At 39.5% G+C, this 224,403-nt stretch overlaps 5 protein-coding genes across 7 annotated transcripts; 3 read left to right on the top strand and 2 right to left on the bottom strand.

The window, feature by feature from the left end:
* Positions 1-2,835: 2,835 nt before the first annotated feature.
* On the bottom strand, positions 2,836-61,729 carry ECPAS (Ecm29 proteasome adaptor and scaffold). 3 transcript variants are annotated; one of them, XM_054651590.2, is made up of 49 exons: positions 61,600-61,729; positions 54,012-54,142; positions 50,387-50,503; positions 48,693-48,811; positions 47,443-47,595; positions 45,214-45,382; positions 44,603-44,742; positions 43,332-43,413; positions 42,968-43,087; positions 42,712-42,797; positions 42,369-42,447; positions 41,225-41,274; positions 40,597-40,663; positions 40,365-40,487; positions 39,176-39,279; positions 37,910-38,033; positions 35,875-35,955; positions 34,928-35,165; positions 34,295-34,386; positions 32,427-32,561; positions 30,282-30,447; positions 29,702-29,874; positions 29,126-29,227; positions 27,223-27,346; positions 26,174-26,319; positions 25,182-25,236; positions 24,363-24,477; positions 23,366-23,431; positions 23,004-23,121; positions 21,116-21,283; positions 20,166-20,245; positions 19,303-19,408; positions 18,633-18,680; positions 17,538-17,659; positions 16,303-16,453; positions 15,451-15,516; positions 13,657-13,746; positions 13,106-13,172; positions 12,393-12,484; positions 12,237-12,303; positions 11,811-12,002; positions 10,598-10,806; positions 10,077-10,120; positions 9,359-9,551; positions 8,654-8,798; positions 7,962-8,067; positions 7,720-7,808; positions 6,471-6,542; positions 2,836-5,657 (listed from the first exon to the last, which is right to left on the bottom strand). In XM_054651590.2, the coding sequence occupies exons 1-49, from the start codon at positions 61,619-61,621 to the stop codon at positions 5,518-5,520; spliced, it is 5,544 nt and encodes a 1,847-aa protein (XP_054507565.2). In that variant the 5' UTR covers positions 61,622-61,729; the 3' UTR covers positions 2,836-5,517. The 3 variants fall into 3 exon arrangements, with proteins under 3 accessions (XP_054507565.2, XP_054507564.2, XP_077027542.1); XM_054651589.2 differs by lacking the exon at positions 61,600-61,729 and adding an exon at positions 61,243-61,388; XM_077171427.1 differs by lacking the exons at positions 54,012-54,142; positions 61,600-61,729 and having other exon boundaries at positions 47,443-47,530; positions 50,387-50,505.
* An 878-nt stretch (positions 61,730-62,607) lies between these two features.
* Positions 62,608-72,360, top strand: DNAJC25 (DnaJ heat shock protein family (Hsp40) member C25). Its single transcript, XM_077171428.1, has 4 exons — positions 62,608-64,872; positions 65,839-65,991; positions 67,911-68,381; positions 71,325-72,360. The coding sequence occupies exons 1-4, from the start codon at positions 64,555-64,557 to the stop codon at positions 71,445-71,447; spliced, it is 1,065 nt and encodes a 354-aa protein (XP_077027543.1). The 5' UTR covers positions 62,608-64,554; the 3' UTR covers positions 71,448-72,360.
* Positions 72,361-83,302: 10,942 nt separating this feature from the next.
* GNG10 (G protein subunit gamma 10) lies at positions 83,303-89,494 on the top strand. Its single transcript, XM_054652670.2, has 3 exons — positions 83,303-83,485; positions 86,750-86,881; positions 88,619-89,494. The coding sequence occupies exons 1-2, from the start codon at positions 83,405-83,407 to the stop codon at positions 86,873-86,875; spliced, it is 207 nt and encodes a 68-aa protein (XP_054508645.1). The 5' UTR covers positions 83,303-83,404; the 3' UTR covers positions 86,876-86,881; positions 88,619-89,494.
* A 3,045-nt stretch (positions 89,495-92,539) lies between these two features.
* SHOC1 (shortage in chiasmata 1) lies at positions 92,540-140,845 on the bottom strand. Its single transcript, XM_077171429.1, has 29 exons — positions 140,717-140,845; positions 138,925-139,002; positions 135,102-135,231; positions 134,425-134,506; positions 132,646-132,830; positions 130,210-130,372; positions 128,223-128,325; positions 127,364-127,520; positions 125,984-126,091; positions 122,480-122,609; positions 121,563-121,657; positions 120,337-120,579; positions 118,765-119,211; positions 116,305-116,430; positions 114,711-114,887; positions 112,152-112,259; positions 110,373-110,560; positions 106,738-106,810; positions 105,242-105,311; positions 104,454-104,638; positions 103,850-103,955; positions 102,075-102,186; positions 101,018-101,139; positions 99,977-100,070; positions 98,791-98,922; positions 97,278-97,427; positions 96,093-96,261; positions 95,317-95,874; positions 92,540-92,899 (listed from the first exon to the last, which is right to left on the bottom strand). Exons 2-29 carry the CDS (start codon positions 138,991-138,993, stop codon positions 92,799-92,801), a joined length of 4,383 nt encoding a protein of 1,460 aa, XP_077027544.1. The 5' UTR covers positions 138,994-139,002; positions 140,717-140,845; the 3' UTR covers positions 92,540-92,798.
* A 46,280-nt stretch (positions 140,846-187,125) lies between these two features.
* Positions 187,126-223,321, top strand: UGCG (UDP-glucose ceramide glucosyltransferase). The gene is made up of 9 exons (XM_054651957.2): positions 187,126-187,464; positions 211,888-212,029; positions 215,307-215,409; positions 216,319-216,420; positions 216,809-216,921; positions 218,823-219,001; positions 219,439-219,525; positions 219,937-220,126; positions 220,881-223,321. The coding sequence occupies exons 1-9, from the start codon at positions 187,367-187,369 to the stop codon at positions 221,049-221,051; spliced, it is 1,185 nt and encodes a 394-aa protein (XP_054507932.1). The 5' UTR covers positions 187,126-187,366; the 3' UTR covers positions 221,052-223,321.
* The last annotated feature ends 1,082 nt before the right edge of the window (positions 223,322-224,403 follow it).

Below are 224,403 nucleotides of genomic sequence, written 5' to 3'. Positions count from 1 at the left end.
GGCGAGTGTCCCCGCCGCAGGAGTGGCCGAATGCCTCCTCCTCCCCACACTCTCTCCTTTCCATCTGCCACCTGGTCCATGCAGATGGGAAGGAGAGGTTTTTCCGGGAACATAACATTTCACCCTGAAGTTGGGGTTCTTGGCACCACCCACGTCTGCCCAGGACAAGCGGGTCATCCGCGCTGCCTCCTGCGCCTCCTTTCCCCTCGATACAAGTGATTGTTGCCCTGTTCCCTGATTCCCGGCCCACCCCCATCCCCCCGGGACAGGAGACCCGCGGCAGCATTCCTGCACACCGTTTCTCCCACCCCGCAGACGGGAGCGGGGGGGCCGAGGTGTCCCGAGCCCTGGGGGCATCCCCACAGGGCGACGGCATCTTCTCTCCAACAGGGAGTTGATCCCAGAAAAGCACTCGGTTTCATAGTTCGCAGTGTTTCGACACCGGCAGAGAGGAGCTGCGCGGCGCCTCCGCTGCAGAGCAGGCCGCTGTCTCCCTGTCCCCGCCTCAGGAGAGCACGGCTCGGGACCGCCCGAGGAAGGGGAAAGGGACACTGGGCTGAAGGAGGCTAGGCTGGTTGCAGGCTCCGATGCAGGCGGCGGAGCGGAGCACGGAGCTGCTGCAGGGGCAGCCGGGCAGTGGAGAGAGCAGCGTTCCCTGGCGGATCGCAAAGGCTCTTCCAGCGCCGCATGGCGCGCCGCCAGTCCCCGCAAAGGGGGCTGTGGGGCGGGCCCCCCGCGGACTCCACAGCTGCAGAGGCGGCGGCGGCGGCGGGCGCTGGCGCGGGGGGCGATCGGTGCGCCGGCCGCGGGTGCGAGGAAAAGCGCCGCGCCTCCTCCCGCTCCAGGGGCATGTGGCGCCGCTGGCAGGGCGGCGTCTCCAGCCGCTCCTGCGCATGCTCGGGCGGAACAGGAGAAAGCTGCTTGAGCCGGGGGCGGAGCCGTCCCGCCCCGTGCGGGGCCGGAACCAGCGGCGCCGGGCGTGGCAGCGGTCGCGGTGCGCGGCCCGGATCAGCTCTTCCCGAGACCTTGCGCTGAAGGGCTTTAGAAATGCGTCTTCAGGCAGGCAGTAAAAACCTTAGGACCGCATCGCCGGTGGTGGCTGCAGTTAGCAAACAATCCCCTAGGGATTCCCAAGTCTCCGAACTGAATGCAGCGCTCACATCTGCTGCGAACCCCACAGCTCTGGCCCAGGCCAGCAGACCGCAGAGCTCTCCATCAGAGACAGCGAGTCTCATGGGCAGGAAAAAAGCTGTCCACGCGATCAGAACTACTTGTTCATCGCTAGAAAGCTGGTTCCCCTTTTTTAAGGAAAACCCGTCCCTCGGCAGGCGTCCACTTCAGGAGACACTCTGCTGTGTTGGGAAAACCACTCATCCCCACTCAGTTCCCAGCCTCTCGGGGCCGATGCCCACGGTCTGAACGGGACCAGTCCTCTCAGGAAGACACGGGGCACAGTCAGCATTACCTCACTCAGGAGGGCAAACGGCAGCTGAGTCATGAGGGGTCTCCAGCTCCCTCTATGCTCAGCCTCGGCTGCGATCTCGGCCAGACCCTCCAGGATCCCGTCCTTCAGCCGAGGCTCTGATCATGTCGGGGTCACCAGATGATGCTGCTGAGTCGGGAATGGACAGAATGACTCCGTGGTTCGGAAGGCGAAAAAGAGAGATCCTTTATTAAGAGGTAGCGTCCTTTTATAGCCAGGATCACTCAGTGAAATCCAATTGGTCTCAAAGTAAAAACCTTTCACACTATTGCTGAACGATGAATAGCACAATCTGAAGGTACATAGCCATAAACAACATCAACAGAAAGAGAGATCATAATTGTTTTTATTCTTCCTCTCTTTCCCAGGCCTGAAGCCTGGGAGAATTCTCTTTGACTGAACTGAGAATTTCCATGCTCGACTGCTGTCAAATTCCACAGAAAAGCGTAATTGGTATGTAATTGGTTTTTAAGGAGCAAAGCAATCCTCAACAACTAACTCCCAAGCTCTTTTTACAATTTTTAACCTGTTATTACTAAATATAAACTATGCTATATAACACAGCCTGGTTCTGTATGTGCTTTCCTTCCTCAAAGTTTTTCACTGAACAGTGCCTTCACAGAATTGAACTGTTTCCCAGTTTTTAATTTACTTGAATGTATCCTGCTACTTTCACTGGCCAGAAATGACATGTCTGTAGGGCTTAAGTCCAAACCAGCTTTATCACAGCACTGCAGAGTAGGTCTCTGCTCACCACAGTCCAGGACCTATGCACACTCTGTGTATGGTGGGTGCATGGTCTGACAGCATTTCCCTTGCCAGATCATGCTTCAGCCTCTTGGTGGCCAGCATAGGCAAGGTCTGTGTTTGCATGCTGTTCTCTGTTTACCTCATTCGTGTCCCTGCCTTCTTTTTCTTCCTTTCTGAATACTGTTTAAAAAAGTACATATAACTGAGGTTGCACTGGGGGGAAGGGGGTGGGGGGGAAATGTGTGCATGCCTGGAGTAATTTGGAAATACTGAAGTTCTTGAATATTATTTTAGTAAGTTTTCAATTTCACGGCCTCATCTACCATGTATATGTAATACATACAAGACTGTATATATAATAAATGCAAAGAATGTGTCTGTAATACAGACACATACCCTAACCCTGCCTGGTTTCAGGAGACCAAGCTATGGGTTCAAAAACACACACTTCCTTCCAGGGCTGCAGAGCCACCATGTGTTTCCATGAGGGGAGGGCAGAGGGCCAGCACAGAGCACAACAGCAGCACACACTGAATCTGGAGCACAGGAACACTATAAAATACCCACTGCAGGAGAAAAAAACACTACCAGTTACTCCAGGGAACAGGTCATGCAGCTTTTATTTAGTTTTTAGCTTTTTGGTAAGCAGGAGGGTTTTCTTTCAGTCAGACCATTCACATATTTGGACAGTACAGATTGCAGTAAATTTGATGGAGATCTTGCAACATTAGAAAACTTTTCTCAATATACATCCATTTAAGCAACAGCTTGTAAGTCAGAGCAGGAGTGCTAGAGTCAAGTCTGCACACTGCACTCCAGGTATACAAAGCATTGCAGCAGCACAAGAAATGCCCGTGCTGGGCAAGTACAGTGTGTTTTACATAGTGCAATCACTTTTAGAGGAGAAACTCTAGGAAGGCCACATCTATTTAATAATTTTTTTAATTCTATCAAGTTTACAAATGCGAGGGGGGTAGAAGTCAAACCTCTGACTTAATTAACTTTTGTACAGGTAGGTTTTGTGTATAGGCACATGCTTTAGAGAGGAGCTCTGAATCCGCTCTGTAATCACGAGAAAGACATATTGCTTTGTGATTCAGAAAGTGTCATACCATCTCTAACCTTCCTAACACTCTTGGCCAGAGTTGTTAATCCAGCTGTTTTATAGAGTTCCTAGAATACGCTCTTCCCTCTAGTGTAAATCCCCAATAGAGAAATTCAGGTTGCTATTGACAATGATTACAGTTATTCTATGTACAGTCATTTGACCATACTAGGCATTGCCTCTGAATACTCCAGTCCACAGTGAAAGCTCAAATTACCAGAGACATGGAGGCTCTTGCTTTTCTGTTACTGTCACTCACCAATATGAAAAAACCCAAGTCAGACAATGAACTGCTACAGCAAAGCATCACTGGTAATACTCACCTAATACAAAAAAAAAAAAAAAAAAAAAAAAGAGCACTCATGACACTACATGTCACAGTAAGCAAGTTTTTAAAGATACTGCAAAATTATTTGCCCAGTAAAATTTTAAAATGTACACTGTGCTCAAGAGTTCAAACTACACGTAAACAAAGAGCAGCTCCCTGCAACAAGGTGTAAATCAAAACATTGTAGCACCAGCTCCCAGCACCAAGGAGTTGCCCACTGACCAGTTCTAATGTACAATGCAATAGTGCTTGCTGAGGTTTCTGCTACACAAGAGCAACTGTGGGACAGCTCTGCCCATTTCTTCTTGACATTCTCTTACCACGTGTGCACAAATTGCATTCTTCCCTATGGAGAGCAAGTCAGACAACAAGATTGTTACAGTACCAGAAAACACTGACTGGGGAATGGCACCTGAGGGGAAAGTAGGTACTGCATACCTGAACCTGAATAAATCGGCATGGAGGAAACATGATTTCATCTGAGCAATCCTCTCCTTAAGAGAGCAGATCTAAAAGGAGCTGCAGACTGCAAAAAAAGAAAACAAGCCTCCTGGTGGTGAAAACCATGAACATGATATTGCCCACACTAATGATTTTATTTCACCATCAGCAAAGCATTTATCCCCAAAAAGTTGTACATATACTGGTCAGATTATGGAGCAGTGCTATCTTCACACTATTAAAGTTCATTGTTATAGTGGTCAGATTTGTCTTTTGTCAGAGGAGGAGGAAAAAAAAGGAGACAGGCAGCAGGGCCACATCACCATATAGCAATTTTACTCCCATGTTAATGCAGATATAATCTTCATAAGTGCAAATTGCTAGAAACCAGCATGACTTGGGCTCTGATAAATGACAGATGATTCCATTTCTTACAAATATTGACAAGTCTAAATTGTTACAGGTTTCCAAAGCAAGAACAGGTTTACGAACAGGAAGGGAATAAAACATTACCACTACTATTAAAAAAATGTGTAATTTCAAACTTCAAACGCTCTTCAAAAACATATCTAAAAAAGATTGTTTTCCTTTTTTTTTTTTAATTTCCTGGAGCTAAGGAGTGTCCATGCAAAACAATTTTGAGAAGAGCAGTGTTCCACCTGGGTAGCAACTAGGCTCAACTTTGTCCCACACAGCTCAGTAAAGTGCTCTCTTGTGCATCCTTTTGGGGAAAAAGTTCTCATTTAAAGTTTGGGAGGCCAAGGTTGCCAGCTGGGGAAGGCATAGTCTTGGTCAATCCATGCTGAGGTCAGAGAAGGAGGAAGGAGTGAAGTTAACAGTACTCTGCCTTTCATCATGCACAGACAACAGGCTGCAAGGGAGGAGCAAGCAGAAGCAGAGGTGGGTGTCAGATGAAACCCTGCCCCTGGGAAACCACAGGAGTCGAACACAGGCCTCATCAAGGGAAGCATTTTGTTTTCTACAGATAACAAACACCAGCACTACTGGGGTAGACACCAGTTAACAGATCTCTACATAGAAAAAAATGTGAAAATGAAATATGGTTTTACTTTCTGTGCTGGTGGATTTTCAACAGTTTTTCTGAAGGACAAAGGGGGTCTGAGTAACATTCTTCTGCCTATTTAAAAAAAAAAAAATCTTGCCCTTGTGTTTTTTATGCTGCACACTTACAAACATTATAGGGCAGATGAGAGGTATTTGCTGATAAAACAACTAATGATCAGCTTAAGAATAAAAATAATATTAATGGGGAAAAGAATTTAAGGCATGTTTTATTTTGGCCAGTACTGATGCATCCTACAGAGTAATCTTCATTTCCCCACTTGAGTTTTCAGACCACTGCACTTTTTTTTGTTTTACATGGCACTTTGAAATTTATGTTTTACAAACTTAGTCAAGATTTTCAAGTGTTCTCTTCAACACAAATGCCCTCTCTTGTAGCTCAGGTCTGCTATCTGATGCCATCGTAGACAATGAACGAATGAGGTGCTCTCTGCTTTCCTGTGTCAGGCTTTCCCACTGTTGAGCTTCTGTGCAGATAAAGACAGACAGACATTGGACATGAACACCAGAAAACAAAACAAAAATTTCCAAAAGGACATTGCTTTCCCCAGACAGGCTAAAAGAGTGACTGCTTCAACCTTTCACTCACAGTTCATACTGCACTTCCAGGAGAACTCAGAGTCACCTGGCTGCTCAGGTGCATGTGCTGCCTCCTGACAGGGAGTTTCACCTCTCTAGACCAGGTGTCATTGTCTAAGCCTGCAACATGGGACCACAAGGGCCTGAAGAGCCACATGTTTCCCATGTTGCAAATGGCTCATGAAAGAGGCATGTAAGGTTTTTGCCAGAATAAAGGAAATGCATACCAGAAACCCAAAGGAAAAATTTGCTACATAACAACCGCATATGAACCTGAGACCTAAGAAGACCCCACCCCATGAATACAATTCTGCAAGTCTTGAATACTAAATAATAATGAGAAACCAAACTTGACACTGAAAATGTAAAAATCACTCTTCTGTACTAAGAGGAGCTCTCCCCTCTATGGTGTTTGAACATAACACAGACAGATCTGACAAGACAGTTCTGTGAGTTCCATGTGGGACTCTCCTTGATGAACATTCTCCTCACCAACAGAGATAATATCCAATGGTACTTTAGAACTTGATATTAACTTGATATTAATTTCAAGGCCTTTCCTACTTCCAAGTCCCAGCTTCCCCAGAATCACCCAGTACTGCAAGCAGAAGGTAAAGTCATCTCTCCAGAGTTCCAGGCCATACAGCCAGGTGCCATCTTTACCAAGCAGTGACTCTTCCAGGTGGCATGGAAAGTCTCACCTTGTAGTCTGGTGAGCAGCAGCTGTATCACAGACAAAGCTTCTGTTCTTATGGATGTGTAGCTTTTGTTTTCTAAAAGATTTAAAGAAAACAGACAAGAAAACCCAAAACCACATTGAGAACCAAATGCATTAACCTTACAAAAAGCAGTCACCTCTGTGATCTCCAGACCACTTTTGCTAACACAGTTCACTGAGCTTTCGTTTGTGCTGTCAGTCTGCAGTTCCCACTTGAACACTAGGCACATTTGAATGGCAGAAAGTCAGCAACTGGAGGCTGAGAAGTCAACTAAACGTTGTACATTGCCTCTGCCAGTACCACAGAGAAATTTGTGGTAAATTTCCTTACATATTTCAGTGGGGAACAAAATGCTGCCATAGCTGCAGGGCAATGGCAGACAAACTTCTGTGTTCTAGTGAGTTGTACTGGTTGGAGACCATACAAATGTTAACAAGGAGGATTAAGTAAGGGTACATAAACCCCATGCCAGCCATCAAGCACAAGCTTGTCACAAAAAGTTACTTGGTCTCAGAGCTAAAATCTTACTAAGGTGAGGACCCTAGTCCTCATTCCATGAGGACTGATACCTAAAAGAAACTTTCTCCAAAGGGGTCTCTGAATTGATAGCTAGCACTAAATTAAGTGCTGTCTTTTAGGCACATCTGAAACAAGACTACATGCAGGTACAAGATATGGGGCACTGTTAGAATCACAGGACAAGTGGGAACAATACCAAAGTAACAAAGAAGCCCAAGACTGTCAGCATGACACAAGCAACACTTATATATGGATGCCCAGCTCCAGTAGAGCACAAACTGCCTCTGAGCCTTGGAGCTTCATGCACTGGCTATCTGAGAAAATTTGGGGTATCTTTTGAATACTATAATCTTGGATACATAATGCATATGTATCCAAGAAGTCTGAATGGTGGAGGAGAAAAGCTTGCGTTTCATTAAATCAGGATTGCTTCCTTGTGTTCTAAGAGGTTGCACAGTCTGCTGTCTGCCTCTCCCTGCCCTTGCAGAGCTCTCTTGCACCAGAGAAACACACTTCTCTCTGAACTGCACCCTGCATGCTGCTGTCTTGAACACTGCAACTTCACAGTAATCACTACAGTGCAAGGAATGGCTAAATGTTACCTCTGACAACCTCTGCTTATTCTGCATTTCCTCTACCACACAAACCCCTAGAGGACAATGGTATTACAAACAATTCATCATCCATCACAAATCAGGAGAAGTCCATTTACCTAAAGAATGGGTGATAGAGGAACAGGTTTCCAACAGTATTTCTGTCAAAGCCACAGGGTCAGAGTGCTCCTCATCAAACAGCATTAGCCTGTCAAATGCAAAAACAGTCAGGCATCCTGCATCACTGGGACAGAAGTTTGCTCAACTTCTCCATTCATTCAGTGTCATCAAATTCATAGAACAGTTTCAAGCAAGAAAGAGAAGACAAATCACTGAAGTGGACTGCAGAAAGAAGAATTACCCTTGAAAGTAGGCATTCATGGCTTGTAGCACTCCAAGCTGCACTTTCCACGTGCTGAGTTTCAGACGGTCACACATTAACTTGCAAAACTCTTGGCGATAGCAACCTACAGGAGAACAAGGACATACATTACCACATGGAAAAGCAGGGCTGTTTCCAAAGTGCTCCTCAACAAGTGACATCAAGCATTTAATCACTGCATATGACCAAGTCAACATCCTGTAACAAGTGACCCTGAAAATCTTCACCACATCAACTCATTCATTACAAATGCTGGCAGATGAAACAGCTGCATTACATAGTCTGGCATGCTAATAAAAGCAACCTTTTCCCAACCCTCTCCAGGTATTCCCAATTCTTGTACTAGCTTTGTTGCAAAAGTAAATGTGAGCAGCAGAATTAGGCTTCTTTTCATTAGACAAGCCACCTCACTCATCCTGCTTATCCATAAACTCACAACATTTTCATGAAGTGAATTTAAGACAACAGTAAAGATTTTTCCCAAGGATGGGTTATTTTGCATGAAAGCAGTTGGGGCAGGTATCTCAATGAAGACCCTCACAATCTGCCTGCAGTGAGATCCTGCATCTTCTCCTGCACTCTTCTCATTCTCACGTGATTTCCAGGTCCTGCCCTTCTGCTTTTCATTTTAAGAAAAAATAGTTTGTTCTGCATGTCATCAGCTGACTTACGCTGTGTCTCCAGGCTCCTTGGCCAGGCTTTGCCCAGGGTCTCGAAGGCACAGATCAGGGACTCCATCTGAACCTCTTTCTCCCTCATGTCCTCATCCTCTTCATCATGCTTTGGAAAAGCTGTTCCCATGCTCTCCAGAGAGTTCTGCAGAGGCCACAGGGGAAGGTGTGACTGACAGAAGGATGAGGGCGGGCTAGGCACACCCTGCAGTGCAGCTCCGTTCCCTGCAGCTGCACACACCAGCTCTCGCACCCAGCTCTGGCGCTGCCGGGGCACAGCTGTGAAGGCACAGCGGGCTCTGTGGCCTGGCACCCAGCACAGTGCCTGTGCTACACCAGTCCCACCCCCAGAGCTGCAAGGCTCTGCTGATACTAAACACAAGCACTCTACACAGCTTCCCAGGAGCCTTTTGCTGCCTGTAGAGCAGTCAGGAATTAACTTTTCAAGTGGTAACAGGATAGTGGGGCAGGACTCTGTCTAAAGAACAGTTGGGCTTATTCAGAATTTGGGCAGCACAGGTAGAACCACCCCAGGGCTCACCACTGTCTGGTATTCAGCCCCACCAAAGATCTGTCTGTGTGAGGAATCTCTCACATCATCAGCTCTTTGGGCAGAAGTCCGGCATGCAGCCAGCATCACTGGTACTATCACCACTTGGGTGTTCTACTTTGAAAGAGAGAAAACTCAAGAAGTTGAACTGTCACCTTCTTTATCATGGGGAAGATGATATCAGCAAGTTCCTGGAACCGGTCTTCCTTTGTTGCCTGCAGCACCCCAGCTGCACAGCGCAGTGCCACCATCTTATACTTCAGGTTTTCTTTACGACATTCTTTCAGGAGAGCCTGGACAACATCTGGGATGGTGGGCTGACCTGGCACTGACTTCTGCAGCTCTGCACTGAAATGCAAGGCACATGGACACTATCATGTTTATCTCTTCCCAAAATCCACTGTTTCCAAAGAGGAATTAATTCCTGTGTCCAGGCACTCAGTCGCCTACCAGTAATTGTAAGAGGAGTGATCTTTCTCATTGTTTGTCTGCTCTCCCTGTTTTATTCTCTTCTTTTCTCATATGCTTCCAAAGCACTTGCACCCTCACTACTCTTTTACCTCTTCCTCCTTTTCCCATTTAAGGTCTCAATCTTCCCCCTTAGTCTCTGCTTTCCTCTTAGCAATCATGGCCTCTCAACATCCTCCACTTCCTCTCTAAATTAACCATTTACTTCTGTAGGTCTCGCTGAAGCATCACTTGCTCCTCACAAAAGACGAGCTCCTCACTTGCTCTCTCCTGAGAAGACATCAGGATGGTGATGACAAACCTTCTATAATATCTCCTTAGTACCCTACCTGCAATAACACTGTACAACAACCTCCCTTTTGAGATCTCAGATCCTGAGGGTACCACCTCCTTCAAGCCACTTACCTGCACGCAGAAACAACACTGGCAATGGCCTTTAACAGCTCCTCCTGCAATGACAGAAGAGACATCACTGAGAAGTGCCACAGAGCCAAAATGCACAGTCCTGCTGCATGGGGCAAACCTTTGGGCTCTTCTGCAAGGGGCAGTGGGGACACATGCCTGTGACACCAGTTCAGAGAAGCAATGTCTCTCTATCTCTTGCCACTCCTCCTAGAGAGGACTTAGCCTTCAATCTGCACAGAACTGGAAGCAAAAAGGGGGTGTGCACATGCTAGCTAGTATCCCTCCAGGCTAGAAATGGTGCAGTGGAATTAGTCTAAGTGGGAACCCAACTCCAAAGCATTCTGAATTTCACCTACCTATCTTCCCAGTCATTTCTGTATCTGCTAAATGCAGGACAAAAGGCAGACTCCCTGCATCAGCATTCCTATTGTGCTGCTCTGCAGCAGAGAACATTGCATTTCCTGATGTAAGGGCTGCACGCTGCTGGACAGCCAACCATGAGGTGACAATTCCCTCTTTACCTTTCCATTCCAGGTTCTCCCTGGCAGGCCTTGCAGCAGTGCAGAGAGGACCATTCCCAGATGTGGCGGTACAAGGGAGGTGGTCTGTTTGGCAATTGATGCCATGGCAGCTGCTCCCTGAGCTTTCATCTTCCAGGACTGGGACTGCAGAGCCTTCTGGGTGATGGATATTAACTCCTGCAAATACAGTCTGATCCCACCCTGAGTACCTGCATGTCAAATGGAGGAAAACTATAATTTTGCTACTAAACAAACATACCTTTGATCTTACTAAAAAAAAAAAAAAAAAAAAAAAAAATCCCAAAAACAACACAACAAAAACCACCACAAGTGAACAAGACCAGTGCTACCCTGGAAAAAAACAAAAACCAGCCAGTTATAGATCTCTTGTCTCTTGGGGTTTTTCGCTATGAGATATATCAGAAAGGTCTACTTCAGGCAAAAGCATGTAGAATTCCTCCCAGCCTGGTTGAAGGTGGGTTCTTTTCTAGGGGTTCCAAATACAGTCTTTATTGAGTATTTAGACACAGAGCTTATGTCAGTCCTTCCATATAGCAGACACTAGACATTGTGTTAGCCTGTTTCTAAGGAATATAATGTCTTTTTTTTTTTCTTCCAAAAACAGGTCACTAGAGAACCTTTTCCAGCTCCTTTCTCAGACTCCCGAAAAATCATCTGGTGACTGTGGAACCAAATCTTAAATCTGAAAGAGCTGGCAAGACAATACTACAATGCATCCAGATCTTCATCTATAGAAAGAACTGCACTTCTATAGCATAAATTCATTCATTGAATCTAAAACCAGAGGTATTGTCACAGAGATCTCCTAAAGAGAGAAAGGGTAAAGCCCCTGAAATTTGAAGTGTGCAGCAGCCCTATATATAGAGGGCATATAAGGCTGGCATAAAAATTTCCGAAGATGTCTAGTTATCTGCACCATCAGGGCCATATTACAGTGACATTCAGTGTATCACAATTTAAAAATACTTCTACTGTGTCTGTCCACCCTTGTGATCAATGCCCCTGTAATTATTTTAAATAGCCAGAGAAGGCAGACTTCATACAAGAAATCTAGAGCAAGGAAGAAAATAGAAACAAGCTTCCCAAATCTCTTACCATGAAAACTCTCTATTTTCAAAATGGAATTCCAGAAAGCATGCTATTTCTTGTCCCATGTTTTCCAGAAAGCTTTACTATTCTTAATACAACGTACCAGGTACATTTTCCTGCCAAACTTCAGTCCACAGAGTAGAATTCTCTTTCTCTCCTTTCTCTTCTTCAGGAACTTCATGCATCCCAAGAAAAGCCAATGGCAGCACCTGCTTGGCATGGTTCTTCAGTACATCTGGGCTGTAGCGTCCCATAGCATGCACAGTTAAAGCACAGCCTGCTCTGTAAACTGGCTCTGAAAGAGCAAAACAAGCACCTTATGACTAGGAAGCAGGATTATCCTTTTAACTGCTTGGTTTGCCTCTTGGAAATCAGAGTAATGCACAGTATCGTGTAACATTGTATAGGAATTATTCAGCCAGTGAAACCAAGCATCAGGACATAGAAATGTTTCTTTACTAGCTTTTGATGTCACCAGGAACTTTTTCTGCACTGTATTCTGTAAGTGAATGCCTCAAAAGCAACACACCTTCCTTCTCCATGTACCAGCTGGTGAGTTTGTGCAGCAGCTTCTCAGTGCTACTGTCTCGGGAAGTCTGTAAGAAGGAAGAGACTCAAATTATTCAAACGCTTCAAAGAAGACCACCTATAAAGAAGCAAAATAAAATTTACAAGCCCAACTTACCCTGACTAGATGCCCCATAGCAAAGGCAAAAGACTTCTGTACCACACTGTTGCGATCAGTCAGGCCACTAAGTAAAGCACTCATAAGTTTGCCTGTTGGAAGAGACTTTACTTTATCAGAAACATTATGTTTTGTTACTCTGGCAAGAATTGCAATAACCTGCATTTCATTAGATTGCCTGAATTGATGCATTTTCCCTCACTGCATGGGGTTATTAAGTCTCTAAGTCCTTTTGTTTAAACTAGTGCTTTGCACACCTTGACTGATAATGTTTCTATATGCAAGCACTCCATGCTTTCAGCTTCATTTCTGTTTTGCAACAGAAAGGTGAGGTTCTTTCTACTATCACAAGAGACCCAATGAAGCAAAGTTGCTGTTCATGGTCCACCCATAGCTCAAGTTGAAAGAACAATGCATAGTGATGGTGCTGCACTAACATAGGCATTGTTAGACTGCTCCAAGAAAAAACAGAAATATTTTTGCCTATTCCTACTCAGTGCTAGTGAATTCCTCAACTCCTTCCTCTACCTCTTCCAGCTTGGTGGGGTACTGAACCTACTTCAAGCATGCCAATCTCAAACAAAAAAGGTAACTTCAAACAGCTCTCTCATAAAAATAAACATGTAACAATCACTCTTGTGATAAACTCAAGGGAAGAATACCACAGCAACAAAAAGTCCCTTTAAATCCTGACACTAAGTGACAAACCTTACCTGAATAAGGTGTTAAGTCTTGAGGGCACTGTGTGGTTAATGACACAATTACACTGGCACAGCCCCCCTGGAAGATTGCAAGGGAAAACAGAGGTAAGATAAAACAATATTTGCCACTGGTTATTATTGTTAATACTTGCTGTGGTGCTACCTGCACTTGTAAGACATGATCTACATCCACTAACCTCTGTTCTTATAATCCAAGATCACTAAAAGTAGAAGCAGTAAAAGTTTGCAAAACATGAATGACAAGAATTGAAATAGGAAGTGAAAAAGGAACCACAGTCAGGATAGATGATCCTAGAAGATTTGCAGCAATTGCAGCAATTTTGCACTCAGAGCACAGCAGCCATGTAGCCTAGAGGAGGCTAGGGCAGCACACATTCAGTAGAGTGATGTAGTGGAGTGGGGCTCAGATGTCAAATGACTCCAGTATCTATCAACCCAAGCTGTTGCTTTAAAAGACATGGTCAAAGGAACTATATTTACATTGACACTGCTCTATACTCCTTTCTTCATTTCCAAAAGAACTATTAAAACCACAGACATACCTTTGTGCCAAGGCCAACTCCACTTTTGATCAGTTCACACAACCGAGGGACCAACTCACCGAGGACAGACACGTCCAAATACTGCAAGCTCTAGAGAAAGGCAAGAGACAGGGAGAGAGAGAAAAAAAAAGTTAAAAAAGAGAAAGGTAATGATAGTAACTTAAGTTGGTGTATTTCTAGCAGAGGCTGCCTCAGCACTGCTGGCTGGTCCTGATCTGAATCACAAGAGCTTGCTGCATGATGAGAAAAAGCCCACACGAAGTGGATTCCACCATATACAGATTCTCCTGTCTCACTTCTCTGTTGAGCTGACCTTGCTAAAACTACCATTTGCTTAACTGATGTTCTCTGGCATTCCAACTCCTCAGGAAGCCTGAAACTAACACACATGTGAGAACGAGATGCAAAGGCATCTGTATTTTAAGACAAAACCCAACATTTTCCCAGCTCCCTGAAACCAGGAAGCAACAATATATCCGAACTAGGGCCAAATATATCCAAAACTGGGCCTCATGTTACCAGCACTCTATGTAACACATTGTTTCCAGAGGGGATATCCATTCTCTAGTAAATTCAAGGATCAAAGACATACTAAATGAATGTAACTTCATGAGCTTCCAAAGTCAGATCAACTGTTACTTCCCCCTCCATCACTGGTATGGTGAAGGAAATATCCATATAAACTCCCAGCCAGCCCCAGAAGAGGGCTTTGCTCATAAGAGGAGGTTGCTCATAAGCCAGGACATCTTCACAATACTCCAAGAAAGCCATTACTATCTCTCCCCTACCCTACAGAAGCCCAATCAATGATCAGGGCACACAGCTGCTCCCCCAGGGCTGGCAGGGTAGGGCGTGGCCTGGAGGAAGGACAGCAGCAGCTGCTGCAGCCTGCAGGGTTGCAGCAAGTACACTTTTACATGGGGCCTTTCATTCCCAACTGCTTTACACTCTATTTATAGAGAGCACTTCACCTGACCCCAAAACTCAACTTCACATGTTGTTATGTACAGGAGGGCTTGCTGTTGCTGTTTTTCCAGAAGTCAAGGAAAAAATAAATTGTTCTGGTGGCTACAACTCCCCTAAAACTTGCTCAACCCTCACATTCTCTACCTGCCCACATGCCCCAGGCATGCAATGCCTGAGTAGAAAAAAGGTGCCTTTTTTTGGGAAGGTTCCTACAGAGAACAAGGAGTTCTGTCAGGACAGATCCTACAGCACAGCATCTAGCTAGCCATCAGCAACTCCTCCAGCAGCAGGAAACACTGGTGCTAAACACCACTTGCTGACAGGGCTTCCAGTGATTTCAGCATTTTCTCTAACCACCTCCACCATGAAAGTATGGGCAAGGCCCAGATAGGAATATCTAAGGCACCACAAGGCAATGGTTGAACAGCATTTATGCCTTACCAACAGTGACTATCATCAACTGAAGGCCCCGGTGAGAAGTTGGTTTTTGACTTGTGGGCTAGAGATGAAAAGACATGCTAGCTAACATAACCCAGAATCAGCTGAGGCCCCATCCAAAGAAAAGCACTTGAAGGATGCCCTTTTCATCAAAGCAGGCAGGTCTTTAGATGAAGAAGCAATCCATCTAACTCCAAGTGGAGCTAAGTTATTCACAACTGATCTGAGGGGAAAGCACTGGTGCCATGATGAGAAGTCTGTACATGAAAAAGGAAGTGGACACACAGCCACATGGAGATGTGATAAGAGATATTCTGTAAAGCTTCCATTTTAATTCCTCTTGTTCTAAAACATACCTCACACTGGAACCCTTCTGAAATCAATACTTACCATGTTAATGGTTTCCATCATGGGAGATGACTTGACAGCACTAAGTCTGGCACTATCCATTGCAGTCTAAAAACAAACAAAGAAACAAACAGAAAAAAACCCAAACAAATCCAAGTGTAAACACAACACGAAAACAGTAGAAAGGACAACAACATCAACTGTAACTCACTACCTTACACTAAAACCTATTTCAGCTGCATTGAGAAAGAAATTATGCCTACAGACTATGACTGTTTCCCCTTCAGAGACAGACAGATGTTCTAGAGGGAGAGAGAGAGAGGAAGATAAAATAAAGGTGGGAGAAAAGAGATAAAATCTCACACTGAACTGTTCACATTGTTTACTCCTTTTTCATTTGCAAAGGGATAATCTAATTGAATCACAATGAAATTAGCTAAATTTGTTTCTAATCAATGGGTTTCAATCACTTTCTCAAGAAGACTGTGATTGCTTAATATGGTTCTTTGACAACAATTAAAGAACAGAGTGCTGACAACATCCACCTCCAGCTCACAGTGCTACAGCACACCTTCCAATTGAAGTTATATGAAGTCCTGAAGGTAATCTCTTGGGAAAAACAGTGATGACATTTAAAAACAGATTACTAAAATTGCTTTTTATTTTGAAAACATACAGTGGTCTAAGGAATAAAAATAATCCCAATCCTTCAAAAAAACTTCACATTTGTCCAGTCATATTCCATGACCAACCTTTTTAATAACTTATTAGCTATTTCTCTTTGCTTTTGGAACACCTCTCTACCAAATCTGCTATTTTTCTGTTCAATGAATGAAGATTAAATCTTTGTCATCTTTGCTCTGTTGATATTTCCTCTGTTATAGCTGCACTTACTTTCTCTTGATCTGTTGCAGAAAAACTCAAATAATTGAGGACTTGAGGCTCCAGCACACTCAAGGATTCCAACAGGGCTGGGATAAGTTTTGGTGCATGAGGTTTCAGCATAGACCCAGCACTTTTACTGATCTTCACAAGAGTGTTAATGCTGGAAAAGGATTAAAGGGTAGGTCAACACAGATACACACAAAATGATCTGAAAAGCCTCTCTCATCTACTGTAATCCAGATATACTAACATAAATCTTCCTTCAAACAAAAATGTGCAATTTTTGCTTAAACAAAATTATTCCCTAGCCCTGAGCTTCCAAGGGATGTTATGTATATTTTGGGCAGAATTGTTTACTTTGGCCCTGGAATCACAAAGGGAATGGGCAAAGAGGTACTACTGCAGAGAGATAAGGAAGAAAAAACACACCCCCGTGTTTTAAACAAGCACTAGGCAAAGTCACCCTGAGACATTCATTGTCTCTGCCCAAGAAAAGATAAGTTACAATAATCTATTCAAACCTTACTAGTCAGTTTCAGACTGATCACATCTCTAATGCTGTATTTTGAAAAAAAGGGGTTTTATATATTCAAAATGAATGAAAAAAGTTCAGGAAATATCCTTTCATTAGAAGCCTTCTGGCTTTCCTAATAATTATTTTTGTGAAGACCAGCTATCTATTATTCAACTCTGAATTTTCTAGTTTTTCTGACCCTCAGTCAAAGGAAAGAATAAACAAGTTTATAAATTGACAAGCATATAAAGTCCCTACCCATCAAGGAACATTGAACTGTTACAAGACATAAAATGTATTTGAACAGTGTGATCAAATGCAGCCACATGTGGGATGTGAACTGTCAATATTCATAAGAACTTGTGAAATCAGACATGGCTGTTTGAAGAACCATGGGACTTTTTGTCTGCAACCAAATATGCCAGTCCCAAAGGACAGCCTAAGCATGGCACACTGTTTCTGGATCAGCCTGCCATTTGTACAGGGAGAAAAGAACTTCCTGCTGGGAACTGAATCTGGGCATTTGCAGAGAGGCCAAATACTCCCTAAAGACAGGCAGTGTTCTCAGGGCTGCTGTTTAAACTCTGTGAAAAAAGAACTCAGCAGGAAAGCTCTTTTGGGGAGCAACTTGTCACTTCAAACACAAAGAACATTCTGCATCTCAGGTGAATAAACTTAGTGTCTTTGGTCAAGACCCGACCCCCAGGAACTTTCATAGGGCAAAACTAACCTGAGAGATCGAACTTCAGCAACTGTGCTTACTATTCCTTTGTCTAGGAGGCAAGGGAGCAACACAGCTATTGTCTTCTGACCTGCTGCTCCTTTAGAGGGGTCACACATTTTCACACAGACCTGGGGACAGGTGAGAATCAGTGCTGTAAACATGTACAAACCTCCCCCACAGATTATATTAAAGCACCATATCTTCAGACAGAAGAAGCCAACAGCAACTAAACTAACTGCTCATGGCCAAGCCCAAGCTCTGTTACACCTTCATCTTCTCTCCACAAGGTAATTAAGTCAACTAAGTCAAGTCAACTACAATCTACTTCCAGAAAAGGCAAATTCAGAGCCCAGCAGGCCTTGACCTGAATCTGGATGAACAGATTAATCAAACAGCCTCTCAGTTGAAGAACAGCCTATCTCAGCCACAGGGACTCAACCACTCCACACAGCAGAGCAGCAAGTCACAGAGGAGAACAGATTCTGCAATCACAACCTTTCACAACATTTGGAACCAGATCCTCACTTGCAGCATTAAAATGTCATGCACTATGAAGACTGTGATTTCAAACACAGCACTTTAGATACCCTGCCACCCATATGACTTTTTCAGAGGATCACCAAACAAAATATCAAGTGTGTACTACACCCAAAAAACCTTGTCAGTAACAGCGTCACAGAGAAGTCCATACACAGTTACTCCACTTCATACCAGTGACATACCAGCAGGCTTGGTCAACTACATCAGTCAGTCTTGGTAAACTGTTGAAGTTACAGTAAGCTTACTTAAATCCCACCCCCAAGTAATGAAAAAACAACATTGGAGGAAAAACCCACAGTTAAGTATATCCTTCCTTTGCTTGTATAGACCTTAACATCGCATTACCCTTAAGCAGCAGGACTTCACTAGTATCAATAAAAGTACAGGGGAGTGGTGATGCTTATTATGATTGCTCTCTAGGGCAGTCTTTCACAGTTCAGTCTTTCACAACTGGATCTTATATTAGAAATCCTCTGAATAAATACAGTCTAAGTCACCCCTGACATCAAAACCATACATGCCTTGTCTACATGTACATATGACAAAATGGTAGAGTTTTACCTTGCTTAAAGTTTTTAGGGCTAATTCTGCTGCCTTTCGCACAGTCTCCTAAAAAAAGAAGTTACCAATTACTTCTGCTATTTTTATTCTTCTAGAATTAGAAGAATTCGAATTCTCATTATTAGAATAATTAATATTAATAAGCATTAACACTAGAACAGACAAGGCTATCTTCTTGGCCAATACTTAATAGAAAGTAGCAATATCTTTAGAAGAAAGTATTAGAACATTGTTAAAAGATGGCTTTGGTCCATCTGAGTATCTGGTACAATCAAAACATTGGCAGAGCTGAAACCCAGAAGGACCCAAAATCCAAGTTCAGCACACCATATATCACCATGTATCAGTTCAGCACACTAGAAGTCCAAAATAAATATTTTCATATTCAAAAAGTTAACCAATTAATCAGGAATTCTTTTATATCAAGAAAAAATCTCAAATCATCTAGAAGTAGCCCAGCTGGAACGAAACCCAACACTTCAAACATAAAGAGAATTTTCAATGTGGCAAGGAAATTTTACTTTCAAGGAGCATGAATTTCTAGTATGCTTAATACTCAAAACTCCCACTGGCTTCAAGCTCACTTGTCAGAGAAATTTGTCTTTAAACCTCAGAGCTTGATCACTGTACTGTTTATTGAAGATTTCTATTCAGTTCTCAGTTCCATTACCTTAATGTCATCTTGCACTCTGAACAGGACTTCCCAAATCTCTGGAAGCTTGTCTATGACATCATCCAAAGGTCTTCCTCTTAGTAAGTCATTTAGTGCCAGACAACTGCAAACAGGGAATTTTATTTCTTTCACACAGTGTTCTTACTTGATATAGGTGTATATATTCAGATATCCTTATAAATATGAATAAATAATTTAGAAAAATGAAAACTGTTTCACACTCCTTACTTTCCCCATACACTAAATCTACTCTGTCACAAGAATGTCTTCTTTGGCAGAGAAAAAAAAATGCTCAGTCATTCAGGAAAAACCTGAAACACGTGACAGGAAGTAAAAAAAGCTGCCGTGGTGAAAACTGCTACTGCAAACAATCCAGTGACAATGTTGTTTTAGTCTTCTCTTCTTTAGGCATATAATAAGAAGAAATCAAAATGATATGAAGTATGGAACTGAAATTAAAATGGAGGTTTTCAATACAGCATAGCTACAAACCATTAAAAACAAAAAGTAGTATGGCATACTGTTGCCAAGTACATAACTGTCAGATTGACAAGGTTTCTAAGAGCAAACATTATTCCAGATGTAAGGATGGGCAAGAACTAGTAACCAGAAAACTCAGTTCTTCAGACGATGTTGTTTATTGTAAAGCAACATGCAATAAAAAATTTCAGGCAAATAGCTTCAAGATTGTATCATACTTCCTAGGGCAGGCTTGGAAGTATGAGTACAAGGCTGGGCTGTATCCTGATGAAAGGATATGTCCTCTTTTCCACCTCAACCTCTTCAGGTTAACAAGTTTACAGTGAACAAGAGAAAAGAACTGAGTTCAAAGACAAATCTAATACTTCTCCTGGCAATACCTGGATTCTCTGATCCTCCAAAGACTGCTGGTTAAGTTACTGATCAAATCCTCAAGAATTTCCTTCATGTACTTATCAACCTATAATTAATAAAAGGAAAAATCATGAGACAAGTACAGCTATGCATCCTTATCCAGTACTCTGTAAAAAAAGAGTCCTCTTGCACAAGACAACCTGCTTTCAGACACATCAGATGAACTAATGCTTGCCAGTGCTGTGCAAACTTTCTCCGACTGTGCTTTAGACACACCTTTCTCTGCACTGCTTGAGTGCTTAACATTGTGAAAGATTCAACAAGAAAAGTCCCCTATGGCCTTTATCAGCTGAACTGTTAAAATTGCAACACCACACATGTATTTACTCAAGAAGCAGTTGTGCTTTAATGAGTGATTAGAGTGAACGACTTTACATTAAGATCAGCTTTCCTAGAGGAAAAAAATGCAAACCCAATTCCAAGCCTTGCAGAACCAGAGCAAGGGTATCTTATGAAAATCACTTATTCCTGAAATACACCTGGGAAGAGTGCTCCTCAAACAGATGGAATAGCCTCCAACCATGAGCTTCCTCCCACTTAAAAACTGAGGAACTATATTTAGATGCTCTTACTTTAGGAAGGCATCTTAGGCCATAAGGATTCCTGAAAAACTTATCATAAGCAGTATCAAAGCAATATCAAAGTGGAAAGACCCCATTTTAAGTAAATAATAAATTTTAATGCTGGCTGCACAAACAAAGTCAGCAAAATCCTTACACATATGAGAGAGAGTGCAAAACCTTTGTGCAAGCTCCAAGCTCATCCATGGATTTAAATACCTCCTTTCCAGCACAGTACCTCACCCCTTTCTGCACTGCCCCTCCTTTCACAAAATGCATCTGTCTGTCCCATGAGGATCTCCAAGACACTGCTGGCTGGCAACAAAGCCCCTTGCCACACTGTGCTGGTCACTCACCAAGGACTTGTCAGTGACCAAGGCATTCCAAATGCTGGTCATTGCCTGCCGAATGCCCAGGTTGGGATCAAACTGGTAACGGTAGAGTCGGGGAAGAAGTTGGGGCAAAAATGGAGCCAGCTGCTCTCCAGCCTTGGCAGCTATCACATTGAAACCAAAAGCTGCTCCCTGAAATAACAACGAAATAGTATCTGTTGAAACATTTTTCACTCACCCAGTTATTGCTCATGGGCACATCACAGTCAGAAGCAAAACTGACTGACATAGTTCAGATTTAGACCAGATCAAAAGGTCTAGAATGGTACTAGAATTAGCCCATCCTCACTGTTACAGTAACACAGTAATCTCACACTCAGCAGACAACATACTACTTCAAAACTTTCTTCCAACCTTAAATTCAAGATACTAATTGACCTCATTTGCAGAAATAGTAGTGGTGAATTAAAACTCAGATTTATACAGATTTAAATATGTTCTTCAAAACGACATTCTTTGTTGGCTAAACTGGTGAGGGTGGGCCACTGCTTCCTTATAAATCGGCTGATTTAGAAAAGTTAGAGTAACTCAGAAACTGAAAAATTAAAACCAAAATAACTTCACCTTATTTCTAAAACCTGAAATTTCTGGGGACTATAATTTTGCATCTGTCCATATTTACTTTAAACTTCAGTATTTTTCTATGACCTTTTCTTTCTCCAACACTGTCCGTTCCACTGTCACTTCTAATACAGTGGAACTGATGCTTGCCTATGAGGTCCCACGAGATTTGGCAGGATAGCCCAAGAAGAAATTACTCAATGAAGACAGTGCAGTGACTGCCTCTAATGACTGCCTCTTTTCTGACTTGCAGTGTCAAAAGCTGCCACTCAAACCCCACACTAGGGACTTCAAAGGACAGGATGTATTGCTTGGGTTAATCTAGAAAACAGCAATAAAGACACATTTTCAGTTAGGACCACTGCCATGAAAAGCAAGAAGCTGCAGAAAGTGTAAGGAAAAGCAAGGCCTCCAAGGCCCTGAACAGCATGCTCTATTTAGCTCTTGAGGGGGATTTAGAGCACAGATTTCCAGATGTCCCCTTCAAATTAAAAGATTTTGTAAATTCTCCATATGCCAAAGCTCAACCCACACCTTCTGAATAGATTTTTTTGACTCATCTGGGCTGGAGAAATTCCACAAGGGTCAGGAACCTAACTACGCTCCCATGCTTTTGAAGTCATGGTGCTGAGGGAGGTCTTGAAACATGATGAATTGTCAAACTCTGGATGAGAGTTAAAGCTAGGACTTGTTTTTTGCTCTAAGTGGTGTTGTCAGGGACTCAAAACAAGTTCTTCCATGCTTCTGTGAAGCCAGTGAATAGTACACCTAAATCTTCAAGCTTATGATGCTCCTTTTTTCACCTGGAAGTGGATCCAACAGTATTTTGGCTTTGTTAAAGCTCCCAGCTGTTTTAAAATATCAAAACTTGAGTTAAAAAGGAATATTTTTGACAACAGTGCTTTTTAGCAACTGACTGATTACTTTTTACTCTGCCTCCTTAAATAACAAAGATCACTTTCCCTGGCATCCAAAATTTCATCCAGTTTTCAAAACATTATCACTGTTCAAACACATTAAGGATTGTCCTTCTAAGCACACTCAAAAAAAATAACAGGATGTCAGATAATTCAGAGGGGAATGTAGGATTTTATGAATACTCTCATATCAAAGTTTTAAGAATTTCAAGCAATCCCAAATTTTTTTCTCAGCCTGCTAAATTTGCCTTGGACTATACGAAAGCATCAACACATGCAGTTATTCATAAAACATATAACCAGGAATAGAGAAATGGATTGTTGTTTCCAGAGTTCAGAGTGGGAATGGAAGTTGTATGAAAGCAGAGCATTACCTTCCGAGAATTCCACATGGCATGATGGTTGGCCAGATTCATGAATTTGTACACCAGGTCTGGCTGATTGAGGTCACTAGCCAGTGAACAAAGCTCCTTATAGGTAGAAAGACCTTGACTTTGAAAAGTAGAAGGGAAATCAGTGTTACTATTTTTATTTAGACAAATGCTACAACACTAAAGCTATATTCAATTCACATTGTAAAGCAGGCAGAGAAAGGTGAGTAGCACAGCTGTATTACACAGAAATAGTTACAGTAACTTAGAGAACAAGAAGGAACAAAATGTCAGGAAGCAGATTTTTTAGAGAATTCTGTTTCAGCACTGACTGTATCTCTGTCAGACACTATCAGTAAACTTACCCATCTGGGGTTTTACTCAGACCTCCCTGAAATACCACGGTTTCTCCAGTCATCTCATGTTTGGCTCTGATAGAAAAGAAGTCCAGTATCAGCATTACCAAACTCTACAGTTGAATACACTGCAAACTACAGAACAGGTAATTTTGCTTTATTAACTCAGCAACTTCACATTTTTTTCAGTTCCAATCCCACAAAAAGCATACAGGTGGGCAAAGCTACACACACTGCAAGGAATGTCATTAACCTTTATCACGTGTAATATTAAGGAGACATTACAGCAAGTGAGAGTTTTGCTGTGCAAAGGTAGAAAGTCAAAACACTGAATGATGACTTTTTAGTTCTGTCCAGACATGAGCTATATAATCGATAGCAAATCTTTACTTAAAAATGAAATAATATCATTTCCATCCATCTTATTTCTTCCTGCCTACAACCAATGAGTCCCTACACTCAAAGCCTATGTTTCTATGATTCAGTGGCCAAACCTACATCAGGTTAGACAGGAGAAGTCTATTAAAGAGCATTTCCAATACTGACCAACATGATCTCTAGCCATAAGTCTTGTAAGACCAGCATTTTTCATACTAAAGCTGACAAGAGACCATTAACAGCACTTCTTAGCAAAAGGTGCATTTCAGTACAAGCAAGTCACCACTTCCACAACATCATAATGTGCCGAGTTGCTGCAAGTGGTCATTGCTCTCTGCAATTACACAATGCAGCAAGTAGCAAATCTAAGTAAATCCCAACCCATTTGAACCGCTTGAATCAGGACTGACATATTATTTTGAAGCTTTGCTGAGTGGAACAAAACCAAAACAACTTCAGTCACCAAATACCCTAAGCCAATTTAAGAAATGTTTGACTCTCTGTGAATGGATATTGGCTTGCCATTAACTCCAAAACATCTCTTTCCACATAAAAAAGAGGCACATTTTTATTCCCACTAGACACATAACTCGGAGTACTCTCTCACTGTGTTCTGAATTCACTGTACCTTTTCCCAGTCATAAGGGTATCAACGAGCGTAGTGACTAGCTCTTGCTGATCCTGTTCACTTCCTAGTTCATATATCAGCCCAAGACCTTTTGAAGCAACATCTTGACTAAGCTCTGCAAGAGATTTTACCAAGCAAAATTCAAGATAAGCAGTACACAAATTCCAAAAGTAAGGTTCAATCAAAATCACGACATAGCAAACACAGCTGCTGTGTTGCACACAAACTTTGCATTCTGAAGCTGCAAATTGTTCTGAAGGCATAAACCCCTTCAAATTAGGTGACATCTTCATATAACTATTGTTACTGCGAGTTTTGAAACAGCAGAAAGAGTTCCAAGAGGCACAGGTATTCTCACATGCTAGTGGCATCGGAAATCAACTGTGGTAATACTCTCTTCAGCTTCAGTGAGCTTTGCATAGGCTGCTGGATGCCACTCTTTCCCCTAGCTGCCATGGGTAGAGCTGTAAGCCAGAATGTGCTAGCTTGAACAGGTCTCAGTGTTTCTATTCATGCAGAACTCTGTGATATGCATCCTGCTGCCCAAAACAGAGCTGAAGTAACACCACTTCTCTTACTACAGTCTGAAGGGGCAAATGCAGTGTGCTTTTTAGCCAAACGCACAAAAAAGTTGTGCTTCTGATCTCTGCACATGATGCCTAGAAGAGAAATCATTCCTATCAACATAAGATATGGGAAGTTTCTAGTCATCTTTTAATGCTGACAGAGTGTAGCTGACTATATGCCTGTAGATAGATTCCCTCCAGTCTGCTGAATGCCAAGGAAAAGACACAATTTTTAAGATACAGCAGTACTTACCATCACTATCTGACAGAATTGAAACAAATGCACTTTGAATATCCTTGAGATGAGACTGTAAGATGAGAAAAGAGGACATTATTTTGAATCCTTCCTTTGGTCTCCAGGCATGTTTCTAACAGAGGCTACTGTAACAAAGGAGTTGCCCATTTGAGCTACACTTATGACAGGAATTGTCCTTGTTTAATACAAGGCAGCAAACATCATAAATCTGGATTGCAGCCAGATGGGGCTTTCTCCATCCCCAAATTGGTGAGCTTTGCCACCCCCCAACAAGGTGCACTGTTTAGATGAGTACAATATGGGGCAATGTTTTATATATAAAAATTTACATTTGCAAAGCAGCTTGCCCCAAAGCTCTTTATCAATACCTGTAGAGTACAAAATGGTTACTTGATCCCATCACAGTCCATAGTAACTCTATGCAGATAGAGGACATTTTGGTTGGGAATGTTTTATGTAGTCCTTGTATAGGACTTTTCACATTTTCTCATTATGGACAAGCACTTTAAATATAAAGATCATAAAGTGCACCAAAAATACACAGCACACGAAGCACATTGTAACTGCTCTTGCGTACCAAAGATAAATACAGTGAAACACTTAAGTTCTGCTCTCCTTCTGCTTCCCTCCTAGACCTCTCAAATATTATTCAAATATAAATCCTAAACACTATACAGATACCAAACTCTTCTTCCCAAGGGAGGATGTAGTGGTACTTCATCTTACAACAGCTATTTACATTGAGATTACTCTGACTTGGATGCAAGTCAGATGTTTACAAAGGTGACAAGCACCCTTGTTCATCTGCCAGATCATTTGTTCCTCTAGAAACAAAAGATAGGCCACGTCTCAAAAACCCCTCAGTAAGGACTGTACCAGCACGTGGAGAAAAGAGACAATAGAAGTGAAGGGGAAGGAAGGGACAGAAACAAGATGAGAAGCAAAAACAGGGACGAGGAGCCAGTGTTAGGAAAAGGCATAGTTCTTACCTTAATTGCTTTGTGGGTGCTCAGCTTTTTCACCAATGACAGAAGCCAGATGCAAGCTGCCTGTCTAACATGTGGGTTGGGACTGATGATGTACTTGTTCAAAATAAGGTCTAGGACCCAGGGCACCACGTCATTCACTTTCAAATCTATATGAAAAAAATAAAGGTGGAGGAGAGGAACTCTGAGAACTGTCCCCACCCATTTAAATGGAAATAATGAAAAACCTAATGAACTCAAGAGTATTCATGTGACACCTTAATCTCTGCTTATTTAGGAACTCACTGGAATCACTGGGAAAGTAATAATAGTAGAATAAGTAACAGACATGCAGAATTCTCCTAACTCTTCATGAACATGTTTTAGAGCCTGTGGCCAAGAAGACGTACCATTCACATTGCCTAAGACTCAGGGCAAAACTTATTTTTTTGTTAAGACCCACAATTTCTGGAGCAATGGCAAGGTTTAATTTTTACCACATGCTCAGCTTTCTGTACACTGCACATCTAAGACCACTCTCACAAAATTAAAACGTTGTGTCTGAGACTGATATTTACAATTGCCTGATTTGAAGCTAGCCTATTGTGACACTTGTATTTCAATGGGTACAGAATCTTAGTTCTTTAACAGAATTTCTGCATTTACTGCACATAAATTTCACTTAATTGTATTACTTGAAGTTATTGGAAAACACTTGCAATTTGATTTTATAACCCTGTTTTCCTGTTCAGGGTTTAAAATGGTATTTTTAAAGATTTGTGTATTAAAACCCCAAAACTAACTCAACAAGGCAAACAAAAAAAGAAAAAAACAAACAAACACAGAGTCAAGTGGCAATGAAGTACATAAGCAGCTATTTAAACAGCCCTTTAAGGAAGTCCTCTGCCCTCTGAGCAGACGGACATGACGAGGTAAAACAATCTGTATATAACCACAAACACAAAACCTCTCTTGCATATTCTGTTATAAACCAAACACCACAGAAATGAAGCTTGGGGCTAAGTGTTAGCCCAGACATTTCCCAGCCCAGCCCCTGCATTAGGAAGACCTACCTGGCGGAGGGATATATTCCTCCTCTGTGACTGTCCATGCATCCCGCGCAGCCACTGAGCTGGTTCCAACAGCAGCACTGGTAATAGCTTCACCAACAGTGAACTGCAGCTCTATCTGTTTGGCCTGAAAAACACATCAGAGCATCACTGCCAGTACTAACGAAGCATACACCAAAACTTCTGGCACTTAATCCACAAAACCACAGCCTCTCAGTCCTAGTCCCAGTGTTCAGCACCAATTTACAGCAAGATCACTCTTCTGGTGAGCTTCTAAGACTATGTGGCGCCTCAGACCCACTAAAGTTGATGAAAAATGAGGCAATGCCAAACTGTCTGACATGAATGATAAAAGCTAAATTTCCACGTTTTTTTAAAGCGTATTTTTGACAAAGTATTTACTAGTCTCTGCAGAAGCTCAACTTGGTGAAAAGAAAGAATTCAATAGAATGAAAATAAAACAAAGTTAAAATTATGCTGATAGTGATTAGTGAAAATTACTATGGCTTAACTATAATAGGGAGTATTGAAAGAATCTCCTGTAACTCCATCCAGAAGCTGATGTCTTAAAAGATGCAGAAACCTTTTTTTCACATTAAGATAATTCAGATGGTACTTGTTTTGCTTCACTGTCCTCCTTACACTATCCTCTGAGCCTTCAGGAACAAGATATGTCACTTTCTTGTCAGTATTTATGATGAATTTTATGTTATAAGAACTGGTTTCCATAACTGCTGAGTACCTCCTAGATAGTTTTCCTTATGCTCTAGAAGTACAAAATGCTCAGGGCTCCTGGAGAATTAAGCCCTTAGCTTCCTGCAATCTAAGACAAATAGGTTTTTTCCAAGTACACCTTTTATAAAGGAAGTTGTAATGTCCCCATGCAGTTACAGGGGAAAACATGGTACCCAGAAACATCTTTTGTTGTTTGGGTACACAGTATTCTCAGTATTTTTAGTCATCTAAGTATAGTGATAGGACAAGTGGTTAAAGGTTTCAAACTGAGAGTAGGCTTAGATGAACTATTAGGAAGAAATTATTTACTGTGAAGGTGGTGAGGCACTGGAAGAGGTCTCTAATATATGCCCCAACCCTGGCAGTGCTCAACATCAGGTTGGATTAGGCTTTGAGCAACTTGGTCTAGTGTGAAGTGTCCCTGCCCTGTCAACAGTAGAGGGGTTGGAACTAGATCACCTTTAAGGTCCCTTCCAGCTCAAACTATTCTATAATTCTATGGTTCTTGCATGTTTGATCAGACCAGTATTGGAGCACTCAACAAAGCAGGCCTGTCTGATACTCAACAGCCACTTCTACAATGCAGAATTCTATGTCAGTATCAGCAAGGAAGAAGGGTACTAAAAAAGCTTTTTTTTATTTAATTTTTTTATCTAGCATATTGCAATATGTATAGAAGCTCTGAAATACTGTAAAAGAATGCAGTGTACTTCAATAATGAATTTAGATGGACAAGATATATATATATTTCTATAAACTTCCAATTCAAGTGAGTTGTATTAGCTAATGTAGCTCAGAGGTATTCCTATTACCTACTTTCAGGGTACTTTTGAAGGCCAAAGTACAGGCCTAAGGCTTCAATAATATAAGCTCTGGAGATTTTAAACATACAGTGTACAAAAAAAAAATCTATAAGCCTCTTGGAGGGGAATGAGTATTTCCTCAGACTGAGGCAGAGACCTAGACTAGCAAGTTTTTAAACTGTGGCATAAAGCCATGTACCAGCCCCAAGTCTATCTCTGCTCTCTATTTCAAGGCAGTTTTAAAAAACCCAGAGGCACTTTTACAAAAAGTCAACTCCCTTTGTAAATCTGGCTCTAGAGTACATAAAGAGCACCCAAAGAGAAATATTCACTGTAGTATAAAGGCTAATACACTGATAGTGTCTCACCTCCACAGAATCCATTAAACCCTGCAGCAGTAGCTTCTGGTGGGGAAAATCTTCATCTCCCACTGGGAAGTAACCTAATGTTTGTATTGCTCGTTCCTTCATCTTAAATATAAACAAAAAATAACACCATCATATAACCTTCCTGTAAGTCCATAAGATGCACTTTAAACCCACTACTTCTCACCCTTGCTGAAGTTTCACTCAAGGTATCAGATGTACATGCAAGCAGCTTATTAGTTCAATCACTGCACCTCTTTCCAAAAGTAGACATTTTCAGGAAAATGTCCTGTTACCTTTGAGGATTATTTGCAGGTAGAAGAAGATATTTCCATTTTTCTTTAATTAAAATGAAGACTATTCATATTTTTACCTCTTAAGCCCCTAGTTATGACTATAGAAAGCACAAGTGATCAGTACTAAACAATATTAGAAAGACCTAGACCCTAGCCAACTCACTAAAGCCAACAAAAAGCCTAATTCCTTTAAAAAACAAGGCTGAGTTTAGCATGTAATACATATACCTAGTGAGCATTCAAGAAATGAACAGGAATCACACGAACACTACAAAAATCTTGCCTTATTTGTTTCCTTGCTGGAAGGGATTCGGGCCAGTAAGTTCTCAACAAGTTGCAGCTTTGTAAATCCTGTTCCTTCATTGGGGATTGGCAAGGGGCCATTCCTGCCAATCTCTCCAAGAGCCATACAAGCACCCACCACAAGGAAGGGAGAGGTACTGTCCAAAAAAGAACCTACAGGGAAAAGCAAACCAGGATGACTCAGATTTTGTATTATTATTTAGCAGTGGACAGACACTTGCATTTTACCCATGCAAGAAGCAAAGCATTAATCTCCTCTACAGTTGGTAGGAAGGATTATGTTAGAAAAAAATGGGAGTGAAAGGAGACATTGAGAGGAATCTAGGCAATAATATAACTCCTGATTGTACTCTGTTGGTTTGCAAGTTACGAAGTCCACCTAGGTTTTGCTGAAATGTCCATACATCTAATCAGATTATATTCTTACAAGCTGTAAATTCTATCACAAAAATTGAACTCAACATTACTCTATGGGCTGAGCATCTCAGAAAAATACTCAGCCTGGGGTGGACTAAAAAAATAACTGTTACAATGCAGCAAAGTCTTAGGCAGGAAGTTACCTATTGTCTCTGTTGTCGACTTTATAAGTTGTTCTTGTTCCGGCATGACTGAAGTGTTTGGCTGTTCTATGTCATGTAGCTCCATTGTTCTGATTTTCCCTTTGGCCAAGTACCTTCCTACTGTAAATCCCAAAGCCAACAAGGATCCATGTTGGACCTCCGGGCTCTACAGACAATACCAACAGTGCAAAAAATATAATTTTCAAAGTAAGTAACACTTTGCACAAAGCACTGATTTAAAAACACATATGGACAAGCCAGAAAGTGCCCTGAAAAATGCAGAGCTCTAACACATAATAGAACAATAGAGAGTTTGATATTGTTAGTGCTCTCTGATGGATGGAGTTCTTTAAGATTCATTAACAAAACTTAAAAAAGATCTAGGAGGCAAATTAGACAGATTAGAAATTTATCACCAGCACTCACATTCCTAAAGACACCCTTTGGTAGCTAGACTTAAAAAAAAAACCCCAAACTACATTGTCTCTGCTTAAAAAACAGACTGTATTCAGACTAGGGGACAAAATGTACTCTGGTAAAAAGCAGTCCAGGGTAATCACTCTACATCTGCTCTACATGGCTAAGAATGAGTTCGGACCTGGCCTATGCTGAAGGCAGTGCTTCTATAGCTTGGGAGGCCACAAATTGTGAAATCTAATCAACACAAGTAAATGTCAAGAATACCAGTTTTTCCAATGTTGATTTGGTGCTGGAACTGTTTAATGACCATGTTTATTCCTGTAACTGAACTCTAGCAAAAGGATTTTGTGGAGAAACAAGGCTGTGAGACTCAAATGCTACCTAACTGGAAAAAAAACAAACCAAAGGGAGGGGTGCAGGAGCTTAAGCTTGGATTAGCTCATTCCTCTTGTTTCTTAACACTACAAATGTTGCACTGGTGCAATTGTGGTGCCACAACAGGATCCTCAACCTAGCCTGGCCACCAGGAACTGTTCCTTGATCTGGTCTCACTGCAGCAAGCCAGCAGAAGATGGATTCTTCCTCTATCTCCACTTTAGTTATCCATTCCCACTGCAGTCCTTACTGAGACACTAGGATCACCACCACTGCTAGGTGTACAAATTCAAGTGGTTTTGTACAGTAGCAGCAAGTCAGAGCTCTACCTGACTCAGACTCACAAAGGCATGGGAACACCCTGCTTTTTTTTTTCTTTCATGGTTCACATGGGTGAGTGGGGCTGAAAGCAGTGGGGGGTTGGGACCCATCTACACTGACTTCATGACTGCAGGAGCTGTGCCCTACACAAAACTGAGCAATGACATGGCTTAGGCTCACACGCAGAGCTTTCACAGATTCAAAATAAATTACGTTTGCTAACTACAACATAAAGCAATCAGCACTTCTCGTCAGCCTGTTACCTGCAATGTAAAATGGTGGCCCTTTAAGTCCATTAGAGAGACTGACACAAAACCATTTTGGGGAAACACAACCTGGAAATACTACTGCTTTCCGTCCCATGCAGGATTCAAGACACACCAGCAGAGAAACCAGACCAATTTGTTTTCAGGATTCCTTTTCCATGCTTGCAGTGGCAAAATGGAGAAATAAGGATAAAGGAGCTGCTGGAGAAGGGAAGACAGGAAAACCCAGCATATACAGACACAGCTGTGGAGGCCTGCTGAGCAGTCCATGCGGGGCAAGAGAGAAGAAGGCATAGCCCTAACACAGCACAAGATCCTGAGGTGGTGAGGACCCAGTAGGTGACTATGGCTCAGGAGGGAAGAGCTGAACATTTAATAAATTAAAAATTTTCTTGACTCTGTGAGTACTCAGGAAAAAGGAACAGGTAAACAGTTTGAATTAGGTAGTGTGATCCATTACCACTCAATGGGATGTGGCTATTTAGCTGGCTAAAAGTGGTTAAATACATGATGGTGCTTTGCTTGGGATGTGCCTCCATGAAATCCTCCTACTGACCTTAACAGCTTCAGGTATTAATTTATTGAAAGATCTGTTGCACTCACCTACAACAAAAATCCTTTCTCACCATCCAACTGGAAGCCAGTTAGTTAATTTTACATCCAGATTAAGGTTAATACATCCTGGACACATGGTGAGATTCAAATATCCTACCAGTTACATGACATGAGAAAAAACAAGAAGCAGACAAAGGAAGGTAGTTACATGGCTGTCTTTTGTCATCTTGATCAGCTGCTCCAAGGATGCCCTAAGCTCATCTCCAGACATGGTAGACAGCACTACAGAATAAAACAGGGCTGCAAGCTCACGCATTTCCTCTTTGTTAGTGTTCATCAAGTTCTGTGGGAGTTTAAAAAAAAAAAAGCAAGTCATAAAATATAGAAGCAGCTTCTTACCCAGTCTGTTCATAAAGACCTTCAATATACAAAGACAATTGTCATGGAGATACATAAACAGTTCTTAATTCAAAAAGCACACTTTAAACCAAGAGCATTATCACTTAATAAGAAACATAGTCCTCAATTCAACAAAGCATTCATTACACACTGAGCGCTTTGGTGAAAGAAGACCACTAGTCATAACAGGGCCACCCACCAGTTCTGTGTCAAAACCATGCACATCGAATTCTTGGCTGAGTTTTGTCTTTAGCTAAGAGCTTCCAGGTTTTGCATTCATACTGTGCTAAAAAAACCCATACCCTAAATCACTACTCTTTCCCTGAGCTGCTGGAGGCTACCATGCCCTTCTTATTAATCAAAGGGAATTTCAAAGCCTCAAGAGGGTTAACCATTCAAATGCAACAAAAAAAAAGTGTCAGGAAATCACAGTTCTAAAAGCAAAATTACCCAATTTGAGATCTTGTATTGTCCAAATAAGTTATTAAAATTTAAATTTTGGAAGCTTTGGGTAATTTGTTAAGACATAACCTTACCTCTACTACCAGCAATTTGATGTATAATGCAACACACTCCCATGAAAAATTCATACCCAAATCTTTGAGTGCCTTGGGCTACCACAAAGAAACCAAAATGAGCCCACGCAAACAAACAAGAAATAATCCTTCAGGGTCATGAAATGTATTGTTAACTTCAACATAGCATCAGATCATATATCTGACTTCTAACAAACCCCTCAAACTGTTTGTTTCATTTGACAAGGGAAAACCACATGAAATACGATTTACAACACTATTTCTGAAATTCAGTACTATCAATAACTACCTCTAGAAGCTTAATTCTGCAAATGGACACTAGGCCAAGGACAATGAAAAGTTTCCTACAAATGATGAGGAATACTGAAAAGGGCAATGTTTTTAAGTGTTCTCCTGGGCAATTCATACCTGCATGTAAATGAGAAGTAATAACCTGCATACAGCGCAATGCAGCACAGATATCATGAGGAGAAACTATTAGAACACATTCTAGTGTTTTTTAATATTTGACTAAGTATTTGTTTCTGCCAGATTGCCCCAGTGAAAGCAATGGCAACCTGTAAGACCTTCAAAATTCCTAGGTGTTTGAGGCAAATAATGAAAAAGCAGAGAGCTGCCTGAGGAAAGAATCCAGGGAACACAGATTTCCCTTTGGCTTATTCCCAAGCAGACTCCAGTGTAAGGGGTTTCTTTTGTCTGGGGTTAATAAATAGAAAAAAAACATCTCCAGAGGAAGGTCCCTGAAACAACTAGGGATGTAACTAATCTCATAATCCAAGAAGTCATTTACATCTTCCCACTGAAAACATTCACTCTGTCAAAAATGTGCAGAATGTTGTCTTCAGTTTTCTTCTGCAGAGAAAAAAATGGATGACTATACCTAGGATAGCTGACAGACTACCTAGAACACGTAAGTGAATGAACGAAAACAGTAATGTAGAAGAACCAAAAAATCATTTTCCCCATCCTGGCACATCAACATTTCATGAGGTGCTGACTATGAGTAGAAATACCAGATTTCAAATCAAATGCATGTTTGGAAATAATACTCTGTTTCATCATGGGAAATGTGCCAGATTTTACTAATGCCAAATTCCATCCATCCCCCAGAAAAACACCAAAAAAGGGGTTTTCACAATACCTTAATCCAATCCATTTTGTCTACAAATCTGGCAGCTAGTTTTTCTGGATACACTGAAACAACTTCTAGAAGACAATACATGACTGGCAAACCTAAACAATGATTAAAGAAGGACGTTATTAAATAGCTCTAGTATTTACAACAATGTAACATTCAGTGCTAAAAAGAGGTAAAGATGTATCAGGCATTTCAGGCATTTATTTGTAAATCACTAGTAATAACAAACAATACAGAATAATAAGGTATATTTCTCAGACATATTAGGATTCTAATAAAAGCAAACAGTCTAGTAGCAAATAGTTCAAAATGCATTCAAATTTTAGACTACACTTGTGGTAGATAGGCTATTATCAGAGTGAGGAAGACCCAACATTCTCTGGTGAAGAAGCTGTTATATACAACGGCTTCACAATTTTACACAACTTATTTTATTATGTCAACTGATGCTACAATTTTACAGTTATGATTTCTCCCACCTACAAAACAGCACAGAAGAAAACAAGTTTAAATGAAATAGTATATAGTCTGTGTTTCAACTCTATGATTGCTGAAGCCAAGTTCAAAAAACAAGACAACTCATTTCTAGTAGGAGACGCTTATTTCTTCAGGATACTGCTGCACACAGTTTCTTACCTCCAACACCAGCTAAGAGCTGCTGAAGAAGGCCAATATATATATGTACAGGGTTGGTTTCTGCACTTTTTGAAGAGGAGGAGGAGGAGGAGGAAGAGAAAGGTAAGTGGTTGCCAGACATGAGGTTTCTTATGTAACGTCCAATGGCTGGAGCATGATCTTGCATATCTGCCAAGCTCTGTGAGGTTGGCACCACACCGGCACTGTGAGCAAGACACATCCGCAGATACAGAACTATCTAAGTAGAGAAGATAAAAAACATAGGATCCTGAATGCATAAGCACTTGAAAAACCATGCAGGAAACAAAAGAGCAGAGAATATGCTGTACTCAGTGTAGCCAAAATGGATTTTTTTTTTCTTTTATCAAATATAGGCAGAAAAGTTAGCATAGAGACAGGAACAAATATAAAGTGTAACAAACCTTAGGATCACTTGCCTTACAACCCTACATCACTTCCTAAAGATTAAATCATATGCAGACTTTTGGTTTATCACCAGCTGACGTAATTCCTTGCAGGAGTTCTGTACTCTATACCAATTTGGCATGTGTACAAATGCAACCCGACACATTGCTAATAGAAATCTCACTTCCCATCTCAGTTTGTTTCTACAGATCACTGGATCCTGGGATTCTGTTAGGAAAAATGTCCCAAGGAACATAATGGGACCTCTGCACTCAGAGATACTTCTGTCTGTATCTAATGCTACTCCATTAGAGATGCTGCAGAAAGCAATGGAGCAACCCTCTTGTGAACATTCTTCCCAAACCCCCCATGACAATCTTGTTCGGACTGCCATTTAAGGACAAAGGATGGACAGTTAATCCCAACATGTGTTTCAAAGAATTTTAGAATGTAGGGTGACTTATGGTACCTGTTAGCTTCTTACACTGTCCTCTAGATTAATAGTGGTACACATATCTGAGGAAGTAAAACCAGACAATTACCTCTCCAAATGTGGCAGGATTAAAAGGTAACGCTGCAGTTCCAGTCATATATTTAGCTGGAGTTTTCATTCGGTGAGTGGCCTAAACAACAGAATACATTAAGAGTGGACCATTCAGCCCCATAATAACAGAGATGTTGGAAAGCTCAGTGAAATTTTGCTGATATGAGTGTGTTAATCCTCCACTTAACAACTAAAAATGTGTAACAGCTCTGTAATAAAAAGGGCACAGTGTACTTGATAATACCAGTTCCATCTACTTTACAACTAATTCAGAAAGTGAAAACTCTGAATGCATAAGAGAGAATATCAGGGGAGGCTGAAGGAGTACAACATTTTTTCTTCCTTTCAGGAAACAAAGAAGCACTTAAGAATTTAAAAGCAAAGTACCTCACAAACTTCCAAACTCTGAGCCTCCCCCCTGACAGGCAGCCAGGAAGCTTTAAAATGGCAGCTGTCAGGAGAGGCTGCAGAGCAGCCATGCTTCCCCAGTACTGGGAGGTCGGTGCCCTGTGCTGTGCCAGCCAAGTCTGGGGAGCCTCTCAGACTGAGAGAGACTCAGAGGATCTCTCTACTTGCTATGTGGAAGGCTGCAGCAGCAAGTGAGCAACTCCTATCCATGTAAATGTTAGCTTTCACAAGCAGAAATATGCCAGCAGAAAAACATCCAAACAGGAGTTTTAAGTGACACCCACTGCAAATGTTGCAGAAAAGCAGTATGTATGTATTAAACAGGCAACATGCACATCAATGTGCATGTCAGTCAGGCAGCCTTGTACCTGAGTAAACACACAAAGCAATCACAGAAGAGAATGACCCTAAACATGCCATAATCTTTTGCAATGCTAATTTTAATGACATAAAGAATTATTAAAGAAAACCTGATTTAGTGAACAGACAGCGACTCCCTTGAGGAATGGTTTCCCAGCCATACCCAGCAGACGGGATCCTACTCTTTCATGTGTATTTTTTTTTTAAAAGGAGAGAAGGATCATACTAAATCATTCATTTTTCATCTCAGCCAATTGTGTCAAGTAATGCATACAAACTTCTCAAGCATCTCCAAACGTCACAGATTATTGATAGCATGTGAAAAATCACACTTTGAGATAACCAAACAAATAATTATATTTCTAGAATTTTTTATACATCTTCAGGACACAAAGATCTGAAAAGTGCTCAAAAACATTTTAATTCCCCCACTTTTGTCACTAGTGATTGAACTACACTGATCCATAATTATTTAGCGACATTATGAATGTTAACGAAAACTTTAAAACTAACTACAGGACAACAGAATTTAAGAGTGTTATCTAAAACTGAATCTTGGTTTCCTAATTTTTTTATATCTACTTAAGTAATCAGCATTCTGGACAAAAAAGCAAGTTTTCTGACAGAGCTTCAAATACTTCAGAGTATTAGTAGAGTACAACACCACCAGAGCACATATTTCACAAGAAATCTCTCAGGTGTAAGCATTCTGCTATCACAGATCTCATGCAAAATCACATGTGCTTCAAAATTACATACTTCTGACATTTTTTAAAAGGTAAGCTATCATAAGAAAAAATATTGTCAGTGACTCTCCACATCTCCTTTACTGCTTATAAGCCTAGTACAGCTACTATACACAGAGGTGTGTAACATAGAAAATATTTTAGCCAAATAAAAAGTAGTCTTCTTACACCTTCAGGAACTGTGTTTGTAAAACATGCTGGATTATAACCCTTGAGAACTGGATTCCTCATTCCACATAACAACTGCACAAATTGCAAGAAAGCAAAACATTCCCGTTATTAAAAGATCTGTCTCGCTACTTAACACTTGGATCTCTTGCAATCACTGCCAGCAGAAAGTGATGACGAGTGGTAATCTTGGCAATGAAATACTCTGCATGGTCCTTACTTTGATTTTCACTAATTTTATTCCTTGGGGCAGCTGTAGGAAGCAGACACAGGGAAGGCAAGACCACACCTATCCCATGCCTGACTATCACATATCTATTTGTCATTTATACTGTGTCAGAAGCACTGTACCTTGTCTTGAATGTAATGGACCATTTCAGGGAAGGAAGGCATCTGCTTCCCAGAACTCTCCTTTTCATTTTTTCCAGAAAATGTTCTCAGTACTCGCTGGGCTTCTCCATGTACCTCCTCCCGCCTTTCAGAAAAAAAGATGAGAAACAGACATTATTTGCACAGAACAAAAAGCCTTTAATGAGCAATACGATATGTTGGGAAGCTGGGGGAGAGACAACAGTTTTTAAATGAGATGTGGGGTTTTTTTGGTTGGTTTTTTTTTTTGTTTTTTTGGGGTTTTTTTTGTTTGTTTTTTGTTTTTGAAAGAAAGAGAGAAAAAGATCTTCCACTATAACTTTTAGTATTTGTTTATTTTAGAGACAGGAAAGAAAAAGGGATAGTACTGAGTGCTCTCTGCAAAACTGTCTGGATGAGCTCACTTCTATCCCTCCTACATCCTTCTAGGTTTCACTACCAGTTTCTGGTTCCTACATCCTGGTTTTCCTATCTGCTACTTCTCCCTATCACTTCCTATAGTCAAGCTTCAGCTGCCACCTACTAGGTTTATCATTATCTACTTAACAATAGGTAACTACTCCTGAAACAGTGCTGACACTGCAATGACAGAGCTGGTTGTTGCAGCTAATCTGCTTAGCTTTCCTTAGTTACACAATAGCTGCTTTCATCAAAATTTTAGTAATTAAAGTAAGTTGGGGAAAAAACCCCACCACTTACACTGCAGTAACAGAAAACTGCAGATGAAATGATTACTGTAATTTAAGGAGTCACCTACTCTCCAGCAGAGTGGCAACTCTCAAAACCACATGCTCAACTCTCTGCAAATACAAGCTAAAAATAGACTGACAGAATTTGACAGGAAAAAATAACTTCTAGACACTGTAAAAGTGATTTCAGTTAATGCATTTTTACTTTTGCAATTGCAACTGATCATTAGAATGAAATGCTTTAGTGACTGCAGTTCATCTGAAACAAGAAAAACAATCTCAAGACTGTCACTGAGTAACAGTTCTCCATGAGACTGTTGAGAAGTTTGATTTCCAAATTACCATATTTAATTTTCTTCACGTTATTTATGTGCAAACTTATGAACACACAGATACATGTATTCATACTTAATGCAAATATATGTATATTATACTGAATGCATATACGTGTGTGTACATATGCACATATATGCATGTAGACACATATATATATATACATATACACAAACATACATAAGTATATATGTGAGAAAATAATCTATAAAGGAAAACAACTTACGGGTCTCCTGCAGCTAACAGGAGTAAGTATCTGGAAGGGATATGATCTGGAGGGAACACTGTGCTAGCAAATTTTACGGCCACTTGACGTACTTGAACTTCAGGCTTAAAGGGAAAAATACAAACATATGGTTGAGTCTTAAATGACAGCAGTAATGACTTTCACTCACCACTTGTACGTCATCAGTCATTTTTTTTTTGACCTCTGGTACCAACATGATTCAAAGTTTAGTGATTTTGAGACACTACTGATGCTTACAGTTCATTTAGCACAAGACAGGGCAAAGAAAAGCAAACTTCTCATATATACACAGGTGGGGAATTAAATATTTAATTAAACACATACACGCTTCAGGGAATCATACTAATTCTTGAAAAACTGAACTGCTCCATCCAGGCAGTTTTGAAATGAAACTGACATATATCATCTTGCCACAGAAAACAGAGCTATGCTTAGGAAAGATGGGAAAGAAATACCAGTTTATGGTGGTGATTGTGTCTGTAAGGTACACATTGTCTCAAAAAGGTACTGCCTGGAAATTTAGAGCCCTTGAGCAAAGGAGCTGTCAGGATGAAAATTATCTCTTATACTAGAAATACATACAACCTTCGCAGTCAGACTGGGTACTCATGCAAACACAGAGTATACAACACTCACTCCTTCTGAAAATCCAGACCTCTGGTGTATTCTGAACACAAATAAGGTACTCAAAATATGAGTAAGTCAAGTCTCATTTAGTGTCTCAAGGCTAAGCTCCTGGAGAGGTCCACAGATGCCTTATGTCACATATCACACAGCCTGCTGAAACCCCACTTAGCAGTGAATGATCCTTTCTACCAAACTCTCCATGTCCCACAGTGTTTCAGAAGACTGACCCTGAAGCATTTACTTCTTGAAGTTTTCTAAGGAGAAGACTATGAGAAACATACAATGCAGTTGTAATGGATTTGGTTTTTTGCTAAACAGAACACAAATAGAGAACTGCAGTATTACCTTCCTTGCCCTCACCGAGCCATGTTAAAAATATTTTATCTGAGCATACACACCCTGCCTTCTCCCAGACAGGCCATTCATTCAGTAAGAAAAGGAAGACCTGATCCAGAATTATCTAACGGGAAGTGTCAGGAAACAGGAAGACAATTAATCACTTTTTTTTTAAGGTAAGTGATTTCGACTCCACTGAAAATACCTTTATTAAATAAGAAGCTACAAGAGCTTCCATCAGGGTACGCTGGGCTCCTTCCAAGTTACTATATGCTCCAACCATCATAGACAATGCCTCTTGAATGGCAAGCCTAGTATCAGCATCTTCCTGCAGTAAAAAAACAAAGAGTTTTTCACTTTACAGTGTATAGTGTCAAGAATCTAGCAAAATCAGAAGAAAACAATAATGATTTCCCCAAAGCCCCATCAGCACCCACCTTGCATAGGGCTTCAAAAAACTGCTGTACCAGTGCTATATCCTTGGTAAAAAGCTGAGGCATTCGGCTGAAACAAGATATTTTAATCCATGAAGCTTTTGTTTTATTAAATTGAAATGCTTCACACTTCATTGGTCTTCCCCTCATTCCAAATTTTAAGTGTCAAATAATTAGAGCCAGCACAGACAATTTGCTCTATCTTAGCCATATCCACCATAAAGCAGCACATTCTCCCTCCCTTAACACAGTTTGAAAAGTGAGACATTTTATGGACAACCACTTGGATCACCAGCACATGACTGAACATACCACTTGTCTAGCTTCGTGCACTCTATAGTCTTTGCTGTACATTCCTTAAATTTGTATTTCTGGCAATCCAGAATGCGGAATCATTTCTTAAATTCTGTGCATAATTCATGAGCTGCCATTAATCACTGCTAGAGAAGCTATCAGCTGAAAACATATTTCTTTTTACATCTCTGAAGTTGTCACAAGAAGAACAGTTTTCTCTGCACTGTGCACTCAACTGCAAAATTGGTAGGTGGAATAAAACTTGCTGCTGATAAATTAACTGGTTACTCTGGAGAAGTTGTTCAATGTCCCATTGCTTAAATGATGTTTCAGTTACCTGGAGAGCTTTCCAACTGCTGAATATGCCATTGATAGCAGTTTTGAATCCTTGAATAACAAAACAATAAACAGAATTTAGCAAAACCAGAAATACACACTGGTATATCTTTTATAAATAAACATTTACTTTAAATCCTGTCTTAAAATTGCTCAAGCAGGCTTTCATGGAAAAAGAATCCTAAAATATAAAGTATTTCTATCCAAGAATAAAAACATATAGAAACAAAGGGAGCACACTTTTGTCTAAGAAACAGAGAAACTGCAAATTGTGGCAAAATGCAAATCTCTCTTCTGGTCTCAGCTAACCACATTTTAGTTGAAGAGATACAAGTAAGGAGATTCAGTGAGGATATGAAACAGTAGCAAAGGGGCAGAAACCACTGGCTCTGAACAGCAGCTGTAAACAAAGGAAGCTGTTTGCAAAACGCATCCTGTGGATGACTAATACAGCACATTTATACACAGGGGCTTACTTCCTCTTTTTTCATTCCCTTCTCTATGGCAGGGTGTCCCATGCATTCAAATGCCAACTCAGGCCAGAAGGTCACATTCAAAGGTCAAACAAAGCAGCAAGAAGCTCAAAGCTGCAGAAAAGGTGATCTGCAACATCTGCCCTTTCTATGGTACATGTAGGAGTATCAAGGAGAATTTGACTTTTGAAATGGCCCTGGAAACACCTCATCAGGCCAGACTGGTATTTGCAGTTCTCTTTGGTAAAACCCTTCTCACAGTAATACTATCCCTGGATAAATAGGATGGAATGTATAACAAGCAGGCCTACACAGATGCTTAACACAATGGGATTAACATCCAGAGTTGAGGTCCTTGTGTGCTCCAGAGTAAGGACAGCTAGATACTACTTTGATTTCTCTCTTTATATTACTAACACTATTACTTTCTATAGATTTTGCAATTGGTGCCCAAGCACATATTTTGCAGTGTTACATAAATAAAACAGTTTTACTATATAGCATTTTAAAATATCTGCTTTTCTTCCAACAAAAATTCTTAAAAGGTATTCTCCAGCAACTCTCAAGCAAACACAAAAAAAGATACATCAGTTCCCATCATAAATAAATTTAACTTTTGCTTTTTTGCTTGTATTCACATGAAAAATTATAGTAAAAAATTTTTCATCTTACCTCTTTGTATTCATTGATCAGCTTTGTAAGTCCATTTAAAAGCATTGGGCCTAAGGGCTTTATTTTACTCTCTGGACAACTGCAATTAGAGAAACCAACAAAATATTATCTTTTGCATCCCTGAAAAGGTTCTTCTCTAGTATCACTTCTCTCGACTAGGTTAAGATCAGATATTACAACTTACTGTGTGCAAGCACAGACACACTGAGCTTTCCAGATTAAGTAAAAAAAAAAAACCCTACTTGCCCTGCGTTTTAGTACTCATTGGTTCAGTTATATCTGTATGGAACAAAGTGGCTTCTAGGCAAATGCTAAGAAACACTATGCTCTCTGAACTACTTACATGATACAAATGTGATGTACAAACTGCAAAGACAGACTTCTCAGTTTTGCATTTGTGTTTGCACCGAAGAGTCCATCATACACCACCTGATGAAAAGGAAGGAGCAGATTACAGTGTCTGGCTTCACTTTCAAAGATTTTCATTCCCCCTCTTCTTTAAACACTGTCATCAGTAACAATGCTTCCTTACTCTATGTATTGGAGGAACTGTATCATCAAACTTATTAGGAAGTGTAGCTTTGGAAAATAAGCATCACCTGAATGTTAGCTGGGAACATTTCTGCAGCTTGCCGGGATCGTAGAAGATGAGGAACTATCTTTAATTTAACACGGGTGCTGACTGACTCTCGTTTCATTTCTGGTTTCAGCACAGATCCCTGTCAGAAACAGAGATTAAACAGTGCATCTCTGGACAACAGTAAATTACTTTCTGCTGCAAATCAGAACACACTGGCACAGAGAAAAAAATTATTCAAGTAGCATAAATATTCAGTGAAAGCAGATATCAAAGGAAGTGATAGATTAAAGAAATACAAATATGTTTTTTACTTTTAAAGTAAGACAACTAATATTACTTCTTCAGCAATTAAGAAGATAGACAACTCTGGAGGAAAATCTTACCTCCTTGGTTTTCAGTGGTATATCCCCAAGATACACTTTATACATTTTGTTGATGATAGCAGGATTGTTCCAGTCAATTAAACTGAAGGAAAAAACCATATTGAACAAAAACACGTTATGATTCTGACCTTTGACTACTTCTTAAAATACAGCATTTTGCATCATATTCATATCAGTCCCAAAATTTACATAGAACTTCACAGTTTGACTTCTGACCTCTTTTCCCACAGCCACATAATATATACTCATAAAGAATGCAAACTAATTACACTTTAACAATTTCTGACAACATGATAGCAAGAAATTTGTTAGAAACTTACATGCTTTCTACTCTGCTACTGAAACAAGACATACAGACCATGGTAATCTACCAATTGAATATCAATCAGTAATCTGTGAAACAGCATACATTGCTTATAAAAGACATTTAACATTACATATTGTCCACACAGTTATTTTTCTCTCTGGACATCTTTCTCATTAGAAGGAAAGATAAGACAAGAAGGAGAGACCAGCTTTCTTAATCATGCTTCATCATTTAATAGAATCATCTTCCCTGTCACGACTGAGCCACCTGAACAGACTTCAGCTGCAGAAAGTTTCACATGAAAAATCTGACTCCATGTTAAATACTTCTACAGAAGCCACCTACATATTTCAAAGATGGCCCTATCTTGCTCCAGCCTCCTACATGAGCCAGCAAATCTCCCATTGTCAATGTCTCAGCAAACAGTATCAACAGCCATTACTCTGGCCTCTTGATGAGTTAAAGACAGAAGCATTGTATTTTAGATGATGAGGAGGGGCGAACTGCAGGTGAGCAGAAGCTTCACTAATAACTGACAACAGTGTTTGGCAAACTTTCTGGACTATGATCCATTTCACAATTAGTCTCTTTACTCTCCTAATAAATTAAATGAAAGTATACTTTTCTGGGAATCATTTACTAAAGCCTTATTGACAACTGATAATCCACAGGGGGCAATGTGGAAACCACCACTATTTTTTATGATTTGGTAAGAAAATGGCTCAGAAGTGATACCAAAAACTATCAAACCCACACAGCTAAAGCTGTCAGCTCTGGAGACAAGTGACATTTCCAGCTGCAAAACTGCAAACCACATCATTCCCAGCCCAGTGGGAAGACATGGCAGCTTCACAGATATACAGGCCTTCCTCACCTCCAGCACAGTCTCTCTGGAGCACTACATTCATTGCAATAGCTGTTTCAGGAATACTAACACCATATTTTCCAATCATCCAGACCTTACCTTTGCTTACTCTTTAGTTCAAGGTCTGCTGCAGTGGCAACACTGTGTCTTGTATCACTGGAGGCTACAACCAGGTGTATAACAGCTTCAAGTTCGGGCACTTGCTCAGCCTCAATGAACTTCACTATCCCCAGCTTACACTGTTCAACACCAGGGAAAAGCAGGGTTACTGACAAGAAAGCGGATTTACAATAACTGTAGCACCTCAGCTGTCTCAAATCACAGCTTCTGCTTGCTTAAGGAGAAGTTCACAGGCTCTCCCTCTCTTAGCTTGCCTCCGGTCAAAGTCATCTGCAGCAAGTACTAGCATCACCATTATGGGATACTCTGTTACCACTGCTGAAAAGGGATCCTTCGGAAGTCACTGTTGCAACCTTTCCGGGTAAAACACAAGAGTAGGCTGCAGTCATGGCTGCTTCCCAATCACCTTCCTCCCTGGCTAAATTCCTTAAGGCATCATGCAAAATTCCTTAGTAAATTCCCTCAGGACAACTAAAGACCTGGTCAGAATCAGTTACATATTTTCCCTCCAGCTTTCCATTCCTCCATCTGCAACTGTCCCATTAACATACCCACAATTCAGCACAGACCAGCCCCACAGTTCTAAATACCTGTTCTAGCAGCTCTGGTGTCCATGGACTATCTCCAATAACCCTTTTGGCTGCATAAAAGCTCATCCCGGGAGGTGGCTGAGGGATTCCAGGACCTCCCACATTACTTGATGAAGACCCCTGGGCCGAGGGCACGTTTTGTCGACTTTGAGACTCATTCAATACAAACCTAAGCAGGCACGGAAAGATTTTTATTAGAGCCTTTTCCAATCCACATTACCAGCTGAATTAGATTCTGGAATTGAGAAAGACACATAACTTGTCCAACTTGATTATTTTTCTCTAATTAATCCCATGACTCTAACATAAGATAGAACTTGAGGCTCTGCTGCCAATTATCCCCACATATTCTGCAAGAGCCATAACAATGTCATTGTAAATGAAAACAAACTTCAGTTAGAAAAGGGAAGGGTCCACTGGCATTTCCAGAAAGAGTCCTTAGCTTACAAACCAGAAAAAATTATTTATTTTGTATTAGAAGTAAATACTCATGCTGTACTACATGAAACTCATGTTAAAAGCTCCAATAATATTTGTATGATTTCTATAAAAAATGCAAACCTAACAAGGGAAACAATGAAGCATATGCAACACAAGTGGCAGGAAATATCCTGATGTAAAATAATAAATAAATGAGATACTGTCTTGGAAAATGGCAGTTTTAATACTGGGGAGAGAAGGAAAGCAAAAATAAAAAGAAGTTTACGAAAGAAAATTCGTAAGACCGGCTAGCCCAGTTGCCCTGTGCTCACCTTCATGCTTTTATAAAAGCCACGCCACTGCTCCATGTATCCCTGGAAGACAGCCAAATGGCCTCAAAATTGCACTGCAGAGACCAGCAAGAATTCTTTTGCCCCAGCCAGCCTCCCATTTTGCATTCAGCCCACAGGCAACAAAAAGGTGAACAATCTCAGCAATAGGAATTAATTCCAAGTCTCATTAGTTAAAACTTTAAACACATTCTGAGTTTTAAACCCTACAGTTAAGCTTTCTGGTTGCTTTACTGCAGCAAACTGGTAAGGCTAAATCACAACTGGACAATGATGGACCAAGTTCTAACAAGCATAAATTAGCTGTGAACCACTGCAAACAGCTTGACCTTAGGGAGCAAGACTTCAAGAGACAGACAACTAGAGCCACAAGCTAACTCAAGACACTCTCTAGCACCTTCTAGAAAGAAAATTAAAACCTTCACCTTCTACTTTGAGTGTCTCTGAGTGTTTTCTCAGAGGTCTCTTTCAGACTAAATGATTCTGTGATTTAAAAACTCATGCTTGGCCAGAGTATTAAAGTGTGGAAGGGACTGAAGTCTCACTGGAAAGCCAAGGATTCATCTGCTGAAGCTACAGCCATGGATGAAGCTAAGGGCAATTAACCTGAGCCAACTGAAGAGTGTGAATCATGAGCAGAAGAACAGGCATTTGAAACTCTGTGCTGCAAGATTCTGTATATTCAAATGAAAGGGAAGTGGCCCCCTAATTATTTGATGAAAAGCATGGCCCCCAACAAATGGACATGGAGAAAGACCATGTGCTTGCTATTTTAAATTCATTCCTTCAGGTTAATCCACTCAGGTGAGCAAGAAATATGAGCTCAAATAGATCATGCTGGCACCAATCCTACGAGACTTTTATTGCCAGGAAAAAAATAGAAACACGTTCATCCATCAAAACTATTTCTATTTTTCTTTTTCCAAAGCAAAAGCTCCCCTAGCAATACAAAGACACAAAAAATCCCCAAAAAACAGTTAGTGGGAAAAACATTTTGAGAAAGTATTGATTTTAGACACTAGAAGGTTCCTAACAAGCAGTGATCAGTAAATTCAAGTTGTTCTGTACATTCTTCTTGCTTTCAAAAACAGTGTTCACACTAAGACAACATCACTGCAGTTTGAACATTTTTCACTAGAAGACAGACAGGAGACCAATCATGTTCAAAGGTTCAACTCTGGAAAGCACAAATTTTTAGAGATTATTCTTGCTTATGATCTCAGAACAATAAGCCTTAAAACTCAGCTGCAGAAAGATGGGCACACATTTTTGTCAGGCTTCTCTTTGAAATGGTTGGCTATCTGGTTCTTACAATTATCAACTTCTTTTGTACTTTTCTACTGATTTCCTTTGAGCCAGGAAGTAACAGCACACTTTAAATGTTTTTTCAAGGGTGTAGTTTGTACTGTTTCACACATAAAGAACACATCAATGCTAGAGAAGACTGGTATCAACTCACCCATAAGGCATAAGAAGAACATCCAACATAAAGTCCAAAAGCAGCTGTACAGTCTTTGGTTTTTCAGCAAGATTAAACGGAGAAGCTGCTGCTTTCAGTGGTTCAGCAGGGTATTTCATGTGAAAAAGGGTTGGTATTAGAAGATGCATTAGGCTGAAAAACAATTATATTTACTGCAACCATTTAAAAAAACCATACCTGTTTACTTATAACATACAAGAGAGAAACCTTTTACAACAAACCTGTTCCTTAATAGCAAAAAAAAGAAAATCTTAACAGAAGTGGAACATATTCATAATCCAGTGGCTTCTATTTACCACCTAATGTACTTAAAAATGGAAAGCAGAAGGTAAATTAGGATTTGTCCTTAAAATGGAATATATGTGTCTGCACGCATGCAGACACCTTGAGAGATAAAGTCACTGTCTTTGTCCAGATTTTTGAGTTTCACAATTACGCCACAAAATACAGTATAGGGCTGTCTCATCCTTAAGACCCACTGGCAAATGTATAGCAGTACAGCCGGATTTTCCAAAGCTCTCTTCACTCATGTACTTGCCTTTTCAACACAGAAAAAACACGCTTCAAGTATTTTCACATTAATCTCATGAATGGAACAAGATTTTACTCAAGACCTTTCAATAATATAATTTAAAAATATTTTTACACCATTACTGTATGTAGATTGAATGAAGGCATGATTTTAATGACATTTTGCAATATCAACACAGTTGAAACTCATCTCAGTGTAGGTAAGAACTAGGACCACCCATAGAGATTCTTAGTATATAGCAGGTCCCAACACTCTTTTTTTCACATATTACAACTTACTTAGAACTCCTACTTAGTTGAAACACTACCTCTCAATTTAGAATGGCCAATCTGAGACATCTAGCACTGCTCCTGCAGCTGGTCAGAGGGCATCTACTGAAGGTCTGGCCTTAAGCTGGAAACCAGAACTTGATGAAGATGCATGGGGGATATGGACAGGCATTTCACTTCCATCATAACACGGACCTCTTATCATATAGGGAGTCTGCTGCTGCAGATTCTGTGTATTATTACAGCTTTAGACTGTAACAATTTCTTGTACCACTCAAATAACTGATTTACTGATCCAAATTGTACATGGCAAGAACATCCTAAGTCATGAAGACAGCACTAAGGAAAAGAAATCTTTTAACAACTAATATAAATTATTTCAGTAAACCAATATCAACAAAATTCACTCCAAGACTAAGAAGTCATACCTGTCTTGTTGTGGCTGAGGTTTCCCTTCCATTGCAGTGAGAAGGGTTGGAGCCAATTCACATTGTTTTTCCACAGGCAGACGGGGGTATCCCATCTTAACATAAATTATGGTAAAATTCTAAAGGGGTAGAAAAAGCACATAGTATTGCAGCAATGGAAAAGAAATATGTGTTCCTTGAACTCTTGTTGTATGTTCTGTTACATAATTGGGTATTGGAAATGACATATGTTTTGCAAGACCAATTTCTTAAGTCTAAGACTTATCAGATTGACAACCATTATAGTGGACACTCAGCAAGGACTAGTCAGAGCAGGTCTTGCTGGGCCTCTGCTTTAAAAGGTGGGAAAAAAAAAAATGAAAAAAGCTCTCTCTGGTTTGTCTTTTTCACTGTAAATTTCACCAAATGCAGCTGCAACTAAGCAACAGCTTAAAATAAAGCAAATGTAATGATCTCTCTTACCTATTTCTGAAATAAAATAGAATACAAATATTGAATAAATAAAAAGTCATCAGCATAGACAAAATTTCTCTTAAAAACATTTTCTAAATCACCTCATTTAAAAGCAGCAAATGCAGTTAAAGAGTCCAGTGACAGGACAGCACAGCAGAGCAGTACTGAATACTGGACTATGCTGTTCATCTAAATCCAGCCAAGAACTGCAGAGGCAAGAGTTGTATTCCATGACCTGGCTGAAAGCAGTGCCAAAGAGGAGTGTTGTAGTACACTACATTACTTTGTAGATGACACTTGAGTTAAAATGCTATGAAGCCTTATGATGCAAAGGAATATGCATTGCTGAGATACATGAACAGAAACATCTTTTGACAAGTACAGCCAAATACAGAGTTTGTCAGGTAAGTCTCTAACAAGATGGTTTGTTTTGCTCTACAAGATATATGCACACCAGGAGTCTTGGTCATTTCTAAAAAGTGAATTCCAGATATGCTACTTGCTGAGGACAACCTAAGACTACTTTTATGTATGTCACTGAGTTTAAAGTCTAAATATTTCTCCATACATTTCTAAGATGTCATATTTTTAATTTATGCTACACACAGGACTTAACAGTAAAACGTTACAAAGCACAAAGTTTCCCTATGATTTAATCACTTTTGTTTCAATGATGATTTGCAACAGACCTATCAAAACTTAAATGTAAACTGTCTCATAGTTTTGGAAAAAACATTATAAAACTATTTTCTCTTTTTTAAATTAGATTGAATGAAATAATCTGTGAAAGTTTCACAATCTATAAAATAACTTTTTTTTTCATCTTTCTCAGCTAAAGTCCTGACCCTAAAAGCACATAAAAATACAGGTCTTCATGAGTTCAAAGAGATAAAGATGTTTTAAGTAAAACTCTGATCCTGCAGATATCAGGATAAGGATTGGTAGCTGCTTGCAAAATGCAGCTTTTATCAATGAACAGACCCTTTACAATACAAGCAATGACAATTCATGCAACCATGAAATACCAAGAGTAACTGTCCAATTTGAACAGCAAAATGCTTTATGAAACCAAGTTTCACCCACACCAGACTATAAAACTGAATATTAAAAAAGCTCTTAAAACATCAACCTCATAACAATTACATACTTGCTAGGAAAACTGACAGAGCTAAATACAGGAGCTTTAAAGAATATTCTGCTTGCTAAAGTAAAGCAGCAAACAGTCTTGGAAGAACACTTACAGTGACAAATGACACTGCAGAAGGATCTTGATACTGAACTAGCAGTGTCTCTACCGGCAGCTGAATTTTTGGTCGACTTTTGATGCGCTTATTCAGATGAACCAGCAGCTCCATGACCTGACAGGAAAGAAAAAAAATAAACAAACTTGAAAGAGCCAACATTAATGTTGCTAATTTGGGGTCCAATCATCAACCATAATCCATTAGGCAGGCTTAGTATAAGCAAACCAGGCCTGATCTAACTGATTATTTAATTCGTAAGAAATCAGCAGCCATCATTTATATTATCTTGAAACCATGCCACTGTTAAGACAAATGCAAAAGTCCCAAACCACACCACAATCAATAACATCCATCAACAGAAATAAAAGAAAGGATTACTGAAGATGACCAGTTCTCTCCACAGTTTGGTTACTATCTGTCAAAACTGTCTCTAGCTTGGAAATCTGCACTCCTGCTCTATACTGAGCTGCAGAATAACTCCAATTCACAAAGCAGGCAAAAAAAAATATCCCCACCCATAATACAGTTACCAAATAAGTGTACGAGAACTGTTTGGACTAGAACGTTACGGAACTGAAACCCTTCAAACAAGAGGAGAAGCCAACAGGGGTGCTGTGAATGTCAGGCAGAAGCAATGTACACTCACTCCTGCCTGGGCAGGGAGAGCTCCAGCAGCAATGCCAATAGGAACAGGCAGATGCTCGAGGGGAATGACCCCAGACTCTGACAGACTGCAAAGCAAAACTGGGGCCAGAGTGTGTAGAAACAAGAGAGGTGCACTGTGGTATTCCCTCACAATGAAGACTATCAAGCAGTGAAGTTCAGACCCAGATGGTTTGAACAGTCTTTATTCTCAGAAATTTTCCAAGACCCATCTTGATAAAACCTTCACCTTCATCCTGAACTGAACTTGTAATGGACTGTTTTAAATAGGAGATTGGTCTGGAGACCTTCTAAAGTCCTGAATTATCCCATGATTCTACAATCCCATTGGGTAGTTTCTTAGCATCACCAAAGTGCCAATTGTAAATCTCCTGAAGGAGGTATCGTAACTGAATGAAGAAAATTGAAAAACTACAATTTCTACTCTGGAACCATTATCCATTCTGAGAAATCACACTGAACATCTGCATGTTGCTTGCAAACTTCATTAGGTTCTCAAAAGAGGTGGTGCAAAAAAATGTAAGTGACATTAGATGAAGTCAATTCAGTTCCAGCAAAACCAGTCAGAGCCAGTTCTAGATTCATGTTGACTTCAAACAATTCAAGCCAAAAAGACAAGATGTCCTGTGTTTTCAAGGGATCATTGCCTTGGTCATAATATGCTGTCACTGAAGCCCATAATGGAAATGGCAGAACCGTAAGGATGCTGAGCTGCATATGAGCAGCCTCTTAGACACCATCTTTACATCCATTCCATGACTAGGTCTTAAACAAAATAATGTCCAGCTATAATCCAGAGAAACTGCAGAGCTGACTGCAAACATGTGATCAAAACTTTGTTTATCAGAGAGAAACTAACAAACTAAGTAACACTGACAGCTTCCAAATTTTGCTGCTGTAAATTTATTGCAACAGTTACAAATTCATACTATTTTAGAGAGGAAAAAAATCCTGTCTACACAGATCTCTCTGAGAAAGGGTAGAACTCAAGAATACTTAGAACTCAAGAAAAATGTTCAAATGATCAAGTGCTATAATTGCTTGTATTATAATCATCTGGCAAGAATGAAAATCAAGAGTTTAAACACCTAAAAGGAAGAAGAAATGCATTCTATTTCATTATTCACTCTAATGTAAAAACTATTAACAGCTACCACTACAATACAGCCTTAAATAGGCTTGTGATTTCAAGAGGCCTCTTAAAATTTAATTTTCAAAAGACTAGTCCTCTCCCTTTCCTGAATCTTCCAACACTCCCAAATAACTGGCAATAGATTTCAGGTTAGAGAGAAAAGATCATACAAAAATACCCTAGGAAATTTCACCAGCTGGTTAAATGCCTTTCTTCACACTTTCAAGTACACATGGTAAGCAGGTATTCAGAACACCCCATCTGAGTTGGAGTATCTGTCTTTCAGCACAGTGGAATGGCATGACATCCATGGATCCATGACAAAGCCTCTGGTGTTGAGATGAACCCGAGGTGTTAGAAAGTCTCTTTTTCCCAGCCCCAAGACCGAAGAAGAAGACAGGGTTCCTTGGCTCTCATTCTCAAGGTTGTTTACTTTCTCTTATATAACACACTCTTTCTCCGACCCGCTGAGGTCTGTCTGGCAGGTCAGGTTCAGGCACACTGACTGCCCTCATGGCAGTATTATCTTTTTATGCTAAAAACTACATGTACTTTATTTACAATAATTTTCCAATACCTATCACCTATGTTAGACAGTCTGTCTCTACTCTAAACCAAGCAGAAGATGGAGGCTAAGAAGAAACAGGAGGAAGGACAGGACATGCCCAAATCCCTCCATCTTGCCTCCAGAACCCCCATTATAAAACCCCAAAATTGTACATTTTCACCCAGTGAAAAATTCACTATCATTCTATTCAAACTCTTGTGGCTTGTAATTCTTCACAAAAATTGGTAATTGTTTCCATGAGTTAAAATCAAAGGCACAGGTGTCTTTGACTCCATGCCAAGGTCTCTGAGCTCCCTGCCAGGGTCTCCAGTCCTCCAAGGCAGTCAGAGGAACATCCTGGATTTCGACAGATCCACTTTCATGTAATCACTCTTAGAGACATGTTTTGTGCAGAACTTTGAGAAAAATCTATGCTTCAGTAACTTGCAGGTTCTGAAATCTACTTATAAATGCAGTGACAGTATGATCATTTCCCTATTTCTACAAGACAGAGGACTTATGAAAAACTTCTTTTCCACCACTAACCCCCTACACTTCATCTGCACTCTACTCTAAAACATTCCACTCCACTCCTATTACCAGACCTAAAACCTAATGTAGGAAACTGAATTCCCCTGAAACTGAATGCTGATAGTTACATATTAAATTCCACCTCTAAAACTGCTAGGTCCTTCCTCCTTATGCCTGGTTACAGGCAAAAATCCAATAGTTTTGGTACATATTAAGTAAGGTATCTGAATAAATTTTGTGATAAAGCCGTCTTATGTACCACGGAACTGATTTTTTCAAGTAGGTATGACAGTTCATCTTCAAAATTACTTGGTTCTTGCTCTTATTCCAGTTATCAGTCAAGTGAATGACATCAATGAGTATGGCTTCATGGTATTTTGTGCACAGAAGGCAGCTCGCTTCACATGTGCCCTAAGTCAGGTGGAAGCACAACAGCCCTGGAAGCCAAGGCAACCGTCCCTATGGCAGCAAGCCTTGATCCCAAGCTAACTCGGAGCTAGCTGGCCTCAAGTGGAAACAAATACAGCCTCCACACATCTGCAAAACTCGTGCTGACACAAGCACTAACTGTTTTGTTTAAGCTGTAACAGGTGTAATGAACCACTTCTCTATTACGGTAATGATAAAATTTCCTCAAAGAATAATTTTCTCAACAGAGGACATCCAAGCATAGCAAATCATGATACATCATAGGCATTTCCTTCTCCCTGATCAGGACAATATATCTTTATGGTAAATTGAACCCTTACCTTTTTGCGAACTCCTTCCTGTGTGCTGGACAGCTTGAGGAGAACAGGGGGTAGGAATTTGGAAATAATGTTCTGTAACTGCTCATCTGTTTCTGCATGGCCAAGACGTAAGAACACGCGCTCCAGCTGATCTGCAATTAATTAAAGAAAGAAAACAGAAAAAGAGAAACTGGTTGAAACTCAACATTTCTGTAGCACGAAAACTTTTTCTGAACATCCCCTAATGGACTTAAAAGAAATGCTGTACAATGTCATTAGAGTACTTATATCTCAAAAGCACTCATCACAGATTTTTAACACAAGAAAACAATTCATGGTAGAATCCAGCCCGATGGCTTCTAGTACTAGCCTTCACAAGCACAGAGAGACCTCTCCTAGCAAAGACAAAAACAATTAAGGCTGCCTTTGCATGTACAGTCCACACACCAGAAAACACAAGAAACAATTTAGTGAAAAATCAGTTTTTTTGAAGCTTGAGACAACTGTTCCAGGGTAAATTTGATATGCATAAGTTAGGGTTACAGGAGTATTCATACAACATCTTGACACAGGCTAACCTGTCCAGCACCTGTCCACTGGGGCACTTAGGTCTCCCAGGAAATCTGAACAAATGTTGGCTGAGCCAGTTACTTGCTCGTTATAAGTAGCTGATTTGTTTTCAAAAACACAGCACTATCATCAATAGGAGTAAGAGCACAAGCATGAAAGGTAGGATACACTGTTGTGATCCTACTATCACTCTACAAAGCAGCTGGGGTGTTTCAACTTGCCTTCCTCTGGCCTGCTGATCTACTCCCCGAATCCAGAAAGGAATGAACAAAAAATCATTTCACAAAAACAGATGACAGCAAAATCTTCCATCAATAGCTCAAGCACAAAGGCTGAGGATCATTTGTTTTTATAAAAACAAGGCTGAAAGTCCTTATTTTAATTGCCAGCATGCAGCTGCCCCAACAGCTACACTAGAAGCAAAGTAAAGCTTCCCCAACAACAGTAGCATTCCCAACAGCTGGACCGAGCAGAGTTCTTGTGCACAGGACGAAGAGCATGTTTTTCATCCTGCAGCAATGAAGCCCGGACCCACAGGGAGCAAGGAGACCCAATGCTTTTAAAAGGCTAAAGGTCTTAAGACATCTTACCAATAGGAAATATTTCCCCAAAGACTAATGTAAAGTGACCTACGGTAAGCTGAGATTAGAGGGAGACCAAGGAGAGGCCTCCTTCAGCAGAGGAGAATCATCAAGCTGACTGTAAAGGACTACAGTGGGGAAAAGAAAAAAAAGCACTGGTACAGGGCAGCAGTAAAGACTGAGGTGAATGGATATTGTTAGAACTAAAGTGAAAAAAAGGGATGTTGAAATGCAAATACAGCTCTAACCAGCAAACCTATGATGATTTGGCTTCAGAAGCTTTTACTGTCCTATTTTTAAAACCTGTGCTATTCCTGCATTCATAGCATCATTCCTCCCCTGCTAGATGCAGATTAAACACAAACATACCACTTCCAAAATTTCATTTTCTGCTGAGCAAATATAACAGGCAACTGAACAGACAGAGGACGATGAAATTTTACTGTCAAGGAAACTACTGCCAAAATTCTGCAGAATCTATACAATAAACTGAAGATATGAGTCAATCTCATTTCAGACAGATTTCACAGACCACTCAGGTTGTCAGCTAGTCAATGGCTCTATAACACTTATCTCATGTTTCAATTTTTAAAAAAATCATGATATTTGATTTCTTTTCACCTTCCTTCTTGTGTCATCCTTCCCTCACCCCTCCTGTCCCTCCCTTCACAATGCGCGCCCTATTCAAGAACCTCCTTGGTGTCTCACTACCACACAGGCAGTAAGGGACTACAGAAGTCACATCAAGCAGTTAAAATTACTCTAACAATTAATAAAAACTATAAAATCTTTCTCCTTGGACCTAGAACTCCAGGAGAACACTGTAGATCCATCATTCTCAAGCAAGTCAACTGAGGAACTTTCTCAACATGTTCTTCAATATTGCAACAGATCAAAAAGAAGTGTAAGGAAACACAACTGAAGTTAGTTCTAAAGCTATTTGTTGGTAGTCACTGGACTACACACAGACCTTCTCAAAGGGAGAGAAACTGACCGAGTGCACTTTGCATGTGCTCTCAGGAAATGCAGCAATGCACTGAATTGCAAGCACCTGCCCCACTTTCAGTTTCTTCCATTATTCTCATTTCAAGCAACAACCAGAATTGTGGAAATAATAATATCAAGAGCAAAAATAATAGAAATCAGGAGGGAAAAAAGCTGTCTGTGAGATAAGTTTATTACTTTGCTCATACCTCTGCTGCAAAGTCAGTTAAGCCCTAATACTGTCATCAGATATTCTTCTTTAACCATAATCATAACAAGACTCTTCAGCCAATTCAAGGATACTGGTCACCTGGAAGTAGTTAAGAAACTGGCCAGGAGTTTGTCAGAGTACTCTCTCAAGCTGCTGATGCAGGCTGTATCCATAACAGTGGGACAGGAAAACAAAGAGCTATAAAACCTCCCAAGTATTGTACATCAAACATTTCCTCCATGGTTTTTATTCTACTAACAATTAAGACCATTTCTCAAGCTGACAGCATTCATTACAAGAAAGCATAAACACTCATGATTTAAAGCACCACACTCAATGGCCCAGAAAAGTAATTGTAGATGAAGTATCTGCATCTCAAATGCTGTGTCCTGTCTTCATGTGTGCTGCAGACCTCCTGGCTGGCATGAGGAAAGTGCCTTTCCCTGAATGTCTCTTCACAGCCAGCAAACAGACCTCTATGGACCAGACATCAACAATACAGCTTGCTCGCAACTGGTCTCAAGTCCCCATGTCATGCATTTCCAAAGTTTTAAGTATAGAGCTAAAATCTTCTCCATCTGATTTTACAGCCCCTACTACCAACTGAAAAACTGCACTATTGCAATTTTAGGAGCTTATCTGATAGTAGAAAATAAGTAAAGCGAGATGTCTAACTTGCTTTACTACATACTAAGGGGGATTGGGGGGGGGGGGGGGGCAGAAAGGACAAAAACTGTTTGCAAAAAGCCTGAGCAGCTGGAAATCAATCTTAGAAAAATCATATGTGTGCCACAGCTATGACAGTTAGCATTTTACTATGGATTAAAAAACACAATACAACAAAGAATAAGGTGCTTGAGTAAAAAAATTGGTAAGTAGATTTAAGTAGATTTACTTTTAAAATACATACAACTAAGACATACAACTAAGTCCATGCAGAATTTGAAACAGTTATTCACATATTTTGGCACAATCACTTCTTTTCATGCTGCTGTGTAGTACTTTCACAAAAAATGCCAATTTTGTGGCACTTTTTTGAAGGAAAAAAGGTGTTTACAAGAAGACAAAGATAAATATGGAGAACCGGAAAAAAGGCATTGCATATGAAGAAAACATTTCCTTTCCTTGTATGTAAAAGAAACAAGGAGCAGAAAAACAAGATATATCTTTGTATCTCTATTTCCATCACCAGTGTTCAATTTGTGTAAACTGACATGGTGTATTTGGAATCTGCAATTCCCAAGTTACCATGGCAATGTAGCTACCTATCTGTGAGGAAATGCATGTTTCACTTCTGGTTCTTTCCAATCTCCATTTATGACTATAAGGAGGAACACTGGTTTCAGCACTTAACAACCTTGCAAAGACAAAAAAGAAAGGAATCACTTTCAAAACACAGATAATGCATAAAAACTCTACAAAAAACTACATTGACAATGAGACACTAACTTCCAAATCCTGCAATACTATCCATAAAAGAATCAGCGTTACTTTAAGTTTTGTTACTTCAGAACTGACCTTGTGGTCACCCAATGTAACAGTAAAACCCCACAGCCTGCTCTCAGGAAAAACATGTCCTTTCCTTCCATTTGGTAAATACTGACATGGAGCTCATCAAAGGTAAGTGAGAGAAAGACAAGGAGGGAAAAAGGATAAAAATATGGACAAATGGTAAAATAGCTACCTCAACAGGGCCAAGAATTCAAAGAGTTTACCCTCATTATTTTAATTACCAAAAAGAAAATGAAAAAAAAAAACCTCTGGCTATGCCACTGTATATCTGTATTTTTATCACAGAAATCTCTCAGTTCAGCCAAGCACAGTACCATTTCAAATCAGTTCCCTCTGGCATTTATAGATATTACATCCAGCACACCAGTTATTCCACACAGAACCCTCAGCATGCACATTTGTGTAGCAGAGTAAAGTAAAACACACCCTTCCTTTTATGAAAACTGACTCAAGAAACTGCTGGGGCTAGGACATGTCAAACTAGCTGTACTTCATAGTTTGACTGTTAACCACAAAACATCTGAGGAACTAAAAAGAGTGTCTGTCTGCAAAACAGAGCAGATCTGTGCACGAAGTCAGAATTTATCTTCACTTTCCTGAGAAAGAACTATTAGTTTGACAGAGTGGTGGAACTGCGACAAAATAAATAATTTCTACAATGGTTTCAGTAAATCGGACAAAAACCCCTGAGACCCTCCTCTATTACCTGAACACTCCAGAAGCATTACATGCACAAGCATACCCCCACATTTTCTCCAAAGGGCCCTACATCAAATAAAGTGTTCTGGGAGGAAAAGCATTTCAATTTCAGCTCCTGATGGCAGGGGTAGTTTTAGGGGCAGGTTCTTACTAAAGCAAAATCTCTAACACACCCTTTTGTCTCTCTAGAACTAAGCAATTCTTCATTATTCCACATGCAGAAGAATAAAGTTCCCATCTGCTGCTCAACTACTAAAATAGGAGTCAAATTCTTGTTCAAATGTTATTAGACGCTGGGAGAAAATATAACTAGTATGATTATAGCAGCAAACAGTGAGTCAGGATTTGCTGGTGCTATTCTTGTCTCTACCAGTAACCCCTTGTGTGCCTACAACCAAAAAACTTAAGGGAGCACTTGTATGAACAGGCAGGTTGTTTTACAAGATTTGACTGGAAAAGGCTAGGAGGGCCTGTTGGAGGACGGATATATTATGGTTTTTTTCCCATTCTGTTCTTTCACTTCTTTAAACGTAAAAGCTGGAATAGTACACCAGAACCCATGTTGCAATTTGCAATATTCCAGTCACAAGTTCTCCATTTGAATGGATGACTAGTATTACTCAAGATTATCTTGCCTTTCTTGCATCTGAACTCTTGTAGCTTTAGGGATAATTTACTGATTTTGCATTAATTTTTAAACTGCCATATATTATGCTGCCTTTAAACAACCTGGCTTCTAAAATGAGAAGCATCCTTTACACAGCATTTACACAGAGTTTCCATGTTTGACAGGGGCTATAGATGAAAACTTCCTACAGCCATGTGAATATAAAGCAAGGAAACTTGGTTTTCCAATCTAAAACTAATAGTAATTATTTTTGTTATTTCAGGACTAGTTGTCCTAGTCCTGAAAAAGAAATGATTTCTTTCCAAATATGCTGAAATTTAACTATTTGAATGTGTCAAAAGACAGCAAGCCCATATGGAGGCTTAGCTTCCCTCTCTTTCTCTACATGAAGTTACTCTTTTTTCCATTAGCTTTAATTAATTTCTTATTTAAGATTACAGTACTTTCTATTCAGTGACAGAGACGTACTGCAAAAAACCCAAACTAAGCAAAAAGAAATTTCCAAGAATAGATTCCTCCTCCCACCCAAAGAAAAGATTTCTAAGCCAACCAATAAAACTCTCTCATTTTTGAAGGATGTCATGGTCAAATAACCTGAATGACATAATGTAATTATTAATGTGAATCTCAGTCTAGGGATATTTGTCTTTTTAGCCCAGCTTAAGAGAAAGGGCTGTGTAGCAACAGGCACACGGCTGAGGACTAATTTTTTGCAGGATCAGATCTGGAGCCTGGAAAGTTAGATTACACACAGATAAAAACCAAGGAGTCACAAGGAAGAGATCTCATACTGACTGGTTTCACCAAGGGAAATCATGATAGCATTGTAAATCTAACAACACAATTTCTTCGATAACAGCAGTAGTAAGAGCTTTCAGTGTCCTTATATCAATTTATCCCAGGTGTCAATGGAAAAAATATCTTGGCATTTGGGTCCTCCAGTTCTAGGATCAGTACAGGATCAAGATTCTTCTCTACTCCACCACGGGACCTTGGCTACATAAGGGATATTGCCAGCATTATCATATCACTCAGCCTAGTTCCAGTAACATCTAACAAAGAGGAGAATTAGGACGTTGTCTACACAGAAGCTCACAATTAAAAAAAAAAAAAAAAAAGCAAACCAAAACCAAACAACCAACAGCAACAACGAAAAAAATTAATAACGAATGAAGAAAGAGCACACAGAAATTCTTTAGTACTGAAAGCCAATAGTGCTCAAATATGCTCAAAGTATTTCTTCTGCCCTTTCTCTCTGACGACTGCCAAGTACTATTTCAGGGCAACCAAAGGCCCTCTCATTTGGCTGAGTCATATGCTATCTAGCTATTAACTCTTCACAGATAAGAACCATCTTTATGTCAGGCCAGGAAAAGCAAGGGAAGAGAAACCGCTTTTTTTGAAGTTCCATAAGCTCCTCTACAGAGCAGCTGATCGGGTGCTTTCCCAGAGTCCCTGAGAAAGGGTTTTGGAGATGACAAGAAGGCAGGGCCGAGCTCCGCTGTCTCGAATGCTCGGCGGCAGCGGCACCTCCGGTCATGTGCCGAGCGCCGCAGGGGCGGCCGCGATGCGCTCTCGCACCCACCGCCCGGCACAGCACTCGGGGCGAAGCCGCCCCTGGACGGGCCAGCCGGCGTTGTGCTCACGCCGCTGCTGTGGTTCAAAGACGGCAGTAGCACAGCGCAGGGCGAAAGCACTGCACGACGGGCAGAGGCGCTGCCGCCAGTGCCCGTACAGGAGTGGTGGGCGGAGGCCGCTCCCCCGGAGCCGGTGGTCCCGGCGACCCCAAGCTCCGTCCCGGCCAGGGGCCGCCGCCACCTCCCCGCAAGGTCACGCAGCCGGCGTGTCCGCGGAGGAGCCGGGGATGCGGGAGGTGCCGCTGCTCCCGGTTTCCGCTTCCCGAGATGGCCTCCCACGGCCGGTCCGGCCCCGCGGCCGTCACCGCCCGGCCGGGCCGGAGGCCGAGCCCCACTGCAGAGGAGACCCGCTGCGGGGAAACTCCGGGTGGGTCGCCCGCCCGCCCGCCCGACAGCCCCCGCTGTGAGTCCCTGCGCCGCGAGCACTTACTGAGCTCGTCCTGGGCGGCCGCGGCCATGTTGCCGGCTGGGGAGGGAGGGGAGGCGGCGAGAGACGCTCCGCACCTCCCACCCCTCTCCGGCACCGGCACCGGGCCGGCGGCGGCGTCTCTTCTTCTCCTCCTCCTCCCCCTCCTCCTCCCTCTCCACCTCTTCCACCCCCTCCTCCTTCTGCTCCCGGCAGCTCTCCTCGACAGTAGCAAGCTCCCTCTCGTCTGTCACCGCCAGTTTATATTTAGAGAGAGCTGCCGTGGCCACCGCCCGCCCCCGTCGCGTACGCGGCCCGGCCCCGCCGCCGCCGCCCCGCCCGGCGGGCCCCGAGGAGGAGGTTTACGGGGGCAGCACTGACCGGAGTCCGCGCTGACCTCCATGGCGGCCGCGCCGGCTCCGCGCTCGGCACGGCGGCGCAGGGATGGGACGGGACGGGAGCGGCCTAGGGCGCCCCCGCGCGGCCGTGGGTGCGCTAGAAGCAGGGCGGAGAGCCCCGCCCACAGCTTGGAAATGCCACGCCCACCGAGTGGCAGGGCCACGCCCCCCCCATAGCCGGCGCTGCCGAGCCGCTATTCCAAAGCCTTTTCCTGAAGGGATAAAGCTGCTCCCTAGACCTCCTCCCCTGCCGTTCTGGGGTTACTCAGAGAGACCACCACACCGCGTCTTTCTCCCAAACTCTGCCATGCCATGTGTGATCTCTGTAAGGAGCACCTTGGCAACATGCCCCAGCCGAGGCGTCGCTGGGGTACCTCTGGAAGCAGACGCGTGGCGCCCGCTCCCACCTCCCTCACTGCTTCCTGCAGGCGCACGGGGAGAAATGGTGGTGCCTCCCGAAAGCTCCAGGGCCAGTCCCAAGGCAGACGTGACTTCAAGCGACAGGTGTCAGAGGACTAGCTTGTTTCTCGAGTCAGGAAAAAAGGCTTCTGTGCACCATTTTTTGCTTCATCTGTGCAATGTTTCTGGCTGAGCTGGAGTTCATTTCCCCCACAGCAGCCCTCACCTTGCTGCACTTTGCACTGGTAATTGGAAAGGTGCTGATAACACACCGCTGTTTTGGCTATTGCTGAGCAGCACTGGCACAGCATTAGCGCTGTCTCTTCAACATTCCACTGCCTCCATCAAGGGGGCTGGGGGTGGGCAAGATCCTGGGAGGGGACACAACCAGGCCAGCTGACCCAAACTGACCAAAGCTATATCCCATGGCATTTGATGTCAGGTCAGATATAAAAGCTGAGGGAGAAAGGAAGAACAGGGGGGAATTCATTTTTACAGTGTTTGCATTCCAAAGCAATCTCTACAATGCTGAAGTCCCACTCCCCAGGAAATGGCCAGACGTGGCTTGTGGATGGGAAGTAAAGAATAAAATTATTTTCCTCCTCTTTGGTGTTTACTAAAGCTTTTGCTTTAGTAAACTGCTTGATCTCAACCAATGTGCCATTTTCCATCTTATTCTCTCTCTCCCATCCAGCGGAGAAGGGGAAGTGATAGAGCAGCTTGATGGGCACTAGCCACCTAGCCCAGGGTCAACCCACCACAATTTTTTAAGGTCATGGTGTGAAGAGTTGACTCACAGCCTCCGGTGCTGAGAGGCTGGGCTCTAATGAGTAATGAGATGCAAAGAGGTGGGCTTTTTTTTTTTTTTTGCAACCCATCCACAACTGATGGAAATTATAAGCATTTATTTTTGCAGAAAGGAGACAGGCAGAGGAGGAAACCAGCCACATAGGAAGCACACTCATTTCTAGCTTTAAGAACAGCACATGCTCTCTGATGAGCTGACGATTTTTGTGGTGAATATTTGCAGCGTCATGCCCATATCTGCTTTCCTAAGAAAGGTCCAACACTGAGGTGATGTTCCTGCTGGTTACACCACAGCAGAGATACAATCCTCCTCTCCAGGAGAAGTCTTTGGGTACAGGACATCACAGGTGGCAGACCAGCTGTCAAAGCCACCATTTCAGGGAGCTGTGCATACAGAATCACTCAGAATCACAGAATGGGTCAGGCTGGAAGGATATCTGGTACAACCTCCCTGCTCAAGCAGGGATACCCTAGAAGGCATGGCACAGGATTGCATCCAGGCAGTTCTTGAATCTCTCAGGTGAGGGAGACTCCACAACCTCTTTGGGCAATCTGTTCCAGTGTGCAGTCACCTGCCCAGTAAAGAAATTCTTCTTCATGTCCACGTAGAACCTTGTCACCCTCCCTTAGGACACTTCTAGACACTTCTAGATAGATGAGGTCACCTATCAATTGTGTCTTTGGGCAGCAGCAGCAGGAGGAGTGTTCTCCACGATTCCTTGCCATGGAGGCAGTGCACCAGGCAGTTCCCAATGTGGAGCCAGTTAAATTTTGTTGGACCCTACAGGTCCAACAGGCGGTCAGAGCCTGAGCTCTTCTGCCAGGAGCAAGCCTAAACCAGGCACAGGCTCAGGAAGTACTTCAAAAGTTTCTTCCCTGGAAGAATCACAGAATCATTAGGGTTGGAAGGGAACTTTGGAGATCACCCACTCCAACCCCCCTGCCAAGGCAAGGGTCACCTAAAGCACGTGGCACAGGAACGTGTTTAGGTGGGTTTTGAATACCTCCAGACAGGGAGACTCTGTGACTTCCCTGAGCAGCCTGTCCCAGTGCTCTGCCACTATCAGTGTAACATTCTTCCTCATGTTGAGGTGAAACTTCTTGTATTTATGGCCTTTGCTCCTCATACTATCTCTGAGAACCACTGAAAAGTCTGGCACCATCTTCTTGGCATTGCCTTTGAGACATTTGTATGCATTAATGAAATCCCCTCTCAGTCGTCTCTTCTCCAGACTGAACAGGCCCAGCTCCTGCAGTCTCTCCTCATGAGGGAGATGCTTCAGACCTCAAATCAGCTTTGTGGCCTCCTCTGGACCCCTTCCAGTATCTCCGTGTTTTTCTTGAGCTGTGGAGCTCAGAAGTTGAACACGGCAGATCAGATACGGCCTCACCAGGGCTGAGTACAGGGGGCAGGATCACCTCATCGACCCGCTGGCAGTGCTCTTCCGAATGCATCCCAGGATTCCGCTGGTGTGGGTGCAGCGCAAGGGCACACCGCCGGCTGGAAGAACGGGCCGGCACAGCCTGTGAGAAATCGGGGACAAAGGAGCGGTCCCAGCGCTCGGCGCCCCGAGCAGGCCCCGCTCCCTCGCTCCCCGCGCCGCCGCCGAGCGCGGGCTCTGTCCCGACCCGCCCCCTGTCGCGCCCCCGCCCTCCCGCGCCGGCCCTGCCGCCGGCCGCGCGCACGGCGCCGAGTGCGGCCCGGCCCGGTCCCAGCGGCTGCGGCGGAGCAATGGCGGAGGCGGCGGCGGCGGCGCGGTGGTGTCCGGGCGGGCGGTGGGCGCTGTGCCTATGCCTGTGCGCGGCGCTGCTGCCGCGGCCGGCTCGGGGCCTCACCGACCGCCTCTACTGCGGCCGCCGGGTCTGCTACGAGGTGCTGGGCGTCAGCCGGCAGGCCAGCAAGGCGGAGATCGCCCGCGCCTACCGGCAGCTCGCCCGGCAGTACCACCCCGACCGCTACCGCGGGGAGCCCGCGGGCGGCGAGGGCAGCGGGGCGCAGGCGGCGCACGAGAAGTTCCTGCTCATCGCCGCCGCCTACGAGACCCTCAAGGTGAGAGAGCGGGACCGCCGCCGCGGCCGGAGCCGCTCCGGTAAGCAGTCAGGGAGGGGAGGAGAAACACCCCGAAAAATCCTCCTTCCGTAGCCAGCCCGAGAGTGCGGGAAGGAGGATGGAGTGCTCTTGAAGAACCTTCTGTGTCTAGAATGAGTTCTTTTCAAATTTATTTATTTAATTTATTTATAACAAACCGACTAGGCTTTATCTTGGAGGTATACCTTTGCAAGTAGCAGTGACTCGAGTAGCATATGGGATCTGTAAGGGAAGGCTTCTCAGGGCAAAGCATGTGTGACTTGGCAAAGATGGAACCCAGGAATGGAAGAAGGAGACGTGTAAGTGTTTTAAGGCTACAAGGGAATAGAAAAGGGAACTTTTTTGGGGGGGGAGTGAAGGGAGGGACAGAGTTTGAAAGGAATTCAGTTGAGCCTGGCAAAATTATATTTCCCATTCTGCAATTACGTGGAGGAAAATGATGAAAAACTCAGAAGACATGAGAACAATGAGGTTTTGAATTGGCCTTCCATTGGACAGTTTCCATAGCCCTGAAAACTAATTCCTTTAAGTTTTGTAAAACAATTTCCTAATAGGTTCTTCATCTGAAAATCTTTTCCTGAGCAATACTTATTAACTCCAGTCCAGCTGGACTTCCCATTCTGAAGTTAAACAACTTACACTGTGGATTTTAGTTGCTTGTCTGTTTTCTAGTTTTAAATGGCTTTGCACAGTGCCTGCTTATTCATTTTATGATTAAACATATCATATGTGCATGGGCAGATAAGTGAGAGAACAAATTAATAGAGAATATGAGAAAACAACGAATTTCCTCTGTGTTTCATACTCCCTTGGGCTGCTGCCAGTTTTACAGAAGCATGGTCCTTAATGAGGTGTAAAACACATGTACAATAGAGCAAGTGAAAACGGGAATTTAAACCTGAATGAGTTTTTCATGTCATCCTGCAGGATGAAGAAACACGTAAAGATTATGACTACATGCTGGATCATCCTGAAGAGTATTACAGGCATTACTACCACTACTACCGCAGGAGATTGGCACCTAAAGTAGATGTCACAATAGTGATCCTAGTTACAGTGTGTGCCATCTCCGTGTTTCAGGTAAAATTTCACCTTTACATCCTACTGCTCTCTGAGTTTCTGAACAAGAAGAGAATTAGTGGCAGTTCTCATAATGTGCCATTTAATAACAAGTGTCAGTGAGGAGCTGTTCCTCTGTGCTGTGGTTCAGGTCTGTGTGGTGTCCATAAAAATCCTGAAGTCAGGAGGTACTTAGCAGATTTTTGACTGCCCTTGGTACCTTGAACAAAGGTAGAAATTAATTTTGTTGAGACAAGGTGCATCTTTTCTGAAGAATTTACTCAGTTCTTCCTGGCAGGCTCAGAGTAGCTCATGCAGGACGAGTGCCCCAAATAACGTGTGTCAGTTTGTCAAGATGCATAAGTAAATGAAAAAAAAAAACCAGACTAGCAAACTGAATTCAAGACTCAATTCAGATGATAGAACTGTATATCAGGAGTTTACTAAACTTGAGTGAATCTCACATTCTGGTTTATTTTAAACACCACATTGATGAAGTCAGGAGAGAAGAAAATTCAGTTCAGCAGAGTTTACTCTGAAGGTGGTAGATCCAAGGCCAAGAAAACCCCCTGTGTTTTAGGTGAAAAAGCTTGTGTTGTTGCTGACAAGAGAACAAAAGTGCATAACTTCTCTTTAGAATCTTTAAAATCACTGGTTCAAAACATCATTAAAAATACCCAAGTTTAAGAGATGAAGCTACAGCTTATGCTGTGGTGCAGGTTGCTCAATGTTTAGTAGGATATTGGAAGTTAGAATAAAAAGTATGTTGATCAGAATTTGAGAACTTGGAATAATAAATTCTAATGGCATATTCAGCCAGATACCTAATTTATCTTCAGATTTAGTAGCAGCAATGTTTCATTTCACATCTTATTTCTTGTCTGTAAATGCAGACACTTCACTTTCCTGGAGTCCCAACTGCAAAATGCTTCCAAATTCTGTGTAAGCATCCATGTAAACTGGTTTGCCCATCTTGCTTTCTGTTGTTTCTGCTCCTTTGCCTTTGCTAAGGTTGTAATAATGGGTTTATGTCTGCGCTTGGTCTTGGTAAACAGTGTGACATGCGTCATGGTTAAAAAAGTTGCATCAGTGAGACATGCTTGGATGTCCCAAGAGTGAAAGTGAGCTGCTAACTTTTTCCCTCTTTGCCTATCTAGTTTCTTCCATGTTTTCTGTGCCTCATCTCAGGTCATTTACAAGACACTAGAGGGGAATAACATCAGCTCTCAGCTAGTCTTTGTGCTTCTTCTGTCTTCAGAAGGAAGCATTCTCAGGGTTGTGCTGTACAGGGCTAGAAGTTGGACTTGGTGATCCTTGTGGGTCTCTTCCAGTTCAGGATGCTCTATGATTCTGTGTTCATCCAAGCAGTAAATTTCTGGTTTGTTGTCTGGGGGCTTTTTTCCCCCACTCCCTTGAAATCCAGAGGGCAGCTGGAGATCAGAGAGGTATGTTGAGTCTTGTAAAGTGGACACTGCCAGACTAATTCAGTGAACTGTTTTCAACAGTTAAATTAAACAGTTTAAATTGTTACTGGGTAACAATTTTATACTTAAATATTCATATACTAGCTCCTATATTTATAAATCTAAGAAGAGGGGCTTCTGAGAATGGCTGGCACAGCCTGGTATTAACTTGCAGGAGATTGACATCTACTCAGGAACAAAACTGTTCAGAGCAGTGTGTGCTTGGCCTTCCTTGTCATCATAAATTGCTGTGAGATACACTTGTATTCATCCATTTTCCAGGTGCTTCACTCAGTCTGGAGGGATAGCTTCTGTGACACCACGGACGTACTGTTAGCTTCACTTTTTACCCTTACTGTAATGTAACTGTGGTTAAGAGTGTGTGACAGCATTACTTATTTCTTTTCCTCGCAAACCCCCAGATAGGAATGTGTCTATTAAAACATGGTTTTTACATTTGCTGTTCTTAAATTACAGTTCTTCAGCTGGTGGAGTAGTTACAATGAAGCTATCAACTACTTAGCATCTGTGCCAAAATACCGTATACAAGCTACTGAGATTGCCAGGCAACAAGGTTTACTCAACAAGACTAAAGAAAAAGGCAAGAACAGGCGGTCTAAAGAAGAAATTCGGGAAGAGGAGGAAGAAATCATCAAAGACATTATTAAAAATAAAATAGATATAAAGGGTGGTTATCAGAAGCCCAAAATATACGATATCCTCCTATTTCAGATCCTTCTTGCTCCTTTTTACTGGTGCAAATACATAGTTTGGTACTGTTGGTGGATTTATTGTTTCACTATTAAAGGGCAAGAGTATGGTGTGGAAGAGAAGTTGTATATCATACGAAGGTACATGAAAATGTCTCAGTCTCAGTTTGACAGCCTGGAAGATCATCAAAAAGAGACCTTTCTTGAACGGCAGCTTTGGATACGAGAAAACTATGAGGTGGGTAGCAATACTGAAATTGGCTAGGAAATAAACTTTCTAACACAACTTGAAGTATTAGAAAGCAGGCATTCTTTATTACAGCACTGGACACACCCTAAGCATATATCTTCTAATCAAATGTGTGTCGTGAAACTTTACAGTGGGGTATTTATTCCATCATGATCATACATACTCATTACAATATACTTCCTAGCTTATACATAAACATCACTTTTCCTAGAGGTAATTTGCATGCATCTGAGTCCTGCTGGAAGTTCTTTTATGGTTCTAGAGGCTTGTCTGAAGGGGTCTGTGATGCTTGTATTGACTGAGTGCTTCAATGTTACAGGTGTCCTTTCCTTGAACTTTTTTTTCCAGCGTCTGCTGTTGCTTCTTATTACATGCAAAAACGCCACTGTTTTCCTTATTATCTTATTAGTTCCTTATTACTTCCTTATTAGTTCATCCACTGGTTCCAGCTACTTTTACATACCTTTACCTTTTTTTGGTAATTAGTCTTTAAGGTCTGTCCAGCAGCTTCAGAGAAACTGAAGATCTTTCTTCTCTATGTTATTTATCAGTAGCCCTGATGGAAAAACTAATGTTGGTTATCCAGCAGTCCCAGAGCAGTAATAACAGTGTGCTATTATGGTAGGTTGAAGACTGCTGTCTGTTCTCCAAACAGTAATAATTTTTAATAAGAATTACCCAGATTGTCTGAAACTCCTATTTGTAAGTCTTCTAAGCTGTTAATTTCTAACTCCGACTGTTTTGATTGGTTGGTTGTTGTTGTTTTGGTTTGGTTTTCCCATCTGTCCTTTGATAGTGCTTTGGCCTGTGGTGAGTCATAGACTGTTCTTGCAGTGCTGTATACCTGTTCAAGTAGGGATGCCATAAAAACCACCATTAGGCACAACTTCTGTTCTTGCCGTGGATAGTCATTAAATTAATAGTCAATAGTAGATAGTTACTATACAATTTTTAAAAATTCTGTGAGAGCAGAGAAAGAACATGAGCCACAGCATGGGATCTGCAGTCCAGAATTATTTGGGATGCTGGGGCATTGACAAAACACTCCTGTTATTCCACAGAGGTGCATCTGTGAGCCATTTGGATGCATGGTTTCTAAAGAAAAACATGAGAATGTGAACTTAGTCTGCTTCAGGGGAAAAAGAGTTGGTGCTGCAGTTCTGCATATGCTGAGAAAAGAGATGGGATGATGGCAGGACACCAAAGAGTGTTTTCTAGCGAACCCATCCTAACTGAGCACATATACATACCTGGCAGCTAATCCTTTCCTTACATTAACAACTATTTATCATTTTCCTCTTCAAGTTTGTAGATAACTTACCCCTGCCTGCTTTTGAAGAAAGAGTCTGGAAGTCCAAAGACTGAGTAATGCTGCTAGTTAAAGCAGATATTAATATGGAAAAAGATTGGATGGATGTCCTGTAGTAGAGAAAAACTGCCCTGGTTTCTCATCCATGCAGTTTTTAACTAAGGATGTTTTGGTCACTGAATGTGAAAGAGCTGTATTTGCCACAGGTGAAGTCTTTGTAGCTCACACTTCTCTCCTGTGGTGGCCAGCAGTTCATTTTCCCTGACAAATACATGACAACTGCACCTCTATAGTAATAGTTATCCAACATACTTTGCGCTTTGTAACTTTCTGAAAAGGAAATGGTGTCTTTGTAGGTAATTGCTTTAGTAAGTTTTACCTGGTCAGTTGTATGCATTGAAGTTTTCAGTCTCTGCTGTGCCATCTGGTCATGAGTTCATCAATACTTGTAGAAGGTGGTAGAAGAGGATTTTTGAAGCCACCTGGACCTCCTGCTCATTCCAGTATTACTGGAAATGGAGAATGATCATGCTTTATTCTGTTCTTGTGCTAGCTGTGCTTTTGTGTACCACTGCCATATCCTTACTTGAAATGTAGTAATGTATTTTCTAGGCTGAAAAATATTGCTGTCATGTTTCTCCCCAAAAGCTTGTCTGTTCCTTCATCACTGGAGATGTCTATCTACATATTGTTCGGTTTTCTGGTGTTTTAGGATGGGAAAGACCAGGAATTCAATACACAGGCCTCCACAATGTTTTTACTGTTTCCTAATGATTCTTAAAACCTTTATGATCACTGAGCATTGAGCTTGTGTATTCATGTAGCCATCTATAATATATTTTTAAAATCTTGTTTGTATAGTGGAACCCTAAATTTAATAGGCCTTTGAGTCAGACTAAGTCATGTGACACTGAGATGATAAAATCATGGATGGTTTTGAGATTTATGCTGGCTGCATCTACATAAACTGCCTTCCAGAATAAAAATGCAGATACTGTTGCATTTTTGTGCCTTTTATTTTTTTCAGATTATTGACTTTGCTGATAACTGTTGATTCCATTGCAGTGAGGGAATATTTCTTGACAGAATATAATTGTTTATCTTTTTGTACTGTAAATACTGGATGCAGAGATATTTGAGATACTCTCAACTTTGTTGAGAACCTTACTTGGGAAGAAAAAGTTCCACAGTGGTATTTTGTTAGATGATTACTTTGAAAAGGGAGAACAGCTAAAGATGAGGAGCTGAACAGCTGCATTGAACAGTGTGTGCTGAAGGGGACTCGCGAGGTTAGCTTTTCAAAACATGAGCAGTTGCTCAGTGTGTATTTTGTTGAATTCATTGAGCATCTACTTCTCTAGCAAAGAAATGTTTTGGAGCTTTCAGGAAGGTTGTTCTGCTCTCAGCAAAAACACAAAGCATCTTGGGCAGTAAGTAGTAGGCTCTTGGGCTGCAGGTGCTCCAACACTTTGTGTTGGTCAGGATCTGCTTCTGCACTGCAATCCAGTCTTTTGTAAGAAAAATAGGCTGGCAAACAATTGAAGAATAAACACTTTGACCCCAACAAGGCTCGGTTAAGCTGTTTCTTCATCCTTATTAAAAGCTTCTCTCTGTCTTACCAGGTGTATAAACGGGAACAAGAGGAGGAGTTAAAGAAGAAGATGGCCATGGATCCTCGATGGAAAAGATACCGGCGGTGGATGAAGAATGAAGGACCTGGAAGACTGACTTTCATTGATGATTGAAGGTTGCTGAACAAAACATGTGCTGTTGCTGAAAGTGATTTGCAAAACTTTTCATTACATCATTCAGAGTTTTGTCTGCTGTGGCTTAACAGTGATCTAAAACTCAGGAACTATTACATCAGGCAGAAGCATAATACAGGTTTACCATTTTTATAAATCAGACCTATTAAAACAGGCTCAGCCTAATATATATATGCCATTTACTTGGGGATATCAGTGTGGAATTCATTATTCCAAACAATGTATTTTTGCTAGATACTTCATCAATGAACCCATAACTCTAGTCTTTCTGAAAATGTTTTTAGTTCAAACATTGACAAGTCCCAGTTTTCCTCTTTAAGCTGAAGGGTTTCTGCAAGTGGAAACTGAAAATGCTTATAAAAGAAGTAAGGGCCATTTTCTGTTTTCCTCTCTTTCCCCCTACTTTTCAATCTAATTTCTAAGATGCCAAATTGGTTGGTTTTCATGTAAACAATATGGGGATTATACAAGACTACTGTTATTCCTGCTTCACTTGGAAATGGATTTTATTCTTTGTGGGAATAAATGATGCATGATTGATCATCATTGTGATGCAAACAAGCCTTAATTCTTTGTTCTACAGAGTAATTAATGAAACAGTATGCTTGGATATTTTGTGGTTTTTCATCTTGTACATTGGATTATACCTGCTTGTTCAGAACAAGTATACCAGTGAATATTAGTTTATTAAATGTGACATTTCTTTCACCTAAGTATTGGTTTAAGGGAAAAATGACCCTTTTGTTAAAAAGGGCAGTTTTGATGCCTTATGTAAATAAAAGTTTATATATGCAGACTTAATTAGTTTAAAATTCTAAATCTTAAGTATTCATTACATTTATCTCTTCTGATCAGACCTCTGAGTACTTAGAATAAATAATGCATAAAAGCAGTCTGTGGTTTGCTCTGTAACAACCCAGGTCAGAGAGTTTCTGTGATTTGCTGGTAAAAGGGATTCTACTACCTTATTCCTCTTCAGTAATTTTACTGGGGAAGGAAAGATGGGAGCATAGTCTCTCTCCTGTCCTCACACTTGTAAAAGTGAGTTCCTTAGAAGGAAACTGCTGAAAATAGTGCCTTGTTAGCTGCCTTCTGTGGAGATTGGTTCTGGGAGCACAGGTTTTGAACTTGCTGCTCCTGACCTTTTGCACATTTTTGAAATGTAGTTTCAGTTTTCTGTTTAAAATAACATATTCAAAAACATGTGTTGTAGTTTTATGCCCAGCTGGAGATGAAACACCTCATAGCCACTTGTTCAACTTCCCTCTCTTTGCCCCCTGCCCTTGTAGAATGGGGACAAGAGTCAAAGTAAAACTTGTATGTTGAGATAAGAACAGTTTAATAATTGAAAATACAGTCAAATACAATAATAATGGGAAATAATAAACAAATGATGCATGATGCAATTGCTCACCGGCCACTGAGATGCCAGACAGCCCTTCCTGTACCCAGATCCACAGGCCTTCTGGGTAACCCCCCAGTTTAAATACCAGGCTCTCTGGTGTGGAATATCCGTTTGGTCAGTTTAGGTCATTTGTCCCAGCTATGCTCCCTCCCAGTTTGGTTTTGCTTTTTTTTTTTTTTTTTTGTATCTTCTCCCTGGCAGAGCATGAGACAAGGAGAGAAAAAGTCCTTGACTTTGGATAAACACAACTTAGCAAAAACCCAAATATCACTGTGTTATCAACACCATTCTCATTCTGAATCCAAAACACAGCACTGTAGCAGCTACTGAGAAGAAATTACCCTAGCTGTAATCAGGACCATGCCCATTGCTTATTCCATATCCTCTGTGTTATCTCAAATTTCACACTCCCCAATATCCCATCCCCTTTCCTATTTATCTGTTTTGCTAGGTACACAAACATTCTTCTCTTAGTCAATGGAACACTCTGTTAAGTGTTCATAAAACATACACACATTTACACATTTAAAAAAAAAGTTAGTTGAATTCATTTAATCCATGATTTTGGCCTTCATCCTTGGTAAGAGTCTTTCAAGCAGAAAAGATGAACTGAGGTGTTGGTTTGTTGCATGCTGAGCATTTGAGCCAGTTCTGACCCCGGTACTCCTGCACTTGGTGGTTTTATCTAAGTTCATTTTTGTGAGTGCGAAGATCAGAGGGAAGTCAGGCTCAGATCCCCAGAACAGTTGTGATTAGGATTGATGCCATGAGGTGCTCTGTGAGGTGATACACATGCAGCTATTATTACCACTTCTGTGTGTAGAAGTGGTAATAATAGCTGCATGTGTAATAGAGTGTTGCATAGTGACAAACATCATACAATTTAACTCATTGGCTATGTTCACCTAAAATCAAATTGCCTTGAGGCACACCCAGGACTTCCCCATCCTCCAACATTACCCACCAAGTGTACCTGGGTCCTTGAGCAAAAGCAATCCCACAGATGGGTTTGCCTTTGCCTGGGGCAGGAATAACCCAGACTGTTTTCCCCAGCATGTTTTTAGTATGCGCTACAGGAAATTTATCCCCTTTTATACCACAAAAAACTTTGGGCAGGGCCACCCTGGCTGGCAGATCCTCTGGTATCTAACCAGGTGACCTTTGCTAAATGTGTATCCCAACATTTGAATGTCCCACCACTCATTGTTCTCGGTGTAGTCTTTAATAATCCATTACATAATTCATTCTTTCCAGAGGCTGGTGCATGCTAGGGAATGATACATCCACTCAATGCCATGTTCTTTGGCCCAAATGTCTATGAGGACGTTTAGGAAGGAAGTTCCACTGTCTGATTCAGATCTTTCTGGGGTGCCATTTTGCCACAGGTCTTGCTTTTTCAGGCACAGGATGGTGTTCCAGGCAGTGGCATGAGGCACAGGGCACTTACTCCAGACATCCAGCGGCTGCTTCCACCCTGTAAGCACATGGCGCTCGCCACCACAGACTTAGGGGGCTATGATATGGTCAATCTGCCAGGCCTCCCCATATTTATACTTCAGGCATCATCCTCCATACCAAAGAGGTTTTACCCACCTGGCCTGCTTTTTGGCAGCTCGTGCTTCACATTCATGGATAACCTGTGTCCTTGGTCAAGTCCACCTCTCAATCCCAAACCCATCTCTATGTTGCATCTCTTCCTTGGTGTCCCAAGGTGTCATGGGCCTACCAAGCTAGAAATAATTTACCCTTGAATTGCCAGTCCAGGTCCACCTGAGGCTCCTGAGTCCTGGAAGCCTGATCCACCTGCTGGTTATTCTGATGTTCTTCAGTGGCCCAGCGCTTGGCTTCATGGTACACCTTCACAACCAGGCTCTCCTTCCAGGCAGCAATATCTTGCCACCATGCAGCAGCTCAGATGGTTTACCCCTACACTGCCAATTATTCTGCTTCCATTACTGCAACCACCCCCACAGAGCGTTTGTCACCGCCTGTGAATCAGTATAAAGCATTGGCCATTTCTCTCATTCAGCCATGTCTAAGGCCAGCTAGACAGCTTTCAACTGTGCAAACTGACTCGATTCACCTTCTCCTTCAGCAGTTTCTGCAACTCGTTGTGGGGGACTCCATACAGCCACTTTCCATCCCTGGCGCTTTCCCGCAAGGACAGCAAGGACCAAAATAAAATAGGCATATTGCTCCTTCCTTTCTGATAATGTATTACGTAGTGGAGCCTCTCCAGCACATATCACTTTTCTTCTGGTGACATTCCCATATATTTGCCTTCTGGTCAGTCCATGATCCTTTCTAAGATTCCTGGATGATGAGGTTTCCTATCCAAGCTCATTGTGCAACCAGTGCAACCCACTTACTCCACATAGCATTGGTTGCATGGTGTGTAGAGGAGATCCCCCCTTTGAATATCCAGCCCACTGTACAACCAGTGTACCAGGAGGAGCTGTGCTTCAGTACCAATCACCTCCAAAGTGGCTTGCACACCATAAGCTGCCTTGTATTTCCTTTTTAGTTGGAGTATAATAGGCCTCAGATCCTCTGCATGCCCAATTCCAAAAACCTAGGGTTCAACCTTGAGCCTCACTTGGTGCTTTCTGTCAGAGGCTCCAGGAAGAACCATTCTCTTCAGCTTCAGTATAAGGCACATTTTTTACATCTTGCCCTATTCAGACTGGCCCAAGAGATACGCCATGAATTATCTCCTGTTTGATTTATTCAAAGGCTTGTTGCTGCCCAAGGCCCTATTCAAAATCATTCTTCTTCTGTGTCACCTGCTAGAGGGAGATTAGAATCAGACTAATTTGAAATGTTCATTCTCCAAAATCCCACAGTGCCTAAGAGCTGGTGTTTATTTCTAGGTAGTTGGTGGGCACATCACTGTTATCCTATTAATAATGTCCATTAGGATCTGGTGATGTCCATCTTGCCATTTTATTCCTAAAAATTGCATGTCCTATGCAGGTCCCTTTACCTTACCCTGTTTCATGGAAAATATGGCCTTTAGAAGGATTTGGATTTTCTTTCCTTTCTCAAAAATCTCTCCTACACTATTCCTCCAGACAAAGATATCATCAGTATATTCCAGGTGTGCTGCTTTATCCTGCTCCAGGGCAGTCTGGATCAGTCCATGGCAGATAGGGCAGTGTTTCCATCCCTGGCACAGTCAGTTCCAGGTCTACTGGACATCCCTCCAAGTGAAAACGAACTGAGGCCTGCTCTCTGCTGCCAGAGGGATTGAGAAATCACGTCAGCAATGTCAGTGGTGGCACCACTTGGCTGCCTTTGACTGGTGTTCGTATTGAAGCTCCAAATGTTGGGTGTGGCAGCACTCAGAGGTGGCATTCACTCAGGCCATGATAATCTACTCTTAGTCTCCCTCCCCATTAGACTTTCACAGTTGCCATACGGGGCTGTTAAGGGGTAAGCAGGTCCTGCTGATCACTCCTTGGCTCTCCAGCCAGCAAACCACCTCATGGCTAGGAACTGCAGAGTCTCCATTGGAGCCTTATTACCTCCCATGCACCACTGTGGTGGTGGCTGGCACCTGCTGTTCTTCAGCAACCCCACAACAGGAGACTCCTCTGAGAGACCAGGCAAGGTAGACCACTGTTTAATTTCCTCTGTCTCTGGAGAAGTTATACCAAAAGCCCACCAATACCCTCTTGGATCTCTGAAACATCATCTCCGGGCACAGTCTCTGCCAAGGATGCATGGACCCTCCAGTCCAGGCACACTGGGGTGCTTTTGCCTCTAATTCCCAGTTGGACAAATCATAGCCTCCAACAGAGTTAGCTGTCACTCCAGAGATACAACTGGATTCTGTCCCTGTATAGCTTGATGGCATTAGGGTACAATGTGCACCAGTATCTAGCAAAGCCTCTAATCCTGTGGGGCTGCTGTGCCAGGCCATTGAATCCACACAGTCCAGTAAACCCAGTCATCCCTCTGTACCTGGCTAAGAGGCAGGGCCCCTCTAATACTGATCTGAAAGTTCCCCACTAACATCTTGTAGAAATGGACTAAAACTTCTCTCCACAGGGCCAGTAATATGACCAGGCCTTCATTCTGCCTGGAAAACTGTCTGCTGGAGACTAGAGCAGCAACCTCTCTGGGAAAAAAATGCACTGTGCTTGTTTTCCCCTTCAATTCCTGCACCTGTGCATCTAGGAGCAAGGTGGATTGTTCATCCCACTTCCTCTTATCCTCTCTATTGTCCTGCTGATAAAAACCACGGAGTACCCTGAGGTGTGTACCTTTTATATCCTCTTTCTTGAGCAAGAGGACACCTGCTGTCAGTCGTAGGAATAGGGACCCCTATGGGTGAGGAGCAGGACATATTCCCTCTGAAATCCTGAAAATCCTGAGTCAGTTTATCTGATAGCCTTTATCTACCAGTTAATCTATCTGATAGCCTTTATCTACCAGTTTATCTGATAGCCTTTCCACAGCTACAGTGATGGGGGAAGGAATACTGTCTTTGTAATCCTGGATGTGGAAAATCACCCACTGTTTGTTGTACATCATCTTTCCAAACTATTGTTGACAAGGGGTTGGCATGTGCTGTTGGTGCACTCTGTAGAAATTCCCACCATGAACTGTGGACATAAGACATCATCTGGACCTGGGTGAGCTTCACATCATCCGTGTCAAAATATATCACTTCTCATATGGCTAATTCCCTCAGGTATTTAATACCTTTCTCTATTGGAGCCCATTTGCTTAAGTTTAATGGAATATCTTCTTTATAGGGATACCTTGCCCTCACACTTGATAAGAGTCATGTCCACAGACAAAGGACTTGTGTCAATGCTCTGTTTCTCAGCAAATGGTCCCAGCTCCCTGCTTTCCTTTCTCTCTTAAAGCCACACTGTTTGCTCTGTTGTCCCAGCACTGGAGCAGCCAGTGATTATACAGGCACCTGGACAATGACTGAATATTCTCATATCTCCCGCAGCTCACTCAGGGAAAGGGATCAAGTTGTGGCTGTCTCTTCTGCCTCCTCTTCCAGTTCCTGTGACAGCCTTGATGATGGCTCTGTATTTCGCCCTTGTGACAGTGCTGCTTCTTTGTCCTCTTTATTCTTCCTGTCCTCCTTGACTGTTTTTGCTAAAGGTTTTTTAAAGGCTGACTTTCATGTACAATTCTTCCACTTTTGTACAGCGGTAACTGACATTGGTACCGGTAGATTCTGTTTCAATGGTTTCAGTGGCAGTTCCTGTTGCTGGGGTTGGAGAGCTGCAGTGTCTCACAGTGGCTGGACCAGCTGCATGGTCTGTTTTCATCTCACTGACAGAGACCTTCTTTTCCCCCTGAGACTACTGAGCAGTGTTGACCATGGCTCAATAAGCCTGGGCCAGGCCACAACATGTTGCACTGATTTGGGTTCTCTTTGGGCTGCGAGGGTGACAGCACACTTTTAAAAATAGTTTACTAGTTTCTGGATTCTGTACTTGCTCAGGTATAAGGTGCAAACATCTTGAAGTTGCCCACTGCCCTATGTACTTTCTCAAAAAACCCCACACACCCTGTCACTCCAAACTATTCAGCTGTTCAGGAAACAGCTAGGGCAGAGTTAATTTCTTCTCAGTAGCTGTTACACTGCTGTGTTTTGGATTGAGAATGAGAATGGTGTTGATAACACAGTGATGTTTTGCTTTTTGCTAAATTGTGTTTATCCAAAGCCAAGGACTTTTTTCCCCCTCCATATTTCATGCTCTGCCAGAAAAAAAAAAAAAAAAAAACAAGCTGGGAGGGAGCATAGCTGGGACAAGTGGCCTGAAATGGCCAAATGGATATTCCACATCAGAGAACATAATGCCTAGTATATAAAGTGGGGAGAGTTACCCGAAATGGCAGCTGCTCTGGGCTTGGGGAGGAGGAGTCTTATATCAGTCAGCAGGTGGTGAGCAATTGCATTGTAGATCACTTGTTTGTTTTCTTCTTCTTCTTCTATTTTTAATTTTTATTTTTTTAATTTTTATTTTTGTATTTTATTGTATTTTCAATTATTGAACTGTTCTTATCACAACCTATGAATTTTACTCTGATCGTTCTCCCCATTGCACTGGATTGGAGGTAGAGAGACAGGGTGGAGTTGGGCAAGTGGTTGCTTTGTGCTTAATTTCCATCTGGCCTTAAAGCACAATAGTCTTTTTGGCACCTGATCATGGACCCAAAAGGCTGATATAAGGGCAGGTCTGAAAGTATGTTAAAAGAAAATTGTTATAAACATTCATTGTAGTACTTTAACAGTTGCTAGCTACAATGTGGACTTACTCTAATATTTGTGGCATTTTATCTGTATTGTACTAGTGATACTTGCAGTACTTGTTCTCTGTGGTGTATTTTGTAGGGTGGGACTATGATATGACGGTGCTGCTGGCCAGGACACCAATCAGGTATATGTACTCAGCATTGCAGGAACATCTGTGCTTTGGGCGTTCTTTACTGTGAACAATTCATAATCTTTGTATTTTTTTCCTCAGAGGAACAGCCTATGGGAGAAACACCTTCCTATTTTTTGTCCCTCTCCTTTTTTCCTTCCTTGCCCTCCAAGCTGATTACAGTAGTCAAGAATTTTTAAGATTTTGAATATCCTTTGACTACCTTTGAAACCCAATTGGTCTTTTTATTGGGAGTCAGCATGTTGTTGCAAATGGTTCAAGTCTTCTTTAAGGTCAAATAAATAACTGAGAACCATACCCAGAGGTCTACCCAAAAGCTGGACAGTTTGGAGAGGTGGGAAGGAGAGCTGAATTAAAATTTGTATGTTGAAATAAGAACAATTTGATAATTAAAAATAAAATAAAATAATATAACAATGATAACAAAAAGGGAAAAAAGCAATGCACAATGCAATTGTTCACCACTTGCTGGCTGATGCCAGACTCCCCTTCTCAAATCCAGATTGGTGACCCCCCCAGTTTAGGTACTGGGCATGACATTCTATGGTGTGAAATATCCCTTTGGTCAGTTATGATCGTCTGTCCCTGCTATGCTCCCTCCTAGTTTGGGAGAGCACGAGGAAAGGAGGGAATAAAAAATTCTTGACTTTGGATAAACAGGACTTAGCAAAAACCAAAACATCAGTATGTTATCAACATCATTCTCATCCAAACCACAAGACCGTAACAGCTACTGAGAAGAAATTAACTCTATCACAGCTGAAGCCAGAACAGCATGATAAAATATTATGCTGAATCTCTGTACACAGTAGTAAAATTGAAGAGGAACTTCTGGATTGTTCCTTAATCTCTGTTAAATGTAGAGAAGCAATGAACTTAATTCATTTTGCATCTAATTATCAATTAAAGTCTAAAAATTGTTAAAGAAGGTATGCAGAAAAAGCTGTGCTTGCTTTTATGAAGCAGTCTTAGGGACACTGCAAAGATGCGTATGAAGTGAGAGACCACAGCTTTGGTGTACTGCTGCTTCATCCTCCAAAACACAATCAGTCTCCTGCAAGAGTGGAAGAGGGAAGAATAAGTTGCTGTGGTAGAAACAGAGAATGAAGCTAAGCACAAATATAGTGGTGCTGATTACTAGAAAAGACAGTTACATCTGGAAATGTACAAGGCAATTGTATTCAGGAAGATCTAAACCTGTGTGTGCAGTTTCACAGGCTAACAGCTCTGCTGCTCTTGTCCTTCTGCTACATTTTGCTCTGTCCTTTTCCAAGCAAAATATTTGGGTTATGCAAATATGAAGCCGAAACACGGATCTGTTTTCCCTTGACGTCTACCTTCCTTGCAATCAAGATTAATTTCATGACCTGATAGTATAGTGGAAATCAATGCAATGGAGGTACAGTCCTGGCAGAGGACAGAGCTGTATCTTTCAGTGGCAATGGTGTTTTGTTTCAGTAGCACTTCTGGCCTGATATCAAGTGCCTGAAGAAGTCAGATATATCATACAACCTGCTTGAAATGAACCATTTTACTGAGTTCACTTTGGAGTTTTGTCTTCTCTAGACATGTCACCCCTTTGAAAATAATCAGATGCAGACATAAATTCATAGAATGCAGCAAAAATTTGCTGGGCAGAAACACTGCAGTCACCTTCCTGTGACAAAGGATGGAAAATCTCAGGTGTCTTTAGAAAGCTGGCAGCAGTGCAGGTCCACCTCATTAGCAGAGGCTACTACACATTTCTAGATTATTATGGCAGTTCTAAATTATGTCACTTTTCTGGGCATAAATTTTCAGAGACTGCTGAGAGTTGCAATAGTAGGCCTAGCATAGCCAGTGTATGTTGAATAGACTTGAGAGAGAAATGTCTACATGAATAAGTATTGCTGGTACTGGGTAGTGGTGAGATCATTGTGGGGAAAAGGGTTGCAAAGTATTAGGATCTTGGAGAAGATTCAGTGTGTCTTTTCCATGACCATGCTGAGGCCCTGACTGAGGCACAAGCATGCGTATACCTGGTTGTCCCTACAGAATTATAGAATCATTAAAGTTGGAAAAGACCATTAAGACGATCGTTCTGCTGGACCTGAGATGAACTTTGCTTGAAACTTCGTAGAGGACACCTCCCCAAATGACCAAGAGCGACCACGAGAGACCCCAGAAGAAGCCCATGTAGCTATGATGACAAGTCATAAGGCTGTGCAAACTAAATGACTATGCATGAGGTAGGTGGTAACTAGGTATTGGATAGGCAGGATTATGTAAAATTTTGTGTATAAATTCTCTTGGTTTTTACTCCTTGGTGTACTTGATTTGTAGGAAAACTTCCACCTTGCACCCTCTGTACTATAAGCAATATCACCTTTCTGGACCTAAACGTTTGTCTGTGTTCCTAAAATGTCAGAGTCCCAAAAATTTGGGAATACCAGCACCTCAATGTTTTTTCTTGTTGTGAGGGACCCAGAACTGGGCACATGACATGAGGCATGGCCTCACCATTGCCAAGTACAGAGGGACAATCACTGCCCTGGTCCTGCTGGCCACACTACTGCTGGTATGGACCAGGATGTTATTGTCCTTCCTGGCCACCTGGGCACATGCTGGGCCATGTTCAGCTGCTCTTGATCAGCACTCCCACATCCTTTTCTGACAGGCAGCTTTTCAGCCACTCTGTTCCAGCCTGCAGCACTGCCTGGGGTGTCGTGACCCAAAGGCATCACTCAGCACTTCGTCTTGTGGAACCTCACACAATTAGCCTCAGTCCATCAATCCAGGCTGTCCTGATCCCTCTGAAGAGCCTTCCTGCCCTATAGGTCAACACTCCCATCCAACTTGGTGTCATCTGTGAACTTGCTGGGTGTGGACTTTATCCTCTCATCCATCGACATAGGTGATGAAGACATAAAACAGGGCTGGCCCAAATACTGACCCCTGGAGAACACCACTAGTGACCAGCTCCCTGCTGCATTTAACTCCATTCACCACAACTTTCTGGTCCCAGCCATCCAGCCAGTTCTTAGCCAGCAAAGAGTTCACTCATAAACACCATGACCTGACAGTTTCTCCAGGAGAATGCTGTGGGAGATGGTGTCAAAGGCCTTGCTGAAGTCTAGGTAGACAACATCCACAGCCTTTCCCTCATTCTCTAGTGGTGACACCTTGCTAGAGAAGGACATTCAGTTGGTCTGGCAGGACCTGTCTTCCAGAAACCCATTCTGGCTGGGCCTGACCTCCTCATTGTCCTATCTTATGTTCAGAACAACCATTTTAGGCTATAAGCTTAATTCCAACAACTTTCAAACAAGCCAGCAAAATAACAGCTGTCAAATCCCTGCCAAAAGTGAGAGGACTTATTTATTTGAGAGGTCACTGCTGAAATGTGGTGAACAGCTCTGGGTGGGGAGATGCAGCAACACTGGCAGCAGCTGCCAGGCAGTTGGAACCTCACAGCTGTCTGTGGGCAGAAGACATGTTTAGAACTCCATCTCTGTCAGTGTTCAAGACTAAGTTTGGTAGGGCTCTGAGTAACCTGATGTAGTGGGTGGCATCCTTCCCCAAAGTAGCGGGGTTAGAACTAGACCATATTAAAAGTCCCTTCCGATCGAAACTATTCTATGACTCTGTGAATCCCCTTTCTCCTCTGCTTCTCCCTGGTTTTCCCCCACTTCTTTTCTGCCTTTCCCCTCTATTTTTTCCTTTTTCTCTCCTTTTCCCCGTTTTTCCTCTTTTTTGTCTTTTCTTTTTTCCTCTTATTCTACCTCCCTGTTTTTCCTCCCACTTCCCCCTCTATTTTTTCTTCTCCCCTCCTTCCCCCCGTCCCACTTTATTTTTTGTTTCCTTTTCTTTCCTTTTATTTTTTTCGGCCGTGCTGTAACCAGCAGGTTTCCGGCCCCCATAGCAGCTCCAGCCCGCACCGATCGCCGCTGCAAGGCGCTGCAGGTGGCAGCGAGCAGCGGGGTCCCGCCGAGAGCCGGGGCGGTCCGCGGGGGCTGCGGGCGGAGCGGCCCCGGCCCCGGCCCCTCCCCGGGGCGGAGGGAGCTGAGCCGAGCCGAGCCCGCCGGAATCGTGCTGCCTGCCCGCTGCATCCCCTCCGTATTCCCCGCGGCTCCGGTATGTCGTCGGGCGGCAGCCTGAGCACCATGCAGCGGCTGGTGGAGCAGCTGAAGCTGGAGGCGGCCGTGGAGCGGATCAAGGTGAGCCGGGGCCCGGCTGAGGCGCGGGGTGCCGCGACCCCCGCGGCGGGCCGGGAGAGCGGAGCCGCTCCTGCCTTTCCCTCCGCACTGCTGGGCGCCGCCCGCCCGGGCAAGGGAGGGGGCGAGGGGTGCGAGGTGTGCACGGCGGGCTGCGAGCCCCGGCCGCACGGGAGTGATGGAGCCAGTGCCGTTCCCTGGTGGAAGGAGCCGTGATAAATAATACAGCAGCTCCTCGTTAGTTCTGCACCAGCAAACAGATAACCGAGAGTAGTTCCTCGCAGCCCGACTCCCCCCTGCTTCGGAGCGCTGGCAGGATCTGCAGGGGGAGGAGGTGCGGGGTGGTACCCGCTGGCACACTGGGGGAAGGCAGGCGATTTGCTACGCATGCATGAATCTTGTCCTGCTTGCACATTTCCAGACAAAGGCAGCACGATGAGGCGGTCCTGTCGTCTGCCAGCTCCTCAGGTTTGTTGACCTGACCGAGACAGCTCTTGGTTTCCAGCAGATGTGGGGGGTTCATCACCACGCACAAAATCCAGCATAATCTGTGGAGTGATGGAGGTCAAATTAATTTATATCCTGCACTTTTCTCATCTCTCTGCTTGCATTCGCCATTTTTCTCTGGCCAGTCACAAAAGACTAGCTTCCTCAGTCTGACGGCAGTGCCAACACATTGAGCTGCAGGAACTTAGCTAATTGATTTTAAAATCATTCATAATACTTGTTCCTACTACTCCTGACCTGGGCTGGTGAAAATTTGAAGTGCTTGTTGCGAGGTGAAACCACTCTGGCTTTTGGATATCATTCTAATCAATTTGGTTTTGTTACTACATTTTAGTAGCAAAACAGAATCAGCAGATGCTTGATTCACTAAAAATTGCTGTGCTTATCACCGCAGTAAGGTGTGGGAATATGTGAGAAACAATATGTTTCCGAGTAGAAATATAGACTCTTGTAGAAAGAGGAGTATTGCCAAACACTGAAACGGTTTCCCACCAGTTATTGTTGGTGCCTGGATCTCTGTTCCTGCTCATTTTGAGTCATAAACTCAAAATACCCATATACTCCTCCCCACTATTTTTTTTGTGGGTACGAAGTGTCTATAAAATACATAGTTTGTAGTTTGCAGGTGTTACTTTGTGGCAATAACATATTCTGGAGCTGGACTTTTCAAGGCTGCCTATTTTTTTATGAGTTTGCTCTTGTAATCCGGGTAGGCTTGTCCTTGATGGACCTTAGACTCATCTTTCTTGCAGCACTGTGCACAGACCTCTTTCTAGGTCTGCTGTGTTCTAGGACCCTGTTCATGGCTTTGAAATGACACATAATAAAAATCTGTCATATAAATTGTATCATCTGGGTTTCTATACATACTGTACAAAAATAATGTGAAATATATTCAGCTGATAAAAACCACTTGGTTCAGTTTTTGCAAGCACTGAAATGGGAGAAAACATTGTTTCAGCTACTTTGAATAGACAATGTGTTTCCAGACGGAAGCTGGTTATGAAAGGATTTTTAAAAATACATTCCATACTGCCAAGTTCCAATGGTAATTTTGTTTACCCTGCTGGCTAAAAAAGCAGACAGGAACAATATTTTCAGAAAGAGGAAACTGAGTAGGAAGAAGTACCCATACACATCTTGCAAGTGGAGGCTGCTGAAGGGAGTGTGTTTGTCATGTGATGAAATACTGCAGAAATTTTCTGTGTGAGCAGGAGAAAAGAAGAATGTTATGGGGCATAGGTAGGACTAAGAGTAGGTTTGTATCTTTTGAGGATATACCAGGATATACGTAGCTCTGTCTGTGTTGAAGGGTTTGGCAGCAAAGTGCACGGAGATGCTGTAGGCACTGCTAACTCTCAAAGGAAAAAGCTCCACATGGCCTTGGCCTGGCCAGTGTTGGCTTTTGGGATCTCTGCCTGATGGCCCCGTGGTGCACAGTCGGGCACCACAACGGGCAGGTGCTGTGGTTGAGGCAAGGGTGCTAATGCTGCAGGGGGTCCAAGGGGCTGAGCAGGGCAGGAGACCTCTGCAGCCTCCAGAAAGGGCTTCTCCTCAGGTAAGGAAGGAGTGACAAAGCCTGCTGACTTAGCAGGAATCCTTGCTGCAGACACTTCTCCCTGTACTCTGCTCAAGAGAACCTGGGAGGCTGAGGGGAAAAAAACTTCTGATAACAACTCCCCGAAGTGCCATCAGCTCCTGGCTAAATTCAGGCAGTTACTAGGATGAGTGTCCTGGAGGAGAGCCTGGGGAAGAATTGGAAGACGGTGAACAGGAGAGCAGCAAAATTGCAAACAAAAGTGTGTGCCAGACCAGATTTCCCATGTGTTTCCAGATGCTGTTAGATGGGATGGCCAAGAACCAAAATTCCACTGGTGCTCTGGGGTGGTTCCTTTAGACAGGAGGCTGGGAAATGTGGATGGTTCTTCTGGTTATTGTTTTGGCGACACTGCAGAGTGGTGTAGGAAGAAAAGTCAGTATATCAGGAGTCCTGTAACAAAGGCAGAGGGTGAGGTCAGAGGGGAACTTACAGTTCCATCAATATATTTAGTATTTCCTTTTATAAAATCTGTATCAGACAGCATGGGTTTTGTACAGTTCCCTGCAGCTGTTCCTAATGCGTGTCTGGGAAACTGGAAATTCCTCTACATTTTCCTTCAAAAATGTAGGCACATGACTTACTTGCCATCCACGAGGAGAGCAGGGGAGTTCAGTGCTGAGGACATTTTGCCTTTGGGATCTTGGGCTTGTTCTGCAGCTCTGGACTCTCCTAGGGGGCCAGAGTGTGGATTTGAAGTTCTGACTTCACTGCTGGGGGAAGACGACAATTTGGACTTCAAAAGCTTTTCATCCTCATCTTTTTGCTTTCACTCCTTGTTATACTCTGTGTTGTTTAGAACTTTGGAATGAAAATACTTTTAATAAATTATCAGAGGATATAAGAGTTCAAATATAAACCTCCAAACACCACAGAAGATTGTAAAATTGTCAGGGCTCTGAGTATTTTAATGGGAAGAAATTGCATCACACTGGCACCTCAGTCCTTTACACTCTTCTGGCTTATCACTGGTGTAGTATTTCATGTGTGCTTCATGAGAGCTTTGTAAATTGTGCTTCTGTGCTGATTTACTTGATGTTCTAGAATCTGAGAGGTGACTTGGCTGCACTCCAGCTCTGTTTGACAATAGCTCTTCAAGAGGAAATGCTTAATAGATGCTTGTGAATGAATTAGTTTCCTCTCTGGATTTTTTTCCTTTCCAGGTCTCTCAGGCAGCTGCAGAACTCCAGCAGTACTGTATGCAAAATGCCTGCAAAGATGCCTTGCTTGTTGGGGTTCCTGCAGGGAGCAATCCCTTTCGTGAACCCCGATCCTGTGCTCTGCTCTGAAATCAGGTAATAAAGTCACAGATGCCATGACAACCACTCTAATTTGAAACTCAAACCCTTGGAGAGACAAAGACACATGGTGATACTTGTTTAGGTGTTGAGGTCTTGCTTGGGTGTTCATCATTTCTCTGCTGCCTCTGCAAGTGGTTTTCTGGGTTTTTTAGGTGGTGCAGTGGAAGCATGTCTCTTTTCTACAGATCTTTCTAGAGGTGTTTTCTTTATGAGTTGTTTTTTTTGTTGGGATAGTTGTGTTTCTGTGTTTGTGCAGCGATAAGGTAATTAGCAGCATCCAAAGTAATTAAAATTGTCTAAGACACACAGCTGTGTTTGACATAGGCAGACAGTAGACAGTCACATACCCAGCTTGGAGAAGTAAGACAAAGCTGTGGCAATTTTATATGTTCTGATGACTAGCTTACAGCCTAAGTAAGAATTATGTTAAAATACATTTTGGTCTTTAATGTCATATTGCAGTTCATTTCACTGTGTCTGTACTTAGGCTTTTCCTGTTCTTACTGTTGGTACAGCACCAAAACCAGTGGAAGCAGAGAGGAGCTGAGACAATCTGTAGTCACGTCCTTTGCAACCTTTTTCAGCACAGATCTAAAGGATGAGCTACTCCCTGAACTCTGCATTGCCTGTACCCCTGTAACACCTGCAGAGTAGGTGGGTGGGTGGCTGTCCAACATTTGCAAACCTTTGGGATCCAGTTTCATGATTCGCAGTCTGGCCTCTCCCATTTGTCACAAAGGTTATCAGTGATTGCAGCAGGAGAAATAAAGGCCATGCATGCTACTAGTCTTGGGCAGAACCACACCATAACTTGAAAAATCTACTTCTTTTGCTTGACACACAAATGTGGAAGTAGGATATTCAGAAGGGGTTCTCCTTTCTTTAAAGGAGAATAAAAATAGTTCCTGCTAAAGAGCTGAAAAATCTACAGAGAGAGGAAGAAACACTGAAGTCTGTTCATTTGATGAGAGTGCTATTAAAGAAAAAATGGATGTTTTCTCAAAGGGCAGAATTTAAGCTAAAACATAAAGTACTTATAAAATCTTCCCCTTGCTGCTGCCAACTGTTCCTGACCTTGCACTTGAGTTTTTGCCTCATCAATAGCAAGGCCTTGATTGTTGCTACATAGGTTTAACAAAACAGGACTGAACCTAAAGAAATGAAACAATTGAACATGAGATGCTCTTCTGGAAAAATTTAGAGAGGGTGAAGCAAAAACAGATTTTCTTATTTTGTGTGCTACCCAAATTAATTCTTCAAATAAGATAAAATTCTTAATACCATTGCATATGTTCTTTTGTTATTTAAGCAGCCTTTCTATCTTTTGGTTTTCTGGGGGTCTGTGTGTGTATGTGTCTACATGTTCTGAGTTGATCACATCATACAGATACATTACAAAATATTTTCTCAGAAGAACTTGATGATTAATGTATAATACTTTTAGAAGTGCATTGCTCAGCCCAAGATGTCATTTGGTACTTTTTGCTGGTAGATCAAATATTTAGTTTATTATTCTTCTGTTACCTTAGGATCATAAGAAATCCAGAGCAAAGTAAAAAAGCCAGTTAAAAACTTTATGATATTGTGAAGATATCAACATTCAGCAAAGGAAAATCATGATTTGGTTTTTCTCAGTGCAAAGGAGCTTTTCTAATCCAATTTTTAAGAGCAATTACATCTATCAGCATAAGAAAATAGCATTTAATAAGCCTTTTTTTTTTCTTCTTGTAGGGAAGGTCATGGAAAATTGCCTTCAAGCATGACATGAATAACAACTGCCTTTCCTTCACAAGAAAAGTCTCTGTCTTTTATGTGGCTAAAACAACATCCTAGATATCTGTTTCTGTGTTCTTGTGAATCTGTATTCCACTATATTTTAGTAATGTTCTTGAAGTTTTTTAACTTCATAATCATCACCACTTTTACTACACTATGCTAACTATACAAATATTACTTGAGAAGTTTACATTTTAGAAATGAAAAACATGTGAATTTTTAATCAAATTACTTACTCTCATCTTGATAAACCATAACACCAGAATACTAGCAAAAACTACCCATGGGGATTTTTTTTTTCCCAAAATAAAACAACCTCGAAGTGAATAATTAAAGTATAAAGCTAAATGCTGTTAGAGCTGAAGTAATGTCCTCAGGGGACATTTTGCTTCCATTAGCAAGACCTGCAACCAACTTTAGCTTTTTTTCAAGTGCATCTCAATGCATAATGACACATTTTAGTAACTGCTGAACACAATATGTAACAGAGGCCTGATTCCTAAATCATGTTTCTTGCAATACTTCTCATCTGTAAGCCTTCTTCTACTTTGTAACAGTACTGCTGCAGTGGAATTTTCTTGACGTATTTAAAATTACCAAACAGACACTAAGAATCTGTGAACACCCAAAGATAACTGCATGCATTGTTGTCACAGTTTGCAATCCACAGAATTTACTAAAATGTACTTGGTCATTTGCCTTCACTTTTTTGATAGAGCACTTTTACAAAAACAACTTTTTAAATAGGTTTTTAATTTTGTGTACTTCCTATTGTTTGTATTAATCTTTTAGAAGTTTGGAAATAAAATTCCTATCCCTCTTGGCTTTGAACTCATTGTGTAATTGTAACAAAGAGCAGCTACTGTAAAGAAAAAGATATGTGGATTTTGCAGTGGGAGTGAAGGTCTCAAGCTCTTTGCTCTTTTGGGAAGAAATGGTTGCTGTTGGATTTTTAGAAACTGTATCTTATTAGTAGAAAAATCCCATTCATATCTGTTGACCATAGTTGTAAATACTAACAATGTTATAAGGCTCACACGTTTTAAAGCTGTAAGGAAGAACTCTGCAATCCGAGTGCTTCATGCTCATGAATGTTAACTGAAATTAACAGTGTCCTCCAGGCAGTTTGTCAAATATTTTCATGTTGCTGTCCTGCAGAAAGACATCAACATGAGAGCTGTAATACTGCCAGCATATATTGTGCCTTTAAAAACAGAGAACATCCTTCAGAGCTTCACTCTGACTTCCTTTCACTGCAGGCTATTTAAGTATGGCAGTTTTTCTGTTAGTATTGGACACAGTTACAGAAGTCTAGAGAAAACCAAAATACTGTTGCACAGAGGCCATCAGAGGCTTGGTTTGAGACCAAAATATCAAAGATACTGGTGAGTCAAAAGCCTTTGGACAGCCAGTATTTGGCTGCTGCCTACTTCCTCCTAGACAAGCCCTTCATATTTCTTTTCCCTCTTGCAATAAACCCTCCCCTCATCTCCACACCTCCACACCTGTTTCTCTCCCCAGAACCTCTGCTGCATATGCTTTCAGGCTTGGCAATGTCACTTGGCGCTTGGGTTTTGAAGTGGCTGCCAAGCTGGCACAAGGAGTGGCCAAATCACAGTGTGCAGCAGAGAGGCACCACTGCTAGACAGCCAGTCAACCATGGCTGTCTCTTGGCTGCCCTGCCCAACTCCATCTGGTCTCTTGCAGCTGGAGCAACTGCAGGCAGGCAGCTGTGTGCAGCATCTCAGCTTCCTTCACCAAAGACTATGCAAGAAGGCTATCTGCTGTGCAGATACCATCTGATGGCAGCAGGTCCTACTGGACACCCAGGGTTAAGAAGATTGAGTGAATGTCCACATTTGTATGCTCAGTGCCTCACGGGAGCCAGAAAAGCCCCACTTTTCTCACTGTCATCTCTCCCAGCTGATCAGCTCTTCTCCATCTACAGCTGCCTCCTGCCTGGTCACTAAAATGTTTATGAACTTGTTCCAAGAATGGAGTGTCCCTACCTGCTTATGTAAGACCGGAGATTGGATTTTTGTACTACGCCTTTCTGTCTAAGAATTAGTTGCTTCCTAATTCATAGTAATAGGTAATTTGGCAGGGTAGGGGTGGGGTAGAGGGGAGGAGGGAGTGGAGAAGTGCATCACTGTAGTTCAGCAGTAATTTTATTCCACATTAAACAGACAAAAGGAGGGGGACGAATGTAATAATTTATAAAATTGTCAATGTGTCCATATTTTTGAGAGACTGAGATTTGTCATAAACAAAACCAGTAAAAGCCAATAGTCATTGCAAGCCCTTTCCCTTATTTTCCAGTACATTACCAGTAATTTAACTGTACACTAACATTTTTTCTACCTAATGAAAACTTAACACAGACAGCATTTGAATTTTTTTATTTAAAGTACACAATATATCTTTGTTTTCAAAGTTATTTACAGATGATCTATGCTATGCTTTCACAGCTGTTCATGTGGAAGTTCTGGTGTCAGCCTTTGCCTTTGGAAGAGGAGAACATAAATACACAGCTTGGCACTGGCAGATATAATTTTCTCAAACTGTGGTCATCTGTGACTGAGGCTTTGTAGAGCTATACTTCAAAAAAACAGATTCCTGGTTTTTTGGGAGGTACTTCTTAACAACATAAACCATGATGCAAAAGAAGGAAAATGATTAGGTCAGGTGACCACAAAAATGGACCATGGATAGTAAGCAAATTGCAACTTATATTTCAGTCTTTCTCTTATTCTAGGAAACAGTGGCTTTTTTCAATTTTACTAGAAATCTTTCTATGTTACTACCTGTGAAAGGTATTTTCTCAAATCCTGCAAACTATCAGTGCACAAATAATTCAGGAATATTACTATGAACTAAAATTGCAGTTAGTGCAGACATAGCTTATAAGAATTCAGTCAAAAAGCAGCATTCTGTTTTCTCTGAGAGACCAAATCTTTCTTCCCTAAGTGCTGGTTTCATTTACTCAAATAGTGAATATGTGCTTAATGAAGGCTTTATGTCAAGTAAGTATTTAAGTGCAAACATAAACCTTAAACTTGGTGGGTTTTCTTTTATTACCTCACCCCCTCACCCCCCCCATTTCTGTTACTGCATCAAACTTAAGAAGATTGGTGAGTTTGAAACCTGAATCATCTCAGCTGAACACCACTGAACAGAGAAAGACATTCTGGAGCTGGCTGGCATGCTGGTGCAAACCGTTTATGCATTCCTGTGGCAGAATGGAGTTACTGTCTACCATTGCTCTCACACATATTTCCAGTTTTGTTGCCAAATCTTTCGATGGAAAGTGAGGCTTTGGATACTATTCTATCATGTTCTTTAGATTACAACTGAGATAGATTTTTTTTTAAATTCAATCTTTCACTCCTTGTAGTTATACCCTAAATCTGGATCTGCCTCCCAGATCCTTTCATCCCCCCACTTGCCAATGCCCTGCAGAACGCTGAAAAACATGGATGCCAACAAATGGCCTCCAGGTTATGCAAAAGGTGAGGGTCACAGCTTAGTCCCCTGAATTAAATCTATGAGAATGCTAAATTTCAACACAGTCTTATTAGCATGTTGTCGATAAAACAAAGAGCTTTTTCCTAGACTGATTATGATTAAAAGGAGCTCAGGAACTTATTGTTCCTGAAGGACCTGTCAGAAGAACAGAAGTGGAACAGAGCCCAAGGGACAGCTGCAAAAAGTCACAGCTGTAATTGCAAGAAATCTCTAAGACTCTGAGAAGCCTTGAGATGCCTTGAGATTCTGGCAGATCTAGCCCATCTTTACATTGGAAAAGCAGTAGACTCAGGCAGCAAACACAGGTGCCTTAAAAACCCAGAGTAAGCCTTGGGTTTCTGTTTCTGTTTCTTTTTCCTTTTTTTTTTTTTTTAATATAAAGAGTGATAAAGTAGCTGTATATCACCCATGACAACAGAGAAGCCATAATTATCCAGCTTCAATAAACTAGTTCGTTCAGCAACATTTTAAAAACATACAGAAGAATCCTGAGCTAGTAAGTATTTCCAAATCCTAATTACTTTCTAAAAACTAATAACTATAATTCATTTATTTCCCTTTAAAGAACGGAAAAAGAAAAATGTATGTAATATGCAAATCTTCATTCTGTTCAAAAGAATTTAAGACGTGTTTGTCCATCTCTTCTTCCAGGGACTCTTTCATATGTCAATCTCCTTTTTTTGAACTCCTGCACTTCTGGAAATCCTGAATCTGTAAAAGAAGTAGAAAAAAGAAAAACCATGATAGTACAGCATGTATGCAGACTTAACTGTGTGCTTCTCAGAAGCAGGAGCAGACTTTGGCCTTAACTAGTGTGCTCCCTAAGAAAAGTATCAGCTGTCATAAAATAAAATGTGTACATATTAATATTTGCTACTTCTTACTTCTACTGGCCTGTTTTATGCATATCGTCCTGCAATAGGAATATGGGACGTCATACAAAAATAAATAAATCAACCTATACTTAACCACAATTCAAAAATATTTGTTTATTTCTATTTCATTAATACTACACTTAGAATTATTCTATAATTATTGAAATTTAGTTCTTTTTAACCAGACAGTCATGTTTCTAAGTTGTTTTAAAAAGCTACTTACATTCGTAAGACTCAAGTGCTTTTACAATAATGTATTTGAGAAATTGCTTATTCAAAACAAGTTACTCTAAGGAAATGATATTTAGCCTTTACAAAAAGTATAGTCAGAAAATACCAAAACTGACCTAAGGATTTGATCTGTTCCAGTGGAAATACTGGCTTGGCATGGTGTCATGAATTATCTGTGGTTTAATGAGAGTTTTATCTGACACCAGAAGAAATTCTTGGGGTTTGTACCCAGTGTGTCTGTCTAACTTGACTCTCTACATATTTCTTAAATTTTTGCTCTCGGAGGCTTTTATTGTATTAAGGTGAAGTTATGTTTTTTTTTTTTTTGATAGGTTGATTGGGGTTTTTTTGGTTTGATTGGTTTTTAAATTTTTTTTTGGTGGGGGCGGTGGGTTTGCATTAGCATGCAAGACTATTTAGTATACTTATTTTTCCCCTGGTTAGTGAATTATAAAGTAGAACAAGCCTGTTCTTCCAAAATCTAAACGAAAAATCACTTTTCCTTGTTTTGTTTTGATTCACATTCAAGCATACTTTTGTCCTACTAGGCAAGAATAATAGAGAAAGCTTATCAGTTGGAGATGACAGTATTTTCAGAACACTGTAAAATGTGGTACCAGGAGAATCTGCCCTGATTTCTACTGAAATATATTGTAGAATTTTATGCTATTAGTGCCAGTTAGAGGTTACTGGAACATTTGTTTTCTACTCAGCAATACTGCAGGTCTGAATTTTAATTCCAGAGAAGCAAAAGGTCTGTTTCTGTATGAACATTCAAATTTACACACGCTGAAAATTAAAAGAAGTTTACTATATCCAATTAACTTTTTCTCTCTTTACTTCCATAATTACCCTAAGCAGTCAGTGAAAGAGTGATTTAAATTAGTTACTTAGGTTTTCATGAATGAGTCTGATCTGATTAGTGAAAGCATTTTAATACTGTGCTGACCTTGTACCACCAAGAGATTTAATGACAGCTATGAACAGACAAATCATAAATTAAGTCATCTGTAGTAGGTGTTAGGCACTTTTTAAAACAAACTTAATCTTGGATTTTTTTTTTTTAATGTGGCATCTTACTAGCAGGGAAATAGAAGAATTAAAAGAAATACTACAACAAATGATCCAGCAATATGTTGTCTGACAAGGACTGTCTTAGTTGCAAGACTCCATGGATACATATTATGATTTATTAAAAAATATTTTAAGATTACTATATTTGATGGAGTAAACCATGGATAAGAAAAGTACAAAAAAAGAGAAGCCTAATATTTTGTATAAGGACTGAACATACTTTCAGGGTAAACAAAGTTTTGAAATACACATCTTACCATCTTTTTGGTATTCCAAAATACCATTCCAAAATATAAGCTTTGGAATGATTTCAAGTGGAGAGTTTAACCCTGGAGATACTAGCTAAAAATATTCCAAGAATAAGGAAGTTTATGAAACAAACTTAAGAGATTTTCAGAGTGCCATTTTTACTCCTTTAATGCCAACAGCAAAATATAGCCATTAGTAAAATCTGAATTTCACTCTCAGGATATGCTGAATCTCCTTTTGGTCCTATGGAGAAAATACAATCTTTTATCTAAATCTATGTTTACAAAATAATATTTCCCATAACTTTAAAATTAATTCTGGCATGTTCATTATCTATATTTTAGGCACTATCAGAAAGAGAAAAGAAGCTGAATCTTATACTATTGAAGAGCTACGCTTTTCAATATTTACCAGGGAAAAATAATGGCAGTAACACAATTCTAGTTCATTTGGTTTGGCTTTTTTTTTTTAAATACCCCAAGACATCTTTATGCTCAAAACAAAACATGTAAGGAACCTTTTATCACAGAAGAGATATATATGCAAGTAAATATTAGCAAAGGGAACATGCAATTGTTGGGCTGAATTTGATTTAGGAACTATTTAAATAAAAGATAAAAGATAAAATACAGTCTTACAACTTTACAGTTGAGTAACAAAAACAATTTCAGCAAAATCTTCAGCTTACTTTGGACCTACCTGTTTTAATTTTTTCTTTTGCCCATAGGAATGGAGGCCTTTTTTTTCTCTTTCCTTTAGATGTTTCACCTATTTGGCTAAAATTCAGATTTTGAAGCTCATCCGTATCATCAAAGAAATCAGAGAGAAAACCATCATGAGCAAATGAATTATGTGGGCCTGTGGATGAAGAATCATTCCACAGGGGCTGGTCAATCTTAATTTCTGGGCTTTTAAATGTTGTGTCTCTAAATTCGTCTAGAAAACTCTTAGAGCTCTCCTGAGGTGCACAGTCACTGAAAGCTGCAAAGAAATCCTCTTTTTCGGAGTCTTTGGAAGAATGATCAGAGCTATTATGCATTCTGAAAGGCTGTCTTTGAACATGGAGAGAATTTTTAACTTCTAGATAAGCAAAATCTTCATTGTCCTTTGATACAGCAAAGAAATCCAGCTTTCTCCTTGTAATTACATCTGACGAGCATGCTTTCTTTTGCATACAACTTGGAAGATCAGACTTTAAAAAACCCTTACGATGATTCAGTGGCGGAATTAGGGCTTCAGCATTCATATGAGATGTTCCTGGTAGAGAAAAATTTGAACCATTTTGTATGAGAATGAAAGATTAGCTTATCTTCTACATTTTAGAGAAAACCAAGATGTCATTGAGAATTGTGATTGCAGTCTCTCTCATCAGAATAACTGACCTTACCATGACTAGAAGATAAAGATTCTAATACATTCAAATTTTTCACTTGGTTTCAAAGGAGACACATTTTACTAGTAATTCAAGATATTACCTGTGCTGTTTTGTGCCTTATCAAGCAGCTCTAAAATCTGACAATTTTGTTTATTATCAAGATACAATGTGTTGACTTTATTCTGGTTTTCTGGGTGTGATGCACCTTTCACTGTTTTTTCTAGAGCAGCAGTATTTAGGCTGTATGAAGATATCATGTCACTGAAATGCTGAAATGATGAAGAAAGTATTTGTTAGGAATGTTGATGGTACATCACTACTTGGTCTACATTTCCAAGTACGAAAAGTTAAATCAGTTGTTAAGATTCTGAGATGTATAAATTTTTGTTTACTGGAACCAAAAAAAGGACTTACCAAAGCAGGAGAGGCATGTACAGTACACAATGTACCTGTCTTACATCTATAAACAGATTAAGTAATAGTCTCTGTCTCAAAACAGAGGAGAAGCAATATCTTAATAATACAATTTATTCTCCTTCATTACTCCAAGACTGTAGGAAGCAGTCTGCAATGGATTGGCACCTATCATGCATCACAGAGGAATTTAACTGAGCTTTTTCTGTCAATAAAGATGGCTTTACACATTTATAGTTAAAACAATAGTATGCAAAATTTCACATCCAGTGCTCAAATACCTGTTCACTTGCTCCTTCACCTTAATGGAATGCTTCACCTTAAATGAATGGTGTCCTCAGCCATTTTCTTGAATGATAAAATATGTGTATTTTTCATTGAATTAGATAACTATATTCAGTATACAATTTTCCCAGACTTGACCCAAAAGTAGGAACAGTACGAGCACACAATTCTTCATCTCTACGGCTGTGTCAAACACTTAGTGCTATGAGGGAGGGAGGCAGGCAGGAAGGAAGGAAGGAGGGACGGAAGCCCTGGAAATACTTAATTGGAAGACATCTTTTACATTAGAAATACACAATATTCAACATTGTGAAGCTCGAGGAGGAAGCTGATCTAATGAGTATTTTTCCAGTTAAGGAAATGCTCTCATTATCTTCCCACAAACAAAATGGTGACTTTGCAAAATCTGCTGAGAATCAGCAGACTCAACATTTGGGACATGAATGATATGCTAAAACCTGTAATTAATTTTTAAATGACACCGGCAAATGCACATTTAGAGTAAGATTTAAAAAAACCAACAAAACAACCACATATTACAGCAGAGCAAAAAAATGATATCGTACATAAAATAATTTTCACCAACCTTTAAAACTTTTTTTGGAGCCTGTGGCAGTAGCTCCTGGAGTTGATCAAAGCTTGCAAGAAATAACCTGTTCAGTGTTGATCCCTTCTTTAACATAAACTGAGCAACCAAAGGATTGATACATGGAAAAGTAAGCAGGCATTTCTCTGGCTGGAAATGGAAGTTATTTTGTTAGACTGAGATTTGACAAATTTTTTATCCTTTTTTTTTCCTGTTCTACAAAGTCACATCTTATTGAATAAGTCCTAGAGTATATCATAGAAAGACAGCTTTCAAACAGTGGACTTTTATAGTCCAATAAAAACTAATGTTTTTTTAGTATCATTTCTGAAAACGAATAAGTTCTGCATAACCATTTGACAAAAAGCAAGTCTAAAGATGTTTATTTTCTAAACCTTAAAACAAGTGAATAACTTAAACTTCATTTTAAAATGCATGGCCAGATTTACTAATGCTCCATTTTAAAGTGAATTACCTAGATCAACATAAATGGACAAAACTGGTTCTGTTTTACAAAAGTTGTATTTGCTAATGGCAATGAAACAGGTGGCAAAAGCAGGAGTTGTCAAGGGGAGGATAAATGTCACAAACAGGGCAGCAGTTTGAGAGTAGCTTGTTTTCAGTGTCAGCTTCCTGTTCCTGACTTTCATAAAACACTGCCAAGATTAAATATCTTTAACAGACACAATACAATGACTCCTCTACATTCTTTACCAGTATCCTTAATCTCTAAATTGGAAAACTTACAATCAAATACACCCCCCTCTTGAAAGGCCATGCCAATACTTGCTTTCTAATGCCTCTGAATTTTGCAAAGCGAAAAACAATCTCAGCTTTACAACAGTTCAAAGCTGTCACATAAAATGAAGAAATCCATACATTTAATTTGAGAAACTTACTAGACAAGTTAAAGGATATAATATATTTGATCGGGATTGATGGGTCTGTTCCAGCATTTACTGGAATATGAGTTAAACAAGTAACTGCAGGAGTTAAACAAGCTTTTCCCATCTGTTACTGAAGCAAGTCAGCAAGCAACACCATTGACTTAAGTAATGGATCAGCACTGCTGAACTTGGCTTCCTGCCCAAATGAGCCACTGTATGTTTTTCTTTTACAATTTGGGTAGTTTTTTAAACCTACTGCCTAGAACGATGGAACTGCACAATTTGGCAAGTAGATGTGGTGGATAAACCTCCCTACAGGTTAATTGTGAAGGCATAGGGAAAGTCCAAGTTGCATCTAATTGTACTGACAAAGATGATGGAAATATTGCATATATATATATATATATATATATATATATATACACATATGTATGTATACACGTCTTTGCATGTGTACTAGAAATATGCTTGTATATATATCTGCATATATATATATATATACACACAAATATAATAATGCTTATTTTAATAATATATTTTAAGAGAACTACAAAAAAAAACCCCTAAATCTTTATGAATCTTAGAAATGGGAAGAAAACTGTCAATTCATAGGAAGATAAGCAAACCTCAGATGGCAAGACAGAAAGCCAGGATTTGTCCAGCCACTCATAAGGACTGATATTAGATGCTATCAAAACGTTGTCAGCAATCTGACGAATTACCAGTGCTGTCTCTTCAATCCCTGGCGTAAGAACTACCTAAAAGTGATACATAATACTCTTGGTTAAAATTTACTTGAAGGAGTGTATTAATTTGCTCCAGACATTGACATGTAAACTAAAGGTCACCTTGAACACAAGAGTCAGTACCGCTGAGTGATTAAACCTGATCAAACCTGATCCATGCTTATCATGCAGAAAAACTCCAACCTTCGACCTGGCTGCAAATCACACTCCTTATTTATGAAGATCCTATGTAGGTGAAATTAACTTATTTATCCTAAAGGTCTTTCATATGTGATCAAGTTTCTGGGCATAACATGAGCTCCTAATAAAACAGGCAATTGTGAGATGCCTACTACAGTTTAAGATAATGTGTAACATTTTGAACCTATAATTTCCATAAAAGCTACACTGGTGAGTATATGAAATGAAAAAGCTTTGTCCTCTCTTCATCCTCGTAACTTTCGTTTAACCAGGTAAATTTATACAAACTTTAATATGCAAATAATAATGACTTCATAAAGATCTGCACTCAATATTGGCTGCAAATAAATGAAAAAAGTGCCTAAAAAGATATCAATTCATTCAAAAATATAAGTTACCCACAATTTGGTAAGCTGAATGAAACTTCTGCCCCATTTTTTTAATGCTGATTATTCTGGATACTAAAACAGATTTCTAGATTTCCTGATTTTTAAAGAAAGAAGTTAACCTATCTTGTCACATTAAAAAAGCACACTAGCTGACAGCAAATTATTTATTTTTTTCTTCTGTCACATCAGCAACAAAATATTGATCTGAAACTTCAAATTAAGACATAAGCAAGATTAATATATATCCTAATAATTTATTAAAGGTTTGATTACATTTTTTGACTCCCTGTTATGAAAAGATTTCAAACTGCTATTTGATTCTGATTCAACTTGTATTGCAGCCAACACAGTCTTTTCACTGACTTTAACAGCACTGAATTAAGACGTTCTCCTATTTAAGCAATTTTGAGCTATTTTATGTTTTTGATGTAGAAGGCACACTTGATTGAGCTTTTTAGAAATAGCATATCATGAAGATTAATACAGAAAAAAGTTACCTTCACTTCAAAGTCTTCTGTCTTCTGTGTAAGTTCAATTAGAGTGGCATAAATTAAGACAAGGTTAAGCAGAGTATTTCCCTTGAGACTGTACCTGTAAAACAGTTTCACTGGATCACTAATATTTAATATGCACATGTAATAATCTCAAACAATTTTTTCCATGTCTTCATAAATATCTGTTTCATTTTCTGGAATTCAGAATACTGGTACAGTTGGAGCATTAATATCTGTGGAAAGAAAACTAGAATACATTCTAGGGACTGACTGCTGAAGGACTGTAAGGAAAGAAAACAGTAGTCTACAGAAAAGCAAGTCTGGTCTGAAGCAAAAGGTCTGGATCAAGGTGAGTCACTGGAGACACCGGAGGAAAAACAGAGTGGAAATTACCACTTGCTTATAGAAAAAAATCTCAAAAGAGGCAATAAATTAATGTTTATTTGAACTATGTCAACAGAAGTTGTGCTTCCACAGCAAAAGGAGAACTACTGATGCACTGGAAGAACACTTGAAGAATATTTCAAGTTGCAAATAATATACAATGGTATTAACACAGTAATTCATAACCATGCATTCGTATGGGTTAATTTACTTCAAACAGATGTTAGAATAGTTCCAGTATTTCATATCTTTGGAGTTGTGAAACTTCTGGACCTGTTGATTTCAAATATACCTCGTGTTAATATTGGCTGCCTCAAACTCTGTTATTTATAAGGACCATTTCTTTAACATTGGTGTAAGATTGAAAATAGTCTCACAAATACAAAACTTTTCTAAGCTTTTGGTGGTCTCCAGTGATCACTATTACTTTTACAATTCCACTGAGTTTTTCAATAGGAGCATGACAACATTTTAACTAAGTGAAAAATCCAAAGCACACTAGAAATATGAGCTTACAATATTTGTATTGTTCTAAGAGAAATGTATTCCTACAGAGAAGTTCAAAGATAAATGAGTATCAACTTGTTTTAATAAGCAGTTTTCTTAAGTGACAAGTTTGTTTTAAAAATACCAGGATAACAAAAGAATTTAGTAACTTACTCCAAACTCAGTCTTTCTTTGGAATAAAAAATAATCCAACAGCACGTATATTGGAGTGATAATGCCATCAGCCTTGATATTACAGTGTCACAAGAGTCCTCATAATTTAGTTCTTCGACAGTCTGCCATTGAATTTAAATAAAGAGTAAAAAATAAATAAATACATTACCATGGCTGCTCCAAGCTTTTAATGAGTATCAATATAATATGCAGAAACTAGATCAAACATAAATACAGCTAAATAATGTAAGCATTAAGGACACATATGAGAGTTGGGAGAACTAGTTTGTATTCCCAACTTTTATTTTCTTTGAACTTCAAAAGGCTGATTCAAAGCTTTATGCCATTTCTTCCTTCCTTCCTCTAAAAAGAAACAGTGTTAATACCTTTTTAGGCTGTTCTCAATATTTTTTGTGAACTTTAATAATGCAAGATATTGTTATAAACTTCTGAAGTACTTAGCCTATACAAGTCATATCATACCTACACTAACTATATAAAGTACATCACTAATTGCAGCAGCTAGTAAGAATGTCTATGCTGTACTTGCAATACTAATTGATTATTATGTATCTATCTTTCAGAAGCAGTTCTTCTACCTGTAATCTGTCTTGTTGCATACCAGAATATAAGTAGTATGCTATTGCTTAAACTATTATTTTTTATTAAAACTAGGACAAATTATTCTATAGATCAATTCAGATAACCATCTGAAATGGAAGGAATTAATATGCACACTAGTAAGAGAATAGAACCACAAATATATTTAATTGGTTGCTACAAAATTTCTTTATATAACCCTCTTTTCAAGTATGCATTCTTTAACTACATTTTGTAAAATCAAATCACAGGTCAAATGTTACTTCAGTGAAGAAACTGAGAACATTTTAAAGTAGTCAAACTGGCACAGACTTTTAGGGTTAATGATTTGTGATGTGAAACAACGCATGAATTAAATACAATTATGGGGAAGAAAAATGTGTCAGAAGTCTGAAGATATGGCCTAGAAGTGACTGAACACATAACAGAATTTGGACACAGTAGTTTCATTTTGTACCTGCAGAAAGATAGCAGTGCATTCATCTACTGTCAGCACAACATATTGATCTGCACTTCCAAAGAGCCTTAAGGAGTAACTGCTGCTTCTTTCAACAAAGGTAATGCTGTACCTGAAAAAGTAAAATTATTTCATTAAAACTCAGACAAGTTATAAATAAATACTATAATAAAATAAATAAATAAATAAATAAATACATACAAAGTAATATTATTTTCTTAAAGGAAATGGATAACAGACACCCTTTAATACAGTTTTTTAATTATATAGTCTTGATCTTTCCCAAATGCTCAGTTCACTTTAAGATATGTTCACATTTGAATAAAACATATCAATGTAGCAGTAATTAAATTATATTGCTAACTGCATTGAGTATGACCTTGACATCCAGGCTTTGAGTTTACAAAAAATATGGTGGTAATATAGAAACTAAGATAGATACTTAGAAACTTTTTCTGACTTTACATACTGCATTTCTTTTCCTCCTTTCATGATTGTGCAGCATAAAGCAAAGCAAACTGGCTGATTGCCATTGGTATGATCCTAAAATTTCTGAGTGACTTAAAACTGCCAGCAGTAAAAGTTCCTGTTGTGTTTTACTAGGAAACACAAGAAACCTAAACCTGAATCTGCCAGTATGTCCTCTAGAAACTTGTATGGACAGTGTATTCAGATATTTTTAAAAAGTCAACTCTTCCCTTTTCTGAAATTGTTCAGCTCTTTGCCCACCTATTTAACTCCCTCACCAGTGCTAAAAGAAGCCAGTGAAAAAGTAATAAAACATTGTTCACTATGGCCAGGCCAAACAGAGAACTTGAACAAGTCAGAGTAAAAGCATATCAGATTACGTGTTCAAATTTTAAATATATATCAAAGACATATTTTTTCTCCCTACTGAATTGTCATTAGAAACAGACCAAAAATGCTCCACAGGTGACTCAAGGATATACCCAGGTTAAAAACTGGCATGTCTGACCCACAATATGGTGAAATCAACTATCTGTATCTCTGTCACTATGTTTGAGAGATATTGCTGCTCTGCTCCCTATATCTTTGTTTCAGTGTTTCTTTGTTTCTTTCATTCTTTTTTTTTTTTCTTTCCCCTCATGAGATACAAGGTAGCTTTACCAAGTACTTATTACTGTGAGAGCAAAATTCAAGAAAATTATGTCAAAGAAAAAACAAAGAAGCACAATGGTTTACAACCCTTGTAGTATTCATACAGGTTATAGAGTATTAAAAATTAATCAAATAGTGGATCTGAATGTTATGAATAAATTAGCTTTTGTTTTAAACTTAGCCTCTCCTAAACACTGTGATGCACCAGAAAATAAGATGTTTTACTATTGCTCAGTTTGAGTATTTAGTATAGCTTAAGTGGATAAAAACAACAACAACAAAAAGCAATTTTTATGAAGAATTAAATACAAAGTCTTCCAAGGACCAAGAAGCACTAAAGAAAAGAAAAGTTTGTGAACATCATGATTTTCAGAGAAAAGTAGACAATTAAAAAAGTTGTTTTGATTTAAAAATACCAGCTACAATTTAAAAATTTGTCCAATTCCATTCTGGTTGGCATGTGTGTGAATCTCTAGTACTAAGTTATCAACTTCAACAGAAAAAACTATATTCTTGTCTCTTAAAGAGCTAATAGTGTAATTGCAGAAATGTATGTGATAGCGAAGTAGATGACTAATACATGATAGAGTAGGATAACATATGTGTGCTGAAAATCTGAAGATAAATAGCCCACAGAAACCCTTCTTTTCACTCACTTGGATTCAAAAAGCTGAAGAATATCTGGCATATTAAGAAGACCTTCAGTTGTCAGAAATACATATGGAATCTGTACTTGCAGAAGAAAGGAACCACCATGATTCCCTGAAACATTTTGTATAAGTAAGATAATAGTTTAATAAGCAAAAAACTATAGATACATCAAATGGACATTCAAAAATGCATCTTTTATAAATCTCCAATAAAATGCTTCCACTCTATCCTTTTTTCCCCCCAAAGTGAAACTCCCTTGAATCTTTTTGAAATTATGCTTAAATTCAGATTTTTTTAGATCTGTAGCATTCCCTTAGAATGAGGAAGGGTGGATACAGCTTGCAGAAGCTGTAAACAACTTATGAACTTGGCACAAGTCTCTTATAAACCCACATGTACTCCTACGTCCTGGCAAAACTAGGCTTACACTCTAATAAAAACACCTTCTTGCTGCATAGATAACCTAGCTCTGTTTGTTGAACTTTAGCTCTCATAATGTTTTACTCATTCTCTTCCACAGGCATAAGAATGTAGCATTTTATGGAACAGAAAATATTTTCTTTTGATATGTCAGTCTAACTGTTTATTACAATTCTGGAGAACACTTACCCATTTGTATTGTTTCAGGGAAGGTGGTTTTAAAAGTCATGTAAGTAACATTCAGATTTTTGCACAGATTTTTCCAGCCAGAATTTTCAGAATAATCATATTCCATTACTAGTGAGAAGTGTGTCCAAGGAAAGTCAGCTCCAATTTGCTGATTATGTACAACAATGCAGGAATATCTACTAAGACTTAAAAAACCCCAACAAAATATGAATAAAAATAAATGCAGGTAGAAATACCCTCAACAAAATAAACAAGAACAAAATAAACTCAGTTTCACTTTGACAAATTCTAACTGCTTAAAGTCTATTTACAAAAATATATTTACCATTCCTGGCTAAGGTTCCAACTCCTTTAAAAGTTAATTTAAAAATCAAAAGCTGTACTCTTCCTCCTACAATTATCTGCCTAAAATATCATATATTTCAGAATGTCATGATTTGTAATTTCTTCTGTTATGCCCTTTCACCATCTTTTTCTATAACAAGCAAAAATCATGTTTCTCTACATATTTCTCTTTTTCTAAACAGGCAAAACAACATATAAAGAATATGCAATTGTTTGTTCCTAAAGTTCCTCTAGGCCTCACTAAGCATTTTTCTAGAGTGGAAAAAATTCTCAACTCTAAAAATGAAGCTACAGGTGAAAACTACAGCTATCAAACTAATGCTACCATGAAAACTTTACTCCAGACTGGAAAGACCCACAAAAAGGAACTAAAGTAACTGAAGTTTCACTGACTTTAGTGTAGACTAAAGAATTTGTTCTCATGAATAAAGAATGTAACTTACTTGCTTATGATCTCTTTACAACTTAAAGGGTTTCCTTTTTTCTCAGAATTCAAATCCACAGCTTTCAAACCTGTTTAAAAAAATAAAATTAAACAGTTGATGAAATAAATAAGCCTCCGTGACTATGAATCCACACACAACAGTAAGTAGCAAATGTGGAAAACCACAGGTTATTAAAATTTTAAGTATTACATAGTCTATCTTGCTGAAGTCCTCTATAATTTCTGCATTGTATTGTTGGATGTAATGATTTAGAATCTTCCTTCTCAGAAACCAAGGAAAAAGTAATGCAAACAAGTTTAATGTCTCAGAAACTCACAACCCTATTACCTTAAAATGAAAAATTAAAGGGTAATACAAAAGCACATTTGCCCCTTTATAAATTAAATTTCTTTACACTTTTTGTACATTTGAAATTTTAACTGGAAGATGTATCGAAGAAGGAATGCTGGTTCTACACAAGTGCCTTTTTTCAAAAGCGTAGTTGGATTGACCTGTGTTTGCAAACAAGTCTTAAGATCTTAAAACAAATAAAGCTCTTTTCATTAAATATTATTATTAGTAAAAGTGCTGTGAACATGCCTCCTCCCTTTCAAAACATTCTAAAAGACAGACTTTTTTCTTTTAAGAGCACAGGAAATCTATTTTTATTTTTAAAGGCAAAAGAACAGCACAATACACAACACTTGATAAGGTTCAAGCAAATAGGATTTATGAAAATGGATTTTAAAAAAGCAATATAAAAGGAGTCAGTGACTTGTCCTAAACATAACTATAGGCTCAAATTCTAATTTTCCTGAAATGTGTTTTTTTTACCAGCTGAATTTGCAGTGTTAAACAAGCTTGTACTTGTGAAATTACTCAAAGTAAAATGTTGAAATGATGAAAATGTTGCTTGTATCAGTAGGGAGGTGGGATATTGGAAACAATATATTTTTGTCTTGAGCTTTATAGATTGATACAGCTTATGCTGACATATTTAACAAATTAGCAAACAAGATCAGCAACATATAGCTAAAGGAAAATTTGATCTGTACCTGAATACTCATTCAAGGCTTTATGCCGGGGAGCTTAGTTAAGACTTCTAAAATCTAACTGCTCTGAATATGCTTGCAAGGAAGAAAGCTTGTGACTAATGATCAGCTAAAAACAATGAGACAATCTGATCAAGATAACCGATAAAAATATAATTAGGCAATGGGCTGTCCACAGCCCCTTCATGTTCTGTTAAAAAAAAATCTTTGACTTGGCAGATAAATTATTACTCTCTTGAAATAGAAGACATTAGACCAGAACTCTTAAATGGGAGAAAACAAAATTAAAAGATAAAAGGCTGATGGAAGAGTTATGAAATATTAAACACTGTGAAAAATATGTAGAAAGGGTCCTGATGAGAAGGGAGAAACACCTGCATCAAGCATCTACACAGGAATGCAGCAATCTACAGAATAACAGCCACTTTTTATTTCAAAAATACACATAAAATAATAATTCACCTTCTATCCTAGATAATGGGTGAATGAAGGCATCTTTTTCTCTTTCAGAGTCCATCCTCGTAATGATTAGTATCTGTATGAAGACAATTAAAAGAAACTCAAGTAAGGTTAAATTTTTTTTTTCTTTCAGCCTGCATAGACCTTTCTTTCTCCTCTGCACAGAAAACACAAGATTGAATAAACAGATGGCAAACCCGGAAACTTTGGAGTTTTCCACAATGACAATCAAAGAATATTTCAAGTTGGAAGGGACCCATAAGGATAGAGTCCAAAACCCTGCTTCTCACAGGACTACCTAAAACTAAACCATATCCAAGAGCTTCTTGAACTTAGATAGGCTTAGTGCTTTATGGACTTGCCTAGCTCTGTGATGAACAGTTCATCTAGCATACTGTAAGAGACATTTGCTGAAGTTAAAAACTACACTCACTGGCTTCCCGTGGTCAACTAGATGGGTCACCTTGTCGTAAGTGGGAAAAGAAAGGAAATTTAGTTGGTTAAGTGGCACTTTTCTCTTGTGATCCTGTGCTGGCCATGGCCAATGACTGCATTGTTTCTCAAGCATTTTTCAGTAACTCCCACAATAAACTTTTCTATAATTTTAACAGGCACTGAAGTGGGACAGACAAGTCTGTAATTACCAGAGACTTCCTTCCTTCCCTTCTTGAAAATTGAAACAACATTTAACATCTTTCAGTCAGCTGGGATCTCTCCAGACTCCCAAGACAGCTGAAAAATAATGGAAAGAGTTCCCATAATGACATTTTTGAGCTCCTTCAGTACCCTGGGATGAACCTCACTGGGCTCTATACGTCTGTGCACATCCAGATGGAGCAGCAAGTCTCAAACAAGTTCAGGAGTGGCTGGGAGTTCAACATTATCCTTAGTCACAGTCTTCTAACACTGGGCTCTGGGGATTGAAGACAGAGGCAAAAGAAACACTGAATGTCTCTGCTTTGTCTACGTCCCAATTTTGAGGTGACCAACTGTGTTGAGAGTTGATGATGTTGTCTCTGTTCTTATTTTGCTCTTGACTTATTTAAAAAGCCCTTTTTGTCATTCTTCACAGTGTTGGCCAGCTTGAACTTCAACTGAGCTTTGGCCATATAAATTTTCTCCCTACAGGAGTGGACAGTCCCCTTTAAAGTCACCTGCTCATAAGTGACATCCCAAGTCCATACACATTCCTTTTCCACCTAAATTCTAGAAGATCCCTGCTCAGGCAGGCCAGGCTTCTGCCTTGCTTGCTTGGCTTTTGACTTGACTTGCTCCTGAACTCAAAAAGAATGCTAGTTAAAGACATTATCTAAAGATATTATACCCCATTATGACTATTGTACTAGACAGATCTGTCACATTAGAAAAATTGTCCTCATGGAGACAGAACTTAATCTGAAGATATCTAGAATTCAGCCTGCAAGGTACTTATGTGATTGGATGTACTGCTGAACTGGTTAGAAAGATCTTCCAATACATAGATGGAGTCACAAAAGTGTTTCTGCCAGAGATCTCAGATGCATTGAATATTGCTTAACACAAACATGTTAAAAAGAATTAGAATCTACCAAACTGACACAGTCTTAAAAAGAATCCCCATCAGAGAAGGTGTTTACCTTGTCCCATCATTTTAACTGATACAAACTAAACACATGCTACACTAAGTATATAAAGAATATGTACCTAAATACATCACCATGCTTTCTGACAGGATGGTCTCTGAACTTTTTTGCCATTGTACAAATAGTTTTCATGTTGTACACAAGATACAGATTTTAAAGAAGGCACATAACATTGTTTGATTCTTAAGATTTACAGTCATAAGATAATGGTACGTGTAAATATTAAAAACATGATAGATCTTGTCAGAAAAGGACTTCTGGTCTGACAGGCAGAGGCAGATTTCAATTTCCATAAGCAGGTGCCCAGAAGAGGCACTCAACAATCCACTGGCATCTTTATAAGCAGTTTTGGACAACTGCATTTAAAAATGTAGACCTGCTTTTCCACACACAATTCAACAGCAGACTCATTATATGTTCATGTGAGCCACACGAAATTTTTAGTAATTTTCTATCTAATCATGAGTACAAAAGATAATGAAACAAAGAACAAAATTTTTTTTTTCTAAACCAGCAGTAACTTCTTCCTTACAAAGGAAATGTCCCATTACAATCCTGCATCAATAACAACTTTGGCTAATAAAAGGATAATGAAACTATCCTATTTCACACCATACTAACGGATATTGATGTGATATGATAGAACAGTAAATAGTTCATGGAATACAACTTTTACTTCCTATTGAACTGGAATCCTCCTTCTACCTAGTCTGGCTCATTAAAACCTGTCTCTGAATGCTAGGAAACAGGAAACAATTAGTAATTGTGAATAAAATCATATATGGCATTATATTGCATGCATATCTCTGCACAACTAAGTCATGCAAACAAGTCAAAACTCAGGAGTTATAGCTAAAAAAATTAAAAAATCATGGTTAGAGGAGTTCAGAAGAAAAGCCAAATTGCCACTTAGCTGACTTCAAAATGACATCAAGTTCTCATACACCTCCTACTACAACATAATCCTAGTATCACAAAGCAAAATGTCCTGCTCTTAAGATGACAAAAAGGATGCAAAATCATCTTAGTGTGTCTGTTGAAGGACAGACAACAAGACAATCAGCAGCATTTTATTTTTGTTGCTTTGTTTTAATTTTAAATTCAAAAAGGGTGTATTATAAGTTATTATATTGTTCTTCTCAGCAAAATTTAATCAAAAGATATTCAGAGCTCCCAGTGCAACTCTTAAACACAAGAAGAATAAATCCTCAGGAAGTGAAGTATGGAAATAAGCTAAAATGAACTTAAAGATCTTTTTTGGCTGTGTTTAGGATCATAAATTCTATGACAAACATTTAGAACACTTTAAACACAATGCATTTCATCCTGTTTCTTAATGTGATTAGTTTTCTGTAAAGAAATAATAAATATTCTGCAAAGGAAGGTGGTACTTGGTACTGTGTCATATCACCCAAAATATTCACACGTCCAGAAGAGAGAATCTTTGGGTAATTTGAATATCCTCCAAAACTCTCTCTTCCATGCCAAAGCTATCACTCACAGATATTTGCTTCTTGTATCATTCAAATGCCAGGAGGTTGGCCAGATAGACTGGTTAAGCAGAGGTTATCTGTGGATAACACCATCCAAGCTCTCCTTGGCGTATGTGTGCTCCAAGTCATGCCATGAAAGCACACAATCACGACTTGCACTACAATTCTGTCTATGCCAGATGAATGAGGCTTTCAACAAAACACTGTATTATAATTTTTAGTAACTGATGATACAATAAACTTACCAGGAAAACAAAACCACCTGCAACAAGATAAAGCCCTGGCAATGCTAAAACTCTTTTGCATGTTATTTCAGACATGCAACAAAAGGAGATTTGATCAAACAAAACCTTGTACTGCTGTGACAGAGTTCTAAAAATTTATTTAGCCTTATTTAATAGATACCATGAGGTAATTATTAGACTTTTTTTATAAATGAACGTTTGTTCAAACCCCATCTTGCAATTACTCATGTAATCTAGAATGATTTTGTTTGTTAAGAGAAATTGATTACTTTGTTAACCTTAACACTGCATTTCTCTCCACAACTTTTCATCCAATTCAACATTTCACACTGAAGTGCTGTTATTTTGGGATGAGTTTCATGCTTTTTCTGGCTGCTGTACTGTACAATCTTCAGCTGCCTCCAGATATTATTCAAACAGGATTCTAAAATGTTTTTGTAGATATCCTTTGCCTTGGACAAATAACCTGTTAATAAAGCAACAAAAGAAGTAAATGGAGTGACAAAAGATAATTGTCAAGCATTGTGTTCAATCTGCACATCAATTTAAAATCTTTGTGAAGGTATCTTGCACAAAAACAGATGAAATGTTAATGGCTCCCCGATGTGGAAGGAGAATATGACCACTGGTACATAAATGGTGTTTATAAAACTGCTGTAGTTTATGTAGTATCTGCTACGTAACTCCAGATAGAATTATGTAAGATTGCATCCTAAAGCTGCAGATGCTAGCAGCAACACTCTTATACTTAACTAATCTGTATTGTTTACACTGAGCAACAACAGTATTTCTATCACTGTTGTCTAAAGCTTGTTTGTCCTGTGTGTTTCCCACTCTCCATATTATCACAACTACTCTCAACTCTGAATGGTGCCTTCTATGTATAAATGGTGAACAATGCTGGGGTTATCTGAAAATGCATAAAGAAAAAATACATCCAATATAACTACATGATGAATCACACAGCACAATAACATAATAGTGAAGACTACAAGGCCTACTTAGTATCTTGCTCAATTTTCTAATTTTTTTTCAGATCTTTTTTACTTGTACAATTTCCTATGTGAGCTGTTCCTCAGGTTTGGAAACACAGGTGCTTTTCTAACTCTGAAATATCATCTAGGAGTGCTTCTGCTACATAAAGAGAAGAGGAAGAACTGCTCATTTTTCTTCTCCCATCCTTCTATATTGTTTACAGTAATGATGGAAAAGAATTGTACTTAGGCTTCTACTTATATATTCATTCTGTATTCTTCTTCCTACTCTTTTATTGCTAGAAATATTTAAGGAAATACAAAGTATTTTCCCCTGCAGTTCAGTTTATGGCAGATGTTTTACATTTTACATCAATATTAAGGAAACACCTTCCATCAAGGGATAGTTCAGACTGAAGGTAGATGCTCTGAAGCAACTTTATCTCCTATAAAGACAGAAGGAGCCTTACTTTCCTAGGGCATTCATAAACACTCACTTCAACATCTTGTAGACTTATCCTGATAGAGGTATTTGAAAATTCAAAGCACACCTATAGGAATTTGACAAGCTCAGCATTATCATTTCAGACATTAAAGTGGGTTACAATGGATTGCCATATTCCAAATTTGAATAAGACCAGAAAAGCTCAAAAAAATCTTCTACATAAGTTCAGTATTGGAAGTTCAAACCTCTTTCCTCCTGACACATTAGATAATATTTAAGATTTTGCTTAATATGATTTCAGATTTAAGTAGCTCACGTCCATGGAGCCTAACAATATTTTATGTGGAATGTGTTCCACATTCACAAAGATAGATGGTAAATAGAAAAGGACTTGGCTTTTGCATGTTCCTCAGTTTCCACATAGAGATTCCAATGAAAATTTTTCATTCTGAGATACAAGACATATTATATATGTGAAAGCTGTTAACAAATGGAATAACAAACAGCATTCTATTAGTCATGAACTGAGCACATACCCTGATGGTAAAGAGTCAGAGCTAAAAACATGAGGGATTGTCCGCAGAATGCACACAAAGCTTTGGGTTTCTGGGTGTCATTATTCAGGACTGAAAACATACCTAGAGCAGTATCCAAGCCACATGTTAGTAGCAGATCTCGAACTGTCACCAGCAGGTGTACCAGAGCAGCATGTCTGAACAGCATGATCTCCTTCTCATCTACTTTACCTTTACAAATAGAAGACAGAGGTGTGGTCTACAAAAGATGTCAGAACTTACATTTTATATGTATATATATGTAGTCAGCTTAAAAGATCCTGGTATCTAAGCATTTTCATTAAACACACTTGAACATAGATAACCTTCAAAGCTTAACCTTCAGATCTGGTGGTTTTGCCAAACAGCTTAAGATATAGCATAACATCTCCCAGATGATGTGACCCAGGGCAAGTGGAACACAGGCCAACGTTTTGGAAAGGTGTGTACAGATAGATGGTGCTTGCTGGAGGAGGAGGTAAAGGTCCCCTGGGCATATCATTAAAACTACATTGCTTTACTGATTTTAGTGTGGCAATTCTCTGCACTTAATTAACATCTCATTATTAGAATCTTCACCCTCAAGAAGGTAAATCTGAATGACATTTGCTCCTTCTTAGCCCCAAAAACATCAAACAAATTTATGGGCTTTCTATTCTATATTGTGTATCCATTTTGAATATATATTAGTGGACTTGATTGAAGAGGAAGGAATTTCTAGTCTGAAGACAGAAGGTATTTTTGAAAATTGCACACAGTTAATTGTGCAGTTCATCATCATAAACCAGAAATTTTTGAAAACACAACTACAGAGTAAGTGTGCTTAATAACAAAACACATACTTCAAATTGCTTAAAAAGGTTGAGGAAGATAATTAATGAATAAATTACTACAGCTGAAGGTGCATTCTAGGAGTAAAATAGTAGCTACTTCTGTGTACTGGGATTAACATAACTTTTAATTCAAAAATACAAGCAACACATTTGGGAAGGAAAAATCAACTTAAGGACACAGCATACAGAAGGACTTAGCTGGGAACTGCATGAAAGATCTTGCAACTGCTCTGCATCAAAAGATAGAAAGTCAATGTCCAGCTCTGTTAGTGAAGGACTATATCCAACTCTTTACACTAATCACCATAACAACTCAGTGAGGAATACAGGTCATTTAGAAACAAGGGAACACAGTAAGAAACCATTTTATGATGAAAGACTGGAGCACTTGGTGATATTTGATGCATAAAAGACCAGCAGGGGAATAGTAATCTGCTAACAGATCACTACCATTACAGTAAGTGATTGTTTTCTATGTTCACCCAGGGATTAAGGGACAAATACATCAGCATAGTCTGGAGGAAAGTGGAATAATAAGACTGGATATTGTGAAACTATTTAAAACCAGGAAGGAAATAAAAGAAGTACATAACTAGGGAGATTTTTGTATCTCGTACAGAGACAGAGAAATATTCATTAGGAATGAATTGGATATTTTCTCTCTTGCTTCTGTGGACCTTCCAGCAAGAAAGTTCTTACTTTCTTCTGCTGCTTTAGTTGAGGAAAAATGCAATTTCTATAGCATGTAAACTGCATTTGAGAGGATGTAAGTTTTCTTAAATTAATCTTGAATTGAAATGCAGACATATTCTTTTCCTTGATTCAGAGAAGCAGTAGTAATTCTCTGTACACTTTTCTCACAAATGTTTTCCTTTCTGTGATTCTCTGATACAGATATAGATACCATGTTTATCCCTCATGTTTGTGAAGATGGTGTTTGCTTTTTTGTAAACTCCTTCACATTAAAAGAACACTGCTGCTGATAATTTTAATATGATAATTCTATAAATCACAGTCTGTCATTCTGTAGGGCCAGCTACAGTTTCTTTTTGCTTTCCTTCTCATTTGTGGTTTCATGGTTGTTAATGTTTTCTTTGAGAAAAATACATTCAACACAGAAAGTAATGAAATTGAGACATCAAGAGTTTATTGCATAATTTGTGACATAGTATAGAAACCTGGCATGTAGTAGACAGCCTACTATGTTATCCTTACAACTAGTTCTCAACTATGAGCTGTACAAGTCAAAAAATAGCACAAAATACCGAGTAACTTCCTAATGTTCCTCAAATTCAGTCTCTATTTTGTTACGAAGTTTTCCTGACTCTCTTTACAGTCAAAAATCTTTGGGGTCACTAACTTTGATGACTTTCCTTCTAATTTTTCTGTTTTTATAGGGCTTTCACATGCCTCATATGAAAGAAATGAAGTCAGAAGGAAACCAAAGTATTATGGATTTTTTTTCCTCCTAATTTCTAACACGGACATAGTGTTTGGCATTATGCAGGTGTAAAAAAAAAGAACATTGTTTGCTATTGTTTATATATATATTTTTGCCATATATTTCTGAAGCACATGTAAAATCTTTTAAACTGAAATCCAATTAGAATGATTCTGTATTGCAATATTCAGGTTAATAAATGTAATGTTGAACAATGAGACATTTTTGAAATAAAAGAGGAAATCAGTTGTAACTCTATAAGATAAACTGTTAAAAGATTTACCATTCATTTATAAAACATCTTGAACCTTGTCTCACCAATTAAATCTGAATTAGTTTCAAAGAAGAACAGATGTTTTAAAGACATACCTTGTTTAAAATTATCACATATCACTTTCTCTTGTTGTTTCAAGAAAAACCTTGTATGATCAAATTTAACACTGTCAAAGCTCCAAGTAACAGAAGCAAGTACACCCAGGTGTGTCAAATCTTTTAGTACAGGAATAGCTGCTTCTTCCAAGAGGCAGTATGCCTGGCATTGGCTTTCTGGATAACACAACGAACAAAACATAATAATGAAGTTTGGCTTCACATGCCACTACTGGACATGAATATTAAAAAGACCTAGCAAAACATTAACAACTTTATCTTGTTCATGCAAGCTGCAACATTAATGGAAAAAAGTTAACTTGCCACAGGCTCTCCTGAGTGTAGCAATCAGCTCATCCTCACAGCAGGTAACCACATTGCATTTGATAACATGATCAAACTCCATGAGGAGAAGCTAGAATTTTTTACTCCTGTGACCTACACTAAGATTGTTCTACTATTCAGTTGTTCTACAGCAGCCCATTTCTACATCACAGTCATTTTCAAAATGCTGATTTTTGTTTTGACTACAGAAATGCTTTAATTTCTCTCTCCTCTTGCATTAAAGGAATTTAGCTTCAAAATTTATTAGAAAAATAATTTAAAAATAAGCTTAAAGCTATGATTCCCATCTCAGATGCGAACAGATGAAAAGACTACTCCAGTCTTTCACTGGTTCTGTGAAAGAAAATCCTATTAAGCACATGGCTCAAATGAATGCATTTCTCAGAAAACCAAACTAATCTCTGCTAGGCCTACAACTTCCTAGGGCTGGATATTTTTAATTTGAGGTTATATATATAGCTTGGATAAATATTTTCTAGGTTCTCCTCTACCATTTCTACTGCATGAGAAAGGTGTTGTCAGTTATGTTCTTTGATACAATGCCTCATACAACAGCCAGAGTTCAAGGGGTAAGGCCCAGTCATATCTGAGATAAATCCATTGCTGATTTCTACTGTGTTAAAGACCTTTCCTATCAAAACGACTACTTATCTCTTCCATCCCCATTTCCCATTTACTCAGACAAAAATGTGCAAAATAATAAATGGAAAGTACTAAATGGCATTAAGAGATTTCATGTCTGCTAATTTTGATCAGACATAACTCTAAGTCCCAGTTACTTTTCTTACCATGCAATTGGCTTTAGTCTTAAGATGGAGCTCCATAGCCTGCTCTCATCTCTGTGCCAAATAAATATATGTCTACTTGTAATACTTCCAGCCACAAAGAGAAGAGACTAAGTCTAATAATTTCTGTATTTTTCTGAACACTACTATTTTATATAAAAATCTATTGCAAAACTATATAGAATCATAGAATAAGTAAGATCATTGAGCTCAACTGCTAACCCATGTTCACCACTAACCCATGTCCCCAAGCGCCACATACTCAGGTTTTTTTGACACTGCCAGGGATGGTGAGTCTACCACTACCTTGGGAAGCCAGTTCCAATGCCTGACTACCTTTCCAATAAAGAAGTTTTTCCCAATTTCCAATCTAAATCTCATCTGGTGCAGCTTGATGCCATTTCCTCTGGTCCTGTCACTTATTACCTGGGAGAAGGTAAAGCAGTTCCAAAAACAGTGTATACCTGATGGCTGAATATTGATAGTGATACTGTCTTTATTCTCTTGGGTATTTTCCTCTGTTTTTACAGTCTCACAAAAAGAATCATCCTCTTTGAGAATACTCATATGCTGATCTTCAGGCTGTACCACTAAATAAGAAACCACAAGTGAATATTTAGCTAATCACAAAACCAGCTCAATAAATAAGAAAACTGCTCTATAAATTACTCTACATGCAAAAAAACCCTTTCAAATGAAGTTGTTTTTGTGAAATATACATTTTCTCTTTATGAATTCTTTATTGTTTTCCTCAGCTTATACAGTACAAAAATCCACAAGATGCAAAAGCAGATTAGGCCCTCTCAGCCCTCACAGCCCAAGAAGTTAAGCATTATCAGATTGCTCTTCCTAAGAGTAGAAATACAGACCTGGGAAAGTTAAGGAGCTGGTACTACTGGTCTATAATATAGTTCCATAGGAAACCTCATATGCCTTTATATGGAGAAAAAACATGCATGACAGAAAAATGCTGCTGACCATAAGGAGCTCAAAGTATGAAAAATACATCAGTGAATGTGAGTAGAAAAGTTTAGATACTTTAAGCCATGTGGAAAGAACACAGAAGTTGCAAATGAAAAAAAAAAAAAAGAGAAAAATAATTGCATATTGAAAATAATTTTTCTCCTCTCATCTAGCTATCTTTTGCAACTTGTTAATATTTCTAAGTAGCCTTCCCTTCTTCTTGATACATACAGATGCATGAGCTTCAACTTCTGGCCACAAAGCTTCTTCTCTTTATTTCTGATTATTTTTCTGTGCGAGGGGTTCTTATTGAATATTCTTATAAATATTATTGACTTTTCTACTTAAGAATGCCACTTCCCTCAGCAAACAAACTAATAATACAGAGACAGAAGGCAAAGAAAAACTGAATTTTTATTCTAGTTAACTTAGATAACTTGCCTTACTTTGAAAAGATATCTGGGGTTCAAAACTGAATCACTGAGTTGTTTCTACTATTTTCTTCCTGCATATTTTCTAAACATTACACACAATGATATCTTTAAAAAAATAAGTCAAACAACAAAGAGGCCTTACAGGCACCTCTAGCCTTTCTACTTTTCAGTTAGAGTTAGAATGACCCTTGATAAAAACTTTTCTTTATTGCAAAAGGATGCTATGTTTTACATCATTTCTACATCGATGTGGCTCATCACAGACCCCTCTATTTTAATGGCTTCTCCACATGTCAGGCGTAACTGATCCGCACACTGTGGTCTACCTGTGCACATATCCTAATCTGCATTGAATCTTCTTAAACCCTCCCAAGCCTACTCGAGAATGCGACAGCTTGTCTTTCAATACGCTTGGATTCCTCGTTAGGCGATGCAGTGCTGGCCAGGGTTCACTAGAGGGCAGCATAAAACTTCAGGTACCTCGGTCTCTTCTAAAATTTGGATTATTGCTTTCTGACGCCATGAAAAGTTTTATGCATCTTCGACACAGTCAGAAACACATGAATTTTACAAAAAAATAATTACTCCCAAAAGATTACATAAGCTTTCAATTAAACAAACATCCCAGCTCTACAGGAATTATTGCTGAGGCTTTTATGTAACAACTGTTTTGTTTTGTTTTGTTTTTAATGCTAGGACATTTAACTAAAACACAGATAAAAGTTATTGTAAAAATTCTCTCTTGAAGATCCAAAAAGTTTATCAAAAATTTTTTTACATATAATTACATTCTGAAAAGTGAATTTGGATGTATGCCACTGTTACCGGCCACTTTATGTCACAGATAATTCTTTTTCAAAACAAATAAGAAAGTTCTTCTACTTTTTTTACCTCTCTGCTATTTTGCACTTCTTCAATGCTGAGCACATAACCTGATATTCTTTTCCAAGTACTGCCATCAACAAGAACAGGCCTACCAACAATTTTCTGTTTTCCCTAATATCTGTTCTGGTGCATTGTTTGATGAATTGATGGGGCTTGCACCAACGTCAATAGCTCAAATGAACAATTCCTGTTCATTTCCTAGGTTACAGAAGTGAGTACTGATATTTGCCATCTGATAACTACAATGAATTTGAGGATTACTACTTCTTCAAAGTGGCCAGGAGATCCAATTTAGAACATATGGATGGAAGAGATCTCCTGAATTAAGTACCATTTACAGTTACTTTGTCAAAATAGGAATAAACTCAAATATTTATTTTATGAAATATCACTTCCAACAAAAAAAAAAAGCACCCCCGCCCCCAGCTCATCCCAAGTAAACCAACCAATCAAAATCCTCTAATATATCTAAGGGAAAACAACAAAAGGTAAGATATGTAGCTAAAAATTCAGTTTAAGACCATAAAAATGTTGCCAATTTACTTCAAATAATTGACTAGGATGAACTAGCATCTGTTGTAACTGGTGAAATGGAGAAGAATTTAATCTGGATAAAATGGCAGATTAAACTGGTTCACATACCTTTTTCAGGTCTATCTACATAATATTTTTCCTCTCTTTGGGTGACTGTATATTTAGATCTCATCATAATAAAGTTGTTCAGATCAGAATCATCGTTGGCCCATTTAGAAGCAAGTGCAAGTGATGCAGGCTTTCCACTACAGGATGATTTGGCTAGTTTAGAAGACACATCTTTACAGCTGTCTGATTCAGATGGTTTGGGGGTTTTCTTTTCTTGGTTTAAGAAGAAAATTGCCTCTTCTGTCTTAATCTTGCTTATGCTTCCTCCAATAAGCTCTGCCACAGATGTATTTGTACTGTGAATTTTGGCAGGTAACAGAGCACTCACAGCAAAGTTCTGCCTTTGAATCTGCAGTGACAAGTCAGGATTAACTACTTTCTCTGATGAATGTCTTTCAGCAGAAAGCAGCTCTTGGTTTGTCACACAATTCTTCTCCTCGAGCCATCCTAAAAAATACAATTTAATTTATGTGCTGCGACACAGATTTTTTTTCTTTTCTTTCTCCTCATTGGAATTAAGGACTTTGGGTGATTTACAGAGAAGGTATTTTTACAAACTTCTTCTTTGCGCCTTCTCAGATCACTAGGATCCCTTTTCAGAAAACTTGCACTGACTAGTTCTAAGTAAAAATGCACAGTATTAAGATACAGAAGGCGAGGCTATTGTTTGAAGTTTTCACCATCTACATGGAATTTATTGATGTTAGATTTCTAGAAAGTGAGATGAAATACATTTCATTAGGAAGAAAAATTGTCAAATTTTGTTTCCTAGAGGGAAAAAAGAAGAACGCAAACAGTTCCATCTGAAGATATGCTTCGCTAGAACTACAACTTTTTTGCACTCTGGCTTCACATCCATCTGAAACACAGTAGTTAAACAATTAAAGAATGTAAAAAGCAGTTAATTGGAAATGTTCCTGCATGGGCAGTATCTATGTGTTTCACAATATATCATGTTACTGAAAATCCTTGGAGTTCTACAACCACAACTGGTGCCTTGCAGTCTAGCCATAGCTATACAACAAAATCTGAATAAGTTTTTGCTTTTTGTGTTGAAGTTTGATTACAAGAATGCAAAAATGTCCATGAAAAATTCTGAAGTGATGAGCTGTTCAAATTTGAAATAGTCTGCATAAAAAAACCCTCTACAGTCTCACAAAACAAGGAGTTTTCACTGTAACATACTCCCCCCACTGACTTGTGCAGGTAGGACTATGTGAGTATCTGCTTTATTAAAATATTCCAAAACAAAACTACTACTTCTTAAGAAATTATCCTGAATGAAACTATTTTATTAAAAAATGACTGGTGGAGGCTATTCTTCATCTGCACAGCAACAGTAAAAAATGACTTTGTGTAGTTCAACACTTTCTTCCTCCAATTTCTTTTAAGTTAGTGAAAGTACACCTTAATTGCAGTAGTGCCCTTCCTTCATTTTAATGTAAAACATTTTGTTCTTAAGAAAAAATTAATTTCCTTTGTTCTTGGAGATCTGTAACTCCCTGCGTGATTCTCTGTTTAAGTACCAATCTTTGCCTTTTTATCACTTTTTTTAAAAAAGAAGATACTTACTTTCTAATTGATATGTTGTAAATTGTGTGAATGTTTCTACTTCTGTTGGAAGCAGACTGTTTGCATTACTTCCATCCATATTGAATTGTTCCAAAATTTCTACAGCTGCTGGATTTAAACCCCTATGAAGCCACCAGCCCTCCTCTAGTGAGCCAAGCATTGGTGCTTCAACCTCAAGTAGCAGTTTTTTCTGCAGCTCTCTCAGTGAATGATGCTGATGTGCAAGGTTAACAGCTGGATGCTCTACAAAAGAACCAGAAATTAACATATAATATCAATAAACTAGAAAGATGAAAACAGAATGTCCTTTCCAAAATGAAAGCTCCCAAGTACTCCTGGCCTATTACATGTATCTGTTATTCATACTTCCATTTTAACTCTGTGTCCAACAATAGATTTAAGAGCAAAGTGGTTAACTTTATCAGAGGAAGTGTGCTTTTCTGAGTTCTGTGAGTAAAAGGGGTGAGGGTTTCAATTTTTTTTTCCAAATCTAATAATGTGCAGCTGCATAACTAAAGTTACAAATTATCTTGTTAATTATCTGTGGGTTATTGTCATGGTTACAAAGAATTATCATATCCTTAGCTGAAAAAAAAATTAACCGAAACAGTAATGAGCATACCACATGTTATTTTCAATTATAAATCAAAGTACAAATGAATTGGACAACAAAACAAGTCAATATACAGAACTTAATCCTGAGACTTGTAAAATGAAGGCAAATAAAGTGAAATGAAAGAATAGTAGTAATATATACTCTGGCACTTTCATGAATAGCCTGCAGCTTGTTTTGGTTTTGTGTATTCCGCTTCTCTTCTACTCTTGGGAAGTTACAATATTATTTTCCATTAACAGTACTACTGTATTGGTTGCTACATATTTTGAAACATTATTTATAGGAAAATAGCACACAGGAATGAATTAAACAGATTACCAAATTTCAACTTATTTCATATAATAGTAGTGAACACTGTCATAAAAAAATAAAACTCTTGTTTAATTCACATTTTCTCCATAGAAGGATACATGGCATATCAACCTCTGTGTTGCCATACTCTTAACTTCTTCACATAATAAAAACTTCACAGGGTTACAGTAACTGAATAAACTTCAATGGCTCAAATATGTGCTCTGTAATATAACGTTGTATTTTCTGCTATATTTCTGCATGTACATGTAACTTGTAAACATCAGTTAGAAATTGATCATCAATTAGAAATCCTTACCAACAAGCAAAAGAGAGCTCATATTATCCCGATACTTCTCTGATTGCCATACCAAAGATTCTAAGAATTCCCTAGAAGGCTCTGCAATCAAAATACTATGAAGAACATAAAAAAAATGTGCAGGTATGAAATTTAGGAGCATTAAATTTAGCATTGAATTTTTATTTATATAGATACACTTTTAAAGATATACTTTGTCTTTAAATTTTCAGTTCATTCATTCATTCACTCATTCCTGAATTTTTTTTTCCTACCCATATGGAGGACAATAGGAAAGAGTAAGAGAAGGAGCCATCAAGGTTGGGTAATGAAGTAAAGCAGCACTGAGTGAAAACTCTGTCGAGACGGTGGCTCCCGTCCCAAAGGGATATTGAAATTCTTCCTGCATATGTTAGAAAGATAGCAAGGCAAGAAACGCTAGTCTCAAATAAGATGAGAAAGAAAAGAGGGAGCAATCCTAATCCTATATTGGCATGAAAAGGCCTGAAATTTATTGTTGGAGGGTATCCCTGAAACAGACAATACTTTCTTACTGTATCTCTTCTGGACATTTTGCAAGTGATCCTTGTGCAATATATGTGCTTGCCATAAGCATAAATACATGCATATACATGCCCATACATATACTTGCTAAATACTTTAAATATTTACTGTTGCCTACTGCAAAAACAAGACTGGATTTTCAGGCTATAAAATCCTCCCAGAGAAAGAGGACTACAGAAGCAACTTCCTTTCCTTTTTCAGACACCTCTAGAAAACCACACATATGGACTGTGCATTCCATCACTCTTTCACACAAAATACAATATATTTGCAGCTCAAAGAATGTAAGTACCAATTCATAAATACAGCAAAGCTATTTTTTCATTAATTTTGAGGATTCATGACAGAATTTGTCACTACCAAGGTTTCATTACCTGTTACCAGAGAGAGAACTAGGTTCTTCTTGAAGTCCTCTGCACAGAAAATTAACCCATGATCTTTGTTGTCTGCATGGAGGAGTTAAAGGCACTTCCATTTCATCTTTCAAATATGGAATATATTCAGCTGGAAATTGCATAAAGCCCCAGCCAAAACAAAAATAAAAATCAAAATCACAAAGCTACTTGTGAATGAAATATACATGCTTATGAATCTTACACAAGTGAAGTTCTGGATTAAAAGAAATAATATTTTCATGGGACAATTCAATAAGCTATATGCCACACACATATAATTTCCAGACAGTTTGGGGAAACAATTGTAGATCACATTCCTTGATGTAGTTCTGGGTACATACGCTTCACAGATAAGATTATTTTTATAATTAAATCATCAGGTAACACAGCTGAGATTTTGATATTTATCCATAAATGAAGTTAATTAAGTGGGAGAGAGACTATAGGCAATATTGTGGTTGCTGTAAGAAAAGCCTCAGGAACTTCAAAAGCAGTCAGGATTTTAATGAAAAAAAATACTCTTTCAAGCAGAATTAGTTCTCATTTAAATTTCTAGGGAGATCACTAAAATGAATTACAACACCAGTTTTTGTTTTTAGTTGTTTTTTTTTTTTTAAGCAGTATACAATAAACCTGGCATGTTAAAAGTCCGCTACAAGTAATTTTGAACATTCTTTTTTTTCTTCCTCCCAATTATATTAAATGTGGACATATTAATGATTACTGGGTTTTATTCAAGTCTTATTACAAATTTGCGACTTCATTGATTTTGGTGGTTCACATGATTGACCTGGTGTTAGTCTCTCCAGCATTCTACCAACCCAAAAGTAGAAACCACAAAAACCATAGTTGTTCCATGTTCTGTGATAACTAAGGCAGAAAAATTGTGAATAAATCAGTGCCTCCACAAGGAAAAACACTTATAATGTTCATTCCACCAGGCAGCAAGTAGATGCAATCATCATACCCACATTGCCTGGACAATTGACGCAAAGAAGCCTATGAATCAGTCACCTGTCCAGCTGTTCACAGCTTCTCCTTGAAGGACCTAACAAGCTGATTGTTAGGCAGGAAGAGTAAGGGACAGTGATAGAAAGCCAGAGGACACAAACATATCAGAAAAATGGGGAAAAAATGTAAGAAATAAAGTGGGTACAAAATAAAACAACACACTTCCAGTCAGTATAACTTCTTTTCCACTTAGAACAAAAAAGGTTCAATGAACTCATACTGTGAACTTCAGCTCACAAACCAGTTTTTGTGAGGAGCAACAATTTTAGTTCTTTACTTTGAACAGGCCAGAAGCTGGTCTCAGGACAGCAAAAATACCTGCTGTATCTAAAAAGAACTCTTCTTTCTCTTTGAGCAATACTATTCATATTTGTTCTTGTCTAGTTATTTATGCCTTTGAGACTGGAATTCTTTATCAGCTACATTAGTTAAACTCTGCCTACACTCCAAGTAACATTCCCTTCTCAGAACATTGCTGACTCAGAGAACTATCCTGTCTCTCAATGCCTTTTTTAAACAAACTCAGTGACTAGAGAAAGAATGCTCAGTCTTATAACTGCTTCTTCACTGAATTCAAGCAAACATATTTCACTTCTGGTAACTCATAAAGAGCAAAATTAATTAGAAGAAGACTGCTTGATAGCAGAAGTTTCTGTATTGGGTGTCAGGTTTCAGCTGAGATACCTGAGAGTCTTCTAGCTACCTATGCTTGCACACATTTGTAGGTCTCTAGCCTACAGACCTGAGTCCATCCTAAAAAAAAAAAAAGAAAAAAAGGAAAAAAAAAAAAGAAAAAAAAAAGAGAGAGAGAGAGAGAGAGGGATGGAAGCTGATTGTGGCCTAACAATAGAATTCTGGTAAACCAGAATTAGGTAAATTAGGTAAACAGAATTAGGTAAACCAGACCTAAGAGAGCAACTGGTAATAAAGACTAACGCAGCCACTTTTTTTAAAAGACAATTCAAGATGGCCTGATCACTCATCTACTGCAGAAGAATGGACAATACCCAAGAGAAGATCACAGTCAATTTTTTTGTACTACATACAGGGCAAGAGTCAGATCTACCACACTTAAGCCCCTCCTGCTTGTAAGCTTTAGAAGTAAAGAGCAGTCAGAGAGCTGACTACACACAGATTACAGTTTATCACGCTAGACAATAATCCCCAGATCTAAAACAGGCTTAACTTTATCTTGATGGTACTTGGTGTGTTTGCATTGAGCTTTTATATCAGACACTTTGAACGATATGATTGTTCCAACCAAAATTCCACTACAATATAGTATCTAAAGCATGGTACTACTAGTACTATTGGCCTGCAGGGGACAACTATCAGCTAAATTTAAAACTTGTTGAAACTAGGACGATAAGAAAGGTCTTGGTCTGGAGAAAACTCAACATTTCTTGAGTATTTCAATAACTCCTGTATGGAAAACTATCAAGTAAACAAGCACTGATGGATAATACTGCTACTGTCCACTCAACAATGGATAGATCTTTTCATAGATAGGATATACATGAGGATGAGATTTACATGTATCATCATGCTCAGATCACATTTATTTGTAAATGTTGCTTTTTGTGCAGGCTCTTCTACATTAAACGAAAGGTGAAAAATGTCACCAGCACAGCCATTTTCCTGCCTTGCTTAGTCAGCCAGAATTTAGCTGTGAATATAGTAGCGCTGGCAAAGACTGTACATTATTTTGAAAGGTTACACCTGGAACCCAAAAAAACTTTAAATAAGGTTGGATGACTAGGTTGAGCAGTAAGACACCAAAGCTACTCAGCACTGGTCAATGGTGTAAACACCATGACTTGGGTTTTCAACATAATAAAGGTGGACACATATTGTGCATTCCCTGATTCTAGTGCAGGAGAAGAAAAGATTCAATGCACATTAGCACATACTTAACAGGTGGAGTTAATTTCTGTAGAAAACAGTTCTGGCTTTATTTCCCAATCACACATAATTACTGAACCATTTGCAAAACAGGATATCTGCACAGGAGTTTTCAGTCTCTAGAATTTATAAACACAGCACTGCTACCTGAATTGTTCTCCACCACCCTCTTTTGAAAGCATTTATATCAGACTTTAACAAACTTTAAACTGTGCTCTTTGACTCCACAATTTTAATCAATCTGCCTTAACTTTCATCTACCCGCTCTCAGTAGATGAGTTGCTAGATATAAAAAGATCTAAAAATCTAATAAAGTGCAAAAGTTATAGACATTGCTTACAGCCAAAAGCAACATGAAGGAATTGTAAAGTTGCTTGTGTTTAGACTGCAAAGCTCTACAAAGGAGCATTTCACTTCTACCTCCTTATGGTGTGGGTACAAAAGAATAGATTACACAAAGGGAATCTTCTTACCTATGTGGTACATGTTCTCCCAAAAATAGAATATTAGAGAAACTACTTGAAAAATTTATCTTAAATATCCCCCCTTGATTAATACAGATCTTCCTACCTGACTTCCCGAATTCCAACATACTTGTGCTAATACTGGAGCAAACCTCTTGTGGAATGGCCCCGTACTTGGATATTTCTACTTTGCATGTAATTTCTCCTTTGAGATCTGAAAACAGATTTTAAAAGGTGCCATATATGAACCATTTATTAATTTTTCCAGTCAGACCTTTCAGTCCTTTTATAGAACCTCCATGATATATTGTTATGAAAAATTAATCCTGCTTGGTAGCTCCAGATGCTTTAACTGACTAGAGCAGTGCTCAGTCTTGTCCCTTAAGTGACAAAAAAATCCCTCCCCAATATTGTACAGTCACTATCTGAATTATCCCAAGATCTTATGACTACAATGATTTCCAGAACAACTAAGTAGCCTAAATATAATTTACTAGGAGTATGTGTCTGTAGATCCTTTTGCTACCAAAAAAGGACTAAAACAAAACCACCCACAATAGGTTGACTTTTATGTACGGAATCCTCAAATCTCTGCAATCTCAGCTTCAAACATGACACATACTAAATATATCAGGGAGTGCACATGAAACTGTTTCAGTCAAATATCCACTTTTAAAAGTGGATAAAAGTATTGTTTCTGTCTTCAGTTAGAGACTGGTTTACTTCAAACTGTTGTCCTATGAGACACAGAATTCAGCACACATCCTCCATCTTCAGATGCATTAAGCCTCCTTCTTTGAGCTGCTTCCTGTCCACCAAAAATGTGGAAAATTATTTGTTTTGACTTTAAAAAAGCCCAACCCTCAGGCAATGCCTTTTTCTTTTAACTAAACAAAATACTGTCATACAAATCAATCCATTAGCCAACAACTGTCATCAAAGTTATATTTATCAGTAGTCTAAAAGCATTCAGTAATTTTTAAAAAATTCCTTTCAAGAAACTATTACTGTCATTGAGAATAATCCTGTTATGGAAATATTTAACCATTTTCCCCCAGAAGTCTGCTTTTGTGTTTGCAATTACAATGCAACAAAAGCATTTTTTATAGTATGACTGTTCTGCATATAATCTTCTTAGAGATGACTCTGAAAGTAAACTTAAAAACATATTAGAGAGCACAGCACCAAATTATTATAGCTATATTGATTACATATCACAAATCACAGCTCATATTACTTTTGTGTTCAAGATTACAACACAGCCCTGGACTGAGTCAAATGGCAAGTTGTTTACTACCCCTAAAGGAGACCTTTCTAATACCAGAAATTTGGGTGTAACAAAGGTCCTAGTTCATCAGCATAACTTCTCATCTGATAAACTGTGAAGTAATTTTTAAGTGAACTCAATATAAAAGAGTTTGATTATGTCAAATGTGTTCAAATGAAAGGAAAATCAGGTCAAGCACTTAAGAAAACCAGCCCTCACCTTCTCTGATCACTTTTTTGCAAAGGTCGTCATCATCTACAGTGACTGGAGCTAAATTTAACACCTCCTTTAGTTCCAAATATGTTGGAATCTTAACACAATCAGATCTGCCATTGTTAGGTTTGCTGAATTCTAAATCAACAGGCAACAGGAAATACTGAAAAAATATTAATCACAACAGAATGGCCAGTAAATTTCCTTTCATATGACAGTACAGTCAAAGCTTCTTAATATCTTCAAATAACTTTTATCCTAAACCAATTTAAGAGCTCTTAGGAGAGAAATCATTTGACATTTACACAGCACACATGAAGCTTTGCTCAATACAGGGTAAAATACAATGTTACACAACTTCAGATTGAGTCAGTGGAGCATAAAAATTGGGCCTTAATTTACAGTTCCCAACCAAGTACAATCCTCCTTTATTTTACTGAAAGTCTGTTTTTTAGAATTTTGAAAAATGGAGAAAAAAGTAAATTTGACTTCTTTAAAAAAAAAGCCAATCTGGACCCCCAAATCCCAGAACATGTCTTGTAGACTTCTCTTTCCCAAGCTCATGTCTTGGCTTCCTGTTCTAATTAATTTTTATTCTTAGTGTAACAAGTATCTACATAAAACTGCAAACACATCAGGTACCAGGACAAACAGCTTGTCAGAGCAGAGATTCCTAAAAACAGCATCCAAGAATTAAAAAACCACAAATAATATCAGTGTTTCTTAATATTGGAAACATGAAAGCTCGAAACATTTGGCAAATATGAAAAGAACTCAGTAAGATGACTTGCAGGTGAACAAACACACATGCATAACAGAGAATAACCACTAATGTAATACATAGTATGAAACAACAGAATGATACCTCTTCATCTTTGATAGATACAGTACAGAAGCTCTCTTTAATCCCTGGCAAATCATTTTGACTCTCTTCCATCTTCATTCCATGTTGGAAAGTCAAACATTCTCTTTAAAAGATCATAAAATCAAGTAAGTGACTTCTCTGTATTACCTAATGTCTAAAATTGAAACTCTTGGCAATAGTTTTGATAGCCATATACACAGCCATGGCATATTTCTAAATCCATGCCTTTTTTAAGAAGGCAATTCCAGTGCTGATCTGTGTAATCAACCAAAGAAAATTTTTAAGAAATATTTCATTATATGCAGAGTAGAATTGCTTAATTTTGGGGTTTGCCTTAGACAGTTACATCAAAAAACCTTCATATTATAATTCTTCAGCCTCTCAGCACAAAAGTCCCACATGTAAAAGCCCTTTCTGCAAAAGTTGCAGATCAGATTTCTTACAATGTACAATTTTTTTACTAGACAGAAAATCTCTGTAATCTATTTGCCTTATTTATCTTTTGCCACCTTTTGTTCCTATTTTCAGGAAAGATTCAGCATGAAAGAAGGCAGAGTGTGCTCATTACTAGTTAAAGTGAAAACTAAAAGTATGTTCCTGATTTAACTGAAAAACTTTAAAACACTTGGAAGTAAAACTCAGGAATGAAGCTAATACTTGCATTTGTAAAGCACGGACACATGCAGCACATGGATGAAGATTTGTCAGGCAGAAAAAAAATGTTTCATTAGGCGTTTGTGCCAATTACAGGCACTAAATCTGTAGTGACTTGTTAGGAGAGTAACTTCTTCATCAGTCCCTGACACCACTATCTTCCAAAGGAATATTTTAGACCGCAGAGTACAAACTGTTCCATGTCCAGCCTTGGGATGCTCATTAATTTGAACTCAAGCTGAAGTCTGTCTAATTGAGTCCCTTTCAGCAAATGCATCTCCCTGTGTGCTGCACTAGGAGATCTGGACTCCCACTTTGGACAGGTCCATGGTTTTGCTAGTCAACCACAGGTCAGGAGGTCAGAGCTATTTCTGTAAAGCTTCACATTAGTATTTTTTTTTCTCCCATTACTGGTATTTCTGAAAGTCATTATAGAATTTGGATCATGGTTTCTTCATGATCCAACACCCACCTCTTTCACTGGGTATTTACAGTATTCACACAGTCTTACATCCAAGATTCACTGCAAGACTGGGGCTCATCTTTGAAAAAACAGGCAAACAACCCCATTCCTTCTTGTTCTACTGTATGGGTACAGTTGGTTCAGTTAGAACCAGTTTTACCTTGCCTGTCAGTCATGCAACCCTTCCAAGTGCAAAGGAACCAATACAAATAGTCCAGACATGAAGTAAATCAGCACAAATATTTAGTCAGGCTTTATAAATGCATATACACAATGAGTGTATTAACAAAATACTAAGGCCATTTTTGATACAGCATACCTGTTTAAATGTGCTGGTTTGTTCAAATTCATGACATAGGTATCATTCTATTAAATTCAATCAACCTAGCAATACAAAACTGAGCAAAACCATAAGAATAAATAATATTTCAACTTGAAGAAATACAATTCATCAGGGTAAAAGCATGGATTTACTGGCAGCATATCTGAGAGGAGAGAAAAAAGGAACATTGAAGCATGTGTAAAATCCTAGCCCTACTAAATTTAGTGATACTTTCATGATAGGGAATCAGTCAGTTTGAGGAAGGACTAAGTCCCTTAAAGATGCACATTTTTTCAGTATTCCAAAACTAATATTCTGATTGCATTTCACACCTACAGAATGTAAGAATGACAATTTCATTAATCCAGTTTTCTTAATGCATGTAAAATTCACCCTCCTCATTTTATCCTAAGATGAAATGCTGAAGTCTTTACCTGTTGCAAACATAAACTAGTTACAAAGGTAAAATACAACAAACATAAAAATGTTAATGGCATTAAACACAGATGACGTTTTATGTTTAATATTATAGAGAAATTTGTAGGTACCTGAAAATATTCTCTGCTGTTAAAAACTGTCCTTCAGAATCCAAAAGGGGATCTTTCACTAAAAAAAACTGTAGTCTGCTCAGAAGTATTGATAAATTTGGCAATTTTTTACGAAAACTTTCAAGATTGTCAATAAAAACAAACTCCTCTTCCAAACATAGATCTGACAAAATAGAAGAAAAAACATTATAAAACAAGATAAAAATACTAAGAATTATCAGAATAAAGAGAATTGTTGAGCAACTGTTGGAATACAATAAATGTCAGGAAAACAATAAGCTTTTTACTTTAAAGTTAAATCTTAAAGCATTTAAAGTGCAACAAAGTCTAGACTTCTATGGCCCACATGATAACCTCTAGTTTTCTTTAGCTTTTTCTTTTGTCTTATGTAACACCTGTTAAAAACAAAAGGTACTTTTTTTTCCTTGTTTGCACTTTCAAGTATGATAAAGGAACTTCTGAAGTAGGTTCTGGCCAAGAAACTTAGCTCATTGCAATTTTAAATGAAGAAATGATGCACTCGCTCCTCTAAATCTAATTACAGTTCCCTAACTACAAAGAAAAAAAAAATTACAAAAAAGGTTGCAAATTACTGTGATTTCAAGAAAGATGACATTGTATCAACACAGGCTGGGAAATGAACAAATCAAGAGCAGCCCTGTGAGCAGGACTGGGGGGTGCTGCTGGGTGAGAGGCTGGACATGACCCAGCCATGGGCACTCACAGCCCAGAAACCCAAACGTGTCCTGGGCTGCAACCAAAGCAGCGTGGGCAGCAGGGGAGGGAGGGGATTCTGTCCCTCTGCTCTGCTCTGGTGAGAGCCTGTGGGAATCCATAAAATTAGAGGGTTTTGGGAAAGCTGCAAAAGACAGGCCCCAGATACAGCAGAATTGTGAGTAGAGCTAAAGCAACAGTCATGAAATAGGTCAGCAGAAAAATTATTTAAACCGTAGAAAAGGCAAAGGCAAATAGAACAATAAGCTTGTGTATTAATGCTTGTCTGAATAGCTCTCTAAGCTGCAGAAAGTTTATCTAGTAAGATATTAGGAAGGTTAAAGCTTAATAATGGAGCTCTGTGCATTGTGTTTTAAGGCTTACAAGTAGGTATTGTGTTCGAAATAAGCAAGCATTGTTTTAACCAAAGGTACGTGTGCTTATGGTGATTGGATAGAACTACCGTCAATATGCTTTTGCTTTGTGTGATTGGTCAAGAAGCTTATATATTGTAACATTAAGTTTTCTGGCCTGCTGCCTAGATTGCGAGCTGTTAGCATCTTCCCATTGTCATAATCATGTAATGAGACTGATGCTGAAAAATAAAACAGCTCGAGGCACTTTTCACAGCAGCCCTGTCTCATTCGCGTCTGTAAATAGACCCCCTTGCCAGCGTCAAGAGCCCACCTGGAACCCTGCATCCAGCTCTGGCATCCTCAGTAGAAAAAGAAACATGGCCCTCTTGGAGCAGGTCCAGAGGAGGAATCACAAAAACAATCAGAGGAAAGGAACACCTCTCCTGTGAGAAAAGTCTGAGAGAATTGACATATGTTCAGCCTGGAGAGAAGATGTCTCCAGGAAAACCCTATTGTGGCTTCTCAGTACTTAAAGAAGGCTTATAAGAAAGGTGGGGATAGACCTTTTAGGTCTTAAGTTTTAAACTTAAAGAGGAATAATTTAAATTAGATATAAAGAAGCAGTTTCTTACAACAAGGGAGGTGGTTGACAGCCCATCCACAGAAGTGAGGCGGTTCCATCCCCAGAGGTGAGGTGCTCATGATGAGGTTGGATGAGGATCTGACCAACCTGAGCTAATTACAGGGGAGTTGGATCCCTGTAAAAGGTCGTTTCCAACCCAAGCCATCACATTATTCTATTTCTTTTGAGTTTAAATTACTGCTCTCCTGAGACAGAGATGATGCAGTAACCACATTTGACACAATCCCTTACATTTCCAGTATGAAATACATATGTATCTACACACACATTTTACACATATATAATACATATAGAAGGGCAAAGGAAGTTTTTTGTTCTTCTTCCGTATTTTTTACCAATATGGCAGTCTCCTTATTCCCACATCTCCCTTTCACTTCTTGGATGATTCCCTGTCTGTAATAACTCTCTGTTCTCTCCTAGTGCCTGGAAATGATGGACACTGATTATGTTCCCACCAAACTGTTTTATGATGCTAACTCAAATAGATCTCCATAAAGAAATCTATCTTAAACTTCTTTTGGCTTGCATCTCTCTTGAGCTATTAAAACAAGCCCTGCTTCTCCAGGGAATAAATCTGTCTTTAGTGGTTACACCTTATGCAACTGCAAAGTTTTTGAACACTCAAATGATTTCGTCAATATTTCTGGAACATGTGCAAAAAATTACAAAAGTTAACAAGATTACTCAACCAAAACTCAGAAAACAGCGAATTGAACATTTTACCTTGCTGTGGTTCTTCAGTGGCATAATAAATCTTCAAATATTTGTCTTGGATGGAGTCTTCCTTATAACCATTCTTCATAAGTAAAAAAGATTCTTCTGTGTCAGTCTGAGAGCAAGGATTTGAACTTGGAATAACTTCAATTAAATCATTACTAGTCTGAAACTCTACAGAGGAGATAGGTTTCCTAAAAAACACAAAGAATATATCTGATGCTAAAGTTGTAGCAAAATCAATGTTGTAACTTCCCTGACTCCTCAGTGAATCAACAGCACTCAGATGCTTTAAGAAATTTGATAATCACCATATTTACTGAAGAAGAATCGAATTTAGAATTCTCTTTATTCACTGGATCCATGGTCAAACTACATGTTCTATTTTTCCGCAAGAAAAGTCCTTTAAGTTTACATCCGGCATAAAATTGCACAAAAATAAAAAAAACATCAAACCTATTGATGTCATAAGGTTTGTGATAAAAAATTGCTGCTGAAATGTACACTTCTGTTTCAAAAGCCATGAAGAGATAGCAAGTAACAGCAATAGGAAAAAGACAGGGTAAATGAAGAAACAAAACCACTTCTATTTGCTGTAGCTTTTCACACTAACCTCAGTACTACTGTTATTTATTAAGAAAATCTCCCTACTGTTTGCCAAATAAGTAGGAAAATCATTTGACTACAGAAAGGAAAAAAACCCCATGATTTTCCTGAGCTAAGCATGCATCCGGACAAAACAGTTACAATAGTTTATTAAAATATGTGTTAATGCTCTGCTACCTATATAAATTGACTGCAACAATATAGTAACTCTGACAAGTGCTGACATTTCTGAAGCACCCAAATCAGCTCATCTACAATTATTGTACATACTATTCTCATTTCAGACCACTGATTTCTCAATTTTTCCTCCTATTGATTTATTAATATTTTTAATAATACTTAGCATTACATCATCTTGCTATTTGCTAGTCATCTAAAGGTAATGCTCATAAAAACAATCAGTATAGAAGTACATGTCTGAAATTCAGTACAGGACTTCATGTGTAAACAGCAATAGTGGGGAATCTCTGCTACCCATCTTAAAAAAATCAACTATTTTACAACATTTTGACAGTAATTCAGAAATTATTTTAAAGCTATAAGTAGTATACTTCACAAGTAATAACCATGTGGTACTGATAATAACTAATATCCAAAGTTTCACATGGCATAAGCCTCTGAAAATCCATGAACCTTAAAACATTGCCCAAGTTAGAACTTCACTGAAATCACTGGGTTTCACTACAGTTTTATAGATAGAACAAACCTAACTGAGTTGCTTATTTTGAGACTACACAGACCACTTCTTCCAAAGTCAAAGTCCTAGTAAGGCTTTTCTAGAAAATGGCAAATATTTTAATGCAGACCATTCTAAGTACGGAAAAATATTTTTAAGTCACATAGCTATGCTTGTACAGTTACATAAGATAATTGCCTTAGAGAGGAGAGGGGAAACAGCTTATTTTCATGTTCATGCAGTTTTCAGAGACTTTCTCCAATGTTATAAATAGATTACACAACCATTAAAAATTATATAAAGAACCAGTGAACTCCATAAAAACACAATGCTACTTTTAGTGAAAAAACCCATCTTTAAGTTATCTGAAAGAATGTACAGCTCCAGCACACTTGCTACTATCAGGAAACATCTTCATATTCTGTTTTCATCATTAATACATAAATCACAAAATACCTGAGTGATATAAAAGAAATCATAAATGTTTTTAACTTAAAGTTACTGACTTCTCCAGGAAATCCTCCACAGGTAAACTTTTCTTCCATTGATCCAATACTGAAATAGCCATCATGTTCTGTGTTGAACCAACTAAGATGAAAAGGAAAAAAAAAGTCATGCAGAAAATATTAAAATTAATTTTTATATATTGATTAAATCATTGCAGAGGTTAATCAAACTTTACACGTGATGCATAGAAGAATCAACACCTTTAGTTCCCATTAGCAAAGGTAATACAAATGCACAAGAAAGATACAAACATTTTTATGCATGTACTTCCCTTTGTCATTTGAAGACCTCATTTTTTGCCACATCTCATAAGCTCAGCATCATCTTCCAAACCTCTCCTAACTAAACAGATTCGGTATTTTACTTATCTCTGATTGTTGCTTTTCTTCCATAAACACTTCTCTGGAAAGAAATCTATCCAGAGAACTCTACAAACTAATCAAATATCATCTCATTTATGATGCCTCATATAAAATAATATACTCAAATAAATATCCATTACCCATTTGCTTCAATTTGGACAATGAAGATGTTCTTGAACCTTCAAGAGCTATAAGAAAGGGCATAGTGCTATGTCTGGAATTTTTTTTTTATCAGATTTATCTTATTATGGATAAACACAAGCTTCTTTAATCTACAGTAAATCTAAACTAAACTTAAGGATTATATTACATACTTCTAGTCCATGGCTTCCTATACTTATCATCAGCAAAGAGTCCATTGAGATGATACTTTTCATCTTGATGTAAACAGGGAGGAAAGCAAAGTGATAATTTCCAGATGGAAAACTTCTGCCTTGCCAAGCTCTGAATAAAAAAAAGGCATGTGATAAAATCATGAGAGAGAGCTCCAGTCTTTTTGTGCACTGCCTCTTCAAACATTCCCACTGCTTTCAAGGGTTTTCCTCTTCTTAAGAGAAGATACTAACATCTACCTGATTTGCTATTTAACTTTTAATCTACACGTCTGAGTACGCAAAATTGAACATACACTTAGTTAAACTTTAACTAAGCTTTGAATGTGCAATTACAAGGGCCTATCTTAACACCTGGAATGGTCTCCTGAATGGACACATGGATAAGCTGACCAGAAACAATTTAGTATCATTCCTGCTACTGCTGTTTCAAGTGCTTTTAATATTCTAAGGCCTCTTGTCTTTCATGTGTCATTATGAGCTAATGAAAGCCCTTTTAAAGCCTTTCCTTTTCTCTAAAACCAGGGACAGTAATCAATTGAATTCTGGAATGAAATACTTTATGTGGCAAGTTTAGTAACTTTTCACTTAATCCAAGTTCAATAAACTACCTTACAGTTCTTTTGTCACAGAAACCCATGCCTAGAGCATGCAATAGAGCACAGAACCAAAGAATAACCAGTGAGTTCAGGAAGCAAAGAAAAATTATACTTACACATTTGTGTTTAATGAGTTTATAGAAAGAAGAAGAAAGAAGTTGTTCTTTAAAAGTCTGTGGAGTTAAAGGCATATTGGAAAAGAGAACTAGCTATAGTCACGTGGAACAACATAGTGAATGTTTTCTCTAGCTGTAAACCCATTGCCTCACTTCAGCTGTGTTGCTTCGGCTCCCAGAACTGCCAGTCCATTACAACATATGCTGTCAAGCCAAATATAGCCTGTACTGCTAGAAATCTCAGGTGACAGACTAGAAATATTTGAAGTATTTCACTGATTTGGACTGCAACCAGACTAACCATGCTATTGGTGTACTTTTCAAACCTTCCTGTAAGAAAAGAGAAAACTTAGGGGCAAAAAAATCCGAAAACCACAAACCAAAATAAACCAACATTGACAAACAAACAAACACATGGGAACCAATGAAAACAAATACTGCCACTGCATCAATACAAATCCTTTTTCCATTTCCATTTAATCCTTTGTGGGATAGTTACAATTCTGTAAATGCTAGTTAATTTTAATTAAAAATCCAAAACCTCCTGCCATCATAGCATCTTTTCCTTAAAAGGCTCTTGTGAAAAAACAGATCTGATCCAATGGAGTCCCTCTTGCCTAAGTCAAAGCATGGCATTTTCTCACTGATCTCTTTCACAAATTCTGAATAAAGAAGAGAGAATCAGACAGCTATGGGCAGCTGGACCTGTGTCTTCTACATGTTACTGGCCATGTATCAGTTTAGATAATCTGTATCGAAGTTACTGCTGAAAGAACTGCATTTATCATAAAATAAAGGGCAACAGTAAATTTCCTAATAGAGATAACAGGAACAGGAAATGCTACGGATAAGCCTTCCCTTCATTAAAAGAAGCTGTCGGAATTGGCACATAAAAGTTGTCAAAGGACTCATAGGATAAAGAAGAATGCTACTACTACTGCAGAAGCTGCTGAACAAGTAAGTATATGCAATAATAAAACAGAGATCAGAAAGAAATTTGAAACACCACTGTGTAGTTTTACTGAGGCTAACTTTAGCTTAATAGCTAAAATTGTTTTCTGTCACTGATATTTGTGAAGTGGAAGAAATACATCCTAGAGCTATTATCACAGGTAATAGCTTTAAACCAGGAAAATGGTGCATTTTACAAAATACTTTAAATGAAACAGTTCAAAGTGTAAAGTTTAAGCTAGATTAGTTCACTTTATAAAGTCTGATAAAACACAACTTTTCTTGACATTCTCAAATATATAATAGTATTTTTCAAGGCCATTATTAATAGCTGTAGCATTCAATCAGTACATGTTTACCCCTGTTTATCAAGAAAATATAAAGGTCTCTGCACATTTTTCTTCCAACTGAAAGATATTATCCCAGTTCCATTCAGTTTGCATGTATTGTTGGCTTATAACACTAGAAAAACTTGCACTACCAAGATGACTTTGCAATCACACCTACAACACTCAGGAGCATGAAGTATGTAACTCTTGTGTCTAGGATGACTGAAAGTATCTTTCTTCAAAGATACTTATAAAGAGAAGCTGGAAAAACTATACCTGGAATTGATATAAGTGCATAACAAGTATATTAGGAGCAGGATTCTGCATCCACTTGAGTGAGCTAAGTGCAGGAAGCAGTTTGATATAAGGTCATTGAATTCCAGTGTTTCCTAAAACCTGGAAGCTTTAGTCAAGTGCAATTGATAGAGGAAAAATCGACGTAGCTTTTTCTACAGGGCAGCAACAAGGCACGAGAGTGGAACCAGATACAGTTCAAGCAGTTCTGCAGTTCAAGCACAGCAGTTCAAGCACAGCATCTCCCTTGCACAGTCAGATCTGTATACCTTTAAATGTGTGATCACATCCATTGGCCCCTTGTGGTAGAACCACAGAGCAAGATTTACACTGCTCCAGAGCAGCCATTCAGCAGGTCCCTCAGCATTTCTCTTGTAAAAGTTTTCAGTTATCCTGATGTCAGCACCATCCTCCTCAAAACTCAGGCAAGAAAAGCCATGTAATTCTCTTTTGCATAAAGCCCATGACATATTTTGCTAACACACCTATTTTTGATTCGTAGATAACAAGGAAACAACTGGTGATCAAGCTGAATGGAACTACATTGAGAAGATACCCACACAAACACTGCATGACAGACTGCATACTGCAGGAATTACAACAGAAAAAGAAGTTCTGGTTGCTACAATCTAAGAAAACAGCAGGGACAAACAAAGGCACTATACGGAACAGCTGCTGTACCCTAAAGAAAGGGATGTGGGCAATGTTTCATAATACGGATCACAGCTCAGCCACAAGTACTACAGCCGGACCACTTCGCAGGCTGCAATTCTCCAGTTACCTGCTAGGAGCGCTTCTGACTGTCCTTTTACTCTCCCTGAACTCCTGAAGGCCTCATGCCTTGCTACATTGTTCTGCCCACACACTACAAATACCCCCCTCTGGCAAAGCACGACTCCGCTCCTCTGCAAGAGAAGTCTTGTATTTGGTCTGTGGCCTTTCTTTGAAAATATAAGTAAGTGAAAACCAGTTATGACAGGGTACTTTGGGGATAAGAGGTTGTAAAATAGTCATTGTTTGTGTGAGAAAAAAAAAAATCTCCTTTCTATGAATTTAATCTAAAACATTGCAAAAACTTTTCCCTACAATCATTAAGGAATACAGCATTGTGTATCACTATTCTAATACACACCAAAGTAGCTAAAAAGTTGGATTATTTCTCCAGAAAGTAATTAATTTAATTTCACAGTGTATTCTCCAAAGAAAGCTCTAAGCAGGAAACTTGTATGTGCAAGTAAATCAGTATAAGTAAATGCAACAGACACTAAAAATAACTGATGTTTTACAGTCTGTGCAAAATTGTACCTAATTTTTTTTTTTATTAAAAAAGCCTGTAATCACTTCACTCTTATCCTACAAAGTGCAGCACAAAAACCTCTCTTAACGAGAATTTGAAAAAAAGTAGTTCTTGTTATCTTTTTTAATGTGCACTCAATCTTTTAGCATAATCTTTTCTCAATTTCACTAAATTTGCTATATTTTGTTCAGACAATTAAGAGAAACAATAAAACCATACCTCATATAAATAGTCTGTTGAGTGATACTTCAAAGCTGCAAACATCTTGTTTTGTGACGTTCTCAGCATTTCAGTTGTCTAGAAGACATACAGAATATGGATCACTTAAAAACTTTTTATATCACCTCAAAATGTTGAAAGAGGAGGTTGAATTTCAGGTTCAACATGAATAGCTTCATAATTTCTAGCACATGCACAATGGACTGAATTTGCTGTAGCAGAAGGCTACACAAAGCATTCAATATTCTTCCTCTGGAAGGATGTAACAGACCAACTACAGACTATGAACATTTGATTTCTTTCTGAAAGAACTGGGTTTTTAAAATTTTTTTAGCTACGCTCCTTGGTGTTTATTTCTCAGAAAACCTCTAGCACCATTAACAGAATGTAGGCAATACAAATTATATCCCTTAAGTAATAACTCTTAAATTAACTGATTCAGTGATTTTTTTAATGGATTATAAATTCGTTTTTAAAGGCACTAATTCAACTGTCTAGACTATTAACTTCTCACTGTCCCATGTATTTGTGAGGGGGCTTTCCCCCTGCTTCCAGTTATACAAGAAAAAAGGAGATACTGTATAAGCTAGCTGAGAGCACGAGGCCCTGATGGAACACCAGGTCTCTAAGTGAGTTGATGCTTCTGAGGGGAATCAGGAGAAAGGCAAAAACTATACAAGGCTCGAGACACAGTGTGAATGCAAAATAGGATATATTGTAGCTGGGATCCACACAAGGTAATACAGTACTTTTTCTTAATTGAAAATAGGTGGAAGACTCAAAGTCAGATAATTACATCAAAAAGTGCATGATGTAATTTAATTTTAATAAAATCAACTGTAGGGCCATAAAGAAAACCTGTGACAGAAGGCAATTTTCCTTTATGTACCAGTAAGTATCATGACATGAGGCTAAAAAACTGCCTACCTAACAAATTTGAAAATACCAATTACAGATATGAATGTAATAGAATTTGAACCAATTCTGTGGTGGAGGAAAAGGTAACTAGGGGGTACTTGGTTACTTGAATGGAGTCTGGACAGAGAAAAGTAGTGCAGGAGCAGTAAAAAGGTAGGCTCAGGCAAAGAAACAAAAAAGGCAAAAAGATATACAAAATCATATTGAGAACAAAGAAGGGAACCTTCTAAGGGAAGAAGTGTGGATAGCTTGAAGCAGTGGGCCAAAATCACAAGATCGTAGAGAAAATCCTTTGGACAGCCTGTTGGGCCCTCCATCAGATCTACATCCAACAGATTTGGTGTGGGAGAGTGGAGCAAGCAGGGATCGGTTTGTAAGTGCCACACCTTAAGTGCCGGAGGGCAGTGGACAGAACTGCACCCTAGCATAACTGATGTGTATCACTGACTAAAACTTCTTTATAGCAATATAAACATGGGATAATTCAAGTATTAGCTATAGAATTGTAACTACTGCTCCCAGTGATAAAATTTGAATTAATACACTAGAAGTAGTGATCTGCTCAGTAGTACTCACTCCAGGTGTCACTAGTTCCTAAGGGTGTGTCAATCAGTAAGCAAAGAAACCACTGCATCCGGATACGTTCCAAATTTCCAATTTAAAACTGAAAAAGTGGGACCTAGAAATACCAGTCTGTGAGCCTACAAGAAGTCTTCAAACTTTTTAAACCAAAAACAACGAGTATGACCCTGCTTCATTCTCCAAGGACTCGAGGGAACACCACGTTCCGCAAACGAAATATGCTGGATGAGGAACTTCGGCCAGCATCAAATATTTTTAAATCTACGAACAGGAACGAACCACAGTGACCCACCTCAGCCCCTCACAGCGCCACGACCGCCCTTCCCTCAGCACCGCGGCGCCTTCGCCCCGCCCGCTCGGGACAGCGAACCCAGCCCTCTGATTGGCGGCCTCCCCTAGCGTTCCCCTCTGATTGGCTGTCCTCCTGAGCGTTGCCCTCTGATTGGTTGTCTTCCCGAGCGTTCCCCTCTGATTGGCTCTCTCGCCGAGCTTGTCCCCTCTGACTGGGGGCGGCTGCTCCCGCCTCCCGCCTTTCCCTCCGGAGCGGAGCGTCCCGAATCGCTGCCTGGACAAAGGGGAATCTTCAGGAGTTGTCCGATGGGAAAGCTTACGTGATTTTCGAAGCTGAAAATATTTTTAAAGCAGTAAATGCATAACTAAAAGCAGTTAAGTAACAACTTCTGTACCGCGGGTAGCAGCTTGCATGGGAGAAGAAGTTAAAAGGACGGGACCGGGTTAGTTTTTAAAGGGATCATATCGGCTGATGTGCTGCCTGTTACCTGGGGAAGAGAAATAGAACGCGGCCACGACTTAATACGCAAAAATACTTACTCTTCTATGTTCGGAAAGCCAGTGAAATATCACTGACAGCTTACGGGGAAAAAAAGAGTGGGTTTGTTTGTTTTTTTTTTTTCTTTTAATGGTTGCCTAGGTTGCTCTTACAAACAACAAGCTGCTGCCTGTTGAACAAATAGTGTTTCTCAGAAGGCAGTTTAGTGTCAGATTTCTGCACTGTCCAGACTCTGACTAGTCCCTGGAATGACAAAGATTTCAGGAGTAGCTGTGCAAAGGCCCCATCTCCCCTCCCCTACCTCGCACCATCCTAGCTCGTAAATAGGCCCAACACTTCTGCTCGCTAAAATGACACCTTCTTGCTGTTGTTGGTGACACAAAGCCATTTTATTGTCCGTCCATGCCTTCTCCTTTTACCATGGATGTGGATAGCCACAGAGAGCCCATCCGAAGTGCAAAACCCCTTGTCAATGCTGCAGCAGGTGCCTTCAGCTACTTGGTATAATAGTTTGGGGAGTCTGGAAAAATGCATCTCCTCCAAGAACTCCTTGCAGGTTCAGTTCCACATGAGGGTTGGTTTCTCTGTGGAAAACAAAATTTATGCTTTTCACTCTAGTTCCAGGAATTCCATCAGTGTTTATAGATTACAGTGAGAGAAAAAGTTAAATAAAAAGCATATGACAGATGGTTTCTTTACTGCTAATGGGGGTAATTGGGGTTTTAAAATATTTTTTTAACTCTGAGGATGGGTTTAACTCAATCACTGACATCTTGCTAGTGTTTCCTAGACAGATATTCATATGAAAAATGCAAATGCTGGTAATTTATAGTTTTCTTGGTATTTATATATTTATACTATATTTTTATTCCGTTCTCTGAGAATGAGGAGATGAATTGTTAGGCCAAGTAGGCACAATACAGAACCCACTAACTTCTAATTGAAATATTTCATTCAGAAGTGATCCTCTCTAGTTGGAATATAGAAAAATGCATGTTTTACCCATGCTAAGATGATCCCAGCCCATCCCTGGGAGAAGGAGAAGCTGTTGGCAAAAGTTCAGGCCCCTGGCACAGAGGCCCCAGGCTGAAAAGGAAAGGTGAGGGGGTATTTGCCTAGTGCAGAAGCTGCTACAGTACCACTGCATGGCCCGCAGCCTTCCTGGTGTTCACAATCCTGCCTGCATGCTTCCTGCAGGGCTCACTCCCCTTGCTGGGAAAAGCACTGCGAGACATTGGCTGCTGAGGCAGGGGACAGGGACTCTTGCTGCCCTGTGCCTGGGCATGTTGGTGCATCCCCTTATTTCCCTTCAGGGTCAGGATTAGTATTCATGACTTGAGGAGGGGTGTGAAGCCCCAGCTATGCTCATGGCCTCCAGCCATGCTACATGAGCCTAGATATGGAGCAGCCCTGCCTAAAAGGCTGATGCAGCCTGGGGATGTGCTCCACATGTGGCAGCCCGTAGGGACACAGGGATGCTCTCAGGGAGAGGAGGCACTAGAGAGACCACCACCTGCTTCTCACCCTGTGTGAGCAGTCCGTCCACAGCCCCTCCTCTACCTGCCCAACTCCACCTCTGGCTTGGGTGCTTTTCCTCAGGAGCAGCCCCTACTGCAGACCAAGCTTGCTGAACTCTGTTCTTGGGGGACAGACTCAAGGAGACCTTGAGTGTCTGAGAGACAATGTGTGTCCTACCACTGGAGCAGGGCAAGGAGACTCACCCGGATGAGAAATGGACAATTCCAAGACCAGGAAAGAGTTGCACCTGCTGTCGAAGGCTTTAATTCCCCTTCAGTTATCTAGAAGCCATCTCAGAGCATCTGAGTAAGCATCTGCCAGTAAGTAATGCCATAACACTTCAAGTGAAAACAAAGAACAAATAGATTTTTTTAAACTTGTGAATTAGCGTAATGATAAAAGCAATAAAACCTTATACTAACTTTCATTTCAGAAAAAAGGTAGCTGGAAAATATAATTAGTAAGTGTAAGTCTAAAAATGGTGATGAGAGAAGAATAAAAAACTTGATGACACGGGGCACATAGCTAATTTCTAACTAGAGTGCATGAAAAATGAAGAAAGGCTGCCATATTAATTCATTGTTTGTAGAAAAATGTACATCCATGTATTGCAAATCCAGCAGTGGTTGTGGAAGAGGTTTTGTGAAAGGCTGCTGTGGACATAATTGAGCTCCACTAGGGGCTGCCATTGTCACACATCTAGGAGAACAATTTTCTGTTGCAAGAGCAGAGTGTAGGCAGAAAAATCCCACAGGGATTGAAAAAGAAGGGCTTCAGATCTCCAGGTATCTCCTTTCAAGAAGTCTTTGTATTAGCCCAAAGTCTATCAGAAGGGAAAAATCTCATAAGGGAAATTGGCTTTAGTGATAGCCCCTGAAATAAAAGTACAATGCTTTCATGAAATTTTGATGTATTTTCTTTCCTGCTTTATTTGCTTTATTTTTGAGAGAAAATAAAAACTTTATGACAACTAAATGATTATGGTGACACAGAAGTTTTGTGAACTTGTTTAACAGTTCCCAAATACTGCAAATTATCATTCCATCTTCCTAGAAAAACCATGTATGTATGGTATGTGGTCATTGGCATATAACACTAAAGATTTTGTTTTCCCAAATCCTGTTTGTTGAGGAGGAAGTATTAGGTAATGTTTTTGCCTTTTTTTCTTTCTTTTTTTTTGGTATGAAGAATACTTCTGTCACATGTATCTCACTAAACCCTGAAGGAAGTTCAAGTAAATAAGTAATTCCATTGTATTATTAAGAATGCTTTTTGAAATACATTTGCAAACCTTGTCTTATACTAACCAGAGTAGGCATCAGAGTGAGTGACACTAGAAGGTGACTCCAGCCCATTTGCATGGTGGAGGAAACTCATTTAAAAGTGACCTTATAAAGATGTGCTAGCCACCGACAACCCTGGAGACACATAAAAATTTAACATGAGTGAAATGTTTTTATTCTGTGATACCTGTAAGATGAGAGCTTTGTTATTGTTCATTTAAAAAATTGGTCAAAGACATTTTGTAGTGGGATGATGTAGTATAATACTTTGCCACAGGTATGGTAGCTGTAGAAATGTGGTGAAAACATAAAGCACTGCCTCAGAGAAAGTACAAGGCAAAATAGGTGTACTTGTTTCAGTGTTTCTTAGTGAAGTCACTTACCTGTCTGAGACAACTGCAGCAATATTTCCAAAAATTCATGGGACAGTTAGTTATGGTGACTTGAGTCTAAATCTGAACAGTCCTTTCTATTCTGCACAGGTAGGAAGCTTATGAAATTCTGGACCTTTCAGTGGCCATGTGTGTTTTTAATCACCAGGGAGCGACATACATTGTTTAATTCAAGGAGTTTATTGTCAGGGTCCCTGTACATTCAATATAGGTACTCTGTATTTCAGTGCATGGGAGGAGTGCTGTGTATTTCATTGCTCAGGCTGGGGAAGGGCTTAGCTACCAAGCCTGTCTCTAAACTCAGATACATGCAAAGTGTGAAGTTGGATGGATTACTCCCAGCAGTCCTGGGTTGCATTTCTGGCCTAGAAACACCATTCTGTGGTGAGCATTTGCCATTAAAAAGAGCTCAACATCCCTGTCTTCCTTACTGTGTTGTCATGCTGCCATTCCTGTCTCTGCTGTCTTCAAAGCAGCTTCTGAAACTTTTGCCAGGTTATGGCAAAATATATTCTGCATAATGGAAATATATAATGCAAATATATAATGCTTAAGGGCAGCATCTCACTTAGAGACACAAATCTGAAATACTGTCCTCCATTAAATGCTGAAGCTCTCAGACCAGATCAGTAGACTACCTGCACTTAATGCTTAATTACACAGGCCTTCACGGCATCTGGATCATTGCTGGGAAACTCTATATGTTTAACATTTCCTCTACAAGCTCAATAGTAGCCTGCTCCACTGTGATGTGTGAGTGGAGGATTCATATTGCAGGACTCTGTGATACCTGCACCATACAGTCACAGAATGGTTTGGGTGGGAAGAGACCTTAAAAGATCCTCTAGTCCAGCCTCCCTGCCATGGGCATATCTATCTTCTACTAGACTAGGTTGCTCAAAGCCCTATCCAACCTGGCCTTAAATACTTTTAGACCCTATCCAAAATAGCCTTAAACACTTACAGGGATGGGACATCCACACCTTTTGAGAAACAGCTCATCTTTCACCCAAGCTGCCAGTAGAGGAAAGGTGAGGGGTTGAAAAGAGAGAGGAGGCAACATGCTGACAGCAGAGTGGCTGAAGAGGTCGAGGATATACCCCTCTACTATGTGTTTTAGGAAGGTCTCACTACTACATACAGCCAAGGCAACAGGAGGAAAGCAGCGATTGTATTTTGAGGTTTTACAACATTTGTGAATTATAGTGTTATGAATAAGAAGCTTGACTATGCCAATATTCAAGCAGCAATCAATTTATTATTTAATATGGTAAAGTATGAGCAATACAGCGCTGGGTACAGAGGGGGAAGTTTTCCCTCCAGCTGCACACCGATAATTGAGGGGTACTCATCAGCTTTTTCAGCAGTTTCTTTTTCCAATTTTTTATTCATCAGCAATTTTTATTCCAAATTATTACATCACAATTCTATACACTATTGTGATCTTAGTTATTCAGGATGTTTCTCAAAAGGAGTATCCCAGATGGTGGCAGTCCAGTTTCTGAAAGAAGAAAAATGAATCCCATCTGGTGGAGTCCAGCTCCCCAGATGTGGGTCCACCTTTTAATTGGAGAGACTATAAATCTCATAACAGTGATGTCCAGCTTCCCTTTGGTCGAAACCATAAATCCTTGAGGTGATGTTCATCTTCCTTTCTCAAGCTGTTTTTCTCTGCTTCAATAAGGCATGAGATAAGCAGATTTTCCTTTATATATATTCTAAAGCTATAGTTTCAAGGATATAAGTAATATTCTAAAATTTTATATTCTAAAATTATACTTCAGAAGGTTATTATTGCAGAACTCTTTATGGATTAACTGCAAGCAAAAAGCAACATCCTTAACACTTTGATTCCAATGCTCCTAAATCAACCAGGGTTTATTGCAAACAAAAGATTGGTTCAAAGGCCTTTTTCCATGCTTTATTTTCCTCAGTTATTATTAGAATTCACAGCTCTCCCATTGTCGGTGTCCACACATTTCGCGCTCACAAATACACACGTCGCCTGTTTGTACCTGACACGAAACACAGCTTTGTATTTCACAATAGTAAGAGTACAATGCTGTGAAATACAGAGGTCCAGACTCAGGGAAGGTACCTCTGCAATGTCCTTAGTAATATAACAAATCAAACAGGAATTATCTGAAACCAGATATTGTGTTTAGGTGGAGGAAACCAAACAGAAAACTGGAGAAGGAGAAAAGATGAACACAAAATTTGCATGTGTTATTGGGTGGTTCTCTTTACTGAAGACAGTTTTCCAAGTCTCAGTGTGGTTATTACACCAACTAAGCCTCTCAGGCATTGTTTCATGCATATTTTTTGCACTTGCTAAATATTTGTAGTGGTTGTTAGTTTCTGTGAGCTCATTTGATGATGGAGCTGAGGCGTTTACATTTGGTTTTCTCCTGTGTATCCAGAACTGTGAAAATTTAGGTATTAATGAAATTCTTAATAAAAAGGGCAACAGTTAGGCTATTCATAGTACTGACATGGGGTTGGTGATAAGCTGCAGCTTTTTTATTCTCTTGACTTCAGTAAGTATTTGTAAATAGCTTGAATAGTTCTCTCCAGGATAGGTCTGTGGCTGACCAAAACTGCCCTAACATCTTGGGCAGTCATCTTGAACAAAGTGTCTTGGGATTTGGACATGGAGAAGCTAAGTGCTTCAGCATTACAGTATTTATTCATTAAAGTCACAGTGTTTATTGCTGTTGTCACTGGGTTTTTTAATGAATAGCAAATTAACAAATTTTGAATAACACAGTTGAAATTATAATTTTTTAAGTCAAATAATTGTGATATATTTGTAGACTGAGGTAGCTGATAGAATGCTAAAGCAAATCCATGAGGCTCAGCTTATCAAGTGTTGCATTCTAATGTAAAAGTTTAGTAAAAATCTATTTGCTTGAGTGTAATATGCTTTTTACTTAGGAGGCTTACATATGGGTTAAAATATGGACATCTCTTCTACTGAACATTTTTGCACATAAAAGGAGTAACTGTAGTAAATACACAGAAATATGATTTGTGTCTCCAAATATCTTGACTTTGGCTAATGTTTAGCAATTTTTTACAGTAGCACTTCAGTTAAACCTGGCAAAATACATTAATCAGGATATAAAACTGTAACAGAAACAAAGAGATGCTGACAATGGTAGGAAGCGTTACATCCCATGAGTTTTCATAAGTCTCCTGAACAGGGAGAATGCATTGTTGTAGTCTGTTCTTAATGGCTTTAATGGCATTGATATGCACTAAATCACAGAGAAAATAATAATTTTTTCATGTAGGAATTGCGGGAAGATATTTCTGATGTTACAGTGAAAAGCACAGGTGTACCTAGAAACTATCTGAATGTTTTGGCTATTGTAACTATGATGGAGCAGTTTTCCTGGATAAATGGGGTTTTCAGAGATTTTTGAGAGTTTCTCCAGATGCTTTCTTAGCACAGTCAGACTCAACATCTTCTGGTCTGAGCTGAAATGAAGCCAAGTTGTTGACATTCCGCATACTAAGTTTGACAGGTCATAGTATTTTCCAGCTCTGAAAGCCAGTTAACTATCAGATTAATGACAGGACTATAGTTCAGATACCATCTCAGGAGCTTCTACTGTGCTTACAGTGCTTACAAATGGGACTTACAAATGGGAGGGCAGGGGAACAAGTCTGAGCATTGAATCTCTGCTGCTGGAAGGATGGCCTGCTCTTTCTGTCAAGCACTTCAGGCGATAATGAGAAAAAAGAACAAATTTAAATTGGTCTTTCTGCCAAAGGAATCAGCAGCCCCCAGTGATTGTTAAAATGGAGGCCTTGAATAAATACTTGTAGCAGGAGAGTCTAAGGAAGTAAGAACCTGCAATGAAAAATTCTTTGTAGATGAGGTAAGTGTCCCACTCTGTACTACAGTGGGCAGTGAGCAGGGATGACATCATGATCTCACGAGGACTAACAGCTGGTTGTGAATTCTTTTTATATAAGCTTAACTGTTCACTGAACACTTCCAGACTGTTAAGGTGTTGACAGATTCTTGGACATTAAAATCCAAAACAAATGCAGTTTTTTTGCAAGGCTGTGATGTAATACATCAGATAACACACTAATGGGTATTTGGAATGCACTCAGAAACCGTGATGTCTGGTATAGGGTAGGGCCTCTAAAAAATAGGCTTTAAAATATATGTTTTTAAGAGCTAGAATAAGTACAGCTCTGCAATTAAATATTTCAATGCTTTGTAACAGCAGTGGTAGTTCCAAGGAGAGCTCAGTTTTTCTAACTAGACAGAATCTTTGACATAATGATCAAGCTCAGAATTTATCTGAGTTCAGGAGATGTCAAGATGTCTGCCTTGGGACTGTGCTGATAATATTCCTGCTGCAATTTTTAAACTATCCTTCAAACAGCTCGTGGAGGTGAAAGGCAGCATTATGGTCAGAAAACTTCAAGTGGACCAATAATGACAGACTTATTTCTTTCCCCTTCACCTTTCACCAGTCATTAGGTGTTGCCAGACCAACATGTATTATCTATTTATTTTGTCAGCAGATGCAATGAGTATTGGTGGCTGTTGGAGGAGACCAGACTGGATGTAAAGGGTTTTGATATAGGAAGCTACATTTAACATTTCAAAACATCTGTGAGTCCCTGGGCATTTTTACTTGGTTTTTCCATACTTGTGTCATCTGTTTGGCTTCATCTTCCACATCTGATAGACCACAGAGGGAGACTTGTTTTGAACTGACATTAAAAAGCCATAAAAGTTTAACTACTGAAAAACCATCACCCACTGTTTACTGAAATGTTGTATTGCTGACATTGTAAGCATTGTTGAGTAAAATATTTTCTAAATTGTAGCATTTAGTAAATATTTGTAAGCACCAATGCTTTCTCTTTGTGTGGATGTGTAAAACCTAGTGACAAGGGTTTGGTATTTTTTTTAAAGGGAAAACAAAAGAAATTATCACATAGAAAATAGACACTATAGGTACTTCATAGCAGGGATCGATTATTTTAAAGAAAAGATCCTAAAATGTATGTTATTGATGGTAGCCACAAGATTTTATTAGCAGTATATTAGACAGTGTCTAATATACTCTGGGGACTGGCAATTTTGAGGATGTTAGTTGCCCAAGAAACAGAGGTAAAACTAAAAGTATGCAATGTGCTTTGCCTTATCAAAGTGTCATCTTCTCACTTCTGATGCCAATTCTTATTCTTATCCAAGCCTGCCTTTGTGTAATGTATTACAACAGAAAATGCTTTCAGAATAGTGGATCAAAGTGTCATAATTATTGCAAAATGTTTTAAAGTCAAGTTTCAGCTTATGAATGTATTTGAACAAATTATTTGGTGTAGTGAGAGGGTAATTAATGATCTGTTCTGGAGTTCTTTCTTATTTTTGCTGCAGTACAGCAGGTCAGATTTTTTTATACCACAGAAATTAATTAAAATGATGTTGCCTGGTTTCCTGCTGAAACATTACATTTAATGTTAACAGCTAGAGTCATGGAAAGGAGGAAGATGTAACTGGTGCAAATTCTTAGGTTATTGATGTAGCTGGCACAGCTTATATGCATAGACTGTCCGAATAGGATATAATTACTTTGTTCTTAGGGAAAGGTGGAAGAAACACAGCTTTGGAAGCTGTAGCAGTAGCAAAGAGTTCACATATGGCAATAGTTGTCTAAAAGAGAGTTTGTCATGTGTCCCTAATACCACTGGACTGTGCTTACAGTGACAAGCAGCAGTGACAAGTATAATTTGCTTCTGTTTCACAAGAGTATTACATCCCTGTTATGTATGTCATCTGAGCTTTTGTGCTGGGAGTGCCCTCTGACTGAGATGAATTTGTACATAGATATGTTTTAAGTGCCTTCATGTGTCCTCTTATTTACCCTCCTTCAGTTCTGTGTCAGTAGCAGCATCTAAGTCCATTTCTTCTACTCAACTGGAGACACCTGTACTGTTATTTAGTAGAGGGGTCATTTTTGTGTTGACAGAAAGTCAGCAGGAGAGAGCAACTTTAGTTAGTAGGCTTCATCTCCAGTTCCTGCAATACTCCTAACTCCTGTCTTAGGCCTCCTTGGTCTACAATAACTCACACTACTGTGCACTTTTTGCTTGGGAAGTTCAATCCAAGTTCATAAAGGAAGATGCTTAAAAATCAAACACCCTTTCCTTAAACTCAAGATCAGAAAAGAACCAAGACTTGGACCCTCACAGCATGCCATGTAATCCCATTCTGATATCCACTTCCTGATGCCCATCCATTCCATGTATCATGTGTATAGTTTCCTTGCAATGCCACACAGCAATGTTAAATTATAAAGTTAGTAAGTTATTTGAATGAGAAAGCTTCTTGCACTGCATGATTTGTAAGGTATAAGAATGATACAGTCACGTAAGAAATGTTTGCATAATACTCGTGATGTTACACTTCCAGAGCCTAATTGCATGTTCCATCAGTATTGCAGGGAGGACAGGAGCATAGTTACAAGACTCTTTGACATATTGTCTTCTGCAGTGTTATTATGTCATGTCATGCTTTTGGTGCCTCATTCACTGTCAGAAGTTTCAAAACTGTCAGAATTCCCATGTAACTAATATGACATTGGTTAGTAACTAATATGACATTGGTTATAGCTTTTGCACGGCACTGGAAAATTAGGGAATGTTTTCGTAATGTGTGTTGTGTGGACTAAGAGGAAGTCCAACTGAAGTTTCAGTCCAGCCAGCTCTCCCTACCTGAGCAGGGTGACAAGAGTAAAGAATTACTATTGGAGAGAACTCTTGAACAGCAAAAGTATAAAACTAAAATTTCTGTTCAGAGATGCAAACTTAACAATGCTTAATTTGTATTTTTGTAAATTAAACAGAAAGAAGCAAGCTAAAAATCCAGATAGAGATATTTCTGGTGTGTTTATTGCCCTTATGTGTTTATCTAACATGAAGTAAACAAGAAAGAATAGTCTTTGGTACTTGAAATGACAGAAGAAATGTAAAAGCTTTAAGCTGTTTTCAATAAACTGCACCCCATGCCTGTGTCCTGTTTTTTATGTATTATTCCAAAACTGTGGTGTTCTTTTCAGGAATGAGACTCTCAGCTGTAAAAGTTGAGGCATACCTTGATTATTCATTAACAACAGACTCAGGCAGGGAAATTTCCTTGTTAGTATGTGCCATGAACTGAAATTGATGGGCAACACTACAGTTTCAAACAGTTTTGTTTGGTTTGGGGATTTTTTTTGTTGTTTTGGTTTGGTTTGTGGGGTTTTTTTTGGGTTTTTTTGGGTTTTTTTGGGGGTTTTTTTGTTTGTTTGTTTTGTTTTGGGGTTTTTTTGTTATTTTTGTGGGTTTTTAAAAATTTGAACTTCATTTTCACTATAATAATAATTTATCTAACTTTTACTTGAAAGAAAACTTCTTGGTCGTTTTTATTCTTAAAGCTGTCCTATAAGATAGCAGGCAGTGAAGGGAGCTAAAAGGTTCCTTCTGTTCTTTTGTGGTGGATTGTTACACTCTGGAAGCACCTGTAATGTAAAATGTCTTTTGGGAAGTTCAGCACTTTACTAAAAGCTACAAGAGCAAGATTGAGCAACAAAGCAATCCCATTTATAATTTCTTTTGGCAGGCATCTAGAGGCAAAGAAGCAATTCATACCTCACAGATTACACAGAACACAGGAACACAGGGAGAACATAGAGTCTTTGTTTCTGCTGGGAAAAAAATCAAAGCAGCAAAGACTTTCTTCAGTTTTGATGGTCATTTTCTGAGGTAGCTATGTCCCTACCTGCAGCTGATGCTGGAGACACTGAAATATAAGAAAGCAAAGATAAAATTCACTCTTCGAAATAAGTCAGCTTCTCCATTCCCTGATCTTCATGTCATCCATCATTGTGCTTTGTGCAATCTTATATTGATCAAGCAATTTCCTTTTTTTTTTTTTTTGCTAACATGAACATTTGTGCTGTGACTGATACTTGTTCTGGTAGTTGGAAGGTATGAGTGTAAACCAGGGCACTATTATGCTGCACTGGGAATGTAGATTTCATGAGTGAGTGAGCTTTGGTTTCAAATGTGCTTATAAGCAAATCAGGTTTTGATTTACTCAGGATCAGTATTGTATACTGAAAGTATTTACTCAGTAGGATCTTTTTGGAAGAGAGAAAAATTTTTAATATTATAAAACTCTTTGTATTGATGACTCAGCTCCCAGTGATTCATACTCTATACTCATATTTCATTTAGTTTTCACATCCTGAAATCTGGGTCTTGGATGACACTTTTATATGGCTGGAAGATTTATCACAATGCAGGACAAAGATAAGCCCATTTGTTTTTTGCCTTAGCCTGCCAAAATCCACTCCCTCCTGCTCAGTACTTAGCTATGTGAAACTTGGTGATAAGAAGCTCCACCCCTGATTTTGTGGCTAGTTCTGCGTAATTCTTTTATTGTCATAGTGAATAGATAAATGAAAGAATCCATCCCAAAGAGATTGCAGTTTAGACTGGATAAGATTGAAAAGATAACAAGAAAATAGAAATGGGAGGAATGATTACAAGTGAAAGGTAATAGGCACCTTTCTTACTAGTATGCATATATTAAGCCTGTTGGTATCATTAATGAACACTTTTTGCAGATGCACATTGTGTTTCACAAATTCATGCTGAATTGTGTTGCAATCCGTGTGCAGTTCAACAGGAAACTGCTCAGGAGTTAGCAGGACTGGCTAATCTTGGAAATGTACCCAGCAACGAGATGTTTTGATTTTGAGGAGACATTGTCTAAATCAGGAAAAGAAGGGAGTTTTAGAAAATGTGGCAGACAAAACAGAGAAACAAAAGGAATCAGTAAATCTGAAATCCCCACCTATGATATTAAAACATGTATGGTGCTTGTTTAAAACACATGCTGCCAAAAAGAAATGTTCATAAAGTCAGAAGGCTACAGAGTATATAATAGGAATCAGTATAAAGGAATCTAAGGCTGAGAGGGCCTTTTCAGACACTGTAGTAGAATTAAATTTGTAGCAACTAGTAATCCTCAGTTGAACAGCTCTTGAATGTGGCAATATGATAAAGCTTGCTTTGTGCCAGGTCTCTTTCATGTGAAAATGTCATTATTTGACCTCCACTCACAAGGGCTTCACTTCATGTTGACAGCAAGACTTTCCAGAACAATGTGTAAGAGCAGACCAAAGAGCAGTTTACAGAGAGTGTTGGCATACTGTGTTTCACAGTTGTGCAGTCTGTGTGTGCATCAGCATGCCTGGAGTAGTCAGTTGATTTTTGTCATGGACTGTACATATTTACAAAGCCATGACTTTGCTTGCAGAGTGCTTACCCAGTCCCTATTCTCTAAAGGACTATAAAGAGTACCTATAAAGATGAAGGATTACAGAAGTCACCATGAGAAACACATAACTGGATTTGAGTTTAGCCTCCTCTTCACTGAATCATTTCCTTCACTGTTGTAAAAGGGCAGAATTGGAAGGAAAGAGGGCAGGACTCAGCTCCCCTGCTAAGACTGGGCTATGAAGGGAATTTGTCTTGTGGGAGCATATAATTGCCTCAGACTTCTTCGGGACAATGCTGCTGGTCAGCCATCAGTAGGGCTTGTCCTGTTGGTGAGTGTGATGAGGTTTTTGGGTAGTAGAATGTCCCACTGAGCCAAGACAGCTGGAGGTTAATGGACCGGGAAATTCAGAGCATGAAATTTGCTTGCTGTCTTAAACACTTGTAAGGTTTGTCATCCCAGCTGCGGCTGCTAGTGAGCAACACACAAAAGGAGGCTCAGCATGACTGGCTGTGAGAACACACATTCATGCAGCTGTATGGGGCAGCTGGTTTTATCATGTGACTAAACTGTGGGAATATCTTAGAAACTTACTAAGCCTTGTAGCACACAACTTTATTTAAAGATGGTGAAGGTTATTTCATCACTAACTCATACCTAACATGAAAGCCAGGAAAGATATTCCAGGATTTTTCTTTCTAGGAAATTTTGGGGACATTGATTATTCCTTTATTAATATATTTAATAAACTTTTGTTAGATATAATATTAGTTATGCGTACATTTGCAGAGTGTTGCAGCACATATACTATGCAGCCACAGACCTGGTAGGGGGGTAGTTTTGCTGTCCTGTAGGGGCTTGTCCTGTGTGTGAAGGTCCTGAGTTTTTGGGGTAGTATGGTCACACTGAGCCAAGTCAGTTCCTGTTTAATATGTATTACACTAAGGGCAAAACAATTAGTGAAGTTTTGGTGATACCTAAACCTAAAACAAATGCACTTGATAGGATTTCTTTCTGGTTTTCTTACAGGGTTCTCTCAACGTCACAAGTATCTTCTAAGGCTGAAAAGGTATAGTTTGTGCATGGAAGCTTGGAAGTTTAATGCTGAGACAAAGCTTCTCTCATAGGCTTGGAGGTGTCCATAAGCATGCCCTTTAGCCTTCACAGTACATGAGATTGTAGTGGAATAGCCTTTGCTACCAATCAGGATGGCTTACATGGGTGTAAGCCATGTCCAGCAAGCCTGGACTCCATTTTTCCTGTGTTCTCAACATGCAGTGAAGCCACTCTGACCTTGTAAGCAAATTGCTTTGATGACTTATGCCCAGACGATTCAACAGAATATTACTTTCCACCTGCAAAAGAGTATAAAACCAGCTGATTGTTCCAGTCAAATCTTAGAAAAATCATCCCAGATTACATGTCTGCTGATGAGGCTGATGGATCATTTGAGCATCCAAGAACAGACATCTTGGTATCACTCCTATGCTGTGGTTGCAACCACCTGATGTTTTTTGTCTAGCTGTGGCCATCTTCTGGCACTTCAGATAATGGCAAACTCCACCCCATAGCTTCCCTCCCACGCCCGCATAATACATATAAAGCTGAGTGTGTTGTTCTCAGAAAAACAAAATCATTCCAGGTTTTGGGGATGTGACTGCACGAACCTTGCAGAGCAACAAATTCTATAGGTACACCTAAGGTGTCTGCCCTGACAGCTCTCTCTGGAGACCTTAGGAAGAGGTGAAGAAGACCTTAGGAAGAGGTGAAGATTTATGGGAATGTACATCTCAGCAATATTTAAGACTGACAATAGTTAAATAAGAGATTATAAAAGTGCTTTTTCTTGTGCTATTTCCACAGTTGTACAGAATAGACACCAGTGCCAAGGGACCAACAGTACAAGAAGAATTGCTGTCTGGAAGTCAAAACTAGTTCAATTCAGGCTTGAAGTAATGCAAGAACTTTTAAAAATAAAGCAAATTATTGCCTGGAAGTCATATTTTCTCAGAGATTCTTCATCTCCAGCATTGGAGGTTTGTTGAAAAGCAGTGCAGAAATGCTCAAACAGGAGGTACAGACTTGATGTAGAAATTGCTGAATTTCTGCATCTACAAGGAATTCTATACTGTCTGTCCTCAGAAGCTCTGTGCCAAGTCATTGAACAAAACACTTCCTCAGTATCACGTAGCTGCCCTTAAACTTATTACCCTCAAATCTAATACTAGCAAACCCAAACAAATTAAACCAACACATTCTGGCTAATGCTGATGCTTTCTGATGTATGAGATAGGGTACAACTATCATGTTTGGAGGGGTAAACAGTGCACAAAAACTAGAGCAAACTGCATGGGTGCAGTGGTGAGATGAGTCAGTTCAGGAAGCCAAACAAGAGTAAAACCATTTGACCACTGTCTTCAGCAGTAGCTAAAATTATAGTCCATGTGCACTGTACCCTAACCCTGAGAGCTGCTTTTTTAAAGCAGACAAGGTAGCCACTTGAATCCACTTCCTCTTTTCTTGTGGAAAAGATGAGTAAGAGCTGGTGTTACTTTGGTTAGTATTTATTGTTTGTATTGTACTGGAGCCTCATGTATTGTACTGGGCCACCTTGTGTAACTATCCATTAACTGGGAATTATTCCCCCCCAACCCCCCACCCCCCCATATCTGATTTCCTTATGATAGATATAATGGTTGGTGAGTTCCATCCCTTAATTCTGGCAAGATGGGACCTATGTAAGGCTTGTCAAATGACATGGCATTCAGACACTACAATGATGGGATGAAGTGTAAACACAGAAACAGTTAGGGAGAGCAGATTTGCTTCTGGAATTATCTGGATCTCAGATTGGAAGAAATGGTTGATCCATAACCAGGATAATTTCTTAAGCCCCCAGACAGCTGTATGACAGTGATTAGGAATGTGGGAGGGCCTACAAGCGCCAAGCAGCAGGCCAGGAAAAGCAGGGAGGCAGGACCTTCTCAGGAAAACTTCATCACTGAAGTAAAGGCACCACTGAGCCAGGCTGTTGGGTTCTCCATTTTTGGATCCCAGATAACTTATTTTAGTTTCTTTAGTTTTGGGAGGGGTTGCACCAAGAGCCTGAATACAAGTTTGTAAATACAAAGAGTATTTGCACATTTAAATTATTTTGTGAACTCATTTTAGACCTAAACTAAGCACCGTACATGAGTGATAAGGTGGCTTAGAGAGAGAGCAACTTTGCAATTATATATAAAAATCCCCCGGACAGCTATAATATCCATAGTTTGTATTTAATCTCTAGTAGACAAACAACTTTTTAAAATAATTATTCTCAAATCATGAAAGTCTCAGTCTCTAATATATAGGTGTAACTACCAGGTAAATCAGGAATTCAGTAATACATCCATAAAGACCTTTCACCATAGTTGAAGGCAGAAAAAAATAAGTAATACTTAGTCCCTATCTATGACTTCCCTATTTGATATTTTTTCTTTTGTATTCTTGTGTTTTCAGGTAGCTTGTCATTGTTTTCTATGACAGCAGATATAGATTGCCTAAGTGCATGTCAAATAATTTCAGTCTGCATGAAAGCTTCTCTCTAAGCCTATACAAATTGCAAGTATATATTTTTCTTTCCATGCTTTGCACTAAAGAACACCTTAAAGGTTATGATAGAGATTAGATCCTAAGTATAAGCACTTAATAAAAGATATTTTCATGTAATTTAAACTAGCCTGAAATGGTTGTTTTTTTTTCTTGAACTTATGTTCTTCAATAAGCTTTTAAGTTCTGAAGTACTGTATTACCACTTAAAAAAATTATGTCTTACCTAAAGAGGAGCATCTTTGAGATAGGCAAATAGTTGGCTGAAAATGCTATAGGGACACATTCAGGTGTGGTTCATTGTTCTCAAGGTATCATAGGTATCACTTTAGTTGGTGCTACATCCCATTAGACACCTATTTATTTTTTTTTCAAATGCTGCACACTGAAAGCACAAACCAAGTTAAAATAAACTGAGAGGCAAAGTCTCATTAATAACCTTCTTTCAAACTCTTACATGTTCCACTTTAGCCTTCTCAAAAAGATGGTTTGAAAGCACCACCCTGCCCCACTAATTACATGTATTCATTTTCTGGTTTTGTTTATGTTTTCTCTCCACAGATTTTTAAAAAATAACTATTTTACATTCAGAAATCCTCACATTTCGGTAGCGTCAATATTCTCAGTGTGTGTATGTGTGTGTATATATATATATATGTAATGGAGTTTATCTTTTAAAACTCGGTGACAAAGCTAGAAGATCACAGAGTTGTTAATGATGAAAAAGATCTCTAAGATCATTGAATGCTGTTAACCCAGCACCACCACACTCAACCACTACACCACTACAAACACCACATCTACATGTTTTTTTAACACTTCTGGGATGATGATTCCATTACTTCCATGGGCACTCTGTTTCAATGTTTGACAACACTTCTGGAGAAGAAATTTTTTCTAGTATCCAACCTAGAAAAACCACAAAGCTGTTTCAACCCGCACAGCTGTTTCTTTTGTCCTGTCACTGGTTGTCAGGGAGAAGAGAGTGACCCCCACCTGGCTCCACCCTCCTTTCAGGCAGCTGCAATGCCTGACAAGGTCTCCCCTGAGTCTCCTCCAAGCTAAACACCCGCAGCTCCCTCAGCTGCTCCTCATACAACTTCTGTTCCAGACCCTTTGCCAGGTCCGTTGCCCTTCTCTGGACTTGTTCCATCTGTTTCTTGTAGTGAAGGGCCCAGAGCCGGACTGGGCACTCAAGGTGTGGCCTCACCAGTGCCCAGTCCAGGGGCACAGTCACTGTTCTCGTCCTGCTGGCCACGTTGTTGCTGATACAGGCTAGGATGCTGTTGGCCTTCTTGGCCACCTGGGCTGGGTCATGTTCAGGCACTGTTGACCAGCACCCCCAGGTCCTTTCCTGACAGGCAGCTTTCCAGCCACTCTGTCCCAGCCTGTAGTGCTGCATGAGGTTGTGACCCAAGGGTGCTTCACCTTGTTAAACCCTCTTGAATTAGCTTTGCCTCCCCACTTGAGAATGGAAATTTGCAGTGTAAGACTACTTATCAAGAGCTAAATGATACTTCAGATTCACATCTGTGGTTGCTACAAGCAAGGGCTAGCTCCGTGAGCTAATTCCTTACTCAAAACAGCTGGCTGAAGAGAATTCTCAGCTAGTATCAAACTGCACTAACGCTTAACAGAGATGCACAGAATGAAATGGCTTTATTTTTTTGTTTTGTTCTCAAATTACTAATCTGAAATACCATGTTTCTCTGTCGATGCCCTTTCCCTCCAGCCCATGTGGGAAACAGAAGGCACAATTCCCTCCACTCAGACCATTTATAGCACCTTTGAGAAGAAAAGTTCTGCTCCTCCAAGCTTTGGATTTGCTCTTATAACTCAATGTGGTTTTTTGTTACTCTGTATCTCAGCTTGTTTTCAGTCCTGCCTGTTAATTTTAAATTAACACTGTACCAACTACCATTTCATAGCACCTAAGCCTATATGCAGTTTGGATTTCTAAATGTATTTACCTAATAATAAGATATAAATGTACTCCCATGCACAATTATCAAACCTTCCTTGATTTCATTGTAAGATAGTTATTTGATCTACTGAGATATTTTAGGAAATCTCCTTCTAAGGCTACCAAGCTTTGCCTGTCAATCTTTGCTTCATATGTTAGCTGAAATATTTTGTTCCTTTACTTTTAACATAGTGATTGAGAAGATGTACCATAAATGAGTACAAGAATGGGGAAAAGGCAGTTTTATGCACTTATCTTTTACTCAAATTGACTTTTCTTTTCTTTTTTTCTTTTTTTTTTTGTGGGAAAGGAAAGAAAAGGACAGACACTGACTTAAGTAAGATATATTGGTAGCTCTGAGTATAATCGCAGTTTCACTGTTGGCCACAGGACTGGCTTTTGCACTAAAGGCCTTCTTTGAACTGCAGGCTGTACATTTAGATTTCATCAGCAAAAGTACTTTCTGGTGCAACTGGCTTGCAGTATTTTCATGCAAATGACACAGAGGATAAAACTAGATCCTAACTACTATAAGATCACCAGGCAGATTTAGTGTAGCAAACACATTGCAAAGAATAATAATCATCAATGACAGGAGTGAGTTGATTCTTCCCACGTTGTGCAACACTTTTATGCAACATTCTTCCTCTTAACATGATGCTTTTTTTTCTCCCTCCCAAGATTTTTCCCCTAGTATGATATTTTACAAAACAAAGAGAAGCTACATTGATATATGGTCAAAAGTTCAGTTTAAGGAGATTAAAAGCTCTGAATGCAACTAGACACACATTTGTTTCACTAAGAAAAAAATGCAGACTTCATAATTTTTAAACAAAACCATCATTTTTGTGGTGGGACTCATGACTTCAGTGGTAAAATGGGCAATATATACACAGATGTATTTAGCCACTTGTCTTCATCTTTAAAGCTCAAAAGATAGACAATTTGCAGCATAGTGTGTTTGGGAAAATTGCAGCTTGGAAATTGTCCCAGTTATGGGGCTTTCTGCATTCTGAGTTTTGTGTTGGCTCATGTATACACACATTGGTGATTTTAATAGCAGCACAGCTCACCTAATCATAAAGTTAGCTGGGGTCTGCAAAGAGACAGATCTTTTCAAAATGTTGTCTTACTCAACAGGATTTCCAGGGAAGACGAGTGAGGAACTTGAAATACCTAGACTACTGATATGTCAGTTATTATTATTTGTCTAACTGAGCCTTTTTAAACCAAATTTTTATATAGACTCTGCTATGTGGCTTCTGCTGATGGTTTATAGCTGGTCAGTTTGCCAACATAGATGTGTATCTGGAGAAGAGTCCCTTTTGAAAACAGCTATGAGTTTGATTTAGGAAAGGTTGGTTAGGAATTGGCAACACCCAAAGGAACAAGAAGGCAAACATTTGAATAATTTGTATGTATTCTCTCTTTAAACCATAATTATGGGAGTGTTGTAAGTGCAGAAGGTGAGGCACAAAGAGATGGTAGATCCTGCACAGATGTGTGCCTGTGATTTGGACATCACAGCAAACTGCAGAAAGTTGCAGCATTTTATAAGTTGGAAAATCTCCAAAAAGCAGTAAATATGGGACCGTAAGTTTGAAATACTTGTTGTAATAAGAATATTTACTTAAATAAAACAAAGTAATGAAGGTATTCACAAACATGTGGTTTTTAGCCCAAGCACTAATGACATAAAACCTTCAACACCTAGAAAGAATATAACAGGGTGGTAATTCATAAATGAAGAAAAAATTGAGGCTTGCTGTCACTATACCTCAGCCTAAGATTATAGGTGCTCTTTATTGTCTGCAGAATAAAACTGCAACATTCATCACAGCACACTGTTTCCCAGCTATTAAAGACCACAGATGAAGATCACACAGTTGACTATTCTCAGAGAATCCATCCAGGATTTACAGAGCAGTATCATGAACGACTCCTCTGCTGAGGCACATGGCTAAAAATATTTCTTTCCAGTCAAAGTACCCTTTTCTAATTTTGCACGCCGCAAAAAGCTGCTTTAGTAGAGCAGTTCACTTGGCATATTTTTTAGCAAAAATCAGTGCAATAAAAATTTTTAACACCAATGCAGCATTAAGAAACAAGCATTCTTTATTTAGCACCAGACACATGAGGGGATATTTCCTCTGAAATACCATGCATCCTGAGTACAGAAAAGGTTTCTGTGTGCATACTATATTTCAGATACTAGATAGGCTTTTCAGAAGAAATAGATATATGATAACTACTTCTCTGGAGTCATTAGCTTGTATTTCCTCCCACTGGCACATGCGTTCTCTTGTCCCAGGTGTCTCTCCAGTGGTCTCCAATGGCTGATGATCCTGAAGTTATACTTGACTGCCTAATGAACTTGGTACTACATCCTGAATTAGGAGAAAAGTTGGCATAGCTAGCCAAGTTCATTAACTTGCAAGTCCTTAGATCAATGAAGTATAGTCTCTTACTCCTTTCCTTGGTTAATGTTTATTGTAGTTGTAATTGTATGGTTCCACAGGCTAATGATTTTGCAAAATGATCATTGTATTAACTCACCAGGTGCAAACAATTCCTCCATCCCTCCCATATTCTCTCCTGTATTGTGGTGGGGAAATTGTATAACAAAATAGTTTGAAATGATGTCACTGTCCATGCAACTACTCTACAGTTTCTATGCATGAGGTGTTTATAGCAACGTGTCTTGACATGAGAAATATCATAGGAAACTCTGTGATCCTCTATGGAACTTGAGCAAGCTGGACAATCTGCTGTCAGAATCAAAGATGTTTTATGTGTCTGTGTCTGCAGAACCACAGACTTCTGTCCAGTTATGCGTATACACAGTATTAGAAAATGATTCTTTGCTTCTTGCAGACACCAGTGTAATGTAGTTTTCATTAACACCTCTTTTCTTGGAAAGTTGGTGATATGGATTGATACTTGCACATTTGTGACCAGCAGCTTTTAGAGTTTCTATGTGGAAAATCTCAGTCTGAACCAGAACCCAATCTGAACCAGTTTGTCCCATGTGAGGACTACTACTCTGCTTACAACACCAGAAACACCAGTTTGTGACAGACTGCTAAATGATGTGAGGGCCAGTCAGCACAGTAGGGCCACCTCACTATCAATCTTTGTGCAAAGCAGGGTCAGAGGACCTCAGAGAGTGAACAAAAATCCCTTATATTTTCCGTTTGAACTTTCAGTTCACTATTAGAAGTTAACATGGGTGACAAGAATGTCAGTCCCTAATCCCCTGACATCCAGACATTTGCATTCCTCAGAATGGGAAGGAAATTACACAATGCTGGCTATCTCCTAAACCTAATGCCAGCCCAATGCTGACCTACCTGGTCTCCAACAACTGCAGTTGATCTCACTCTCAGAGGACATGGGAGGATCACACAAAAAATAGTAGACAGAGCATTTTTGTAAGCACTTTTTAATACTTTTTAAAACAGTAGAGAGAAAAGATAATTTCTCTTGATGTCTAATTTAAAAAGGCTGTACCCTGTTTTTAAGTGCAGCTTTGGTCTCCTACTTGAATAGCAATAGATTTTAAAGCTATATTTCACAGAAAATGGAACATTAGTGAAACTTGCTGTGCTTCAGATTAAAATGAACTGCCATAAAATTTTTCCAGAAATGTTATTGTTGAATTATTGTGAAAAGAAATACTAGATACAAACAGAAATCACCCAAGAATACTAACACTTTGTGTTAATTCCCATTTACTTCTTAGGTTACATCAACTACTTGTTGGATCAGAAGGGAAGTGAAACAGCCCATTAAGTTAAAACCAGGATATCCAAAAAGATAGATGACTCTGGGTCATACTCCAGCATTAATTTCTGATGTGTCTTTGGGTAAGTCAAACAGAATGATTAATCCCAACCAGCTAATGTTGCAGGAATGCCTAATTAAAACTAATTATGTAAATTATTCCTGAAAAGGGGGATTATTCACATGTATTTGAGTTGTATGCTCCTCTGCAGTCATGGCCCTCTCTCCATTTACTATAGAAGAAAACTCTGGACTCACTTAGATATTTAGCTTGTGCCTTCTTCTGATATAGGTAACATGAATCTGTGTATTAGTTTTCTTTAAGTTCTAGTTAAGACTTTGTTTATTTTCTCTAAATCCATATGTTTAAAACATAGTTATTCTTCTTTTCATCATGACTTCTACAGTTGAGTGTTTAGCTCTTTGGAGATAGGACTGTCCCTCAATAAGTGCATGCAGTACCACACAAAAGAGAATTCCTGGAGGGTTAAAGCACTACTGTAAGATAACTTCTTCTCTGACTCTTGAAATAGGTGATATTTGCCTTGCAGTCCGTAGTCCAGTGGTTACAGTACAGTCTAAGCTTTTGCTTCAATCAGAAGTGAGTTTATTTGCTAGTGAAGGTGACTAAAAAATCAGAAAGAAAGGCTCAAACTAAAAAGAGTTAAGATCAGCTCTTTCTCTTTTTTTATTTTATTTAATCCCTTGTGTTGGAAATAACATAGTACTTACAGAGACAGTAGATCTCAACTGGCTCTTGGCTCTGATGAATATTTCACTTCATGTTGACAGACTAGGTGGATTCCAGCATCTCCTGAGATCCGGGGTAGGAGCCTCATTAGGAATGTGCTTTTTGAATAAATTTCTGTTGCAGATCTCTTCCTGAAGTACTAAGTACTCTGTTTTGAATGTCACAGAGAAGGGAGAATATCTTCTTTCTCTGTCTGCTATCAACTCAGATCAGCAGGGCCTTAGTCACCACTAGCTGTGGGGAAAGACTATGCAACTGCAATAAGTTGTCCAAATAAAGGATGTATATGTGCTCTGGCACAAACACAAGACATTTTGTGGGAACATATCTGCCCTCAGAACAGCCACTGGAATTCCATCAGCCAGCAACCTCACCTCTGGTCTGCAGCTACTGGAACTCTGGTTTAGGATAGTGGCAGGATAGATGAATGCATTGCATTCTTTAGAGCCTTCTGTGGGGATGGGTATTTCTTGGGCAAGAGAGAAACTTAATGAAAATTAAGTATTTTTACCCCAAATCTGCTTTCTTTAATATTTACATCCCCAGTTTGTTGCCTGAAGAACACCTGCACAAATATTTACACCTGCTTTTGCAGTGGGGCCCACACAGAGAAAAGTGTAAGGTGAGCACAGTTTTGTGTGCCCCAGCAACAGATACACATATCTGGCACCACCAGTGCCCAGCTGTCCAGACAGCAAGGAGCTGCATCCCAAGTTTGATTTATTATCTTTGTCTCTTCTTCCTTTGTAGAGTATGGCATAATAAACATTAGGATCTTTAAAGCAAGGGCTACCTTTTCATTCTTTGTCAGTGCGACATCAATCACTGTGGCATCCCTATCCATGTCTGGAGTTTCTATACATTACCCACCATTTAAATAGTAACTAAGAACAGTAAGTGACATCTGTGTGCCAGCAGCTGAGATTTTAAGGGTATTTATGTTTATAGTTCATAAAGAACTGTGGAATCCTCCCTTTTCAAATAGCACTTTATAAATCCAAGTCATAGACTTTTCAAAATTTTACCCATCAAAAAAAAATATTTTGCAGTTTTAGCTATGAATGATGGCAATCATCCTTATCCTGTGTTGATCTGTAAATAAAAGTCTGAATGCTATAGAGCTTGGGGTAAACTCTGGGTAAGGATAAGGGACACCATGCACTGCATGGTCAGCTGATGCCACTGTGACAGTGATGACTCTTGAACCCTGCAGCAGCCCATGACATAAATCTGATGTAAACCATGGATGACCAAGACACCTCCAATTCTGCAGCTGTAGTCCTTAGGTACTCCTCTGTCAGTGGTGCTGTGTCCCAGATTTGCTTGTATGTTGGGTGAAGCGGAAACCCAGCACCCATGAACTCACAATGACAAGAGCCTGCATTGGGCTAGTCCCCCTTAGACTGAGCCAGTGCTGATGCAGAACAGGAAGACATCAATTCATTCAGGAAAGGAGAAAAAACTGAAGGATCCTAAGCTTAAATTTATTCAGAGGACATAGACCTGGCAGTGAGCTTAGGACTTAGAGGCAGCATAGATCCTGCCCCAGTCCTTGTAGCAGCAAAAAATGAAGATACCATTGCTAAGATTATTTATATGGAAAAACATAATTGGATAAATTTCTTTTTAATGTTCTGATAGGATAATGTAATGGCTGGAGGGAGGAGGTCACATTGCCCAGCCTTGATAGTATTTATCACATAGGGAGCAGAGATATATGGGCTACTTTTACTTAACTGTTAGCTCCAAAAACAGCTTTTTGTGTAAAATTTACAGCAATAATGAATGAGCTGAATAGCTGCATCTCATAATGGATGTTTCTATAGAAATTATAAAAATATGCTTGTTCTTAGAATTACAAGGAGTCCCAGGAACTTTTAGGTCCCTTCCAACCCAAGTCATTCTATGAGTCTATGACATGCAGAATAATAGAAATTAAAAAAAAAAATTATAACCACTCTCCTTAAGTGGTTCCATGACACTAGACAAAAATGTGTAGGCCTGTTATAATTCTTATCCCCAAAGTCAGTCTCATGTCATTTACTTGTTTTCTAACACTTCACATGGTCACTTCAAGCAAACACTCTTGAACAATCAGGATACAAGCGTGAAACTTCATTTACAGCTTGGGCTCAGGCAGTTCTTCAATATGTTTTGCATTATTTATGCCATTGCTTCTATGGGAACCTCCAACTCTGCTGCTAGTAATTGAGAAAGGAAAGATTCAGGAAGTTCTGCAAAACCAGTTGATAACAGTGGCTGCAAGCAGTTTATGTGTCCTAGATGAGACAGAACAAAGGGAGCTTTAGTAGGAGACAGGATGGAAGAAACTGTAGTCTCTTGAAAATAAATCTGTATACTTGAAGAAACAAGGTATAAAGGTATTATAACAAGGTATTTTTAGTGCATTGGTCCCATCAGTCCATAAAGAGCAAAATTCATGTGAAAGTACATATCACACTTATAATAGCTTCAGGCATTATTGAAACTGCCAAATTAAGGGCAAAATTTACTTGACTGGGTAAATTGCAAGCAACACACAAACCAAATGTGAAAGTAAGAAGCAGCAGTGCTTCCTTAATTTTGGCCAGAGCATGAAAAACTGAACCTGGCCACACTCTTGGTTTTCGCTTGTAATATACTGTATTTCTTGGGCTCTTAAGTGCCAGGGATGCCACCTATGTGCATTATACTAGCTTCTGCTCCTTTATTGCCACACTAGGAGTCTATTTTTTTGCCAAGTAGAAATGAAGGTTGGGGCAAAGCTTCCTGGGGCTCTGTTTACCGGCAAGGCATTCAGTCCTACTAAAATTGTTACCAAATGAGGGAATGTCGCCTCTGAACTATCAAAACCAAAATATCGTGACTTGTCAATAGACAAGGACAAATGTCACTTTAAGTGTACCTTATTAACAGAAAAATATATATAAGTGAAAAAGATCTATGGATTGAATCTTTCTATTAAACTAAAAGAAGGAAATTTACTTTTTCTCAAAGACAACTTCTTAGATTTGTACAGTTTATTTGTTAATTTGTATAGTACACAGCTGTAACCTAGAATTTTATGAAGCATTAATTTTATGAAGCATAATTATAATATGAAAATTTGAAATCACTGTTCTTGATGCTGAGTTTGCTCTTGTAACATTGCTGAATTAATCCTACCAGGATTAAAGGAAACTGTGTCAATTTTTGAGCAAAATCATGACCATTTTCTAGCAGAAACTAGTTGCTAAGTTCTGGGGAATTATTTTATTTTTGTCTTCCTGGAAATTCTCAACTTTGACAAGCTCAAAAAGTATTTCATCTACTGTGTCTTTTAAAGCAGCACTTCAAGGAATATATTTGGCAAATGCAGTTTGATACTTTTGCTAGCACATGGAGTGATGCTGGTATTTTTGATGATGGCTTGGTGTGTTAGTGTTGTTTAGCCATGAAACTAAGGCAAGACATTGCAGTTCTACCCTATTCTATTGCTGATAAGATGGGAAGATGAAAACAGGAATGCAGAAGCTCAGGGATTTGGGGGTTTGTTCCTGTGTTGTGTGGCTTGGTCATGTTGCTACAAAGGGAGTAAAACATCTGAGAAGAGTGAAATGACTGTCTTTAACTCCAAGCTGAATCACAGTGCAAGTGCTCCTACTGCTCATTGCCAGGTAGCTTTAGAAGTCCATCACCAGGGCAAAGGGAATCACAGAAGACAGGTTTACACTGAGTGAAAGATTACTGATGGAAGACTTTGCACATACACTATAAACGTGCTTTAAAAGTGATTTGCATTAAAGCTTGTGCAGAATCCTGCTGTTGAGTGCAGCTGTCATAGAGAAGGATGATGGTATTGGTTCTGGAGGGGGATAGCTGGACTGCTAAGTGAAATTTAACCAACTGCTGATCTCCCTGGCTGACATGAAGGAAAGTAATTTAGTCTGGAGTCAATGAATCTCATTTACAGCTGGGTGAAGTAAATTAATGCTTTTGAGATTCCTTTCTCTGAATTGTTAAAAAAACTGAACAAAAATAAAACCTTAATTTTATCACCTTAAGAAGTCCACTGAACTTTGCATTTCAATTATCCTTTCAGCAAAATGTGATAATCTGTCTAGTTGCTTCCCTGAACAGTTCTGAGAATAAGTTATTGTTCCTAAACATCTTGCAAGCTGAAAAGGGATGAAAAAGGGAACAGTCAATGTTAACATTTAGGAAAAGGAGAGCAGAAGAGGGAAAAGGTTACAGGTATGCTTTTTACCGTTTCCTCACCCAATATAGCAGTCACTTCAGAACAAAAGAGGCCAGGCACATGAAAACAATTCTGAGACACTTCTGTCAGGATTTGCAGGCCAATACTGCAGCTCATGGGTCTTCAGGATCATCTCTCATCATACGGAAAATGCACACAAGAGTGGGGGTTGATTTACAAGTGCAGGAAGAGAAGGCTAATCATTTACTGTTGCTTAACATGGGCTCAGGCAGTATTCTTCCCAGGCCTTCTTGAACACACCCTGGTACCTGGGAACACTTTCATATGGAACAGTTATGAAATACTGTGGCTGATGTAGTTCTGATAAGAAGCTGTAGCAATATTTATAAACTGCTGAGCTCTATAGATAGCAATACACTTGGTAACAGGAAATGGGACATGGTTGCTTCACCTGTGCAATTAGTGAAGCAAGTCTCTGCATGTTCATATACTCTTATACAACATGAACTCAATAGCAAGACCCTATTGGCACTTGGGCTCATCAAAATGCCATGGAGATAGTAAAGTATCAGAAGGCACTGTGCAAAACTAAAGAGCTTAGAAGGCACTGCCTTCTTACAGTAAAATTCTCTAAAACCTGTACTGCTGTGTAAATAATTACAGCACTGAAAATGCTTGACTGTTGGTATGAATGGTACACATTATTCTCAAGTTGGGATTGCTTTTTGCATCCATACAGAAAGGTTTTAATTTTCTAAAATGCCTTTCAAACTAAGGACCTCTGTGAATTCTGGGCCTCTGCCTACAATCAAAACCAAATAAAGCAAAATAAATATAAAATAATTGAGAGAAATTAAATTAGAGAAATTAGTCACAGCATCTTGTGTCAAAGTTTTGCTCATGTCCCTCAGCAAACAGATTTCATTTACTTTTTCCCAAGCACTAAGTTAAATTGGTTATAAATAGCATTTTCCCAGCTCCCTCTCCCCTAAATTCCAGATCCAAGGAATTTAATCTGATTGGAATCAAAATCCATGGTCTCAGTGGCCATAAACTTCAGATCAATGTGGTCAGGTTTTGTTTAATCATTACCAAATTTCACACCATTTGAATCCATGTGATCTGAAGTGAGTCAAATTAGCTTTTTTCCTGAGAGTTAAGATTTCAAAACATGTTGCATAAATATGATTGTCTTACTTTTAAGAAGTTTTGTCAGAAATCTACTGTGTATATAGAAGGGGAAGGCAATGGAGAGTTAGCACCAGAATATCACTGACCATCTGCTGGCGTGGGGTGGGGGGGGGGGGTGCTTAGCACACAGTGGAAGAGGGAGATGGGGGAAAATTTTGATAAGTTTCTAAAATCTTTAAATGTATGACTCTAAAGACACAGAGACCACATAATTGTAGGGTTCATGGTTAACATTAGTAATAGGGAAAAGCTTCTGTAAGATGACAGCAAGTGTGATCTTGGTGATGGAAACTACTGCCCTGACAACATGAATAGAAACAAAGCTCTACTCATCTCTGTACTGGCTGCAAATAAGTATAGCATTTTAGTCCTGTCTGTTGTGCAGAAAAAAGGAGGTTTTTCTAGATCTCATATACCTAAAAATACAGAATAAAAAAATTAAGAAGTCATGTAAGTGGATATAAGTTGGAAGAAAAAGTTGGGAAAACATGTTGAACCTTGGGAAAGGAGGAAGAGGTTTATTTTCTGTCCTGTGTATTGCTGATGGCATGGTTGGCACTGTGTGCACTGTAATCACAGCCATTAGAGATACACAAGTGTTTGCTGCAGATACTCTCAGTAAAGTTCTTAGCTAGTAATGACTTCTACTAGTGTTTCCCTTTATTACATGTCAGCAGAAATATACTATTCTATGGACCAAACATTCCTGCGCATTGCTGTGCCAGCTGGCCACTAATTCATTTCAGTGAGAAATCCAACTTGCAAAACATGATCAGGGTGTCTCTCTTTGGTAAGCTGCACACACAGTGCTTATTGCAAGCTGGACACACACATGGGCTTTGACAGAGTGCCACAAAACCACACACCACTTAGGTATGTTTCCAAACACTCTTGCCACCTATTTTTCTGTACTGCATTATTAGAACATATTCTGGTGACTGTCAAGGTTTATGAAGGCCTGCACATCTCTGACTTGATCCCCTTTTTCTGTTGCTGATCCAGGCTGAATTATTTCCTTTTTTTTTCATTTGGTTGGTCTGGGGTTTTTAACCTCAGCTTTTTGTTTTACTTACCACAATACCATTTCATCCTCTTTTTTGTTATGGGGTCCCTCTTCTCAGATATGTGAGATCTTTTCTCCTTTACAGCAGATTTGAAGCAAAAGTGATAATAAAGGGAAAACTGCTGTATCTATCCAGGAGAGAATTTTTTTCCATGCAGGCACCTCAGAAGACAGAGTGTTCTCTGAGCCATAGACCTCCTCAGAAACCTACTTTGTGGGAAACAAAGCTTGGGATGGTGAAGAAGCTGGAACAAGCTGCATGTGCTGAGAAGGGTCTAAGCAGATGTGTAACTTGTAGAAACATGCCAGAAGGCTTTCTGGAGTTCAGCTAGTCCTCCAGGACTAAGTATCTGGAGAGCTTACAGCTACCATGATCATCTTTTTGCATGGCCTACATATATGGTAGACAATCTCAAATCTGTATTTTAAGTATGACTTACCATGTACTTCATTTTACTGTCATTTGTATCACTAAGGCTTGAGTGCCTTAATAGCTCTCTTTAGAAGTCAAGGGTCTGAAAAGACATCTCAAATAGGTAGTAAGAGAGATGAAGTTGGACTGAAATGAAAAAATTACTCATAAAACAAAGTTTAGGCAGTGGAGGCTCCTGACTACTGAACACACAGAGAGCACAAAGCAAGTGGATGGCTGGAAATTTTAGCATCAAGTTATACTGAGTAGTGAGAGCACAAGAATCTATGTGCTGTGTCAGTAAATGCACATAAAAGGTTCTAAAAGTGAGCATTGGAACAAGGGCAGTGCTCCGACAGCTGGGTTGCTGAGAAGACATAGGTATGGAGGTTCTCCAGCCTATGAAGATCAAGATAGCTCTTTGAACATCTGGCGCTTCATTCCTTTATCACTGTTCCAGGCATTTACATCAAACACAGCAAATAAATTATGCCAAGTCTCTTACAAACTTTTAGAGTACTCATTCTCATATTTTAAAGTATGCCTTACCTTCCCTCTTACTTCAAGCCCATTTCAGCCCATTTCTCCAGGAACAGATCTTCAGCTGTATTCTGAAGGGAGATCTTCTGAAGGGAGAGAAAGAAGGGCAAATTCAGAGCAGAGTGTCCACTACAGATGTGGGGCAGCACAGCCAGGGTGCATGGCAGAGGAAGGCCCTTTGAAGTCAGATGGGCACTCTCCTCTTTCACTCATGTGTGAAAGGATGAGGTTCATAAAAAAGAGAATTACAGGTTCACAGATTCAATTAGAAGTGCATAGCACACAAAAATGCAGAAGGTATTCAGGGAGCATTTACTTTGCTCAGGGACATCCAGATATTAAGTGTATTGAAGCCAAAATTTAATCGACAGACAGTAATCTATATATGGCACAGCAAAAATGTGTGGCATTTGCAGTATCAGTGTCACCTCTCATATTACCTTTTTGCTTTGGAGATGTTCTTATGGAGCCCTTTGCCACCAAATATGAGCCCAGTACTTGGGTGGAAAGGTTTTTTAACATGTTGTTTCCTTTGTGGTTTAAAGAGGATATAACGTATCTCTGAATCTCTGTACAATAGACTGATCTGGGGCTTTACACTGGGAAAATGGATGTTAGAACAGATTCCCATTCAGAAAAAAATGGGTGGATTAGAAAAATAGGAGAAGTGCAGCAAGTTTTGGGACTAAATGGGGAAAGTGTTTGAGATATGAATATCAGAAAATAATAGTAGTATTTAGATACTAAATAAAGAAACTAAATAAACTTACTAAATAAAGAAATATACTAGAACAAAATTATTCTTCATAATTTATTTATTCTTCATAATTATTCTTCTTTAGTGTCTTGAAAAACAAGCCTTAATTCATTGGAGCTGGCAGATAGGAACCAGTCTAATGTTACCAACTCTCTTAGAAAGTATAACAAAGAAAGAAAGATTGTCTTTCAATGAAAACCTTTCGCAAAACACTTTGGTAACCTTCAGAATCAGAAAGACTGTTGTAACAAATATTTAGTATTCTTTATGTCCTGAAGCCATTTTTTGCTGTTTACAAAGCTCTCTAAAGTTGCTGAGGATCATTTCACTGTTCTACCAACACATGCACTGAAATTGCCTTTACTTTTAAGTTGATAACAAATAGAAGATCTTGGTAATGTGCCCAATAAGAGGGACACAGAGGTTACTTTCTTAAGGAGAGCATGGTTTAAAATTAAGCCCTAATTTAGGGACATCTTAGAAAGTGATTTTGTACCTTACATAGCAAAATAATTTTGTAATTTTTGAATCATTTTTATTTCTGGGTACATGGCAACTACTTGCATTCTTATATGCCAAAATTATCACAGCAAAATTGATTCAGCTACTGCACTTAAATATGTGCTTTAAGCTCTAGTATTTTATATTTGTTCCATTGCTCAAGAGGGACTATGAATTGGATTTCTATATATGAATGAACATCTTTATACTCTACGGTATTACAATTAAATGTTTTAGCTGTAATCTTAATTTCCCTTATTTGTTGCGCCATCTTTGTTTATTGCCTTTGTAGAATCATGACTAAAATCTGACAAGAAGCTGCCTGAGGAACAGTCTGGTCTCTTTGTAGTACTACAGAGTATGCAACTTAGAGCAGAAGTGAAATGAAATTCTACTAAAAAATCTAGAATATTTTGCATATAAGTACCCATGATTTTATTACATTTGCTCACATAGTAAAATGCTCACACAGTGAACATTTTAAAATTGCATTAATTGGAAATTGTAGCATTGGGAATGATTTTCCTAGCTCTCATAAATATGGGTAAAAATTATAAACATATATATAATAATGTTGGTATTCACTGTGTCAAAGGAAATAATCTGTTAGCAAAATTTCAATTTCATAAGTATAGATAAAGTAGGAAAAGATAAATATAAATTAATTTGGCATGATCAGATGTGAAACACCATATATTTCAGATACCACAGTGCGATTCAGGAGAGCAAAAATTGGATTTGTTCTGTTTCAGTCCTTGCAAAAATATGGGCACTGAGGTTTCTTTAAAACTTCAGAACATTTCTAGGAGAAATAATGAAAATTTCAATAATTACTTGGACATGCAGCATGGACTTACTTTAATATCTAGAAGTGGGTCTTTTTAATGTTGGGTCAGACTTTAGGCTGGTAGAGGTGAATATAGTTCCATTGCAGTCAGGTTTAAATACTGGGATACCAAAAAATCATCCTGGGCTGCATTATGAAGAGCAGTGCCAGCAGGTTGAAGGAGGTGACCCTGCCCCTCTGCTCAGCCCTGGTGAGGCCTCACCTGGAATGCTGTGTCCAGCTCTGGGCTCCTCAGTAAAAAAGAGAGGCATGGAGCTCTTGGAGTGGGTCCAGCAGAGGATATGAAGGTGATTAAGGGACTGGAGCATCTCTCTTATGGGGAAAGGCTAAGAGAGTTGGCCATGTTCAGCTTCAAAAAGAAGTGACTGAGAGAGAGGGCCCCATCAAGTATTTGAAGGGAAGGTATTAAGAAGCTGGATCCAGGTCCTTCTTAGTGGTGCCATGCAATAGGACAAGGGGCAGTGGGAATAAATGAGGAATATGAGAAAGGACTTTTTTACTGTGTGGGTGATCTTGCACTGCAACACATTGCCCAGAGAGATTGTGGAGTCTCCCCCACTGGACATTTTCAAGAACCATCTGAATATAATCATATGCCATGTGCTTCGTATGACCCAGCTTGAGCAGGGAGCTTGGAAGAAATGACCCACTGTGGTCCCTTCCAACCTGACGCATTCTGTGATTGTGTGAACTGTCAGTGCATTGCATCAGTGTGGAGTCAGCTTTGGGACACCAATTAGGACAGTTGCTGACATGTTGCTTACTCTTTTGCTTTAGCAATACTTTGTCATGGGCTACATATTTAATGCATAATAGCATGTATGAACATATATTACCAACCTATCCACCCCATAACCCAAGTGCTGATATCTGTCCTTTAAATAAGAGGGTATTTACTAATGTGGTAAAACATAGTGAAGTAATTTATTTTGCATTTCCCAGAATAAGACAAATGCTATGGAAGTAGTCACAATCATAATTTAACATTCCTTAATTAATTAATTGGCTTTGTCTGTCACATCATTGTCACATTTCCTTGATATTTAACTGTCTCCATACAAGGTGGAATACATGTAGGCAAAAGTACAGAAGAATATTTGGGAGTACTTTTGCTGGAGCCTTAACTCTAATGCAGCTACAACCTTTAAGTACCTAAGTGTAGACTTGTACCACTGTGCCAAACTCTGCCATAGGACTCCAGTGGTCTGTGCTCTCACCCCTTTAAGTTTCCATAAAGTTTCTCAAAGAGGTTGCATTCAGATCCCGTGTGATATACTTGCTTCCCATGAAAGGTCTGACACCTGCTCCTTATTCCTTAGGGATGAAGAGAAGGACTGCAGTCAATAAATCCCAATTTCTTTGGCACACAGCCCTCTAACCAAAGAGTAATTTGCCATGTAAATGTCTGGATCAGCCAGAGGAGTTTTTTCCTAGCCTTTGGAAAAGCTGATTACTTCATGCCAAGCATAGCTGTATTGCTCAATGAGAGTTTGTTTATCAGCTCCACTCTCTACACAAGTAGCTAACTGTGAAAAGACTCAGTGGTGAATAAGTTCCTGCTGGAAATAGTCTGGAGTTTCTTTCAAAGCCACACCTCTTCATGTGATACAAGCCTCTTAGCTGAGCTGCTTGCTCTCTCATGGCATTGAGAAACAGAATGTCACAGCCCAATGAAAAGCAAATGCATATTGGGCCTACAAACACATATGCAAGCAAGGAAATGGCTTTAGCCTGCAGAGAAATATTGCCCATTTAACCATATCTAATGTTTGTACTCTCTCTCACACACAAAACATTTGATGCCAGAGTATTATTTCTACTTGCTTGAGAGGGAAAAGGAATGAAAGGGCAAAGGACAGGTTACTATGAGAGGGTGCATAAAATATTTCTGATTCAACTGTGATGAAGTCAGCTGAAAACAAAACGCCTACTGGTTTTCACAATTGATCAGGACCTCACAGTTGTGATACTCAGAAACAGAATATAGCCTTTCCATATTCAAACTTACAAAAATTACATGCCTGAAAAGAACCTTTAACTGTAATAAAAACCAGAACAAGTCACAAATAAATGGATGAGAATATATATTATTGTAATAGTCCCTTGGAGTCCTTGGAGGATGCAGTAATTTATAGACTCTTGCTTCCTAGTTATCAAAATCAACTGTCACACCTTGCACTGACACCATGGGTTTGGAATACATGATGCAATGCAACAATGGGTCATGATGACAAGCATGCCGAATTAACCTGTTCCCTGTATTACAGCTGATCCACCCAGTTATGACTCACTGGTAAAGGACTGAACTTTTTGTCCTGAGGCAAAAGGGCACAGCAGCTGTGTCTCCCAGACACAGTGCCAATGCTTTCATGACATCTTCAAGTACACTCAAGATAAGACTGATCCAAGAGCAGGTTTTTTGTACCACAGGGATTTTTGGCACAACAGGCAAGTAGCAGGCTTGCAGACAAACAAGACAGATCAAAACCCCCGTGGCTTTCGCTTTCGCTCTCTGGGCTGAGGTCTCAAACTTAAATGAAACTGGGGCAAATTACCCAATCATTTGTTTGTTCACTTTTGTCAGTATCTGAAACAGATCACGATCCTGAACAAGGTTGTCCTGGTATAGGGCAAAATAGGGAGGAAATTTGGGGTGAAATTTTGATGGATACTGCAGCTGTTCCCACTGTTTCATCCTTGGTGTCCAGATTGATATCAGTAACCCTAACACAAAAACAACCAACTGCTTATACTTCTGTTCCTGGCAAGACTCTACTCTTACAAATATATGCAAGGCTGAAGATAGACACTGGTGGTTGCTAAGACCAGTTGATTCCAGAAGTAGGTGAGTCAATATTCCATTTCAGGGGCATCCTTTTGGAGAGCATTCTACCATTTATCCACACCAAATCATGTTAATTCCGATCCGTACATCTTTATATAACAGTCACTCTCTGGGTCAACATGAAAACCAAACTGAAGTGAACTGCTGAGTAAAACAGAAGTCACTACCTGAAAAGACCATGAGCTCTAGTAAGCCTCTGTCTCTTCTATTGCTGAGCAGTCCCCAGCATGAAACTAGTTCACACAACACCTAACAACTTAGTATTTGCAACAAACTAAAACAGGTTCTGCTTAGAGAAGGGAAAATGTACATAGAATTTGTTAATTCACTATTTAAAAAATAGAGTTATTTTTTCAGAGCTGACTCCATTGTAAAAAATCAAAATAATTTCCTCAGCAGTTTTCCTCACATTTTTAAGGTTTAAGTCCTCTCAAGGACAATGTAACAGCACAAGTAAGGATGATCTTTCCTTTGCAAAGAACAGGAAAATGCTATGGAAATACTGAATGTTTTTAGAAACAGAAATTCAGATAGCATCATTTATATTGGTTATCTAGAGAGAAGCTGAAAACTCAGGTTTCAAACCTTGCCTGTCTAAACTCAATGTATATTAGTCTTCTGAGCCACTTAACAGCTGCTTCACTGTGAAAGTGGTAATTAAATAACCACAGCAAAAATACAAATGACCGACACCAGAGAAAACTTGGCAGACGTCTCAGGTCACCCTGATTGCTTCTAACTGGATGCAAATCACTGTGCAAGAGTCTGTAACTGCTGTGGAAAATGGGCAAAGGTCAGAATAGATGATCCCTGTGAGCTGGGTAAGGAACATCCGAGGCACCAATTGCAAACACTCTGCATGAAGGACTGCACTGTTTCAGCTAGTCTTGGCTCACCACACCCTGTGCACTTCCCAGACATGCAGGAGTAGCCACTGAAATTGCGACCTATCAGCCCAGTTCAGCACACAACTGGGAAAATGGCTCTGCAAGTCCTGAGCAAAACAGTTCTTTTATTCTGGAAAAAAACACTTCTCTGTTTGAAATAGCAGGTCTGGACTGTGCTATAAACACGTAACACAGTTTGAAACAATGGAGCTTCTCAGGTCCAGGGGCCTTGCAACTCTTTTAAAGAAATGCAAGTACAGCTTTTGCAGGATGTATACCTGTATTAGACATGGTAAATAAGAGATGTTCCCAAAAAAGAGTTGGGAAAACTTGCTCAATGTGGTTGTGAAATATATTTTCACAGTGGCTTTTATCATGTTCCTGTGACCTCTGTTATTGAGCTTAGTTTCACAAAATAAAAGAATTGGAATATCAGAAAGCATTGTGGTAAGATGGAGGAGCAGCAATAACAGCTAAATGAGCAACTCTGAAATCATTCATATCTGATTGAAATATTGTGTTAACAACTATTTAGAAACAACTGTTTATAAACCACTTCAGGAATAGTGTTTGGAATAGCTTTTTAAAACGATGTTTTTAAAATGCCAGACAAACTTTTCCTCTTGACAATTTTAACGGTGCATCTTTGTCTTTAGGTTACACTATCTTCAAGTTCTTTCAGCACAGCCAGGCAGAAATTGAAGAAGATGTCCCTTTCAAACAGTGCTATAAAACTGTGACTCTTTGTGATGAGAACCAAGTACATGGCTAGAACAGGTGTCTCAGTGCACTCTGGCTCCTTACACATAACCTTTCTGTCCATCTTCAGTCTGTACCTCCACTCATATTGTGGGAAACTGCATGTAAATACTCACAGATATCAGAAAGCAGATCCAAGCACTCCATAAATGAGTGCAGAGTGATTCCTGGATGCTTGACAATTCTGTAGTGGTTGGGAAAGATTCAAATACAAATCATATCTTCGCAGCCATTTGGGAAAGAGGCATTCCTTAGGGATGCCTCTGACGAAGCTAATGGTGTATGCTGTAATTCCAGCCCTTGAGACATGTGTAGGAAACCCTGTGAGATATCTTGGACTGTATTCAATCACAAGTTATCTTGTCGTCAGTGTGTTAATGTCGACTTGAGAAATTGCCGGGCACTCAGCTTCAAGGCAGGGCTGATCCTGATTTCTAAGACAAATATCTTTCTAAAGCACTTACTCCCTCCGCCATCTAAGCTTTGATAAGTAATGACCAAAACATCTTTACTATTTTGCTCACCTGTCTGGCCAAGGCAGTTTTGCTTCCAGGCCATCATGGCTGTAGTAGTGAGAAAGGACTATGAGCTTTTCAGCTGCTCCTGGATCTGCTTTGACTGAGCTCAGGAACCAGCTCAGTCATTAGCCACCATTTTTGTACCGTGGTGCTAGTGTTGGGGCCCAGGAGTTTCTTAAGGACTAATCTCAGTGTCAGTATCCATAGATCCATTTAAATGTATTATTTGTGCCTATATGTATTCTTGGAGTATCAAATACTTGTTCTTGGAAGCAACAAACATTACCTTTAGATACAGTGTCCCATTCAGTCATGAAACATCACTATTTCACTATTTAGCTCACTTCTGTGCTAGATTCTGTTCCCTGGATTTCACCCTTTTTGGCTTTTACTCTTGGCTTATAGAAACACTCATGGTTTTGATCCCCAAGGGGGCTCTCTGACCACAATTTCTGTTGTCTTGCTCCCTAACCAAATTCTTTCCCCCAGTTCAAGCCCTTGATGTATGTCTTTGGTTCCTAAGCCCCAAAACAACCTGCCCTTCATTGAATCCACTAAAACTTGGGAGTGGCTCTTGGCTATCCTTGCTTGGGTTAACAAGAATGCAATGGTTTTGCAGTAAAAAGGGTTGAGAGATGCAAAGAACCCTGAGTGTCTGCTTGGGTCCAACAGGTGGAAAAAGAAACTTGATTACTTGCTCCTAATAGTAGTAGTATACCTTTAACTTGCACTCAGCATTTTTAATTTCCAAGAAGGTTTACATTGCTGAAACTCAGAAACTCTTCTGTAGAATGAATGCGTACTCTTCTGAAAATCATGAAATATGTAGCTAGCTAATAAATTTGTAATTTTGCTTGATTTTTTTCCTTATCTTTATAAAACTGAGATATCCATAGAAGATATTGGCCATTATGAGGAGATGTCAATGGCCAGTTGAGTTCCATGAATAAAACCATGAATAACTTATAGTCCGAGTGAAAAGTCCACGCATAGTGGGTATCCAGCTTGACAATTAACAGTAAGTAATTAAGATACTTGTGAAAAAATCCAATTTTATTCTCAAAACTATTAATGAAAAATGTAAATTTAAAATATTACCCAAATAGATAATTACCTTCCTAATTACAGTAAATTACCTTCTTCTTCCCTCTCTATGCTTGTACTCAGTATTTCTCTAACATGTTTCTTAGTTAAAAACAATAATTATATTTTGATATATATTCTGCTCAGCATGTGAAATTCCATGTACATACTGTTTCGGATGAAGAATTATTTGCTCAGCTGGTGGGAAAATACAATGGTTATGCTGCAAAACCAGTAGCCAATGGAACCAATAAGCCAATGCATACTCTGCAGGATCGTGTTAAATGCTAACCAAGAAGTGCTGCAAAATAACAAAGTTACTTCCATGTTTGGGTAGTAACACCAGTTTATACAGCAGTCAGCTGTAACTTCAGGGTTTATGATGACCAGAGGAAACCCCAGGACATAAAAACATATGTGCAAAGGGGAGGGAACATTTTATAATAATAATTTCAGGGAAATAATTATCACATGTATGTTTATTCCAGGAAAATCAATTAATATTATGTAAAATTCAGTATAAAAGCAAGAGCTTTTCTATACTCAGCTCAGCTGGTGGAGATATCCCATGTGCATCCAGTGCCACAATAAAGAATGTCTGCTTCTTAATGCCACATTGGTAATAAGGAGCTTTATTTTACTGATTTTTTTTTATAATAATATCTGCAACAGATTTTGTTCTTAAAAGAAACCTGTTTGCTTAATATTCCTTAGAGATATGACTTTTAAAACACTAGAGCTGGTGGAGTCACTGTCCTTGGAGGTGTTTAAGGAAACACTGGATGTGGCACTCAGTGCCATGGTCCAGTTGACAAGATGGTGTTAGGTCAGAGGTTGGACTCAATAATCTCAAAGGTCTTTTCCAACCAAGCTGATTCTGTGATTCTGTGGAATATATAAAGATACAGATATAGATAGATTTACTGTTTCCTTTTGTACTTCAGACATGAAAAATATCATAACTACCACACTTTTTCAATCAGATGCTCTCACCCCTGGTCACCACCCTCTTTTTCTCATATGACCTCACAGGGAGAGATTCCTGGCCATCCTCCTTCAAAATACTGTGGCCAGATGGTTTTGTTTTCCAGGAGGTAAGGATAGTATAATATGCCTAACAAGGAGCATGTAATTTGTTTATAAGACTTTTAAAAAAAAATAAAAATACACTGGTGTGTAGATATGACAATTTTGTGACAGCCTGTATATTGAAAAATAATGTCTTTTCATCTCAGAGGGATAATGCTTGCTCTGAAAATTTCAAAATAAAAGTGGAGAAAAGAGGAGGTAAAGGAATAAAAAAGAAGCAGATAAAAAATGAAAAAAATTACCTGTTAACACTTACTTATAATAAAGCCCCATTGTTCTTGTTCATTGATAATTGTAAATTAAAAGGAGACTCTGGAGTATGTAACAGAGGACAAGCCAGAGCAAACATTTGGAGGTGGGTCTTGGAGAACAAACCCTTACAGAATGTGGCTGCTGAAGTGAAGACTAAGAACTCTGAAGGAGAGTCAGGAAAGAGCAGTAAAGAAATGGAAGATATTCAGAGCATATAGAGGAAAAACGTTGAAATGATCTGTATGAATAAGCAAGGTCTCCTCATCAAAATCAAGTATAAGATGGAATCTTAGAAGCGGTGGGACCAGCAGCTCTGGAGGAATACTCACACTCTTTCTGAGCACAGAGGGAAAGCCACAGTCCATCTGGAGTTGAATCTGATGAAGAATGTGAAGGACAGTGAAGTACCCTGTAGCAAAAGAAAGATCATAGAAAATTTAGGACCACTGCTTAAGCAGGGAGGATACATGGTGACAAAGGACGTGGATATCAATGAACTACTCAGTGCCTACCTTCAGTGGAGAAAGATCAGGAGACCATTCCACCTGACAGATGCATATGAGTGCTGAAGCAGCATGCCTCTTCTGATTGTCTTTGACACATCAGCAGAACATGGGAGGTTGCTGAGCACTAGGAGAAAGCAAATGTCCCTCCTGTTTACCAGCAGGGCCACAAGCTACAGCCATGAAACTACAGGCTGATTGGCCTCACCTCAATTGCTGGGAATGTGATGGATCAACCATCCTGGAAACCATTTCTAAACAAACAAAGAACAACAAAGTGATTGGGAGTAGTTGGCATGGACTTATGCAGTGGGAATCAACCTTCTATGTAGCTTTCTATGACCAGATTACTAGTTTTGTGAATAAGGGGCGGTAACTGGAAGTTGTGAATCTGAACTTCAGGAAGGCTTTTACCACTTGCTCCCACAATATAGACAAAATGACAAGGAATAAACCAGATAGGGGTGTGGTGAAATAAACTGAAAGGTGCCTTGGGCAGCCAGGCTCCAAGCCTTGTGATCAGTGGCAAGAACTCCAGGTGGTGGCCAGTCACTATTGGAATGCACCAAGGGTCAATAGGGGAGGCCAGTGCTGTTTGAACCCTCAGAAAGTTTGCAAATGATACAAAACTGGGAGATGTGGCTGATAACATACATGGGTAGATTGGAATTCAGAGGGATTTTGACAGTCTGGATGGATGGGCTGACAAGAACTACATGGAATTCATGTAGAACTCAAGGAAGAACCTTACAAGTCCTGCATCTGGGGAGGAAAAACCCAAGGCAGGAGTACACACTGAGGGAATACTGTCTGGAGGGCAGCTTTGCAGAGAAGGACCTGGGGTGCTGGTGGACACAAAGTTGACCATAAGCAGCAATGCACCCTTTAGAAAAGAAGGCAAACATCATCGTGGCTTTCATTGTTATGTGCATTGCCACTGCATGGAAACAGACCAGCTGAGGGTCACAAAGATGACAGATACTGAAGCATCTGACATATGAGCAGTGACAGAAGAGTCAGGATTGTTCAACTTGCAGAAGGCCCTGGGGGAATGTTACCAATGCACACAAATACCTGGTTGGGTGGAGTAATGAAGATGGAGACTGACTCCAAACTCAGCAAATTAGTCTCAATGGCGCTGCTCAAGCAGTAAGTTGGAATAGATGATCTCCAGAGGTCTATTCAAAATCCAACTATTCTAAAATTTTGCAGGTGACTCTGCAAAATTATTTACCTTGGTTATCTAAATGTAACTATTCTCCAGGTATTCCACAATTTAATGCTGAGTGCATAATCCTAGTTATTTCCAACAGCAATACATGGGAGGTGTATAGGCTAATCAGCCTGGATCAACTTGTCAAGAAAAATACATATACCTGAAACACTGTTTGATTTTTTTTTTTAAACTGCTTTCATGTTCTATTGCAAATTTATTTCTGAATATCAAAAGTACTGAGGCGTTATTCCTTTCAGACTTCTACTTTGAGGTTTCACTGCAACCTGTAGCTTTAACTTTTTCAACCCTTGGGCTTAAGAGCACTGGTCTCGGTTTTTTCTGGTGTTTAATTTTTTGAGACACAGTAACAGACAAGACAAAGACTGTGTTATGGGCTAGCCTAGAACTACATTTGTTAAACCTCACAAGCCACTTCACGCATGCAGATCAGATTGCCTGTTACTGCCAAACAAAGAGGATACTGGCAGAACTGTCTCTTTTTGGTCTCTCTTTCTTACCCCTACTAGACAGGTTTTTATATACACAAGTGCTCTAGGACTTAAATATAAGTTCTAAACTCACTTAGGCATGGAGGCTAACAAGCAGGAAGCAATTGCATAGATTTCTGTTTCAAATCCAACTAATAATTGCAAACTTCATTCTTAATTGAAACATTTAAGAGGAAGATACAAGGCAGAGTATTTATGTAGTAAAAAACATGCAGAGCTGTAATACACACATTTCTTTGATTTAATTAAAAGGAACAAAAGTGGATTTTTAATAAAAGAAGACAGACATCTTAGAGTTTAAATTACTAGAACCAAGTTTCAAAGACACACAATCCTTACCAATGCATGTTCCCTTTACAATAAGGTATTTTACAAAGCAGTTTCAGAGTGCAGATGCATAAATGGATCAAATCATTAAGCAAAGAAAAAACTTCCACTGTCTGTCCCCTAACTTTATATTTTCATAAGGAAAATGACACATAAGCAAGAGAAAGCTAATTTATTCTTGCCTTCTATTTGCCCAGAACTGCAGTGTACCATTCTAAATGGAAACAGTAATAGTAAAGTGAACTGGAGAAAGTGCACTTGAAACACTAATAAAAATTCTGAAATAGCATTTCAGCAGATTTTAAATACAATTTTAACTGAAATCCAGGTGACAAGGTGTCTTGCCATCTGAGGATGGAGACTCAATTTTCTCTCTCCAAAGCTTATGTAAACAATGGTTTTCAACAGAAACTGATGGTTGAGAAGAAAACTGGGAGGTCTGTATAGGGATAAAACCTTTCATAGGTATACCAGTAAGAAAAACTTTAGTGGTTTTGGTTTCCACAGCCTTCTCAGCATTAACACCAGTATCACTACAGGTTAATCCACTATTGTTCCTTTGTTAACTAATTATATTTATCCCTTTTTATCAGTTCAAGCTTACGTGTTTCTATTGCATCATTTTTGTTGTGGGAACAAGTCTCATATCTAGGCCACCTAAGATTTTTATGATGAAGATTTGTATTAAATTAATCTTTTTCAGTCTGCAACAAACTACACTCAAATGCTGTTAAAATTAATAAATATGTTGGCAAAATGATGAATGAACCAAGAACAGCAGCTTTATGGGATATGGGACGGCTAATTTTTGTTTTTATTTTAAACATAGTACACATTTGCATTAAGTCCCAAGCACTTGATTAAACACCAGGGTGTATCATGCCCCAAGGCACAATGAGGCACCTTTGAGTAGGCAGATTTGTCCTGCTTGAAGAGCACTGCTCTCCGTGAATTGCTGCCATGCTTACAGAGGGGAGACCAAGTACATGTCCCTTACTACTGAACTGTCACAACTCCAGGTGGCCCCATGCTTCAGGCAATCTTTACTCTTTGCTCCCCACTAATCTTAATTTACCTGCTGAAAGAATCCATGTGGCAGCAAATTTTACTAGAGAAATTGCTCAGGTTGAAGGCTTTACTATACCTGATTTTCCTCCATTACAATTCTGAAAGTATACTGAAGATTCTGGTTTTAAACCTTACGTCAACTTGAACATTGAGTGCTGCAGCTTTTTACCTTAAACACCTCATGAGAGAGTTCTTTCTCCCCATACAACCAGAGGGCAGAATGACATCCCAGAGAGCATGACAGAAAGGTGGATCCTTTTCTAGACAAAGTTATTTGTACTACCTTGGTGTTTCCCCATGGAACACTGCTTGCAGACTGCTCATTCATCAGTATGGCTAGCTGAAGTACAGGAGTCAGTAACTCTATTTATTTTATTTATGAAGAATCCTCAGCAAAGTTTGTTTGCATGGAGTCATTGACCCTCCCTGTTGCACAATAAGCAGCCTCTCAATCTAATCTCCCAGGCAAACACCTTCTAGGACAAAAAAATAAGCTTTACGGCTTCAGTTTAATAAACTCTGATCATTTGCTTTACTGATAACTGGAGACAGGCCCTCAATCTTCTTCAATTCCCTGTACTGTCATATTTTAAGCCAAGAGAATCTTGTGCATAGGCTGTTTCTGCCTTAGAAGAGAGATGCAAGCCAACCAGGTAAGGGTTATACGAGCTGTATTCCAACAATTAATACGTATCAGCTCTGAATTCTCTGACTCAGCTAGTTTTGTGACTGTGCCAACATTGAGCATGGCAATTCAAATCATGGCTAAAAAATGCCTATAAAGCTCATTGAGGCAATTTTAAATTAATATAAATGTGATCATTAGACTCTAAATGAAGGAACAAACAGAAAAAACCCTGCCACTTTCAGTTACAAATGACATACAAACACAATAGGGGAATTTGAAAATTAAGGTAATTTGTTTTCTTGAAAAGCTGTTTTTAAGGAAGTTATAATAAGAAATCACTGAAGCCAGTGAAAAGGCATGTTGCTGGCCCCATGATTTATTTATGCGGAAACTAACATTAACCAGGAACTACAGACTATACAGGCAGTATTCACACTAGAATGGACTGATACCTCACCTGTTTTTACCAGTTACTAGTAGCTTTTCACTTTTAGTTTTAAATTATAATTTGGTCAATTCCACACCAGATGAGATGCCTTTTTAAGTTGCCTTTAAATTACTATATCCTAACTTCTCACATACAACTAGAGCTAACTTGAAACCCAATTCTTTCTATAGTTATTGTGGTGGCTATAATACTTTTCAAAACAACAACTGAGTTCTCAGCAGAATTTATGAACACTCCTGAACCTACATTAATAAGAGAGAGCTGTGGAGGAAAAAAAAAAATAGAGAACATACATACATTGCAATGTTCAGCTTGTGTTATTGGTGAAGACTCCTGAGAAAAAGTACACCTTCTCATGTACAGGTAAACATAGTGTCTTATGTAAGGCTATTCTTATTCTGGCAAGCTCAGTATAGTCAAGGAACAGCCAGTCAAGTCATTTTATCCTCCCACAGCATACCCCAGATTAATGGAGTTAAATTTAAAACAGTTAATGCAATGCATGTTTGCCTATTACACAATAAGGAAAAAAAAATAAAAAAAAGATAAATTTATATTTCTGACCCCAGATCAAAAATGCTGAACTGTAAAAGAAAGCAGAAGTGTTGGGAGGTTTCTGCATATGAACCCCCTCAGAAATGGAGAATAGAGCCACATCACAGTAATAGTAACTGCCATTAACACTGTAATGAAATAAAGGCACGAATAGCTGGCTCAGAGGATTAGGAATGAGCAACTGACTCTTTCATTAACTGGATGCTAACTCAAACGTAGCCAAGGCTGGTAGTCACCAGGTTGCATTAGCACTGCTTGGGCTCCACAGATGGCAGTATGACTGCTGAATTGCCCCAGTCCTTGGAGCAGCTGCTCTGACTCACAGAGTTCAGTGCTCCCAGCCACTCACAGGTGCACACCTATGCTAGAAATAGCAATCCCGTCCTACGGCATTCAACATCACCAAGAAAGTGTTTGGACTCAAAAGCAATAAAGAAAAATAACAAAGGCCATGCAGCCCTGTATCAGCCCCCCTGTACTAGATCTCTGAATCAGAAAGCAGTTTGTGTTGGAAAACACCTCTGGAGATCATCCCGTCCAACACCCCTGCCAAGGCAGGGTCACCTAGAACAGGTGAACCAGGAACAAGTGGAGGTGGGTTTAGAATGTCTTGGGACAAGGAGACTCCATGACCTCCTTGCATAGCCTGTTCCAGTGCTCTACCTGTGTAAAGAAGTTCTTTCTCACGTTGAGATGAACTCCTTGGTGAAACTTCTGATTTAGTTTATGGCCACTGTTCCCTGTCCTGTCACTGGGCCTCGCTGAAAAGACTGGCACCTTGGTGCTGGCACTCCCTTTTGAGATATTTATATCCATTAATGAGATTCCCTCTCAGTCTTGTCTTTTCCAGACTGAACAGCTCCAGCTCCCACAGCCTCGGCTCAGAGATGCTCGGCAACACCGACAATATCTGTCTGCCCCCGATCCCCGCCTCTGTGCGCAAAGGGCTACCATCTCCTCAGCGGCCAACACCAAAGTTGGACGATATGGAACCAGCGCCTCCGCCGCGCCCGCACCCCTCCCCGGCGGCCGGAGCGGGCGGGGCGGGACACCGCCGCCCTTCGCCTGCGGCCGCGGCCCCGCACCTCCCTCGGCGGCCCGAGGGGGACGGGCTCGAGGGGGACGGACCCAAGGTCAGGCGGCAGCGGCGGCGGGCGGGGGCCGGTAACGGATGTGCCCGCCCGCCCCGCCTCCTGCGCTGACAGAAAGGCGGCGGCGGCGGCTCTCGGTGCGCCAGTGGCTGCCGCGCGCAGGCCGGTGCGGAGCAGCAGCGGCGCCCCCAGAGCCCGCCCGCAGCAACCGCCGCCCCCGGGCTGCCCGCGCCCCCGCCTCGCTCCGCTCCGCCGCCGGCTCCTGTCCGGGCCGCCGTGCCCCCTGGGGATGGCGGTGCTGGCCCTTGCCTCGGAGGGACTCGCCATCTTCGGGCTCATCCTCTTCGTCGTGCTCTGGCTCATGCACTTCATGTCCATCATCTACACGTAAGCGCTGGGGTGCGGGGGGATGGCGCTGGCGTTGTTCCGTCACCCACCCGCCATCGTGCCCGGAGCGCCCGGGGAGCGGGCCCCGTCCGCCGCGCCGCCTCCGCCCCGGGCTGGCGGCTCCCCTGCCCCGGGTGTCAGCCGGGGACCCGCCTGCCTGCGGTGTGGCCCCCGCAGACCCCGTCGAGAGACCCGGGGGTCTGGATGGCCGTGCTTAGGGCACGGCTGTGTCCCTGCCGTCGGTCTTCGGGTAGAAACCGTCCTCTGGTCTTCTGCCTCTTGCGCTGTGCGGTGATCTTTGCTCCGTAGCCCTCAGTGCTGCTGGGGAAGGCTTAGTGTTTGTCGTATTCTGATATACAGTTGTAAAGTGTGGCTTTCCCGGTGGTAGTGGGTGACCAGGGTGCACAGGACTTACAGAATGTATGATGTTTGACTGCAAAGGCTGTACGGCAGAACAACTAAAAGAGCACAGTACTCTGTGCCAGCCATAAGCACACTTCTTTTTGTATTGAGAAATAATGATAGTGCTAGTAAAACAAGTATATGTAGTGAGTCAGATCCTTCTTGGATAAGTCCAAGTAAAAATGCCTTTAGAGTTTGTGAGCAGTGTTTGCATTTTAGTAACTGACAAAGCAGATAGAACCTGGCAGAGGAATTTTCTATGGGCATGTGGGGAAAGGATTAAGAATGCATCTCTTTGTAGATAGTTGTTTTGCTCTCTTAAGTAAAAGACCATTCTTGCATCACTACTAGGATTAGAAAATACCTGAATTTCTGTTTGCTTTCTTTATGCTTATCTGTTCTCCTTTCTTGCTGCTCTACTGCATCTGATAGGTACCTGTGATAAACCTCAGCCCTTACTGAAAGCAAAGCTCACAGAATGGGTCAGGTTGGAAAAGACCACAGTGGATAATCTGTTAATCTTAAAGTACATAGCACAGGACTGTGTCCAGATGATTCTTGAATATCTCCAGTGGGGGTGACTCCACAAACTCTCTGGGCAGCCTGTTCCAGTGCTCAGTCACCTGCGCAATAAAGAAGCCCTTTCTAATAGGTGGAACTTCCTGTGCACTAGTTTCTGCCTTTTGTCCTATTGCTTGGTACCACTGAGAAGGGCCTGGCTCCGTCTTCTTGCCACCCTCCCTTCAGATGCTCATAGACACTGATTGGGTCCCCTTTCAGTCATCTCTTTTCGACATTGAACAGCCCCAGCTCTCTCAGCCTTTCCTTATGTGAGGGATGCTCCAGTCCCTTAATCATCTTCAGAGTTCTGTGCTGGACACTCTCTATTGTCTCTTTTACTGAGGATCCCAGAATTGGACACAGCATTCCAGGTGAGGCCTCACCAAGGCTGAGACAAGGGGCAGGGTTCATCTCCCTTGACCTACTGGCACTGCTCTTCATGATGCAGCCCAGGATGTCACCGCCTTCTTGGCCACCAGGGCACTGCTGGCTCACGGAGAGCTTGTTGTCCACAGGACCCCCAGCTCCTTCTCCACAGAGCTGCTTCCCAGCAGGTCACCCCCAGGCTGTGCTGGTGCCTGGGGTTCCTCCCCAGCTGCAGGACCCTGCCCTTGCCTTGGCTGAATTTCAGAAGGTTCCTCTGTGCCCATCTCTCCAGGCTCTGAGGTCCTTCTGAAGGGCTGCACAGCCCTCTGGGCTATCGGCCACTGCTCCCAGCTTTGTGTTGTCAGTGAAATTGCTGAGGAGGCCTCTGCCCTTCATCCAAGCCATTGATGGATAAATTAAGCAAGACTGGGCCCTCTATTGGACCTTGGGGGTCATCATGAGTGACAGGCCTCCAGCCAGAGCCTGTGCCACTGATTGTGACTCTGGGATCTGCTGTTCAGCCAGTTCTCAATCCACTTCACTCTTCACTCATGCAATGCACACTTTCTGAGTTGAACTTATGGATACCAAAGATTTGCTTCTGCTTCCTTTTCGCTTCTTTTGTGGTTTTGTTGTTGGTTTTTTGTTTGGTTTTTTTGGGGGGGTGTTTGTTTTTTTAAATGTCAAGTCACTAATAAGCTCTAATTAGTTTTATTTTCTTCTACTGTAATTCAGTTATCCTTAGATCTTATATTCACTTGGACAATTAACTTCTTTCTTGAAAAATACCTGTATGGGTTACCTTGGACCCAAATGGCAGGATTTCACTGGGGGGCAGAAAGGGTGCTTAGTGGGCAAAGAGACTACTCTGGGCATGGCTGATTTTGGTCAGCTTTAAAGATGATTAAAACTGTCCCTTGCATGCTTAAATCTTAACCTGTCAAGTGAGCATGTGTGGTGCTACTGCTCAGAACTCTTTTTTTAATAAGTGACAACTGAAATGGGCAGGAGACACAAATGGGGAAGACGTGCAAGAGGACAAACAAGAGGCAGAAGGATGAGATATGCTAAGAGATGTGAGAAGAAAGAACAGGGAAGAGCTAGAGGAAAGGGTACACTTTTGGGCAGACAATGCCACAGGAGCTATGCCCTCAAAGGGACTGCCTCCTGTGGAGGCAGTACTGAAGCAGGGGCACTCCTGAGTGCACTGTGGGCTGCAGGTAAGGCATTCCTGAAGGGACTGTAACCTGTGGGCAACCCATGCTGCTGGAGAGATGCCCTGAGGGGCTACAGCCCCATGGCTGACTCTCCCCTGAGGAGACTGCAGCCTGTGGCAGGCCCATACTGAGGCACAGACTCTGCCAAAGGGATTGCAACCTGTACAGCAGTCACTCGTGAGCAGTCACACCTGCTAGAGCAGAGTAACAGTTTAAGAAAAACCAGTAGTGGAAGAAAACGAGTAAGAAGTAAGGCATGGCAAGAAAAACCATTATGTGCTGACCCTTGCCTCCTGTGTCATCTTGCTGAAGGGCTGGGGAGGGACTGAGGGTAAGGAACCATGCAAATGAGCAGTTTAGATAGAAGGGTGAGGGGGAAATGTTTCTTACTGAAGCAGAGCCTGGGGAAGGAGGACAAAAGGTACTTCCCTAAAAGTTAGGTTGTCTTTTTTTCCTCAATACCCAAATTGATAATTAGTTGCCTGATGATTGCCGGTAGTTTAAATTTAATTGCCTGAGTTGAGGCAGTTTTGCCTGTGGCAGTAATTGGTGGGGCATCCAAGCAGTAGCTGGACCTGGTATGGCCTGCATCTAGAGTATTTGCAGTGGTATGAAGTCTGGAAGGATTTGTGGTTTTTGTTAATGGGAATTACAAGTGCATGTATAAATTGTATGTTAATAGGTGGAAAACTTGTCAGTTGTGGATGGAGTGGGTAAGAACTGGGGTGATCCAGTCTCAGCCTCTGAGGCCCCTAGTCTGCTTTCTAATAATTCCAGATGGCTCTGGAATTGCCATCTCAGTAGGGCCAGAGTCAGAAGCTGTCTTTGACAGAGTAATGGGCTGATGGCAATGGGGATATTTAGAGTTCAGTTCAGCAAAACAGTGTCCAGTGGTTGGAAGTGAGCAGCTGGTAGCACTGAGGTGACCAAATTACAAACTGTTCTGGGTTCACAGGCAGCTGTGGAGGAGCTGCCCTGGTTACAGTGATTTGGCAGATCTGAGGAAAAAGGACCGCAGCTTCCCACAGTGTGACCACACAGCTGCCCTCTGAAGTGAAAATAAAGAAGTGGGGGACACCATCCCAAGCAACTGTCCTTGCAGCATTTGTGGTGGTGCTGGGAAACAGTAGGCGGTGGGATATAGCCAATGGCTGGAGAGGGCACTGTGCTTTTGGAGCGTGTGCCACTTGTTAGCATTGCCCTGTGTGAGGGAGGATGGCTGGGAGGTTGTCTGATGGAGCCATGCATGAAGGAATTGCCTGCTCCTGCAAGCAAGGTAGTCCTGTGAAGGGAAGGTGAAGGAGGTGATCAGTGGTATTTGCTTTGAATGCTGAAGCGTGTTTAGGGGGAAAGGGCTCCAGATAAATGATGATTGCTGGTGTTATGGCTGAAAATGCTGGTGGCTGGGCACTGTTACTAGTGCCCTCCATCTCATAGAGACTAGTTTTATTCTGGATGGCAGACACTGCACCTCTTCTGAGACCCCTGAGGTAAGAAAGGATCTTCACTTATGGACAGAAACTGCTTTTTATGTTGGAAGATGCTGTATTAAAATAGAATTAGATGATATTTGGCATATAGTGAATAACACATTGTTCCTATTACAGGCAGTAAAGAAGAAGGATGAAAGTAGTCTTCCTGTTTTCTCCTTACAGACAGTATTGTTGGTTTAATTTTTTTGAAGTCATTGAGGCACTGCTTGTACTCAGTCTGCACTGTGTGTAGCCATGCTCTATTGGAGAGTTGGAAGGTCTCATATGTGCCACTGGAGTATTAAGATAATGTTGTAACATGTCAGTAAAGCTGTTGTGGACTAGACAGTCATCCTTCTGTGGTTTCCCATTGGTATTTAAGAAGTTTGATTTAGTAAAGCACTTAGAATGTGTGACTTAAGTAGGTAAATGGAGTTATTCGAGAAAGTAAGCTTTTTTGTCTTGAAATGCTCTCAGCAGTTGTTGAGATTAAGATCAAGACAATATTTCTTCTGCATTGGTTTATACTGTACTTGCATTCAAAGTTGTAGGCTTTGGATATCTAAGGAATGTTCGTTCTTCCATTCTGTATTTGCGAAATCTGATTCTTGCCACCTCCTTCCTCTACTTTGAATGGGTTTGAAACACAGAAACACCTGGGTTAGAAAAGACCTTCAAGATCATTGATTCCAACCTTTGACTGATCACCATCTCATCAATTAAGCCTTAGCACCAAGTGCTATGTCCATTTCTTGAATATCCCTGGGAAAGGTGACACTGCAACCTCCCTGGGCAGTCCATTCCAATGCTTGACAACCCTTTCTGTGAAGAAGTTCTTCCTGATATCCAATCTGAACTTCCTCTGACAAAGCCTAAGGCCATGTCCACTTGCCCTGTCAGTAGTTGCCTAGAAGACACCAACCCCCACCTGGCTATATACCCTGCTTCAGAGTTGTAAAGAGCAATAAGATGTCGCTGAACCTCCTCTTCTCCACTCTGAACAACCCCGTTTCCCTCAGCTGCTTCTCACAAGACTTACTCTCCAGACCCTTCTTTGGCTTTGTTGCCTGTCTCTAGACAAGCTCCAGCGCCTCAGTGTCTTCCTTGTGGGAGGCCCAAAACTGAACACAGGGTACAAGGTGTGGCCTCACCAGTGCCAAGAGGGACAGTCACTCTTGGCAGCCCTGGTCCTGCTGACCACACTATTTCTGATATAAGCCAGGATTCCATTGGCTTTCTTGGCCTCCTGGACACATATCTGGCTCATGTGCAGGCAGGTGTTGATCAGGACCTCCCAGTCCCTTTCTACTGAGCAGCTTTCCAGCTACTCAGCATGTAGCACTGCATGGGGTTGTCTGACTCCTGAGCACGACCCAGCAGTTCACCTTGTTGAACCACTGCCATGGCTTAAGCCCAGTAGAAATTAAGCACCCGCAGCAGCTCACTCACACCCCCCACTATTTCCACCTTGGTGGAACACCACCTCACAATTGATCCTGGCCTATTGATCCAGATCCCTCTCCAGAGTCTTCTTACCCTCCAGCAAATCAACACTCCTGGCCTATTTAGTGTCATTGTGAACATACTGTGCACTTGATCCCATTGTCTGGGTCCTCACTAATGATATTAAAGATGTTACATAATGTTTGTCAACTCTCTAAAGCTATTTATCTTTTTGTCTTTATTTATCTGGTAAAAAAACCTGTACTAATGTGAAGTCATGTTCTGGCTTTGAGTCTTCATTGTTCTTGTCCCACTTGTCAGTGGCAATTCTAATTACAGCACTTAATGGAAATCACTTTTAGGCAGCCACAGTCAGTTGATATTGAGATTGCTCATTTTCTTGGTTCATAGGTGTAAGTGGGAAGAGTAATGCATGACACTTAATTGATAAACATACTGCTGGTTTTAGACAAATTATTTTAAAAAGCATTTAGTTACAGTAGTCAATGGACAAATAATGAATTCTGCATTTATGTGGCATTTTGGATGTAACTTGGCCTTGTCTGCTGAGTGAAAATCAAGACTTTTCAGAAACATATACAGATAATTAAAAACCCAGACGTAACTAAAAGTAATTAATATTGTGTGTATGGACACTAGGAGGAAATTCAGTTTGCACAGATACATAAAGCTCAAGTTTCCTGAGGTACTTCTGCAATATTGAAAGGCTTAAACATGGCTTCCAAACTAAGCAAAAACCTCCACATAGCTGATGTTTAACTGCTGCTTTTTTTTAATGTGAAGTTAATACTTTGGTTAATAATTCCTCATTGCATAGTAATTGTGATACTTAATTCTTAAGAAAAAAATAATTTGTTTCTCTTGGCCCTGTTTGTCTTGCCAGCCCTTTCTTTTTACACTTTGACCATCTCTCGCTGCTCAGTCTGTAATTTGTGTCCAGGTTTATCCTACTCTAATCTCTCTGCTTCTCATTGTCATCTCACTTTCAACTTTTTGTGTGTTGGTGGGACTGTCTCCTCTTTTAAACTTTCTTGTATTTTCCATTGTCTGGCAATAGACTAGGTAAGATAGCTTTTAAGAGCAGCCCTAGTTGCTCAATTAGCTATGATCAAGTTGCATTTTCTTTGATTTGTGGAACTGCTGCAGACACATCTTGTTGCAGATAGGAACTAGGTAGATTGTAGTGTAAATCTAATTTAAAAGGCAGTGTTTAGAGAACTTTCCTGTTACTATCAAGTGTTACCAGGCATAAGTGAACAAACACTTTGATAGACTCTAATGGAGATAATCCAGCTACTCCTTTATAAGGTGAGAGGTACCCTTGCCTCCTGATGATAACCAAACTCGGAAAACTGCAAAGTCTGATTGTACTGGAGCTTCTCCAGGAAGTGGCTGGAATGTCTAGCACATGCAGAATGCTATGTCTGTTTTTGGGTCTGTGACTTAAATGAACTTTTATTCAACTTGAACAACTTGAGCTTAAATGTCTTATGCAGGTTATCTTCCTCAAGGTACGTAGTTTTTCCAGTTACGTAGCTGATGACAAAGATGATGCAGAGTGTTGGTGACTCTAACAACAAACAGATTGTTGTCTGTGATGTTGTATGTATGGAACAGGGAATGAAGCAAATTCATGACCTGATTAGCAGTGTCTTTTTGCAAAAATTCTTTGAGGGTTAAAAGCAAGCAAAAGACATACTTCAGTGTTTGACCATAAACTGGGACATTGGAGAGGCAGGAAAAATTGGAAAGTTATCTGAGGCTTATGTCTGATCTCAGGTGACATTTCATCTTCCTGATTTTTCCCTGAGGAACCCTTATCTCCCATAATCTGTGCATTGATGGTGAGCCCTACTTTATGTGGAAATCCCAAGGTGTTTGTGGCAAGTGTTACATCCATAAAACTTCATGTTGTATGGGTTTTCAGCAAGTGGATAACAACATTGTAGCGAGCCAAATCTGAAAGATAGCAATGCAAAGATTGGAAGTCAAGTACAGTTACTGGGGAGGAACACAAGAAATTCATAGGGTATGGAAACACAGAAGTCAGAATAAACAGAATATCCTGAGTTGGAAGGGACCCACAAGGATCATAGAAGTTTAGCTCTTCTTGTTGCACAGGACCAGCTTTGAGAGTCACAACGACATGCCTGAGAGTGTTGTGCAAGCACTTCTTTAGCTCCAGCAGACTTGATGCTTTGACCGTGTCCTTGCAGAGGAATCTTTTTCTAATATCCAGCCTAAACCTTCTTTGACCTTCATGCCATTTCCTCAGGTCCTGTCACTGGTCACCACTGAAGAAAGATCACTGCCTGCCCCTCATCTTCCCCTCAGGAGGAAGTTGTAACTGCAGTGAGGTCTGCCCTCAGTCTCCTCTTCTCCAGGCTGAGCAGACCAAGTGACCTCAGCCAGTCCTCAAAAGGCTTCCCCTCCAGACCCTTCATCTTCTTTGTTGCCCTCCAATAGCTTTATATCTTTTTTTTTTTTTGTATTGTTATGCCCAAAACTGCACACAGGACTTGAGGTGAGGCTGCACCAGTGCAGAGCAGAGTGGGACAATCTCTAACAACTTAGAGGCGAAAGCCATTTTTTTCAACACTGAAGGAAAGTGGAGTGCTTTAGTTGGGAAATGCCAGTTGAAGGTTAAGTTCCATCTCTTGCTTGAAGCTGAAACAAATTTTCATAGTTTGCTGTATACATGTTGCATTGAATGTGATATTATATATAATATATATATTATTATATGATAATAATAGCTTGTGATAGAAGATGGAAACTATTGAAGGAATGTTTAGTTTGAGATGCACAAAATGATCAGGTGTCAATGATTGCTGGAGCCATTTGTCATCTTCATTAATGACGTGGACTATGTGACATGATCATCAAGTTTGCTGATGGTAGAGAACTGGAGAGAGTGGCTAATACACCAGATGAGTTCAGAGAGACCCAGACTAGCTGGAGAAATGGTCTGACAGGAAGCTTATGAAGCTCAACACGGGAAAATGCCATGTCCTGCACCTGGCAGAAATAACTCCATGCATCAGCACAAGCTAGGGACTGAGAGGCTTGAAAACAGCTTGGCAGAGAAGGACATGGGAGTGCTGATTTGTGCCAATCAGCCTACCAAACATCAGTTTGATAGTGAGCAGTGACATGCTTTTGGTGAAGAAAGCCATTGCTGCACTGTTAGCAGGTTGAGGAAGGTGATCCTTCTCTTCTACACAGCACCAGAAAGGCTGTCTGGAGTGCAGAGCACAATTTTGGTCTCTCCAGTATAAGTCATGGGTATGCTAGAGCAAGTCTGGCTTAGAGCTTAGGGATGATGGTGGGACTGCAGCATCCTTCACTCAAGGAGGCACTGAGAGCTGCAAATGTGCCTGGAGAAGGCTCTGAGGGATCCCGTTAATGTGTGTGAGTACCTGATTGTTTGGGGGAGTGAAGGGTGTGAGGTCCAGGACTCATCTCAGTGGTGCTGTGTGACAAGATGAAAAGCAGCAAGGACAAATTCAAGTGAAAGACTGTAATTTTAAAGCAAATAAGACTCTCATGGCTGAATATTGAAACAGGCATTCTGGAGAGTTTGTGGAAGCTCTGTCCTTGGAGACAGGAAAAACTGGCTGGTCCTTAGCAACCTAATCGAGTTACCCCACTTTGAGCCAGGCATTTGGAGTAGCTGACCTCCAGAGGTGCCTTCCAACCTTTGCTAAATGATGATTTTTTTTGTGTGTGAAAGATGACACTGAGGCAGCTGTTTGGACTATTACAGAGCAATAAACTAAGAAAGGCTGCGTGGAGCTGTAAGTTTTGTGTGTTGCTTGTTTTAAACAAGATGAAATTTACCTGATACCATGTAAGCATAAGGCTTAAATTTAGATAATCCTTAGGGGAAGTAATATTAAAAAAAAAACAGGAGGTGATTTTTTTATATACTAAGATTGTGGTTGGATGAGTTTCTGTATTACAGGCTTGATAAATGGGGAAAGCAAAACAGTGCAGGACCAGAAATCTGAGAGTGGTAACAGTTTGGGAGAAAACCAATAATGTTGAAGGCAATTAAGGCAGGTCAATTCTTTAATAGGGGAGTTAGGAGGATGAGACGCAGACTATTTGGGGTAAACATTAAGGTATTAGTGTCCCTGAATGATTTACCAGAATGCAAGAAACCTAAGCCTAAAGACTGTCTAGTGTTAATTTAAAGGAGGGGAATCATGACAGTGGTGGATGATGTACTTATGTTGAGAAGAGGGAAGATAGTACAATAGATGCATTTTGATTTTAAAGCCCACTTGTCACATCTCTTGGAGTGGTTTGTGTGGAAGGGGAAGATAGAAGGCTCTAAGATTTGGAGTGTGTAATATGGAAATGAAATGGGTTGGGTTAGTGGAGCTCTTATAGGGCAAAAAAGCATCCTGCTTTGTATGTGAGCTGGAGTGGAAGATGATTAGTGGGATGTGGAAAAATATCTTTTGTCAGCTTTTGTCAGGATACAAAGATTTTAAAGAAGTTGATATTTTACATGAATTGTTTCCATAAAAGAACAAATTTTAATTAAGGTGGATGAGTAGAATGAGATGATAAATTACTCTAAAAATTGTAATCTAAAAATTCTGTCCTAGCTGCTCTATGACATACTGAGCATATAACTAGTTTTACTGGCTTACTAGAGCACCCTTCAGTATTTCTGTCCATCACCCCCTGAGAATGGTGTAATGGTAAATAGTGGTGTCACAATTCATTAGGATTTTTAAATTGCTTTTTAACTGAAATAAAATACCGTAATTTTGACACATTTAATACTGGTTTTACATTTTACTGAAGACTACTGTTTAAAATAAATTATTGATTACTTTATTGTGAGAGATGTTTTCCTATAGACTAAAAAAATTTCATTTTGCTAATTGCAAGGTGACTTGTTCTACATTTTCTTATATACATTACTTTTAATAGTAGGTGTGAGGTACATATTGAAGACTATGTCTTCTCATAAGTAGTCTGGGTGAATTCATACCCTGAATCAAATTATTTCAGTTTCAGCATGTAGAAAGAAAGTCTTATACTATCCTTTGGACAACTAAGGTAAAAAACATTCTTACAAGTGTAAACTTGTAAGATAGAAAGCTGATGGGATGCATTGTACTAAGTGAAAGATTAGGACTTGCCAGTGCTACTTTCCTGAGGAATTGCTTTATTTCTTATGGCAGTTTTTTGAACACCTGGTGCTTCCAATGGACTAGTCTTTTTTCATTAAAGTAGTAGGATAACTAACAACCTATCTTTGCCCATTTGTGCTGGTAGCTGATCTGATCAGGTTTCGACCACTTGAGTTCCAGTCTTAGAAATACCACTTTGCAAACTAAAGATTGTTTTGTTTTCTTCCCCCTCTGTTGATAGGGCTCATCTTGGATTTAGTCCATGACAAGGAAATCTGTAAATGAAGTTAACGATTCACTTTTATGTTCACAGCTGTCCTATTCTTGTTAAGCACTTGCCTTGATCTTGATTCAATTTGCCCATGTTGTAGTGATTTCCCAGATGACTGCTGCTTTGGTTTAATAATAGGTAGTATGCTGCACCTTATTTTATGAAGCGGAAGTGTCACTTGTCTGGTCATATTCATACATTGTTAAAATATTCAAGCTGATGAAAACCAGGTATTGGTCCATGTACTGTGCTGTTATGGAGCAAATATCCCATGTTTTATATTGAAACACTTGGAGTTAAAAATTGGATCAAAATTGAGTTCAAAATTGTTACTTCACTCTTCCTTTTAAGCATTTTTAAGAGATAATACACATGTTTTATGCCTACATTTCTGAGAAGATCTTTTGTGCAGATTGTGTAGTGGTAAGGGCAGTAAACTTTTTGACAGTACAAACCAAGTATTGTGGGGTTTTTGTAGACGTAAGACAGATAAAATTTGTGAAGTTAGTTTTTCTGGTTTGTACTGTCAGAAATGTAAAAAAAAATTACCCTTCCGAAATGCAGTCAAACATAATGTTGAGTGTAGAAGTGTTATTTTAGCTTAACATTTTCTTTCAAAGCATTTTTGTTTTTATGTAATTGCTTCCTTCAGTTTCTGATGTTTCATACAGGAGACTTATTCAATCTTTCCAAGGTATTTGCAGAATGAGGGCAGTGACCCTCTCACTGACAATTGTGTAGAGCAGACAAGATGTACAGCTTTTTTATTATCCCAGCTGTGGGTAATGTGGTCCCAGACTGTGTGTTCAAACTTGTGTGAATTGGTATTTTAGTGTCTTTTTCAGCAGTATGCTGTTTTGTACTCTGGAAACACTTGTTGCTGAGTTAATGAAATAAAAATCAGACTGTCATACACTGGAAATAAAGAAAAAATGTTGGCATGGAACCCTGCAGTATGGTTGTTAATATAGTTCCTGATGAGCCCTTAACATAATTCTGCTACTGGCAGTTAATTGTTTTGGAAGTTTTGAGGGAGAAGAAACTGGAAAAAGCTGTGCAAAAGGAGCAGCCTGGGGTTTGTAGGATGCACAGTATGTAATGTTTAGCAAATCATGTTGTCATTTAAACTTGTGCCTTATGAAATAATTGAGGCTGAGCTAGTTTAATCTTAACAGGTTTTCAAAATAAAAGTCAGAAAACCAAATTGAATAGTCTCAAAATAAAATGGTTCTAAAGCTTTGTGTTTTAGAAGCTCCCAAACATTGATGGGTTGATCCTGTACTAAAAGCTGTTGTCTGTGGTTGGTTTTTTCTGGCCCAGAGTTATGGCCATCCCCTGGAGGTGCTTTCATAAACAAAATACGAATTGTGTTGGATGCAGCAGTTCTCTAAACTTGCACAGTACTTGCTGCAAGGAGTTCCAAAAACATCTGTTTCTATGCCTTAGTGAATCTTGATTTGATGCTCCAGGGGATAATCCAAATCCCTTCCTTCTATTATACCTTTCTAAACATTTCTGCCATTCTAATCTGCCTTTAGTGAGCGTGCGGCTATGTGGTGACTCAGATCAGCAAGCAAGTTTTTTCTGTGGGGTAGTTCCCTGTTTGATCAGCAGGCTGGTCCAATTTGTCTTGTGGTGCTGCCTGTTTTATAGCCACAAGTGGGCTGAGGGTGTGGGAAAGCAGAATCAGGGAATAAACTGCTATTTTGATGGCAGACTGCAGATAGACTACAAGGAAAAACAGTGTGTTTATTTTAATGTTTAGCATGGTGCAGTAATGGATGTGTTGTAGGCATCTTGCTATGTCTTTGTTAACTCCATTCAACTTGATGAATTGTGAACAAAGATTTGGTCAGTAAAAGGGTTCCTATTGCTTCAGGTTCAGGCACAGCCTATTGTATGGCTGTTTGTTTCTCACTTTATCCTGAGGGAATGGGAGGGGAGCTGGAGAGGAAGTGTGTTTGCTGGCTTTAAGCTGAGGTCTCTAGTGTTTGCTCTTTCTTACTCCTAAAAGATAAGGTCAGGGTTTTTTCTACTTGAAACTGTTTAACAGATTCAAAAGCATTTTCAATTCCCCCCATTCAATTCTCCCCTGTTTTAGAAAAGACTGTATCAAGTTGTGGGTTGCAGGTACTGAATGTGACTTAATGGTAATACTTGGAAAATGCTGGCTAAAGAACTTCAGTAGTGCATGGAGTTTTTAAGTTTGAAATGGCAAATAGCACTAGATAGGACTTAACTGTTCTATATTTCATGATTTTTGTCCTTATTCTTAGCCACTGATTGAATGACTCCAAAATTGAAAAAGCAAATTGGTATTTGGTTTTTGAGAACACTCGCCTTCTGAAAAATAACAATGGTCACAATCTAGGTTTGTTCTTGATCAATTCCAGTTCAAGGCCTCTAATTTGACCCTTTCTTTTTTTTTTTTGAAAAGTTTTGAGCTTCTTTGAGCTTAACGTTTTTTTCTAATTTCTCTTCCTCTCCACTACCTATTGTGATTTCAGTGCATTACATTGTAAGGTCCCTTTCATTTTGTCTGTGGAGGTTATGTGTAGGACAGGAGAAAATATGCATTGGAATTGAATGAAGTGTTTTATTTGCCTTGTACACTCAACTGGCATGTGATGAAGCTCAACTGTAACATGCTTTTCAACATAAACCCCTAGCATGCAAAAGGCAGGTTTGCATTTTTTGTTTTCAGTTTTTTTCAGGTTTTGCAGGCATGCACAAACCTATGACTGTTTTTCTGCTGGCAGACAGCCACAAGAAGTCTCTGCTACAAAATGCATACCTGAATCACACCTGCCATGTTTTTCTTTCAGACTCCTAAACTTCCCCCTATCTCTGAACATTTTATCCAGGCCAACTGACTTGTTACATGTTTTTAATTACATTAGAGTTTCCCCTTAAGTCCTTTTCTTGTTGTCCGCAGCTCCCTGTTTCTGCTCCTCCCTCTTGTTGGATCTGAAGGTTGTGTAGCCATGAGGCTGGTGAGTGGGTGGATTGACTTGCCATGTGTCCGTGTGGCTGTTGAATTGGATGTGAGCAGATAACAAAAGTGGAGGATGGGAAGGAATGCCTCTCTGAGAGCAGTGACTGTCTGGTGCAATGGTTTGACCAGGCCAGCAGCTGAGCAAGGGTGCCTGGCACTGGCATATTTCTATAAGCTGATGTCTTCCTTTCAGTCAAGAAAGGTCAAAGAGGGATATGCCTCAAGTATTACTGCAAGAGTCACTTTTGAACACTGGCATTGTTTTCTGTTACTGATTAACTGAAGTTAGCTTTTTCTGGCAGATAAGGAGCAACCTCTAATGGAGTGAGTGCTGTGAGGGAAAACTGTGATGTGGAGTTGGTTGTGGGACAGTTTTAGGGGCCTCACCCAAATTTGTGGTCAGCTCAGCTCTTCTGGAATCCTGCTGAAGCATGAGGTGGAGGGAGACCCTATTCCTGCTCTTCTCCTGTGATCTTGGCAGCACATTCAGAGCCTCCTTGAACATACTCCAGAGCTTTGTGCAGCCTTCCATAGGATGCCTGAACTTCAATTTGGCAGAAGACAATCTGAAGTGGAAGAAAATAAAATCCAGATTTAGCTTTCAGTTGGCTGAGTGATTTGAAGCAGTATTGTGTGTGCATCAATACTGGCACGATGTCTTGCTTGGCTGCTATCGATGGCAGCACAGCAGAAGGATTACTGGGGGACCTTTGCTGCCTGTGAAGCAGCATGATTATCTTGCTGCATCCTTTCAAGCTTGCTAGGTTGAACTGATGAAATTCTATAATTACATATTGAGTAATAGTTATGTGGTGGTTTATGAATCTCAGCTAGTTCACTGTGGGATCAGACAGTTGTCAGCACAGGACATCCCAGAAAAAGAGGAGAAAGGGGGAAAGAGGGAGTGCCTCTGAGCAGTAGCCTGCAGTTAAACTGGTTCAGCTACATTATAAAGCTCCTCTCAAGGGGAAGAAAGGTTTAAAACAAGACCAAGGTGTTTAATTCTTGCTTTAACAATAATTCTTTCAGTTTACTAAGAGACTAGTGGCCACAGGTGATTCTGGGTTTTCTGTTTGTTCTGTCTTTCAGTTTTTAAAGCTCTCTGATGTCTATGAGGTTCGTAAAAAGAGTAATAGTGTAGTAGGCCTCCACAGTAATGCAGCAGTAGTATTTCTGTGGGCTTAAATCTGGACAGAGAAGTATAAGAAATAGATACTTGATAATAGTATGTTATTTGTATCATTGCAGAGTCCTCTTGTGTTTCTCTGCCTCCATGTTTTGCTTCCTGATGGGATCTACTAGAGCCAATCCCTCCCACCTTCACATGCAGACAAAAACCTGCACATATATATTTATTATACAAAATGTAATTATAGTCATAGATATTTATTATATAATACTATATATAGAAAAAATATTTTTCACATAGGAAACATAGCAACATATGGAGTCATAGAATAGTTTAGGTTGGAAAAGCTCTCCAAGATCATCAAGTCCAACTGTTAACTGAACATTGCCATGTCCACCACTAAACCGTGTCCATAAGTCCCATATCTACACACCTTTTAACTATCTCCAAGTTTGGTAACTCTGCCACTTCCTTGGACAGCCCATTCCAATGCTTGCTAAGCCTTTTAATGAAGAAATTTTTCCTAATATTTGATGTAAACTTAGCCCAGTGCTGCAACTTGAGGCCCTTCCTCTTGTCTTGTCACTTGTTGCTGGGACCAGAGACTGACCCCCATGTCACTACATTCTCCTTTCAGGGACTTGTAGAGAATGATAAAGTCACCTCTAAGTTTCCTTTTCTCCAGGATGAACACCCCCGCCTCCCTCAGTCTCTTCTCATCAGACTTGTGTTCCAAGCCGTTCTCCAGCTCCTTTGCCCTTCTCTGGACACACTCTAGCACCTCAGTGTACTTCTTGTGGTGAGGGACCCAGAACTGAACACAGCACTCATGGCACAGCCTCACCACCGTACAGGGGGACAATCACTGCCCTGGTCCTGCTGGCCGCACTATTGCTGGTGCAGGCCAGGACACCATTGGCCTTCTTGGCCCCCATGGACACACTGCTGGCTCATGATCAGCCACTGTCGATCAGCACTCCCAGATCCTTCACCTCTGGGCTGATTTCCAGCCCCTCCCTCCCCAGCCTGCAGCTCTGCAGGGGTTGTTGTCACCCAAGTGCAGGACCTCATACAATTGGCCTTGGCCAATCAATCCAGGCTGTCCAGATCCCTCCAGCAGATCAGCTTGGTGTCATCTGCAAACTTACCGACAGTGCACTCAATCCCCTCATCCTGATAATTGATAGAGATATTAGGACTCAAGCTGATACTGAGCCCTGGGGAACACCACTGATGACTGGACGCTAATTGGATTTAACTGCATTCCCCACCATTCTCTGGCCTGGCCATCCAACCAGTTGTTAACCCAGCAAAGAGTGCATCTGTCCAAGACATGGGGAGCCAGTTTCTGCCGGGAGAATGCTGTGGGAAATGGTTTCAGTGGCCTTACTGAGCCAAGGTATACAGTATCCATGGCTCTTCCCTCATGTACCAAGTGGGTCACCTTGTCACAGAAGGTGATGAGGTTGGTCAAATAGGACCTGCCTTTCCTAAACCTATGCAGATCCTCAGGTTGTCCTGTACATGCCATATGATGGCACTCATAATCTGCATCAGAACCTTCCCTGGTGCTGAGGTCAGGCTGACAAGCCTGAAGTTAGTTCCCCGGATCCTCCTTCCAACCTTTCTTGCAGATGGCTGTCAGTTAGGTAGCCTCCAGTAAACTGGGGCTTCCCTCATGAGCCAGGACTGCTGCTAAGTGATCGAAAGAGGCTTGGTGTGCACTTCTTGAGCTCCCTCTGTTGCCTTGCATGGATCCCATCCGGCCCCAGACACTTGTACGTCTAAGGTTTGTCCCAGGTTATGAGGCCTTCATTCTGCTCCCTATTCCTTTCTTTTCACTCAGGGACCTTGTTACCTGGAGAATAACTGGTTTCACTATTAGAAACTGAAATGAAGAAGACAGTATCTGAGCCTTTCCATATAATTTCCCAGTACGTTTCCTCTGCATCCAGTAAAGGATGGAGGTTCTCCTCAGCTCTCCTCTTGTTGCTAATGTGTTTATGTGTACATTTTATTGTCTTCTATGGCAGTAGCAAGATCAAGTTCTAGTTGTGTTCTGGCCCATCTAGTTTTCTCTGTCCATAACTTAATGACACCAGAGCTGCTTGCATTGTTTTTCAAAGGTCATAAACTCTCCTTTTCATCCTGAGTTCCAGCCAAAGCTCCTTCTTTAGCCAGGTCGTTCATCTTCTTTGCCTTGTCTTTTGGCACATGGGGATAGCCTGCTGGCTGTGCCTTTAGGATTTCCTTCTTGAATGTGAGGATAGCCTCCCAAGGTACTCTGTTGAGCAATCTCCTAAACAGGCCAAAATCTGCCCTCTGGAAGTGGCAGCTTTGCTGACCCTTCCTACTTTTCCAAGAATTAGAAACTCCATCATTTTGTGATTCCTGAACTGCAGCCAGCCTCCAATCACCCCAGCATCCACCAGTCCTCAGATCACAAACAAAAGATCCAGTGGGGGGGCCCCCCAATGGGCTCATTCAGCTTCCTGACACCATCGGTATCTTCTGCACCCTCCAGGAACCTCCTAGACTGTTTCTTCTTTGCTCTACTGTATTCCCAGCAGACATCTGTGAAATTGAAGTCCCCATGAGAAAAAGGGCTAATGATTATGAGACTTCTCCCAGCTGCTTGTAGAATGATAATCTGTCTCTTTTTCCTGGTTGGGTGGTCTATAGCTAACTCCCACCTGTGTTTCTGCCTTTTTGGCCTATTACCTTGATTACTGCCCCATAAACACTTAACCCTATCATCACCATCATTAAACTCTAGACAACCAAAACAGTCTCTAACATACTGGCTACCCCACCATCTCTCTATTCCTCCTTATCCCTTGTGAAGGGTTTATAGCCAGCTATTGTAGCACTTGAGTTGTTCCAGTGTCCTTCCATGGTGATGGCTATGTCATAGTATTCCAGCTGCGCAGTGGCTTCCAGCTCCTCCTGTTTGTGGCCTATGCTGCATGCATTGGTGTAGATGCACTTCAGGTGGACAATTAGTTCTGCCACCTTTTTTTGGAGGTTTGTGACAGTTTTCAAAGACTTCTGTTGTTTCTAGGACATCAGTAACTCTTGTGTCTTTGCTGCAACAAAGATCTCAATCCCCCACCTCCACTGAGATGGCCAGCTGACAGACCTCACTAGCATGCTGTCCCTTAAATACTGACAGTGTCCCCAAGCTTTTTTCTACCATGCCTCATATTTATCCCTTTCTCCTTTAAATTACTTTAAAGCTCCTACAATGAGCTGTGATAATACCATGCAAAAATCCCTTCCCCCTCTTTGAGACAGGTATACCCCATCTGTTGCCAGTAGTCCATGGTGTCACATAAACCAATCGTGGATCAAGAAACCCAATGACACCAGCTGATGACACCAGTTACAGAGCCAGGTATTATATTCTGCTTGATCTTCCTGTGATTTCTTCTCTCATGCTTCTTTGCAACTGGAAGGATATAGGAGAAACTGTTTGTGTTCTGATCCCATAACCAGTTGTCCCAAGGACATTATTCTGCGTACATTATTTTCCATATAGAAGTCCTATTTCTGTATAAAAAAGATTCTTGGTTACCTAATTTTAAAAGGATCAGATGACTGTATAAAAAGTTACTGCTGTGAGATACTTTTTTGTTAGCTGTCTATGACTTCTTATATGGAACTGTCTTTATAATATTACATTAAGGGTAGGATTTTATGTCTGCTAATATTAGTCTTGGTGAAGCAATGATGCTGTTAACACTGTCATGAATTTAGGGGTTGTCTGTAATACTTTTTGAAATCCTCCAGTCTTTTTCAGTTTTATTTAATGTACTGACCAGTGTGGTATACCAGTAGCAAATGTCATTGTTTTTTCGTTTGTGGATAAAGGTACCAACTTTTGGGAGTGTTTTAATTATATATATATGGTTAAATGTATAGCTATATAGATAGGTGTATTTCATTATATATATATAATATGTGAAGTGAAGAAGATAAGAGGAGCTCGTCCTTTTTACCTTTCTGTTACCAAAAGGAGAATAATCTCACATTTTCTTATTCCTGTTTAGGATGAGACCTTATGCCCTCTATTCCATAGCAGACCAACACTCCACAAAGACCTGTTTGAGGTGTTTCAGATCACTAAAAATTCAGAAGTAGAAGCAGGAAAAAAGTCCCTTTCAGAAGTAGTAATCTGCTACCTTATCTTGATGGTCTGTGAAACCACAGTCTTCAAAGAATGTCATAAGTGCTTTCTGCATCTTGTTTTGCTGTCTGGCAATATTTAAGTATCTGTTACAAATTTCTCACCAAGATTTACTTATCTCCCTCCAGCAGGATAGTTCTTTAGTTAAACTAGCTGCTGAGGGAAGGTTGACATGAGGGAATAAAGACTATTGAGCTTTTTTCAGCTGTGTTTAAAATGTGTATATCTGAGAGACCCAGCAGCTTGTCTGCTGTAGCAAGGTTTTTAGTTGTGCTAGAAGATATGGTGAGGGACTTTTTACAAGGTCACGTAGCGATAAGAGAAGGGGGAGTAGCTTCAAACTGGTGGAGTAGGTTAGATTAGATATTGAGAAGAAATTCTTTACTGTGAGGGAAGTGAGGCACTGGAACAGGTTGCCCAGAGAAGCTGTGGATGCCACATCCCTGGAAATATTCAAGGACAGGTTGAGCAGGGCTGTTGGCCACCTAATTTAGTGGAAGATGTCCCTGCCCATGACAGAGCATTGGAACTAGATGGCCCTAAGGTCCCTTACAGCCCCAGTCATTCTGTGATAATACTCTTCTGCCCTTTATGAGCTGGGAGAGGAAGTGTTGTCTTGGCCTTTTTCTTTTGGTTGCATAATTTGGTACAGATTAACAAGAATTCATTCTGAACAGTGATAACTTGTCAGGATTTTGTGTTTGGAGACTTTTTTCCCCTCTGCTGAGAGGAAATCTGGGGTGCGGGCTTCTATGGGTTAATTATTATTGTGATAAGCAACCAAGTTAGAGAAGATTTTGCTAGTGCTTTTTCCATGATGCTGGATAGTGAAACTACAGCTCTTGGCATGATTCCCATATGGCTGCTTTTTCTTTTTTCTTTCCTCATCTATGTATGCCAGTACCAGACTGTATAAAAAATTTCAGTTTCACTACCTAGGGACTTCAGGCTGATTAATTTAATAAATGTGGGTGCCAAAGTGCTTAAATATAACCTGGCTACGTTTGCACATGTTATCTGTAAGTGATTACGAACACTGCTCTGCCAGCAGCTGTTTCAGAGTTCAGAGGTCATTGGAGGTTTTGACTGCTTGGAACTAATATCAGTGCAAAATAACTTATATTGAGAAAGGATTGCTTGGCCTTATGATTTTGAACTGTGTGTGTTATACATGCAGAGTAATGTAGAAATTAAGATCTTTGCAATCACAATGTATGCCTGAGAGAACTGAACCAGCATAAGCACAAGTTAGTGCTCAAAACCACCAACTTCATCTTACTTCTCTTGGAGACTTTGGTACATATACTGTAGCAGATTTACTTAAAATGTACTTGAATCAACAGTGTTAATGAATCTTAAATTTAGTTTATTATTTTGACTTTCATGTTACATGTTAGCCTGAATTTCAATACTGTAACTTTTTAATGGTTGGCCTGTTTCTCTGGTAGGTTGTCAATTTAATTCTTTCTCAGAATATGCCACTTCACAAATAGTCCCCAGTGTAAAATGATCTGGTTTACTATTAATTTGCTGTTTGGTACATGGACTCTAGCAGAGCACCATAGTTACTTTAGTGTCATAATACCTCAGTGCTTTCAAAAGGACAGGCTGCCCCTTTTGTGCAGTGTTATGAATAGCACATGAACTGAAGTCTTACTTAAGATAGAATGTTAGGGACAGGCTTCCAGTTGCTGTCAAAACTGTATGGTGCTTCAGAGCTGAATGGATTGTCTACTGCATCTTATTTGTGTGTTTTGCAAGGTTTCTCTCTCTCTCTCTTTCTGTCTTTTACTGTAATTCAGTCGCCCTCATAATACTGTGTCAGCATTGTTTGTAATAGGTTGCCTTGCAAGAGTCTGCAGTTTTTTCACTTCATGCTTATTCACCACAGTCCTGCCTCAGAGCTGTCTTTGCAACTTAGTACACTGACACTTCCTTATAGTATTTCCTGTTCGTCATGGCTTTTGTTGCTGTACAAAGCTCTATGCATTGATAGTTTTTTTTTTAGTCCCTTGCGTTACCTACTTTTTGACCCTCCTGGTCAAAGATGCATTCTTGACACTCTTCCTTTTTATTGGCACAAAAGGCCTTATTTCCTGTTTTGTTTTTGAACATTGCAAGGAAAATTTCTGCCTGGGGTAGCTATCTGAATTACTGCTTTTTTTACCCCTTTGGTCTGACCATCCCTTGTCAGTTAAACGGTCAGCAAGACTATTTCAATTTACCTCCAAAGAGCCTAGGCCTGGACTCAAAAACAGCACTAGGACATAATCTGCTTTGTTCTTCTGTCTTCTTGGTCAACCCACTGTTTATTTTCTGTAACATTATGCTCATGATGTCTAGCCAGTCACCTGCCTAAAGGCAAACATGCTGGCTGGGGCTGATTAGGTATCAAATGCCACTGTCCCACATCAGGGGGAAAAAAAAAAAAAATCGAGAGATCTACTGGAATCTTGTCTCTTACTGGATCTTCTTCATAGTTCAGTAATTTTACTTGGTGAAGATGAGAATTGATATCATTAGATACATATTGCAAGAAAATAGTCTTTCAGTCTGACTGCTCTGCATGGTAGAGAATTGCAGTATGCAGTAGATATGTTAATTTGCAAATTTTGTTTCTGCGGACACTTGTCCTTCAGTTATTTGTGTATATGTATTTTCTTGATGCAAATTCGATTGTATACTGGCCCATTGTTACAAGGTAGTTTACCACAGAAAACCAAAGGAAATGAAGCCTCTGTGAATAAAAGAAATTGGACCCAGAAAGATTTGAAATATACCCAAAAAATGTGATTAAAACACATTAGGTTAGATATTGGTACCAAAAAAAGATGTATTTTATATGTAATAGTAAAAGAGGCAAAGAGAAAGGAAGAGGAAAGAAAGAAAAAGAAGTGTGTATGTGGGGTGGGGGGACAGGGGGGGAGTGACAGGGGTTAGATGGAAGCATGTCACCCATCTGAGGGTCCCAAAGACATCCCATTGCTCCCCTCTTTCTGATCTTCTTGGCATGAGGGTCCCCTGTTGCCGCCACCACACGCCCAAGAGTTCAGAATTCCGTGGGTTCATCCCCGCTTTGGGCAGGTGGGAGCGCCCAGGTGCCCCCCTGGCAGGGGCCCAGTTTGACGCTGCCCCTTGCAACACTGAGGGTCTGTGGCATCGCCTGCAGTGCTCTGGTGCAGGGTCTGGGTGGGACCCCTTTGCTGGGGCCTTTGATGGCCGTGACGCCCCCTCTGCTGTGGAGAAGCTTTTCCCGGGGTGAAGGGACCCCTCAGGTATCGCCTCTGCCCAGCGGAGGGTGGGCGGTCACTGCCTCTCACCAGAGGGTTCCAACAGGCACCCAAAACCTCTCCTTCCCCCACCCTTTGGTGCCAGGGTCTGTGGGGGCTTGGGGCTGCCATCTCCTCCCTGAAGGTCCTAAGCTTGATTGCTGTGTGAATGTATTCTTCTCTCCGCAGACCTGAACTTACTGTGTTTTATCTCCATCAGCGAGCAGTTGGCTGCCTCGGTCAGAAGCTCTGTTCAGGGTGTGGTGGTCTTCTCTGCAGTTTTTGTAACACAGTTTCACTATATAAGTGAAAGTCCTTCACGAAGATATTTAGGCCATAAATTAAAACATTTAGTCTCCAATATCCATCAATCTTTTGGAATTAAATTTTGTGTTCATTTACCCCAGAGTGTAGGATTAAACATTCATTTTAGTGAGTTTGTGATGTTATTGCCAACACATTTTAATATTCATTGTGGCAGTTAGGGACATGGTTTAGCTGTGGACTTGGTGTAGTGCTGGGTTTACAGTGTGACTTGATGATCTTAAATGTCTTTTTCAAAACCTAAATGATTCTGATTCATTGCTGAAATACCGGAAACTATTTGAAATTGTGTGTAGAAGTTTATCTATGGTTCTGACCTAGCCTGGTGTCAGGATTTTTATGCTACAGTGAATTGATCCTTAATCTTTTCTTGAAGTTGTTAACAAACTGATCAGTAGGATCAACTATTACCACTGTTTCAGTTTGCTCTGAATTTTGCATAACTTGATGCAGGAAAAAGCACCTGAGCCTTTCACTTGTTTTTTATTCTTATTTTGTTATAATACTATATTATAAATGACAATACTATATTGGCTTTTGCATTTATATATTAGCTTTTGCATGTTGCTATTAATCAGAACGAACTATTTTGATATGGTACAATATATACTTACTTTTAACTGCTTTTGGCATAGTATAATCTCTGTTTATGTAGGCACCATATAGCTTCTTTAAATAGTAGTGTTATATACATATATATATATACACATATGTATGTATATATGTGTGTATATAAAATTTCTTAGACCATAGCCTAATAGAGGCTGTAGGATGTTAAAGTGCTTTTTCATGTAACTAACTCAGCAAATGGTCTAAAATAGTGAATTTCCCACATTCAGGGCCTATCTTATCTGAAAGACAATGTAACTCAGGCAAAAGCCAGAACACCGAGAAAAGAGAATTTATTGACCCTTGTTATCAGGGAATAAAACCACCAGAAGAAATAAGATATATTGATCTAATCAACAGGATGGCACGCAGACAAGTCAAAGGTTAAAAACTGAGCAGGAAAATCCCTGAAACATCTAAAATCACAAGAATGTTTGAATAATGAATGAAACTCATTATTAATGTATACGTTACATCATGAATATGTATGTAATGTAACAGTATATAGAGAACATTGTTTTACACTAACTGGTGTGTTTTCTGGCCCATCGCCAAAAACACCCCAGCTCTGGTTATTTGTACTTTTTTATCCCGTATTAAACTTTTAAAAATTCTCAAGTGTGAACTTCGTTTTTCACATACTGTGAGTTTTAATGCTGTGAAGGAATAAAAATCTCATCTCTGCTGCAGTTTGAAAAAAGGTCATATTCCTATTGCTCAAAATGCATCATATAAAATGCATTAATCTGAAATATCTATTAAGTTAAATAAAGCTGAAGGGAAACTACATGTCATGCTAAGGCTTTTTTAGGTTGCCTTTGACATCAGCTGTTGACATCAACTTTGACATCAACTTTTGGATAGAAAAACAGCTGTTTTTTCAACAACTAGATTTAATTCTTTTTGCAGCAATTTTAACTCCAAAGCTTTCTTAGTTCTGACTGTATTTTGAATGGCTTTCTCTAGCATATTTTCTTAAGTGGTGTTATGTGCTGTTTCTCATTACAGACGCCTCCACCTCAATAAGAAAGCCACGGACAAACAGCCATATAGCAAGCTTCCTGGTGTTTCACTTCTAAAGCCGTTAAAAGGCGTGGATCCTAACCTGATCAATAACCTAGAAACCTTCTTTGAGCTGGATTATCCTAAAGTATGTATATTATTTAGTGTAGTTTTTTTTCCTCCTATGTCTCAAAAGGTCACATGATGAACTTGGATGGTATGCTGCTTGGTTGTCTTGGATTGTTCTTCCTTCTGTAAAAAATGTATCATTACATATTTTACAGGTTGCAAACAAACTTACTCCTTTTTAAAAAGCTGTCTATTGAGGACCATGTCCAAGGCTTAAGGGTGAAACATACTCTACACTCCACTAAGATTTGCTTAATCGATGTTGCTGTATTGTGGTGTTTATAGATTTAAGTGTTTCATACTGCTTCAAGAGCTTACTTGAGAGACAGGAAATTCTCCTCAGTTTAGTTGAGATGCAAGAAATTCTCCTCAGTTGACTACTTTTCTGTAAGAGATCCTCCAATAGAGAGCACTTTAACTGATAACCTGAAACATTTTGGTGGTTCTTACTGATGGCTCATCTAATGAAGAGTTGCTCAGTGATGAGATAGTGTACCTCACCAGTTGTTGGTAGGTAGGGTAGTCTCTAAGCCATGTGTTAGTGTTGAGAAGCAAGTAGTTCAGAAAAGCTCACATTTGCTGTAACACTGTTTGAATGTGTAATACAAGCAATAAGCAATGTAATTGATAAGTGTGTCAGATGCTCTCCTTGCTCTAAACAGCTTAAAAGAAGTAAATGTTTGCTGTATCATTCAATATTTGAAGTATGCTCCTGTGGATGGGAAAAAGTACATTTTTTACTGAATTTGTGTCTGCTGAAATTTGAAATTTAGCTTTAACATAAAAACTGCTCTTTTCTCAGTTCTTCTCAAAACTTTATCTGACACTGCTTCTCCAATTGTAGAAGGTCAAAGGTTTGTGTGAGCTGTACAGTCAGTGTTTGTGTATTCTGAGAGCCTTAAACTGGCACCTGAGTAGGCAGGGTAAAACAAATAAAAATCCCTATCACTTGGAACTAATCAGAAATTGGAAATTTTTTCTGTAATGAAGCTTTGAGTCTTTTGAAAAGCTTCAGACATGAGCATACAAATTCTTTCAGCTCAACAAAGTGCAATAAAGTGTGGCCAAGCACATTTTAAAGCATACTTAAGGCAAGCTGCATATGCCAATATTGCAAACAGTGCAAAGAATCTTCAACAATATCATAAGCTGTTATATGACCTATAATTAGCATCCAAACATTATGCAGCTGATACATTTGGTTACAAATAAAATTTGTTTAATAATTAAAAAAAATAATGTTGGATCTTGCTTTACAAAAGGTAGTCTTGGTCCTTAGTTCTGAAAACATATGGATAATAATTTTAAAATGTTGCTACTACACACAAATCTGAGTTTCAGGTAACAGTACATAATCACGTTTTTTCCAATGAGAGTGAAAATGCATGTGTGGATGCTTCAGTTTGCTGCAGCACAGATTAGACAGTATGAGCAAGGTCCCAAACTGTCTGAAAAAACTTTTTATAGTTACTGTCCAGAGCTACTTTAAGAGATGACCACAAAAATTAGAGCAACAGTATTGCCTGGTATTCAAAATTCAGCTGTGCAGTGAAAAATCATTTTGAAAGATTAATCTGAAACTTTTTCCAGTGAAGCTGAATTCAAACTGTGGTGATAATTATTCTCTTCTGTGATACACGGCGTGAAATACTCTTCTCTTGAATGGAATCCAGTTATGCTGTCTCAAAACTACAGGACTTAAACATAATATTTTTATAAGTGAAGAGTTCTCACCTACTGTGCATATTGTAATTGTGCAAAAGTTTCTCTATTCATGTTAAATTCAAATGAACCGGATGGTAATGCTTGTGTCAATAATGTCAATAAGCCTTTTTTTTTTTTTTTTACTTTGCTACTGCATAGAAAGGCCATTTGTTTTGAATTTTTCTCTTCTCAAGTATTGGAGTCTGAAATATCTGGCTTACTTCTGGTTGAATTTCTTGGAGAATATGGACATAGAAGTGTCATTGCTGCTGTGGATTGAAGATTGATTATATAATGACTTGGAAAACCAGTTTTATTGTACACAATTTTAATGTGCAGTAAAAAATAATTTCTTCAGTTATTTATTTCTGTGGTGTTCATGCTGTCAAGATTCTGTTGTGATGAGAGGACCTGTCTGCTTAATGAGACAACTCTTAAAATCCATTCTCCATGCTGTAAGATGGTAGAAGTCAAACACTGCATGCTCCTTAACAAAATTGACTTTAAGTTTGCATTCTGAGAGATAAGATATTTGCCTGATGGTTTGTAGTGCTAGAACAAACTTAAACTCCCATTTAAATTATGTTAAATTTCCTCAGTATTCTGAATGGAGTTAAGAGTAGATCAGGCTTTTGTGTAAAACAATACCATTTATTGATTTTCTACAACAGCTGCTGCAAATGTCCAAGAAAATTGGTTCTTGTTGGATTGAATTTTTCAGTCTTAGACTGTCAAAATGGCTTTTGGGTATCTTGATCAGAAATTTGCATTTTTTGTATTTTATTCTATCTATTGGAGCTTTTAATAGCTCTAATTTTAACAGGGTAGAAAAAAAAAAAGTTGTATCAGGTAAGAAGTATTCACTTCATTGCCAAAGCAGAAGTACCTTTATCGAAGCTGCCTCAATGTTGAATGATTTATTTCTTTGCCCACTATCACTATCTTGTATAAGCATATAGCATCTACAGCTTTCCCTTAACACTTGCTCTTCAACCATTACTCTATTAATAAGAAAATACACATATGTTACATATACATATTCCTGAGCTTTGTTGTACAACTAAGTATACATATGTACATATACTGGTCTCTGTGGGTTGTCTTCCAACTCTGTTCTGCATATGTATCTATAAAGTAAAGGAATGGAAGATGTAGTTCAGAGGTATGCAGTCATAGTGTGTCATAACCTCATTTTTTAATATTGCAGGTGCTGTCATTTCATTGAATATAATATTTGATTTAAGATTTCGTATGTGAGCAAAAATGGAAGTGGAAACAAAAATTTAACCTTGTACACCAGAACATCTTATTTCATGACTAATAGAAACCCTTCAATAACAGAAGTAGTAATGTTCATCAGTAAAAGAGTTCATTGAGACACAGCCTTAGTTGTTTTTTCAGAAGTACTTGGCTGTGCATTAAAAAACTAGACTCATTTAGCTGTAAAACAACCCCTTTGTTTTTAATTCTATAACAGCACTCTTTATTTTTTTAGCTTACTACGCTCTTAAGCTTTATTTCATAGACCGTATGGATATTAGCTGTATGTATGTAAATATATATGTGAGTGTATACATTTTTGTTTTTACTAGTATGAAGTACTACTCTGTGTACAAGATCATGATGATCCAGCTATTGATGTGTGCAAAAAGCTCCTTGGCAAATACCCAAATGTTGATGCTAGACTGTTTATAGGTAAGCAGTGCAACTTGAAGGTGGGACTCTGACTTGTAAAATGATAGGTCTTCAGCTCCATATGGAGTACTCTGCATTGGAGTTGTAGACTCCATATGTATATGGACTTAAATAAATAGTTGTCTTGTTCAGCCCATGTTGCTTCTGTAGCTTAATCACCGATTTGCAGTAAAAAGTAAGTTTGTAGTCAGCCTGTGACAAAAGTCCAAGAAAACTTAAGGAGGAATGGTTTGGGTAACTCCCTGCAATTTTATCTCCTAATTCCAAAACAACAGTTTAAATCCTGTCTTTGCACTGAACTAAATGTGCAGGAAGTGACTCACAGTTGTGGCTGTATTTGAGCTTGAGGTCCTGCAGCAGTCCTTTTTAATCTGCTTAGGCTGTGTGGCTCTTTCTTCACTTTGAATTAGTGGAGGAAAGGGGTATTAGAACAAGGTAGTAAAATGTAATTGTTTTTTTTTTCTCTGATATAAAAAGAACTTTACCATGTCTGTCAGCTGGATGTAAAGGAGTGTGTCTCACTTTATTCTGCTCCTTTTTAATTTTTCTGCTGAAATTACTGTAGAATACAATCTTCATAATGATAGTCTCAAAGAATAAGAGATGAATAATGTTTACCTTACAAGAATGTAGTAATAAGCTTTATAGTTCTACTGCTCCTTTAATTACATTAATCTCGCTACACTGCCATTTTAAGGAAGCATTTGAATATTTTTTCTTTTTATTTTTCCAAGTATAAAATATAGAAGTGAAGGTATACATAAAATATAGACATTTTGTATAAAAGTGGACTTTAAGAATTAGTGGGTAAATATTTACTTCAGTTCATATATTTAAATATTTTGGATATTGAGTCTCAATTCTAAAAACTCCCCATACATTAATTTTTATGATGTTTGTATTTTTTAGGTGGCAAGAAGGTTGGCATCAACCCTAAGATTAATAACTTAATGCCTGGCTATGAAGTTGCCAAATATGATCTCATATGGATTTGTGATAGTGGAATCAGAGGTAGGTGTGTATGTGCTAACTGTTAAACTATGCTTATTCACCATAAGCAAGCAGATTTTGGAGACTAATTTAACTGAGACTATAAGCAGAAATTAAAGTTAAAAGTCTGGAAAGAAATGTTTTTGTGAAATAAAAGATTAGCCTCTAATTAGAGGAGAAAATACCTTTAAAAATACAATTCAGGCTGTTTCCATTTTATTTGTTGTTGATCATAACAATTGTTAATCGCTAATATTATTTTTTTGTGAAACCATTTTTATAATATAGGATGCATCAAAGCCCATGTACTCTTGATGCTGGTAATAAAATGAGAATCAGTGTCTCACTGCAGTAGTCTGCTAATGACAGAGTTGCTCCATCAAGTGTCATTTTTTAATTTGTCACTTAGTAACACCAGACACGCTGACAGATATGGCCAATCAAATGACTGAAAAAGTGGGCTTGGTCCATGGGCTTCCCTATGTTGCAGACAGACAGGGGTTTGCTGCTACTCTTGAACAGGTGAGTGCAGTGTTGTGGGGGGGCGGATCTTGTTTTATTCTTTTTTGCTTACAAAGCCTTGCTGAGTGAAAGCTGTATTGTGCCTCTTTTACTTTTTGAGTGACGAAATGGTTATTTTTTAGCTGCAGTCACACTTCCAACTCAGGATAACTAGGACAATTTCTAAGTACTTCAAAATTCTTCTGTGGTGCTCTGTCTGTTGATTCAGTATTTAGGTTTACAATATGAGCAGTAAAGATTACAAGATACAAGTTTTGCAGTTTATATTTAAAATAATTAAAAAACTGAATAATTGAACTGATGAATGCTTTCTAGTGCTTAGCAGAAAGGACTAATTAATTTTATTTGGATATCTGAAAAAGCACACAAAAATGGCCATGACAAGTCTAAGTGAAGTCTAACTCACACAGTATCTTACTTCCAGCAGGATTTACAAGCAGAGTCTTTATGGAAAGTAGAGTAAAAGCAAGGCTTATATCCTATTTTCCTGTAATACTGCCTCAATGTTCTGTAATTTTCAGCTGAGAGACTACCTGAGCAGGAGCCAGACTTGTATGTTTACTAATCCTTAATATAAAAGCATTGTAGTAAGAACAGATTTCTTAAATTAACTTTTCCATTATTTTTTGAGTTCATATAAATCTTTAACATCTGTAACTTCCTATACCAGGAAGTTGCATAGATCTATTTGTTAGAGGATCTATATCTGGTTTACTCTGACCCTTGTTCTATAGTGCTATTTCATGTCTCATAATAATTGTATTGTGAAAGAGAAAGTGAAAGTTTGATTCCTATTCACCATCTTCATATTATTCATTCTGTTCTATTCTTCCCTGTCCTCTTTCTCAGTAAGTTCTCTTTGGTAGAATGAAGAGCTTGAGTTTGGCTTTTTGTTCCTTGTGTCTCAAGGCATGTAATCTAATCCATTTTTATTTGGAGCTGGCATGTATAAGGCAGTTTGGCCCCAAGGCTAACTGGTAGGGGGATGAAAGAGAAATGTGAGAGATGAAAGTGTGGTGAAATTCAGTACTCTGACATTGCTCTAAGTGAGAGATGCTTTTGTGCTGATTTTTTTTCTTCCTTTTCTTCCTTTTTTTTTAAATGATACAAAGTCTGAATTTTTTCTTACAAGAGAAAAGCAGAGGTCTATAGCACAAATTTCCTAGTATTGCTACTTGTTAAAGCAAGAATTACAACTCCTGCTCCTGTATTCCTGGAAGAGCTTTTTGCCTGCTGATCCAGGATACTGCAAGATGAGCACACCTTTTCTTGAATAAGTTTACTGTACCAGTGTGAAGGCAGTCTACACTAAGTAATAATGAGAGGCACTAGCAGTCATTCCCTCTGTTTTGTAGGTCATTCCTAGTCTTCAAGTACTGAATCTTGTAAAAAGTTTTTCTCACAATCTGAGTTTTTTCTTCATTGTTTTTGTTTGCAAGCATGCTAAGTAAACAAATCTCCCATGCTTCTGTAGAATCATATAGTAAGTTTCTAAAAACATGTATGCAGGAATGCAGTTAATTTTCACATGTCTGTCAGTTATCACCACATAATACATTAATCTCAGTGATTAGTCAGTTACTTAATGGATTTTTAACACATATATTCCCTGAGAAAAACTTCAGTAAGTTAGAAATTAAATACAAAATGAACTGCAGTAGTTCAATATGTGAATTTAAAACCTGCTTATAGATTTGCAAAAATACAGCCAATATCACCAATAGATTTCTCAGATCTGGTGATATTGTAGGTTTTTTTAAATGGTACTAAAGGTCTCTCCAAATACACCATTGTAATTGGCCACACCTAGTGTATTCTACCCTCCTTATGTTTCCAGAGGACAAAGTTGTCATTGTAGTACTTAAATACAGAGTTTTAAATGCCTTTTTTTCTTTTCACAGGTCTATTTTGGTACTTCACATCCAAGGTCATATATTTCAGCCAATTTAACTGGCTTTAAGTGTGTAACAGGAATGTCATGCTTGATGAGGAAGGATGTCTTGGACCAGGCTGGAGGACTGATAGCTTTTGCACAGTATATTGCTGAAGATTACTTTATGGCCAAAGCGATAGCTGACCGGTAAGATGACTCTGAAATAAGCTTATAGCTTTAGGTGTAGTTTAAATCTTTTTGTTTGCTTTTTGGGTTTTTTTAAACACATAGCATATACTGTAAGTATCGGTGTTCCTATCAGCTTCACATATATATAGCAAGCATATTAATGACATGTGCTTTGTCCTATCAGTATAAGGCTTTTAGGAATAATTAAGCCATATCACTGTTAATTCCTTTAGAGAAAAGTTTCAGAACTTGGTTTAAGTTCTGAGTTTAAGTTTGTTTTTATCCAAAGAAGAGTCTTGTTGAAATATGGTTTTAGTTTTTTTTGCCTACACCCATTGTAATAGTAGGACACATGCCAAAGAAACTTCTCAAGCCTAATAAAATTGCGGTTTTTATCTAGTTGGTTTTTGCATCTGTTATTTACACATTTTTATTATAACAAATTCCTTTTTCAGGGGCTGGAAATTTGCAATGGCCACGCAAGTTGCAATGCAAAACTCTGGTTCATATTCTATTTCTCAGTTTCAGTCCAGAATGATCAGGTAAGATTTTGATCTTTATTTCCTCTCCCATCCATCCCTGCTCCCTTCTTTTGGTGGGGACAGCCTGATGAGAGGGAACACATTTTCCAAGTGAATTTGATCTAATGCCCAGTGTGCTAAAGTTCAGTGCACAGCTTGATGCATGCTTCTTCATTAGTGTTGGGAGAGAGGCACTGACTTTCCACAGAAGAATGACTGTTACAAGTATTAAGAAAAATTAACACACCCCTGTCCTTAGTACCTTTTAAATGCTATCCATAGCATCTTTTAAAAGGAGGTTTTTTGCAGTATTTTATTTGGAGGTGTTAATTAAATTACACTAGCGTTTTAGAAAATACTATGATGGCTCATTTGGTGGAGGAGGAGTTAATGAATAATACAAGTCAAAACTGATTTGTTTTTCTTTTCTAGGTGGGCCAAACTACGAATTAATATGTTGCCTGCCACAATAATTTGCGAGCCAATCTCAGAGTGCTTCGTTGCCAGTCTAGTTATTGGATGGGCAGCTCATCATGTGTTTAGATGGGATATAATGGTATTTTTCATGTGTCACTGCTTGGCATGGTTTATATTTGACTACATTCAACTAAAAGGTGTTCAGGTATGTAATTTTATTTTCCAGGGGGTTACTAAAATTACTTACTGCCATTAATTTCAGCAAAAAGCTAAGCTTAATTACAACCATAAATAACTCTATTGACATGCAGGAAATAACAGATCTAATCCTGTTACTTCTCAGTCTTCCAGCTTCAGTTACAGTGTCATGAAAAGGAAGAAGTAGTTTTAGTTTTTGTATTCTACAAAATACAATGTTGTAATTTTGTGTTCTACAAAATTCTGCTCTTGCCTCTGACAGAAAGTTTGTCTGTCCCCTTAATTAATATTCATGTTCCAAATCTGCTCTACAAGGGCATATGCAGAAATTTTAAGCTCATTTGACAGTACAAGAGCAGAAGCTTTGTGGGACTTCATTTTTTGGGGGGGAGGAGGTTTTATTTTATTTTATTTTAGTTGTCACTTTGTCTTATATTTGTTGAGGTGTATGTGTACTCATACCTACATTTTTAAATTCATTTTGTTAATAATGGGCAAGGAGAAAGGCCTTATAAAACTTTTAACATAGAAAGATGCCACAAATGTGAACAGCATTTGTTCTTCTAATGCTGTAGAAAATATTTAATATGGGTAATTGTATCTTGAACAAGAAAATATTCTTGGGTTTTAATGAAGGATGCTATTGATACATAAATCTGCCTAGTAAGCTTTATAAAACATTATTAAAAGGTTTTAAGTTACTTTAAAATTTCTCTTGAATTATCAGTATGATTAAATACCTTGCTTTTTATTGTTTCTAGGGTGGTGCTCTGTGTTTTTCAAAACTTGATTATGCAGTAGCTTGGTTCATCAGAGAATCCATGACAATTTATATTTTCCTATCTGCTTTGTGGGACCCCACCATTAGCTGGAGGACAGGGCGCTACAGGTTACGTTGTGGAGGCACTGCAGAAGAAATTATTGATGTATAGCCACACATTTGTAGCTGTGAATGTCAAAAAGTGAAGGGGGAAAGAAAAGTATTATAAGTTGTTTATATACTTCCAAGATGATCTACCTTCAGTAGTTTTATTACTTGTATGTTTGGTATCTGTTCTTCAATTTATTTTTGCATGGCACTTGCATCTGTGAAAATACATCTGTAGTCTTGGCCAAATGGTACCTTCCTTCTATGTACAAATAAAAATAGGGAGAATTGGTCCTGACATCTGCTTTCTATTTAAATGCTCTGCAGTAGACTTTTTTTAAAAAATATCCTCTGGGATATGAACAGCTTCTTACTCCTTGGTGTGCTAGGCTAGCAAATCTAGGGTTCACATAGCTATTTTCCAGCTGGATTGCACAAGACTGTACCTAGTAAAATCACAGAGGTACAGCTCATTTTTGTTTTATCCCACTAAATTGAGCTAGTAATGGGACCTTGGGAAAGAAGCTCTGAAATGTTTTATGCCTACCTCTTACAGCTGCTGCAGAACAATATGAATAGAAAGACTAAACTGCTTTGCAAAAACAAACTAAAGTAAACCTGTAGTCTTGTGTTTATATGTATATAGGGAATATTTTAATCATTGCAGTAACCAAAAGTGGACTGAGTTGGATAAGAATGAGTTGGAAGGATTTACTGGTCAAGCATGTATTATGGGCATCTTTTGGCCAAGTCTGATCTGGTTCTGTCTCTTGAACCTTGTTAAGCACTGTGCTGTAACTAGCCAAGGTGATCCCCTCAGTACTTCCATCCTTTTTTAAGGGGTGTTTGTTTTTCCCTGTGAGTGAATGCTTTTGTGGTGGGGGGAGGGTGTTGGGGGTGTGTGTGGTACATAGTAGGGAGCAGAAATACATTTCAGAAACATTTCACACATGAGCTATTTTCTTACACAATGTCTTAAGAATGTAATTTCATGATGCAGGTATTTAATATCTTTGTAAAGTGAACATACATACCTATACTAGTCATAATTAAGTATTCAATTGCAGTAGATATTGTGAATATATTAAAGGGCCGGGTGAGTTTGCTGTTACTGATTAAAACTGTAGTCTTAATTTAGATATCAAACTAAGTTTACTCTTGGCTGTTTGCCTGTTAGTCTAGCCTTTAAATTGGACTTCTGTATTCCAGTGGTATGACTAAAAGGACTAGATTATAATGCATGCCATGGTTTTCCTCTCTCTGTTCCCTGTAACTTGGTTTTCAACCTCATTGTGATATTTTCTAATTTGTGGTGAACTGGACTTGTTTTCTTTGAACATTTTTAATTAAAAAAAAAACAACATAGCAAAGCTAGAGAAGACTGTTGCATAAGCCTTTTGTTTTCATAATTGTATTTATGCTGCTTTACTTCATATGGAATAGCATATTGTCACCATGAAAGTGAACTGCTAATTACAAGGTTATGTCAACAAAGCAGCTTTAAAAGTTGGATGATGATGTGTAGCATATTAGCAATAATGACATGTATTTATAAAAAATGGACTTTTTACCTTACTGAGCCAATCCCTTACCCATCATATGCTACACAAGTGTAATGTGTAGGTATTTGTTGTAAAACATACTCTGGGCCAAGATGCTTCATCCACCTTAATATCTCTTTGCCTTGTTCCTATGATAACATGGAACTTTTTTAATGGGCATTTCTGTATGAACAAAGGCTTGTGATGCATGCTTTATTCTTTTCATGTGAATCAGGAAGAAGCACTTTTCCTGAGGAAAGATTTACACTGAAACCTAGTCTAGTTGTGACCCACAAAAACATTCTTTTTTTAATACTGTTTTTGACATAGTTTAGTTTTACTGACAATGTTTGTATCTTCATTTGTTTCATGAAGTTTGATGCCATTCATTGCACTGCTGAAGTGAAGCTTAGCTTGCTACTTAGCTTTATGCTGATTTCTATGCAGGCAATGGAACAGAACCAAAAAAAAAGGCTGAACAGACTTCCGTTTAAAAAACTAGGTGGGGATAATTGTTTAACAGGTGCTTTGGTATTAGTAGAGCCATCTTTGGCTGTGAAAAATAAAGCTTCACTTAAGCAAATGGTTTCATTTGGGTATTGTTTGGTTGATGATGAAATGGAAACCAACAGTGTCAAATGTTGTAGACAATGCTGCAACAGAACTTTTAAAAGTTATAAACAGCTTATGTAAAAGTTATGTTGATTTACAGCTGTGTAGAATACACCTTGTTTATTTAAAATAATTGTATTGTTTTTTTGTTTATTTAAAAATAAATTTTGAATACAATCTATATGGAGTACTTTTTTTTCCTTTCTTCCATGCTGTAATGGGACAGATTTAAGTATTTATGGCAGTTTTGTTAGATTATATTTCTAATTAATCTTCACAGCAGTAAAGGGATGTGTCTTTAAAGGTTTTTGCAACTACACCATCTCTTTTGGATTTTATACTGGACTGAAATTAACTCAAATGGGCTAAACTGATTTTGAGTTATTCTTAATTTTTTAGAGTAGCTTCAGTGTACAAAAATTTTACAAGTGAACAGCATAGTTCCATATCTATTGTAACTAGCTTAGATTCAGATTTTAGAGGTGATAGCTTTTGCCACAGAACATGTTGACATTGAGAAATAATGTTTATCCTTTGCTTTCAGGTACACTAACTTGAAAGCACTCTGAACTTGCTCTGCCATCCAACTTGGCTTTTTTTGTCTCTTCCCTACCATTTATGAACATCATGTGAAACTTAGTAAGAGACTGTGTTTATGAAAGGGTTGTTGGAATCCTGCATGCATGGTGTAAACAAACACTGCTGGAATCGCTTGAAAACTATTTATAGAAACTTTAACGTTCCCAAGTGCATTTTGTGCTCAGTACATTTGCAGCCACAAAGCACAATACTTAAATCCTCTTCCTTCAGTCATTTCATTACTTTCTTGCCTACTGTTAAAATAATGTTTTATTCTGTACTTTCAGTTGAAGTCTTTCTTCCTTGAATTCCTTTTGCCACTCTCCTGTTTCCTGCTGAATGCTGCCTACCTACATTTCCTCTCAAGTCTGTTTTGACAGCTGGAAAAGCTTGTCTCTAACCACCTGTTTTCACAAATCACTTCTGGAAGCTGTTTCATTCATCTTAAAAGCTTTTAAGCCTCACACCTAATTTCTGATCATCTAAATTTAGGGTGGGTTTGAGCTCCAGGTGTTCTTGGATTCAACTGGTTCCCCAACAGCACGGATACTGATGATAGCTGTTGAGGCTGAGGAAGATTAAAATTTGATATAGCAATAGATATACTTTTAATAGTGTTTAATAGTTACACAAAAACATTTCTGCTTTTACAGTGTCTATGCTTGCATAAATAACACTTAGAAG

This window comes from Agelaius phoeniceus, chromosome Z, assembly GCF_051311805.1.
Source record: "Agelaius phoeniceus isolate bAgePho1 chromosome Z, bAgePho1.hap1, whole genome shotgun sequence".
In the NCBI taxonomy this organism is placed as follows: Eukaryota; Metazoa; Chordata; class Aves; order Passeriformes; family Icteridae; genus Agelaius; species Agelaius phoeniceus.
Note: the sequence above shows the minus strand (reverse complement) of the source record. Positions and strands in the feature narration are given on the sequence as shown.

What these genes read in the sequence shown, in the direction of transcription:
- GNG10 (XM_054652670.2), top strand. Translation starts at nt 83,405, where the DNA reads ATGTCGTCGGGCGGCAGCCTGAGCACCATGCAGCGGCTGGTGGAGCAG. An exon ending in CGGCCGTGGAGCGGATCAAG is followed by an intron (nt 83,486 to 86,749) that starts GTGAGCCGGGGC and finishes TTTCCTTTCCAG; the next exon opens with GTCTCTCAGGCAGCTGCAGA.
- ECPAS (XM_054651589.2), bottom strand. Translation starts at nt 61,270, where the DNA reads ATGGCCGCGGCCGCCCAGGACGAGCTCA. An exon ending in TCCATTACATTCAAGACAAG is followed by an intron (nt 35,956 to 37,909) that starts GTACAGTGCTTC and finishes TCTGTTGTTTAG; the next exon opens with GCCACTCACCGAATGAAAAC. An exon ending in GCTCTTAGCTGGTGTTGGAG is followed by an intron (nt 34,387 to 34,927) that starts GTAAGAAACTGT and finishes ATCATTGTTTAG; the next exon opens with GTTTGCCAGTCATGTATTGT.
- DNAJC25 (XM_077171428.1), top strand. Translation starts at nt 64,555, where the DNA reads ATGGCGGAGGCGGCGGCGGCGGCGCGGTGGTGTCCGGGCGGGCGGTGG. An exon ending in CCGCCTACGAGACCCTCAAG is followed by an intron (nt 64,873 to 65,838) that starts GTGAGAGAGCGG and finishes GTCATCCTGCAG; the next exon opens with GATGAAGAAACACGTAAAGA. An exon ending in GGATACGAGAAAACTATGAG is followed by an intron (nt 68,382 to 71,324) that starts GTGGGTAGCAAT and finishes CTGTCTTACCAG; the next exon opens with GTGTATAAACGGGAACAAGA.
- SHOC1 (XM_077171429.1), bottom strand. Translation starts at nt 138,993, where the DNA reads ATGCTGAGAACGTCACAAAACAAGATGTTTGCAGCTTTGAAGTATCAC. An exon ending in CCCTGAAACAATACAAATGG is followed by an intron (nt 103,956 to 104,453) that starts GTAAGTGTTCTC and finishes AAAATGTTTCAG; the next exon opens with GGAATCATGGTGGTTCCTTT. An exon ending in TAAGGCACAAAACAGCACAG is followed by an intron (nt 95,875 to 96,092) that starts GTAATATCTTGA and finishes TTTCTCTACCAG; the next exon opens with GAACATCTCATATGAATGCT.
- UGCG (XM_054651957.2), top strand. Translation starts at nt 187,367, where the DNA reads ATGGCGGTGCTGGCCCTTGCCTCGGAGGGACTCGCCATCTTCGGGCTC. An exon ending in TTCATGTCCATCATCTACAC is followed by an intron (nt 187,465 to 211,887) that starts GTAAGCGCTGGG and finishes TTCTCATTACAG; the next exon opens with ACGCCTCCACCTCAATAAGA. An exon ending in TGATGCTAGACTGTTTATAG is followed by an intron (nt 215,410 to 216,318) that starts GTAAGCAGTGCA and finishes TGTATTTTTTAG; the next exon opens with GTGGCAAGAAGGTTGGCATC.